A 288,358-nucleotide genomic window follows, 5' to 3' on the forward strand; every position below is an offset into this window, starting at 1 on the left:
GTGCTTTCTGTCTGTGTGTTTCCAAAATAAGATGCTTAAGAATACTTTGTGTTTATCATGCATTTACTAAATATTTCCTGGAATGGGAAAAATTTTTTATGTTCTGAAGGTAATGAGAACTCTGAACACATTTAGCAGATAAAATCTCTCTCTGTTGTAGGAATGTTCTTGCCTTTATTAGTTGAACAATTAGGAGTCAGCAGAGATTGACCAGATGGTAGTGTCTTTAGCATCTACATTTGCTAGAGAGAAAAAAGACTGCATGCACATATAGATAGAGTACGATAAAACAGCATATGTGAGCACAGCCCAGTTTTTACATTGATAAAAATGAATTTTAGTAATCTTTTCCGTGAATATACAGGCCAGACACTGAAGAGTATCAAGGCTTTGTGTGTGCTTACCCTGGGATTCTGACAAGTCCAAGCACATCTTGGCAAGCCTGGAGGAGTGGGGATTGCAAAGTTAGACAAAGATCCTATTTGCATCACTGGTTCTCAACATTGGCTGGGCTTTAGAATCACCTGAGGTGTTTCTAAAACTTCTCAGAACAATTAGCTCAGAATCTCTGGGGGCAGAACTCAGCCATCCATATTTTTATATTTCTCCAGAGGTTCCAGTGTGCAGATGAGGTTGGGAAACACTGACGGGTGAAAGGTCTAGGGACATCCTAGGTAATGCTCCACTGTTGCAGTTACACTAACCTTTAGTTTGATGGAAAGTTTTCTTCACTTTCCAAAACAGACATGAGGAAGATATGGACCACTTTTTCCCTTTGGTCTCTGTCATCCTAGGTATGATGCCCAGGACTATATCAGTCAATTTATTTCCTGCCTGAAGATGAAGTTATTACGTGGATATGGGCAGAGCCAAAAAGCTTTTGATTCTGCGTTTTCATGTTTTAAAGTTATTTTTTATAGAACTAACATATGACCCAGCAATCCCACTCTTGGGCATATATCCAGGCAAAACTTTCCTTGAAAAACGCACATGCATCGTATGCTCATTGCAGCACTATTCACAATAGCCAAGACATGGAAACAACCTCAATGTCCATCAATAGTTGAATGGATTAAAAAGATGTGGTATATGTACACAATGGAATACTACTCAGCCATAAAAAGAACAAAGTAACACCATTTGCAGCAACATGGATGGAACAAGAGACTCTCATACTAAATGAAGTAAGGTAGAAAGAGAAAGACAAATACCATATGATATCACTTATATTTGGAATCTAATATAGGGCGCAAATGAGCCTTTCCACAGAAAAGATACTCATGGACTTGGAGAACAGACTTGTGGTTGCTGAGGGAGATGGGGAGGGAGTGGGATGGATTGGGAGTCTGGGGTTAATAGATGCAAACTATTGCCTTTGGAATGGATTAGCAATGAGATCCTGCTTTATAGCACTGGGAACTATATCTAAGCACTTAGAGGAAGGAGCATGATGGAGGATAATGTGAGAAAAAGAATGTATATAGTATGTGTAACTGGGTCACTTTGCTGTACAGTAGGAAATTGACAGAACGCTATAAAGGAAAAAATAAAAATCATTTTAAAAATAAAGTTCTTGTTTTTAAAATGGTTTTTATTTTTAAAGTCGATTTTATTGGAAGTTAAGAGTAATTTTAGCCACAGACATCCTAAATCTAGCCTCGAACTCATGCCAAAATCCTCGGTAGAAGGAATTGCAATAGAAGAGTGAATAAAAAGAAAAAGCATATTTCCTGTCTGATCACCACTGGGACTTTGGGAGCACAAGTGGGCAGCAGAAATGGTACCACAGTTTAGGCCGTGATGGGAGGTAATATCATTAGCCATGGCAGCAAAACAGGAAAGCATCCTTAATTTCAGATATCAGCAGCTTGAGCATTAGGCATCAGTAATTTTTAAAATTTTTATTATTTTTACCTTTTTTTTTTGGCCATGCCCACTGCATGTGGAAATTCTGGGTCAGGGACTGAACCTGCCCCACAGTGGTCACCCGAGCCACAGCAGTGACAACACCAGTTCCTTAACCCACTGAGCCGCCAGGGGGACTCCAAGCATCGGTAGCTTTGATGCAGATGTTTGTAGGAAAGGAAACTTTTTTCCTCTAACCTCTTAGGTTAGGTACCTGTGGCTTGCAATTTAAACTGACAAAAAGACCAATTAACAGGAGAAAAGACATTTCAGTTTTTATTGATGTTGATATTTTTTTGTGCATAGTGATTCCCAGGAAAGAAATGATAATGCAAAAAAGTGATTACGCTTGGAACTTAAAAAAATTTTCTTTTAACAAAGGGTAATCAATTGTGGACATAGGAAAGGGGTCTTGAACTTCCAAGGATGATAAATTGTGGGAAAGTAACTAAAAAATTAGTCGTTTGGTAAGATTTATTTATGCGGGTGAATCTTGGTACCCTCTCTGTGTTGGGTAATAACCCGAGAGTTGTTTTCCTCTTCCTGACACAGAAGGGGACACATTTCAGGAGAGGGGAACACTGTCATAAAAGAAATGTATGTCCTGGTTTTAGGCAATGGAGAAGGCTCCTGTGTTGACTTTTCTCAATTGTCTTTGAGTTAAAATAATCCTTTTGTCAAAGTGACATATCATAGGGGTGGCTTATGCTGATCCCCTGTACTTTCAGAGGCACCGCGAGAGCAGCAGTAACTTCCCTTTTGGAGGCATTTGTTGCCATCTTCCCTGGAGGGGTTGGGAGGGGCAGAGTCACCATTTTAGGCTTAGACAGCAAGATGAGACACTGTTACAGGACATTTGGCTGCAATTAACAGAAATGAAACCTGACCTAACTTACACAAAATGGCAATTTATTGAACGAAGCCTAAAAAACAATCTCACAATTCAATGGCAGGGGCCAAGCGGTCCTCAAATGGGCTTGAGGGACAAAGCTGAGTTTGCAGTGTTATGGAAAATCAGAAAGTGTTTCTCATCTATCTGTCTTGCTCTCTTCTGAGTGTCTCCTTCCTTCTCTCTCTCTCTCTTCGTCTCCACATCTGCTTTCTCTTTCTTTCCCAGCCTCCAAGGCAGAAAACGACTCCTTCTGACAGCTCCTAAGTTCACAGGCTTTATCTAGGCACAAAGAGAGATGTTTCATTAACCACTGTGCCACGACGGGAACTCCGAGAAAAGTTTTTCTTTCCTTCTCTCTGTACCATTTTCAACAGCTCTCTGGAAGCTCTGTCATGGGTCCGCTTGTGTCTGCTACTGGCCTGATAAACTACATCAGGGAGCCGGGGCTCATGTTCGGAACACTAGGACCCTTTGCAGCCAAACAGATTAAAAGGGAGGGTCAATTCCTAGATGAGGGGTCCTCCTTGGGAATCAATGAGCATCACTGCCCCAGCTCCCAAGGAGTTGTGACAGGAAAGGTGACCAGTGCTTGGTAATCTAGAGGCTGAATTTACAGATTACATGTGAGACTTCTACTAGCAACTCCTAAAATCACACAGGAGGAACTGCAGTCCTATCAGTCTAGTATTGTTAAAGATCAAGAAATGTGGACTTGGAGTTCCCGTTGTGGTGCGGTGGTTAACGAATCCAACTAAGAACCATGAGGTTGCGGGTTCGATCTCTGGCCTTGCTCAGTGGGTTAAGGATATGGCGTTGCCGTGAGCTGTGATGTAGGCTGCAGACGCGGCTCGGATCCCGAGTTGCTGTGGCTGTGGTGTAGGCTGGTGGCCACAGCTCTGTCTCGACCCCTAGCCTAGAACCTCCGTATGCCATGGAAGCAGCCCTAGAAAAGGCAAAAAGACAAAAAAAAAAAAAAAAAAAAAAAAGAAAGAAAGAAAAAAAAGAAATGTGCACTTGCCAAATTCCCATTATGGCTCTGCCAGCAAAGAGCATGACTAGTCCCTGTGAACATTCAGGTTTGATCCCTGGCCTGGATCAGTGGGTTAAGGATCCGGCATTGCTGCAATTTGGTGGTAGATTGCAGATGCAGTTCCCATCCAGCATGGCTGTGGCTGTGGCATAGGTCTGCAGCTGCAGCTCTGATTCGACCCCTAGCCCAGGAACTTCCATATGCCATGGATGCAAACATAAAAACAAACAAAAAATGAAGTGTGGACTTGGACCAGCAGTGTCACTTTATTCTTACCATCTGGCTTATGTGCCCAGGAGGGAAATACGTATTCCACCCACAAGTGTCCATTAGATTCCACCCACTATCCTTACCACAACTGCTTGGCAACTACTCCTTTCCCCCTCACCTTCCTTGAGTCCCTGTTATATATCAGTATGTGGCAACAAGAAAGATTTACCAAAATGGCCTGTAGTAAGTACATTTTTCTTTATTAACATCTGGCTTTTCAGACCACACTGGACATACAATGGAGAAAGAGCAGATGAAAATGACAGATTGGAGCAGAAACGATTAGGGAGTGGCCAGGAACATGATATGAGTGGGTTGGTTGGTAAAATCGGCGGAGCGGGTAGGCAGACGCTGATGGTGTTGGGAGGCCAGACAATAGCCGGATATAGGAAAGAAAACAACAACAACAACAACAACAAAAGACAAAAAAAAAAAATTATTTTGAAGCAATGATAGACTTATGAAAAAATGATGCAAAAATAGTAGAGGGAGTTTCCATTTACTTCTCACCCGGATCGAATTCATATACATATAAAAAAAAACCTATATAAAAAACAATAACATAATGATCAAAATCCAGAAATTAACAATGGAACAACACTATCAACTAAACTACAGACCTTATTTCAATATCACCATCTTTTCCACCAGTGACTTTTTTCTCTTCCAGGATCCTATTCAGAACCTCATATCTCATTTAGTTATTTCTTCTTGAGCTCCTCCAATCTGTAAGAGTCTCTCAGTTTTTCCTCGATTTCGGTAAGCTTGGGTCTTTTGAAAATCATTTTGCAGAATGGGCCTCAATCTGGGTTTGTCTTGGGATCCTGTCTTGTGGTTTTGGCAAAAAACATCACAGAGATGATGCTGTGTTCTTCTCCCTGCCTCGCATCATGAGACTCGTGGTGCTGGCATCCTGTTAATGGTGACATTCACCTTGCTCACCTTGTTAAGGTGGTGTCTGCCTGGGGTTGTCCTCGGCAGGAGAGCACTGCAAAGCTGTAGTTAATACATATATTGAGAGAGACTCTTCTAGGCTTTGCCAATCCTGTTTTTCCCCAAATTTCTGCCCACTAATTTTAGCATCCAGCAACAGGTCCACCGCAACAGTGATCACTGTTTACTTAATGGCAATTCTCTATTTGTCCATTTCTATCTACATTCCCTTCTCAGTGGATTCAAGTGTAAAGAAGAACAGTCCTATTTCCCCCATTTATTTATCAATTCCAAATTCACATCAATACGCTATTAATTTGATTCTATGGTTATAGTCCTATATTGTTGTTACTCAACTTTTTCTCACATTTTATATTTGGCCATTCGAAGTGGCTTTGGGTGAGCTCCTGAATCAAAAAGAACTTGGTTTAATACCATGTGATATCACTTTGGGGGGTGTCTTTTTTGCCTTTTCTATGGCCGCTTCCCTCGGCATATGGAGGTTCCCAGCTAGGGGTCTAATCAGAGATGCAGCCACAGCAACGTGGGATCCAGGCCGTGTCTTTGACCTACACCACAGCTCATGGCAACGCCGGATCCTTAAGCCACTGAGCAAGGTCAGGGATCGAACCCGCAACCTCATGGTTCCTAGTCTGATTCATTAACCACTGCACCATGACAGGAACTCCCAATGATATCATTATATGTGGAATCTAAAATATGGCACAAATGAACTTATCTACAAAACAGACTCACAAGGAACAGGCTTCTGGTTGCCAAGGGGGAGGGTGGGGAAGGAATGGGTTGGGAGTTTGGGATTAACAGATGCAAACTATTGTATATAGGATGGATAAACAACAAGGCCCTACCGTATAGCACAGGGAACTATATTCACAGGATATATGGTTACCTTATATGGAAAAGAATATGAAAAAGCATAGGTATATATGTATAATGGAATCGCTTTGCTGTGCAGCTGAAATTAACACATTGTAAATCAACTACACTTGGATAAAATACATTTTTAAAAATACAGAATGTATAAAAAATCAAACAAACAAAAAGATTTTGTTTTACATCCAAGGTCACCATTTGCTGGCTGTGCGGCATTAAGCCTTGGGCTGAGCATTTTTAAAGTGATCGTGTGTTCACTGTGTGTAATGACAGGTATGTGGAGGGTGCAGACTGGTTTAAACAAACAGAGAAGGAAGGTGGCACTGTGTTTGTGACAAAAGCTTCATTCAGCTGACTTTAATCCAGGCACTCCATCGAGTACCAATGTGTATAAGACGTTTACTCCAGGAAGGAGCTCTCAGACCAAAGAATGTGTGCAAAGGACAAAGCAGAGTCCTTACTTTCTCAGTGTGCTCTGAGATAAAGCCTCCCGCCTTTCTACTGGAAGAATCTATCTCACTCACTCAAGCTGGTGAGTGTTAGGAAACAGGCTGTCACTGAAATATCTTAATTAAGGATGAATTTCTTTCAATGCCTAGACTTGGTTCTTGAAACTGGGATTCTCCTTTTGTTTTTAAGGTAAAACTTCTTAGGCAATAGAGCAATGGTAATTTCTTTTTTTTTTTTTTTTTTTTTTTTGTCTTTTTTGTCGTTGTTGTTGTTGCTATTTCTTGGGCTCCGGCATATGGAGGTTCCAGCTAGGGTTGAATCGGAGCTGTAGCCACCGCCTACGCCAAGCCACAGCAACGCGGATCCGAGCCGTGTCTGCACCTACACCACAGCTCACGCAACGCCGGATCGTTAACCCACTGAGCAAGGCAGGACCGAACCCGCACCTCATGGTTCCTAGTCGATTCGTTAACCACTGCGCCACGACGGGAACTCCAGCAATGGTAATTTCGATGCATGATTTTTTTATTCCTTCTGATTGGATTACTGGATTATTTTCTAAGTCTTTTGTTGTTATTGTTGTTTTAAGGAAGATATTTACAAGGTCAGCATTTCAGGATGATTTGTCTCCTCAGGGTTGATGAGACATAAGAGGTCTGGTTTAGCCTAACTCTTACCATGTTTCTAAATGTTGGCTTAGAAAAAAAAGTTAAGGTGTCAGTATCAGCTGTCGCTTCTTCACTGTTTGCTACTTGAAACCAGAGCCTTTGTCCTATTTGCTTTTGTTTCCTTTATGAGGACAATCACAGAATAGAATAGATGTCTGCGGGCAACACCAAGCAGACTGAGGTTGAAAATCAGCCTATTTATTTATTTATTTTTTGTCTTTTTAGGGCCGCACTCACGGCATATAGATGTTCCCAGGCTAGAGGTCCAATCAGAGCCGTAGCTGCTGGCCTATACCATAGCCATAGCAATGCAGGATCCAAGCCGTGTCTTTGACCTAGACCACAGCTCATGGCAACGCTGGATCCTTAACCCGCTGAGCGAGGCCAGGGATTGAACCTGTGTCTCCATGGATGCTGGTCGGGTTCCTTAACCGCTGAGCCACGACAGGAACTCCTCATGCCATCTTTAAATGCTTATAGTGTAATAAGAAAAAAAATGTTTAAGTTAAAATAGGTTTATAATAACTGTAGTCTAGGAGTTCCCATTGTGGCTCAGTGGGTTAAGAATCCAGCTAGTATCCATGAGGATTCGGGTTGGATCCCTGGCCTGGATCAGTGGGTGAAGGATCCAGCATTGCTGCGAGTTGTGGTGAAGGTCACTAATGCAACTCACATCTGATGTTGTTGGGGCTGTGGCATTGCTGAGGCTGTGGTGTAGGCTAGCAGCTGCAGCTCTGATTCAACTCCTCTCCTGGAAACTTCCATGTGCTGCACAGGCAGCCCTAAAAAGAAAAAGAAAAAAAAAAAAAAACTAGTCTATTTTAACTGATGAAATTTAATACTGAAAACATTTTATTTATAAAGAAATATAAATGTGCTATTTACACGCTAATGATAGGAAGAAAAAGATATGGATCTGTGATGATGTAGAAATAAGATTCAAGCTCAAAGTTGACAGAGATCTTTTGTTGTTCTTGCAACTCTGAGTGTAGTTACAATTAGAAATGATATCATGAGTGGGATGAAGGTGAGGTGGGGGTTAAATCGGTCCCCTGCCCTGTTTCTCTACTCTCACCCTCTCCCTAAGGTAGGTTTCACTTATTAGACATACAAGCTATTAAGATACCTTAAGATGGGGATTTTAATGTTAAAAATATTATCTATTAGATAGAAACATGAGTATATTTGCCTCTAGTACAACATGTAAAGTGAGACTCATTCTTTCGCTATGTTACTATCTCCAACTTAAAAATGTGGCTTTTCTCTGTACCAGCCGCTTGAACTGCAGGACTAAGCACGTGACAGAGGAGAATTCTGGCTGCACAGACAGGGTGTCAGAGGATTGGGGCTAGAATCATAGAACCATAAGCTATAAGAACTAGAAGGAATTGGGGGCCATTTAGTAAGTCTCCTCTGGCTCAGGAAGATAAGAAATGTCCCCAAGAGTTCCCTGGTGGCACAGTGGGTTATAGATCCAGTATTGTCACTACTGCGTCATGGGTTCGATCCCTGACCTGGGAAGCTCCCCATGTCTCAGGCTTGGCTAAAAGAAAAAAGAGCAAAAAGAAAGAAGATGTCTCTAAAACCATAGATGGAGCTAAGACCAGAAGCCAAGCCTCCCAGTCGAGAGTCAAAGTGACCTTGTTTTTACAAATAAGCTTCAGAAACCTTAACATGAGGGAAGTGCCCCAAGTTGTCCAAATCAGAGCTCCTCTCTTCCTCGTTCCTTCTTACCAAAGTCAGTTGTGGCTAACTTTGCATTTGTCTTAGGATATTTGATGCCGTGATAAGTCATCTTTTGGTAAAATGAGGAGAAGTGAAATGCCTAACAAGTGACTCACAAGTCGCATTAGACTTTATTTCATTCTTTTTTAAAAACAATTTTTATTTTTTCCATTCTAGCTGGTTTACAGTGTTCTGTCAATTTTCTGCTGTACAGCAAAGTGACCCAGTCACACATACACATATACTTTATTTTTCTCACATCATCTTCCATCATGCTCCCTCATAAGTGACTAGATCTAGTTCCCAGGGCTATACAGCAGGATCTCATTGCTAATCCATTCCAAAGGCAACAGGTTGCATTATTTCATTCTGTATCCTTAATTCTCAAAAGCAAATTTGCCTCAAAAAGGAGCTGTGTAAACTCTCCTTAAGTACGGATGATTCTTATCACCGTAATGTTGAACGAAGAAGCCAGTCACAAAAGAACATGCGCGATCCGATCCATGTACATAACATATGAAAGAAAGTAAAACTAGTCCAGGATGTCAGAAGTGAGGATTGTAGTTACCAAATCTTCATGGCCAGGGGCACAAGCAAGGGCTTCTGGGGTTATGGTAACACTCTGGGTCTTCATCTGAGACTGGTACAGGCTATGTTAACCTTATAATGCTTCATTGAGCTGTGCTCTTTTCTGTATATTTATTATATTTCAATAAAAATACTGCACAGGAAGGAGGTATGGCGCTCATATCATAAAATCTTGCTCTGCCTGTATTGAGCGAAATTCAAAAGCATAGCTCATTTATCATCCATTCTTCTGCATACCCATCTCAGTTGGCTACATGCAGGTGAATCTTACTATGCTTTTCTTTGAGAATGAAATGATTCAGCTTTGACTTCTTTGGTGCCACTTCAGGAACAGTCCACGTGCAAAGCTGTTGGAGAGAGGTACTTTCCTTGCCCTTGGCTGCCTCCAAAATCCTTTGGTGTGTTGCCTGCAGACACTCATTTCACCAGCTGTTACCTGATGGTCTGCATCAGGGGAGGCGGGAGAAGGCAGGGCTGGACTCAGAAACAGTGGGTGATAAACCTCCACCGTGAAAATTCTCCTGGGTCTTGGGCAGAAGGTACCTAACTGGGGCTTCATGACAATGATCAGAAAATTATTTAAGCATCTGCTTTGACTCCCTCTTTGACTTAAGCTCTTTTTCTTCTTTGAACATTGGATCATTTTACAGCCATCTTGAAAAACATCAGTCTTCTTGATTGCAACACAAAATAATTACAATTGCTCTGAATGGATTGTTGCTCCTATTTTAATGTCTTCATCCATACACCCACTTATTCATGTTTACAGACATCATTCTACACATTTATATCCATGTTGGGAGAACACATCCCTCACTGTAAGTACAATCCGGTCCACTAGAGAAATGCCCTTGGCCTTCAAATCCAGCTCTGCTCACACTCACTCCTTCTTTGGGAAAAGGAATGAATTACCTGACTAGTAAATTGGGAGATACTTTCTGCCTCACTCCCCTCCAAGGGGAGACCTGTGGTTGCAGAGTAGTGCTGTGGGTGGGTGGTAGGGCAAGCTCATCGAGACAGAAGTAGTAGCAAGGCTGTCTGGCTAGAAATCTAAGCATCCTTCCGTATCGGCTTTCTCAGTCATCAAACTGACATCTTTGCCTGGTTTCCGTGTCTACCTCTCAAAGGTTCCAAATTGAGACAAGGACGAAAAGTAGATTTTTTTTATTATCCCCAATCTCAACTTTATACAGTCAGTGGAGAATAGAGCTTCAGAGAAGGATCTCTTGGTTCAAAACCTAACTTCGCCATTTATATATAGCTGTGTGACCTAAGTTGCTTAACCTCTCTGTGCCTCACCCTCCCCTCTGTAACAGGAAGTTCTTCATGGCATCTACCCCATGAAGCTATTATGAGAACCAAATGGGTCATTCGTGTATACAACTAAGAACATCACCTGGCATATCAAAACTGCTCATTGAGTGTTCGCTGTTAATTACATTTTAACCAAAATAATATCATCCTATTCTGTACATCCCCACCCAAAAAAGGATTGAGCAATAAAATAAATGAGATTGACCTAGGTGTTCTCATAATTTTTTTTAAATTTATTTTTTGGTCTTTTCTAGGGCCGCTCCCGCGGCATATGGAGGTTCCCAGGCTAGGGGTCTAATTGGAGCTGTAGCCTCCAGCCTATACCAGAACCACAGCAACGCCAGATCCGAGCCACACCTCATGGCAACGCCAGATCCTTAACCCTCTGAGCGAGGCCAGGGATCGAACCCATAACCTTGCGGTTCCTACTCGGATTTGTTAACCACTGAGCCATGACAGGAACTCCTCTCATAATTTTTTAGACCATTCCCCATCTTGCTAAACGGATCCATTTCCCATTAAACTAAATATATATGTTCGTAGTATCAAAAACAAGATTTTTTTTTTTTACAGCTCTCCTCAAAATAAAATTACGATCTAATGCAGAATATGCTTTTCTCAAACAATACCTCTCCCTTTCCCATCCCTGTTGCCAGGCTCTCCTCACCTCTCCCCATCACTTGAGAATCACTGATCTGCTGAAAGTTGGAAGAGGAAACCCGCAAGCAAAGTATACCTCCCTCACCAGCGAGCGAAGAGTCTGCTCATCGCAGAATCTTGGAATCAAGGAGAAGCCCTTCTAATTTTCTTTCATCTCAGATCACTCCGTCATCATTCCCTCTTCCCTTTCTGCTCGGAATCTGGTTTAATGCTTAGAGGACAAGACAGAAGATTTCAGAAATGAAAACAAAAAACTGCTGAGGTAGGCTTGGGTTTTTAATTGCAGCCTGGGTTTCCTCAGCTGCATCAGGCTAGGAGCAGCATTTATAATAGCGTTTCAATAATAATAATAATAATAATAATAATAATAATAATAATGACAGATATGAATACTCTGGTTCTTGACCACACTGTTGGGGAAGCTGTGGTTTCCCACAAACCCTTGCCCAGAAGCTGAGGAAGTTCCATGGGGCCCCCCTGGCTCTCTTGTCTAGTTTTTGTTTGTTGTTGTCTTTTTAGGGCCACACCTGAGGCATATGGAGGTTGCCAGGCTAGGGGTTGAATCGGAGCTGCAGCCACCAGCCTACACCACAGCAACATGGGATCCGAGTGGCGTCTGCAACCTACACCACAGCTCATGGCAATGCTGGATCCTTAACCCACTGAGCAAGGCCAGGGATTGAACCCTCATCCTCCTGAATACTAGTTGGGTTCGTTAACCACTGAACCACGATGGGAACTCCTAGCTTGTCTACTTTTGGTTCTCCCACTTCTGTGTTTGTTCTCACGCTCCCCTGTGCACTCCAACCTTCCCATCTCTACGCTCTCCATCCAAGTGACTTGAGACTCAGGTTACACTCAGCTTCTCAGGACCAAACACCAACCCCCTTCATGGGCCAGAATCACCTCTCTCCATTGTGGAGAAATCCCACCCTACACGCATCCGAGTTCATTCCTCTTCACAGTTCACAGTGCTTTGCTGTCTGACACTCTTGGTGACTCAGAGTTGGATGCTTTTGATTTTGGTTGTTGGTCGGTGTTTTATTTTATTTATTTAAAAAATTGTTGAGAGAGTTCCCATCGTGGCACAGCAGAAACGAATCCAACTAGGAACTATGAGGTTTTGGGTTCAATCTCTGGCCTCGCTCAGTGGGTTCAGGATCTGGAATTGCCGTGAGCTGTGGTACAGGTTGCAGACACAGCTCGGATCCTGCATTGCTGTGGTGTAGGCTGGCAGCTGCAGCTCTGATTTGACCCCTAGCCTGGGAAACTCCATATGTCACGGGTGCAGCCCTAAAAAGACAAAAAATAAAAATACATGTTTAAAACTCTGTGAATAGGCATGTCCTTAAGATAGAGTTTTCACAGTGGAATTGCTGCATCAAGGGATGAGTCCATTTAAATGCTGATGGAAACTGAGAATGGCTGTCTCCATTTCACTTTTCCCTAAGAGCTAGTGGAGTTTTTAGAGTCTCAGTGTCAACTGAGTCTCTCTATGTAATTGGGGGAGCACCAGAATTTTGCATGAGCAGACAAAGAGCCTTTTTGGCCAATTTTCTGGAGTACCTTGGACCCCTCAGCTATTGAAAGCAATCTTTCAACTCCTGGGTTGCAGAGGCTGCTCCAGAAGGAGAAAGAGTACAGGCTTTGTAGACTTGTGGTTTCTGAGGTATGCTTGAGGTATTATGAGGTGTGACATGGCTCGGACCTGGCATTGCTGTGGCTGTGGTGTAGGCCAGCGGCTACAGCTCCAATTCAAAACCTAGCCTGGGAACCTCCATATGCCTCGGGTGTGGCCCTAAAAAGACAAATAAATAAATAAACAAACAAACAAAGCACATGTCCTCACCTCAGCAGCACTTTGTGTTCTGTTTAAGTGTGGTTACAACTGTCAGTAGATCAGCTGTAATGATCTGATCTGTACTGAACAACCCTTTCCCTCTTCCTTAGTGATTTGGGAGAAACGGAAACCATTTTTTTCACCCTAAAAGTCATCCCCTTTGACTTTTCTAGAACTTAGGCATAAAGAAGGACCTATTAAACTCTTAGCTTATGTCCAGTGAAGAGCTTCATTATTGTTCATTATTTAAGGACTACATTAAGAGCTGGTATTCTGTGCTGCTATTTCCCACTAAGCGTACTGTGCTCTCTTGTCCCTGCAGTAGCTCCAGATCTCAACTTTGCAGGACCCTCCACATCTCTCTTGAGCTGGGGAATTAAAGTGCCATCGTCATCTCTTTTTTAAGTTTTATTTTATTGAAGTGTAGTTGATTTACAAGGATGTATTGATTTCTGCTGTACAGCAAAGTGACTCAGTTATACATATACATACATTCTTTTTCATATTCTTTTCCATTTGAGTTTATCACATGCTATTGAATGTGGCTCCCTGTGTCATACAATAGGATCTTGTTGTTTATCCTTTATATATATAATCATTTGCATCTGCTAATCCCAAATCCCAGACACAGCTCAGATCCCTCCCCGACTACCCCTTCTCCTGGGCAACCAGAAGTCTGTTCTCCATGTCTGTGAGTCTGTTTCTGTTTTGTAGATCGGTTCATTTGTGTCATTTAAAAAAAAATTTTTTTTTTTTTTTGCTTTTTTTTTTTAAGGCTGCAACTGTGGCATATGTAAGTTCCCAGGCTAGGGGTCTAATCAGAGCTATAGCTGCTGGCCTATGCCACAGCCACAGCATTGCCAGATCCAAGCCGTGTCTGTGACCTACACCACAGCTCAGGGCAACACCACATCCTTAACCCACTGAACGAGGCCAGGGATCGAACTGTCAACCTCATGGTTCCTGGTCAGATTTGTTTCCACTGTGCCATAACAGGAACTACTATATCATATTTTAGATTCCACATATAAGTGATATAATATGATATTTGCCTTTCTCTTTCTATCTTACTTCACTCAGTATGAGAGTCTCTAGATCCATCCATGTTGCTGCAAATGAAAATGCCATAGTCTTTATGACACTTACGGCTCTTTATGACACTTATGGCTCTTTATGACACTTATGGCTTTTTATGGCAATAAATTATCTGTAGTGGCAAAAAAAAAAGAGCTATGGAAATTAGCATGTGCTCTCCATAGTACATGAAATGGAGGAGTAATGGGGACAGAGAAGAAAGCTGTAAAAATCGTTGGAGTTTAGAGATATTTTAGATTCAGACATAGAAAGAAGGATGAAGCAGAAACTGTAACAACAACTTAAGAGAATTAACCAGAGGATACCAAATCATTGAGCACTTGCTAGTTACAGCATTTGTTTATTTCTAATTCCCATGAAAATTCTAGGAGGGAATGTCATTTCTTCATCCTAAGATGTGGAGACCAAGGCTCAGAGAAGCTATATGGCATGCCCAGAGCCTCATGACTAATAAAAAATTGTGCAGGACTCAAATATATATATTTCTTATTTCAAAATAGTTGCAGTTCTCACCATAGTGCAGTTTGCTCCAGTCAAATTTGAATTTCAGATAAACAATAAACAAATTTTTTTAGTATAAGTATCTCCCAAATATTCCAGAGGGATATACTTATGCTAAAAAAATTCATCATTTATCTGAAATTTAACTGGACAGTTTATATTTTTATTTACTTAATCTGTCAGCATGAGACTCCTTAACCTATTAGGACCAAAAGCAGGGATGGAGGAGAGAAGAGGGAGCAAATCTCTCTTCCCCCTCTCCATTTTTCCTTTTGTTTCTGTGTCTTCTTTATATCTCTTTCCCTGCTTTTCTCAAGATACCATGACCCACACCTGCTGATATTCCCACCTAAAGCCTAGATATTGATAATAGTTTCTAGAGAGAATGTGACTGTTTTTGATGACTTCGGTCCTAAATCAATGGGCCAACTTTGGACACCAGGGTTCAAGATTGCCAATCTTGCTTTAGATAACCCAAAGGAGACATTCCCTAGGTTTAAAGCTGTCAGATTTTAGCTTGGAAAATACAAAAATTATTCTGAAGAGAGGATATACAGGTGGTAAAGAGGCAATTAGGCTCAAGCCTAATTAAATTCAGAATCTGTTCTACTGGGGTTGTAAATCAACCCAAACCCGTTACCAGATGACAAGCACATTTGGTTCTCTGCAGGATTCAAAGATAACCTCCTATGCGTGAGGATAAGGTAAAGGCATCCAAGACAGAGAAATATATTTGGAAATGGTGCTTTCACAAAGTTTGAGGACATCCACAGCTACAGTAACACCGGATCTTTAACCCACTGTGCCACAGTGGGACCTAGCTGTATGCCACTGGCACACTGTCAAGATTGGGACATTTTAAAATGATGGCTCTGGGAGTTCCTGTTGTGGCTCAGTGGGTTAAGAACCCGACATAGTTTCTGTGAGGACGTGGGTTTGATCCCTGGCCTTGCTCCGTGGGTTAAGGATCCAGATTAAGATATCCAGGAGCTGCAGCTCCAATTCGACCCCTAGCCCAGGAACTTCTATAAGCTGCAGGTCTGGCCATAAAAAGAAAAAAAAGTAAAATTAAATGGCGGCTCTAGATGAATGGAAGTGGTGATGCCACAGACTCATGTGGTCAGGCCAGGAATGTAATATGGGTGTCAAATAAAGTTGTTATTGAAGCTGTTCCTGTTTAGCATACACCTCACCATAAAAGAAACCTATTGTGATTGCCTAGCCAGGTTTGTTCTTGGCTGCTTTTAGCCAGGTAGTAGCTAAGGCCCAGGAGGGCCCAAGGACTCTGCTTCTACTCACCAGGCCTTAAGGGTGAGTGGGAGGGTTGAAGTTGCTTTGTCTGGCTCAGTGGAGTCCAGGACTGGGTGTCCAACCACCCTGTCAGTACTTAGGGCCAACTTAGAGAACCTCTGAAGGAGTTCCCTTTGTGGCTCAGGGGTAATGAACCTGACTAGTACCCATGAGGATTCAGGTTTCATCCCTGGCCTCGATCACTGAGTTAAGTATCTGGTGTTGCAGTGAACTGTAGTATAGGTTGCAGACACAGCTTGGATCCTGTGTTGCTGTGGGTGTTGCTTAGGCCAGCAGCCATAGCTCTGATTTGACTCCTAGGAATTTCCATATGCCACATGTGAGGTCCTAAAAAGCAAAAAAAAAAAAAAAAAAGGAAAGAAAGAAAGAAAAAGAAAGAAAATGAAGGGAGGAAAGAAGGAAGGAAAGAAGGAAGGAAGGAAGGAAGGAAAGAAGGAAGGAAGGAAAGAAAGAAAGAAAGAAAGAAAGAAAGAAAGAAAAGACAAGAAAACTCATGAAGCAAAAAGTTGGCCTTAAGGCATCATCTCCTCTCATGCCACACCTCTCTCCCATGGCCTGGAGTAGCTGAAACATCCTTCAGCTCCTTTCCAGGCAGTGAGCTAGATGAAGCCTTGGTCACAGAGTATTTTGCCATTCTAGAAGGGATCCTTGGAAGCCCAAGAGTGTTTGCAATCCAAAGGGAGGCTTCCTTATGGGAGAACTTTAGATTCCACGATTGGCAACCTCTATGTTACCCTCCAGAGGTAGAACTCAGAATCGCTTCTGCTGATACCAGACACAGCTGTCCAGGTCCTAGTGTCTGGACTGCAACTGTATTTTCCACAAACACACCTGTGAAATTTCAATATTCTTGCCTCATCTCAATATTCCTGCCAGCGCTGGCAATATACTCTCTACCAGTGCAAATGGTATTAGAGTCTGCAGGAACATCACTTTGGCTGTGCTTCAGGAGTTCCAAAGGGGCTTAGGAGAAACTTTGCATTCTGGTTTGAAAGTGTGCTGTTAAACGACTCTGAGTTTACCTCTTCATGTTTGGGGTCTGTACCTATCGGCTGCCTGAGAAACTATTAGTAGAGACCGTCTTTCCTAAATTATGATATATGTGATCTAGAAAATGCACTTTGCTTATGGGACTATTATTAAAGAGTTTTGAAATGATGTGAAAAATGATTTGCTAGTCTTGCGGCACGTGGAAGTTCCCCAGATGCCGAGACCAGCTCAGCAGGATGGGACTGAAGAACGGGTGCTATGGAACTTAAGGAAAGAAAGTTAACATAAAACCAGACACAGAGACATTTATCTTAAGTAAAGGTGGGAACCGGGGGACTCAAGAGCCCTGCCTCAAATCACACTGCTTTTATTGTGCTCTTGAGGATTACATCAAGTGAAAATGGGGTTGTAGATGCAGGATATAGGTTTTTTTTGTTTTGTTTTGTTTGTTTTTGTCTTTTTGCTATTTCTTTGGGCCGCTCCCGCGGCATATGGAGGTTCCCAGGCTAGGGGTCTAATCGGAGCTGTAGCCACCGGCCTACGCCAGAGCCACAGCAGCGCGGGAACCGAGCCGCGTCTGCAACCTACACCACAGCTCACGGATCGTTAACCCACTGAGCAAGGGCAAGGACTGAACCCGCAACCTCATGGTTCCTAGTCGGATTCGTTAACCACTGCGCCACGATGGGAACTCCAGGTTTTTTTTTTGTTTTTTTTTTTTTTTTTTTTTTTTTAAAGTCACTTAGCTGGTAAATGGTTAAACTTTTTACTCTAAACCATAGGCATTTGAGAATCATTAGCATTTGAACTAGCTATCTAAGCACAGCATTTCAGAGAATCCTCAAGTCCTTTACCACCACCCTGACTGTTTCTCAAGCAGGAAGATGGGACAAAGAAGGACAAGATGGAGTTTTCAGCAAAGAGGCTAAGAAATATTATAAAAACATATCTCGAAACACCGGGAGCCACAGCTGTGACCTATACCAAGCTGACTGCATCTATAACCTATGTCACATCTACAGCAACACCGATCCTTAACCCACTGTGCCACAGTGGGAACTCCCTAAATGAATGCTCCTTGACATGGGCTTTAGTAGAGTAAATGACCTAAATAATTTTCTGGACACAGGCTCTAGTTTTTGAGTGCTGATAGTTGGTTAAGTCAGTCTTTCTCTGTAATAAAAATACCATCTCAGTCTATTCAATCCTCCTCAATTTCTTTTACACTACATTCTAAAGGCATGTACTATGCTGAGAAATGCTCTGAAAGTGGGATTCTATAAAGAACATCATTCAGAAAGAAGACAGAGATAACCAACCCTCTGCTATTAACCTCTTCATCACAGAATTCAGAAAACCTCTATTGTAATCAGTATAACGCAGTAGTAGACAAATGTTAATCTGAGGGGAAATCCAAAAAAAAAAAAATAGTGAAAGGATACCATATTTGAATAGAGCTTAGTATAAAGGTTCTAACTTAAAGTGAAAGGTTAGTAGGTTCTATAAATTGTTTTTAAGACTACGTTTATGTGCCTTTTGAAGAGAGAAGAGGATGTAGTTTAGCGATGAATACAAACCCTGGAATAACAGAGATTCAAATTATCATCCTAGATTTTCCCTCTACCACGGCAGGGCAGGAAGTAGGGCTCAACTAATTGCTATGTTTATTCAAAGCACAGAAGTGCCACGTGGGGATTTTTATGGAGGTTTCATCACATAGGCATGATCAAATATTTACTCTATTTCCAGCCCCTCTCCAGGGAACAGGGGGTGGAGCTGACGGTGTTTCTGATGGCCAGTCCCATCCAGAAGCCCACAGAGTCACTCCATTAGAACAAAACATTTTCCTATCATCTAGGAAATTCTAGAGATTTAGGAGTTTGGTGTCAAGATCCAGGGTCAAAGACCAATATTAGAATAAAAGATGCTCCTAGTGCATCTAGTTAGAGAATCTTAAGGGTTTTAGGAGCTCTCTGCTCAGAACTGGGGGCAGAGGTGAATATATACCTTTTCTATTATCTCACAACAGCAAAGGCCAAGCTGTGAGATCTGGTACCAGGCTTCATCTGCCCAGAGGAGGGATTGTCTTTTTCTTTTTGGCTACATCCATGGGGCATGAGGAAGTTCCCGGGCCAGGGATCGAACCCATGCCACAGCAGTAACCAGAGCCACTGCAGTGACAGGACTGTCTTTTGCTAATTCATACAAAGGTGCCTATGGGCTAGTGATGGCTCTAGAGTAGACAGAGGATTAATTGATTTGGGACAGTAGGAATGCTGTGGTTCCAGAATTTTTTTTCCTCTCAGTAAAGTATGCTGGATAATCTGCCCGGCAAAGATAGGGCTCTTTAGGTTCCAACTTCAGTGAGTATGAAGATTTTCCTAAGCTGTAAACATTCATGGAGTGTTTTCAGTAAACAGAAAGCCAGGAGAACAGAAGTTCTGTAAAATGAAAAAGGAATTTTAATATCTGTCTTTTTCTTTTCAGGATTCTTACCTAAACTTTTCTTATCGACATTTTCCCCTCCTGATTATTATGTAGGATTCTAATTGTGCCAAGACTTTCCTATTTGTCTCCAAATTCTTTCAATTAAATATAATTAATGCTGTATATTTAGAATATGTTTATAGACATTCTTTAATTAAATTTTTAATGATTTCATTCTCATACAAGAATATACATGTCACTCTAAAAATATGTGCTCTAGAGTCAGACTCTCTGGATTTGAATCTCACCTTTGCCACTTACCATCTGTGGCAAGTTCTATTTCCCAGATGGCCACAACAGTTCCCAGTCCATTACACTCTTCTTATTATAAGGGGATATTGACACTATTCTCATCAAGGGGCGGGGGTGGATTTCTCCCCTTGAATCTGGACAGGCTTCTAATTATTAGAAAAGGGAAATTGTGTGACTTCCAAGACTAGGTCTTAAAAGGCAAACCTGGATTATTACTCAGCAATAAAAGGAACTAACTACATCGACACATGCATAGTTGAATAGATCTAAAGAGGCTCATGCTTATGGGTAGTGAAAAAAGCCAATCTTAAAAAGGTTACTTACTGTTTGATTCCATTTAGGTAACATTCTTGAAATGATAAAACTAGAGTTGAAAAACTGGTGAATGTTTGCCAAGGGACAGGTATAGGGGTGGAGAAGTGGGTTTGACTCTGAAGGGATAGTGTGAGAGAATCCCTTGGTGGAACAATTTTGGATGTTGATTGTGTTGGTGTTTTTATGGATCTTAACATGGAATCAAATTGCACAGATGCACACAAGTGCACATGCTCACGAATGAGTGCCTGTAAGAACCGGTGAAATGGAAAAAGATCAGGTCTAGTTAATCAATTGTGCAAATGTTAATTTCCTGGTTACGATATTGATTTTCTGTTATAGAAGATCACTATTGGAGAAGCTGAATGATGGGTTCATGGGACTCTATTACTATATTTGCAACTTCCATTTAGTTTATAATTAACTCAAGATTTAAAAAACATTTTTAAGGCAATAATGCAGTTTTTACCTGTCCTCTTGAAACGCTTCCTTTTTTTTTTCCTTTTTTATGGTCGCACCTGCAGCATATGGAAGTTCCAGGCCAGGGGTCAAATCGAAGCTACAGCTGCCAGCCTACACCATAGCCACAGCAATGCAGGAATCAAGCTGCATCTGTGACCTACACTGTAGCTTGTGGCAATGCTGGATCCTTAACCTACTGAGCGAGGCCAGGGATTGAAACCGCATCCTTACCAACATTGTATTGGGTTCTTAACCTGCTGAGACACAACGGGAACTCTGCAATGCCTCCTTTTGGAGCCCAGCTGTGATGCTATGGGATGTTTAGGCCACATGGAGAGGTTATTGCAGGGTTCCACATGACAGCCGCATCTGGGGTCCCAGCCAACAGACACGGGTGGGGAAATAACCACAGGATCATCTGACTGCAACCACGTGGGAGAGCCAGGTGAGAATTGCTAAGTAAGAACTGCCCAGCTGAGCCCCAGTCCACCCCAGAGAGGTAACAATAAAGAAATACTAGTGTTTTAAGCCACTAAGTTTTTAGATAATTCATTAGGCAGCAAAAGATATCCAGAACACCATCAATGTGATGTGGTTACCTCTGGGCCCCCGATTTTTAATTTATTTATAAAAGAAGTAATAGTGCCTGCACCACAGTTTATTGCAAGCACAAAACATGTAAAAGTAAAGAATCTAGGGCAATTAACATATGCACACTACTATCTATAAAATAGATTATCAATAAAGACCTACCATATAGCACAGGGAACTGTACTCAATGTTCTGTAATAAACTATATGGAAAGAGGATCTGAAAAAGAGTGGATATATGTATATGTATAACTGAATCACTTTACTGGATACCAGAAACTAACACAACATTGTAAATCAACTCCACTTAAATATAAAATAAAAATAAAGGAATCTAGGGCAGTACTTACATGTGGTTAATAATGTTAGCTCCAGTGATTATTCCTGTGTATCCAAACTATAACAAAAGGACAAACAAGATATAAAATAGCATATTTAGCTCTAGGTCAATTCCAAAATGACACTAAATACCTCGTCCTCTCCTATCCCCAGAGACTGAGTGCTAGCCACAAGAACTTGGCAATGGGGTGCTTCTATTTTGGGCACATCCTTAGATGACCTCTACCCTCTGGTTTGCCTGTGGGGTAACTATACGTTCTAAATATAAATGACAGTTCTATCAAGGTCACTTCTCTCTCTCCCTTAATCCCAGACAGAGTAACTTTTTTTCTTCTCTATGGATAAAAGTATTTGTAGGTGCTAACTTGCTCCTTGGACAAAGAACATGCTTTTTATAGAAAATGTCAGTTGCTTGAACCACATTTGAGCTAGTTGAAAGCCCATTTTGTAATCCATAGCATTATAAAACACCCTACTTCCCTCTTTCCCCCCATTTGAACACACTGTGCTAAATCGAAAGAACTTTAAAGCCTCTCTTGCCAGTGCACCATTAAAAAGAATTACCCTATAATGCCCACCCTGCTCCTACTGCCTGACCACTTAGCTATTGTCTGTGTCCCTCTGGGTCAGGCTGGCAGACAACCTTTGGAAGGAAGAACTGGCTGCAGGAAAGGCAGCATTAATTAGGAGAAGCCTGGGGTCCTGAAGCCACCCCTAGGGAGTCTGCATCTCCCTCAAGCATTAGTTCCTGGATGGAAACCAAGGAGGGGTCATTTCACCCATAGTGCTGACCGCAGCTGCCTGGTAGGGCAGGGAATAGAAGCCCTCAGGCAGCATCTGGGCAAAAGAACTTCAGACTTTGGAAAATGCCAAATCATTAACCCTTAGGTTTTAGTCCTTGCCCGTGATCTGCATGGGTTTTTTTTTTTTGAGATTGCCTTGTAATCTGGATTCACTACGACTAACACTCAGTCAACCTTGTCTGTAATAACTTAACCCCTAGACAGAAAGAAAAAAACAAGAGAGAAAAAAACTGATGTGATGCTGGGGAAAGCAGAGGACTACAAACACACACACACACACACACACACACACACACACACACGCAGATGATGGAACGCTTTCTGCATCATCAGTCTGAACTCTGTTTATCTGCATTGTCACAAAACACTCTTAAAATATAACCTGGGCTGTATCTCCTTGCTGTAGCTGTAACAATATTGTGATAGCATATTTCCCATTGTATCTGTGATTAATGGCCTTTAGCATTAAGGTTTTCACATCCAAGGTGACTTTAAATGCACATGTGCATTTTATCCAGGAGATGCTGGGGAAAATATCAGAGTTGCCTGAAAACTAGGACAAATAGCTCGATAACTAGAGAACTAAGAACTCCTGCTTCACAAATGACCTGTTTTGCAAAGCACCACAGGTGGCGCAGCCACTCTCCTGACTCCACTAGTGGGAGTTTTTAAAAGAATGACAATGACACCAACCCCAGGTTAAGTATTTGAGAAAATCTACGGATTCTGTAGTGGAAGAAAGGAAGGAAGTTGAAAATAGGTTGGATAGTAAACCTGAGAAAGTCTCCTATAAATGAAAATTACTGATGGGGCATAAAGTAAACAATTCAAGGGGCATAAATAATATAAGTAACTAACACAAGGGGCATAAAGTCAAAAATATACCTTAAATTGCACCCATTAGAGGTTACTTGCAATTCATCATCTTCTTCTTTATTACATGGCTGTTACTAGCCAATCAAAACTTTATGTAAATTTACTACATCTGGTGGCTTTTTCCTACCCTCCTTTCATGGTTCTCAAACTTTAGCACTCATAAGAATTACCTGGGAAGCTTTTTTAAACAGGAGGTTCATGGAACACTGCCTTGAGAGTCTGATTCTGTAGATGGAGCCCAGGAATCTGCATTTAAATACCCAGGTGGGGGTTTCCAATTTAATTTCCCAGTTGGGTGTTCTGCCCATCCCTGGTGAGCCTCAGGTTCTTGATACCTGTGGTTCATCTTTTGAAAAATATTCTGTTAGCTGAGAAGATGGTTCTTTGGCCTGTATTCTGCTGCTTTGCTAGCTGACCCTGGGCAAGTCACTTTTATTCACTGAGTCTCAGTTTCCCTCTATACAGCGCAGTGATCGATGATGGTGGGAATTAAATGTGAATGCATGACTATATGCGCAAGTGTGAATTCTCACCCTAGTTAGAAACTGAACACTTAACTATACTGCTCCTGCAAGAAATCGTGTGCTAGTGTTCAAGTGAATTACCCAAACCTTGGAAACAGGGTCTATTTGCAACTTCAACCTGGTATAAGGCTAATCTTATTTGCAGAAAACCATGAGTCTAGAAAACAACTTACTTTCTAATGTTATGGTCTGTCCTGTCAGCATAAATGCTAAGGTCATTAATTTGCGTAGAACTCAGACTATAATCTGCTTTTCCCTGACTCTAGTTTACATAATGCTACTTATATATTCCAACCACTCTAACTTAATGTCTAGAATTGGTCACCCTCTCACCATCTAACTCTGCAGGTATCCATTCTCTTTTGGTATTTTTTTTCCTAGTTCACTCTAACCCCACAAAATATTATTAACTAATTTTTCCCATAAGGTAATATAGATCAGAATGAGAAAACTATGTTTAAGACATAATTATAGAATGTAAAAAAGAATGTGTGTATATATATATATATATATGTATAATTGAATTACTTTGCTATATGGCAGAAATCAACACAACATTGTAAATCAACTATATTTCAATAAAATAATTTTTAAAATGTATATTATGCCAACAGAAACTAAAATTTCCAAAGTGCCTACTTGCTTTGTATTTGGATCAACAATGAGACTGGATCCTCCATGAGGAATTGATGTATTATTGAAATAATAAATGGACTTACATATTATGAATTCTGCCTGTGTAATTTATAAATGTGGGCCCTAAATGCTGATCTAAAATGATTTATGATCTTGCCGGCCCCCTTCTCTTTTAATAGTATATGAATGGCGTAATATTAATCTTCGAGATTTGATCTCTGGCCTGGGAACTTGCATATGGTTGTGGCCACCAAAAATACAATAAAATAAAAAATTAAATTTAAAAATTTTTAAAAATCAGAATCAAAGTTTTCTGTTTCTACCAATAGCTTAAATACTTAGGAATTTACTCGGGAAATTTGTAGTAGTATCAAAACCTCGTAGGAGGAGTTCCCATGTGGCTCAGCAGTAATGAATCTGACTAGTATCCATGAAGATGCAGGTTCCATCCCTGGCCCCGTTCAGTGGGTTAAGGATCCAGCGTTGCCATGAGCTCTGGCGTAGATGGCAGATGTGGCTCAGATCTGGCATTGCTGTGGCTGTGGTGTAGGCCAGCAGCTCCAACTCTGATTTGACTGCTAGCCTGGGAACTTCCATATACTGCAGTCAAGCCCTAAAAAAGAAAGGGAAAAAAAAAAAAAAAAAGGCACATTACACAAAAAACCCCAAACTTCGGTGAAGTGCCTTTCTCCTACTTTCTACTTCCAAGGAAGTTGGGGAAGCAAGAGCTACCCCTTAACTAAAGGAGCAGAGCTAACTTCACCAAAATTGGGACAGACCAATATCACATGTCTTTCCCCCTTTCCCCATACATACCCAGAGAAAGATATTATATCACTTCAGTGGTATTTCTGCCCAAAAATGTGTAACTTGCTCAGTGGGTTGACGATCCGGCGTTGCCGTGAGCCGTGGTGTAGGCGCAGACGTGGCTCGGATCCCGCGTTGCTGTGGCTCTGGCGTAGGCCGGTGGCTGCAGCTCCGATTCAACCCCTAGCCTGGGAACCTCCATGTGCCGCGGGAGCGGCCCAAGAAATAGCAACAACAACAACAACAAAAGAGACAAAAAGACAAAAGACAAAAAAAAAAAAAAAAAAAAAAAGTGTAACTTGACTTTAACTGCAAGGAGACATCAAAGTAAATTGGAGGGAATTTGCCCAGAATAACTAGTCCACACTCTTCAAGAATGTCAAGGTCTAGAAAGAAAAAGAAAGATTTAGGAACTATTTCAGACAGAAGGAGACTTCAAAGATACAATAACTAAATACAATGTATGATCCTGGACTGGGTTGTCGAGGAGAGCTGTTAAAATTATTGGAGCAGTTGTTGAAATTTGAATAGTGATTATATTAATATTAAACTTCCTGATTTTGATCATCATATTGATGTTACCTAAGAGAATGTCCTTGTTTTTCTTAGGACACACACACTGGATTATCTGGGTGGACAGGGGCACAATGTCTTCAACTTACTGTGAAGTGTTCCAGGAAAAAAAAGGAGTAAAGTGTGTGTGTGCAAGGAAGAGAGAGAATGAAGGAACAAATGATACTAAAGTAAAAAGATTTCCTCTTACTATTCCTATAGTTTTTCTGTAAATTTGCAATTACAACAATTAAAAGTTACAAACAATGCAAAAATGTCTGCAAAATTCCTCTCTCTGAGTTTGAGAAACCATCTAAATTTAGAGTTGTTTAGATTTCTTGATTCCAGCAGTTTGTATGCTACGTTCTCCCTAATATTAAAAATAGGGACTATGAGACAAAACTAGAGAGGGGATAAAAGTACATTTTTATCAGTGTTTACATAAATATTCAAAGTCTTCCTTAATATTTTTTATAGTGGTTTGTAATCTTTTTTTTTTTTTTTTTTTTTTTTTTTTTTTTTTTTTTTTTTTTTTTGTCTTTTTGTTGTTGTTGTTGCTATTTCTTGGGCCACTCCCGCGCCATATGGAGGTTCCCAGACCAGGGGTTGAATCGGAGCTGTAGCCACCGGCCTACGCCAGAGCCACAGCAACGCGGGATCCGAGCCGCGAGCCGCGTCTGCAACCTACACCACAGCTCATGGCAACGCCGGATCGTTAACCCACTGAGCAAGGGCAGGGACCGAACCTGCAACCTCATGGTTCCTAGTCGGATTCGTTAACCACTGCGCCACCACAGGAACTCCCTGGTTTGTAATCTTATCTCTCTCTCTCTTTTTTTTTTTTTGTCACGCTCATGGCATGTGGAAGTTCCCAGGTCAAGGACTGAACCCATGCCACAGTAGTGACAACGCTGGATTCTTAATCTGCCGTGCCACAAGAGAACTCCAAATCTCATCTCTTCTTAACAGGAAGAGACAAGACCCTTAACTGGGGGAAAATTTTTATTACATAAATATCCAAAGGGAGGATGGGAAACCACTTGTTTGTATCAGTGTATCAGGCAAGAATACACAGACCTATGAATCTAATGGTTAAGAGTAAATCTTATATATTTTCAGTTAAAAATCCTACCTAGGAAATGGTACTTGTGATTTAGAGAATTTCAAACCCTCATCTTCTCTGCCCCTAAATCTTGCTGCCTTCCTTCTTATGCTAAGCATCAGTCATTTTCCAAGCCAACAATTCTGATCCTCTAGTTATTATAAAATAAATCATTAGTTCCTGGATGTATTGGTCAGCATCTGTTCATTTATTATTTTAGAACATTAACTAGTTCTTGGCCAAATGTTGATCCTGGTAGAAATAGTTCAGAGTGGGGTTTGGTGCCATGCCCCAAATTGGATTCCCAGGATGTTTGAGTGCTGGGACAGTGTAAGATCAACCAAACCACTGTCATGGGGGAGGGGGGAGGGACTGGGAGTTTGGGGTTGGAAGATGCAAACTCTAACATTTATTTATTTATTTTATTTATTTATTTTAAAAATTTTTTTTTGGTCTTTTTTCTATTTCTTGGGCCGCTCCCACAGCATATGGAGGTTCCCAGGCTAGGAGTCCAATCGGAGCTGTAGCTGCTGGCCTACACCAGAGCCACAGCAACGCGGGATCCGAGCCGCGTCTGCAACCTACACCACAGCTCACGGCAACGCCGGATCATTAACCCACTGAGCAAGGGCAGGGACCGAACCCACAACCTCATGGTTCCTAGTCGGATTCCTTAACCACTGCGCCACGACGGGAACTCCAAACTCTAACATTTAGAATGGATAACAATGAGGTCTTACTATACGGCAGGGGAAACTATACCCAGACTTCCGGGATAGATCATGATGGAAGATAATATAAGGTAATTATATATATGTATGACTGGGTCACTTCGCTGTACAGCAGAAATTGGCACAGCATTTTAAATCAACCGTACTCCAACAAAAATTTTAAAAATAGATATATTTAAAGCTCAGCCAATCCAATGCCACCATTTTGTTTCATGGGATGCTTTCTGCTTCCATCCAAACCTGAACACGTGCTGGCCTAACAGACGAGCCCCAGCTCAGCCACAGGGACTGCTGGACTGCAGGCCAAGAGGGCCGCCGATGTATGGATCGTGTCTGCTTGATCAACGCTCCTCTTCAGCCTGAATTTCCTTTCCCAAAATACACAGAAGGCTGGGATGCGGATCAGCCTTTCTCCTGGGGTAGAGTCAGAAACCTGGGACATCTCTTTGACCTGTTTCTTCCCCTCAACCCTACATCTCCTGGGAGCCCCCCCCCAACACCCACCCATTCAACTTTCCTTTCTCCAAATTCACCCCATTCTCGGCACCACTGTCTCAGTTGAGATCTTCATCTTCTCCCACCTGGAGAACGATATCCTTGTAACTGATCTTCCTTCCTCAATCGTGCCCATCACTCCCTGCTTCCCTCCACTACTAGGCATTCTTTGTAAAAGCTGCCCAGAGTGTTATTTTTTGAATGAACTTATGATCCCGGTCCTTCCTGTAAGTCTTCGTTGGCGCTCTATTTACTTATGTGCTAATGACCTAAAACTCCTTAGCATATGCATAGACTCAGTCCCCTGATGTTCCTTTGGTTCTTTCTCTGGTCCTCCTCTTTCCCTTCCAATCCACACGTTACTGTCTGTTTATTTCATTTTCCCCACAGTAAACTCCCTGATGGCAGAGCCATTTAAACATCAGACACCTATGGCTAGGACCTAGCAACTAAAATATACCCAACAAATAAAAACTCAGAAGACCAATGATTAGTGCTTAATTTTAATTAAAATTGATCATCTAGATGAAGAACAGTACTAGAATAGTGTTTACAATCAACTTCTGATAAATCACATTTATAGAAAGGAAACAGAACAGGCCAGCAGAAGTCAAAAAAAGGTGCAGCTTGTATTATTGCACTTGGATAAAATACACTGTTCAGGCGAGCATAATACTTTGTCCATGAGGCCAGGAAGAGGAGCTAAACAGGGGCCAAACCCCGGGTAGTATTTATTCTGGATTCTCCAGTTTGCTCAAAAATATTTAGTATTTTTGAAATACTCAGTTAGAGCTCCTTACAAAAAGGACTGTGTCTTCACATGTTTTTGTTACAGCCAGGCCCTGCATTCCAAATCTCATGCAAGTTTAACAGACGGCTCTACCTCACGTGACGAAACATCTGTGACGTCAAAACCACCCAGTGCCACAGGCCATGGAAAGTGGGCAAGGGAATGAATTTCTACTTTATACAATTTTAGCGAATAATACTGTGGCTGTAGTTTACCCTGCTCAGGCACTCTTCGTTTTGGTCATTTAACATCAGGAGATGAGGAAAAAGTGACAGTGAGTGGCGTGCATATGGACACTAAAAGCAATGCCTAGGCGACCGTAGAAAATAAAATTTAAAAAGTCCCCTGCCACATTCACAAAGGTGGCATACATGTATGGATAAGAAAAAGGCTGTAAACTTATAGGAAAGATAAACTCTGGCTTCTAAACAAATTACAAAATTGATTTTGCCTTTACCCTTGAGTGTTTTAAAGAAAAATGTAAACCAAGTGGCCTAGTTACCAAAAAAACACCCTTCTCCTCCTAAGCCGAGGAACGACTTCAGAGTTTGGCCTGCGCTAGTTTTATCTTCAAGTTTTCTCCGAGTTTGTCCATGAACTCAAATGTATTCAAGTAGTCAGAACGTTGCACGCTACAAGAGGAGGAAAAAGAAGGAAATTAAGTTTGTTTCTGATCTGGCAGCAGAGAGAGGAAAAGTCCTAGACATGTCACTTAAAGTAGCGTTTTATTTATTTCCAGAAAACTGGAGTTCCTGTCATGGCGCGGTGGAAATGAATCCAATTAGGAACCATGAGGTTGCAGGTTCAATCCCTGGACTCGCTCAGTGGGTTAAGGATCCAGCGTTGCCATGAGCTGTGGTGTAGGTCACAGACATGGCTTGGATCTGGTATTGCTGTGGTGTAGGCCAGCAGCAACAGCTCCGATATGACACGACCCCTAGCCTGGGAACCTCCATATGCCACGGGTGTGGCCCTAAAGAGACAAAAAAACCCACAAAAAACAAACAAAAAAAACCCCTAAAAACTATTTCTAGAAAACTGATTAATGCTAACAAGCTACAAGTTTATGGCTGACGAATGTGTTTGAGATTCAAGGGGCTGGAGTTCCCATTGTGGCTCAGTGGAAACGAATCTAATTAGCATCCATGAGGACGCAGGTTCGATCCCTGGCCTCGCTCAGTGGGTTAAGGATCCGGTGTTTCTGTGAGCTGTGGTGTAGGTCACAGATGCAGCTTGGATCTGGAATTGCTGTGGCTGTGGTATAAGCCAGTGGCTGCAGCTCCGATTTGACCCCTAGCCTGGGAACCTCCATATGCTGCCAGTGCTACCCTAAAAGACACCAAAAAAAAAAAAAAAAAAAAAGATTCAAGGGGCCCACCCAGGCTAGGGCAGTCTGCAGTGGGGGCTGGGGCACCCCTGTCCCCCACCCCCAAGAGATTCCTAGCCATGGAGCTTTGAGGGTGAGACTACCTCAGAGCTTCAGTTCAGACTAATGCCTGGGAGACAGAAATCATTTTACTTTTTATTCCTCATTCTTAAAAATAACAGAACCTAAAACGAAACAAAACACGCAAACCCTACCCGACCCCCAAATAATGGAACCTACCCAGATTACAGTCTTGCTTTTACTCATACCCCCACAAGCTGTCACATGTTCTCAAAAAAATTTTAGTGGTCTTGTTTCCACTTTTGTCTTTCTTAAAAAAAAAACAAAAGACAATGGAGTTCCCGCTGTGGCACAATGGGATTAGCACTAGGACACAGGTTTGATCCCTGGCCTGGGACAGTGGATGAAAGGATCTGGCACTGCTGCAGCTACGGCTGGGCTGCTATCATAAACCTGCTGATAGGTACCTATTCAAATAGGCTTAAAGGTAACAGGAACATTTCAAACCCTGTGTGCTTTAAGGGAATTTAAGATAAGGAAGACGTAGTGATTAGGTATATCCCCATATACTGACCCTCACGGGTCTCTGAGGCCACAGGGTTGGGACATGGGATTTGTGCTAAATTTTAGCATTGTTTCTTAATGAGTGTCATGGCAGCCAACTTTGTTTTTTTTTTGTTTTTTTGCTTTTTAGGGCCCCACTCGGGGCATATGGAAATTCCCAGGCTAGGGGTCAAATCAGAGCTACAGCTGCTGGCCTACACCACAGCCACAGCAACACCAGATCTGAGTTGTGTCTGCAATCTACACCACAGATCACGGCAATGCTGGATCCTTAACCCACTGAGCAAGGCCAGGGATTGAACCCGAGTCCTCATGGATCCTAGTCGGGTTTGTTAACCGCTGAGCCACGAAGGGAACTCCATACTAGCCAGCTTTGATCTTGAAGGAGGAGTTCCTGATCAGCAGTTAATGCAGCTGGGATTCACTGGGCTACCATGCTCTCAGAAAAGTCCTGGGAATACATGGGCCCTTGAATAGCTGACTGATGGTTATAGATGCTTAAGGAAGGGACTACGATCACCTGAACATCTCACACCTGCACTGTTTACTTCTACCTGTAAAGCAAAGAAAATAAAGGAGTAGAAAAATAGCCAGGTGGGGGGGGGAGTGTCCTCTTTTTCTCTAATTTTAAGTAGAAACCTGTCACCCAATTGATTACCAACTAGATCGGGGTGAGCCAACTGTAGCTTGGCCCATGAACCCAGTCCGGGCTGTGGCCTGGTTCTGTACACAGGGTCTGATTGGAATGCTGCCATACCCACTGGCTTTGCATCACCACTGCATGCTTTCGTGCCACAGAGGCAAAGTTCAATAGCTGTCATGTGTTCCACGGGCCTTATTTTATTATTTTATTATCTGCCAATTTACAGATAATGTCTACTGAGCGCCGAACCAGATGACAAAGAACAATTCATGTAATTCCCAAAAGCACTTCATGTTTTGAGCCCCGTGAGGATAAATGGTAATTTGATCACAGAGCTTAGGGCACCTTATACTTACTTGGGTAAACCTTTAATACAAGCAGCCAAGTCCTTGGTCATGAAGCCAGCCTCAATGGTCTCAATACAGACTTCTTCCAAAGCATTTGCAAAGATGCTGAGCTCTTTATTGCTATCCAGCTTAGCTCTGTGGGCTAGGCCTCTGGTCCAGGCAAAAATGGAAGCTAAAAGTGGGGGGCAGGGGGAGAAGGGAGAAAAAGTACACTTTAATCTCATTGGTTAGAAATAGTCCCAAATGTTTGTTCCCCCAAATAGAAGGGTTTTTGTTGTTGTTGTTTAGGTGACTGACTTCATTGGATACTCTCCACGTGGGCCACAAGTTTTAGGAGAAGTGGAAATATTTTACCAAATAGAATTTTTTTTTTTTAATTTCCATTTTTTTCTCCCATTTTTGGCAGCCCCACCAAAATGTGGAGTTCCCAGGCCAGGGATCAGTTCTGTAACTGGTCTAAGCTGTAACTGTGGCAATGTTGGATCCTTAACCCATGGTGCTGGGCCAGGGATCGAACCTGCATCCAGTGCTCCCAAAACACTGCTGATCATATTGCGCCACAGCTGGAGCTCCAAAATTTCCGCTTTTATACAGGACATGTTTTGGATTTTGCCAAAGCCTTAAGAAAACACATATTCACGGCAGTAGCATGTGGGGCTTAAGGTATTTGCTAACTTGGAAAAGGTCACAGTCTCTTCTATCTCTCATCTGCACTGGTTTCTTCCTCTTTCCAGGCTGAAATCTGTTTGGGAAGTTCTGTTCTTAGAGCCTGATTAGAAGGGTCTATCAAAGTGGCTTTAGGTTCTTAGTTACGTTGGACATTTCACCGCAACGGAGGAAAAGGCAAATGCTTCCCAATTTTCCTACGTTCTTCTCTGTAACGTATCTTCTTCCACAGGATGGAAAAGCATATATTGTGGTGTATATATATATATATATATTTTTTTTGTCTTTTTGTCTTTTTTTGTTGTTGTTGTTGTTGCTATTTCTTGGGCCGCTCCCGCGGCATGTGGAGGTTCCCAGGCTAGGGGTTGAATCGGAGCTGTAGCCACTGGCCTACGCCAGAGCCACAGCAACTCGGGATCCGAGCCGCGTCTGCAACCTACACCACAGCTCACGGCAACGCTGGATCGTTAACCCACTGAGCAAGGGCAGGGACCGAACCCGCAACCCCATAGTTCCTAGTCGGATTCGTTAACCACTGCGCCACGACGGGAACTCCCTATTGTGGTATATTTTAAGAAACACATTAAAATAGCTCTTATTAGTAGAATGAACCAGCTGTTTGGTGATGAGTTTATACACAAGGCACTGGGAAGCCAAAGGAACACGTCTGCTCCCTGGCTGGAAATCAAGGAGCAGCAAACACCGTCTTACCAATGGGATTGGTGGACGTCTCCTGTCCTTTCTGGTACATACGGTAGTGACGTGTTACAGTCCCATGGGCAGCCTCGGCTTCTACTGTCTTGCCATCTGGACAAATCAGCACGCTGGTCATCATGCCAAGAGAGCCATAACCTGTAAGTGGCAGAACATGAAATGCTGGGTTCGGCTGCATGAAGAGCAATGGGTCTCCCAGAGAGGAGAGAAAACCTTGACATGTCTTAGAGAACAAAATAAAAATGAGATGCAACTAGATATTCTCATATTAAGTGAACTTATGTCAGAAAAAGACAAATATCATTTGATATTTTTATGGCTGCACCTGTGCAGCATATATATGCAGGTTCCCAGGCCAGGGACTGAATCTAAGCTACAGCTGCGACCTATGCAGCAGTTGGCACAACACCAGATCCTTTAACCCACTGCTCAGGGCTGGAGATCAAATCCTCACCTCTGCCCTGACCGAAGCCACTGCAGTTGGATTATTAACCCACTGCGCCATAGCGGGAACTCTGGCTCAAACATTTATGGACTGCAGATGTTCAGGACCATAGCCATGGTGGATCTATCCACGTTTGTTAAGGAGACACTCGTTGGTACCACTGCCAAAACTGAGGACAAATGAAAGGTCTGGTGCAAGCGCAAAGAAATTCACGCCTCTAGAGAAAAGTGAACTTAAGGGCTTTTAATCTGTTTAGCCACCTGCAGGTCACATGCATCTCCAGGCTCTGCCTGGACACAGAGCCCTGGTTCTAGGTATCTCGTCAATGCACCATTAGACAGTCCACTTCAGAACGTTCTTTGAATGTCCATAACTTGCCAACTGCATTTGAGCTCCCTCCAGATACTCTCTGCTTATTGCCATGAGGACTTGTAGAAACGCAAATGGAATGATTTGAGTCTCTTTCCAAGGACTGTCATCACGAGGACCCGTTTTCCTTTCTTTTCCCACCGCAGAATCATCACAAAGCAAAACTGCTTCTGCGACTACATTCAGTACAATGATTGTGAGGCTTTAGAGAAACTGGCGGAGGGTAAAAGAGAGCTGAATAACTCATTTATTTATCTGACATAAAAGTTATCTTTAACCGGCTGGTCTACTGATGTTCAAACTGATAGGAGATGATTAACAAGAGAAACAAAAAGTAGTACTTCAGGAAGGCGGGGAAGCAAACATAATTTAAGTTAACACAAACATTCTTCAAGAGATTCAGTGTACCTAGTTACCACGGGTAACTGAGGCTGAAGGGCAAGGTGGTGCTGAGGAAATTGGGGAATGGAGAGAGCTTTTTTTTTTTTTCCCCCAATTTTTGGCTGCTCTGTAGCTTATGGAGTTCCTAGACCAAGGATCAGATCCAGGCCAGGGAACAGATCCAAGCCAGTCTTGACCCAAGCTGCGGCTACAGCAACCCCGGATCTTTAACCCACGAGGCCGGGCCAGGGACTGAACTTGTGTCCCAGCGCTCCCAAGACGCTGCCGATCCTGTTGCTCCGAAGCAGAAACTCCAGAGAACTTTTCTTACCTCTGGCTCCTGGAATTTCTATGAACAGTCCCAGGCTTCTCTGTCCATTTCTTGTGTTTAAAGCTGAGCAGCAAACACGTGTGTTTTAAGTGGTATCAAAACAGCCGTCAAGGCTGGCAAAGGGGCATGATTAGTACCCGTCGTCAGTGAAGAAGGGGCTCTTGGCGGGAGGTCTCTGGGTTATGAGACAACCCTGCCCCCACCTCAAGTCCCCTTGTTTTTTTGTTTTTTTTTGTTTTGTTTTGTTTTTTTGTCTTTTCGCTATTTCTTTGGGCCACTCCCGCGGCATGTGGAGGTTCCCAGGCTAGGGGTCAAATCGGAGCTATAGCCACTGGCCTACGCCAGAGCCACAGCAACATGGGATCCAAGCCGCGTCTGCTCACGGCAAAGCCAGAACGCTAACCCACTGAGCAAGGGCAGGGACTGAACCCGCAACCTCATGGTTCCTAGTCGGATTCCTTAACCACTGCGCCATGACGGGAACTCCCCCTTGTTTTTTTAACATTCTCATCAGAAAGGAAAGAAAGTGGTTTTCAGATCAGGTAGTGGGGCTGCCTGCTGGAGGCAGTCAAAACTCCAAGTGGGAAAAAAGGCTGAGACATAAACTGTGTTAAGGCTGCAGGCAGGAGTCAACCCAAGGAGTCCTTCCTGTGTGTCCTTGAGAGAAGTCTCTTACTGGGGTTGAGCTTAGTTTCCTAACCTCCCAGCTGAGAGGATGGGCCTAGATGCTTTCACAAAGGGCTACAGAATCCTTCTTCTGGCTACGGAGGCCAAGCCCCACCTCCACGGGCTCCAGCTCCCTACCTTGGGCCACAGAGTCCGACTGCACGTCACCATCATAGTTTTTACAGGCCCAGATGAAGCCGCCCTCCGATTTCATAGCTTGGGCCACCATGTCATCGATGAGCCGGTGCTCATACCAGATCTTCTGAGCTTCAAACTGGGATTTGTACTGCCTAAGAAACAAGAAAGAGAGCAGTAATAACAAGCATAGAAAATCGGTTTTATTGGGACTTTATCAGCCTTTCCAAAGGAAACAGCATTTTTCAGTAAAAGCAACACAAATTCAGGAATCTGACAGACAAGGGCTCAAGTCCTGCTCATTTGCTAGTTGGGAAACTCCAATTTCCCCATCTGTAAGGGCAATTTTACCTACTTTGCAGAGATGTGCAAATTAAGGCGATAACCAGTCCCAAGTATACTTTTACTGGTGGTTTTCAATACATCCGAATCTTGAGAAGAAGCTTACTTTAAGAAGGTAATGGGGGGAGAAAGACGACTGTATTGTTCAATATCATTCAGAAAACAAGACAGCTTGTAGGTTTGGTATAGATAGGTAGTGGAAAGGGGAATTAAAATGCCTCGGAAAAGATACTGGCCTGAACACTTGTACCTAAAAGGGAGAGATGCCATTTACCAAGTGTTCTTGTTCTGCTGAACCCAAAGTTGTCATCAATGTAGACTTAAGTTCAAAAGACTCCACTCGAGCAGTTTAAAATCGTTAACGATGGGCTTCAGAATGAATGGAAAAGAGCTCAAACTCAGAAACTCATCCACTTGAAAAACCAGAACTTTCTATCACTAACAGGGTACTTTTTTACTCAATCATTAAACTCTGGCAATGAAAGAAATAAATGTGGGACCCTCCCCCTCGAAAAGCAACTCAAGGGTTTTAGTTCACTCATGTTGAATCTCAGTCTTGACCTTATCTTGATGGGACAGTGATCGTATTCAACCAATTTGTCCCAGAATCAAAGAGATAAGGATGCAAATTCCTTAAGTGCCAACTTCTATGAGAAAAGAAAAAAACCACTGTAATTTAATTACTTGTCATATATCTCCTGAAAGATGTCTTTAAAACGTCCATCATATTTCTTCAGGATGGTATTTTTGGTGCTCAGGTACAGAGGCCAACCCTTGGACAGAGCCATCTGGAAAGAACTGTGTGCAAAATCTTCAATTGACTTATCTTGATTGTACATCCCCATGGCAACACCACCACAGTCTGTGTGGGGGGGAAACAATGAGAGAAAAAGAGGAAGGTAATAGGATATGGTTTTAAGCAGTCTAAATCCATCCACCACCAAAATACCCAAATCTCAGCTGTAATGTCTGAGTCCAGGCTTCAAAAACTCCTGGCCAGGCTTCCAATTTGAATATGCTATGAGTTCCCGGGACACATAATTGCAGGAAAGTCAGCTCTCGGTAAGGACATTCTAACTTGTTTTGAAGGGGCAGTATAAATGAGAAAAATACGGTCATTAGGATCCCGAAGATACTGAAATACCAAAAACTACTGATATGAACCAGGAGTTCCCTTCGTGGCTCAGCAGTTAAAAAACCTGACTAGGATACCTGAAGATACAGGTTTGATCCCTGGCCTCGCTCAGTGGGGTAAGGATCTGGTGATGCTATGAGCTGTGGTGTAGGTCGCAGATGCGGCTCAGATCCCGCGTTGCTGTGGCTGTGGTGTAGGCTCGCAGCTGTAGCTTTGATTTGACCCCTAGCCTGAGAACTTCCATATGCTGCGGGTGTTGCCTTAAAAAGAAAAAAAAAAAAAAAACCCACACACAAAACAAACAAACCTACTGATATGAACCAGACATACACTCAAGAAGGGGTAAATAATTTTAAAACTCTTTTCATACTGTACACATTTCAAACATGAATGTGCACTCAATCCCTCCTCACTGAGAAAAATGTGCATTTCAAATACTGAATGAAAATTCTTGTAACTTCCTGGAGGATACTGAAACTTTATACGGTCATTGGCAGAAATAATTAGGCTACGTGTAATCACTGGGGTTTCACAACTCTTACTGTTTGAACTTTGTTATTACTAAAAGCTAGAACTTAAATCTGTGCCACTGCCCAGGGCTAGCTTGGGTTCAGGATGTGAAAGGTGGTGAAACTGGCAGAACAAGAGTCCATCAATGACATGATTTAGGAGTTCTCTGGTGACCCAGCGGTTGGAGATTAGATGTCACTGCTGTTCGATCCCTGGCCTGGGAACTTCCACATGCTACGTGCATGGCCAAAAAAAAGAATTTTTTTTTTTTTACAAGTTTTATTGAAGTATGGTCAGTTTACAAGGTTGTGATAATTTCTGCTGTACAATGAAGTGATTCATTTATACATATACGCACATCCATTCTATTTCAGATTCTTCTCCCATAGAGGATCACAGAATATTGGGTAGAATTCTCTGTGCTATACAGCAGGTCCCCGACAGCCAATGGTTCTATATATCTCAGTGTGCATATGCCAATCCCAAACCCCTAGTCCACCCCTCCCCACTTGTCCACTTTGGTAACCGTGGGTTTTTCAAAGTCTGGGAGTCTATTTCTCTTCTGCAAATAAGTTTGTACCCTTTTTTAAGATTCCACATATAAGTAATATCATATGATATTTGTCTTTCACTGTCTAATTTCACTTAGTATGATAACATAAATAAATAAATAAAACAAAATGCTATGATTTAGAGGAGGCAAGGAAAACAAAAACTAGGTAAGTTTGAGGTTTTGTTTGTGCGACTGCTCCTAATAACTTTAACAGCAAAGAGGGTCCTCTCTTCTTTCAACTGTTGGGTGGGATTTACCGTAATGGACCTTAGAAGCAGCAGGATGGGGGGAAGGAAAAGGCAAAAAGTAGACATTCTGCTTTCTCAGAATAAATACTCCAAAGGACAAGAAGAAAAAGTCAGCAAATATATAATGCACCATTTTCTTTTTCTTTTCTTTGCTTTTTAGGGCTGCACTTGTGGCATATGGAGGTTCTCAGACCAGGAGGAGAATCAGAGCTACAGCTGCCAGCCTACACCACAGCCACACCAACGCCGGATCCTCAACCCACTGAACAAGGCCAGGGATTGAACCTGCAACCTCATGGTTACTAATCAGATTCATTTTTGCTGTGCCACAACGGGAACTCCCCATGAAGCCATTTTCAAATATAAAGCCTACTGAAGCCAAAGGGCAGGATTACATGACAGGTGATTTGGGGCTATTTTTCTTTTTCAGCAGCTCCTGCAGCATATGCAGGAGCCAAGGATCAGATCCGAGCTGGAGCTGCAACCTACGACCACAGCTGCAGCAACACTGGATCCTTTACACTGTGTGGGGCTGGGGATTGAACCTGCACCTCCATAGAGACAAGCCTGATCATTTACCTACTGCCACAGGAGAACTCCAATTTGGGGCTATTAACATTTAATTTGCATAATTTAAGCACAATAGATTCCTGCCAACCTTCCTTCCATGTTTTCAGAGAGATGCATAATTATCTACTTGCATTTCCAATTATCTATATGCATTCCCAATTGAGTGGCTAATTCCTTTTGTGTATTTATCAATGCCACAGTAAGCCAATGATTTTTTTTTTAATGTTAGATTTTGAGTCCTGTGGAAATGTAAATTCACGTTCTTTTTTTTAGGCAACCATGAAACTAACTTTAAAAAAACAGTAATAACGTCTAAGTCTAAACGCTCTGTTTGAAAAAAATGAAAGATGGGAGCTTCCTTGTGGTACATCAGGTTAAGGACCTGGCATTGTCACTTCAGCAGCTTGGGTCACTGCTGTGGCATGGGTTCAATCCCTGGCTGGAGAACTTCCACATGCTGTGGGAGTGGCCAAAGCAAACAAATAACATGAAAGCTGTAGCCCATGGTGGACTTAAACATACCTGTGAAGTCATGTACCATATATGTCATTTTGGGGGATCCATCCCTTGGCGTGTAGGATATCTCTACTTTTCCAGGTCCAGGAACTACAAAATCGGTTGCCCTGTACTGCGGAGGGGAAAACAAAGATATAAGGAAAAAACTGTCCTAACAATTAGAGCTAGAAGACACCTACACAAAAGTGCCATGTAGCCCAACCTTCTTCTACTTTAGAAATGGAGATAAAGAGGTCTAGTGAGTTCCCAAAGCTCGTCACTGGTAGGACACATTAGAAATCAGTATTGATTGGCTGCCTACCACATTCGGAGCAATTTTCGGAGCACAGAGAGGGGGATGAGAGAGAATAACATCAAGTATTTCCCCTCATGAAGTGTACAACCTAAGACACTCAAAAGTAAGAAGGAATATTAAGAGCTTTCAAATATCAAAAGGAAGGACAGATTACAAATGCTGTCAGAATATGGAGGAATATGGAGTTCCCATCATGGCTCAATCTGACTAGGAACCATGAGGTTGTGGGCTCGATCCCTGCCCTTGCTCAGTGGGTTAAGGATCCAGCGTTGCCGTGAGCTGTGGTGTAGGTTGCAGACGTGGCTTGGATCCTGCGTGGCTCTGGTATAGGCTGGCCGCTACAGCTGATTAGACCCCTAGCCTGGGAACCTCCATATGCCGCGGGAGCAGCCCTAGAAAAGGTAAAAAGACCAAAAAAAAAAAAAAAAAGATGGACGAAGAGAAATGGAAACAACCATAACCTGGAGGTCAAGGAAGTCTTCCTGTGGGGGATGATAGCACATTAGCTGCTGCTGCTGCTGATGGGAGCGCCAATGCCTGGTCCTCACTATGTGACAGATACTCTAAGCAACTAATGTGCATCTCTCAATGCCTCATTCCATTCTTTTTTTTTTTTTTGCTTTTTAGGGCCACACCCACGGCATATGGAGGTTCCCAGGCTAGGGGTCTAATAGGAGCTACAGCTGCCAGCCTACACCGCAGCCACAGCAATGCCAGATCCAAGCCACATCTGTGACCTATACCACAGGTCATGGCAACACTGCATCCTTAACCCACTGAGCAAGGCCAGGGATTGAACGACAACCTCATGGTTCCTAGTCGGATTCGTTTCTGCTGTGCCATGATGGGAACTACCCTCATTGCATTCTTATGTCAATCATACAAGGAAAGAACTGTGATGTAGCAGAAATAATGCATCTAGAGTCAAAAGACTCGGGATCTGGTCCTTGGACCTTTAGGGCTCAGTTCCCTTATGGTTATTATTGCTACTAATGCCCATCCAGGACTTGGCCATGTGAAATAATTATTCTAGAAGCAACTGCGACAGGCTGATGACCCTTAGGAAAGGGCTCTTTGAGGACAGGTACCTGTCACAGGCATGGAAAAATGGACCCAGGCCACCCTAGCCGTATGTCAATGTTTGTTGTCTTGTACCTTCTTCAATGGCTTCGGTTAGAATACTTTTGGAGTCAAGTACCAGCAGATAGATGCTAACCAAACCTATTTGTTTTATTTTTTTTTCTCCTTTTTTCTTTTTAGTGCTGCACCTGCTAAAAAATTCCCAGGCTAGGGGTTGAATCAGAGCTGCAATTGAGGCCTATGCCACAGCCACAGCAGAATCGAGCCTTAACCCACTGAGCGAGGCCAGGGATTGAACCTGCATCCTCCCAGACACTATGTTGGGTTCTTAACCCACTAAGCCAAACAGGAACTCATTTGTTCATGTAGAGTAACATTAAGGAGAGCTGGTAAAAAGAGCTGTCAGGTAACAACACAGATTAAATATTCTCTATGGGACACTTCTGACATACAAAGCCCTTCACTGTGGGTGGTAATTCTTTCCACTTCTCAAAAGGAAGAAACTCAGGCACCATTAAATGCTTTTTAGAGGTTTGTGTATATTGAAACAATCAGTGAATCAACCAGAGATTTGTGATTTTCAATCTGGACTTTAATACCTGGAATGACCATTCTTCAAAGTGACTGATGCCACCACCATAAAGAAGGAAAAGGACAAAAAGGACACCACTGAACTCCTAAGAGCTTGGAGCTTGTAGCACACCTACTTACATTCCCTCTCCTGCGCCTCTGAGAGGCACCTGTGAAGGGACTGGCCAGGATGAAGGGCTAGTCCGAGCCACAGGGTAGAATAAAGCAAACTACACCTCAAGGACTGACCCAGTGACCCTGCCCCCTGAACGAGGGCAGTCTGCCCTGGCCACACTGTGTTCAAGGACAGCTACGTCAAAGCCTCTGGGTGTCTGCGTCAAGGACTCTTGTTTTTAGGCTCTTTTAAGAAATAAGCTGTTTTCTAAGAAAGTCTGAAACTTCAATTTCAATGCAGAATTTTAATTTTAATTTGGCAACGAGCCTTCTTGTACAGAAGTACAGAAACTATCTCTTTCTCTTCTAAGCAGAAAAGGAATATTTTAAAGAGACAGCTTTCAACCACTGAGCTTTTCCTTTTATGCAAGAAGTGATCACTTTTAATATCATCTTTGGTACTTCTCAATCCTGTCTGCACATGTAAATCACTTGGGGAGTTTCAAAAGGTCTGAGCCTCAAGGAATTCAGATTTACTTGGTACAGGGTGGGATTTAGGCAATGGAATTAAAACAAACACTGTTTTTTTTTTTAAAAAAAAGCAAGGAGTTCCCACTGTGGTGCAAGGGGATCAGCAGCATCTCTGGAGCTCTAGGATTCAGGTTCCATCCCCAGCCTAGCACAGTGGGTCCTGTTTTGCTACAGCTGTGGCATAGGTTGCAATGAGGACTCAGATCTGCTCTCTGGCCTAGGAACTCTATATGCAATGCGACAGCCAAAAAAGAAAAAAAAAATTTTTTTTTTAATTTTAAAAAGCAAGACAAGAGTTCCTTGGTGGTTCAGTGGGTTAAGGATCTGGTGTTGAGGCTATGGCATGGGTTCAATCCCTGGCTTTGGAATTTTTGAATGTTGTGGATGCAGTTGAAAAAAAAAAAAAAGCAAAACAAATTACCAAAAAACCTGTAAAAAAAAATCCTACTATACAGCCAAGGTTGAAAACCACTGTTTTAGTTGAACCACAGAAAATTAGCTATAAAAAACTCTGTATCATGTGGTTTAACCTAATAAAAAACAATAAAAAGATAAAGAAAAAAACATGCCTGAAAAAAATCATTTGTGTTGAAACAGGTATCTGTTTGTAATTTTATCTGTATTTACTTCTATCTAAATATCTATTTCTCATTTTGCACCTTTCTTAATGAGAGTAGACACTAAAAGATAAGAATAAAACACATATAAATCAGAACTGCGGGACAGCCAAAGGCCACGGCAAATCAAGTTATGCCAACATGACTTACTTGATCCCCGTAAGCATGACGACCTATGATGATGGGTTTTACCCAACCGCTCACAAGCCGAGGAATATTTTTGCAGATAATAGCTTCCCTAAAGACAGTGCCACCCAGGATATTTCGGATGGTGCCATTTGGTGATTTCCACATTTGTTTCAACTTGAACTCCTCCACTCTCTTCTCATCGGGGGTGATGGTGGCACACTTGACACCAACGTTGTATTTCTTTATAGCTTCTGCGGCATCCTTGGTGACCTGGTCATTGGTGGCATCACGATTCTCTATGCCTAAGTCATAGCTGGAAGGGAAAAATTGTAAGTGTACCTTTCCAAACTGACAGGTAATGGAGGGTGCTCCCATTCTATCACCGTGCACCCTTCTTAGCAAGACGATGGCACACAGGGCCTGTCTGGTGGAAAGCAAAGGCTCCATAACACCTAAACTGGCCAAGTTTTAGCATCGGTGTACCTTCAACACAGATGGCTGCTGCCAATTGAAAAAAGCACTAAGAAAGGCTGGACTGCTGGGTCGGCCACTCCTCCCTGTATTGTGGGAAGCTGCCTACGAGGAAAGTAAAAAGAAACCACTGCACTCTGCCCTCTCTTTACCAGAGGCAGTAACAGCATCTTTAGAATGTAACCACCGATCTTTCTGCAGACTTCCTTCCATACAATAGCATAAAAATGCAAGATTGTTCTAAAAAGGGATCAGAGGGCTTAAAGGATTCTTTGTATTTTGGCACCAAAGTGGTGGGAATTACAGATGAAAAAGTCAGTGCTAAAATGCTAAAGACTGGGAAGTTCCCGTCGGGCGGGGCTCAGTGGTTAACGAACACAACTAGTATCCATAAGGTTGTGGGTTCGATCCCTGGCTTTGCTCAGTGGGTTAAGGATCCGGAGTTGCTGTGAACTGGGGTGTCGGTTGCAGACACGGCTTGGATCTGGCATTGCTGTGGCTGTGGCATAGACTGACAGCTGCTGCTCTGATTGGACCCCTAGCCTGGGAACTTCCATATGCCGCTGGTGTGGCCAGAAAAAGACAAAAATAAATAAATAAATAAAAAATAAAAAGCTAAAGACTGGCTTATTAATGCTAGTTAGTCTTATGATGAACCATTCCTTAAATCATGAGAAAGTCTCTTTCTTCTGGAAACAAGCCTGCAGTTTATTGGATAAGTAATGCAGTCTAGCAATAGTTTTATATACCCCAGAGAATTATTGCTTAATACAACCCACACCCAGATTGCAGGTTATTGAGAGCAGGAAAGAAGGCTGGTTGTCCAGAGAGCACAGAAAAAGACTATAAACTTTATTTAAAGTATGTAATAGGTTGTCCAAAGCCAGAAAAATGAAATAGTAATGTAAGAGTTTACTTTGCTCTCCAAGGCTTTAAAAGTTTAAAAAAATTTTTTTCAGCTTTCAAAACTTGCTAAACCATTAGGCTTCTAGATTTCTCTTTCAGTTCTTGTGTTTTTGTTTACTTAGATATCTCGACTTGTGATGGAAATGTCTACACCCAAGCAAATAACAGGCCCTTCAGGGCACAGGCTGAGGAATAATTCTGGGTCAGGGCAAACACACTTAGACAGTTGCCAGTATAATGAATGAAATGTGTTCACCACTTTACCACATCAGTCTCAGCCCTGGCCTTGCTCAGTGGATCAAGGATCTGGCGTTTCTGTGAGCTGTGATGTAGGTCAAAGATGAGGATCAGATCCCGTGTTGCTGTGGCTGTGGTGTAGGACGGCAGCTGTAGCTCCAATATGACCCCTAGCCTGGGAACTTTCATATTCCACAGGCCATGGGTGCAGCCTTAAAAAGCAAAAAAAAAAAAAAAAAGTATTTATCTCTCTGTCCAAAACTCTATTCCTTTGCTTGTCCCTTTGACCTCAATCCTGTGTTAACTGAACACTAATCGACCAGAATCAGATGACTAAAATTTCTACTGTAGATAATAGTGTTAAGAGCTAAAATTGCTGCTACCAACATTATCATTGACTACAAGCTCAGATTTCTCCAGGGTAAGATGAGTTAACAGGTCCTGGAGCCACAGACCAACTGACCAGAGTAAACCAGAGACATCCTTACCCCTGCAAACTATGATTGAAAAATAACACAAAGGAGTTCCTGCTGTGGCAATGGGATCAGTGGCATCTCTGCAGCACCAGGGCACAGGTTTGATCCCTGGCCCGGCCAAGTGTGTTAAAGGATCCAGCATTGGTGCAACTGTGGCTTGGATTTGATCCCTGGCCCAGGAATTCCATGTGCCACCAAAGAAAAGAAAAAAAGGAAAAGGAAAAACATTACAGAAATTTTACAAGATGATGATTAATCCCAGCTTCTTGATTCGTCCCCTTTAAAAACACCCCCTACTGTATAGCACAGGGACCTATATTCAGTCTCTTGGGACAGACCATGATGGAAGATAATATAAGAAAGGGAATGTATATATATGCATGATTGGTTCACAGCAGAAATTGGCACAACATTGTAAATCAACTATACTTCAATAAAAAGAAATTTTTAAAAATTAAAAAAAAAAAATAACAAAAACACCCCCAACTCAAAGACCACATTGGAGTTGTTCTGAGACTTGTCCCCAGCTCCCTTGCGTGGTGCCCTGCAAATACTTACTTTGTTGCTGCTCTCAGGTTTGCTTTCTGCACCACAAGCTTTATTCACAAGATACAGCTCTGTCGATGTAAAAAAGCTATTATACCCTGAAATCACAAGGACTGTGCTTCCTAAGTTTGCTGCTTAAAAGAGTGATCCATTTACCTGTGCAGGTCCAATTCCACATAGGGAAAAATGAGTTTCTCTTTAATCAACTCCCAAATGATTCGAGTCATTTCATCTCCTTGCATCTCTACCACAGAACCACCCTGGATTTTTTGAGACATTTTAGCTTTGATAAACCTTGAAGAAGAAAAAAGACAGGACACATATCTCATCATTTGTTTCATTACTGTGTAAAAACAAAAGACAAATTGGGGACTACTAAAAGAAGAATTCATGGGAGTTCCCAGGGTGGTGCAGCAGAAACGAAATCCAACTAGGAACCATGGGGTTGCGGGTTCGATCCCTGGTCTCGCTCAGTGGGTTAAGGATCTGGCGTTGCCATGAGCTGTGGTATGGGTCTAAATGAGGCTCAGATCCTGCATTGCTGTGGCTGTGGCATAGGCCAGCAGCTGTAGCTCCGATTTGACCCCTAGCCTGGGAACCTCCCTATGCTGCAAGTGTGGCCCTAAAAAGCAAAAAAAAAAAAAAAAAAAAAAAAGAAAGAAAGAAAGAAAAGAAAAGAACAAAATTCATAATAGCACGATTGCATAAAAAGCCTAATAATAATTACATTAACCATTAGAATTGAACAGGTTCTCTGTGTAAAGCATTATGTTACATGCTTATGTGGTTTCTGAGTCAGCACTCACAATAACCCTATAAGATGGAAATTATTTTTCCATTCTACCCACCCCCATTTTACTTGCTAAAAGAAAAGGAGCTTTCCCAAAGCCACCAGGCCAGTGTGTGGGGGAGCCTGGGCCTGTAACACACCCTTAATGATGTAAATATTCTTCTTGACTGTTGGTTTACCTTATAAAATGAGATTATTTCCTCACTCTCGTGTTTATTTGAACACTATATCCAACTCCTCATTTTACTGGGCCCTCAAGATGAGCAGAAGGATGTGTGCTCTATTTCCTCTTTCCTAAGAGGCTTTTTTGGGTAGTTCCCTGGTGGCTCAGTGGATAAAGGATCCAGCGTTGTCACTGTTAACGGCTTGAGATGCTGCCATGGTGCAGGTTCAATCCCTGGCCCAGGAACGTTCACATCTGTCTTGGTTAAAACAACTATCCTTGAGGAGATTCAACAAATTCTAGCGACTCATAATTGTCTTTTTATTTTATTTTTTTTTAAATGAGAGTTGCAATGTTTATTTCAGGTTCTCTCTCTCTCTCTCTCTTTTTTTTTTTTTTTTTGGTTTTTTTTTTTTTCCTTTTTTTCCACACAGGCAGTATGTGGGAATTCCTGGGCCAGGGACTGAACCTACATCACACAGCAGCAACTAGAGCCAGAGCGGTGAGAACGCCGGAGCCTCAATCTACTAGGCTATCAGAGAACTCCCAAGTCTTTTTAAAAATGACAGATGGGAGTTCCCATTGTGGCTCAGTGACAACGAACCTGACTAGTATGCATGAGGACATGGGTTCGATCCCTGGCCTTGCTCAGTGGGTTAAGGATCTGGGGTTGCAGACAGAGCTCAGATCTGGCGTTGCTGTGGCATAGGCCAGCAGTTCCAGCTCTGATGCAACCCCTAGTCTGGGAATCTCCATATGCCGCAGGTGCAGCTCTAAAAAGACCAAAAAAAAAAAAAAAAAAAAAGAAAGAAAGAAAGAAAAAAGAAAATTTTTACTTATTTATTTATTTTATTTTTTATCTTTTGCCTTTTCTAAAGCCGATCCCTCGGCATACAGGAGGTTCCCAGACTAGGGGTCTAATCGGAGCTGTAGCTGCCAGCCTACGCCAGAGCCACAGGAACACCGGATCCAAGCCACGTCTGCAGCCTACACCACAACTCACAGCAACGCCGGATCCTTAACCCACTGAGCAAGGCCAGAGATTGAACCTGCAACCTCATGGTTCCTAGTTGGACTCGTTAACCACTGAGCCACGACGGGAACTCCAGAAAAAAGAAAATTTTAAAACATAATGATTAGTAGACCATCTGGAATTTAGAAAAGTGAACAAAACTGGTGTGAATGCATCAGTTACTTGTTTATAATTTCAAGTGCATCTTAAAGTATATGATTTGGTTGTGCTGATCCCACTGTCACAGCTAAACAAAACAAAACAAAACAAAAAGGCAGCAACTTATCTTAGTTTTGATACATTTCCAAGGCCATATTCCCACACAGTTTTATGCAAGAGTTATAACTTGGTTAATTTTCTTTCATGGCAAATACAGTTAATAGAAGGTCATATATCATGCATGAAATTTTAATCCTGAGTGATATTTTTTACTTGAAGCAAACACTTTCTGCAGTAATCTTTCTATACTTCATAATGCATAATCAAAACTTGCAGGTTTCCTTCAATGACTTATCCATTACATTTTTACCATCTTTCAACTAAAAACAAAAAACAAAAAACAAAAACAAAAACAAAGCCTTATTATAAACTCTCACTTACTATAATGTAGAACACTATTTTACTTCTTCCAGATTTGAATCCCATGGAGTGGGCTATAGACTCCACTGAATTGACTTTCTACCCTAGACCCTCAGATTTTCTGTCTCCATCCAAACCTTGACTTCAGAAGGAAGGCCTTTGCCAACAGGCTAGTTCACTTATTCTGAATGCAGCTGGATTCCAATCTCCTGACATACTTGTGCAATGCTAGAAAATAAACCCTGGACTAATACAGAGCAGTTTAAGAAAAAAAGAGCCGCTCACCCTCTTTGACTTTATTGTCATCGATCCCAAACTTTTAGCCACTGTTTTGTTTTGTCGGCTGAGTTAACGAACTACATTAATTTCTGGGTAAAAAAAAAAAAAAAAATCACTGTCTTGCAGAGAAGCCTCTAGACTGAAAGAAACAAGGAAGCATTTGCAATTTATTGTTGGAACGATCCCTGCTTCAGGCCCTTTGCAGTGCCTCCGACCACCTCCAGGACTTCCAAGAGCGATGAAACGCAGTACTGCCGACATGAAGGGGAGAAAGTGCTGTCTTACCTTTACAACTTCTTATCACCCCAATTCTTCCCAATCTTGCACACTCAGCTGAGTGCAGTTTATCTCCTAAAACAAAACAAAAGGGAAGAGAAAGGTAATTTACAAAATAGTCGTGTCAGGAGAATTTAGTTGCTTTTTATACTGGCCTGAGCAGCCCGGTTTATCTGGTTTAAAAGTACAGTGCTGAGTGTACCCAGAGGGGCAAAGGGCAGTTTTAGGTCCGCAGGCAGCTTCCAGATAAAGGAGATAGCTCTGCCGGCACACACTGAGGGGTGCGTCCTGGGTTCGCTGTTGGGTTAGCTAGCCTTGCAGTTTGGATGTCCTAAGGGGACGCCGTAACCAGCAGGTTCCCGGCGTGCATGCGTCCTTGTGGGCGTTGTGCAAGAGGGCTGCAACTGAAGCTGGTTCGGTTCCTCCTTCCAGGTCTTCACGCCCGCTCCGGAAGGTGCCGGGACCTATAAATCTCGGGTGCAGAGAGCGAGCTGGGGGTCGTCTGGCCCTGACCTGGAGAAGCCGGCGGCGGCGCGGTCTCCACCCACAACTGCGCTCCCGCCCACCACCAGGTGGCCTAGGGAACGCCCCTCGCCTCCCTTCTTCAAGCAACCCAAACGGACGCAGCCAGCCAGCTCGAGTTCGAGGCACACGCCCAAGTCCTCCAGCGTTCGAGGCCGCACGTTTTCTTCCCCCTGAACCCAAGAGTTCGTCTTCCACGCATCCCTGCATCCTCCCCCAGCCCGGTTTTCCTTTCTCTTGCAGACCTGGCCCTCCAATTGTCACTGCATGCCACCTCCAGCCGCCCAGTGTCACGCTCCCACGCCCAGGAGCTGGCCTTTTGCACGTCCAGGCATCCAGCACCTTCTTCCTTCCTATTTTCTTTTCCCATGCCCAATACTTGGATTCCTCACCAGCTGTCTTGCAACCAGGACTGCCTAAGTTTCCCCCACCATACGCAAGATCTGAGCTTCCTTTTTTTAATTTATTTTTTTAAACCACTCCAGCCATTGACAGACTCAGAGCCTCCCGGCGAAAGCCAGGGGCCGCCCCCCGACCCCTCGTCCCGTCCCCCGACCTCGACCTCGAAAAACTTGCGGTTACCTGCAGGGGAATGTACCCTGGCGATGACCCGGAACGGCCACAGCCACTCACTGGCTTAACCCCAGCTGGGCCCCAGCTGTTTCGGCTTCTTAACAGCCAACGCAGAAACAGAACGGGTCTGAGGAGGCAGGGCTTTTGCCTCTTCCCGGCTTTTGTCCCGGTCCGGCCCCCTCAGTCCACCTCCCGGAGACCCGCCCCTGCCACGCCACCAATCGCCGAACGCCGACCTCCTGAGATAGGCGGGGCCTGGGATCAGGGGCGGGTTCCGGAACCTTGGGCGAAGTGGGTGGGGGAGGCTTCCCTACGCTCGCAGTGGGGGAAAGGGCAGTGGTGCTGCGGTATTTGGCCCCTGCTTCCCTACTGCGGAAGGAGGACAATGCCACCTGCAGGCTAGGGAGCAGGGCGCGCCGCGGCTGGTATTCTGAGTCCTACACCCCAAAGGAGCGTCCCGGTCTTTGTAAGAACGTAGGGCTCCGCAGCCTGCAGGCCTGCGATAAAGGCAAACAGGGGACAAAGCGGTCCGGACACGTCCCCTTCCCGCCGCTCGCCGGATGTGCCATAGGCTGGACCGAGTCTGGGACTGCCGGAAGCGAGCCCTGGGCGAGCGGGGGTCGCTTTAGGGGAAGCTAGAATACAAAAGATTGAACGGCACGAGCAGATGCACTGCCGTCGGCTTGTATTTCCGCGACCGCCTGCGACAAGTTCTTTGGAGCTTCTGTATTTACAATTTCAGTTACTGCTGCGTACTATAAATAAACGCGGTCGTCTTTTGCATTAAAAGATAGTGAGATTGTTATCTGAGTTCCAGTGAAGCTCAACTAAAGATGAGAAGCCTTAGAAAACAGTGGATTTAAAAAAAAATCTGGAGCTTCCTAGCGGGTTAAAGATCCAGCGTAGTCACTGCTGTGGCCCGGGTTCGACCCCTGGCCCGGGAACTTCCACCTGCCCCGGGTGAGGCCAAAAGAAAAAAAAAAAAAAATCTGTCCTTTGTTTTTTTTATGTATTCCTTATCCTTGAAAACATTGAAGGCGGGGGGGGGGGTGTTTTAGACTGTGATTTGTAGGATAATCACGCGCTTGGCCCAGGATTCCATGCCTCCAAATTAACTTTTAAAAATTATCTCTTGCCGCGGGAGCGGCCCAAGAAATAGCAACAACAACAACAACAAAAGACAAAAAAAAATTATCTCTCATATCGGATTATTCCTTCAACTCTCTGAAGATTATGGACACTACGGGTGCATTTTGGACTCTAGAGGGCGCTGGTATTTTTCCCAGGAGAAAAGGACGAAGGAAAGACTACACCGCCTCGCGCTTATTGATTTTTGAGTTGGATTAACTGAGAGTAGCAGTCACCTCTATTTATTTCCGTAGAATTGATGATAGAGATATATGGTCTTGTATTTTCATCTCAAACCTGAGACCCGCAAATCACCTGAGCTTACAAATTTACTCCATATTCTATCAGGTTCACGTTGTTTATTACCGCCTGGCGACTACTAAAATTATTTCTATTCATTCTTGTTCCAGAAAGGATTTAGGGTAGCCTTCAAGATACATAGCACGACCAAAGACATCGAATATAACTGAGGAGAATGAGGAACAGGGAGAATAAATTCAGGCAATTATACAGAACCAAAGTTAGTTTAATCACAAAATGTATTCCATTAAATAGTAGACACTGCCAAAAAGGGGCTACAAATCTGGCAGTATGGGAGGAAAGGTAACACGTAAGGGGCTCTCAGCATCTAAAACAGTGTTCCCTGAGCCAGTATTATACAAAATAGTTTTCTTTTTCTTCTTTTTTTTTTTTTGGCTATGTCTGCGGCATGTAAAAATTCCCAGACAACAGATTAAACCCCCGCCACAGCAGTGACCTGAGCCTCTGTAGTGACAACCCCAGATCCTTAACTCACTGCACCCCAAGGGAACTCCTTTAAAAAAATTTTTGTAGATCCCATGAATTGCCTTATAGTAATATATAGAGATATATGTTCCCTGTGCTGATAGCTCTTAAACAACCATAAAATAACTAATTTGTAGACAAAATGACTTAGAGGCAAAACTATAAAAAATATATCACCATTAAGAACATTAATTAAATGTAACAAATGAGTTTGGCTGAAATTAAATTACTGCTTGCAAGGCAAATATGAAACTAACTGCTTCCATTCTGATACTTTTGAATTTAGCTTGGTTCTTTTACTGGATGTCATGTAATGATTCATTTAGAACATGGGTTTTCTCTCTTTGGTTAATATGGTGTGCCTTGACGTCATTTGTCTTTCATTTGGCCAACAAAAAAATCTGAATATTTTGATATTATCAGATCCCAAATATTGCTGTAAACACAAATAGAAACGTGGGCCATGAAATGTCTGTCAATATTTGGTTATGAGACACTCATCCAGATAACAGGAGACTCCTATGAATACTCTAAGGTATTTGTACTTTCATTTGGATGATCTAAAAAAAAATGAAGTAGAATGAACAGTTCTTTCTACTTCATGGAAATTCAATTCATTGAAATTCATTGGCAAAGAAGATGATGGGAGAGAGAATAACGAAGTGATTTCTGGGATTGGGATCTGGGGGTGCCCATCAACAAAGAAAGCGTTTAGATAGAGTCACGGATCTGGTGGCTGAGATAATGAGTTAATTTTATGGTTTGTGAAGTTTGGGATGTCTGTGCAAGATAGAAAAGTCCAGGAGTTCCTGTCGTGGCGCAGTGGTTAAAGAATCCGACTAGGAACCATGAGGTTGCGGGTTCGGTCCCTGCCCTTGCTCAGTGGGTTAATGATCCGGTGTTGCAGATGCGGGTGGGATCCTGCGTTGCTGTGTCTCTGGCGTAGGCTGGTGGCTATGGCTCTGATTAGACCCCTAGCCTGGGAACCTCCATATGCCGCAGGAGCGGCCCAAAGAAACAGCAAAAAAAAAAAAAAAAAGATAGAAAAGTCCAGGAGGCAGTTCACCACATCTGTCTAAAGTTCAGGATGGGTGTCTGGGCTGGAGAGAGAAGTCAGAATCTTCAGCGTTGTTATAGTTATTGTGCCCCCTCCCCCAAATTCACCCGTTGAAACTCAAATCCTTGATACCTCAGAATATCACCATATTTGAAGATAGGGCCTTGAAAGAGGTAAGCAAGGTTAAATGAGGTCATATAGACAGACCTTAATCAAAACTGATCAGTATCCTTATAAAAAGAGGAAATTTGTACATTCAAGGACAAACATTGGAAGAGGCAACGAGAGGGTACCCACCTGCAAGGCAAGGGGAGAGGCCCAAGAAAAAATGAACCCTAACTTACTGGCATCTCACTCACAGACTTCTAGCCTCCAGAACTGTGAGAAAATAAATTTCTGTTTTTTTTCTTTGTTTGTTTGTTTTGGGCTGTGCCCACAGTATCTGGAAGTTTCCAGGCCAGGGATTGAACCTACGCCACAGCAGCAACCACTGAGCTGAGCCACTGCAGTAACAACGCCAGTGCCTTAACCTGCTTTGCCACAAGGGAACCCCTACATTTCTGTTGTTTAAGCCAGGCTGTGGCATTTTATGGCAAACTAAATAAAAGCATGTATTGATAGTAGTGGAAGCTATAGCATGTCTGAGATCATCTAGGATTACAGAATGAGAAGAAAAGTCTACCTCCGTAAGAACTCTGGGGAACACTTCACATCTCTAAGAGCTAGGTGGGAGAAAAGGAGTCCCCAAAAGAGAATGAGAAGGACTCTCTGTGGCGTAGGAGAAGAGTCAGCAGAGCCTGATGGGAGCCAAAGGAAGACAAAGTTTCCAAAAGAGAGGAAGTACTGCAAGTGGTTCAGAAAGACGAAGCCTGAAAATAATTTTGGCAAGTAGGGGGACCTCATAAATGCACTTTAAGAAGAATAATTCTATCAGAATGATTCTGATAGAAGCCATACCGTAGATTTTAGTGTGACTGGAGTTGGGGAAAGAGAGCCAAAGAAAACTTTTTCAAGAAGTTCGATTTGAAGAAGCATGCTTTATAAAGTCTCAGAGTAATTTCTGATGACTGCATAATTGTCTGTCATTTGATTGTATTACTTTCATGTTGTCTGTGTTGGTTAGAAATTTATCTCCTTATGTATTTTTTTAATCTATTTATTACTGTTTCAAATAACTGTGACAAAGATATTTAGATATACTTTATTTTATACGCAAATCAGTTCCTTAGGCTAGATTGCTAGATTTAAAATTGTTGAAAAGAGGAGTATAAATATTTTTAAAGTGTTAGTTAGATCCATCAAATTATTATTTAGCAGGAATATACGAATTTTTGTCTTTCATGCAGTGTAAGAGGTGACCAATTTCATTATATCCTAGCTAGAAGTGAATTTTGTGATTTTTGAGAACTTTTTTTTTTTGTTTTTTGGTCTTTTTTTGGTCTTTTTAGGGCTGCTCCTGTGGCATATGGAGGCTCCCAGGCTAAGGGTCTAATCTGAGTTACAGCTGCTGGCCTACATCAGAGTCACAGCAACTCCAGACCCAAGCCATGTCTGCAACCTACACCACAGCTCACAGCAACGCCATATCCTTAACCCATTGAGCAAGGCCAGGGATCGAACCCGCAACCTCATGGTTCCTGGTTGGATTCGTTTCTGCTGTGCCACGATGGAAGCTCCCTGAAAACATTTTTGTTCCCTACAAGAGGGAACCTTGGCTCCTCAGACAACTGGCAGGTTCAAGTTTTGGGAAAAGGAAAGTTCAAGAGGAGCCTGGTATATCTGAGTCAGGAAGTAAGGAAATGTTCAAGAATTGTTGGAGGCGGAGTTCCCGTCGTGGCGCAGTGGTTAACGAATCCGACTGGGAACCATGAGGTTGCTTGAGGGTTCGATCCCTGGCCTTGCTCAGTGGGTTAAGGATCCGGCATTGCCGTGAGCTGTGGTGTAGGTTGCAGACGCGGCTCGGATCCCCCTTTGCTGTGGCTCTGGCGTAGGCTGGCAGCTACAGCTCAGATTGGACCCCAGCCTGGGAACCTCCATATGCCGTGGGTGTGGCCCAAGAAATTAAAAAAAAAAAAGAAAAAAAAATTGTTGGAGTCATATTAAATGGATTCAGGAGCCAGCTGGAAGGGGCTTTCATTGGACAAATTGGGTTCAACTGAGCATGAAAATGAGTGATGAGGAATTCTTGTTGTGACACAGTGGGTTAAGGATCCGGCACTGCTGCAGCTGTGGCAAGGTCACAGCTACAGCTCAGATGTGATCTCTGGGAACTTTCATATGCTGCAGATGCTGCCACAGAGAAAAAAAAAAAAAGAGTGGTGGCAATAAATGACACCACATTGGCCCCCCACCCCACAAGTTCATACTGATACTATTAGAAGATGAACTTAGGGGTATTAAAATTCTTGAGTTTATTTGAGCAAGAATTGCTCATCACCAAATGGGAAATGGTTAGAAGCAGTCCATCGAAAAGGGCCAGGGGAAAAGTCTTTTATAGAGAAGAGGCTGAGGTAAAATAAGGAAATTATTTGATTGGCTATAGCTTGAGCTAATGGCTTATTTGGCTGTTTATGACTGGTTATCTGCTGGCTTCAAATTTCTAAATTTGATGCATGACAAGCTTGGGTTTTGGCTTATTTGCATAGGCTACGAAAGCATCGGAGCCCCCTCTGTCTAATGGCTACCTTATTCAATTAATTTGATAATACTAATCAATATTAAAAAAAGAAAGAGTAAGAAAAGCTATTTACTTTCCTTTTTTTGTGGCTTAAAGAACAGGAATTTATTGTCTCATATTCTGGAGGCTAGAGATCTGAAATCAAGGTATCATCTGATTTCCTTCTGAGGGTGGTGAGGCAAAATTTGTTCCCGCTTCTCTCCTGGCTTCTGGAGGTTGGACCATAATCTCTGGTGTTCCTTGATTGTGGCAACATAATTCCAGTCTTGGCCTGGTGATCTTCCTGTGTCTGTCTCTGGGTCCAGATTTCCCCCCTTTTTAAGGTCCACCAGTCACAATTGATTAGAGGCTCATCCTACTGACCTCATCCTACCTTGATCATCTTCAATAACCCTATTTTCAAATATGTCCACATTCACAGGTACTTCAACATCTTTTTTCTTTTCTTTTCTGGCCCTGATATGTAGCAGCTTGATGTGAGATCTCAGTTTCCATACCGGGTATTGCACTCAGGCTACAGTGCTGAAAGTGTTGAGTCCTAGCCACTCGACCACCAGGGAGCTCCCTAGAACTTCAACATCTTTGAGGAGGACACAATTCAACCCACAGCCATAGTAGAACTGAGATTTGAACATAAAGTGTGGGTTGGAATTGTAAGATTCAAGAGGTTATGGCTGTACCCTGGAATGCGTGGAAGGCTTGAAAAACTACTGCTGCCTGGGACCACTTGCTCCAGAGTAGGACCCAAGCATGATGGATAGTTTTTCAAAAGCTCCCTCAGTTGATTCTAATGTACAACTAGGGTTGAGAACTATTGAAATTATAAAATGCCATCCCTGTTCTGCAGAGGAGTAAGTCAAAGTGACCACTAGCTCGAGATTACAAAACAATTTCAAAGGGGTTCAATTCAGTTTAGTAACTATTTATGGGCCTCTTGACAAGGCTTTGTAATGGGCTCCGACAACACAGATAGAGACATAGGGTGGAAGAAGGTGGCAGTGATTGGAAGGGGGCACGAAGTGGGCACAAAAAGGGCTTCTAGAGTGCTGATAAAGTTCTGTTTCCTTACTGGGTGGTGCTTACAGAGGTTATACAGTTATTGTTTTGTGATAAGTCAGTGAGTGCTCATGATCTGTGCACTTTTCATGAGATAGGCTCTCCTTTCACAAAAAGTTATATTCACGTGAAATAGAGTGATATGATTGTGACCGAAGGTGCCAACATCAAACTGAATTCTATGTGTGTCACATTCTTCCGGCACAGGTCCAGCCACTTGGGAGATGCCAGAAAAGTCATCAGAGAAAGCGAAGGGCCCTGTGTCACCTGGGAGCAGATGAAAGGAGAACATCAGCTGGTCTCAGGACTTACTGAAGTTCAAGTTCTTTGTGTCTCAGTGCAGAAGGAATTCAGCAAGATGCAAAGTGATGGGTAAAAATAGATTTATTGAGAGAGGTAGACAGAATGTGGCGAAAAGCTATTTATTTTCTATACAAATACAATTAATACATATAGCATAGTACTCTCATCACAATAATCAGATCAGCAAGAATCATGTGTACTCTGACAAAAGTTTTTTTTTTTTTTTCTTTTCCTTTAGGGCTGTACCTGTGGAAGTTCCCAGGCTAGGGGTTGAATCAGAGCTGCAGCTGCCAGCTATAGCCACAGCTACAGCCACAGCAATAGCAGATCCAAGCCTAGTCTGTGACCTAAACTGCAGCTCATGGCAATGCTGGATCCTTAACCCATTGATCGAGGCCAGGATCGAACTTGCATCCTCATGGATACTAGTCAGGTTCTTAACTTGCTGAGCCACAGTGGGAAATCCTGACAAAAGTTTTTGAGGCAGATATTTACATAAAGTATCCTTCTATATTTAAAAAATTCACCTTGAGTTAATTTTGATATCTGGAATGAGGTGAGAATCTAAACTGCTTTTTTTGGAATTGCTGTCTTGGCTCAGCTGTTAGTGAACCCGACTAGCATCCGCGAGGACGTAGGTTTGATCCCTGGCCTTGCTCAGTGGGTTAAGGATCCCCTGTTGCCATGAGCTGTGGCCTAGGTCGCAGCTGTGGCATAGGCTGGGGGCTACAGCTCCAATTGGCCCCCTAGCCTGGGAACCTGCATATGCTGCAGGAACGGCCCAAGAAATGGCAAAAAGACAAAAAAAAAAAAAAAGTGTCTGTCAAATGGCCATTTTATCATTGTTATCTTAAATCTGGAGGCCCCTTAGACTGAGGAGGCTCCAATGTTTTAGTAACCTATGTAAGCAAACCAAAACCCAAGCCTGTAATGCCTCAAGGTTAGAAATATGAAACCAAAGATAACCAATCACAAACAGCCACCTAGACTTTCCCAAATAAGCCATCAGCTCAAGCTATAACCAATCAAATAATTTTCTTGAGTTGCTTCAGCCTCTTTGTAAGTCTTTCCCCTAGCTTCTGTCCATGGAGTGCTTCTAACCTCTTTGCATTTGGGGATGCCCGATTTCTTGCTCAGATAAACTCTTAGACATTTTAATATGTTACCTTTTAACACCGTATATGGAGTTTCTTTTTTTAAAAATGATTTTTATTTTTTCCATTATAGCTGGTTTATAGTGTTCTGTCAATTTCTGCTGTACAGCAAAGTGACCCAGTCACACAGATATATACATTCTTTTTCTTGCATTATCCTCCATCGTGTCTCATCAAAAGTGACTAGATATTGTTCCCTGTGCTATACAGCAGGATCTCATTGCTTATCCATTCCAAATGCCATAGTTCACATGAGGTTTCTATATACATTAGTGTATTGACTGGGGTATCCTGTTCATTTGGTCTCTTGATTTAATTTACACTTCATGGTAGGTGTATGAAACATTCATGTCACCAGGCTAATTACAAGGGGTGGGTTTGCTTTTCTTTCTGTTTTTGGAAGGCATAGACTTGAGCATGTTTACAGGCTGAGGAGGAAGAGTTATTGAAAAAAGAGAGGTTGAAGATATGGTGGAAACTCCCACGGGAGATCTGAGAGGGTGGATTGAGAGCTGCGAAGATTGATCGGGGAAAGAAGAGGCTTCTTTCTCCCAGAGATGAGGACAGGAGTCAGGTCAGGGTAGATGTGGATGCAGGTAAATGTCATGGGGGTGGTTAGTTAGGAATCAGACCCAACACTTGGGTTATTTCATTTGTAGATGAAATTCTCTTGTTGAGTATGATAGTGAAGGTCACCAGTGGTGGCGTGGGGTAGCAGTAGTGAGGAATGGAAGAATTTGACTACCAACTCCCCGGCTGATTGCTGAGGGGCCCATCTGAAGATGGTGACCAGGATTTATACTGCTATCAGCCTTCAGGTTTGGATACTACTCTGAGAAGACACAACTCAAGGAAAACTGGGTGCTGATTTGCCAAAATTCTTGTGGGGAAAGGGCCTGCAGAATTAAATTAAAATAGCAAAATGATGGATAAGGCTGGTGAGGACGATAAAGCGAGACAGGGATTGGTGACTTTATTTGCGCCAGTCCTTGCAACAAAAAATTTCAGTGAAAAAATTAGCTGTAGAGCTAACATCACTTATTCTGGATTAGACACTATGCCAAATTCTTTTTTTTTTTTTTTTTTTTTGGTCTTTTTGCCTTTTCTAGGGCCGCTCCCGCGGCATATGGAGGTTCCCAGGCTAGAGGTCCAATCGGAGCTGTAGCCACCGGCCTACACCAGAGCCACAGCAACGTGGAATCCGAGACGCGTCTGCAACCTACACCACAGCTCACGGCAACGCCGGATCCTGAACCCACTGAGTGAGGCCAGGGACCGAACCCACAACCTCATGGTTCCTAGTCGGATTCGTTAACCACTGCACCACGACGGGAACTCCTATGCCAAATTCTTTACGTACAATGTTTTATTTAATCTTCAAAAAATTATCTGTGAAATGGGTACTGTCATTAACCCCATTTTACAGATAAGAGGTTTGGAACTTAAAGCAATAAGTAATTTGTTTCAGGTTACAGGGCTCATTGGCAGAATCACTCTAGTCTGACAACAGTTTTTGCTCTAGGTGCTCTATATTACTCAAAGGAACGTCAGTCCATAAGAATGCCGAGCCTGGTAATATATGTGTTCGATGATGTTGGTGCCCACATCATCGAACACATACGGTAACTGCAATCTAGTCAGCACCCATCCGCTGACCCGGCACGCGTGATGCTCACGCGCGCAGTCGCGGTGGCTTCCTCCAGAAAGGCTGAGGCGGCTTTATCTCGGTCAAGGTGTCGAGCACGACTCTATCTGGGCTGGACTCTTTCTGTCTGAGCGTCTGATCCGAACGTCCTGCAGGCGGGGCGGGGAGGGCGGAGCCGGGCCCTGGGAGAGTGGCGGATTGGAGGGGAGGAGGAACAGAGGGCGGAGCCTTGGGGGGGAAGCGAGAAGCCGCAGCAACCATGTAAGCAGCTTTGCTTCCTGCCGCAACCGCCGGCGGCCTGAGTAGCCGGCGCTGTCCTTTCTAGTCGCCTTCCTGCTCCAGAACTGGGTGAAGCCGAGGCTGGGGTGGAGGGAGGCCAGCGGGGCTGGGGCAGGAGGCGCAGGTAAGGGAGGGGGCCTGGCGCGCGGCCGGCTGGGCCTGAGGGTGGGGAGGAAGGCGGGTTTAAGAAGCTCTGGGGCGGAGCGGAGGGGAAATCCGAAGTGAAGGCGAGAGCTGGGGCTTCACTACCGCGGCTGGAGGCCGGGCTGTGGCCGAGGCAGGGCAAAGAAGAGCAGGAGAACCTGTCCCCTCAGTCAGCCGGCTCCTTAATTCCCCAGCTGCCCCTTGCCTGGCGAGTGGGGAAGGGAGCCGGGTGGGGCTGCGCTTTAAGAGGTTTCCTTGGAAACCTCTGAAGTTCCCTTGCTCCTCCTCTTGTCCCGTGCACTTGAGCTGGTTTCTGAGATGCATAGTCCAGTTCCTCCTCCCTCTGATGGATAAGCTCTGAGCCTTTCTTTCAGAGATGTATTCACAGACTGGGCAAGAAAGTTCCTAATTTGCAGAAACGACACTAACAATGGGGTTTCAAATATGTATATACTCCCTGCTTCTGCTATTTGAGGCTTTACCATGTGTACCTATGTTTCAAAGTCTCTTGAGGAGAGGATTTCCCAGTTCGTATTTTCCCCTTGTTTAGAACGTTCCCAACAAAAGGTCGAGAATGGAATATAAAAATGAGGCATCTCCTGTTCAGTACGTAAGTTATTATTAAGACATTCAGGAAATATGAGAAATACTGGAATTCAGTATTAAGTTATTTTTATTTACCTGATGAATATATATATGAAATTATCCTGTACTGATTCAGCGCCTCCTTTTGTAAAATTATTCCTGTACTGACCGCAGAGGTAGTTTCTTGGTATATTGTGCTGTCTTATTTTTGATTTATTTGAATCATATTTCTGAAATATTTGAGTCTTGTTTTCCGGCACTCCCAAACTCCCACTATAAAAATTCCAGCAAAAAATATTCTTAGTTTCTTTGGGTTGGATTCGAGTTTGTGACGAAGATGGGCGGGTGAAGTTTCTTCTGCAGAGAGAGTCTACTCTCCTGTGTCCTCCCTTTTTCTTCTTTCTGGGAAGTCATATGGATCATGTGGTTTTCCTTTAGAAAACCTTGATCTGTTGGTACATCGATCAAAAGTTGAACCAAAAAATCTTTGTAGGTGGAAAATAATGCTTCTAGTATTCAGCTGTCCTGCATTGTTAGGTATGTATTGAGTACTTAAAAAAAGTATTCGGTACTTAGAAATGACTGAGCTGATACTTGGATTTTTCTGTCTGTTAAAATTTTGTTTTGGCTCATGGAGCAGGCTTATTTTCAACATCTGATTAGCTTTTTGATAGTGGGTCTGCATACACTAGTAGGATTCCTCACTAGTGCTGCTGATACACGAGTGGTTTTTGAATGAGTAAGTTAATACTTATAATTACTTCTCGGATAGGAAAGCGTCCTAGTTTATATCGAAGTTTTAAGCTACCAGGTAATAAGGGTGGTAAGGCAGTTTTTTCAGGATCCTGATATCACTATGTAGTTATTGAGATGAACTCTGTGATTATATTTGTTTCAGAAATTACACTTGGTGAGTGTGCTCACGGTAATTTTTATCTTTTATCTTCAAAGCCTAATATGTGGGTGACCCTTAGGCGTGATGCTAAGACTCTGGGGAGGTTGCTGCCTCTGCTTCTCATGTTACTTGTGTCAAAAGTAGGATGTAGGGTGTTCTCCAAGGCCTTCAGGTTGTTTTTGAGGTCACATTATCCTTTCTCCCAAGTGAAGTCTCTGCCCCCCCTTCCCCTTTTTGAGTTTACACTTCATTAATCGCCACCTAATTTCCCAACCCTTTATGCTGGAGTATGGATTGTCCTGACACTTTAGAAGGACATGTCCTTTCCCTCTTTCCTTCCTCCTTTTCTCCCCCTTCCTCTTCTCCTTCCTCTTTTTCCTCCCCCTTCCCTCCGTTCCAATAAATAGTTTTGTTGCCAACATTCTATTCATCAGTGGTTTCATTTTTGCTTTGTTTAATTAATAATGAATTAAATTATTAATCAGGCAACATCTTGAGTAGTTAGAATTCAGATAGACCAGATTTGGAAGCCTGTGAAGAGCTACAAAATTAATTTTGCTCTGAAAAACGTAAACATGGGATCTAGTTATAGCCCTACCACGGAGTAACTTTGTGACGCTCAAGGAAGTTGTTTTAGGTTCAGTGTACCTTGGTTGTCTTAAAGGTAAAATGTAGTAATAAGGCTAGCTCTGTGAGTCTTCCAAGACTTTTGTAAAAATGAAAGGAGATGGGAGATAGGATTTTGAAAGTGAAAAGCATTTTATAAGAGTGTAATGTCCTCTTGGTAAAGTATAAATTAGATTCCAAGCTATAGCTTTTTTTTTTTTTTTTTTTTTTTTTTTTTTTTTTTTTTGGCTTTTAGGGCTGCACCTGCGGCATGTGGAGGTTCCCAGGCTAGGGGTCAAATCGGAGCTCCAGCCTATGCCACAGCCACAGCAATGCCAGATCTGAGCCATGTCTGCAACCTAGACCAGAGCTCATGGCAATGTCAGATCCTTAACCCACCGAGTGAGGTCAGGGATTGAACCCGCATCCTCATGGATGCTAGTCAGGTTCATTAACCGCTGAGCCATGATGGGAACTCCGAAAGCATTTTAATGTTGAGTTATGCGTTGTTCATGTTTCTCTTTTATTTGAAGTGTTAATCAATGTGGCAGAAAATAGACATCAGTGCTTTTCTGTAACTTCCATCTGGTGATGTGGTTAGCGTCATTGCTTTGGTTGATTAGTGATTTTTGGTGATAGGATACCTAAATGAGTTTAGGCTTCAAAGGAGGGAAACCTGATGCCTATGCCTGGAGGACAGATGAGGGGGATGTGTTCTCATAGGTGATGAGACATAGCTTGGGTAACTTTTGAGGTTTTATAACCTCACCTATGAGAAATATACTTAAGGGGGCACTTACTTCCTTTTCTTGGAAATATTTATTTTTTATATTTTTTTAAAAGAAAACATTGAAATAAGTAAAATAAAACTTTGAGGAATTTGTATGCTTGGGCAAAATCAGCCCCCCCCATAACTTTAAAAAGCTGGGTATCTCTTTTTCCAAAGAAAAAAAATCTTAAAAAATATGTTAGTTATGTGGAAATCTTTTTTTTTTCCTTTTTGCATGCTCACATTTAAGCCTTACCTCCAATTTTTAATAATTTTGGTATATTCTGTATTTGAATAGTAATACCGAAAATGAGGTTGACTGTGTAATCCTAGTTTTAGGTGACTGAGACTCTTGTGATCTAGATTGCAGTGTTTTCAGTCTTAATTTGGACTATATACTTAACTAGATTTATTTACTCTTTGGTTTTCATAGGTCTGACTTTCTGAAGTCAGATTTCTAGACATTTGGTTGCTGTTTGGAATCAACCTTTGGGTTTCCCGAAGAACTTATATGTTTGCTTATTTCTTTTGTTTATTAGACTCATGAAATGGCCACAGATGATAAGACTTCCCCAACATTGGACTCTGCTAATGATTTGCCTCGATCTCCTACTAGTCCTTCGCATCTCACACACTTTAAACCTTTGACTCCTGATCAGGACGAACCTCCTTTTAAATCAGCATATAGTTCTTTTGTAAATCTCTTTCGATTTAACAAAGGTAAGACTCACTCTTAAACATCGGAGACCCTACCATCTTGATACTCTGAAATTCTCCTGTCTGACTTTCATGCAGGGTCTTTGCAAGAAAGTGAAATATTAACAAGGAGGTAGCTTTAATCATAGGTCAGTGGGGTTAACTGCATAAGAGACATGCGAGAATTTTCCCTTTAATCTTTTTAATTATTGGCAACTGAAGATCTGAATTGAAAATTAAATGTTGAAATTGGCACAGCATTGTAAATCAACATACTTTAATAAAAAATAAAGAAAGAAAAGAGCTTTAAAAGGAGGTCCCTTTTTAAAGAGAAGTTAGCATTCTTTTTTTTTCCCTTAATATATTTCAATTTTCTTAAGTTCATAGAGTGGACTTTGCTCTTTTAGGGGTTAATAGCCAAAAGATTTTAACTATAGCAGTGAAACCAAAGGATCAGCACATAGGAGGAAAGCTTTATATTTTTCAAAAATTGAAAGTTTTCATGAAGGCCTATTATTGACTTAAACTTGTTAGGATAAGGTGTACATTTAATGACACCAGGTGAAAAGATATTTTGAAAATGAGCTCTTTTTAAGTAATATATTTTTTATTCATTTGAAGAATTGAAAAAACATGGCCTACATATTTTGCTTTATATTTGGCTGTATTATTTGAAATGTGTTAGAAAGCAATCCCTCCAGTTGTAAGGGATTTGGGGGTTAACAATTTAATTACCTCAGTAGAAATTTTAGTAGTATTAACTTTTATTAGCAGTCATGTTTAAAGCTCTGTAATACCTACTGTTAGTCCATTTTGAAGCAGTGATCTTTAAAAATAAACAGAACTCAACAATCTTATTTTTTAGAATAGTTTGAGTTATGAAAAAAATTGAGCAGAAAATACAGAGAGTTCTCATAAAGCCTTACACCCAGTTCCCCCTGTTATTTTATTTATTTTTTTCTTTTTTCTTTTTTTTCTTTTTAGGGCCACACCAGTGGCATATGGAGGTTCGCAGGCTACGGATCAAATTGGAGCTGTAGCTGCTGGCCTACGCCACAGCCACAGCAACTCGAGATCTGAGCCACATCTTCAACCTATACCTTAGGTCACGGCAACACCAGATCCTTAACCCACTAAATGAGGCCAGGGATGGAACCTACAAACTCATGATTCCTAGTTGAATTTGTTTCCCCTGCAGCACAATGGGAACTCCCTCCCCCTGTTATTAACACCTTACATTGGTATAGTACATTTATTACAATTAATGAACCATTATTAACACATTTTTTTTTAATTAAAAAAAATTTTTTTTTCTGTTTTTTTTTTTTTTTTTTTAGGACCGCATTTGCGGCATATGGAAGTTCCTAGGCTAGGGGTTGAATCGGAGCTACACAGCAACGTGGGATCTGAGCTGGGTCTTCGACCTACACCACAGCTCACCTCACGGCAATGCTGGATCCCCAACCACTGAGTGAGGCTAGGGATTGAACCAGTATCCTCATGGATCCTAGTTGGGTTCGTCAACTGCTGAGCCAGGAAGGGAGCTCCTGTTAACACATTGTTATTAACTGAAGTATGTATTTTATTTATATCTCTTCAGTTTCTATGTAATGCCTTTATTTTTTGTTCCCTGATTCCATGTTATATCACATTACATTTAGCTATTTTAGGAGAATATTATTTAGCACATATTTATTGAGCACCTAGTATCCACTGGACACCGTTTTAATAGTCCAAGGGAGCCACCCCATAAAACAACAACAAAAATGTGAAGCTTGTATTTTGTTTGCTTTAATATGCCCAAGAAGTTTCTTTTTTTTTTTTTGTCTTTTTGTCTTTTAGGGCCACACCCGCAGCATATGGAGGTTCCCAGGCTAGGGGTCCATTCTGAGCTGTAGCCGCCAGCCTACACCACAGCCACAGCCAACATGGGATCTAAGTCGAGTCTGCGACCTACACCACAGTTCACGGCAATGCCAGATCCTTAACCCATTGAGCGAGGCCAGGGATCGAACCCGTGTCCTCATGGATGCTAGTTGGGTTTGTTAACTGCTAATCCACGACAGGAACTCCAAGAAGTTTCTAATGAAAGTAAAACAAACTGAAGATCACAAATACAAGGATGTAATTATTGGCCTGTAATTTTGTCACCTTTGAATCTCTTTTCATTAAAAAAAAAAAAAAAAAAAAAAGGCCTGGAGTTCCCGTCGTGGCTAATGAATCCGACTAGGAACCATGAGGTCGCGGGTTCCATCCCTGGCCTTGCTCAGTGGGTTAAGGATCTGGCATTGCCATGAGTTGTGGTGTAGGCTGCAGATGCGGCTTGGATCCAGCATTGCTGTGGCTCTGGTGCAGGCTGGCAGCTACAGCTCCGATTCAACCCCTAGCCTGGGAACCTCCAAATGCCGCAGTAGCGGCCCAAGAAAAAAAATGGCAAAAAGACAAAAAAAAAAAAAAAAAAAAAAGCCTAAGTTTTACTTAGTCATGTAATAAAAAGTATACATTCTTTCCTAAAACAACAACAAAAAAAAATGCATCTATTTCCTTTCCTTTGCTGAACTCTGAGTTTTAGTTTTTCTAATAATTCCAAGCTTTCCTTTGCTTCAGAGCGAGCAGAAGGGGGCCAGGGAGAACAGCAGTCTCTGACTGGAAGTTGGACCAGCCCTCAGCTTCCTTCAAGGACACAGTCTGTGAGGTCACCTACACCATATAAAAAGCAGCTCAATGAGGAGCTCCAGCGGCGATCTTCAGTGTTAGGTAAGACTGTTCTTGATTCATCCCTCTCAATGTAGTAGGTTTTCCCAGTCATTGTGTTTCCCAGGTTGTTCACTGACTTAACTTTTTTGCCCTTTGAAATAGTCAGGTACCCTTCAGAATCAATGAATCTGTTAACCTAGAGAGTGAAAGAATTTGTTGATAAAAAGAGTTCTTAGATATTTCATTAAACTTTAATGTAGGCAAGGCAGAGATCTCTTGACTGTGTTTTGATTAATTACTTGCTTGGGTTTCAGCAGAGAACAGTTTGCCACACCCCCAGGAGAACACAGGTTAGTTTCAGCTTTGTGAATGAATGCTGCACAGAGTCTGGGGGCGGCCAGCGTAATGGGATGTGCATGCCTCTGGCTGCAGAAGTCTCTCCACTCCATTAGTGGGCTGCCACTTGCTCTTGGCCTTCTGTCCTTGTCGGGTTGCACACTGTCAGTGTGGCTGGGTAAGCTGAGCTCCTCTCGCCTGTCTATTCTCCATCCTGGTCTACGACGCGGTCACCTCCTTCATTTTCATGCTCTTCTCTTTAGTACAGGCTGGGATCAGTGCGTGAATCGAGAGACTAGAGAAAGTGAGTTCTGTTTTCTTTCTGTTAGATTTTTACCTTGGTGCAGTGGTTTGCCCAACTCAAGGTGACAGGAGAAGGGCAGTGAACGGTGGCATAATGGAGGGGAGGGTTGAGCGTAGGTGTCCAGGAATGTCAGGGCCTGTCTTGCCTGGCCTTCGAGTGAAAATAGGCGGCCCAGGTAACAGTGGTTGGCAGGATATTTTATTGCTAGTTGAGCCTTGCTTCAGGACTTTCTTCTGGTGGGTTGGAGGAGGAGGAGGAACAAGCAGAGGAAGAGTTTCTTCTGAAGGACTGGAGCAGATTGGGTTGCATCACCTTTGCAGGTTTTCCAGGGCAGAGGGCCTCAGCCTGGGGTATGTCAGCCTTTTGGAAGAAAGAATCAGAGGGTAGGAGGGAGAGAGGGAGAAATGAGCTCCTCACTCCAAATGGATGGAAGGAAGCGCCCATCCCCACTTTAACCTTTAACCTTAATGGACTCTTCTTAGCTCTTTAACCTGATATGTGATAGCATTCCTATTTTTGCTAAGGAAGCTCTTATGACTAAATTTTATGCTGAATTAAACGTAGGATTTCTTTGTTTATAAAGTTGAGGAGTTGGACTAGAATCCAATCTTTTAGGGGTTACAGACTGACAGCCCACCAAACCTTGCTCTGGTGTTTTGCTAAACTTTAATTTAAATATCACTGAGTAGACTATAATGTCGAGTTTGCTGCAGTCCCCACCATTCCTTACTGTCTTTTATCAAGTCCACTTGATTCTTTCATTTTTACTTTAGCCGTTGGAGGCATTTGAGCTTCCCAAGTTGGGACTGTTCAACCAATTAATAGCTCCTTTTCCTACTAAAAGGCTATGGTTCCACTATTTATTAACTCTGTGACCTTGAAAAGTCATTTCTTTTTCTAATACTCATTTTATTAGAGAAGCCACTAAGATGATTTGCTTGAGAGCAGAGTGTGCTAGACCAGATTTTCTCTCAGGTCTCTTTCATCTTCATCCACGATCTGTGATTCTTTTGCTTCTAGAAACAGCCTTGCTCTTCCTTATTCAATTATTGCACACTGCTGATGATGCTATTTGTATGCTCTTATACTCCTTAGTGGCTAAATGCAAGTGGCTTCACAGTTAATTGTTGCCTGTGCATGGGAGCACAGCCTTACTCTTTTAACAGCTTCATCTGTCTCCTTTTACAATTCATAAATCATGGTTTAAAATGGAGACTTGAGAACAATTTGGTCATTCTAATACATATACATTTTTATTCTAAGGTATCTCCTGAAATTATTGTTTATAGAAAGAAAATGTTTTCAAAGTTTTCTAGGAATTCCCATTGTGGCTCAGTGGAAACAAATCTGACTAGTATCCATGAGGACACAGGCTTGATCCCTGGCCTCACTCAGTGGTTAAGGATCTGGTGTTTCCGTGAGCTGTGGTGTAGGTCACAGACATGGTTTGGATCTGATGTGGCTGTGGCTGTGGTGTAGGCCAGCGGCTACAGCTCCAGTCTGACCTCCTAGCCTCAGAACCTCCATATGCTGTGGTTGCGGCCCTAAAAAGATAAAAAAAGAAGTTTTCTAACATTGGTGCAGTTTAGATATCATTTCCATAATTATTATCTTGGAAACTTCTTAGCCAATTTAGATTTAGATACCAGCCTTTCATTCCTCTCTAATCCTTTCCTTCCCGTCCAACCAAAACAACACCAAAGGCAAATCTAGCAAATACATGGATTTGGTAAGCGTTTAGAGTGGGCTGTTTTCCATCTTGCTTGGCAGAGATTATTAGGTTAATGAGTTTAAGCTAATAGAGATGCTTATCCTTTTCATCAAGCCACATCTACTTCCTCCTTAGGTTTAATAACTGCTGGAGCCAAGAATAGGTAGACACTTGTGAAGTCATCTTGCTCTAAAAGGGAAATAATAGATGACAGCTTTAGTGGGCACACCCCACTCTGGAATGTAGGTTTGTTTTGTTATTAACAGGATTGGTTTCAGGATTGCTATTTCGAGAGCAAGGGATCCCTTCTAGTTTAGAGCTGCAGGGTGGAGGAGTGGCACTTCTTGGGTGAAGGGAAGTCTGTGGATAAATGGCCATCCTGGATGTTCTGCAGGCTGTCAGACTCTGTGGGGTTGGTTATTAAATTACTCCCTTGCAATTTACCTGGCGAGCCTTTGGGTTTGTGGTTTGCAGACTGAACTGAGCTGTTCAACCCTGTTGCAGACCTGTTTGACTGTAGAGACTGGGCTAGGATAACTCACTGGGATTGCTTTTCCTTCTGCTAAATTTCTAGTAGGTATTTATTATGGCTTAGAACCAAAGCACCCAAGAAAGCATTAGTAAATTAAGTGATGCTCCTGTCCAGGCCTCAGAATCATCAGCAATCTCAGACAGTGCTTGTCTCAGATAGCCCTTATTTGCTTGCGAAGCTGTGTTGTACACGGTAATAAACACTTTGAACAGCCTCTTACTCTTATAAAGACTAGTTTTAACTCTCAATTTGTATCACTGGCCGGGAGAACATAAGCATATGCTGAAAATAAGAGGCACTTTGCATTGTTTGCATTGATACTAGAGACTATTAAGGTTTTCGTTTGTTTATTTTTTTGGTGCAACTGACTTAGACACCAGAAGGAAAGCAGAACCTACCTTTGGAGGTCATGACCCTCGTACAGCTGTTCAGCTTCGAAGCCTCAGCACAGTATTAAAACGCCTCAAGGAGATCATGGAGGGGAAGAGCCAGGTACTCTAGAAGGTTTAGAAGATTACTTATTAAGCACTTATACAGGGATCATGCATTCTTCGCTGAAAATGATACAATGCCACTTGAAAGAAAGTTCAGTTAATGCTAACTCCAACTGTGACTCACCATATTTTTTCACATAAATTCTTCATTTTAATTTATCTTTTTTTTTCTTTTATGGGTTGTGCTTTTGGTGAAGTGTTTTTCTAGCCCAGGGGCAAAATAAATATTCTCCTGTGGTTTCTTTGAGAAGCTTTATTATTTGTATAGGGGTCAAGTCTCATTTTTTTTCCTGCATGGAAGACCAGTTAGACTCGGCACCAATTTTTTTTTTTTAAGACGACCCTTCATTGATTACATTAAGTATCTTGTTATTAATCCATATATATATGTGTGGGGACGTGCCAACACTTCTCTCGTCCACAGCGCCTTTTTTTTCTATCTTTGCACGAGTGCCCTAAAAATATTCTAGCTTTAGAATAAGTCTTAACAACTGACACTGAGTTATTATAAGTTGTAATATGTCCTTCAGCTTATTCTTCTTCAAGATTGTCTTGGTCATTTTGGCCTTTTGTATTCTCGTGCGAATTTTAGAAATAGCTTCATTTGTGCAAAAGAAACCTTCTAGGATTTGATTAGCATTGCCTTTACCATTGCATCCTAATACTCAGTATTTTTAAGAAGGCTTCACACATTTTTATTGTTACAGGACAGTGACCTGAAGCAATACTGGATGCCAGATAGCCAGTGTAAAGAGTGCTATGACTGTAATGAGAAATTTACCACTTTTAGGCGCAGACACCATTGCCGATTGTGTGGGCAAATTTTCTGCAGTCGTTGCTGCAATCAAGAAATCCCTGGAAAATTTATGGGTTATACAGGTAAATGCATATTACTGACCATTTTTTCACTTTTACAGGTCATGACTATAAAATAGTTATAATACAAGACCCAGGTTAAGTCATTTTTTATTTGGACTTTATGTGTGAGCTGGGGCAGGCGGCAGGGGGGAAGGGCACAAACATGCAAGAGACATGGCTTCGCTTTGAAGGACCTTGCTGTTGGATAATAAAATAGATGAAGATGTTCATAAATAATGAGCAAAAGGCCATGTATCATAGATCTAGCAAAAAACCATGGGCATGTTAACATTGATTACACAAGATGGTTAGGGTATTTTACTATGAGAATTTTTATTTTATGAAATAAAGATATCCCTTGAGTTATATGACACTGGACACTGTGCTTTAGCAAATTGCATTTACTCATATTCTTCCCTAAATTTTTTTTTCCTTTTCCTTTTTTTTCTCTTTTTAGGGCCACACCTGTAGCATATGGAAGATCCCAGATGGGGTTCTAAGTGAAGCCACAGCCACATGAGATCCGAGATGCATCTGTGACCTATACCCACACCTTGTGACAATTCTGGATCCTTAATCCACTGAGCGATACCAGAGATCAAACCCATATCCTCATGGATACTTGTAAGGTTCTTAACCTGCTGAGCCACAACGGGAACTCCCTTCCCTAAATTTTAGTAATCCAGACATTTAAAATCATTTGTTGAAGCAGGAGAAACTTAACAATGTGTGTGGGTTGATACAGTGACTAGGAAGTGGAAGGTGGGCAGAAGTTACCAAAAAGGGATGCTCTTAGCATCTCTTTCGTGTTATTTTTATTATCATGCAGAACTCCTTTTTGGCCTTATTCACTTAAAAAAAATTTTTTTTTCATCTTTTTAGGGCTATACCCTCAGGATATAGAAGTTCCCAGGCTAGGGGTCAAATTGGAACTGTAGCCACCAGCCTACACCACAGCCAAGCAATGCAGAATCTGAGCTGTGTCTTTGTTGTACACCACAGCTCCTGGCAACACCGGATCCTTAACCTACTGAGCAAGGCCAGGGATTGAGTCAGGTTCGTTACTGCTGAGCCATGATGGGAACTCCAAAAAGACATTTTTTTTTTTTTTAACTTAAGAATTCAGACCCCAGTTTCATCCAGATTATGGCTATAGCCTTCAAAAGATTTGTTTACTTTTAGTTTTTCCATACCTCTGATTCATTTTTCATACTTGTTAATATCTTGTTAAATGCTAATCTCATCATTTCGAGGTATTGCCTGGCGCAAAACCCTTTCAGAACTCCCATTACCTTTAGGATAAAGTTCTGTCTTGTTCATATGGTTGTTGTATTGGTTCCCTAGGGTTTTCGTAGCAAAATACCACAAACTGGCTTAGAACAGACAGAGATTTTTATTGTCTCTCAGTTCTGGAGGCCAGAACTACAGTAATAACCCCCACTCCACAGGTTAGGGAACAAATGTAGGGCTTCTGTCATTTGCTGAGTACGTCTATTCCAGTTATATATTCTCATACTGGAGGATAACACATGGGTTTGGCAACCCACTGAACCCCTTGTAAGACGGACCTGATCTGAAACTCCACTGATCGCCTGACCTCTGTAAGCCCCTGCTTTGACCTGAAACCACAGTAATGTCTTGGGCCTCTTGGAATTGGTATTAGTGCAGAGCCCAAGTCCAGTAATCCCCCTGAAGTTTGACTGTTAAACCTTTTTCTCAGTGCACAGACTCCCCCGTAAAAGGCTGTCCATCCCTTGGGGAAGCAGTGTACATTTTGGGGCAGTGTATTGGGGGTTCTTCCTCAAGGTGACCCGGCTTTCTGTCATTCAGAGACTTCTGAGTCTGTAAATGGCTCAAGTCTGCGAATTGGTTGAAGGAGCACGACTCTTTTCGATTCCAGTTAGACCTCTATTCGGTGATTTAGAGCTCCTTTTCATATGCAACTCCAGTAAGCATTTAGTGGACTGCCCATTTACTTTTTTAGGACCACCAGGATCAGAGCCATAGATCTCTATATAGATCACTCTCTTCTGATTACTGCTTTGACTTTGCTGTCAGAGTAACACGACCACCTTGTTTTTGGTGATTCAATGCCACCCCGAGTTCCCCATTGCATTTAGGTTTCTCAGTTCAGTGCCAGCAGTTCTGGTTTACTTTTTGACCTACAGAGAAGGATGAAGGCAAAGCTCTGCAAGGATATTATCAGAGCTCTTTTTTTTTTTTTTGTCTTTTTACCTTTTCTAGGGCCGCTCCCGCGGCATATGGAGGTTCCCAGGCTAGGGGTCCAATCAGAGCTGTAGCTGCCAGCCTACGCCACAGCCGCAGCAACGTGGGATCCAAGCCGTGTCTGCAATCTACACCACAGCTCACGGCAACGCTGGATCCTTTAACCCACTGAGCAAGGGCAGGGACCAAACCCGCAGCCTCATGGTTCCTAGTCAAATTGGTTAACCACTGTGCCACGACAGGGACTCCTATCAGGGCTCTTTTTAAATCCAGAATCTCTGCTTAGTGAGCCCCTATCAATGAATTCAGTTTGATCCAACTTCATGTTCTTTCCATTATTATTCTGTACCCTTGATATCCATTCCCACACATATTCCCTGGGTTTCTGTTTGTCTCCATTTGAAATGTCATGTCGTTCTTTTGGCGGGTAGTGAACTTCCTCAGGGGTCCCACTTTACAACTCACCTTTCAGGGCCTGCTGGGACTTGAGTCCTGTTACAGGTCTCTCAAAACAAAGAGGGTATTGGGTGTGGGTCCTGAGGAGAATAAACAGTGTCTTGCAAGGCAGTGAACTCATGGGAGGCCATTGTGAATTTTTCAGGCAAGCCAGGGTTAATGTCAGACAGGGTGGGAAGTCCACACCTACTCGCAAAGAAGATGAGGCAGAAGTTGAGAGTTCAGTGTCCTCAGCTTCATCAAGATCTTCCTTGATATCCCCATTGCAGGGTTCAGGAGCTCATTCCTTTATAACTAGTGCTCCCACTTGAGTAGCCGACCATCGCAAGTTTAAGTGGTCAGTGTGTGTGTGTGTCATGATTCAGTCACTTGCAGGATGAGACTTAGTGTGATTTTCAGCATTCTCAGCTCTGCAGCTATAAATGGTTCCTTTCAGGGAAGAAAGTTCGACTGAAATGTCCTGAGATATGCAGTCCATGGTCACCAGATCTTTGCCCCTTGTAAGTATTTGATTAGGAGTATCCATAGGTGATATTTCGTTGACGCTGTTGCCACATCATGCCATGGACTATCAGTGCTCCCATTACTACTGGGAATGAATCCTTATTGCTTTTAAGTCTAGAGACCATACCTAGAAACCCAAGAACCAATTCAGAAAACTTATCCTTAAAATCTTGTTGCTCTAGAACTACTCTTGGTACTAAAATTTTTAGTAAGGTGCTCCAAAGAAGCAGAACTAATAGAATCTTTACTTTTCTTCCTCTCAAATCCCCAACATTTATATATAGAAAGAGGTTTATTTTAAGGAATTGGCTCAAGTGATTAGGGGAACTGGCTAGTCAGAATTCCTAGGGTAGGCCAGCAGGCTGAAAACTCAGGCAGGATTTCTGTATTAAAGATGTGAGACAGAATTCCCTTTTTTTCCCCCTGGAATCCTCAGTCTTTGATCTTAAGGCCTTCAAACAATTGGATAGGGCCTGCCTTCAAACAGTTGGATAAGGCCCACCCACATTATGGAGGGTAATCTTAAAGTCAACAGATTGTACATTTTTGTTGTATTTTTAAAGAAAACCTTCACAGCAACAACTTGACTATTGTTGGTCTCAGCCAAGTTGACAAGTAGAATTAACCATTGCAAATGGGATAATAGGTTCTGGACACAATTATATATCATAAATAATACATGAATAAATACCTAGAATACCTAGGCACATAGAAAAGGATCAGTGAATGTTAAGCTGTGATTACTAGTGGTAGGAGCAGTGTTATCTCTGCATCTCTTATGCAATTTTTTTTTTTTCTTTTTATGGTTGCACCTGCAGCATACGGAGGTTCCTGGGCCAGGGGTTAAATCAGAGCTGCAGCTGTCAGCCTATGCCAACACTCATCTGTGACCCAGTTTCTCATCTGTGACCTAGACCTCAGCTTGCGGCAGTGCTGGATCCTTAACCCACTGAGCGAGGTCAGGGTTCATCCTCACAGAGATGATGTTGGATCCTTAACCTGCTGAGCCACAGGGGGAACTCCTTGTGCAATTTTAAAATTTTGACTGTTGTGTTCAGTGGGTGGAGTTCTTTGAAGGCAGGCTGTGCCTTATCAACCTGTTTACCTCATCATATAATATAGACATGTGCTCATTAGGCCCTTGCTGGTGAGGATTCTTCAGGAAATGAAAACTTTTCTGGTCAGGCTTGGATACCTTTAATTTTTTTGTCTTTTTAGGGCCATACCCAGGCATGTGGAAGCTCCCAGGCTAGGGGTCCAACTGGAGTTGCAGCTGCCGGCCTATGCCACAGCCACAGCAATGCCAAATCTGACCTGCATCTGTGACCTACACCACAGGTCACGGCAATGCCAGATGCTTACCCACTGAGCGAGGCCAGGAATTGAACCCACATCTTCATAGATCCTGATCTGGGTTCGTTACTGCTGAGCCATGGTGGAAACTCCCTTGGCTCCTTTTATTGATCTGATTGTTTTCATTCTAATAGCTGACTGATTAAGGGAGATTTCTTTTGCAGTGTAAGAACCAAGCCTCTGTTTGCAAGACCTTTCTGTAGGAGGTAATTTCATCTCCTTCCTGCAGTTCTGCTTTGGTTGGCCAGTGGTGGTGTGTCCTAGCACTCTTTTATCATGGCCTGGAGTTCATTTTGTTGTTGTTGTTTTTGGTTCCTGATTGGAGGTATTTTTCTCTAGATTCATCTGTTGAATCATGGTGTTAGAAATGAATACAGCAACATACAGTATTTAATTTTGCTTAAAATACATGCATAATTTAATAAAGCTGAGTACTGTGTAATGGTTGTCTTAGAATGAAAAGATCCTTTATTGTACTTGGTAGTAATTACAGTAAAAACACTTGACTTTTAGAGGTCTTTTGTTCCATGTCACTTTAGTTTTCTAATGTTAATGGTCAGAATAATTAAAGTAGACTTGTTGAGTAACATTTATTGGTAAAGTTTAATTATCTTAACTCCTTTTTAAGTGCACTAAAATGTTATAGAAAAACGGTAGAAATGAAAATTTAACATTTAGGCAGAACTGCATCCAAAACCAAAAAAATCCAGCATTTGAAATTATTAAACAACCTTGTTGTTTGTCTTCCCAAGAATATTGTATTTCCATCCTAACATTAACTATAAGAATTTCCTTTATGGTTTTCCCCCTCATATTTCATATCGTTTGTAAGCCAGTTTTGTTTGTTTTTAAAACCATGCCACCTTGTGGACGCCATTCTTCACGGCTTCACATAGAGATCTAAATAACGTTTAACCTCCTTGATACTTAGGGAAAAAGTGTTGTTGCTATTTGTGTTGGTTTATGTGTTCAGTTAAAAAAAATTCTTTTTTCTTGAACCTGTTGTTGCTGATAGATCCCTAACTTCACTTTCAGAACCTTGGGAATTTTTTTTTTTTTTTTTTGCCATGCCCATGGCATGTGGAGGTTCCCAGGCCAGGGATCAAACCGGTGCCACAGCAGTGACCTGAGCTGCTGCAGTGACAGTGCCTGATGCTTAACCCCCTGTACCCAAAGGAACTCCCAAGAAGTGTTCTTTTAAGCAGAGTTTTCTGGTACATTGAGTCAAATTTTCTTGTTATAAATATTTGGGGTAATTTGGATGGATTTATCATAATGATTATTTTTGAAATATATAGCAGAGCTAACTACATTAATTCACTTTTTTTTTGTTGTTGTTTTTTTAGGGCTGCTCCCATGGCATATGGAGGTTCCCAGGCTAGGGGTCGAATTGGAGTTGTAGCCGCTGGCCTTCACCACAGCCACAGCAATGCTGTATCTGAGCTGCGTCTGCGATCTACACCACAGCTCACGGCAACGCCAGATCCTTAACTTACTTAGTGAGGTCAGGGATTGAACCCGTGTCCTCATGTATCATGGTTGGGTTCGTTAACCACTGAGCCACGACAGGAACTCCACTTCACTTTTTAAAAATATCTTTTTTGGTAGTCTTTTACTTTCCCTGTTACTAGATTAACTATTAACCCAAGGACTTAATATGTTCTCTTAAGTAATATATTAGTTACCTTTTCCTTAGTTGTCTTTTTTTTCTTCCTAGGGGACCTCCGAGCCTGTACATACTGTAGAAAAATAGCCTTAAGTTATGCTCATTCCACAGACAGTAATTCCATTGGCGAAGACTTGAATGCTCTTTCAGATTCCACTTCCTCTGTGTCTGTACTTGATCCCAGTGAACCACGAACACCTGTAGGGAGCCGAAAAGCCAGCCGCAACATATTTTTAGAGGATGATTTTGCCTGGCAAAGGTACTGTTACTTAAATATGATTTTATTTATATTTGATAAGTACTGATGGCCTTGTGACCTGTGAGTGCTTTAACATTTAAATTCTTTGAATTATTTCCTGAAGGTACACCATTCCCCCCCCCCCCGGTTTGCCTCAGGAAGAATCAAAGAAGATGTTTATGGATAGTGATAGTATTGACTAGTTCGAAAGTTAGCTCCACAAGAGGAGGGACTTTATCTTTCTTGTCTATTCTTCTGTGCATGGCACCAGTACGGTGTATGACAAGTATGATCTTGATAATATTTGTTGAATAAGCAACAGAAGTTATTTAGATTAATAATTTCTAATATATCTTTCTTTGAAAAGGTAGATGCTCATAAGATTTGTCTTCATAGTATTTGCAAATGAAATTAGATTTTTTTTCCCTTCAACATGTCATGTTTCTTTGTGTGGCTAAGTAAGTATACTGTCTGGGAGTGGAGGCTATTACTAACTCTTTCTTGGAAGTTACCTGGAATTGTTTGAATTCAAATCCTAGAATCATCAGTTTCCCTTTTTTTTTTTGGTCTTTTCTAGGGCCGCACGTCCGGCGTATGGAGGTTCCCAGGCTAGGGGTCTAATTGGAGCTGTAGCTGCCAGCCTACACCATAGCCACAGCAACGCCAGATCCGACCCGCGTCTGCAACCTACACCACAGCTCCCGGCGACACCGGATCCTTAACCCACTGAGCGAGGCCAGGGATGGAACCCGCAACCTCATGGTTCCTAGTTGGATTCGTTAACCACTGAGCCACAACAGGAACTGCTGTTCATCAGTTTCTGATTGTTTTTCTTTACCTAAGTAATTTTCTCATGTGTAATACCAAATCTGGCCATATCAAAGGGCTTGAAGTTTTAATTGGCATCTTTCTGATAAGTTATTTTCTCAGTTACCCCTTAATGGAGTGAAGAATTAGTATGTAACCAATAAATTTAGACAAAAGTTAAAAGTGAATGAATTATAGCTGCATTCAACATGTAAGAATGTGCAGGAGAAAAAGTCACATATCATATATTCATTGGTTATTTATAGAAAGCTCAAAAATATACAAAATGAGTACACTGTCCAGGGATGCAAACATGGTAAATTAAAGGAAGAGAGTGAGGAATATGAGATTTACAACAGTAGTTTCATTGAGGGCCGGGAAGGGAATGGGCTTGACTTGGGGGGGAAACAAGCACTTCAAAGTTGGTGTTAACGTGCTTTTTCTTAAATTCGTCAATGGGTGCAATGGTGTTTGTGGCATCGTAATTCTTTATACCATACATATACTTTATAAATTTTAAAGGTCGATTCTATATTTAAGGAACAACAAAAAAAAGTAGAGGGTAAGCAGTACCATGTGGATGCCTGGCCTTGTTGTGTGAGCCCAGAATTGGAAAGTGCAACTTAATAAAACAAACCAGGTTTGAAAGCTTCCTGAGAGATGCAGGTTAGATGTCAAAGGTAGACTAATTTTAGGTTCTGTGCTAAAGGTTTAATGTTCATTCTCTTTTAGCTCTTGTATCTCTGTGGTAGGTACTCCTTTCTCCTTTTGACAGATGTGGGTGCTGAAGTTTGGAGAGATTAGGTAATATACCCAAGGTCACACGAATAATAAGAGGTAGAGCCTGCACTTGGACCTAGGTTTGTTTGACTCTGCAGTGCAACTCCTTAGTTATGGTGACTGAGAATAAAATATTTCAACTCGGGATTTCTCTCCAAAAGCACTTCAGTCTTGTATATGTGATGTGAGAAGGAGTGCTTGCTATAAGTCACTCATCCAGCCAATTTTATTATTTTATTGGCACCCCATATACTTAATAAACTCTATCTTTTGACATATGATATTTTTAGGACAAAAACCATCCCATTTCTATCTCCACTAAAGGCAGAAAACAAAAATGACCCATAAGGTCATTATTGTAGAGAAATACAATCTGCTTTTAAATTTTAAAGCACTTTATTGAAATTGGATTTGTCTCCACTTTCTTAAACCATTTCAGGATTTTCCTGTTCTCTTTTTAGTTTGATTCATCCAGACTCCTCAAATACTGCTCTTTCAACAAGACTCGTATCTGTTCAAGAGGATGCTGGCAAATCTCCTGCTCGAAATAGGTAAACTGCTAAATGAAAACACTGTATCTGTGTCTGATTTTTCTTTCTTTTTATAGTAATGAGAAAAACAGAAATAAAATGGATGGGATTGATTGTTACACACTTTCTTAGCTCTAGATTTTCTTTTTTTTTTTTTTTTAGGGCCCCACGTGCGGCAAATGGAAGTTCCCAGGCTAGGGCTCTAATCAGAGCTGCAGCTGCTGGCATCCCGACCGCATCTGTGACCTACACCACAGTTACAGCAAAGCCAGATCCTTACCCCGCTAAGCGAGGCCAGGGATCGATACTGGATACTATTTAAGCTTGTTACCATGGAGCCACAGTGGGGACTTCCGACTTTCTTAGCTCTACATGCTGATTTAAAATATTTCCTTTTTGCTGGTCAGCTGTTGCTTGCATTCTCTCAGTGACCCTTTTCCACTTTTCTCTACTGGCTTCAGATTTTGGAACCTTCACCCCCTGTTTCTTCTGGCTTAGCAGGTGATCTCACTTTCTGTTACATAGCAAAGAGGGACGGTAAACAGAAGGGTACTTGTTCAGCAATTAGCACCACTTACCACCTTGATACATTTGGAACTCATTTTTCTCTTCACCTCTGGTGCTTCACTTATGTCCTGGTTGTCATTCCTTACCAATTTTTTAGTAGTTACCTATTAATGTGCCTTATCTTCCACTTCTCCTCGCTGAATCCTTGCTGCCTGAATTTAAACAAACTCAGTTCTTACCTATTAAAAATAAGCCCCTCTGTTTTTTGTTTCGCCTCTAATTATCTATATTCTGAATTTATTTTCCTCTTAGCTAATATCTTTGAAATAGTTGACCATAATTGTTCTATACCTACACACTTTCTCCTTTTTTCTTTTTATGGCTGCATCTGCAGCATATGCAAGTTCCTGGCATAGGGGTTCAATCAGAGCTGCAACTATGACCTGTGGGTCACAGCTTACGGCAAGTCTGGATCCTTAACCCACTGAGTCAGGCCAGGGATCGAACCCGGATCCTCACAGAGACAATATTGGGTCCTTAACCCACTGAACCACAACAGGAACTCCTTCCTTCTTCTCTTTAATCTTACTAACATCCACACTTCCCCACTGCACATACTTTCATTATTACAAAATTAATTGGTAAGTAATTACAAACCCAAAGAACTAGACATCTGACTCACTGTGGTTTAAAATACTTTCAATTTATTCTTTCAAGTAGTTATTAAGTACCTACAAACTAGGTAGTCTGAGTATAGCGTATTCCTCTGAACAAAGAATAGGGGAGGAGGTTGGACTTTTTTTTTTTTTTTTATTACTCAAATGAATTTATCACATCTGTAGTTGTATAATGATCATAACAATCCGATTTCACAGGATTTCCATCCCACAGTCCAAGCACATCCTCCCACCCGCCAAACTGTCTCCTGCAGAGACCATAAGTTTTTCAATGTCTGCGAGTCAGCATCTGTTCTGCAAAGAAGTTCAGTCTGTCCTTTTTTCAGATTCCACATGTCAGTGATAGCATTTGATGTTGGTGTCTCATTGTATGGCTGACTTCACTTAGCATGATAGTTTCTAGGTCCATACATGTTGCAAAAAATGCTGGTATTTTGTTCTTTTTAATAGCTGATTAATATTCCATTGTGTATATGTACCACATATACACTCCTCTGTCGATGGACATTGAGGTTGTTTCCATGTTTTGGTTATTGTAAATAGTGCTGCAATGAATATTGGATTACATGTGTCTTTGTGAGTCATGGTTTTCTCTGGGTAGATGCCCAGGAGTGGGATTGCTGGATCAAATGGTAGTTCTATGTTTAGTTTTCTGAGGATTCTCCATACTGCTTTCCACAGTGGTTGCACCAGCGTACAGTCCCACCAACAGTGTACTAGGGTTCCTTTTTCTCCACACCCTCTCCAGCACTTATTGTTTGTAGACTTTTGGATGATGGCCATTCTGGCTGGTCTAAGGTGGTACCTCATAGTGGTTTTGATTTGCATCTCTCTAATAATGAGTGATGTTGAACATCTTTTCATGTGTGTTTTGGCCATCTGTATGTCTTCTTTGGAGAACTGTCTGTTCAGATCTTCTGCCCATTTTTTTGATGGGGTTGTTTGTTTTTTGGTATGGAGCTGCAGAAGGTGTTTATAAATTTTGGAGATTAATCCCTTGTCAGTCGATTCATTTGCAAAGATTTTCTCCCATTCTGTGGGTTGTCTTTTTGTGTTGTTTAGGGTTTCCTTTGCTGTGCAGAAACTTTGAAGTTTGATTAGGTCCCATTTGTTTATTTTTGTTTTTGTTGTCAATACTCTGAGAGGTGAATCTGAGAAGATGTTGCTGTTGTTTATGTCAGAAAGTGTTTGGCCTGTGTTTTCCTCTAAGAGTTTGATAGTGTCTGGTCTTATATTGGGGTCTTTAATCCATTTGGAGTTTATTTTTGTGTATGGTGTTAGGGAGTGTTCTAATTTCATTCTTTTCCATGTGGCTGTACAGTTTTCCCAGCACCACTTATTGAACAAGCTGTCCTTTCTCCATTGTATAGTCTTGCCTCCTTTGTCATAGATGAGTTGGCTGTAGGTGCGTGGGTTTAATTCTGGGCTTTCTATCCTGTTGCGCTGATCTATATTTCTGTCTTTGTGCCAGTACCATGCAGTTTTGATGATTGTTGCTTTGTAGTAGAGTCTGAAGTCGGGGAGCCTGATTCCTCCAGCTCCATTTTTCTTTTTCAGGATGTCTTTGGCTATTCTGGGTCTTTTGTGCTTCCAAACAAACTTTAAAATATTTTGTTCGAGTTCTGTGAAAAATGTCCCTGGTAATTTGATAGGGATTGCATTGAATCTGTAGATTGCCTTAGGTAGTATAGTCATTTTGATAATGTTAACTCTTCCAATCCACGAGCATGGTATATCTTTCCTTCTATTTGTGTCATCTTTGATTTCTTTCATCAGTGGCTTATAGTTTTCAGAGTACAGGTCTTTTGTCTCTTTAGGTAGGTTTACTCCTAGGTACTTTATTCTTTTGGATGCAGTGGTAAATGGGATTGCTTCCCTAATTTCCTTTTCTGCTTTTTCATTGTTAGTATATAGAAATGCTGTCAATTTCGGTGTATTGATTTTGTATCCTACGACTTTGCCAAATTCGTGGATGAGCTCTAAGAGTTTTCTGGTAGAGTCTTTAGGATTCTCTAGGTATAGTATCATGTCATCTGCAAATAGCGATAGTTTTACTTCTTCCTTTCCAATTTGGATTCCTTTTATTTCTTTTACTTCTCTGATTGCTGTGGCTAGGACTTCCAGAACTATGTTGAAGAGTAGTGGCGAGAGCGGACATCCTTGTCTTGTTCCTGAACTCAGTGGGAATTCTTTCAGCTTTTCACCATTGAGAATGATGTTCGCTGTGGGTTTGTCGTATATGGCCTTTATCATGTTGAGGTAGGTTCCCTCTATGCCCACTTTCTGAAGGGTTTTTATCAGAAATGGGTGTTGGATTTTGTCAAAGGCTTTTTCCACGTCTATTGCGAGGATCATATGGTTTTTATTCTTCCATTTGTTAATGTGGTGTATCACACTGATGGATTTGCGGATATTGAAGAACCCTTGCATCCCTGGGATAAATCCCACTTGATCATGATGTACAATCCTTTGAATGTATTGTTGGATGCGGTTTGCTAGTATTTTGTTGAGGATTTTTGCATTGATGTTCATCAGTGAAATTGGCCTGTAGTTTTCTTTTTGTGTGGAATCTTTGTCTGGTTTTGGTACCAGGGTGATGGTGGCCTCATAGAATGAGTTTGGGAGTATCCCTTCCTCTGCAATTTTTTGAAATAGTTTCAGAAGGAGAGGTGTTAGCTCTTTTCTAAATATTTGATAGAATTTGCCTGTGAAGCCATCTGGTCCTGGACTTTTGTTTGTTGGAAGTTTTTTAATCACAGTTTCAATTTCAGTTCTTGTGTTGGGTCCATTCATCTTTTCTATTTCATCTTGGTTTAGTCTTGGAAGATTGTACTTTTCTAAGAATTTGTCCATTTCTTCTAGGTTTTCCATTTTATCGGCATATAGTTGCATATAGTAGTCTCTTATGATCCTTTGTATTTCTGTGATGTCTGTTGTTACTTTTCCTTTTTCATTTCTAATTTTATTGATTTGAGTCCTCTCTCTGTTTTGCTTGATAAGTCTGGCTAGGGGTTTATCAACTTTGTTGATCTTTTCAAAGAACCAGCTTTTGGTTTCATTGATCTTTTTCTATGGTTTTCTTTGTTTCTATTTCATTGATTTCTGCTCTGATCTTTAGGATTTCTTTCCTTCTACTAACTTTAAGTCTTGTCTGTTCTTCTCTCTCGAGCTGCTTTAGATGTAAAGTTAGCTTGTTTAATTTGGGCTTTTTCTTATTTCCTGAGGTGGGCTTGTATTGCTATTAACTTTCCCCTTAGAACGGCTTTTGCTGCGTCCCATAGATTTTGGAGTGTCGTATATTCGTTGTCATTTGCTGCTAGTTATTTTTTAATTTCCTCTTTGATTTCTTCAGTGATCCATTGGTTGTTGGTAGCATGTTGTTTAGTCTCCAGGTGTTTGTGTTTTTTGCAGTTTTTTTCTTATTGTTGATTTCCAGTCATATGGCTTTGTGGTCCGAAAAGATGCTTGATATGATTTCACTTTTCTTAAAGTTACCGAGGATGGATTGGTAGCCCAGGATATGATCAATCCTAGAGAATGTTCCATGTGCACTTGAGAAGAATGTGTATTCTGTTGCTTTTGGATGAAATGTCCTATAAACATCTGTTAAGTCCATCTGGTTTAATGTGTCATTCAGGGCCTGCGTTTCCTTATTGATTTTCTGTCTGGTTGATCTGTCCATTGCTGTAAGTGGGGTGTTAAAGTCCCCCACTATGATTGTGTTATTGTCGATTTCTCCTTTTAAGGTTGTTAGCAGTTGCCTTATATATGGTGGTGAACCTGTGTTGGGTGCATAGATATTTAAAATTGTTATATCATCTTCTTGGATTGATCCTTTGATCATTATGTAATGTCCTTCTTTGTCCCTTAAAATATTCTTCCTTTTAAAGTCTATTTTGTCTGATATGAGTATTGCTACCCCAGCTTTCTTTTGATCCCTGTTTTCATGAAATATTTTCTTCCATCCTCTCACTTTCAATTTGTATGTGTCCCTAGAAGTGAAGTGGGTCTCTTGAAGACAGCATATATATGGGTCTTGTTTTTGTATCCATTCAGCCGGTCTGTGTCTTTTGGTTGGGACGTTTAGTCCATTCACATTTAAGGTAATTATTGATATGTATGTTCTTATTGCCATTTTATTAATTATTTTGGATTTGTTTTTGCTGCTCTTTTTCCTTTCCTTCTTCTCTTGTTCTTTTCTGCCTATAGAAGTTCCTTTAGTATTTGTTGTAAGGCTGGTTTAGGGTTGCTGAATTCTCTCAACTTTTGCTTATCTGTGAAGGTTTTGATTTCTCCTTTAAATCTGAACGAGAGCCTTGCTGGGTAGAGTAATCTTGGTTGGAGTTTTTTTCCTTTCATCACGTTGAGTATATCATGCCACTCCCTTCTGGCCTGCAGAGTTTCTGTTGAAAAATCTGCCGATAACTTTATTGGGGTTCCCTTGTACGTTATTTGTTTCTTTTCCCTAGCTGCTTTCAAGATTTTCTCTTTGTCTTTAATTTTGGTCAGTTTGATTAGTATGTGTCTTGGGGTGTTCCTCCTTGGGTTTATTTTATATGGTATTCATTGTGCTTCCTGGATCTGAGTGAGTGATTCCTTCCCCATGTTAGGGAAGTTTTCGGCTATTATCTCTTGGAATATTTTTTCTGTCTCCTTCTCTCTCTCTTCTCCTTCTGGCACCCCTATGATACGAATGTTGGTGCATTTCACGTTGTTCCAGAGTTCTCTGAGACTCTCTTGATTTGTTTTCAATCTTTTTTCTCTTTTCTGTTCTGCATCCGTAATTTCCACTAATCTGTCCTCCACCTCTCTTATTCGTTCTTCTGCCTCCTGTATTCTGCTGTTAGCTGCTCTAGTGAATTTTTTAATTCAGTTATTGTATTTTGCATCTCTTCTTCTTTCTTTCTTTATTTATTTTTGTCTTTTTGCCATTTCTTGGGCCATTCTCACAGCATATGTAGGTTCCCAGGCTAGGGTCAAATCGGAGCCATAGCCACCAGCCTACGCCAGAGCCACAACAACGCGGGATCTGAGCCGCGTCTGTGACCTACACCACAGCTCATGGCAATGCTTGATCGTTAACCCACTGAGCAAGGGCAGAGATCGAACCTGCAACCTCATGGTTCCTAGTCGGATTCGTTAACCACTGCGCCACGACGGGAACTCCTTGCATCTCTTCTTGTTTAAGTTTTATATCTTGTATCTCTTCGGTCAGTGTTTCCTGTAAGTTATCCATCTTTGCCTGCAGTTTATTTCCAACGTCTTGCATCATCTTCAGTATCAACAGTCTAAAGTCTTTTTCCTGGAAGTTGAGAATCTCCTCATGGCTTAGCTGTTTTTCTGGGGTTTTTCCTTTCTCCCTCATCTGAGTTATAGTTCTCTGTCTTTTCATTTTTATAGGTTTTCGGTGTGGTGATCTTTTTACAGATAATAGAGTTGTAGCCTCTCTTTCTTCCAATGTCTGCCCCCCTGTGGCTGAAGTCGGTATGGGGAGCTTGGTGTAGGCTTCCTGATGGGAGGGACTGATGCCTGCCCCCTGGTAGGAGGAGCTGATTCTACTCCCTCTGGTGGGTGGGGCTTAGTCTCTGGATGGGATTAGAGGCAGCTGTGTGCCTGAGGGGCCTTTAGGTAGCCTGTGTACTGAGGGGTGGGGCTGTGATCCCACCTGGATTGTTGTTTGCCCAGGGGCTTCTCAGCAGCTGACTGAAGGGTGCGGAGTCTGGCCAGATTTTCCCAAGATGGCCACCTCCAGAGACAGGCAAGCTGCTGAATATTCCCGAGAGCTTTGCTTTCAATGTCCTTCCCTCACAACAAGCCACGTTCACCCCTGTTTTCCCAGGATGTCCTCCAAGAACTGCGGTCAGGTTTGACCCAGCTTCCTATGAAGACTTTGCTTTGCCCTGGGACCCAATGCACGTGAAAGTCTGTGTGCGCCTTTTAAGAGTGGGGTCTCCATTTCCCCCAGTCCTGTGGAGCTCCTGTGCACAAGCCCCACTGGCCTTCAATGCCAGATGCTCTGGGGCTCTTTCTCCCTGTGCCAGATCCCCACATGTGAGGGTTTGATGTGGGGCTCAGAACTCTCACTCCTGTAGGTGAGTCTCTGTGAACCAGTTAGTTTCCAGTTTGTGGAGCTTCCCACCCAGGAGGTATGGGGTTGTTTATATCGTGAAATCACCCCTCCTACCTCTTGATGTGGCCTCCTCTTTTTCTTAGGGAGTAGGGTATCTTTTTTAAGGTTTCTGGTCTTTTTGGGTAGAGATTGCTCAGTCTTTAGTTGTGAATTTTGTTGTTTTTAGGAGAGAAGTTGAGCTCCAGTCCTTCTATTCCGTCATCTTAATCCCATCCTGAGGTTGGACTTTTGAATAGTGTCATCAGAAAAGACCTCATGGCACGGTGACATTTGAGCAAAGACTTGGGGATGTGAGGGAGTAAGCCAAGCAGAGGAGTAGAGGAGTGTCCTAAGCAAACAGGGTTGAGCGAATTCCTGAAAGGGAAAGTGGCTGACAGTGAATTGCAAGGCGTCCTGTGTACCAGGAGCAAATCCTGCTTACGGTTCACTGCGAGGACTTTGTCCTTTGCTGAGTGAGGTAGGAAGCTGTTGGGAGTTACACTTTTTATTTATTTTGAAAAAATTTTATACTTGGAGAAAATTTGGAAGAAAGAGACTAAAATAAACTTGCATGTATTTTTCATTGAGGTTCAATAATTTATATTTTGCCCATTTGCTTTGTTACTCATACAATACTTTTTTCCCCTGGATTATTTGAGAGTAAATTGCAGACATCATTGTCCTTTACTTAAAAAAAATTAGAAACTTCACTTTATAGAGCAGTTTTAGGTTCATAGCAGAATTAACTGGGAAGTACAGAGAGTTTCCATAAACCCTTTGCCCCCACAACCTCCCCCACTGTGTATATCCCATAATAGTGTGGCATGTTGTTACAATTGAAAGTATCTTGTTTTAATTTGTAGTTCCCTAATGACAGATGATGTTGAACATCTTTTCATATGCTTCTTTGCCATCTGGATACCTTTTTTTGGTAAGATATCTGTTTAGATTTTTTCTCTTTTTTTTTTTGGCTTCCCTGGAAGTTCCCAGGCCAAGCATTGAACCCGTGCCACAATGGTGACCTGAGCCACAGCAGTTACAATGCTGGATCCTTAACCCACTAGGCCATCAGGGAACTCTTAATCTATTTTTTTTTAATCGAGTTTTGTTTTTTCCTTTTCAGATCATACCTGTGGCATATGGAAGTTTCCGGGCTAGGGGTTGAATCGGAGATGCAGCTGCCAGCCTTTATCACAGCCACAGCTATGCCATGTCTGAGCTGCATCTGTGACCTACACTGTGGTTTGAGGCAACACAGGATCTGTAACCCACTGAGCAAGGCCAGGGATCAAACCTGCATCCTCATGGATACTAGTTAGGTTCTTAACCTGCTAAGCCACAACGGGAACTCCACTGAGTTATTTTCTTTTTTCTTTTCCTTTTTTTTTTTTTTTAATTGGTGCATCTGTGGCACACAGAAGTTCCCAGGCCAGGAATGGAATCGAACTGCAGCTGTGTGAGACCTATGCCACGGCTGTGGCGATGCTGGATCCTTTAACCCATTGCACTGGGCCAGGGATCAAACCCATGCCTCCACAGCAACCCAAGCTCCTGCAGCTGGAATCTTAATCCACTGCGCCACAAGAGGAACTCCCTGAGTTATTTTCTTCTTGTTGAGGTTTTTTTTTTTTTTTTTGTCTTTTTGCCTTTTCTAGGGCCACTCCTGTGGCATATGGAGGTTCCCAGGCTAGGGGTCTAATCAGAGCTGTAGCCACCGGCTTACGCCAGAGTCACAGCAATGCGGGTCCGAGCCATGTCTGTGACCCACACCACAGCTCATGGCAACGCCAGATCCTTAACCCACTGAGAAAGGCCAGGGATTGAACCTGCAACCTCATGGTTCCTAGTCAGATTCATTAACCACTGCGCCACGACGGGAACTCCTTCTTGTTGAGTTTTAAGCATTCTTGTATATTTTGGATAACTGTCCTTTGTCAAAGGAATCTTTTCCAAATATTTTCTCTCAGTATGTGGCTTGTTTTCTGATTCTCTTGATGTTGTTTTTTGCAGAGCAGAATTTTTTAACTTTAATGAAGTCCAGCGTATCAGTTTTTTTTTTTTTCCCCATGATGATGCTTTGGTATTGTATTTAAAATGTCATCTCTGTACTCAGGGTCATCTAGATTTTCTCTTATGTTATTTTCTGAGAGTTGTATACCTTTTCTGTTTTACATTTAGGTCTGTGATTCATTTGTGTGTGTGTGTGTGTGTGTGTGTGTGTGTGTGTGTGTGTTTAGGGCCGCACTTGCATCAAATGGAGGTTCTCAGGCTAGGGGTCTGTTTGGAGCTATAGCTGCCAGCTTACACCCCAGCCATAGCAATGCAGGATCTGAGCCGAGTCTGCAACATGTACTACAGCTCACAGCAATGCCGGATCCTTAACTCACTGAGCAAGGCCAGGGATTGAACCTGTGTCTTCATGGATACTAGGCGTTTGTTAACTGCTGAGCCACGATGGGAATTCCTGTGATTCTTTTATTGTTATTATTATTTTTTAATTTTCTAATTGACTTACAGTATTATATTAATTTCAGGTATATAGCAAAGTGAGTCATACATATATATATTCTTTTTTCCACGTGGGTTATTATAAACTATTGAGTGCTATAGAGTAGGTTCTTGTTGATTATCTATTTTACACAGCAGAGTGTATAGGTTATTCCCATCTTCCCAGTTCCTCCTCCTCCCATGATTTTCCCCGTAGTAACCCGAGATTGGTTTTAAGTTGTGAGTTTGTTTCTGTTTTATAAATAAGTTCTTTTGATTTATTTTTTATTAGATTCCACATATAAGTGATATCATATGATATTTGTCTTTTTCTTGTGATTCATTTTGAGTTAATCTTTGTGAAAGGTACAAGGTCTGTGTCTAGATTAATTTTTTTTGCATGTAGATGTCCTGTTGTTCCAGTACCATTTGTTGAAAAGACAGAGTTTGCTCCATTGTATTACCTTTGCTCCTTTATCAAAGAATAGTGACGATATTTATGTGGATCTGTTTCTGGGCTCTCTGTTTTATTTCACTGATCTATTCGTCTGTTTTTTCACCACCATTACATTGTCTTGGGTCCTGTAGCTTTATTGTAAGTCTTAAAATTGGATTGTGTCAGTCCTCTGTCTTTGTTCTTCTTCATTGTTATGTCGGCTCTTCTAGGTCTTTTGCTTCAACACGTAAACTTCAGAATCAGTTTGTCAATATCCAGAGACTAACTTGCTGGGATTTTGATTGAGATTGTGTTGAATCTATGGGTCAAGTGGGGAAGAACCAAAATCTTGACTATACTGAGTTTTCCTATCCATGAACAATGAATATTTCTCCATTTACTGCATTCTTTGATAACCTTTCATTAGAGTTTTATAGTTTTCCTCATTCAGATCTTGTATGTATTTTGCTAGATTTATACCTAATTATTTGTTTTTTTGGATGCTAATGTAGATGGTTAGGTGTTTCAGTTTTTAATTTCACTTGTTGATTGCTGGTATATAGGAAAGTGATTGGCTTTTGTATATTAGCCTTGTATCCTGCAGCCTTACTGTAGTTCCAGGAGGTTTGCTTGATTCCTTTGGATTTTTACATAGATGGTCATGTTACCTGTGAACAAAGGCAGTTTTAATTCTTTCCCATCCTGTATTCCTTTTAGTTCCTTTTCCTGTCTTGTTACATTAGCTAGTACTTCCAGTATGAATTTGAAAAAAAAGTGGTAAGAGAGAGGACATCCTTGCCTTGTTAATGCCTGAGCAGTTGAAAGGACTGAGTTGCTATTTATTGAGATCGGGGAGATTGGAGAGGAGCAGTTTGGTTTGTACGTATTGAATTTGAGATGTCTTTTAGACATCCAACTGATATATCAAATAGCTAGGTGTGTAAATCTAGAGTTCAGGATAGAGGTACAAGCGGGAGATACGAACTTGGGTGTTGAAGTCGTGTGGATGGCATTTAAAGCTTTGAACCCTGTGTGGTGAGCATCCAAAGAGTGAGGTTGGGTGTTCCCTGGTGGCTTAGTCACTGTTGTGGCGTGGGTTTGACCCCTGGCCTGGGAACTTCTGCATGCCACAGGTAGGGCCAAAAAAAAAAAAAAAAAAAAAAAGTGGAAAATGAAGAAACAAGGAACAAAGACTGAGCTTGGGGAAGTGAAAAGGGACCAAAAAGGAAAGTGAGAAGGAGAGACCAGTGACACGATGAGAGGAGACCAGGAGAGTGTGTTTGTTGTCTTCGTTGGCAAGTAAAGAAAGTAGTCAAGGAAGAGGGAGTTATCCTGATGATGTGTCAAATAAGATGAGGATTAAAAACTGTTGGATTTAACACTAACATGGGTATAGGCAGTTTCACTGGGGTTCTAGAGAGAATGGAAGAGTTGGAGGTAGGAGTTTTGCTATAGTAAAGGAGGGAAATGCAGCAGAAGAATGTGAGGTCAAGACAGTTTTTTTTTAAAACTGGGAGAAAAGATGGGAGAAATTACAGTATTGCTGTTGGCTTGGGTACAAATGTAGAAATAGCTGTGCTCATTGATAGTGCATCGATTTGTTTTGAATTAATGCTAAGATTGATAAATGCCTTTAGCAAAGATGTCATTTAGCCAGTGAGTACTCTCTTTAAGTAAGACTTTAAGTTAGCATTCTTATCACTAGGCTACTTATTTGAATATTTGATAACAAAATTGACTGATTTTCTTTTGTCCTTGTTGTCACTGTATCAGAATATATGTAGGGATGGTGGGGTGTTTGAGAAGCAGAATGCATGGATAATGTACACATTGGACAGGAGACTTTCATTGGTTGAATAAGACATGGTGGCAGCTTTTCACTAAAACAATATGCTAAGAGAAGAATAGCTGGTTACTTAAAAAAAATCTTATTTTAGACTTTATTTGATATCAGGATTTCTCATTAACCACTGAAAATGATTTTTTGCTAAACCTGTAACAAAGCTGTGACTAATTTCTTAAACTTTAAAAAAAATATCCTTAGGCTTGGAGAGCATAGCTTTTCAATTGAAACTTTGTTTTGGATGGCAGTCCTGTTATTTGCTGAGTTAGACAGATTTCTTAATCTCTGATTCTTGATTTCTTTATCTGTAGAATGGATCTAGTTGTTTCTATTCCATCAGAGGCTATGAGATTAAATGAGGGAAGATACATCCTAAGAGTGAATCTAACAAGTTGTAGATGCTTCTGCCTTTTAGCCTTTATAGAGAAGCTCAAGTTGGGTTTCATTTTTTTTCCTAGGCAGACGCTAACTAAATTTCCAGCTAATTTTTGTTGTTGTTGTTGTTGTTGTTGTTGCTATTTCTTGGGCCACACCCGTGGCATATGGAGGTTCCCAGGCCAGGGGTCGAATCAGAGCTGTAGCCACCGGCCTATGCCAGAGCCACAGCAACTCGGGATCCGAGCCGCGTCTGCACCCTACACCACAGCTCACGGCAACGCCGGATCATTAACCCACTGAGCAAGGGCAGGGACCGAACCCGCAACCTCATGGTTCTCAGTCGGATTTGTTAACCACTGCGCCACAACGGGAACTCCTTTTTTTTTTTAATAAATAAAAACGTGCTTGCTGCTGTCGATATTCCACTTACAAGTCATTTATCTGGTAACTTTGCCAAGAGGCAAAAGTAAGGATATTCTGTAAATACTTATATAACAAGAGAGGAAATAAATTTTCACTAATTTTTTTATTGATCAAATTTAAAATATAATAATAGTGGCAGTATTTTTAATGTAGGTTTACTGATGAGAAGAAAGGAATTCTTTTTGAAGGGCATGATAGTTTGCTTAGTTGGGGTTCAAATTTAGTGTTTCCTGTTATCTGCACATTGTAGATGTTCAACTAAAAAAAATAATTCTTAGTTCACTGGCTCTACAAAAACTCTTTGGCCTGTGAGCCATAGTTTCCCATCCCTGATCTGCAAGATATTTCTTTCTTTTTTTTTTTTTTTTGTCTTTTTGCTATTTCTTGGGCCACTCCCGCGGCATATGGAGGTTCCCAGGCTAGGGGTCGAATTGGAGCTGTAGCCACCGGCCTACACCAGAGCCACAGTAGTGCGGGATCCGAGCTGTGTCTGCAACCTACACCATAGCTCACGGCAACGCTGGATCGTTAACCCACTGAGCAAGCGCAGGGACAGAACCCGAAACCTCATGGTTCCTAGTCAGATTTGTTAACCACTGTGCCACGATGGGAACTCCTGCAAGATTATTTCTGCACATAGACTGTGATGCTTTGTATTTATCAAGTAAAAAAATACCACCCTATTTTTTTTTTTTTTCCTGTCTTTTGTCATTTTAGGGCCACACCCGCGGCATATGGAGGTTCCCAGGCGAGGGGTCGAATCAGAGCTGTTGCCGCCGGCCTACACCACAACTCACGGCAACGCCGGATCCTTAACCCAGTGAGCAAGGTCAGGGATCGAACCCGCAACCTCATGGTTCCTAGTCGGATTTGTTTCACTCTGCCAAGACGGGAACTCCCTTTTTCAGCATTTTAAGATGAGTTTGTATTTGTTTCCTTTGAAGTATTACTGATATATGAACTACATGTCTAATTTTTTTTCTGTAATCCTAGCCTAACGGCTTTCTTTTAAACTTATTTTCGAAGTAATTTTACACTAACATAGACGTTGGAAATACTGTACAGAGAACTTCTGCACACTCTTCTCCGAGCTTCCTTAGTGATGGTATCATATATAACTATCATGACTACTTTTAAAAGTGCCCTTAGCATTGGCAAGTGAGCATTTATTTAAAAATGAACTTTCACTGTCATTGTCTTTATTGAGGAAGAATTTACAACTGTGTTTTCACTTCTGTTTTTATTTCCAGATCAGCCAGCATTACTAACCTGTCCCTGGATCGATCTGGGTCTCCCATGGTTCCATCATATGAGACATCTGTCAGTCCCCAGGCTAACCGGTCATATGTTAGGACAGAGACCACTGAGGATGAACGCAAAATTCTTCTGGTACTGGCCTTGTATCTTTGACCCATTGCTAGTTTTGAGCATAAAAAATGTTTATCTTACTGATTGTTTTAAAAGACGAATACAAATGAAATAGCTCGTTAGCATACAAATTAGAGGAAATAACTAGCTTAAGTTTTTGTTAGGGTCAATTGAATCTGGTCAAGCACTCCATGCTCATATGCTACATTCATGTTTTCTTGACTCCTTTCACCTGGCAATATCAGAATTCAGGTGTCTATATCATACTAGAGCTTAACTTTTAGTTAGGTAGCAGATTGCTGTTTAAACTTGGAACATGTTTCTTCTAAACATGAAATACTTTTCAGACATATAATGTTCTGTGTTTAAGTGGATAATAACTAGTTGTTTATTGAATTTACCTCTGTAAAATACTACATTCAGTCATAAGAGTGACTCAAAGAAAAGAAAGATATGGCTTCTGTCCTCAAGCTTATAGTTCAAAAGATAGAAATGAGATCTATAAGCAGGTCTTTAATAGTAAAATAAGTAATACTTTATTGGTACAAAAAAATAGAAAGATCATTGGTAGGGAGGGAGTCAGGAAAACCTTTAAATTGTGAGGCTTGGGCTGGTCCTTGGAGGATGGCATGGGTCTGGGTGGGCAGTGAAGAAAGCAAATCTTGTTTAAAGGTATGGGGAAGGGAGAGCGGTGAGAATGAGCATGGCGTTTTCCGTGGACTGAGGTAGGGTTTATTAATTGGGAGAAGTTGGGAGGGATATTAAGTTAGATTCTACAGGCAATGAGAATGGAAAGTTATTTGGGGCTACTTGTTGGAAAGTGGTGGATTCAGTCTGTACTATAAAGTTTCAGATTTGAGTCTGTAGTTTTGAATTTTTTTTTTCAGCAGAGGGTAAGTTCCTGAAGGCCTTTCTTTAGGACATTTCCTCAACAGTTGGGTATAAAAGAGAATGGTGAGAATCCGGTGGGGTGATGGCTGTAGAAACAGTTACTTCAGATTAATGTGGTTAACTGTTCCTTCCTTTTCCTTGTTCCATCTCCAAAGAGAAGTGTGAAATCTTGTGCTTAGGTAGTCAGGAAATTGATAATAGGTGCCACTGACTGAAAGAAATTATTTGGGATAGTTGTTTTTCAAGAGAAAAAAGGTTAAGTTTGGAATTAGATAAGCTGAGTCCAAGCTGTTGCCCGTGCACAGGTCGTCTCTGTTAAATCCTGTGAGTTAGCTATGACAAATCTGAATTGTTTCTTTTTATGAATCTAAAAATCACAGGAAAGAGTCTGAAAAGGTAGGTGGCATCTTTCTTGGGAGTAATTACTTGCTCATAATGTGATTTCAGGACAGTGTTCAGTTAAAAGACCTGTGGAAAAAAATCTGCCATCACAGTAGCGGAATGGAGTTTCAGGATCACCGCTACTGGCTGAGAACACATCCCAACTGCATTGTAGGAAAGGAATTAGTCAACTGGTTAATCCGAAATGGTCACATTGCCACGAGGTAATGGGATCTTAAGAAAAACTTTTGGGTATTATTTATGAATTTATTTTTAATGACATGTCATTGTAAATTTAAGGGGAGCAAATTTTTTTGTGAGCGGGGTGCTGTTTGTTTTCTGGTGTTGAGAGTCTAATTACTCCACACCCCTGCCTTCTGGGCTGTAACCAGGAGAAAATAGATGCAAGGAGCCAGATGGGGTCACAATTTACCTTCTTTATTAAAAGCAGAAGTGTGCAGTCCTTCCCGAAACACAGGGCTCTCTGGTTAAGCAGGATGGACAGTGCAGCTAGAACCTAAGACTGCAGAAGTTTCTCCTGCTGCTGCTGCCTAATCATTCAACCTGTCTTAAGAATTGGGTCCATTAGCCACACATGGAGGGTCCCAGCCTGCCTCACAAGTCATTTGTGGAAAAGAGGCAGTTCCCATTGCCTTTCAGGGTAATGCGTTGCTTACCTTTCCTAATTGTTTAGATGAGCTACTCTTCCTCTCATGGGAAGAAACAAGTACGTAGAAAGAAAAGAAATAGTTAGTAAGCAGTGAAGCTCTGGGTTCCAGTTTGGGTTGCATCTCTCTTTAGCTCTGTACTCTTTGTCAAGTTATTTAATCTCTTTGAAACTTGGCCTCTTGCCTCTAATATAAGGAAAATATGTGATCCTGTGAAGAAGCTGTGAGAATGAAATGAAATAACATGAGCTAAAGTGTTCTATAAATTGTGAGATGCCACATAAATGCAATGTGTTAATGTGTCGATTTCATGTATATATAGAGATATTCCATATCTATCTCTATATAATATTTGGTGTTGTCTTCTCATCAAAGACTGTAAGCTCCTCGAGGACAGGAGCCATGCTGTTCTCAACATATTTTTACTCTTCTAGTAAGTACAGGGGTTTGCATGCATTGAGAGCTTGATAAATGTTTGTGTAATTGGAGTTAGGTTTCCCCGAGACCGCCTTATCCATAGGTTCTCCTTTACTCTGGTACCTGGGAACATCTTTTAATTTAGCTTCAAGTCTCTCTTGTTTTATCCCTCACCTATCCAAGGACCATTTGAAATTCCAACTCTGATCAGAATGGAAAAAAATTCAATTTGTGTCTCATGTAAAATTATTCTGACGGACTTTGAAAAGTTTTCGTTTTTGTTGGTCTTTATTCAGGGCGCAAGCGATAGCAATTGGACAGGCAATGGTCGACGGCCGCTGGCTGGATTGTGTCAGTCATCACGACCAGCTCTTCAGGGATGAGTATGCGCTGTACAGACCGCTGCAGGTAGCTTTGGTGGCACCGCTAATGAGAATGTAGTGAGCTTGGTTGCCAGGTCTTCATCGGTGGGAATAAAAAGTAGTTGAGTTACCCAAAGATAGACTTTTCTTACATATTTTCTCTGCCGTTAAGGAAGGCTAAAACATTTGTACTTGGTGATGAAAAACCTATTTGGAATCAAACACTCTTCACTTGGTTGGCTTTTCTTAAGACGAAGAATACATAATAAAATACATAATAAAATAACAGGAAAAATTTTATGTCGCAGTTGCAATAGATTTTGACTCCTTAGCAGTATTAACTTGTACAGCAATAGTAAAACAATGAATGTTCTATTTTTTAAGAAAGTGGAAATTATTTAAAAGTAGAACTTTTAAAAAAGATATACTTTCATTTTTGACTTACCTTAATTTTTGATATAAATAATAATTCAGTAACACCTTTGTGAACTAAAATTGGAAAGTCAGGGAGTTCCCTTCGTGGCTCAGCAGTTAATGAACCCAACTAGGATCCATGAGGGTGTGGGTTCGATCCCTGACCTCACTCAGTGGGTTAAGAATCCAGTGTTGCCGTGAGCTGTGGTGTAGGTTGCAGATGTGGCTTGCATCCCACGATGCTATAGCTGTGGTGTAGGCCGGTGGTTGTAGTTCTGATTCGACCTCTAGCCTGGGAACTTCCATATGCGCAAGGGCAGCCCTAAAAAGCAAAAATAAATACATAAATAAAAATAAATTAAAAAATAAAAAATAAATTAAAAAAAATAAAATTGTGAAAGTCAATGGTTAGGAAATACAAATGACCTAAAAGACTGGTGTGGTGTTAAAATTTTTTTTTTTTTTTTTTTTTTTTTTTTTGTCTTTTTGCTATTTCTTTGGACCGGTCCTGCGGCATATGGAGGTTCCCGGGCTAGGGGTCCAATCGGAGCTGTAGCCACTGGCCTACGCCAGAGCCACAGCAACTCAGGATCCGAGCCGCGTCTGCAACCTACACCACAGCTCACGGCAACGCCGGATTGTTAACCCACTGAACAAGGGCAGGGACCGAACCCGCAACCTCATGGTTCCTAGTTGGATTCGTTAATCACCACTATGCCACGACAGGAACTCCAAATTTAACAGTTGTTTTCTGGGATGTGTCCTACTATTGACACAGGGTTAGGATAAATTCTAAGCCATCTCCACTCTTAGGAATAAAAGATGAAATGACACACTGTAAAATCTGTATATTTTGTTCATTATATGCTGCCTTTAAGCCTACTGATTCATGAATATTTAAGAGTGGAACTGCCAGCATGATGCTGCTTTACAACTTAGTTTCTATTAATTTGCTTCTTTTTACGTAAATTTATTCAGTGGTTAGCCTTGTACAAATATTGGGCTAGAATTTATTTGTAGTGTGACAGCCCCATCATTGTTCCACTGAGGGCCAGTTTTCTTGGACCCTGTCTTAACCTTTCAGAGTACAGAATTTTCCGAGACCCCTTCTCCGGACAGTGACTCAGTGAACTCTGTGGAAGGACACTCGGAGCCGTCCTGGTTTAAAGACATCAAGTTTGACGACAGCGACACAGAACAGATAGCTGAAGAAGGTGATGATAATTTGACCAGTGAGTTTCACTTTCTGACATTTCAGTTTTTATGAATCCTTACTGTGTATGTATGATAAAATGAGTATTTTGTTTTATGTAGTTGAAACAATCCTACTTTTAAGATTTATGGCTCCTGCTAATTGTAAACAATGTCTGATAGCAATCCTTGTCCTAGATACAGTATTTTCTTAAGAAACCAACTTGTTAGGCAACTGGTATTTTCAGTTTTTGCCATAGTCTTTAGTTTGCAGCAGCTTAAAAATAACTCTGAGCTAATAATATCGCCGTAGACAACTTTCTCACCTCTTCGCTGTGGTATCAGACTTTCTCTCTGCAGAACCTCCACTATATTCCTTCATTTCAAAAATTCATTTTATATTTCATTTGTTCAAATTTTACTAAGTCTACACAGAAGTACATGAAAATACTGTATCCATTTTGGTATTGCACATTGGGCTTGTATATTAAAAAAAACCCATTTTTCTCCTTTCCTCCAATACCCTGATGAAACCCATTTTTACTCCCCTCCCCTCCCTGTATCTTTCCCCTCCCCAACACTAAAAGATTCTGCCAGTCCTAGCAAGCGCACATCAGTCAGCAGTTTCCAGTCCACAGTGGACAGTGACTCAGCCGCTTCTATCAGCCTGAACGTGGAGCTGGACAACGTGAACTTCCATATCAAGAAGCCCTCCAAGTACCCACATGTGCCCCCTCACCCTGCTGACCAAAAAGGTAGGAGGTAGTCACCATCTGGAATCCACACACGGCTGGAGAGCTGGGCCATAGACCTCCTGCCAGCCTGTCCTTCTGGCTTCCTCTGTCCCCTATGGCTGAGGGAACTTGGTGGGGATTTTGTTCCACCCTTTCTCATTTTCCCCACACCTCCTCCCCACACTTTTTTTTTTTTTGGTTTATTTTTTAACGGTTTTTTTGGTTTTGGTTGGTTCTGGTTCCTTTTATTTCTTTTTTTCTCCCTCAGTACCACCACACCCTGTTTAAAGCCACTTGTTGTCTTTAAAAGAAACTACATTATCTCTTAGCATAATGTGCAACTTCCAAGGTGGCATATCTTTGCATTTATAACATGGATGTTCTGCTCTATTCATTTCTCTTTCTTCATTTAACATTTGAAAGTCTGTTTGCTTATGCTGTTACACATTAGCATAGTATTTCACTAAACCTTTTCAGATGTTTGAAACAGATTGGGGGAAAAACATTCACATATTCCAAAACATCTTTCTACTATAATTTAAAATGCTTATTGTGTGTGTGCTGTATTTATAAAAAAGTTTTCATCTCTGATTAATACAAAACAAATTCATTATTTTTGGTGGTCTTATTTGAGGATTTAGTCTCCTGACTCAAAAATAATAATGGCCATATTCAAAAGACATTTGGCATAAAAGGAAAAATAAGGTGGACCATTACTAAAATCTAACATAGCAGTACATAGAAGTAAAACGCTTTTTTTTTTTTTTTTTTTTTTAATGGATGATAGGCTTACTGTGTTGGGTATAATTAAAAGCCAATTTACACTTTAGCTCTAAAATGGCATTGGTAAAAGTAAATAAATAAAAAAATACATAAGTAATTTTGGCATTTCATTATGTTATAGTAACTTAAAAATTATTATTTTAAAGATGAAGCAATTTATTCCATGATTTCACCTGGAGTTTGAATTTTTAGTATTTAACTGCTGGGTTTGAATTGTTTCCTTACTTAGATCTGAAATGTTTGCCTAATTTTTCCTGCTCCCTATTTTGAGCCCCAAAATATGATCAAAAGAGAGAAGTTTTGACCTTAAACACCTGTGTTAAAATAATTGGAAACAAATACACACTTCTACACAGATTTTTTCATAATTGTCCATACTAGTCATAATCGTGAAGATGTGATAAAGTGGCGTTTAAGGGTTATAGTAATAAAAAAATGTATCTTACTTAAGAATAGAAGTTTAGAGTGGGTGTGAGAAAGAAGGCCTGACTAGCGTTGAATATGAGTAAGACACACATCTTTATGGGAATCCTCAAAACAGAAACTGGAAAAATGGTGTCAGACATTTGGGTGGGTAGGAAAGGACGGTGAAGCAGACCTGACACTTGTGTGACAATCAGCTGTAGTCTGTGGTCACAAGGAAGACACGGGATTTTTGTAGCATAAATACAGATGTGGGAGTCCTGTTGTAGCTCAGTGGTAACCAACCTGACTAATATCCATGAGGATTTGAGTTCGATCCCTGGCCTCACTCTTGGGTTAAATATCTGGCATTGCTGTGGCTGTGGTGTAGGCTGGCAGCTGCAGTTCCTATTTGACCCCTAGCCTGGGAACTTCCATATGTAGCACATTTGGCCCTAAAAAGCAAAAAACAAAAACAAACAAACAAACAAACCAACCAAAAAAACAGGTGTGGTTTACAGGTGGGATGATCTGTCTTGATGGAGGGTATCTATCTGTTCTCTGGACACATGTGTTTATCATTTCAGCATGCTAAAAGTAGAATGCGAAATACATTTGACTTGCTGATGATTTCATCTTTTGGAAAGTTAGGGAACTTTTGAAAATCATGAAAGTGACCTTTCATCACAGAAACCATAACAGTAAAGGTAGATTGTTGAACAGAGTTAGGCATTTTCTTTAGGAGATCTGATGTCATGATGTTGGGAGAAGAATGGAATAGAAGGCTCTAAGAATGGTACCGTGACAGTACAACCTCAAATTTTATCTTTAAGGAAATTAAAGGGGAAGTACCTGCAGTTGAAAAAACCATCCTGACTTCTCTGGAAACTCTCTGATCTCAACCTTTTAAAAATTTTATCTCCAAAAGTTGTGAGAGGCAACCTTCATATGACGATCATTCTGAAAGAGGGGCCAGCATTTTTAGAAAAGTGGCAGGATAGATAGCAGAAGCCCAGATTGCGCTGAAGATTGGGGGAAATGCCAAGGATATCTTGGAAAAGACTTTTAAAATAGTGATGGAAAGAAAGATTAGACCAGTTATTTGGGGAAGTTGATGTAATATAACTGAAGCTTTTTCTTAAACCTCTGTGAAGATAATCTTATAAGGAAAGAACACTCACTGTTAAGGGAAAGTGAAATCCAAGATAATGAAGAGGTAGAGAATGTCTGGTTCCCGCCCCCCCATTTCTGGCTGCCCCGTAGCATATGGATTTCCCAGGCCAGGGATCAGATCTGAACAGTACTTGTAACCTTTGCCACTGCTGAGGCAATGTGGGATCCTTTAACCCGCTGTGCAGGGCTGGGGATCGAACCTGTGTCTTGGAGCTGCAGAGACACCCCGATCTCATTACACCACAGCAGGAACTCCTGCTTCTAATTTCATTGAGATATAATTGAATTAAACACTGTATAAATTGAAGGTGTACAGCATAAATTTTGTGAACATTCATTATCTCACATAGATACAAAAAGAAGTAGAAAAAATATTTCTTTGTGATGAGAACTCTTAAAATTTATTCTTTTAACAACTTTCATATATGATTAATTAACAACTTTTGTATATGTTTAATTATATTTATCATGTTGTACATTGCATCCTTAGTACTGGAAGTTTGTACCTTTATATATATATAATTTTTTTTTCATTATAGCTGGTTTATAGTGTTCTGTCAATTTTCTCCTGTACAGCATGGTAACCCAGTTACACATACATGTATAGATTCTTTTTTCTCACATTATCGTGCTCCATCATAAGTGACTGGATATAGTCCCAGTGCTGCATAGCAAGTTTGTACCTTTTGACTGCCTTCATCCAGTTCCCCCTTCCTCCACCCTCTTCCTCTAGTAACCACCCATCTGATCTCTTTTTCTATGAGTTTATTTTTTGTTTTTGAAGTATACTTGATTGGCAACATTGTTAGTTGCCATTACACAATATAGTTGATTCTATATTTCTATGTATTTCAAAATGATTACCAGTTAAGTCTAGTTATAATATGTCAGCATAAAAAGACATTAGTTATTGACTATATTCCCCACATTTTGCATTTCATACCCATGACTTATTTCTTTCTACCATCTACAACTCCCTCTCCTCTAGCAACCACCTGTTGATTCTCTGTGTCTATAACTCTGTTCATTTGTTTTGTTTTTCAGATTCCACATGCAAGTACAGTATTCATTTTCTTCTGACTCATTTCACCTAGCATAATACCCTCTAGTTCCACGCACGTTTTCACAAGTAGCATGATTTCATTCTTTTATTGCAACTGAGTAATATTTCATTGTATATATATGTATATGCACATACACACCAGAAAGAAGGCAATTATAAGATTGACCTCTTAGGTCATTTGTAACCTTGAGAGAGTATAATTTGAGGATTTTATAAATCCCTTAATAAATGTTTCTGGTTTTCATAGTTCTCTCTTGTTAGCTTTTAGTGTGCTAACAAGAATTATTCTTGTTTCTATTTTTCTTGCAAATTTAAACTATGATAAATTATTATTATTATTTTGCATTCTAGTTAAGAGGAACACTGGTTACCAGGAAATAAAGATTGTCAGAGATATCTGTTAGGGAAGTGAAAGAATAATAGACTTCCCCTGCTTCTGGTTTTCATTCCTCTTAAATACAAATGAGAATGGGTGTTTTTTTTTGTTGTTTGTTTGTTTTTTGGACCATATTTGAGGCAGGTCAAAGTTCCTGGGCCCGCCATCAAACCTGTGCCAGAGCAGTGACATTGCCGAATCCTTAACTGCTAGGCCACTGGAAACTCCAAGAATGGGTGCTTTTTATTTTTACATCAAAGTTAAAAGCAATACTTATTCAGTCTTTTCTTAGGGATCATCTATCTTTTTTTTTTTTTTTTTAGGATTGCACCCATGGCATATGGAAGTTCTCAGGCTGGGGGTTGAACCAGAGCTACAGCTGCCGGCTTATCCCACAGCCATAGCAACTTGGGATCCGAACTGTATCTGCGACCTACACCACAGCTCGCAGCAATGCCAGATCCTTAACCCACTGAATGAGGCCAGGGATCGAACCCACATCCTCATGGATAGTGTTCAGGTTTGTTTCTGCTGAGCCATGATGGGAATTCCCTCATCCTCTATCTTTTAAGGTTGAGGAGATTTTAATGTATAAAATTGATCGAAATGTCTGTACTTAAAAATCTGCTCATGTTTTTTATATTACATAAAGCAAATAACTCATTTCTAGAATGTCATAAAACTGAGACAGTGTGAGCTTCTGGTGTGATTAACTTTTCACTATTGGTCCTGAAGAGTTTGCAATTAAAATGTATTTTATTATGTTTTGGAGGCAGGATTCTGAACCATTCTTGGAAAGTTAGCAAGTAGAACCTAGAGAAGAAAGTGAAAATCATGGCTTCCATAAATGTTTAGACCTAATTTCCCATTTATAGGGAAACATGGGGTAGAGGAGCAAGTGAAACAGCACCATGAGGAAACAATTCATCAAATCTAGAATGTGGCATGTTCCCCAGGACATTTGGCCTGGGTTCTTTTAAAATTCAATATCATGAAAAGGAAAAAGGTCAGGGGTCTGCTTTAGATTAAAAGAGAATGAAGAGAATGTAATGTATGACTCTTTAATGGATCCAGGCTTGAGGGAAAACATTTATTACAGCATTTTTGGGACAGTTAGATAAATTTGAATGTGGACTAATTCGATGATATTAAGGAATTGTCAGTTTTATTAAGTATATAACTGGTATTATGGCTATAAAGAAGAATGTCCTTATTTTTTAGAGATTCCCGCTTAAATATTAGTGGTAAAATGTAATGATATGTGTTAATTTCAGATGGTCTGGCAAAACACATCTATGTAGAGAGAAATTAGGTATGGCAAGGAGTCAATAGTTGTTGAATGTAGGTGGAAGGTATACAGCATTTTCTGTACGTTTGACATTTTTTTCATAGTAAAATGGGGAAATCCACTGCTTTTGGAATTTTATATATATACATATAGATACTTATATCTATATATCTACATATATAGATGCATATACATATGTAGATAGGTAGATATAGGTACATATGCCTGTATCTCTCTGTATAGGTTCATGCATACACACACACATACACACAACTGTATATCTGTATATCTGTATATCCTTTAGAATGAAAGGTAAAGCTTGTAAAGCCACTGCATTAGTTGAATGAAGGGTAGGCATTATTAATTTCTGTAAGGGGGTGTAGAAATAAAGTATAACATCTATTTTCACTTGTCCACATACTTGATTTTATTGTATTTGGCCTGGCACACTTGAATTTTCTAATTTTTTTTCTCTGGTTTCTTGTTTAAAGGAAGATTGGCTTAAAAACACATTGACTTTAAAAACTTTTTTTTTTTTATTATAGTTGATTTACAAAAAACACATTGACTTTTGAAGTCCATTTGTTTCTAAGTGGAATCTACGTGGAAAGAATTTCGTGAAGCACTTTGACCTTAAAATGCATTGTGGTTAAATTTGCGTGGTAGAAAGAACCTCATTTGAGCTATACTTGGTCACAGACCTAGAGAAAGCTTCATGGGGAAGTCAAGAATGTTTCACTTATAAGGAAAATATTTAATAACCTAAAAGTTCTGAAAGAACACATTCAGAGTGTTTTCAGCAGTTACCTTTTGGCAGTGATTTAGAAGTGTTTGAATTTTTGAAAAACTAAATCTCTAATTCAAAAACTGATAAAATCCTGACGAGTTATATCTTTATTCCCTGTCATTGTCACTTTTGTATTAATTTGTTTTCTATCTTACATTCTCAAATTTGAAAGAAAGTTGTTTTAGTGGCCTCTATCTGAACTACCTTGTGCATAGGCGAAGTTATCACTCGCTAAATAATACAGTTACACGTGAGAAAAAGAGTGTGATTTTTTTAGGCTTGTCATGCAAATTAGTGACGATCTCAATTGCCATAAACCAGTTCGGTTTTGATAAGGGAAAAATGATCTGTTAAAGATTATCTGTCATTACTGTTTCAAGGCTCCGTTGAGTTATTAATTTAAATCTCTCAAGGTTAGTGTGAAGTATGCAGAACAAGTTATAAACAGGCATTTTAGCCTAAAGCTTTCATGACTTGGCCAGACCATCATGGGTTTAGTGTGAGTAATACTTTGTGTGTAGGTGTGTTTTCTGTATAATTATGCTGGCGTGTTGTAGTCATAAGCTTCTCCTTTCCTTCTGCCTCTCCCTGTTCTCTCCCTGGTATGCAGAGTATTTGATTTCTGACAATGGAGGACAACAGCTCTCAATAAGTGACGCCTTCATCAAAGGTAATTTTATCAAAGGCTATACGTGGGATGGGATGGTGTCTTTTTTGTTCACGGGGATATACTTGGGGCCTAGCACATTGTTTGGCACAGAGTAGGTACTGACAATATATTTGGTTATTTTAGTAACATGGGAACATGGTTTTTAAATAATGGGTACTAACTTTGAAACTGTTTAGAACCAAAAATATAAACCTGAACTTGGTTTGAGAGAAGGTCTCTGATCTGTAAAGTAATTGTTGAAAAGCTTTTAGGTAGAATTTGAATTTTTCTTATTTAAAGGCATAAGTAGTTTATGCTTTCCTCTATCGTGTATGTAGTATTAAGTATTGGTACACATATCATCGGTGGTTGTCAAGCTTATCAGAAAGCCCACAGGCAGATCTCATCCAGTTGAGGATGCTGCTTGCCCTGTGGAGTTGGGAAGAGAAGTGGACAGAAGGAGGTAAAGAACTGATTTTACTGATCATTTTCTCGGGGACAAAAGGAGGTATGGAAAGATACAGTCCTTTGCTAACCCCTTTCCTACTTAGCTTGCTGTGGAGTAAAGATGTACCTAATTGGTCCATAACCCTCTACAGCTTAGAGCTCAGATAATGGGAGGTTTTCACATAAAAGAGAGAAAGTAGGGCAAGCTGGTATAAGGCAGCCACTTGCAGCTGCTGTCATAACTTAGCAGTGTTTCTAAATTCACCTCCAAGCAACTGGTTCAACTAGATGTTTATAGACCCGGCGTTTACATAATTGAACTGTACAGTTTTTATACCTCACTTGTCACAGCCACTTGCTTTACTGTGTAGTCTGCTGGACTATTTGGTCAAAGGCTTTTTGTTTCTTTGGTTTCCTTTAAGAGGGGAAAGATTAGAGAATTTTTGTACGCACTTCCCACCTCTTTTTTCCATTATTCCATCACATCTTTCAACAGTTATCTAGAGAGCGTCCTTTTTTGCAGAGCATTTAATATTATCTATTATTTTTTTGGTCTCTGATCCCTTTACAAAATTTTATGTAAATTGTTATTTACCATGTTTGAATTTCTTAATAGTTAATTTTTAGGTCTGACTTGCAAAAGTTTTGCCCATTAAAAAGAAAGAAAAAGAAACACTGAAAGAATTGTCTGAGTAGACTTTATATTGTGAACCAGTTCAGTTGTATCAGAGCTGACCTTTTTTTTTCTCCTGCTTAAAGTTCAGCACCCACACTATCACATATTGTCCTGCTAGCATTTTGATTTCCGTTGAATGCAGTTTTCAGTTTGTGGTATTATAGGGAAAATTAACCACCTTATTTTTTTAATGTCTCCAAATAAATAAAAAGACTGTAAAAAAAAAAAAGAATCTCATTTCATTTGCTTTTCAGGAGCTATAATTATTTTCTTAAGAGTTCTCGTTGCTTATGTAAATTTACTTTTCACACCTCTGTCTCTGACTTTGGCTGTTGAGAATACTGATGATCCAACTAAGACTTAATTCTTTTTTTATGTATTTAATTATGTCCTTGCTTTTTTACACCAACAATTTGAATTGGCTAACTTAAAAAAATTAGAAATTTAAGCTGGCAATGTCTACATCTATGAGTAGATAGTATAAAACATGATAATGGTGTATAATTTCTTATTTTCCACTTAGAATCCTTATTTAATCGTCGAGTTGAGGAAAAATCCAAGGAGCTGCCTTTCACACCTTTGGGTTGGCACCATAACAACCTGGAGCTGCTGAGGGAGGAGAATGGAGAGAAACAAGCCATGGAGAGGTTACTGTAAGGCAGCGAGTGTTTCAATTTTAATTTTTCTTTTTTCTAATCTTCAGTGACTCTTTAGGCAGATGCATAGTTACCCCTTATAGAGTCAAAAATACTAAATTTACCTAGAAAGTAAAGCCTATTCTGGTGAAATTTCTTATAAAACAAAAATGTCCTAAATTGTGTCTGTCTATCCATATTTTCATTTATGTGTTAAAATGAAATTGAATTGGGAGCTCCCTTTGTGGCTCAGTGGTTAGTGAACCCGACTAGGATCCATGAGGATATGGCTTCGATCCCTGGCCTCGCTCAGTGGGTTAAGGATCCGGCGTTGCCGTGAGCTGTGGTGTAAGTCGCAGACGCCACTCGGATTCCGAGTTGCTATATCTGTGCCGTAGGCCGGCGGCTACAGCTCCCATTCTACCCCCAGCCTGGGAACTTCTATATGCTGCAGGTGTGGCCCTAAATAGCAAAAAAAAAAAAAAAAAGGTAATTTAATTAATTGGATCATTTTATGGAGATATTCACAGATTTCATTTATGTGCAAAGTCATTAAGGTTCAGATTTGCCGAAAGAATACTTTGACCAAGAAATTCTTACATGTGAGCCATAATTCGTATACTTAATTCTTTGTAGACTGTGTTGCGTCTTCAGAATTATTGTCCCTGACAGTATTAACTATGCAAACTTCTCTCCTGTAACATTTTTGTAGTTCAGCTAATCATAACCACATGATGGCACTACTTCAGCAGTTGCTCCATAATGAGTCACTGTCACCATCTTGGAGGGACATCATTGTATCACTAGTCTGCCAGGTCGTTCAGACAGTCCGACCTGACGTCAAGAACCGGGATGACGACATGGATATCCGTCAGTTTGTCCACATCAAAAAAGTGAGCTCCGCTAATGCTCTCCTCTTGCTCGCAACTGATGAGATGGGCCTGATAGTAATTTGTCTCTTCATGGTAATCTGGAAGGGTCATTAGCACGAAGAGTGTTAGGGCAGGAGGGGGAAATGTTTGTCACTGCTCTGTTAGCAGTGCACCGAAGGGTCATGGAAGCCACTCGTGGGAAGTGAGAAGTGAATGGAGGGGGGATGTGAGATGGGCTTGCAGTGAGTTGGGAACCCAGACTTTCTTGCTTCCTTTTCTTGATATGTCATCTGAGAGAAGTCCTGTTTCCACAGATTATTGTCATTGTTCTGACGAAAAGCAGTGGGTAATTGCTTTAAGACAGTAAGAGTCTCAGAGTTCCCGTTATGACTCACTAGAATCTATGAGGATGAAACTGACTACAGTCTATGAGGGTGTGGGTTCGATCCCTGGCCTCTGTCAGTGGGTTAATGATCCACTGTTGCCGTGAGTTATGGTGTAGGTTGCAGATGTGACTTGGATCTGGCGTTGCTGTGGCTGTGGTGTAGGCTGGCAGCTGCAGCTCCATTTGGACCCCTAGCCTGGGAACTTCCATATGCTGCAAGTACAGCCCTAAAACGGAAAAAAAAAAAAAAAAAAAAAAAAAAAAAATTCGGTCAAATGGATATTTTAGAGTATCCGATAGTATGTTAGAAAGTTGATGATTGTGCTAAGATGCCTTTAATTATTGGCTGAAAGACAGAAATACATCCTGGAACTTTTTGTTCTCACTTGGTTACATAATAGTTGAAATAAAAATTGGAAATAAGTAACAGCGTGCATTTGACTGGATTCTAAGGATGTATCATTGAATTTTATTGTTTTCTTAATTGCTCCATAGATCCCAGGTGGAAAGAAGTTTGATTCTGTGGTTGTCAATGGATTTGTTTGTACCAAGAATATTGCACATAAAAAGGTAATGCGATCAGTTCAACAGCAAAGTTCAGCAAACTCTGTGCCACGCTAACAGGTTGAGGGTACCCTAATCATGGGAGAAAAGGAGAATGGTTGTTGAGGGGTGACTAGCAGTGTTTGCCATGGGGTGACATTTTGGAGGTTTAGGGAGAATCTTCCAGAGCCGATGATGATTGGGACTTGGACAGTGGGAATTCATCAGGCAGAAGAAAGCTTCCTAACCACCGGACTGACAGGACACTGCTGTCCTTTCTCCATGACGTCACCACATCTCAGGGAGGTAGCATTTCCTAACAGACTGGAATCCTTCAGAGGCCTGCTACCATTTTAAATTTTTGTTCTTCCTCAAAGGGCTGAGCTCAGTTATCACTGGAACTCTGTTCTCCTTCTTACCTTTTATCTTGACCTTCATCTCCAAGGCTTCTTTCCAGCACTAGCGCAGAGAATAGGGTGAGATAATCTGCCTATTGAGGAGATCCTAAGGTGCAAGATGGGAACCGGTAGGAGAGGAGGCTGGACGAGGCTGGTGGGGGTTTTGTATCTCACAAGTGAGAGGTGGATGAAACTTTATTCTGAAGTTACTGATTCACTCAGTGTAGTGTGCATCGGGGTCACCTGCAGACCTTGTTAAAAGTGTAGATTCCCAAGCTCAAACCTTAGAAATTTTTATTTAGTAGGTTTAGGGGAGTGGGAGTAGGGGGTAGGTAGGGGAAGAGTGGGATTACTTTAAAAAAATTTTTTTTAATGAAGTATAGTTTATTTATGGTTGTATGAGTATCGTATTAGTTGTATTAATTTCTGGTGTGCAGCAGAGTAACTCAGTTATACATGTATATATACACACACATATGTATCTTCTTTTTCATATTCTTTTCCATTATAGTCTATTACAAGATATTGAATACAGTTCCCTGTGCTATATAGTAGGATCTTGTTGTTTATCTATTTTATACACAGTGGCTTGCATCTGCCATTCCCAAACTCCTGATTTATGCTTCCCTCCCCCCGACCCACCACTTTCCCCCTTGGTAACCATAGTTTGTTTTCTGTATCTGGGAGTCTGTTTCTGTTTTGTAAATAAGTTCATGTGTATCATATTTTAGATTTCACATATAAGCGATAATCATGTGATATTTGTCTTTCTCTGTCTGACTTCACTTAGTGGAATAATCTCTGTGTCCGTCCATGTAACTTCAAATGGCATTGTGTCATTCATTTTAATGGCTGAGTAATATTCCATTGTATATAAGTACCACATCTTCTTTATCCATTCATCTGTTGATGGACATTTAGGTTGCTTCCATGTCTTGGCTGTTATAAATAGTGCTGCTGTGAACACTGGGGTGCGTGTATCTTTTCAAATTAAGTTATCTCCAGATATATGCCCAGGAGTAGGATTGCAGGATCACATGGGTAACTTTATTTTTAGGTTTTTTTTTTCCCCCCTTTTTACTGCCACACCTGCAGCATATGAAAGTTCCTGGTCTAGGGGTCGAATCAGTGCTGCAGCTGAGGCATACACCACAGCCACAGCAACACCGGATCCAAATTGCATATGCCACCTGTGCCACTCCTTGTGGCAATGCTGGATCCTTAACCCACAGAGCGAGGCCAGGAATCGAACCTGCATCCTCACAGAAACAGCGTTGGGTTCTTAACCTGCTGAGCCACAGTGGGAACTATTTTTAGTTTTTTAAGGAATCTGCATGCTACTTTGCATAGGGATTGCACCAATTTACATTCGGGTGGGATTACTTTTAATGGCGGCACACCCGGTGTTTACAGTGTTGTTTCTTGGTTCTCATATTTTGAAAACTGTTGATCTGTAACAGTGTTCTCAAACCTTGTTGTGCTTCAGAATCACTAAGGGGACTTATTAAAAATAGAGATGCCCTGGCCCCACCTCGGGGGATACTGATTTGGTTACAGTGAGAACTTAGGCAAATTTCTAGCCCGAGCAACTAGCTGGATGAACTACAGTCCCGTTTTTACTCTTTTCCAAGCAGAGGCTAATGATTTATTTTTTGTAAGGCATTAAGCCTCCTGAAAGTTATTAGTGACCATAGATAATAAAAGTATGTTTGGATTCGATGGTATTTTATAACAAGGATCCAAAATCTGTATACATAGAATCTTATTGAAAAAGCACTTCAGTTTCAGAGTTTTTAGTTTGGCAACACCATTTTGTTCAAATTAATCAGTGTCTGAGGAGCCCGGTAATTCATATGGCTTAATCTATCTGTTTACTCGGTAATATGTTCTGTTTAGCAAATATGAAATTGCTTTGTTAGTAAGAACCATGAGCAGAATGTATGGGAGAAGCCTTGAAGACTGATCCATCGAAGTAGAACTTTAATGATCTTTGTTGGATTCAGAGATAGATAGGTTGTGCTCTTCTCTGGAACTGAAAACTGTGTGTGGGTGTAGTAGACATCTATGCATGAATGACTGTCTTGCTGCACGGACCATGTTTGGAGATAGTCTTTAATTTGTAGTTGCTTAGAGAGCCCTGACGGTAGTTTCCCAGCTGATGAGTCGTTTTCAGGACCACTTACCGGTTTGGCCCCGATAAGCTTGGTCAGTTAGAAACTTCCACTGCAGGACTCCGTTTCTTCTGTCTGTGGCCTTAGTTGTGTATTTAGGGTGTGTTGTTTGAGTCTCTCCTTCTGGATATGCTTTAATGTTTTCTGTTTTCACTTTTTGTTACACAATTTGACTTGTGAATTTATGACTGCTTGGAAATTTAGTCCCTTAAAAATATATTCTGGAAGTTTTTTTTTTTTCTTTTCTTCCTCCTCTACCCTCCTTGAATTTCAGAAAAGTTAGATTATGCTTTCAAAGTTTCTGATCTCTGGGAGTTTGTGAAGTAGCCTGTCTTTAGGCCCTTCTCCCTGCTACTCAGGGCTTACTATCTTTTCTTGCAACATTAGAAATGAAAGAAAAGTAGTTAAGAGCATGGAAGATTAGGTAAAAAAGTCAATTTTTGAAGAATTTTGCGTTGCTCTAAAATAATTATTTGCTTTGAAGAAATAGAAGAGAATACTACAAAATAACTAAATGAAAATATTTAATATGACTGTAATGAGGTAATCTAAGAGGAATAATGAACAGTATGAATTTAAATTTGTGATTAAAGGAGTTTTATGAAGTGAAACGTTCAAAATTTTCCTAAACTGTTTGCTTATTTTTTAGATGAATTCTTCTATTAAAAATCCAAAAATTCTTTTGTTGAAGTGTTCCATTGAGTATCTCTACAGAGAAGAAACTAAATTTACTTGCATTGATCCTATTGTGCTTCAGGTAAGAACTTCTTATACTGAACGAGTAATCCGGAGGGATGTTTGTGTACTGTAATGCTTGCAAATTCTTTTTAAAGTAAAAAAAAATTTTTTTATTGATGTATAGTTGGTTTGCAGTGTTGTGTCAATTTATACTGTACAGCAAAGTGATTCAGTTATATACACACACATATTCAGATTCTTTTCCATTATGTTTTATCATAGGATATTGAATATAGTTCCATGTGCTGTACAGGAGGACCTTGTTGTTTATCCATTCCATCTATAATGGTTTGCATCTGTTAATCCCAGGCTCCCAATCCATCCCCACACCCTCCCTCCCCTTTGACAACCACAAGTCTGTTCTCTATGTCTTTTTGAGTCTGTTTCTGTTTCATAGAAAAGTTCATTTGTGTCATACTTTAGATTCCACATATAAGCGATAGCATATATTTGTCTTTCTCTTTTTGGCGTTTTTCACTTGGTGTGATAATCTCTAGATCCATTCATGTTGCTACAAATGACATTATTTCACTCTTTTTATGACTGAGTAGTATTCTGTTGTGTGTGTGTGCGGGTGTATCACTTCTTCTTTATCCATTCAGTTGTCAGTGGACATTTGGATTGTTTCCATGGCTTGGCTATTGTAAATAGTGCTGCTTTGAACACTGGGATGCACCTATCTTTTTGAATTACAGTTTTCTTCAGATACATGCCCAGAAGTGGGATTGCTGGATCATACGGCAACTCTGTTTTTAGTTTTTTAAGGAACCTCCGTACTATTCTTCAAACCCTCTCCAGCGTTTGTTATCTGTAGACTTTTTAATAATGGCCATTCTGACTGATATGAGGTGCTACTTCAGTGTAGTTTTGATTTGCATTTCTCTAATAATTAGTGACATTGAGCATCTTTTCATGTGCCTATTGGCCATCTATCTGTATGTCTTCTTTAGAGAAATGTCTGTTTAGGTTTTATGCCCATTTTTTGATTTTTTTGGGCTGTCATTGTTATTGAAGTGTACGAGCTGTTTGTATAGTTTGGAAATTAAGCCTTTATTGGTTACATCATTTGCAGATTTTTTTTTTTTGTCATTTTAGGGCCGCACTATGGCATATGGAAGTTCCCAGACTAGGGGTCAAATTGGAGTTACAGCTGCTGGTCTACATCACAGCCACAGCAATGTGGGATCCAAGCCATGTTTGCAACCTACGCCATAGCTCATGGCAACGCCAGATCCTTAACCCACTGAGCAAAGCCAGGGATCAAACCTGCAACCTCATGGTTCCTAGTCGGATTCGTTTCTGCTGCACCACGAGGCACGATGGCAATTCCTCATTTGCAGATATTTTCTCCCAGTCTGTAGGTTGCCTTTTCATTTTGTTTGTGGTTTCCTTTGCTATACAAAAGCTTATAAGTTTGATTAGGCCCCATTTTTTTTTTTTTTTTTTTTTTTTTGTCTTTTTGCCATTTCTTGGGCCGCTCCAGCGGCATATGGAGGTTCCCAGGCCAGGAGTCTAATCGGAGCTGTAGCTGCCAGCCTACGCCAGAGCCACAGCAACGCGGGATCCGAGCCGCATCTGTGACCTACACCACAGCTCACGGCAACACCGGATCGTTAACCCACTGAGCAAGGGCAGGGATCTAACCCGCAACCTCATGGTTCCTAGTCAGATTCGTTAACCACTGTGCCACGACGGGAACTCCAAGGCCCCATTTTTTATTTGTACTTTCATTCTATTGCTTTGGGAGACTTACTTAAGGAAACATTGGTACAGTGCATGTCAGAGACTGCTATGCCAATATTCTTTTCTAGAAGTTTTATGGTGTCATGTCTTATGTCTGAGATTGTAGATGCTTACAAACTCTTATAACTCATTCTAGCTGACTAAATTTGACAGGCAAAGAAACATTATTGTTCTTGTTTAAGTTTAAAAATTTATTATAAAAAACAGGAGTTCCCGTCGTGGCACAGCAGAAACAAATCTGACTAGGAACCATGAGGTTGTGGGTTTGATCCCTGGCCTCATTCAGTGGGTTAAGGATCTGGCATTTCCGTGAGCTGTGGTGTAGGTCGCAGACGTGGCTCGGATCTGGCATTGCTGTGGCTGTGGAGTAGGCCGGCAGCTGTAGCTCTGATTCCATTGCAAGCCTGGGAACCTCCATATGCCCAGGTGCAGCCTTACAAAGCAAAAAAAATTATTATAAAAACATTCATGTATTACACTTTAGGAGCTTACCAAAACCTCTGTCATCCTTATTTTTAGTTTCAAAGTTTTAAAGGCAACAAATGACTTTTTGGGAAGATGAAGAAAAAGTGAAAATCCAGATTCTGTTTTTTCTCCTCATATGTATCATGGATTTACTTTAAGGATTTCTCTAACTTAAACAGGTTCCCAATGGAAATACCTGGTTTTTGATACAGTCTCTGCTATTAAAACACATGTTTCTAGAACACCAAGTAGCTTACACACAGATGGAAGTTGTGTCTGTTTCAGTGTGGTTTTTCTTAAATAAGGAGGCCAAGAATAGCTGCAGTAGGATTATAACCCTCGGTTGGAAAGAGCCTCAGCCTCAACCTCAGCTCTCATCTCCTTGTACAGACTGGAGGAACCCTTTTGGCTCTATTTTAAGAAATAAAAGTGAGCTCCTTCTGGAAGCATTCTCTCCCAGAGAAATCCCTCCCCCGTCCTAGGTGGCTCTTAGGTGCTTACTGCTCAGAGCTCCGTTTCCAGTTGACTGTAGCAGTTGGCTTTTGTACATTTTAAATTTCCCTGGAGGCAGCCTCCAGCTATGCTGAGCTGCCCATCTGGGCTGTCCAAATTCTTGGTCAAGGTACCAATTATTATTCTTGTCAGTGCTCTGGACGTGAAGTTGCATAGGTTTTAAAAGTTGTCTGCCCAACCTCTTTTCTCCCATAAATGTTATTAATTAACTTGCAGTTGTTCAAAATGGGAGGTTCAGGAATGTGTATGTCCTCTTACAGCGGAAACATTTAGGAAAAGCATTACTTGAAAATTCATAGGTGATGAGTACATTTTCCCAAGAGAGGGAGGGGCATTCGTTTTTGTTCTGCATGCATAGACACCATCAAAAAAACTTAATTGTGGTGAAAGGCACGATGGTTTAGGAAACTCTTCTGTTGCTTAAGGAACTCAGTTCCCTGGGACTGTTTCCTTTTTGGACATCAGCTATGTATCAGTCAGAATGAGAGGCTTCAACTACATGTATACCATTCCTTCTGCCTCTGGTTTACCATGACTTTCCAGTGAGAACTGAAACAAGGAGTAAGGGGAAGCACACTTATCATTCATGGAATCTAGGATTCTTTGATGCTGGGAGTTTTCTTGATCTCACTGAAGGTGTCAGTGAAAGACTTTTCTAGGCTCAGATCACAACCACATGGATTACAAGACGCATCTTTATTGCAGTGATGTTAAAATGTGTGAAATTGTATGTCTTGGCACTGATGAACTAGTAATTGAAATCCACAGATACTAAGTTACAAAGAAGTTATATATATGTATATTTGTCTTTTTGTCTTACTAGGGCTGCGCCCACAGCATATGGAGGTTCTCAGGCTAGGGGTCTAATTGGAGCTGCAGCTGCCAGCCTATGCCACAGCCACAGCAATGCCAGATCCGAGCCACGTCTGTGCCCTACACCACAGCTCACGGCAATGCTGGATCCTTAATGCACTGAGTGAGGCCAGGGATCAAACCTACAACCTCATGGTTCCTAGTCAGATTTCGTTTCCACTGTGCCACAATGGGAACTCCCACAAAAAGTTATATTTAAATTTGTCTGCTTTATTGTAACTCCAGTCTAATGGCCAGGTTAACAAACTAAAATCTTCTTGTTAGAGAGGTATGCCCTGGCAAATGTGTGTCAATAAACATGATTTAATTCTTACAACTCAAAGCATCTTATGCATCAGTGTCTTAAAACATAGTTTATTGTTAGTCCTGACTTTAAAGTTTTTAGTTTGAATTGATAGAAAGTATCAACTGATTGACTTTTCTTTCCTCCTCTTTTTTTTTGGTCCACTTAGTGTGGACAAACCAATTAAACAAGAAGCTGAAAGGTGGATAGTTAGAGAAAGGAGGATGAGAAACAAAAGGCAAGGAAATAATTAGCCTGTGGCTTCGTACTCTCTTCACAGGGCTGTCCCTGACGGGTCTGTTGGTCGGCTGCTGTTCTGGCCTACCTCCTCCTTATTCTTTCCTTGCCGAGCCTGGCCTAGGCTCCCTTTTTAACAGGGCGCTTCACGTACAGTCCTAACAGGTGACTGGAACTGGAACTGAGAGGAAATGTAATGGGTATCTTTGTACCAGAGGCCAGAATCTTTAAAAAAAAAAAAAAATCAGCTTATTCTAGTTATTCTCTGTTGGAGCTGCACAAATAAAATCATTTTAGGGAGTTCCCATTGTGGTGCAGTGGAAATGAATCCGACTAGTATACATAAGGATGGGGGTTCGATCGCTGGCCTCACTCAGTGGGTTAAGGATTTTACCTTGCTGTGAGCTGTGATGTAGGTCACAGACACAGCTTGGATCCTTGGCGTTGCTGTGGCCATGGCGTAGGCTGGCAACTGTAGCTCCGATTGGACCCCTAGCTTGGGAACTTCCATATGCTGCATGTGCAGCCCTAAAAAGGAAAAAAAAAAATCGTTTTAAATATTATTAAATTACAGACTAGTAAGCAGACTAGGAAATTAATGCATTTCAGGGGGAAAAAATTCCATTTTGTTCATAATGGGAGAATTTGAAAATATACAGTTTCTATCAATAAAACAGAGAAGGCTGAGAAGAAATATCCTCCCTGACAGGGCAGGTTCACTGCAGGGAATAGGCTTATCCATGGCCGGTGGTTTTCTTCCTCAGAAAACACGGGGCATGTGGAGCAGAGATCGACAGACGTCCTTCCTGCTATTGGTGGTCTCCTGTCTGAGCCCAGAAGGTTTATGAAACAATTAATGAATTACATGGTTTTAACTCTGTTATTTACAATATTCATTTCCTTTGGAAATAAGCTTTTGTCATGAAATTGTGTTAAACATTATGTTTTAATTTTGTTGTTGTTGTTGTTGTTGTTGTTGTTGCTATTTCTTGGGCCGCTCCCGAGGCATATGAAGGTTCCCAGGCTAGGGGTTGAATTGGAGCTGTAGCCACCGGCCTACGCCAGAGCCACAGCAACGCGGGATCCGAGCCGCGTCTGCAACCTACACCCCAGCTCACGGCAACGCCGGATCGTTAACCCACTGAGCAAGGGCAGGGACCGAACCCGCAACCTCGTGGTTCCTAGTCGGATTCGTTAACCACTGCGCCACGACGGGAACTCCATATGTTTTAATTTTTAACTATAGCTGTTCCAGGAGGAAATTATTACCTGTTGGGAGATTGAAATAGGAAATAGCTGAAATAGCATCTGTCAGAGAGTTATTTATTCAGATACCCCAAAGAAGAGATATTTTGGTTAGTTTCAGAGTGTAAAAGGGGGAATCTATAACTATATTAAAAACACTTAGAAATTTCTTTCATTTGGGGAGCTGTGTACCTTTTTTTTTTTTTTAACCTTTGTGAGCTCGCGAATTGGATTTTTGGCTTTTATATTATAGGTTATTAACTCAGAATCCTTCAAAGTAAAATTGAATGAGTTGGAGAATGAGATTTCCCTTGAAACTCTTTTCAGCATAATCAGCTGTTTAGAATGACAAATAATATTCTTGGTTGTGTTTGAATTAGTTTGCTTATAGCAATAGTAAGTGATCTTTAGTACCGTTTTGCTTGACATTAGGGGGCCTGAGAAATGAGTTAATTCATTGGCACTATAATGTTTACTTAGTGGGACATATTCATAGTAGTTTGTGGATGAAGAAAACTTAGGCTGACTTGGATATTAATAGCTTAACTATCCTGATATCCTACCTAGATCTTGAATTGTACCAGCTGTGGTATTTTTGATTTATTTAGGAAAGGGAATTCTTGAAGAATTATGTTCAGCGAATCGTTGACGTTCGACCCACATTGGTTCTAGTTGAGAAAACAGTATCTCGGATCGCCCAGGATATGTTACTGGAACATGGCATCACTTTGGTCATTAATGTAAAATCAGTGAGTGTTCTTATTTTGCTCTTTTTATATCGTTTTTAAAAATCACAGCTTTCAATGTATATGAATGAATGGTAGATATTCAGGGATCTTTGATTATCTGTTTCTTTGCCACAACATATATATTGGAAGTAGTATGGGCATGGTAGCAATTTTATAAAGACTGGAGAATCTCAGGCTGGAAGAGTATGATTAATGTAGTATTCATACATATGTCATAGCCATTATAGGGTCTATAAGACCTAAGGTGTAACAGACATTAGTTCACAAGTAGTATTTGTGGAGGCTGCATTTTGTTTGGAGTCATGTAAGTAGAAAATGCTCTTTCCCTTGAAAAGGTACCGTCTCCAGATTAGAGGTTAGTTCTGAACGTTCCCCACCTCCTTCCTCGAATCAGTATCTTGTGCCAAAGCATGATGCTTAAATGACTTTTGATAATGTTTTTTGTATGAGTATGGTTTATTTCAGTGGGCATATGTTGATTACTGAGTGTAGACTAATCTGGTAATAAAAGTCATACAGTTATTAAAATCAAGGAAATTCATTGTGAGAGCATTTTTAAATATTCCTATTATTTTCCATATTAATTTACTGAGAATTTTATTCTTCACTGTCTGATTTTGTAATATCACATTGTTCTGTGTTCTAGCAAGTTTTAGAACGAATCAGTCGGATGACCCAAGGTGATCTGGTAATGTCAATGGACCAGCTGCTTACAAAACCCCACCTGGGTACCTGTCACAAATTTTACATGCAGATGTTTCAGTTGCCTAATGGTGAGTGATCTTTAGCCTACATTAACCTGAGCTTGGGGGCCTGAGGAAATGAGTAACGTCGTCAGTATTACAGTGTTGAGCTAGTAGGAAATTCTGTTAGCAGCGGTTGAATGAAGACAGGCAATGGTGATCTTAAGGGTTTTTCTTTGTAAATGTAAAGATGGTGAATTAATTCTGTCTGGACTTCAGGGTTGCCGCCTAAACCTTCTTAACTTTGTGTTTGTTTATTTGTAGAACAAACCAAGACACTGATGTTTTTTGAAGGCTGTCCACAGCACCTGGGCTGTACACTCAAGCTTAGAGGAGGCTCTGATTATGAGCTGGCTCGAGTTAAGGAGATTCTGATATTCATGATCTGTGTAGCTTATCATTCTCAACTAGAAATCTCCTTCCTCATGGATGAATTTGCTATGCCTCCTACATTAACCCAAAACCCTTCCTTCCATTCTCTGATTGAGGGACAGGAGGATGAAGAGGCTACACAGGAGCCGTTCAGTGGAAGCCCCCTCCCCCGGGAGCCGGACTTCCCTCCGGACTTTGTGCCCTCTGATGACAGCAGTTTGTTAGAATCAAGGACTCTATTTGAGAAGGGTGACCAGGACAATAAAAGCAGACCACAAGATGTCACCTCTCTAAAGCAGCAAGAGCCTGCCATGGCAGCTTGCCCGGCAGGTGCCCCCTGTGCCCTCTTTCCATCGGTCCCAGAATCATTGTTGCCTCTCCATCTGGACGACCAACAAGATGTCTTAGGCAGCGAGCAGCCAGAGGCTTTGCAGCCAACGGAGGAGCTGCAGGACTCCAAAAGCCAGATGAGAGCCTTTAGAGACCCTCTACAGGATGACACTGGCCTGTATGTTACCGAGGAAGTTACCTCTTCTGAAGATAAACGAAAGACTTATTCTCTGACCTTTAAACAGGAATTAAAAGATGTGATCCTCTGTATCTCCCCAGTAATCACATTCCGGGAGCCCTTCCTTTTAACTGAGAAGGGGATGAGATGCTCTACTCGAGATTACTTTGCGGAGCAGGTTTACTGGTCTCCTCTCCTCAATAAAGAGTTCAAAGAAATGGAGAGCAGGCGGAAAAAGCAGCTGCTCAGGGACCTCTCCGGCCTTCAGGGCATGAATGGAAGTGTTCAAGCCAAGTCTATTCAAGTCCTGCCCTCCCACGAGCTCGTGAGCACCAGAATCGCTGAGCATCTGGGTGATAGCCAGAGCTTGGGGAGAATGCTGGCCGATTACCGGGCCAGAGGAGGAAGAATTCAGCAAAAAAATTCAGACCCTTTTGCTTATTCGAAGGATGTGTCAGGTGCTTCAAGTGGCAAATCAGGAAGCAAAACTGAGGGTGATGAAGAGAAAGGGTTGATGACAAGTGATGCAGTGTGGTCAACAAAGGTAAGCAAGACCACTTTGCATGCTTGTGTCAGTTTAGAACATAAGGAAAAACGCTGCTATGGCAGGGTGAAAATACCAAATACGACAAATTGCGTGACGATTTATTAAACATTTTCTCTTTTTTGGTCTTGGGTCTTTTGTCTTATGTTTTGCTTTAAGATATGTGAAATAGGAGTTCCTGTTGTGGCTCAGTAGAACCGAACCCAACTAGTATCCATAAGGATGCAGGTTCAATCCCTGGCCTTGCACAGTGGGTTAAGGATCCCGTGTTGCCATGAGCTGTGGTGTAGCTCACAGATGTGGCTCAGATCCTGCGCTGCTATGGCTGTGGTATAGGTCCGCAGCTGCAGCTCTGATTTGAGCCCCAGCCTGGGAGCTTCCATATGCTACAGGGGCGGCCCTAAAAAGAAAAAAAAAAGTGAAATAGAAATATAATGTAATAAAACTGGATTTTCAGAGTTTCAGGCCAGGCTTATAGTAAACTAGGAAAAACTCTGAGGTAGGGGGCAGCATAGCACTGCTTAAAATTTCTGGCAGGATGACTTGGGTGTGGTGTAATATGTCCGTGATCCTTTTAATGGTCCTGAGAGTGAGAGTAAGAGTTGGAAGCTTATTGTAGGAAATGGATGTGTTTTTTAAAAAGTTAGGTTTCTGTATTTTAACTATGACAGTGCCCTTTTACTTTTCATACAGAAATCAAGGGCAAATTAAGGAAGATTTGTTCATGGATCCATTACTATTTCTAGATGAGGAAATACAGTTGTTTAATAAAATTCAAAGATGTTCAATTTCACTGGTATTCAGGGAAAGATTAAATGATAATGGTACAGCAATATTTTTATGTGAAATTGGCAAAAAGGAATCTGATAAAAGCCATGGTTAATGAGGTATGGAAAAATACTTTTAATAGGCTGCATAAATTCATGCATGTTTCTATACATTTATGTAAGTTTATTAAAGATAATAGAGAGGTCTTTTGAACTTACATGAGCACGTTTATATTTCTGATTCAGGATTCTATCTTTTATAACCTATTCCTGCAGAAATAAATAAGCGTTTTGTATAAGGATGCTTATATTTTATAATAATATACATATGAGGATGTTTACTGAAACACTGTTTCTGATTGTTTCTTGTTGAAGGGATGAGTGGGATCTTGTTTAATGACCCACAGAGAGCCCATGATATATTCTCTAATTTTTTTTTTTTTTAATTTTTTGTCTTTTTAGTGCCACATCCATGGCCCATGGAGGTTCCCAGGCTAGGAGTTGAATTGGAGCTATAGCTACTGGCCTGCGCCACAGCCACAGCAATGCTGGATCCTAGCAGAGTCTCTGACCTACATCACAACTCACCAAAACACCGGTTCCTTAACCCACTGAACAAGGCCAGGGATTGAACCTGCGTCCTCTTGGATGCTAGTCAGATTTGTTTCCGCTGGACCATGATGGGAACTCCCCATGATATATTTTCTAGTGTTAAAAAGCAAATTGTGCTTTAAATATGTAGCATTTTTATAAAAAACAGAGTAATCTTTCTATGTTCTTACGGGTTTTTTCACGTATATATATGTGTGAGCTAGCGAAAAAATGTATGGTTTTTAACCATGTAGTCAGATCTGTTAGTTTGGGAGGTGGGGCGGCATCAACAGAGGAGAGGCTTTATGTACTTCGTGAACGTCTTCATAGATTTTGTACTATGTGAATTTCAGCAGAAATAGGTGTTACTTTATGATCAAAAACAGGAATAAAGTACAAATAAACACCTTAGAATTTAGATGTCTGGGTGTCTCAGATTGATGTTATATCCAGCTATCAATACAGACTCACTCTTCCTTCCTTCCTTCCTTCCTTCCTTCCTTCCTTCCTTTCTCTCTCTCTCTCATTTCTTTTCTTTTTAGAGCTGTACCTACAGCATATGACATTTCCCAGGCTAGGGGTCGAATCAGAACTGTAGCTGCCCACCTAAGCCACAGCCACAGCAACGCAGGATCCTGGCTGTCTGTAACCTACACCACAGCTCACGGCAATGCCGGGTCCTTAACCCACTGAGTGAGACCAGGGATCAGACCCGCATCCTCATGGATCCTAGTTGGGTTCTTTACCACTGAGTCATGATGAGAACTCCTAGACTGTTTCTTATTTAATTAATTATTTGCTTCCAGAATAATTTAAGGTGGTTTTGTTTGAAAAAAAGTATTGAAGAAAATAAGGTATTCATACATCTGTTTGTATTTCTAAGTTTAACTCGAACTTTTTGGGTTCTTTTCCCTCAAAAACTTAGTTGTTCTTCTTCCTTATGTCTAGTTTCTTGTGGATGTAAATCTTCACTGGAACCCCGAGTGACCATGGAGTGGAATGTGTCGATGTGGGCGGCGGGCTGTGGGTTGGAGTGCTTCACGACTTCCAGTGCTCGTCCGCATGTTCCTTCTCTTCCAGGTGGACTGTCTGAACCCCGTCAACCACCAGAGACTGTGCGTGCTCTTCAGCAGCTCCTCTGCCCAGTCCAGCAACGCCCCCAATGCCTGTGTCAGTCCTTGGTAAGATTCCATCCTTCTGCACTACTGCACTTAAGGACAGAATTCCAGTCACTTTGAAAACAATTCAGCCTTTAGGCTCTGTGATTAGATGATTGTGATTGGTATGCTGCTGGTCATATGTGAATTGATGGCACTTTTGAACTTGTGAATCAAATATGCAGTTTGCATTGCTTGATGGGTAGAAGTAAATGGAGGTACCTTAAGTAAGAGTGAAAACGGATGTGAGGGGTGGAAGAGAAATTTATAATTATAAAAGTGAGAAAGTTGATAGATAAAGGTTAGTTTTAAGCATTTAGATGATAACAAAGGCATCAGGTTTTCTTTAGGCATCATTTTCATAAATCAGTCTGTCTTGCCTTAATTCTTCTAAAAGTTAATTCTGAGTAGATTGGTAGAAACATGTTTTATAGTGATGTGATTTGTTTCCCTTGGTAGTCACAAAAGCCCAGTTATTACATAGTTTACTTTTGGTTTTGCAAAGAACGTATCCTGTAGAATGTAACTGTTTGTTTTTGGAGTACTTTCCATGACAGACTATGTTCTGTATTTTAATTGTGGACACCAGAAACACTTATTTCCACCAGTGAGATCAGGAATTCTTCTAGCATCCTAGCATCTGTATAGCTCTAGCAGGCTGACTTGGGGCTGGGCAAGCCCATAGGAATTTTCTCTGGGAGTTTACGTCAAGGCTTGAATAGGATATGAGTTTATACAGGGTGTGTATAGCCAAACTCTCTTATTCGTGGGCATTTATAAGTTGAGTATAAAATTTGGAATTGGCTCTCCTGGAGGAATATCAGCTGCTGTTCTTCATGTTCAGTCATGGTGTAGACTAGAGAGCAGAGACCAGGTTAAGGCTTTGTAAAGGAAACTTTTACTGCTTCCTACCTCAGATCAGTTTTATTCATTTAATATTATAGTTGATGCATCCTGATTCAGTAGTTCCATAAGATACTGATGGACTAGGAGTGGACACGAAGCTGCAGTGTGGCTAGTCCAAACCTGTTTTATCAGATGAGGTAAAAAAACCTGTTCTGGAACAACAAAAGAATGTCACCTGTTTTGATACTGTATTATAAGCACATCTAACAGGTATCGGTTTGAGACCTCAAGAAATGTCTTTGCTGATTCTATGATATGTTTCTGAGGAATGATCTTTTTTTTTAGGATCGTGACAATGGAATTTTATGGAAAAAATGATCTTACATTAGGAATATTTTTAGAGAGATACTGTTTCAGGTAAGAACATATTTTCTCCTTATGTTCCATTTATGATTTTTTTTCTTTTGTCTTTTTCGGGCTGCACCCATGGCATATGGAAATTCCCAGACTAGGGGTCAAATCCCTAAGTCTTTTTAGGATGTCTCTTTTTACAGTGATTGAAATGTGAGGCAAGAGAAGCTAAGGACCTCGGTTTAAGTCTTCGTGCTATCAACTACCACTTATATGACAAAGAACAAGTGTTTGAATCTTTACCAGCCCCCTTTTTAGGGATTAACAAGCTCTAGAAATGTCGGGAGTTTTACTAGGTAAAGTGAGATGATGTTTTAGAAACACTTGGCAAATAGAAGGTGCTCAACAAGTGGAAACTATCACTGTGATGTGGTTGAGGCAGGATGTTCAGCTGCAGGCTCCAAGCAGAACAAGTGGTACCCTGTGGAGATCATCCCCTGGTCATCCTTGCTCTAGAGAGGATGCTGCACTGTCTCCACAGTGGTCCTGATTAGCCAGTATTCACTGTACATTGCTCCTCAGTTTCGTGGTTAATGTGAGGACTTTCGTTTTGTCAAAGGCCTTCCTATCAGTGTCCTAGCATGTTCTGTGATACCCCCATGGTGCATCACATTCGACGCTTTGTCCATGGCCAAGGCTGTGTGCAGATAATCTTGAAGGAATTGGATTCTCCAGTCCCTGGATATCAGCATACAATTCTCACCTATTCCTGGTGCAGAATCTGCAAACAGGTAAGTGGACCCTGTTGCTGTAATATTTTATATAATATCATTTGTTTCTTTTATTTGTGTAGTTCTTTTTTCTTTTTGGGGAGAAAGTGGCCTCTATTATCTTGGATTTTTTTATTTGTCATTGAGCTCTTAGTTATTTTACCTTCTAGTGCTGTATGTTTCATTTAATGTTTGTTTCTTGAAGATTCCATTTTAGGATCTATCGGACACTGTATAAAATATAGGTACCTTGTTCAGTAAAATATATGGAGATTATATTTTGGCAATTTTTGATTATGTTTGTTTATTCATGCAGTAAATACTCATTTAGCACCGTCAAGGTGCCAGGTATTGTGCTAGGCCTTTGGAATGAAAAAAGAACAATGTATAGCTCCTGTCTTTCGGAGGGAGGAGACATACTTGTAGCACAGCAATTACAGTATGCTGGGTGTTTGTATAACTTTGAGTCTATATCCCAGCATTTCTATTTTGAGGTATAGATGAAACCGTGTTTAATTAATCTCTACTGGTTTTCATATACCTTCTTGAGGAAGGGACCGTGTGTTTTATTTCTTCCGTGTGCTTTTCTAACTCTGGAGGAAATATTAAGTGCCAATATTATGTTTTTATTTTTTTATTTTATTATTTTTATTTTTTTAGAGCTGTACCTGTGGGATATGGAAATTCCCTGGCTAGGGGTCAAATTGATGCTGCAGCCACAGCCACAGCAACACAGGATCTGAGCTCCATCTGCGACCTATACTGCAGCTTGCAGCAACGCCAGATCCTTAACCCAGTGAGTGAGGCCAGGGATCAAACCCACTTCCTCATGGATACTAGTTGGGTTCTTAACCCCCTGAACCATAATGGGAACTCCTATTATGTTTTTAATATATGCTTTTTTAATCCAGAGTGTTTGCAATAAGCAAAGTATCAACTTTAACTTCATTGTTATCTTTTTTTTTTTTTTTGCCATTTCTAGGGTTGCTTCCATGGCATATGTAGGTTCCCAGGCCAGGGGTTGAATCGGAGCTGTTGGTGTTGGCCTACACCACAGACACAGCAATGTGGGATCCGAGCCACGTCTGCAGCCTACACCACAGTTCATGGCAACGCCAGATCCTTAACCCACTGAGCAAGGCCAGGGATCGAACCCACAACCTCATGGTTCCTAGTCGGATTCATTAACCACTTCGCCACGATGGGAACTCCAACTTCTTTGTTATCTTAACTGACGTATTTTGGAGTGTACTTTTGGAAGGCACATATGGTATTTATAGAGTAAAAAAAATGCATGATCTCTGTCAATATCAGTGGTTGAGGAGGGCAAATTTGGTACTTCCTCGCTGCAATTTGAATAAAAGAGTATTAAAAACATAGTATTGGCACCAGATATTTCCTCCTGTGTTAGAAAAGCACACAGAAGCCATAAAATGAATTTTGCAATGATGGGTTTTACTTTTTATACTTATTCCTATATGCCTTTAGTTCCTGTTAGACAGCTGGCAATATTTATTGTAGAATATGTGTCCTTCTGTAGGATGACCAGTGAACTAGATAAATAACTTAGATTTGATCTTTGTATCTTGCATGCTTAGAATATGCACTTTTTTGTATTTTATTTTTTTAATGCCCTTGGGGTTATATTAGAAAGGAAAAGGTAAACATTTTTTGTTAGAGGCAGAAATGAAACTTTTTTTTTTTTTTTTTTTTTTAGGGCTACACCTGCAGCATATGGAAGTTTCCAGGCTAGGGGTCGAATTGGAGCTACAGCCCCTGGCCTGTACCACAGCCACAGCAACACCAGATCTGAGCTGTGTCTGCAACCTATGCCACAGCTCATGGCAATACCTGATCCTTAACGTACCGTGTGAGACCAGGGATTGAACCTGCATCCTCATGGATATTAGTCAGATTTGTTTCTGCTGCATCACAGTGGCAACTCCAGAAATGAAAACTTTCATGTGTCAGAAAAAGGTATAATATACATGACCAAACATTACTATACTTACTTATTTAATTACATATCTATAAGCTATGATAATAGAAAAATGGGCAGAGGGCATGACAAAACAGTGGTCCAAATGGCCAGTAGACATGTGCAAATAAATCTTAGTGGTCGAAGAAGTATAAATAAAATAAGTGGAATGTGTTTTTAAAGGACTCACATTTCAGGAATTCCTGTCGTGGTGCAGCGGAAACGAATCTGACTAGGACCCATGAGGTTGTGGGTTCAATCCCTGGCCTCGCTTAGTGGGTTAAGGATCTGGCGTTGCCTTGAGCTGTGGTGGAGGTTGCAGATGTAGCTTGGATCTGGTGTTGCTATGGCTCTGGCATAGGCCGGCAGCTATAGCTCCGATTCGACCCCTAGCCTGGGAACTTCCATATGCTGTGGGTGTAGCCCTAAAAAGACAAAAGACAAAAAAAAAAAAAAAGAAATCACATTTCAAAAATGTGTCGTTCCTGAGATTGGTAAGAAAGTTGGGAAATTGATATTCTCAGATACTTTTAGAGATTGTGTCAACCAGTACACCTGTTTTAGGAGATAATGTAGCAAAAAAATATAAAAGATTGTATAAATGTTCATGCTCTTTGGCCTGTCAATTTCCACTTTTATTAATTTATTCCAAGGAAATAATTATGGATAATTGTAAGTGTATGTTTATATATGTGTGTGTATACAAACACACATACACACGTACACAGACATACACATAGGGAAGTTCATTAAAGAAAGGCTTGGAGGTCCCGTTGTGGCTCAGCAGAAGCGAATCCAACTAGGAACCATGAGGATGTAGGTTTGATCCCTGACCTCGCTTAGTGGGTTATGGATCCAGTGTAGCTGTGAACTGTGATGTAGTGCACAGTCGTGGCTTGGATCCCGAATTGCTGTGGCGTAGGCCAGCATCTGTAGCTCTGATTGGACCCCAGCTTGGGAACCTCCATATGCTGCCGGTGCAGCCCTAAAAGGCAAAAAAATAAAAAAGTAAAATAAAGACTTGTAATGTCTTAAATGCATATCAGTAGGATTTGGTTAAATATATGTCCATATAATAGATAGCCATTAAAAATCAAGTTGTACAAGAATATTCTATGTGGGAAAATATTTATGATATATTGCTCAGTAAAACAGAAAAAAAAAGGTTATGAAACTAATAACAGAGAAGAGTTTTTATTTGTAAAACCATGGCTAAGCATATATGTGTTCATGTATAAAAAGAAAGCAGTCATACTAGCATAATGATGGTGATGGGATTACTAGTGATATGGCTCTCCCCTGCCATCCTCGACTTAACCCACCTCTAAACATTTTTTCCCCTGTTTTCTGCAGGCAGATAATATTAGATTTGTACTAGAGAAGAAAATATATTGTTTTTTAAAGAAGAGATTCTCAATATGTAATTAAATAACAAGCAATTTACCCTGAATTTCAGGTAACACCAGTTGTTGCTCTTTCCAACGAGTCCTGGTCCATGTCATTTGCAAAATACCTTGAACTTAGGTTTTATGGGCACCAGTATACCCGTAGAGCCAATGCTGAGCCGTGTGGTCACTCCATCCACCATGATTATCACCAGTATTTCTCCTATAACCAGATGGTGGCGTCTTTCAGGTAAGAAGTCTGAGCAGCCTTGTACACAGGTTACTCCCTGGAAGGCTTGTAATATTTCTGCTGTTATTAGATCGAATTAATTTGTGATGGGTGTTTTCCCCCACCTCCACCCTTGCAAATGCCGAGGGCAACACTCTCTGCAAAAAGCTTTCAGTGTTATTTTATTGAATCCTTCAAGACACAAGTAGTATTATTACCCTCGATTAGAGCATGTTGCTTACAAATAGAGCTAGCAAGTGGTGGAGTCATGAGTCAAAACTAGTAGATTTGCTGCTACGTTGTTTTTGTATCAGAGAGTTTGTTAGAATTTTTGCTAAGCCATCACTTAACATAAGGATAATCAGATATCCTGGATAGAGCTAAAATCACTAGTTCGAAGAATGGGTAGTTACACTGTGGTATTAAATGATTTGAGAAAGCCTTTGGGCTCTGGCTTCAAAATATATCCAGAATCTGGACCTGTCTCACCACCTCCACCATTACTGCTGTGGACTGAGCCTCTTTTATCTTCACTAGATTATTGCAGTAAACCTCAGCCAGTTTCCCTTTGGCCATGCTCCCTGTAGTCTGTTCTTAACAAGGCGGTCAGAGTGGTCCCGTTATGTGAAAATCAGCTCAGGCCCTCCTCTGCTCTAAACCCCACAGTGGGTGTCTGTTTTACCCTGAGTGAAAGAAAGCTAGGTCTCTTCATGGGCCTCTAGGCTCCCCCACTCAGTTATATCAGGTAGGCTCCTACCTGGGAGACCTGCACTTGCTCTTCCTGCTCTGACCTGCCTGCTTTTCCTTGCTTCCTGCAGGTTTTGTTCAAATTTTATCTGCCGTGACTCTCTCTCACCCCTAGCGCTCCTTACTTCCCTTTCCGGCTTTATTTTGCTCTCTAGCACTTACTATCTGGCGTAAACTATGTTTTAAATATTTGTTTTTGTTTATAGCCTGAATCACGAGGGCAGTCATTTTGGCCTTTATTCAGTTCTGTATCTTTAGCACCTAAAACAGCATCTGACACATAGTAAGCCTTCAGGAACTATTTGTAGTGCCCCCCTACCTCCTTTTTGAAGCTAGGACTGTTAACCATGAACCCAGGGCCTAGATGGGGTATAGCATTTCCTAGACAACATAGACTTCAGGTGGAAAGGAAGCTGATGAGGATCCTTGGGAGCTGAGAAGGTAACGAATACCTTTGTTTAAGCTCATTGTAGAAAGGAGTCCCTCTCCTTGTTCATGGAGGCTTATATCCTGGTCATTTTTATTTTTAAAGCACATGAGGGTGGGATTGGGGGACAAATGATGACATCACAGTGTAGAAAAAAACAAAACTTTTTATAACTGGGAGGATATTTATAATGGTTGGCAGTTGTCTTCAATATTGTTATGATTCTTTCAAAATGCCATTTTTTAGAAACTGTATGATCTCTTATGCCTCAGGATTTAGCTGACCATCATGATACACTTCTACTCAAAATCTTAAACTAGTTTTCACTTTTCTATTGTTACTTGTATTTTCTCCTCTCAGTTATTCTCCCATTCGGCTTCTTGAAGTATGTGTTCCACTTCCCAAAATATTCATTAAACGTCAGGTCCCATTAAAAGTGTCCCTTCTTCAGGATTTGAAGGACTTCTTTCAAAAGTAAGTTTTATTTGCTTTGGTCATCTTTTTTTGTTTAGTGCTGTGTGTAATCTAAGCTTTCTTAAGTATCAGGTTTGTTCATTTAGCTTTCTTTGAGAACATAAATAATTATGTTTTTTTTAACTGTATGTTGTATATGCCTGATGCAAAGAAAGGAAAAATTTAGACAAAGAAGGTATTAAAGTATTAGTAAAGTATTTAAAAAGTATTAAAAAAGAAGTCAAACCCCCTCAGGCATAGCAACTATTAAAATTCTGATGTACATCCTTTCTGGTCTTTTTTCTCCAAATTATATATAATTCTTAATTAGATAATTTGTGTATGACACTTTTTTCTATTTATGTGAGATTAGAAAATTTGATTCCAGCTTTTCTAAAGTGTTTAATATTATTTATGTTTATATTGTTAGAGTTTCACAGGTATATCTTGCTGTGGATGAAAGACTCGCATCTTTGAAAACTGATACATTTAGCAAAACAAGAGAGGAAAAAATGGAAGATATCTTTGCACAGAAAGAGGTAATTCCTTTCTCTGACAGAAACCCCAGAGTTAGCTGTGAACTTGTTAGGAGTTCCTTTTAGGGTGTGTCTCAGTTTGCTAGAGTGGTTTCTGTTCCTCGTAGATGGAAGAAAGCGAGTTCAAGAGCTGGACCGAGAAGATGCAAGCTCGGCTCCTATCTTCCTCTGTGGAGACCCCTCAGCAACTGCAGTCAGTCTTCGAGTCACTCATTGCCAAGAAACAAAGCCTCTGTGAAGTGCTGCAAGCTTGGAATAGCAGGTGTGACTTTGCAGTCTAGCGTTTCTTACATATTATTGCCAAATTTGCCCTGCTTAATGTTTTCGATTTAAGTGTCCTTATTAATTATGGATGTTTGCTTTTACTGTCAGGTTGAAGAAACTATTATTTTTATCACCACTATCCCCCCTATACTTCTTTTCATCCTTTAAAGTGTATATGCTCATCATTAGATAGTTTGTGAAGATTAAAACAAAAAATGATGAGACTAGCCTTCAGTGCTATTTCAGATACCTGCCTTATGTGTGATTGCTGAATCCGATTGTATCTGAAACAGTATGTCATGGAGTGATTATTGGTTTTTAGGCCAGGATTTTCAAGAAACTGTTATTTTGTTTATCTTGTACTTCTACTTAAATATTTATTTTGGGGAAATAGTTCCTTTTAATGCTTTTACAAAGTTCAGTAAACTTTTTCCTGAACAGTTTGTTTGTTGTAGCATTTATTGTTAGAGCATTTATTTTTTGAGTGCTTGGATTATGTTAGGCACTAAGTAAGGTACTAGCTGAACATTCACTCTTTTATTCAGTTTTGAGTCCTGCGGTGTATGTATACTGATTCCATTTCACAAAGGAGGAGACTGGCTCTATGAGATGAAGGGATTTGCCCAAGTCATATAGCTATTAATTGTCAGAGCTGGGCCTTGAGTCTGGCCTGTTGGTCTTTAATGCCCATGCTTTTTACATTATGTTATACTGTCATAATAACTTGCTGTTCCTTTATAACTATAGTCATATCAGTAACAACTGATTAGTTGATTAGAAATAAGGCGAAAATTTAGTCTTCATTATGTACAGCTTTCAAATATCACAATCAAAGTAGAAAAATCTAAGTATTGTGGTTTCGAAGCTATACGGAGAAAATGTGTGAACGTTATTCAGGATATTAGAAAGAAAACCACATTCTTCTTTTTTCCCTTTTGTCTTTAACTATAGGTTGCAGGATCTTTTCCAGCAGGAAAAGGGTAGAAAGCGGCCTTCAGTTCCTCCAAGTCCTGGAAGACTGAGACAAGGGGAAGAAAGCAAGGTAATAAAATGTAGCTTTGTCTTTGGGCTTTCCTTGGTATAAATATAATTAATTTCTCTTATGACCCTTAGAAGGGTAGTGTAATACATTATTAATACTATGAAATGGAGTTTTTAATTTTGAAATTGTGAGGTTTCATGGTGATAGGACCTGGGTTAATTGTTTATGTTAGCCTGAAATAAAATAAAATTCCTTTCTTTGAAACATTTATCAAAAGCTGCTGTCTACTGGCATCGCTGAGGATAGCATCCCGGTGGTATTAAGTGCTACAAAGCAGAAGTTGTGGATGCTCTGAGTATACAATGGAGTCCTAATTTATTTTACTGTGCACTTTGGGTGTTCTTAATCTCTATGCCTAAGTGAGAAGCTTTCCTTAATGGCTCTACACCAGGCTGGTTCTACACACTGCTTTAATTAACCTTTCTTAACTGTATGAGTTTTCTCTCGCTGCACAACACATTACCACACACTTAGTGACCTAAAACATAAATTTATTTATTTTAGTATTTTTTTTTATTTTGTTTTTTTTTTTGTCTTTTTAGGGCTGCACCCGAGGCCTATGGAGGGTCCCAGGCCACGGGCCTACGCCACAGCCACGCCGGATCCGAGTTGTGTCTGTGACCTATACCACAGCTCACGGCAGTGCCAGATCCTTAACTCACTGAGCGAGGCCAGGGATCGAACCCGCATCCTTGTGGATACTATTCGGGTTTGTTAACCACTGAGCCGTGATGAGAACTCCTGAAACGTAAATTTATTATCTCGCAGTGGGTTAGGGCCCTGGTACAGTGTGGCTAAGTTTTCTCTGCTTAATCTCACAGCTAAAATGAAGGTTTCAGCTAGAACTGTTATCTGAGGCTCAGGGTCCTCTTCTAAGCTTATCCAGGTTGTTGGCAAAATTTAGTTCCTAGTGGTTATAGGACTGAGGTCTCCTTTAATTGCTGGCAGTTGACTAGAGGTGATTTTCAACTCTTAGAGGCCACCGGATTCCTTGCATGTGGCCCTTTCCACCTTCAAAGCTTACTTCCAGTGTGTTGAATTCTTCTCATGGTTCACATCTTTGCATTTTTCTGTCTCTGACCTCTGGACACAGATTTAAAGGACATGATTAGGTCAGACCTACCTGGTTAACTCCCTAGTTTAAGGTTAACTGATTTGGGACGTACGTACATTGTAAAGTCCCTTCATGGCAGTTATCTGGAATAGTATTTAACTGAATTACTGTGTGTGTGTACCCCAGAGGGCAGGATTCTTGGGGGCCATCATAGAATTCTGCCTGCCAGGCTAACTACGAACAGGTGAATTAATGTCAGTATATCATAAGGGCTTAATATTCTGATATCATGAGGGCTTTTGAGAGAATATCTTCTTTTTTGTTCAAGTGTATAGTATTTGTAGCAGAGTATTTTCCTGGAATGATGGGCCAAGTGCCTTAGATCTTTGTGCTATTTAGTAATACTTTGTAACTGGATTCCTTCTTTTTGTCTCATAAACGCCTGTAGGAATCACTTTTCCTCAAGGTTTAGCTGAGAGTGAGAATAAGAATTACTGAAGATGATTTGTATGTTAGTTTTTTGCCGAGTAGTCTAGGACTATTAATGACTATCACAGACTGCTAGTGGCCTTTCTATTTGCCTGTTGATGAAATTGCAAAACTAGTGGTATAAGATCTTTAATTATAATAAGGGAGACATAGAATCAAAAATATGGAATCAGTCAATAGATGATTATCTTTTTGAAAGATTGAAAGTTTATTTGAAAATCCGTAGCACTGCTTTTTTTTGTTGTTGTTGTTGTTGTTGTTGTTGTTGTTGTTGCTATTTCTTGGGCCGCTCCCGCGGCATATGGAGGTTCCCACGCTAGGGGTTGAATCGGAGCTGTAGCCACCGGCCTATGCCAGAGCCACAGCAACTCGGGATCCGAGCCACGTCTGCAACCTACACCACAGCTCACGGCAACGCCGGATCGTTAACCCACTGAGCAAGGCCAGGGATCGAACCCGCGACCTCATGGTTCCTAGTCGGATTCGTTAACCACTGCGCCACGACGGGAACTCCAGCACTGCTTTTTTATTCACTCATCTGATAAATGGTTCTTGAGTGCTTTGGGGCACTGTTCTGGGTACAAGGCATTCACGTTTGTGACTAAAGGCCATAGTTACTGTCCCCATGGAACGTTTGTCTAATGAGACTGACAATAAACAGATGAATCAATAAGCGTTTACGAAACAAATGGAAATAAGACTATGAAGACAAAAATCAAGAGAGATGGGGAGTATTGCCAAGAAAGTGGGCGATGGTGAGTTATTTTAAGTAGGATGACCAGGAAGGTCTCTCTGGTTTGGTAAACAAAGAACATTTTAAGTAGAGATCTAAGAAGTAACTTTATGGAGTTCCCGTCATGGCTCAGTGGTTAATGAACCCTACTAGTATCCCTGAGGACTCGGGTCCATCCCTGGCCTTGCTCAGTGGGTTGGGGATCGGGTATTGCTGTGAGCTCTGGTGTAGGCCACAGATGCAACTTGGATCCTGTGTTGCTGTGGCTGTGGTGTAGGCCAGCAGCTGTAGCTCTGATTAGACCCCTAGCCTGGGAAGCTCTATATGCGGCAAGTAGGGCCCAAAAAACAAAAAAAGAAAAAAAAAAAAAAAAAGAAATGACTTCGTAATGAAATTGTACACAGGGGTGATAGTCATTTTAAATGTATCTTATCTATGGATGATGGGCTTGAGAAAGTTCAGCAGATAATAAAAGATTACTAGGCTTAATGGATAATAATAAGTAGTTCTAGATGCTTTAATACATCTGTGAGCTACTGTTGAGAGCAATAGTCCCAAAGTATAGTTTAAGGACCCCAGGGGTCCAAGACCCTTTCAAAGGCTCTGAGATTTCCCTTTTCAACTACATATCTGTGTGAGACTAGATTTTCTTTATATACTTAAATCATAATCATATAGACTAGCAAATTAAATGCAGAAGAACGTAACTGTACTCTATCTATTAAGCTAAAGTATTTGTAAAAGTATGAAACAGTGTCAGTCTTTTACCAATTTGGGGGGGATATCTATTTTTTAATGAAAATGTGATTTATGTTAACATGTAATAGTTTATTATTGCTTTTAAATGAATTAATGTTCTAAAACTTTTTCAGTTTAATTTTTAATAAGGTAAAAATTGGAAGTTATAACCCACATAAACAAAAGTATTTGAGGTCTTAATAATTCTTAAGATGTTGAAAAGATTCTGGGACCAAAATGTTCAAGATTCGTTGAGTTAAAAAAAATTTTTTTTAATGTGATTTTAGTGTTTCCTTAAAAATGAAATACTTCCTTCTCTGTAGATAAATGCAATGGATGCATCTCCACGGAATGCTTCTCCAGGACTTCAAAATGGAGACAAAGGTTGGTCCTTGAGTCTGGTGATTTATACCTGTCATTGAATTTAAGGGCATTTCTTAGTCTATAAGTTGCTTTTAACTGGTAATTTTGAGAACTTTTGTCTGATGCAATTGATCATAGATTTTTTTCCCCCTTCTTGTAAAGCATTTATAGCACTGTCAGTTTAAGATTATCGTAAAGTACGCTGCATAAGATGAATTAGGATGTAGAAATATACAATATATAGAGAATAGGGAAAGAACAAGAAGATAGAGGAAAACTGAATTTCTGTTTAGCTTGTTCCAAAGTCAGCTCCCAGGTCACATGGCAAAAAGCTTACAAAGGTTTAATTTATATTTTTATATCACTAAAGTCTTTTCTAGACTTTAGCTGTTTTGCCTCAGTATTTTATTGAATAACTTGGTGCTGCCCAAGAAAATTGGGAAGACTAAGTAATAAAATTACTTAGTCTATCTTTGTCGAATAAGAGCTCAACTGAGAAATCTTGGCATTTTTTTTTCTATTATAATTAAGGGAATTTGCCCCCCTCAGAATAAGCCTGTGATTTTTTTCCCCAGTAGTGTCATGACTTCATTCCCTATTAAAGTGAATGAATTAATATTTAGGTAGGCATTATGGTCTAGTGCAAAGAGTATTGGCTAGAAGCCAGACTTGGCTGCCAGTCACTGCAGTCACTAAGATCTGACTGTGGTCAGGTCACAGAACCAGTATGGGTTTTCGTGTCTATTTCTAAAATAGCCACTGAAATGGCCTTCGTAACTTTTGAGATTCTAAAGTTATTTGGCTTATAAAGTAGAAGTATAACTTGGCTTTTTTTTTTTTTTTTTTTTTTTTGTCTTTTTAGGGCTGCACCCATGGCATATGGAAGTTCCCAGGCTAGGGGTCAAATTGGAGCTGCAGTTGCTGGCGTACACCACAGTCACAGCAGCTCCAGATCCGAGCTGATCTGTGATGAACACCACAGCTCACGGCAACGCCAGATCCTTAACCCACTGATTGAGGCCAGGGATGGAACCCAAGTCCTCATGGATACCATTTGGGTTCATTACTGCTGAGCCACGATAGGAACTCCTAACTTGGCATTTTAAAAACATGGCAGTTAGGTAGAAATGGACGTAATGTCTTTCAGTGACTCATTTGCGGCTGTGTTTTTCTGTAGAGGACCGTTTCTTAGCCACCCTGTCCAGTCAGAGCTCCACCAGCTCTCCCCACCTCCAGTTGCCCACCCCTCCCGAAGCCGTGCCTGAGCAGGCGGTGGGAGGCCCCCCTGAACTGGATACCACCAGCAGTTCCGAAGGTACAGTTCAAGTCACTTTTATTGCACTTCCTCCAAAAGACATAAGCACTCCGAGTGCTTTGACACAGTGCTTTCTCGTCCCTTAGGATTTAAAAGTTTTATTATCGAAAGTGCTCTTTTAGATACAGCTTCTTTACCAGATCCTTTCTTCAGTTGCACTGCTTGACATGTAAATATCTCAGTAACAGAATGTTACTCAGCTTCCTTTACCTTCTGGGGATATTACTTCCTTAAGTCCCAGAAAGCACATGATTGTTGCCTTGTAAGAAAGAGAAATTGCAGCCATTTCTCTAACAACAAATATTTGTTTCACTAATAGCAAATTTATGCTTTGCTTCTCTCTTGCTTTGCTTTCTGTTTAAGCAGTAGCTACTTAAATTATAGCATAAACTTTAAAAATAACTCCTAAATTGTAATTAAACTCAGACGTAATGGCCACAGTGGGCATAACTGAGTTGAAGTGGCAGTAGGAACAGCTGTGACTAAGTTTATGCATGCTCTGTCCGTAATTACACTGTGGCTACTGCATGGTCTTGGGATGGTAAGAGGCCATTGACTGTAGGATGATCTCAACTTCAAAGATGTTGAAATGTAAAAAAATGAGCCCCTTGGAGGCAGGACTATGCATGCTTCGCTGTTGCTTCTTGTTTCATACCCATTATTCCTAGATCAGAAATTTTACATCGTAATTGGTAATTATGGTGTGCAGATGTCTGTGTTCCAAAAAGGAAAATATAGTTGAAATTTTTCTGCTTTCGTTTACTCTTCATGAATATTAACATATAAGTAGAATATTTTTCATCCTAGATGTATTCGATGGGCATTTGCTGGGGTCCACAGACAGCCAGGTGAAGGAAAAATCAACCATGAAAGCCATTTTTGCAAATTTGCTTCCAGGAAATAGTTATAACCCTATTCCATTTCCTTTGTAAGTATTAGAAAAGCCAGTGGTGGTTGGGTGGTTTTATTTTCACTCATGAAAAGAAATCTCTCTCTGTAGACATTACTCTTATGCATATTTAAATGTGTTTGTTTAACGTGTATGTATATTTCTCAATCCTAAATTACACTTCATTGTAGCAAAAGAGATGTCTTTTGATACAGTGTAATTTGTAGGCCATGTAATCATTATATAGTGAATGAATTTTAAAAGCATTAAATAATATTGCTTGATGCTTAAGATTACTGGTTCTGAGAAGAATTGCATATATGTATATATACGCATACACATACAATATACTGCTACATCTATTGATCTCATAATCAAAAAAGCATACTGCTGATTGTATATGAGGATATTACTGACCCATTTATTTACTGGGACATGATGCTTTTCTAATAGTATTGCAATGGCACATATGAGTTTTCACGTGATCTCATTTGTACTGAGCTCAGTCAGAGTGGGGAAGAAACATAGGCTGGCTATGAGAGTTTGTTTTCCTTCTGCTAGTTGACCTGTTTGGCTGTCCAATGCTGTACTTGTTACAGTGGTACAAGTGTATTCAAAAGGTGGACGTTTGTTGATGAGAATTTTGTTCTCAGCTGACATATGTATGTATTCATTTGGTCAGTATTTAAATGTATGGAGTGCCGGCTCCAGTGCCTCAGGATGTAGAAGAAGATTAGGAAGGGAATCTCGAGAGCTGCCGTCAGGGAGGAGACAGATAGACTCTCATTACAGCATGTGATGCGTGCTGGGATAGTAGTATGTGAAAGGCCCCTGTTTTCTCTGCTTTAGGCATGAATACCTTAGTTTCTTGACTGGATTTTGGTTCTTTCTGTTTTATGATCTTTGCACATGCCCTTACTTTCTTCTTAGTCATTAACTCCTGTGCATTCCTTCTCAGGAAAACTTAATGAGACCTTCCCCTGGTTCTGTTCCCCAAGCAGATTATGACTCTTAGTTCTATGCCCTCATGATTCCCTCATGGCATTTATCACGGAAGGTGATTATATTTATTTGTAAGATTATTCGTTTCTTTACCTCCCTGTTTAAACTCTGCCATGCCTATTTTTTTCACCATTGTCCTGTTAAACATCTTATACATGTTAGGTGCTTAGTAATAGTTTTTCTTAATACTGTGTGTCCGATATGTTAGGTACTCAGGAAGTGGCTGCTGCAGAAATGAATGAGTGCTTTCACAGAGGGTTTAGGATGGAAGTTGGGAGAGCAAGATTTGGGTTGAAATGGAAACACCATTGAGTTTCCACATGATAATAGCACAGCATCTATTATGTTATTTATTGTTGGACTAGTGGTACATTTCCACAATTTCTAGAAGGCCTTTCTTTCAAGCTTATGGTAGGACAAGATCTTTACCCTTCTGCTGTTCATTTTAGATACTTTTTGAGATGAATGTGGCCCAAAGTCTTGCCAGTGTGAAAAGCTTTGTTTGGAGTGATGATTCCAGAATTCATTTGAAAAATAATTCAGAAAGTTTTCAGTTGTGTTCAAAAACTTTCATTGGTGTATTTTCCTTGGCTGTTTGTTCAAGTTCTGCATACATTTTGGCTTTCATAATCGTATTCTTGTAATTGGTGTGTTATTTGGTTTACTTAAAATTGTCCTGAAATTTACTTGTAATAGTGCTTTAATAGTGTTATTGGTTTGTATATGTGATTTTCTGCTAATTTTCTTCTTATTTATGTATTTAAACATTTTGAACAGTGATCCAGATAAACACTACTTAATGTATGAACATGAACGGGTGCCCATTGCCGTCTGTGAGAAGGAGCCCAGCTCCATCATTGCTTTTGCTCTCAGGTATTATTCGTGGGGCTTTTCCACCTATTGTGGTACCTTTATATTTTATGTGTGTTTATCATTTGCCATACTGTTGAGATCTATCACATAGAGTAGAGCAAAATGCGAGTAAACACAAAGCATTAAATATAAGTAAAAAAATACATTCATTGGGCATGAGTGCTTATTCTCTTCGTATTTGAAAATGTACTCTTTGCTCAAATAATAACAGGATGATTCTTAAGCAAGCTCTTAATAATTATATCAACTAGGTAAGTATCCTCTAACCATTCTATATGTATTCATTTTATCCTTTCCTTTTATTTATTGACATAATACTTGGAACACATCTACCTAATACTGTTCGAATATCTTTTGTGTTCTTTATTCATTTCCTTCCTGCTTCCCACACAAAGCAGGTAAAGTTTCCTTATTCAGAGTAGTGCTGTTCCTATGCCTTAACCCATTTATATGCCCATAGTTATGTGTCTTAAAGAGGGACATCTCTCTCAAAATATTTATATATCACATCTAAAAGAACAAAGCTTTTTAATCTTAATGATATTTTGGCAGTGGTAGAACCTAGCGTAAGTAGAATCTAAGATATTCGATTAAAAACATTTTTTTTCTATTAGAAGATATTGAAATTTAAAATGTTTATTTAATATTAAGTTGTCCATTCAATAAATATTTGAATGTCTACAATATGTGGCATACGAGATGTGGGGTATACATGGGTAAACAAGATAGATTTATAGCTTTAGCATTTATGGAGTTTAAAGTTACTATTTGGATAATGAAAAATTTTTTTCCCTGTAGAAGATTGCATATAATAAATTTTTTATCTTTGCTTTTTGGCCTTTAAGAAGATAGTATTTGCTTTTTACTTGATTGCTTAGTCATACTACATTAATAGATAAGAAAGGCAGGAAAGTCAACCGAGTCAAACATACATTTTTTACTATTAGGAAGCAAGTTTTCTAGTTGAGGTGATCTTTTTCTCATGTCTTAGAAAAGCAATACACCCTAAGACTCTTTTCTTGTTCCCTAAATCCAATTTATCTAAATCAGGGCTCTCAGACTGCTAGTCCAAGAGTTGGATTTTTTTGGTCAATGCAACATAAATATTTTTTCTTAAAGAAAGTTCAGCATCTTTAAGTTGAAAAGCACTCTCAAGTTCCTTTCCTCTCTGTTATACTAGGTTCATGCTTTTAAATTAGTTGTTAAGGCCTTGAAGGCATTTGGTCTAAACATTAGATCACAATTATTATTTAGGGTTTTGAGCCTGGTTGGTGTGTTGGGTCACATTTTTTTTTTTTTTTTTCTGTGAAGACATTGGCCTTCTTCATTTTTAAAAAAATTAATGATTTTTATTTTTTTTCCATTATAGCTGGTATACAGTGTTCTGTCAATTTTCTACTGTACAGCAAGGTGACCCAGTCACACATACACATATATATTCCTTTTTCTCACATTATCATGCTGCATCATAAGTGACTAGATATAGTTCCCAGTGCTATACAGCAGAATTTCATTGCTTATCCATTCCGAAGGCAATAGTTTGCATCTATTATCCCCAAATTCCCAGTCCATCCACTACCCCCCCCTCCCTCTTGGCAACCACAAGTCTGTTCTCCATGTCCATGAGTTTCTTTTCTGTGAAAAGGTTCATTTATGCCATATATTAGATTCTAGATATAAGTGATATCATATGGTATTTGTCTTTTTCTTTCTGACTTACTTCATTCAGTATGAGAGTCTCTAGTTCCATCCATGTTGCTGCAAATGGCATTGGGGTTTTTCTTTTTTATAGCTGAGTAGTATTCCATTGTGCATATGTACCACATCTTCTTAATCCATTCATCTGTCGATGGACATTTAGGTTGTTTCCATGTCTTGGCAATTGTGAATAGTGCTGTAATGAACATATGGGTGCATGTGTCTTTTTCAGGGCAAGATTTGTATGGATATATCCCCAAGAGTGGGATTGCTGGGTCATATGGTAGTTCTATATATGATTTTCTAAGGTACCTCCATACTGTTTTCCACAGTGGTTGTACCAATTTACATTCCCACCAACAGTGCAGGAGGGTTCCCTTTTCTCCACACCCTCTCCAGAATTTGTTATTTGTGGATTTTTTTTTTTTTTTTTTGTCTTTTGTCTTTTTGTTGTTGTTGTTGTTGTTGTTGCTATTTCTTGGGCCACTCCCGTGGCATATGGAGGTTCCCAGGCTAGGGGTTGAATCGGAGCTGTAGCCACCGGCCTACGCCAGAGCCACAGCAACGCGGGATCCGAGCTGCGTCTGCAACCTACACCACAGCTCACGGCAACGCCGGATCGTTAACCCACTGAGCAAGGGCAGGGACCGAACCCGCAACCTCATGGTTCCTAGTCGGATTTGTTAACTACTGCGCCACGACGGGAACTCCTGTTTGTGGAATTTTTAATGATGGCTGACCTTCTTCATGAGGCTTCTACTTGATAACTTTTGTTAACGCTAATGTATTTGTTTAATTATGCATGCTTATAATGATTGTGTTTCTGTAATGCAAAGCTTATTATAAAGCATATGATTTATTTTTTAAAAAGACCTTAATATTTAACATTTTTCAACCTATTTCTACTCTAAGTTGTAAAGAATACCGGAATGCCTTAGAGGAATTATCCAAAGTGACTCTGCGAAGCAGTGCTGAGGAAGGGCTTCCAACAAACAGGTGATCTGTGACTGAGTAGAATCTATTTTAATAGATCTATGGCTTCATTTTCTAAATGTTCCTACTTCAGTTTTATTATAGCTTATTGTCAGTATAAAAGTTTCTGGAATATAGTCAGTGGCATTCATGTTTTAGCTAATAAGTGAGGGAATAAAATTCAGGTATAGCAAAAGATCTTTAAAAAATTCTCTTAGGGTACAGTTTTCTGATTATTGTTATAGAAATTCAGTGTATATATTGTTGATTTAAACTTATAACATTTTAAATTCTCTTTATTGTTCTCATTAGAAAAAATAGTAACTTGTGAAATTAGTAAACCACTGCTTAACTTTGTAATTTAAAGTATTTTTGAATTTTCCATAAAAAGATCCTAATAGTTAAAAAACAAAACAGGCCCCCCCCCCTTTAAGTATGTTCAGCATTTTAGACATTTGAGTCAGAAATATTAATACTGTTTGGACTTATGGGTACTAATGCAGCTCTGATGGACTTGAGAAAAATATTGTAAGAGCCTATACTTTAATATATTTTTGATATACTCTTATCGCTTTAACATTTTGCTTTTGCTTAAGTCCAGTAGACATTTCAAGACTTTTTCTTCCTGCTCATTAGTGTTTATATAACTTATGTATCAGATTTCTGATATTATGGGTGGCTTTAGGTCAGGAGTAGATTAATGTAGGAATTAGAGTACTTACTGTTTTGTGTTTGAATCATGTAAAACCAACCTTTCTTTTGTTCTTCATTTTAGTACTTTAGACAGCAGACCAAAGAGTAGCAGCCCTATTAGATTACCTGAGATCAGTGGAGGACAGACAAACCGTACAGCAGAAGCAGAACCACAACCAAGTAAGCTTATAAATGGAGAAGTAGTTACTAGTTTTGTTTGTAATTGTGGTTTGAGGAAGAAAACACATTAAATAAGAAATGCCATCTGGCAAGGATTTATCACTTCTGGTCTTTGAAGTATAATACGGATATAAGATTTTTTGTGTATCTTCTTTTATACATATTTTGCTTTTCTTTGATTCCTATCTTACATTTATTGAGTTTGAAACTCCTAGAATCTCATTAAGTCTATGCAGAAGGAAGCAGGACCTGCTTTCCTGACTAGAGCTTTCCATTTAAAGCATACAACCTAGGAATTCCCGGCGTGGCACAGCAGAAACGAATCCGACTAGGAACCATGGAGTTGTAGATTCGATCCCTGGCCTTGCTCAGTAGGTTAAGGATATGGCGTTGCTGTGAGCTGTGGTGTAGGTCACAGATGAGGCGCAGATCTGGTGTTGCTGTGGCTGTGGTGTAGGCCGGCAGCTATAGCTCCGATTAAACCCCTAGCCTGGGAACCTCCATATGCCCTGGTATGGCCCTAAAAAGCAAAAAAATAAAAACTTAAAAAACAAAAACAAAAACAAAGCATACAACCTAAGAAATATAATCGCAACTTTTTTGTTTTTGTGGCATTTATTGTTGGCATTGTGGAAAGAACTTCTCACATATTATCTCCTTTAATCCTTACAATACCCCATAAGAATTGACGTATCAGCATTTTTCAGAAAGTTAAGTTATGATTAAGATTAAGCAATTTGCTCAAGATTATACAGGTAGAGGTGAGCTGGAATTTGAATTTGGGTCTTTTTGTCTTTGTCAGTTAGGAATATTCACTACCCATTGGGTCTTAAACAAATGAGAGTTTATTTTTTTAAAAAAGCAACATCTGCAGGTGGGCAGTTGCTGGCCTTGGTTCAACTACTCAGCATTGTCATGACAACATAGAGATAGTTTCTCTTTGATTCTCTATAAGTTTTACTCACATTCAAAAATGTTCCACTTAGTGTCTGGATTGAAGGCAGAAAGAAGGGAGGCACAAGCTGCAGCTATTCCATTTCATGAGGAAATTTTCTTCCCTCTTCAATCTCACTGATTAGAACTGAGGCTCATGGACACCCTTTCCTGCAAAGGAGACAGAGAAAGTGATGAGCAGCCTTGTCCTGGCTGACTTGTACAAATCATGGTTCATTTCCTGGAACTCTTTACACATTACTGCCCCAAATAAAATTAGAGTTCTGCTTTGCTTGCCTGCTTGCTAAAAAAAAAAAATTAGAGTTCTTTTAGTAAGACAAGGTGGGATTGGACATTAAGGAGGCCTTAATGGTTTCTGCCACCCTAAGTAAGTACTTCATCATTGACTTTTTTTTTTTTTTTTTTTTTGTCTTTTTTTTTGTCCTTTTTAGGGCCATACCCGCGGCATTTGGAGGTTCCCAGGCTAGGGGGCTAATCAGAGCTGTTGTTGCTGGCCTACGCCACAGCCACAGCAATGCCAGATCCGAGCCATGTCTGCAACCTACACCACAGCTCATGGCTGTGATCATCAACCCACTGAGCAAGGCCAAGGAACGAACCTGCAGCCCCATGGTTCCTAGTCAGATTCCTTTCAGCTGCACCACAAAGGGAACTCCCATGATTGACATTTGACATGGATTTTATTATTGGCAAATGTATAAGATTATATGTATTAATGATACTGTGAAGCTCAAAACTAAGGGTAAATGTATAGGGGAAGCTTTAGTAATATTTTTGGTCATCCTGTACCAAAATGTATTTTTTGAAATTATATATTTTGCTGAATTAAAATGTAGGAACACAGATGATATAAATATGTTACCTTTAACTTTCAATCCTTGTGACTTGGAATGCTGTTTGTATTAGTTTAATTAACTGTATGGTAATACCCTGAGAACCCAGCCCTAACATAATCTTGTTGCTTAAGATATGACAGCCTTGGAAGGATATTTTTAAAAGGCTTTCTGTATAATTTCTTACATTTTGATATATACATACATAGCCATTTTGAGCACTGCTCTTTTATGTTTCTGATGATAAGAGTGTTTGCCCCCCCAATAAAACATATGGAATAATAATCTGTGCAGATGAAAGTATCAATGTTACTCACATTTATTACCCTCATGTAATGGTTACTGCTAACAAAGGAATGAGTTCTAAAGTTTTATTTTTCCACTTGCAGTGACCTGTACTGAATATGTTGCCTCTTATTTTTAGCCAAAAAGGCTTCTGGAATGTTGTCCTTCTTCCGAGGGACAGCAGGGAAAAGCCCTGATCTCTCTTCCCAGAAGAGAGAGACCTTGCGTGGAGCAGATAGTGCTTACTACCAGGTGGGGCAGACGGGCAAGGAGGGGACGGAGAGTCAAGGCGTTGAGCCTCAAGGTGTGTTGAAGGAGACCAACCGTGCTCGTTCTAGCCTTTGGCTGACCTGTTCTAGTTGCTTATGTTCCTTATAGCTTTAAGTAGATGCTTCTGCTGCCCAAACCAGGGCATTCCCTCTCTTCTCACACCTCGGTGCGGGGTAGAGTGGGAAGAGCATGGCCCTTGGAGAATCCAACTGGTTTCAGATGTCATGGCTATCACTCACTGTGTGGTGGAGTCAGAAATCCTTACCTTCCGTACCTGAACCAGCGGCAAAAGCAATGTCTTCCAAGGTTTACTGAGGACTAAGTGACATTACCCATGTAAAACATCCATCTCACTGTGTAGCTCACAGTGTGAATTCAAATGTTTTCAGTTCACTGCTCCCCAGACGTTTCCTTTCTTTTCCAGTCTCCATAAGGTTGAGGCTCTTGATAGGCACCTTCTTCCTGATATTGAAAAATTACATCCACCTGATTGTATTTGAATGCAGGGTTAGACCAGGAGTCGGTAAACCGTGCTGACCTGTCTGTACGTAAAGCTGTGTTGGAGCGCAGGCACACCCATTCCTGTACTTACGCTGACTGCTCTCATGTGTTATAGTGGCAAGTTGAGTAGTTGCAACGAAGTACAAAACTTACCATCTATCTCTATACAGAAATAGTTTGGCGACCCCTGGGTGAGATCATGAATTACTATTTGTAAAAATAGGAACTGCATGATAGGTTTTCAGTATTAATTTTAAGATATGTGTTTAGTAGTTTATAGGCTGCTATTGGGCTGTGATCCTTGGAAGGCATTGGTACTTCAAAAAAAATAATTTTGAAATGTGAAACTTAGAGGATGACTTGTTCTTCTAGATGTTAAAATATATTGCAAATCTACAACAATTAAAGTGGATCTGGTAGTGGGTTTGCCAGACAAATCAGTTAATAGAAAAAAAAAAAATAGCGCTGGGTGTTCCCATTATGGCTTAGTGGTTTAAGAACCCGACATAGTATCTGCAAGAATGCGGGTTTAGTCCCTGGACCCACTCAGTGGGTTAAGGATTCGGCATTGCCATGAGCTGTGGTGGAGGTCACAGATGTGGCTCAAATTCAGTGTGGCTGTGGCTGTGGCTTAGTCTGGCAGCTGCTGCTCCGATTCAGCCCCTAGCCTGGGAACTTCCATATGCCACAGGTGTGGCCGTAAAAAGAAAAAAAGATAGCTCTGAAGTAGAAACTAGTATATTTTCTATATTGTACATATATCTTAGTCTATGATAAAGAAAGCATCTCAAACTATTGGGGAAACATTGTTCTATACAAAGGGGAAACTGGTCATAAACTCTGGTAAAGCAGCCACAGAAAGTCATGATGTTAGAGCCGAGTTGGTCTGTTGCTATCATAGGGATTACTTACGTATGAGAAAAATTATTCTTCAATATGAAATCTCTGATTTTTAAGTCTAAAAATTGGTCTTTCAAAAGGTGCCTACATTTTTATTGTAATAGTTTGCACAGTTAATTGTATATGTGATACTTGAGAGTGACTTGACTAGGATAGGAGGAGTTGACTTGATAGATTTATTGTTATATCAGGGAAAAAGAACAGACAAAATGAACTGACAGCTATCTAAAACTTTGGCTTTCCTAATGATGTTAAATATTAAACCTTTTAGATGATGTGGATGGAGGAGATGCACAGAAGAAACAGCTTGCAAATCCTCATGTGGAGCTTCGTAAGTATGAGAGAGATATCTTTGGTTTGGGGACAGGAACTGTAGTTGAGCAAATCCCATTATTTGAAACTTGGAGCTTTACATTAGATAAATATCCTATTTCTTGAAATGAATATTTAGTCTGTGCTGATGAAGGTTGGTTTAATCTAGATTTAGTTTATAAAAAATACATTAATTTAGAAAAAGTTTATAAATTAAAAAATTATAATTTGATTAAGTGTCTGATGTTTATTTATAAAAGCTTTTTTTTTTTGTGTGATTTAGAGTCACAGAGCCTTAAGGCATCTAGAATTGTGTGTGTGCGCGCATGCGAGTGCCAAAAATTTATCACCCAGGATTTTACTATCATGTATAGTAAAATTTATGATGCCAGAGTACAGTGATGATACATAATACAGTAGGCAGCATAAAATTAGAAATGGGTCTTATTTATGTTTAATTTTTCTGTAAATATGTAAGTGTGGTCCTAAGATGCTCTCTAATCCTCCCTGAAGATAACTTTAACAGGATTGTGATAAACAGGGATATAGCAGACTTAATATGAGAAATGCCATCACAGAGAAAATTAAATTAATTCTGTTTGTAGAATTTTCTGATGCCAATGCCAAGTTTTACTGTCGGCTCTACTATGCGGGAGAGTTTCATAAGATGCGAGAAGTGATTCTGGGCAGCAGTGAAGAGGATTTCATTCGTTCCCTTTCTCACTCTTCGCCATGGCAGGCCCGCGGGGGCAAGTCAGGAGCAGCCTTTTATGCAACTGAAGGTAAGTCTCTAATCATGTACTGCTTAAGTCGTATCCATCTTTTTTCCTCGGATAATTTGTGAATCTCTTGAACGGAGGTAATATAATACTGTCAGTGGGCAGAGTTCTTTGTTTTTCTTTGTATGCTTGAGGGGATGAAATAAGAATATTTAAGAGATTATATGGTGTATAATTAGAGTACATTGATCAAATCCTTACTAAATTCTTTCTGATCTGAGCTTCCCAGATGTAAATAGTAACAGAGAACTTCCAGAAAACTCAAAAGGTACCACCAAAGAGCTGATGAGAGAAAGATCAAAATAGAAACATTTAACCTAAAAACTGAAAGGCCAAGTTCTTTTTTTTTTTTTGTCTTTTTGTCTTTTTGCCATTTCTAGGGCTGCTCCCGAGGCATATGGAGGTTCCCAGGCTAGGGGTCTAATCGGAGCTATAGCCACCGGCCTACGCCACAGCCACAGCAACGTGGGATCCGAGCCGTGTCTGCAAACTACACCACAGCTCACGGCAACGCTGGATCCTTAACCCCCTGAGCAAGACCAGGGGTCAAACCCACAACCTCATGGTTCCTAGTCGTTAACCACTGAGCCACGACGGGAACTCCCTGAAAGGCCAAGTTCTTAACCTAAACTGAAAGGCCAGGTTCTTGACCTACAAGGGTTTACAGATGATTGTGACCATTTGGATTTCACGTTCCGTTCTCCATACTCATTGGAAGCAAAATTATTTGAGACAGTGCAGCAGGAGAGATGTTACCTGATAAGAACTTTCCTCACTGTTACTTACTGGGTTGTTAACAAAGGAGTTTACAAAATTTTGCTTGATAGTTTTACAAAGTAGATCATCTAGCAGTGAATTTACATGTGGTATTATCAAAAGTAGAGGTTTCTTGACCAATCTCAGAAGCCCTTCCGAACCTTCAATTACTTGAGAGTTATGTTCTGATTGAAATTTTCTTGGTGGTATCAGAGAATGTCCTTTAAAAAATGATGCAGGAGTTCCCGTTGTGGCACAGTGGAAACAAATCCGACTAGTATCCATGTGGATGTGGGTTCAATAACTGCTTCACTCAGTGGGTTAAGAATCCAGGGTTGCTGTGTGTAGGTTGCAAACTTGGCTTGGATCTGGTGTTGCTGTGGCTGTGGTGCAGGCTGGCAGCTGCAGCTCTGATTTGACTGGGAAGCTCCATATTGCTGTGGGTGTGGCCCTAAAAAGCAAAAATAAAGAAAAATAAATTAAATAAAGTGAACAAATCAGTTGGGTTCTTTGGAATGATTTATTATAGATTATCTCACTAAATAGCACCATCGAATAAACATGAAATTCTTGCCTTTTAGATGATAGATTCATTCTGAAGCAAATGCCTCGTCTGGAAGTCCAGTCTTTCCTTGACTTTGCACCACACTACTTCAATTATATTACAAATGCCGTTCAACAAAAGGTAGAAATCCCAAGCCTTTATCTGTAATTAGAGCTTACTGGGCTTTTTTCACCTCCTGGAAAACTGTCCTAATGACAGTTTTCTCCATGGTAATATGTGAACAGGACATAGCTAGGCCTCTGCTATGCTACTGAGGTGTGATAGAATGAAGGAATTTCAAAGTCTTTTTCCTGCCTTTGCCACTGAGGAACCAAGAGATCTTGAGCATGTTGCATTTAATTACTCCTGTGTGTGTTAAAAATATTTAGATGAAAATAACTGCACATGTAGCAGTTTGTAACTTTATAATTTTTGTTGAGAAATGAGGACCTGGATCTCTTAGATAGAGAGGAAGCCAGTGGCCCAGATTTGCCTACTTGTCAATAAGCTGTGCCCCTCCCAGTAAGAGTATGAAGGAGTCACGTGAATAATCCAGACACTGGTATTGCATTGCAAATAATCCCTTTTTAAAATTGAGATATAGTAGATTTACAGTATTATATTAGTTTCAGTGTACAGCATAGTGATTTAGTATTTTTGCAGATTATACTCTATTATGAGTTATTACAAGAGAATAGCTCTGCTTCCCTAGATATACAGTATCTCTTTGTTGCTTATCTATTTTGTAGAGTAGGTTGTTAATCTCATACTCCTAATTGGTCCCTCTCCCATTCCTTCTCTCCTTTGATAACTACAAGTTTGTTTTCTTTGTCTGTTTCTGTTTTGCATATGTACTCATTTGTATTGTTTTTTTAGATTTTCATATATCTGATATTATACAGTGTTTGTCTTTCTCTGACATATTTCACTAAGCATAATTTTCATAAATAATCCTTTCTGATAAGAGTTTACTCACACCTTTTCTTGATTAGAGGCCCACTGCATTGGCCAAGATTCTTGGAGTTTACCGAATTGGTTATAAGAATTCTCAGAACAACACCGAGAAGAAGTTAGATCTCCTTGTCATGGAAAATCTTTTCTATGGGAGGAAGATGGCACAGGTAGGTTATTAGACTATGCAAAGCGTTTAGTTACTGGAACCCTTCGTACTTCAGGTTCCTGAACATAATAAATTTGAAAATAACATGTTATTTGATAGTAAATATTAAACTTTGATTAAAAGATGAAATTTAACTTTTAAGTATTGAACCCTATAGGAAAGAGTAAAGAGGAATATTGTGGGCTGGTCCTAAAATTTAATGTATCCAATATCCTAGAAACACAGAATTATAGAATAAAAAGGCAGGTCCAGTGGATCAGTTTTAAAAATGAAGAATCTGGGGCTCAGAGAAATTGAGTACTTTACCAAAGTCACACACTTATATACCTGGAACTCAGGTTAATCTAGGTTCTAGAATAGTATTTATTCTTCAGTGTGCTTGGTCCTTGAGCTATTTCCAGTCAGGGGTGAGAAAAGGAGCTTGTACCAGAATGTAATTTAATGTACTACTTTCTTCATCGAGAATGTTTTGCTATGGGCAAAACATCTGCTGAATTAAACTGTGTTTAATGATATAGTTGGTTGTCATTCTGGCACTAACCTCTCTGTCAGCAGGAGCCAGAAACAACTGGCTAGACGATAGTCTGTGGAATACACTTCAGGTCGCACTGCTCTAGTACCCAAGTCCCCCGACCTCTGAGTCCCCTGACCCTGACCATTGCTTTTCTTACTGCCCAGAAATTCCTGCAGATATGCTGTTGCTTTTATATTATCCTAAATAATTGTACAGTTTTGGTGTCAAAACATGAAGTTTCTTAAAACTATTTGTATCTGTTTTTTAAACTGCTTTATCATCCAACAACATATTTTTGGAATTACTTGTTAATGTTTCTTCGAGTTAATCAAATGGGTCTCCATATTTCTGAAATGTTTCAGTTATTGAGTCTGTATGCATTAATTCTATATGGTCCAATTAAATCACTGTGTTTTATGTATTATGCAATTATTATGCATGCATTTAGTGATTTAATGTTATATGTTATGATTTTTAAATTTAAGTTTTAAAGTGTTTATAAGGATAATGGCTACAAGGAAGCTTTCTGCCTTTTAAATTTAATAGCATTAATTAACCATTTGTAGTAATGCACATACAAATGACAGAGAATTTTCTTTCTGCTAGGTTTTTGATTTGAAAGGTTCACTTAGGAATCGAAATGTAAAAACTGATACAGGGAAAGAGAGTTGTGATGTAGTCCTGCTGGATGAAAATCTCTTAAAGATGGTTCGAGACAACCCTCTGTATATCCGTTCTCATTCCAAAGCTGTGCTGAGAGCCTCCATCCGTAGTGACTCCCACTTCCTTTCCAGCCACCTCATTATAGATTATTCTCTGCTGGTTGGGCGAGATGATACCAGCAATGAGCTGGTAGTTGGAATTATCGGTAAGTCAATGAGCAGGCCTTATGTGTAGTTCATCATTTGAAGCCAGAGTAAAATTCGAAGACTGTACTGAGCCTGATTTAGTAATAGCTTATTGAAAATTTTCAGACTTTTATTTAAAATTTTAATTTTTTTATTAAATTTTTTTTTTTTTTTTACTATTTTAGGCTGCACCCATGGCATATGGAGGTTCCCAGGCTAGGGGTTGAATCAGAGCTGCAGCCACCAACCTATGCCACAGCCACAGCCACAGCAACATGGGATCCAAGCCACGTCTGCAAGCTACACCACAGCTCACGGCAACGCCGGATCCTTAACTCACCGAGCAAGGCCAGGGATCGTACCCGCATCCTCAAGGATCCTAGTTGGATTTCTTAACCACTGAGCCATAAAGGGAACTCCTGAAATTTTTAAAATAATAGTTTTTATTTTTATTTATTTATTTATTTTTGGTCTTTTTAGGACCGCACCTGTGGCGTATGGATGTTCCTGGGCTAGGGGTCTAATCGGAGCTATAGCCACCTGCCTATGCCAGAGCCACAGCAAGTCCAGATCCCAGCCAAGTCTGCGACTTACACCACAGCTCACTGCAACGCCAGATCCTTAAGCCACTGAGCGAGGCCAGGGATTGAACCCGCAACCTCATGGTTCCTAGTCGGATTCATTTCCACTGCACCACGATGGGAACTGCAAAATAATAGTTTTCATATTCTGGTACCTTCTCTTCAGGTTCCTCATTTCTGTTTTCATTCTCTTTACCCAAAGTATCTGTATTCAAAAGTCAGTTAAAAGTGAAGCTCTTTGAGATTGTTGTGAGGATTAAGTGGATTAATGTGGTAAAACCCCATTAGGACAGCCTCTGGCATATTGTCAGCATCTGCAATATTGTCAGCACTCAATAAGCTAACTATTGTGAAAGTAATAATAGTAGTAATAGTGGTTATTATCTGCTTATATTTATTAAGAGAGCTTTTACTGCTACTTTCACCCCTGCAACAGATTATATCCGAACCTTTACTTGGGACAAAAAGCTTGAGATGGTTGTGAAATCAACAGGAATTTTAGGAGGACAAGGTGAGTAGAATTTTTGTTTTGTTTACTCTTTAAACTGTTCTCATGTCTTCCTTATCAGTTAACATACAACAAATGGATACTTAAAAACATTATAAAGCATAAGTGGTTTTCTTTGATTTTTGTCATTTCCAAGATGAACAAATAATAAAGAGATTTGTTTAGGTGGAGAAATAAGGGGTTTTAAATTTGTGTTAAGATGCCAGAGATTCTCGAAATGAAAAGTTAAAAAAGGTGAGAGGTTCTGAACAAGAGGTGGTCCTGAATGAACCCTTGAGATCCTCTAAGTTCTTTGAGCATTGCTAGCACCATTTGTGCTTTCAGACACCTCTCATCTCTAGGCAAGAGGGTCTTTTAAGATAAAAACCTCCTACCAAGAAGGACCTGTCCCTTGTCATGTGGCACAGTGAACAAGCCCGCTTTCTGTTTACACGGCGTGGCATTTTACATCCGTTTATAAGGAAGACCATAGCTGTTGAAGTCGATTGTCTGATCAATTCTCTAAGCTTCCTTTTTCCTTTTCCCTTTCCTAATCTTAGGTAAAATGCCTACTGTGGTCTCTCCAGAGTTGTACAGGACTAGATTTTGTGAAGCAATGGACAAGTATTTCCTAATGGTACCAGACCACTGGACAGGCTTGGGTCTGAACTGCTGAAATGAAGCACATACTTTGAATGGACCAGGAAGAAAAGGGGCCTGGACCCCAGGACCAAAAATAAGCTACATGTTGTATTTCTTCATCACATTCACCACTGTATGCAGTGGCTTTTCAGTTCTGCAGCTGTGAGCCATTTGTAGCTGCAGGGTTAAAACTCCATGGATTTGCACTCCAGTTTTAGATAGCCACAGATTAGCTGTCCATAGGCTGGGAAGTTGCATGAAAGTTTTTTTTCACTTCCGCTGGAGTCTAGACACATTTCAAAGGGCTGAGGACAGACGTATGGTTAGCTATGAGGAGATAGGGTGAAAAAGGAGTTGTGGAGACGTCCTATTTGCTAACAATCATGTTAAGAAAACATTGTCTCATAGTTTATGACTCTCCTGGCATCACATTTGATATATTCTTTACCTAGAAAGCATTTGTAGAGCTGGTGAATTTGTTTTGTGTTTCTTATGTAACAATTTAATGTTGCCAAGTATCAGAATTTCTGAAACCTTAAAAAAAATTCTGAATTATTCTATTAATGGCCAGTTAAGCAGCTTGCCACAGTCTGTTCTCGTTTTATTGAGGAATCAGACTTAAATTGGAAATCCTGTCATGTTCTCTTTCTTGCCCTGTTTTTGAGTATGTTTGATGTTTTTCAAGTTCTGGCCCCATTTGTCTGCAGGTAGCAGGAGGCTGCAGGCATTAACTTTAAGCCTTTTTCTGGAGCTGTTTTTTAAGCTTGTTTACAACTTTTGTGCAAGTAATATGCTGAACTGCACTTGTCTGCACATGCTCATATTCTAGATTCTAGATTTTTTCTCCCACTTTCAGGGAAACGTTAGTAAGTGAGTCTACAATGACTAAATCCCCAAAGGGATAATTATTAATGAAGATTGTTTTTCTTTTTTTTAATGTAAAAAATAAATCAGGCCTATTCCAAGAAATTGGGTAAGGGAAGCACTGGCTTGTTTTTTTTGTTGTTGTTGAGGTAAAGTGTCCTTTTCAATATGACTAGCAATTTATGTGGCATCCCTAAAATTAAGTTACCATTAGGGATATCCTTGTTTTCTAACTTTCTGTACCAGTTTCTAGGCTAGTTCTGACTATTGAGAAATGTTAATTGTTCAGATATTCTTTGTAAGAAGCTCCTTATTTAGTAGAGTTTTAAAAAGTGATCAGAAGTACTAAACTATCTTTCTAGAAATAACACAACCCTGAATATTATCTCTTGGCTTCTTTCCATAATAAGGACAGTTTGGGGATTTATAAAGTTTGGAGGGTTCCACCCTTTTTAGGCTTCCTGTGGTAGCAAGTTTCTATTGCAACTTTCACATGATAAGAAAAAAAAAATGTGGCTACATTCCAGTTACAGAGACTGTGTAACCTAGGAACATCTTGGAATGTTTGCTTGAGAAAAAGAAAGCATTAGTTTAGTGCTTGGTAGCTTATTAGAAAACATGGTTTGTTTGGCACTAGAAGCAAGTTATCCAGGGTCTTACGTCTGATCTGACGATAAACACTTTTTCTTTAAAACATGTGCTGTGCCTTTTGAGAAGATGCAAAACGCTGACAATTTCGGTTTTGATGTCAAAGGGAGTTGTACATGGCTGGAAGATGTGGAATATTATTCACTTCTCAACGTGCCCAGGAACAATGGACTTTGCACCTCATGTTGGATGCAAGCAGGTTTTGCATCTCTGTGTTTTCTGTCAGGAGACTTAGGGTTATTTCCTATTTCCCACACCCCTCGTCAGGACCACTTCCAGGAGCAGGTCTTCCCTTCACTGTGATCAGAGGTTATTTCTTTGTTTTAGTTTCAATACCACATCTAGAGCTTGAACGCTCCATTGGAGTAGGTCTTAACATAATGTGTCATGTTGATTTTGTTTTCCTTGCCCATGACTTGAAGAACCTTTTTTTTTTTAAGTGCTGCTGCTGCTCAGATAATTTTGTGGCTAAAAAAATTCCAGTACAGCCTAATCTTAAGCAATACTTGTTGCCTTGCAAGGCTGATGTGTCCTTTTAAAACTGTCTTAATGAAGGAGAAGTATAGAATTTAATTGTTGTGAGTGGTAGAACTATATCCCTGGCCCCTAGCTGCTCCTGTTTAGGCCACTACCAGATATAAAAGGCTTTTCAAATATTGTGTACTCAGTGATAAGCACTGAGTGCCTGTTTACCTCTCTTGAATTCCCCTTTGTGACCTGGAGAACCTTGAGGCTGAAAAGTTAAGAATGAGGAAGAAATCTTACTACTTTCTTCCTTAGACTGAAAAAACAAATTCTGTGGATAATTGAGAGTATAGCATGAGAAAGCTATGTGAACATGTTGCATTGTTTAAAAATCTTTTTTAGAATCTGAAGTGTTTTGATGCCATCAAAACTTTATTTAAAAGTGAAAAGGGGGAGTTGCCGTCGTGGCGCAGTGGTTAACGAATCCGACTAGGAACCATGAGGTTGCGGTTCGGTCCCTGCCCTTGCTCAGTGGATTAATGATCCGGCGTTGCCGTAAGCTGTGGTGTAGGTTGCAGACACAGCTCGGATCCCACGTTGCTGCGGCTCTGGTGTAGGCCGGCAGCTACAGCTCCGATTCGACCCCTAGCCTGGGAACCTCCATATGCCGCGGGAGCGGCCAAAGAAATAGCAAAAAGACAAAAAAAAAAAAGTGAAAAGGATTTAATTTTTTCTTACCCAAGCCTAAGAAAAATAAGGGGCATAAGTGGTTGCAAGCCCTTTTGTAGTCTATTGAATATTTTAAATTTATAGATAGTCAAATTTTCCTACGGAGTGTCCTGCTTATAATTTTTTTCCTTGGCCCGGCAGTGAGTGGTTTTCTAGCTTCAGCTTTTATTGGGTATTGTAAATAGTAGGGTTGTATTGGTTTTTGTGGCATTAGCTTCTCCTTGGCTTCTTACCCATTAGTGGTGGGCTTGTATAAAAGTGCTGAGGAAAGTAATCTACCTGCAGGAAGCTTGGTTAGCTGGCAGAGTGAAAACCCTTGTGAATGAGCCTGGTGGTGAAACAGATCAGGTCATTCATGGTTCCTCAAGTGTTAACATACTGACGTAAAGCAGTATTCAAACCATCTAGTGCAATGCCTTTTTTGTTTGTTTTTGTAACACGGGTGCAGTTGTATTATAGAAAAATAAAAATTACAATCATGAGCAGTTTTATTAATGCTGCTGTGCTGGTTTTGTAAAAAAAAATGTACATTATGTCTTTGACAGGTTTAATTTTAACCAGAGAAATGACATTATACGTCAGAATAGCCTCTTTTAATTTAATATGAAAAATTCAATTAACAATATTGAAAATACTTAATGTATCATATTGTATATATTTCTCTACTTTGGTTCCAGCTGTTTTATATGATTGACATGTTATTTAAGAGCTAAAACTGCCTTGATGTTTTGAAAACTCACACTGTAAAAAAGAAGACTTAGAATAAACAGAATCAAATTCACTTTATTTTGAATCTGCTTGAGAAAATTAACAACTAGGGGAGATGGAGTTGGGTGTGGAAGCCTAGCCCCTGGCCCAGCAGTGCTGCCCTCTGTTCATTCTCTCCCCCTTCGTTTTCCTACTGGAGAATTGAGGTCTTGCCCTACTAAATAACCCTTCTCTTTAAGTCTCAGAAAGGAGGTGCTATATCCTTGGCTTCTCTTGGGCCAGTATGGGCCTGGCCTTTCCCGTCCTCCTTGCACCACCCCCAGTTCTGTGTTTCTGCTTTCCTGATGGGACATTCAAGACGCTGGTCCCTTGCCCAGTAGCCCATACCCAGCGGGACTGGCCAAGTTCTCCTTGGGTGGCAGGGAGGGGTAGGGGGGCTCTCTCTATTGTTAGCTGCCCCCACAGGTTCACAGGAGTTTTACCTGAAGCGGATCCAAGTCCGACTGTGTTGCAACCCAAGGCTGTAAGCTCAGCGACTCCCACTCCTCCCGCCTGAACTCAGGGGTGCTTATTGGCAGAGGGGCTGGCCCCTGTGCCCAGGGATGCCGGGTTCATGCCTCTGCTCCTCCACACTGCACAACAGTAGTGGAAAAGGCGCATGCCAGGTACTAAGCACCGAGTTCTGTGTCCCTACTCCCCTTGAGTCTGTTGTGTTGGAAATTAATTACTTATAACATTCCTGGGTTAACACCTAATGAGACTAGGTTTTTAAATTGAATTGTTTTAATTGTGGAAAATATTAAAATTTGTCATCATAATTGTTTTGAAGTGTGTAGTTCAAAAGCGTTAACTGTACTCACATTGCCCAGTACATCTCCAGAACTTTACATCTGGCAGAAACTGAAACTTTAAACAATTCTTTACCCCCCGGTCCCAGCTCCTCATAACCAGTAGTCTACTTCCTGTTAACTGTGAATTTGACTACTTTAGATTCTTTGTTATAAGTGGAATTATGCAGTATTTGTCTTTTTGTGACTGGCATATGTCACTTAATGCCTTCGAGGGTCATCAATGTTGTAGAATTTCCTTTTTTTTAAAGATCTAATGATACTCTTGTCTGTATGTACCACCTTTCTTTTCTTTGCTTTTTTTAAATAATGATTTTTATTTTTTCCATTATAGCTGGTTTACAGCGTTCTGTCAATTTTCTGCTGCACAGCAAGGTGACCCGGTCACACACACATATATACATTTTTTTTTTAATCTCACATTATCATGCTCCATCACAAGTGACCATGGTTCCCAGGGCTACACAGCAGGATCCCATCACGTTTCTTTTCTATTCTTTGTCAGTGGACCTTTGGATTGCTTCTACCTCCTAGCTATTATGAATGTTGCTTCTGTGAACATGGGAGTGCAAATAAATCTTCAAGGTCCTTTTAAAAATTCTTTTGGAGTAAATAGAAGTAGGATTGCTGAATCGTGTGGTGGTTCTGTTTTTCAGCATTTTGAGGAAACTCCATACTGTTTTCCATAGCAGCTGAACTATTTTACAATCCCATCAACAGTGCACAAGGGTTCCAATTTCTCCATATCCTTTCCAGTGCACATCTGTTTATTTTGGTAGCCATCCTGGTGAGTGTGATGTAATATTATGGATTTGATTTGCATTTCTCTGATGACTAATGTGATGTTGTCCATATTTTCATATGTTTGTTGATCATTTGTTTGTATACTATCTTTGAAGGAATGTCCATTTATATTTTTTGCCTTTTTTTTTTTTTTTCCTAAGGGCCACACCCATGGCATATGGAATTTCCCAGGCTAGGGGTCAAATTGCAGCTATAGCTGCTGGCCACAGCCACAGCAACAGGGGATCCTAACTGTGTCTGTGACCTACACTATAGCTCACGGCAACACCGGATCTCTGACCCACTGAGCAAGGCCAGGGATTGAACCCGCCTCCTCTTGGATACTAATCAGATTCGTTTCCACTGCGCCACAACAGGAGCTCCCTTTTTGGCCATTATGTGATCAAGCTATTTGATTCGTTGTTGTTGAATTGTAAGAGTTCTTTATATATTCTGGATATTAACACCTTATCAGGTATATGATTTGCTGATATTTTCTCTCCATGGGTTGCCTTTTCATTCTGTTGATTCTGTTCTTTTATGCCCAAAAGTTTTTAAGTTTAATATAGTGTCACTGGTCTACTTCTGCTTTTGGTGCCTGTGCATTTGGTGTCATATCCAATGAATCACTGCCAAATCTACTGTCTTAAAGTTTTGCCCCTGTTTTCTTCTAGGAATTTTATAGTTTTAGGTCTTACATTTAGCTCTTTAAACCATTTTGAGCTAATTTTTGTCTATGATGTACAGTAAGGGTCCAACTTCATTCTTTGGTATATGGTTATCCAGTTTTCCTAACATTATATGTTGGGAGATATGATTAAGTTGGCGGAATAGAAGGACTGGAGCTCAAATTCTCTCCTAAAAACAACAAAATTTACAACCAAATGCTGAGCAATCTTCAACCAAATGAGCCAGAAACTTTCAAAAAGATATCCGGAGTTCCCGTCATGGCGCAGTGGTTAATGAATCCGACTAGGAACCATGAGGTTGCGGGTTTGATCCCTGGCCTTGCTCAGTGGGTTAATGATCCGGCGTTGCCGTGAGCTGTGGTGTAGGTTGCAGATTCGGCTTAGATCCCGCGTTGCTGTGGCTCTGGTGTAGGCTGGCAGCTACAGCTTCGATTAGACCCTTAGCCTGGGAACCTCCATATGCCGCAGGAGCGGCCCAAGAAATGCCAAAAAGACAAAAAAAAAAAAAAACAAAGAAACAAAACGAAACAAAACAAAACAAAAAAAAAAACAAGAAGATATCCTACTCCAGAAGACAAACAGGAGGCCACATCAAGAGGTAGGAGGGGCAATTACACGATATAAGCAACCCCATTCCTCCTGGGTGGGAAGCCCCACAGACTGGAAAGTAACTGTTTCACTGAGACTCACCTACAGGAGTGAGAATTCTGTGCCCCACATCAAACTCCCATATGTGGGGATCTGGCACTGGGAGAAAGAGCCCCCAGAGCACCTGGCATTGAAAACCAGTGGGGCTTGTGTGCAGGAGCTCCATGGGACTGGGGAAAACGGAGACCCCATCCTTGAAAGGTGCACACAGACTTTCACGTGCGCTGGGTACCAGGGCAAAGCATAACATTATATGTTGAAGATACTGTCCTATCTCAGTTGAGTAGCCCTTATCAAAGATCATTTGACCATATAAGCAAAGGTTTATTTCTGGGCTCTATTCTATCCCATTGGCCTATGTGTCTGTCTTTATTCCAGCATCACACTATTTTGATAACTGTAGCTTTATAGTGTTTTAAATAAGGAAGTGTGATGTCTCCAATTTTATTTTTTCTTTTCCAAAATTGTTTTGGCTATTTGGGGTCTTTTGAGATTCCAGGGTGAATTTTTCTATTTCTGCCCAAAAAATGCCATTAGCATTTTGAAGGGATTGTGTTGAATCTGTAGTTTACATTGAGTAATATGAACTTCTTAACACTCTAAAATTTTCCAGTCCATGAACACAAGATGTTTTTCCATTTCGTGCCTTCTTTAATTTCTTTGAGCAGTGTTTTTATAGTTTTCAGAGTACAAGTCTTTGACCTTTTGGTTAGGTTAATTCCTAAGAATTTTATTCTTTTTGATGCTATTATAATTTGAATTATTTTGTAAGTTTTCTTTTTGGATTGTTCATTGTTAGTGTTTAGAAGCACAACTGATTTTTTGTGTTGATTGTGTATCCTACAACTTTGCTGAATTTTACTTCTTAATTTTTGTGTGTACTCTTTAGGGTTTTAAACATACATTTCATTCACAAACAGATCATTTTACTTCTTCCTTTTCAATTTTTATGCCTTTTATTTTGTTTTCTTGCCAAATTGCTCTGGCTAGGACTTGTAATCCTCTTTTGAATGGAAGTAGCAAGTGTGGGTATTCTTGCCTTGTGCCTGAATTTAGAGGGAAAGCTCTATTTTTCACCACTGAGACTGATGTTAGCTGTGGACTTTTATTATGTTGAGGTAGTTTTTATTGAGTCTTTTTTTTTTTTTTTTTTTTTTTTTTTGTCTTTTTACCTTTTGAGCTGCTCCAGCGGCATATGGAGGTTCCCAGGCTAGGGGTCCAATCGGAGCTGTAGCCGCCGGCCTATGCCAGAGCCACAGCAACGCGGGATCCGAGCCACATCTGCGACCTACACCACAGCTCATGGCAACGCCGGATCGTTAACTCATTGAGCAAGGCCAGGGATCGAACCTGCAGCCTCATGGTTTCTAGTCAGATTCGTTAATCACTGCACCGCGACAGGAATTCCTACTGAGTCTTTTTATCATGAAGTGGTGTTCAGTATTGTCAGCTGCTTTTTCTGCATTGATTGAGATGATCAAGTGTTTTTTGTCCTTCATTTAGTTAATGTGATGTATTAAAATTGGTTGATTTTCACATTATTATTTCATTCCATCTGCTAACTCTGGGTTTAGTTTGTTCTTTTTCTAGTTCCTTGGGGTTTAAAGTTAGGTCATTGACTTGAGCGTTTTTGTTTTGTTTTTAAAAGCTACACCCACAGCATATGGAAGTTCCTGGGCCAAAGATTGAATCAGGGCCAAAGATTGGCTCGGAGCCACAGCTGCAACCTGAGCTACAGCTGCAGCAATGCTGGATCCACTGTGATGGGCTGGTGATCGAACCTGCACCCCGAGCTGCTGCAGTCAGATTCTTAACCTTAACCCACTGCACCATGGAGGGAACTGCAAGATCTTTCTATCTTTCTTTCTTCTTCTTCTTCTTCTTCATTTGTTTGTTTGTTTGTTTGTTTTTGTCTTTTTTGTCTTAGGGCTGTACTGGTGGCATATGGAGGTTCCCAGGCTAGGGGTTGAATCGGAGCTGTAACTGCCAGCCTATACCATAGCCGCAGCAACAGGGTATCTGAGCTGTGTCTGTGACCTACACCACAGCTCATGGCAACGCCGGATCCTTAACCCACTGAGCAAGGCCAGGGATCGAACCCTCATCCTCATGGATACCAGTTGAGTTTGTTAACCAACTGAGCCATAATGGGAACTCCAAGATCTTGCTTTTTTAATGGCCCATGTATGCCCATGAACGTCCCTCTGCTTTTACTGCATCTCATAAGTTTTGGTATGAGATGCAGTGACACATCTCAAAAGTGTTGACATTTTCATTTATCTCAAGATTTTTTCCTAATCTCTTGTGATTTCTTCTTTGATCTTTTGGTCTTCAGGAGTGCATTGTTTAATTTTAACAAATTTGTGTAATTTTCCAGTTTTCCTACTGTTATTGATTTGTAGTTTCATTCCACTGTGGTTGGTAAAGATAATTGGTATGACTTCAATCTTAACAATTTATGGCCCAAAGAAAGCTTTTGTTCTAGAACATGTATTCTTATTATGTCTTAGGCTAAAATAAAAGAGAAGATGAGGCAGAGATCCAAGCAAAGTGTTTTGAAATCGATAGTCATAAGTGAGATATATGAGTAAATTGCCAGTTGCTGCCCTAGGAATTTTTTCTGAAATTTTTACCTATTGAAAGAAGTTTAAAATATGTCTTTTCCTGATTTGTTAAATTGAAAATAAAGTCTATGAAAAGATAATTTTATTGTGGTAAATGTCCTTTAGTGCATCTTTGGAGTTAGGTGTCTTAAACTTTGCCCTTTTGGTTGTTGTTTGCTGATTTTTACTTGAAAAATTTTCAAGTTTGCCAGAATATATGTGACAGGGCCGACAAATTTTAACCATTTAAATTCTCACCTTTAGGACATTGTTTTCACATAAGGTACCATAAAAGCTGACCCCACCCTTGAGGTTGGTGGAAGAAGGTATTTTCAGGGAGACTGCTAGGATCAAGAATATACCAAAATGAGGTTGCAATGGTGATCAGTGGCCAGTAGAGGGTGCTGAAGTACTTGATCCTAAAATTTCCAGATCTGCTTGGCAGAGCAATATGAAGCCCTAAAGGGACCACTGGGACTAGGGGAACCCAAGTCATCAGAATCTTTGCCAGAGTCTTATATGTCTTCTAAATTATTATTTGACAAGAGATTTTTACATCTTAGAATACATAGTTTTAAGTATTCTTAAATAGGTTTAAGTTGAAAATAGTTTAATATTTTCTCCTCAGAGTGTAACCCTTTTTTTCAGATGAAGGTAGAACTATAAGCATCTCATTTGAAAGAGTACCTGCTTGATGCATTTGCTGTCCATACACTACTGAAATATAGAGTCAAGGCTGTGCAAATAGCAACAGTCAGAAAAAAGACATTAGGGAAAACTAGAGAAATCTCAATAAAGTATGGACTTGAATTAATAATAATGTTTCAACATTGATTCATTGATTGTGACAATCGTACTTTACTAAATGTAAGATATCAATAGTAAGAAAAACAATGTGCTGGACAAATGGAAACAAACAAAACAAGAAGTTCCCTGGCGGCTCAGCAGGTTAAGGATCTGGTGTTGTTCCTGCTCTGGTTGGATCCCTGGCCTTGGGAACCTCCACATGCTTCATGTGCGGCCAATAAACAACAACAACAAAATGAGTGATTATACTGTAGATAGAAATAGCCCCACCTTAAAGATGTTGGTTTTAGTGAGATTAAGTTGGAGGGTCTTTTTTGTCCTTACTGTCCTAATCAAAATAGTTTTCTCTTTCCCCAATTCAAAGAACTAACTGGTCTACATTTAGAAGCTAAGCTTGTGAAGGGAGGATACACAGTTGGGTTCTGCATCCATGGATATGGATGGCCAACTGCAGCGGACTTGAGCAGCCATGGATTTTGGTATCTGTAGGGGTCCTGGAACCAGTTTCTCACAGATGAGGTATAACTGTACAGCCACTTCTGAGGGGTCTTTCCCTGGCCTTGCATAGTTTCTCCACATGTCGGATTAGTGCTCTGCAGATCTCTGGGGCTCTCTATGCAGCTCTCTCCTTTCTAGTACTCTGTCTTTGGAACTCAGAGCCTTAACCACCTGGATTCTCAGCTGTCTCCTCACTTCAAGGAGTAGAACAGATCCATCCAGGCCTAACTTGGGACACACAGGACTCACCTGGTTTGTGTCCTTCTCTCCAGAATTACTATCCTTTCTTAATTGGCTGACAACTTCCTGCTGTCTTTTTTTTTTTTTTTTTTTTTTTTTTTTTGCTTTTTAGGGCTGCACCTGCACATGTGGACATTCCTAAGCTAGGGGTCCAATCAGCTGCAGCTGCCAGCCTACACCACAGCCACAGCAACGCAGGATCCAAGCTGTGTCTGTGACCTATACCACAGCTCATGGCAACACAGGATCCTTAACCCAGTGATCAAGGCCAGGAATTGAACCCGCATCTTCATGATCACTAGTTGGGTTCGTAACCCACTGACCCATGGGAGCTCCCCACCCCCGCTGTCTTGAAAACTGTTTTGTATATTTTGTCTGGTTTTCTTTTTTTTTCTTTTTTTTTTTTTTTCAGGCAGGAGGGTAAATCTGGTCCCTATTATCATCCAGAAGCAGAAGGCTAAGTCAAACGAAATTTTATAAACATTATCTCTAAATACCATGTTGGATTATTGATATAATATTTTCTCTATCAAAGTAAAAGGTAGTTCTTTATTCATGACTTTTAAAAATGATTTTAAAAAATCTTATCTGTAGCAAATAAGAATAGACAATAGCATAACTAGGGAGAGAATATGTTTAATTAGTTCAATATGAAAAAAATACGCCTTGAGGTACCAAGGCATAGGGCCACCACTAGCTGTGACCTTACACACAGATATGCATCGTCTGTACACAGATATGCAGACACAGAGCACGTGCTGGTCAGATACGAACCCTGAACCAGACTCCTAGTGTTGCCACATTTTTGCCTTTCAGCTTCTCATCTTTAAAAAATCTTTTTAATTTTAATTTTTAATTAAGGTATAGTAGATTTACAATGTTGTGCCCATTTCTGCTGTACAGCAAAGTGACTTGTCATACATACATATTTCCTTTTTTAAAAAATATTGTTTTCCGTCATGGTCTATCCCAGGAGGTTGGATATCATTCCCTGTGCTGTACAGTAGGACCTTATGCATCTACTAACCCCAAACTCCCTATCCATCCCCCTTGGCAACCAGGGCCTGTTCTCTATGTCTGTGAGGCTGTTTCTGTTTGTAGATAGGTTCATTTGTGCCATGTTTTAGCTTCTTATCAGAATGTCTGGGTAGGAGTTCCCATTGTGGCACAGCGGAAATGAATCCGACTAGGAACGATGATGTTGCGTGTTTGATCCCTGGCCTTGCTCAGTGGGTTAAGGATCCAGCATTGCTGTGAGCTGTGGTGTGAGTCGCAGACACGGCTCATATCCTGAGTTGGTGTGGCTTTGGCGTAGGCTGGTAGCTGTAGCTCCAATTGGACCCCTGGCCTGGGAACCTCCATATGCCGTGGGCATGGCCCTAAAAAGCAAAAGCAAAAAAACCCACAACAGAAAAAAAAAAGGATGTCTGGATATAATTAGTTGTCCTTTAGCTTATTGACAGCAGAACATTATCGGTGGTCCTTGGTTTTTCCACATAGAATCTGATGGTCATTTCTGCCCCTAACTTGCCACTTTAGGTAGGAGAAACCCATCTGGCAGCTCCAGACCCCTGCACCCTGATGGTTAGCATCCCTTCCAGCGATATCATTTAAGGGCCAAACGACAACATGGTGTCACTAAAGAACTACTCCTTAGGGGAGTGCAGCTCGCACATCTTCCAGAAGGGCACACCTCGGCTCTCTTGAAACGATTCCTTTAGTAACATCTGTTTTTGACCAGTCTCATCTCTACTGTGTAGGCTCCTGTTGTTTCTTTTCTGTGCTCATCTCGAAATGCCCAGAGGTGGAAGTTGCAAGGATTCCTCTTAGGTTCAGAGGATTGCTTTCTCCTTCTATCCATTAAAAGTGGCCAAGGGGGAGGGGGAGGGACTGGGAATTTGGATGAATAGATGCAAAACTATTGCCTCTGGAACGGATAAGCAATGAGATCCTGCTGTATAGCACTGGAAACTATATCTAGTCACTTACGGTGGAGCATGATGATGTGAGAAAAAGGAATGTATATGTGTGTGTGTGACTGGGTCACCCTGCTGTACAGTAGAAAATTGACAGAACACTGTAAACCAGTTATAATGGAAAAAAAATAAATTTTAAAAAAACTGAAAGCCATTGTTGATGACACCGAAGAAAGGGGATGAGATGACTCTGAGAAATCCAAGCTCTTGGATTATGACGGAAGGTGGACATTGACTTAATCCAAGCTGGGAAGCTGCTATCTGGTGCATTCTGTCTGGCTGCCACTGGCGTGGAATTTTTGTCTGCTAGTTCTCATCAACATGGCATGTGCTATTCTTGATACTATACAGCAACACGTTATGTATGCTCTAGTCTGGTGGTAATAAACCACCTAGTGAATAGAGGGTTTCCTTGGAATAAATCAACTCATGACTATTTTGCTTCGTATTATTTTAGTCCTCAATTCTTGTTTGATTTTGCAACATTTTCCCTATTTGCAGTGTGTGTATATACTCAGATGCACAATGAAAATTATCAGCAGCTGGGTGATTCTAAAATACTTTTCTTTTGTTCTGGCTTTGCCTCCAACCAAGTTTAATTAACCAGAGGAAACCTAAGTTGTGTATAGTAGAAGCTTTTAAAAATACATTAACTGATGTAACAATACATGAATAAACTGATTTTGAAAGTTTATGCTTAAATAATCATAGAAATGAGATTTACACATTTTAATTTTGGTAATTATACTTGCTAAAAAATGGCAAATTGAAAGCTGTTGTTCCAGAAAAATATGTACATAGGTGTGAGTGAAGAATTTTATTGTTTTCTGGGAAGCGACAAAGTATCCTTTTTAGAATAAGATGAATCTGGTATCCATGCCAATGTTAGTCTCAGAGTTCATGTGCAGTGTCATGGCTCCTCAGATCACTCAGTATTACAGCATCATCTGTTTACATTTTTTGTTGTTGTTGTTGTTGTTGTTGTTGTGTTGTTGCTATTTCTTGGGCCGCTCCTGCGGCATATGGAGGTTCCCAGGCTAGGGGTCGAATCGGAGCTGTAGCCACCGGCCTACGCCAGAGCCACAGCAACGTGGGATCCGAGCCGTGTCTGCAACCTACACCACAGCTCACGGCAACGCCGGATCGTTAACCCACTGAGCAAGGGCAGGGACCGAACCCGCAACCTCATGGTTCCTAGTCGGATTCGTTAACCACTGCGCCATGACGGGAACTCCCTGATTTTTTTTTTTTTTTTTTCTTTTTGGTCTGGGCTTTGATTTTTTTTTAATTAGAAAAGATTTATTATCATTATTATTTTTTAATCGTTATTTCCCCAATACAATTTTTTTCTACTGTACAACATGGTGACCCAGTTACACATACATGTACACACTGTGCTTTCCCACATTATCCTGCTCCATCATAAGTGACTGACAGAGTTCCCAGTGCTACACAGCAGGATCTCATTTCTAATCCATTCCAAAGGCAATAGTTTGTATCTATTAACCCCAAGCTCCCCAACCACCCCACTCCCTCCCCCTCCCCCTTGGCAAGCACAAGTCTATTCTGCAAGTCCCTGATTTTCTTTTCTGTGGAAAGGTTCATTTGTGCCCTATATTAGATTCCACATATAAGTGATATCATATGGTATTTGTCTTTCTCTTTCTGACTTACTTCACTCTTGTTCCATCCATGTTGCTGCAAATGGCATTATGTCATTCTTTTTTATGGCTGAGTAGTATTCCATTGTGTGTGTGTGTGTGTATGTGTATATATATATATATGTACACCACATCTTCCCAATCCAATCATCTGTCGATGGACATTTGGGTTGTTTCCATGTCTTGGCTATTGTGAATAGAGCTGCAATGAACATGAGGGTGCATGTATCTTTTTTAAGGAAAGTTTTGTCTGGATATATGCCCAAGAGTGGGATTGCTGGGTTTTATTCTTGATCCTTCACTCTCCTCTCTCCTGCTGCAACTTTCACCAAGAGATAGCCCCTTTTCCTGCGGCTTTAGCTTCTTCTGTTGTATTTACTCTTTCTTTTCAATGTGCTGTTTTGTCGAAGTTCCCATCACAATCACAGCCTTCTCTCTCCACCTTCTCTAACGGCTGTAATCCCCTTTCCTCTTCCTTCTATTACAGAATTTGGGACGGTGTAGGCCACACTCATTGATACCTCATACTAACCTCACCTCACCCACTGCAGTCTGCTTGTTCCCCATACCCAGCACTCCTTTGAAGATTGCCTTTGGTTTGGCGTACTTGTCAAATCTGATGACCTAAATGCATGTTGATTACTATTTAGAATTAAAAAGACATTTATCTAAAAGATCCACTAAATCCAGGCAATGGCTTCACTCATTCAATCAACACACATGTCTGGAACATGTACTTTGGCTAGGTCCTGGGGCTGCAGAGATGAAAGATACTACTCCCAGCCTTAAGGAGCTTATAGTTCCATGGAAGCAATGGAGATTAAAAAACCATAAGATGTGAATAAAGGATGATAAATATCTATTTTACTTTTTTTTTTTGTCTTTTTGTCTTTTTCTAGGGCCGCACCCACGGCACACGGAGGTTCCCAGGCTAGGGGTCTAATCGGAGCTGTAGCTGCTGGCCTACACCAGAGCCACAGCAACATGGGATCTGAGCCACATCTGCAACCTACACCACAGCTGGATCCCCAAGCTGCTGGGTGAGGCCAGGGATTGAACCCGCAACCTCATGGTTCCTAGTCGGATTCATTAACCACTGAGCCACGACAGGAACTCCAACATCTATTTTACTGATGGAGGTAAACATTAGTCTCTGAGAACGTTTATTCAATTAGCATCTTGACAAGTTGACCACTTTGACGAATACTGTTTAAGTGAATTTAGAAATTTGTTTTTTACTTTTTTTTTTTAATTTTAGAGAATCAGCTTCCGAAATTCTTTTATTCAGTTTTGGGAAGTAAACTTGATGTAGTCTTTGTAAAGTGACAAATCCCCCCTGTGAACATTAAGAAAGTTTAACTTAAGCAGCTAATTTTAAGCATCTTTCATGGAACATGCTGAATGACTTAGGGAGTTTCTCTGAGTTAAGGCAGAGGAGAACTCAAAACCCTTGTGAGACAATTACCTGAAACCCCACTTTAAAAATATACATATATACTTTAAAAAATATATATAACTACATACATTTTATATGTTTATATATAATTGTATATATACAGGAGTTCCCATCATGATGCAGTGGTTAATGAATCCGACTAGGAACCATGAGGTCATGGGTTCGATCCCTGGCCTTGTTCAGTGGGTTAAGGATCCGGTGTTGTTGTGAGCTGTGATGTAGGTTGCAGACATGGCTCGGATCCCGCGTTGCTGTTGCTGTGGCTCTGGCGTAGGCCGGTGGCTACAGCTCTGATTAGACCCCCAGCCTGGGAACCTCCATATGCCGCAGGAAGCGGCTCTAGAAAAGGCATAAAGACAGAAAGACAAAAAAAAAGTATGTATTTATACATATACATTATATATTACATACAACACATATACAATATGTAAGTATTATACACATATATAATATATGTATATTTATATATAATTGTATATATGTTTTTTTCAGTCATACTTGCGGCATATGGAATTTCCAGGCCAGGGGTCAAATAGGAGCCCCAGCTAGGGCAACACTGGATCTGAGCAGCATCTGTGACCTATGCTGCTGCTCGCAGCAACATCAGATTCTTAACCGACTGAGCAAGGCCAGGGGTCCAACCCTCATCCTCATGGACACTGTCGGGTTCTTAACCTGCTGAGCCACAATGGGGACTCCGTATTTTTGATTTTTATGTTATTATTATTTTCGGCCATGCCCACAGCCTGCTGAAGTCCCTGGGCCAGGGATTGAACGTTCACCAAGCCACAGCAGTGACAATGCTGAATCCTTGACCACTAAGCTACCAGGGAATTCCTAAAACATGTTATTAAGAGTTTGAAACTGCTCTACAAAGGCAGAGACCTCTCCTTACTCACTGTTGTGTCCTCCATAACAATTCTTTGCACAGTTGAACTAGAGACAAGGCCAGGGTACTCTAGGGATAGGGTGCTACTACTTTTGGGTATAGTTTCTTCATTTTTTTTTTTTTTTTTTTTTGGTCACGTGGCTTGGTTATCATGACCCTTACTGGTTGCCCAAAGCAACGCTCCACGTAAGTTAGAAGCGTAGAGCCCACCAGCCAAGGAGGACTCAGTACAGGAGATGCTCCATGTTGGATGTGCCTAATGGACCCAGTTGAGTTCTCTTTCTTGGTCATTTTGATGTCCAAGGAAGGCAGTACAAGGTGGGACTACATGTGTCAGCTGAGACAGGAGAGGGAAAAGGAGAGGGAAGCTGAGTCCTGGGTATGATAAGCTCAGTCGTGTAAGGAGAAGAGAGAGCTGGTCTCTGAGGGAATGGTATAAGCCCACCTCTGCAGCTCGGTTTTTGTTTTGTTTTGTTTTTTTGCTTTTTAGCGCCATATATGTGACATATAGATATTCCCAGGAGAGAGGTTGTATCAGAGCTTCAGCTGCCGGCCTACACCACAGCCACAGCAACTTGGAGTCCAAGATGCATCTGCGACCTACAGCACCACTTATGGCAACACCGGATCCTTAACCCACTGAGCAGGGCCAGGGATTGAACCCAGATCCTCATAGATACTAGTCAGATTCATTACTGCTGAGCCACAATGGGAACTCCTCCAGCTCGCCTTTGAGTTGGCTATGATGAAACTTTCTCATGAATAGGAATGACTTCTCCAGCTCTCCATGAAGCCCAAATAGGCCCTAGAGTTTCCTTTCTTTCCTGCACATATATAACGAATGCCCACTGGGTAGCCTGGGGGTAGTTTGACATGATATTTAGGTGCTAATAATTCTAAAATTATTAATGCTTCCATTGCCATATCACACATTGTAACAGCATGCCAGACTCACCTTACTATTAACATTTAGCCTTATGTTGTTAATGTTATTCAGTCAGTAGTGCTTGCATTTTTGCCAAAATCATATAGTGTTAAATGGTATTCCTTGAAATACTCTGGCTTTTAATGCAAACGAGCACTTTAAAAAGTATTGCAAAGAAAGCCAACCAGGGAAGCTTGAGAAGAAATTTTATTATCCATATTATTTTCAAATAGATCTTATTTAAATCAAAATACCTGCTGTTATATTTTAATGTATTTTGCACATACAACTAAAATTAGTTCTGGCCAACAAGATTTTCATCGGATAGGCTTTGACTGAAGACTAAATATTTTTGCAAAATGGGCCCTTGTTCGAAGCTGAAATTTCATGTCCCCACAAGAATTGATCAGCAGAAGCTCATTTACAATCTGTAAATTGATTTGGAAGAGGACGCACGGGGTTTTAGCGAATATTTTTGGACTTGCTCACCAGCCCACACAGGCAATTAAATAAGAAGAAGAAAAAAGAAAGCACTTGATCTGAGTCATCTATTAAAATCTAGGTTCCGCTCAATGACATAGAGTTTTGCTTCTTGATTGATAATACTTCTCACATGCCTTGGTCATATTCCATAAAGATGAGCCCCGTTCTCTGTGCTGCCCGGCCCCCCCTTTCCTTTTTCCCTCTTATGGGCTCCCATTCCCACCCCTTTAATGGAAAATATGCCTCTTTCAGTATCTAAGGTATATTTGATAGATGACTGCCTTCAGCATCTAATACCTCCCCATTTCCTCAGCGGCTTGAGAACGTGTGCTTTTCTTTCTTTCTTTTTTTCTTTTAAATGGGTTTTCTATATGCATAGAACCAGAAATTCAGATTGAAATGGGAGGAAAAAGGAGTAATGCAGACATGTTTGGTCTTACAAACAGAGCTGGTGTCCTTCCTTAGTGCCTAAGGCTGACTGGAGCACTCACAGAATGTGGTTTACTTTAAGTCATCAAGCCAACTCAGTTGCCATGCCATTCAGGAGTTTCCAGGCAGCACTGAATTTACAGGGCATCGGACCATGTGTGTGTTCTCCTAGTTCCCACCACCCTGTGGATTTAAAAAGCATTTAGCAAATATTCTCAAATGATTAACCCAGACCTTTTATATGAATGTTATAACTAGTAAAAAAACTATAAGTATACATGATAAAAACTCTTCATGAAAATTCAAGGGTTTCATAAGGACATGGAATACAGAAAGGCAAGAAAGTAGTTAAATTATTTAAGGATTGGTGCTGGGTTTATATTAGGCTCCTATGAATTTAATTTAAGCCTGAATTCACAGGCAAGCATTTATTGCTAAATTAAGCTTATGGAAATTCTAAACAGAGCCGGATCTATAATTCTGTAAATTTTGGTAGTTTTCTTCTGTTAGTTTTCTTTTTTGACCCATTTCATTGGCAGAGCTTCACTTACTGAAAATAATGACTCACATAAAAAGAAGACCCTTTATTCAAGTGAAAAGTTATTTCTGTTTCCATAAAATTCAATAATAGCTACTTCCTCTCAAACAGGAGCAATGCCAGCAGTACATTATGGAGACACCTGTTCTCAGCTACGCTCTTTGGATTCTAGTTAAGTTCTTACTACAAAGTATGTACAAGGATGTTCAAAGTTTCTTTGGTGCCGTCCTGATTTTTGTTCTGACAAACTGTCAGCCCTCACAAACCCTGAGTGGTTTCCATCTTAAATTAGAGGTAAAATTCTGGCCCATGTTTATTAATCAAAGCGTGTAATTGTTTTGTTTTCCCCAGAAGGCAATTTTATATTCATTTCCAGTTTGTCTGCTGGCATAATATTTATAGATCCATATTAGGAATTTCTTTATTCTCTAATCAAGTTTATATCTATACCCAGAGAACAGAAAAATTACTAAAGTTCTACAGATCTATAATTCTGTGCCAGTAATCAGATTGGAAATGAATGTAAAATTGATTTCCAGGAAAAAAAAAAAAAGAAAATGTCTTGTTTAACTCCTGACATCTAATCAGGTGGGCATGTTTCCTTCTTTCCCAAACCAGTCTTTTTTTTTTGTCTTTTTGCCTTTTCTAGGGCCGCTCCGGAGGCATATAGAGATTCCCAGGCTAGGGGTCTAATCGGAGCTGTAGCCACCAGCCTACACCAGAGCCACAGCAATGCGGGATCCGAGCCATGTCTGCAACCTACACCACAGCTCACGGCAACGCCTGATCCTTAACCCACTGAGGATCAATTCCTGCAAGGCCAGGAATTGAACCCGCAACCTCATGGTTCCTAGTCAGATTCGTTAACCACCGAGCCATGATGGGAACTCCCCAAACCAGTCTTGAAATAAGAATTTGGTCTCCATCAAAACTCTAGCAAAACATCTGTAGTAATAATCATACAGCCCCATTTTCATGAAGCTAGCACCATAGTGAACTGATTGGACATATTAAATATTCAAATATTGTGATAAAATAAGAAATACATGAAGTTCCCATCGTGGCGCAGTGGTTAACGAATCCAACTAGGAACCATGAGTTGCGGGTTTGATCCCTGCCCTTGCTCAGTGGGTTAAGGATCTGGCATTGCCATGAGCTGTGGTGTAGGTCTCAGACGTGGCTTGGATCTGGCATTGCTGTGGTGTAGGCTGGCAGCTACAGCTCCGACTCGACCCCTAGCCTGGGAACCTCCATATGCTGCGGGAGTGGTCCAAGAAATGGCAAAAAAAAAAAAAAAAAAGAGAAATACATGAATGGTATTAAAATTACTATGATGAAAGTATTCAGAAAAATATAGTTTTTGTGGTGTTCCTGTTGTAGCTCAGTGAGTTAAGAAGCTGACATAGGGCCCCTGAGGATGTGGGTTTGATCCCTGGCCTCCTCAGTGGGTTCGGGATCAGTGGGTTAAGGATCCAGTGCTGAGGTCATAGATGAGCCTTGGATCCGGTGTTACTGTGGCTTTAGTGTAGGCTGGCAGTTGCAGCTCCAATTTAACCCCTAACCTGGGAACTTCCATATGCCACAGGCGTAACCATAGAAAGAAAAAAAAAGAAAAATACAGTTTTTAAAATAATGAGTTATTTCTTAAAAAAAAAAAGATGTTTCATGTTTTTGAACACTTTTTTTCCAAAGTTCAACTTAGCATGAAATCTTTCTTCCTTTTTTTCGGGAGGATGGAGGGAGAGCAGCATGGTGTGATGGAATGCCAGGTTTGGTAGGAAAGAGGGAACGGGCCCCTAAGTCTCCCTCTCAGCTCCTTACTCACTCCTAATGCTCATTAACTCTGTGACTTTGGGTAAGTCATTTACCGTTCACGGAGCCTTGGTTTACTCATTCATAAAATGGAAGTGATGGAGTTCCCTCATTGCTCAGCAGAAAGGAATCTGACTAGCATCCATGAGGACGCAGGTTCAATCCCGGCCCTTGCTCAGTGGGTTAAGGATCCAGCATTGCTGTGAGTTGTGGTTTAGGTTCCAGTTGCGGCTTGGATCCAGCGTTTCTGTGGCTGTGGTGTAGGCCAGGAGCTACAGCTCCAATTCAACCTGTAGCTTGGGAATTTCCTTGTACCTTGGGTGCAGCCCTAAACAGTCAAAAAAAAAGAAAAAAAAAAAAAAGGAAAAAAAAAAGATAACTAAATACATAGGAGTGGAATTGCTAGGTGCCAAGATAAGCATGTGATTAAAATGATAAGAAATCGCCAAACTGTTTTCCAAAGTGATTTTACCATCCTTGATTTTTAAAAGAAGAAATAGACCAGCTCTCTGGATGCTATATATCCACAAGCTTAGAAGAATCAAATAGCTTCCCCGTCAAGGTAGGACTTGTTCAGATAATACATGGAGAGGGTGGACGGAGCAACTTGGGTTGGAAAATCGCCCTTCCCACCTCACTGCTGAGTCTGATCTACTCTACCCCTCACAAACAGAGGCATTCTTCAGGTTTTAGGCCCCTTTCTGTTCTAGTACTGAACCATCATCAGACAGAGGCGGGAAGAACTTAAGCTATTTCAGGGAAATTTTGATATTACTCCGTACTTATGGATCCCTGGCTGGCCACACAGTTCACTCCGGCTGCCAGCTCAACTTGGGGTTTATCAGCCCAGCACTGACCACACCACTCTGTTATTTTCTGAGTTTCATTTTGTGCTGTTAGTGTGCCCTGGGTCATGAAGCTGGGCCTTCAGCATTGATTCCAGTGCAAGCTCCTTTCTCTGCCTTCCCATTACTGTCCCTTTGGGAGACCTGGGGCTCTGACTTATCATTATTAGTCTATTCTGCCTAAGAACTGCACCTGGGCACTAACCAGTTCATTCTCTCTGTTTCACCCTAATGGGCAGATCCAGGGCTGGCCGAAACCCTCAATTTCTGTGCCAAGCCCTTTAACAGTAAAACTTTTATGTTCTCTAGAAATTCATCAGTGAGAAAACTACTCCAGCGGAGCTATTTAGAGATAGGAAGGTGCTAAGTATTTTTCTTTCAAGTGTCATTTGGATATAAAGGAGGGACGATCTTCCTTAAACCTTGGAAGTTTTTCAAAGAGCATGGATGTGAAATAAGGGTGTATCTGTGTTGGTTCAAAACCTCCGGAGCTCCTCAGGGGCAATATGAAATTGGTCCCTGGACACAGAGGGCAAAGGGAGTATGAAGAAAGAGGCAGAGGACTCCAGATTGGTAGGTGGCTGGTTTAATTTGCAAAGGAATTTACACACGAAGCTTGTCTTGGGCAGCTACAAGACAAGGAAGTCTCGGTACTTGCCTGCCAGAATCTTACAAGCTGATAGAGAAGGTTTACCCGCATTCAGTATCCAGATGGTCTCAACAAGCAATTGCTCTCTCAAGGCTGTGTCCTTGAAAACGGCTCTAGCTATGGGAATGGTAGGCAGAACATATATTCCAAGGACACGGGAGGGAGGGGTGAGCCTCTGATTGTCCAGGTGCAGCTTATGCGTCAAGTGGAAGTCACGTTCTCTCGAGACCTCCTCCAGCAAGCTGGCATCTCTGCTCAACTGCTTTCATGTAGTAGAAGGCAGAGGTGTATAGGAGCCCTGGTATACAAACCAAGCAGAAAGAGTGACATTGTCAGGGACCCCAAGGCACTTTAGAAAATGTAAGAAGTCCTTACATGGTCTAGAAGAATTATTGCAAAAGGTGGAATTGCTTAACTGTTGTAATAACATTCGTGGGAAACCCACACAACTTTCAGTGACAATGCTAAGGATTCTCTCAAGTTCGATGTATTCTGGCCACATTGTGTGGCAGAGAAAAATGTGGTTATTTTTAGCCTCTTTTCTAAATTTCTTTTGCTCTATAAATGAGCCCAAGAAAGTAATCTAGAAATATAACATTGCATTGAAGTCATGAGTGGGGAAAATATCGACCACTAATTGCTAAACATAAAGTCTGGGTGGAAGGGATGCTGGTGATTGATCCCCAGAGAAAGCAGTTTACAATCCCTTTCCTACGGAGACTCGGGATCATCCCCCTCCTGCAGGGAGCGTCAGTGGGGATCTGCCTGGTCTGGTCAAGACAGATCTCCCCCACGCTGAGTGACAGAGTTCTTGCTGTGGCACAAGGGGATTGGCAGCATCTCTTCAGTGCCAGGATGCAGGTTCAATCTCCAGTGGGTTAAAGGAACCAGTGTTGCTGTGGCTGTGGCAAGGTCACGAACATCCCTGGATCCCTGGCCTGGGAACTTCCATATGCCGTGGGGTAGAAAAGAAAAGAAAGAAAGACAGATCTCCTCCATGCTGAATGCCTATTTGCCAAGATAAGATGCTACGTTGGGAAGAGCCACGGAGGGTGGGACAGGTCAGGGTTTTCCCCTCCATGTAAAAGCTAAGAATAGGGGACAAGTGTTTTCCCTTAACCTCTACTATGGAAGAAAAAATACCCTTGCAGAAAAATAACGAAGCACCCAAACAAGAGAGCATGTGATCAAGTGACAGCATGTGTGGCACAGAGGACAAGTGCAACAGCTGTTTAGTGAAGTGGGAAGTCCGTAGACCAGACTGGTTAGAGCAGGTTTCTTGATGACGGCAGGGCTTGATTAGGCCCTTAAGGATTTGAATGGGTAGAAAGAGATGGGTGGATATCTCATGCCCAAAAGAGGCTGTGCCAGTGCTATGAGGAGATTTGAGTCTTTGTATCAGAAAACCCGGAAAGAGCAGGCACGATAACATGGAAACATCCACGATGGCATGGAGGCTAATGATGTCCAGTTTGAGGAATATCAACTGGGGGCTCTGAAGATTTGGGGAAAGATGTAATTAAAGGATGGACGGGTGAACCCAAAACGCCTTACCATTCTATTATCTTTCCTGCAAGAATAGAACCCTGATAAAAATTTGGTGTAAAAGAGAATGTTAATTCAGTACTGCTGCTGAAGGCAAGTTTCTTTAAACACACACACATATTTCTTTTGAGAATTTTTCTATTTGGTAAATGAATTGTAACTCAGACTAAAAAGTTATATAGTTCCACTCAACAATGAGGCATTCAGGTGGTAACCACAAATGGAGAGATTATTGTTGTGTGTTTATAGCAAATCAATTCTATGTCAGTGTTTTGGATTGAAATAAGAGGGCATGAGTAAAAATAGCAGGAAAGTTTGGAAAGCACTTGTCTCTGCCACAACTCCCTTCTTAGAACAGAAATAAAAGCCTGTGATTTAAAATATTGGATAGAGAGATTTATACTTGTTTTCCAAGTTGCAACTGCTAGCTGCTAGTGATAATAACACTTCTGTTCAGTACCTTTCTTAAAAAATACAGGGAAATGATCTGTTCCAAGGGACCATGTCCTTTAATTTAATTGTACATGTGCTATGATTATTTTTAAAATAGCCTATTGAGTAAAGGACATGAACAGTTCATTTAAAAAACAAGCAGCAAAAGCGGTTAATAAACATGTCAAAAATGTTCCCTCAGTAACACTCAAAGAGATGCAAGTTAAAATAACGAGATATGATTTTGCCTCTCAAATTCATACTTTTTAAATTGTTGCATACATTTTATGAATAGGATTGCCAATCCACATCCCCTTTTTGACGGGGAGGGGGTGCTATTGATACACATAATAGAAACTCTATCAGTATTCTTATGTTTTGACCCAGCATTTCCACTTCTAGGCTTTGCTGCATAAAGCTCTGTGGTCACTGGAAGAGACCCTGATGAGGTCTAGAGGTGTCAGAGCAATGCAATGGGAAACACTGCATTTCTCTCCTGGGCTGTAGTCTTTTTTTTTGCAGTGGTTCATTCTCTAATTTTCAACCATGTATATTGCCAGTCAATCCCCTATCTCAAATTTATTTGCAGGGCTCTGAAATGGAATCAGGCTTTCAACCTTGATGTGAATTCTCTCAAATTCATAGTAAAAGACCTATGAAGACCTAGAGCCAGAAGATCAAAAAGCAAATTTGACAGATAACTTATTGCCCAAATTACCAACTAACAGGTCCATAGAGTTAAACTGAGAAAAAATTCTTTAATAAGAACAAGAAAGTTTTTCTTTTTAAACCAAGCAGTGGTTCCCACCTGAAATACATATGAAGAAACTCACCAGCCCTCTGCTGACTCAGAGACCCAGAAATCTGGGCATTCATTTCCACCATATTTGGTGATAATCATTTTAAGAAGCTAGATTACTGTTCCCCACTCTTAATTTTCTATGTCTCTTCAGGTACAGAAAGTCCTGGAAAACATTTGAGTCATCACAGCTTTCATTCGTTCCACATATCTGGCGTGAGAAGGTGTCCCAGTTACCATATTTCAGGGACGGTGAGCTTTAGACTCATGTTTTTCATCAGATTCATCTTCTGAACATCACAGATTAAGCCAAAGATTGATAAATTGTGCTCAAATAACTCACATGGACACAAGTATACATTGTGTATGTGTATCACATTGTGTTTGTGTTGTGACCAATGGCCTTAAGTGAAGATACACACAGATAATGATACAGATGGCTGTAGATCCAGTTACAGAGATACAGATAGCTGTACAGTTACATCTATGTTTCATATACACCTGGACTCTACATCAATGCCTTCTCGAGTTGTGAGGCTTACACAAATTGATACTGTGAAGCTCTTAGCACTTGGCACATTGCCATCAATCAATAATAATTAGTGTGTGTGTGAGAGAGAGAGAAATAGGCAGAAAGAGACACACACAAAGAGAACCTGCTGATAAGAGTAATGATTTCTTTGTCTAATATGTTAGTTCAGGCTGCTATAACAAAATACCATAGGCTGGGTGGCTTACACAACAGACCTTAATCTTCTTCCACGGTTCTGGAGGCTGGGAAGTTTAAGATTAGGGGGCTGGAAGAGTTGGTTGCTAGGGAAGGTCTTTTTCCTGGTTGGCAGATGACCACCTTCTTGCAGCATCCTTACAGGGCAGAAAAAGAGAGCCAGCTCTCTTGTGTCTCTTCTTCTAAACACTAACCCCATCAAGAGGGCTCCACACTCATGACCTAATTATCTCCTCAAAACTCCACCTCCAAATACCATCACATTGGGGGTTAGGGCTTCAAAATATAAATTTGGAGGGTACACAAACATTCAGCTCATAGAAGGTTAGGTAAAAATTTCCAGAACTTATATTCTATATTTAAGAGATGATTAATAATTGGTAGAATTTTAAGTTAAAATGTTAATTCGACAGGCAGTTCCTGACTTATAACACTACACACCCTCCTAAAAGTCTCCCTGGAACATACTCTCTATGCCTGCTTTCCCAATCACCAGGGCTCCTGACTCTGCTGCTTTGACTCCTATAGGAAAAATTCCTGGGGCTTCAGAAATGAAGAGCCATTTGGAGTTCCCTTCGTGGTTCAGTGGTAACAAATCTGAGTAATATCCCTGGCCTCACTCAGTGGGCTCAAGGACCCAGCATTGCTGTGAACTGTGGTATAGGTTGCAGACACAGCTTGGATCCCATGTTGCTGTGGCTGTGGCTGTGGCTGTGGCAGGCAGCTGCCTAGCCCTACATTGGACCCCTAGCCTGGGAACTTCCATGTGCCACAGGTGCAGCCCTAAAAAAACAAAACAAAACAAAAATTCCATTTAATCATATCAGAATTTTATCCCATCTTAAAACTGTGGCTCTGTTCTTTGCAATGAGATCACTTTCCATAATGAAAATGACTGAGTTGGGACTTTCTACTGTGGCCCAGTGGGTTAAGGACCGAATGTTGTCTCTGTGAGGATGTGGGTTTGATCCCTGGCCTTGCTCAGTGTGTTACAAATCCTGTGTTGCTGCCAACTACCGTGTAGATAACAGATACAGCTCAGATCTGGTGTTGCCATGGCTGTGGTGTAAGCAGAGTTCTGATGCAACCCCTGGCCTGGGAACTTGCATATGCTTCAAAGGCAGCTGTAAAAACAAAACAAAACAAAATGACTGAGTCAAAATAACATTCAGGAGATTTTGCTTTTTTGTTCTATCATCACACCAGTAGACCTAGAGTAATGTACCTAATGTAATCTTTTACTTGACTATTCTCTGAAGGGGAGTGACCACATCTGCCTCTGGTCACTGGTTAAATCACCACAACAAACCTCTGATATGAGTATCTTTCTCCTTGCTTTGCTTTAGCAAAAGCAGGAAACGGCTACCTAAGGGTTAAATAACTTATTCTGGAATCACAGACGATCCTGGAAGTAATAGAACCTGGATTTGCCTGCAGGGCTCTCCCACTCAAAGCCAGATCATAAGCTCAGCATCACACTTCCTGGTGGAGATAGGCTATTTAGTAGTGGATGAGGTCATGATGAACTTTCAATAGCTTAAGACTTTACCATTCAATTGTGTTGGTTCCCACACCACTACAGCTAGAATTCTACACGTACTTTGAAGAAGGTCGCACCTTGGGTGATATTTTATGCCATCACTCACACTGCCTTGAGATCTTTTTCTTCTCTTGTGTCCACTTATGAGTCCCATTCCATCAGGACTTGGGGTAACCTATAGGTCATGTTTATCTCCCTAGCTACATACTTGGTGTTGGTATATAGATATTGGAATTCCTGAAATCCTCTATCTTTGCATTAAATATCTGTTTGTGGATTGTGTGATTTGAGATACCAAGTAAGAGTAACTGCTCTGGAATAGACAACGTATAAGTGGTGAAATAAACATGACTGTTGAAAGAAAACTGTCAAAGACCATGGTCAGATGATTAGGATACGAGACACACCAATTCACTCTCAAAGCCCTGAAGCTCTGCTTCTTCTGGTGTTTGGTTATAATTCTACTCATGCAGGGTCTGGTCCTGGTAAGTATCCATGGATGTAAAGAGTGAATTTCCTATAGACCAGATTCCTTGGAGCATAGCACACACATAATAAGAAAGCAATGAAAGATTACTTGACCCTTTCATGAATATGTTGAATAAAGTAACCTCAGCATCAACGTCTCTGCCCTTTTCATCTTAGAATCAAGAGATTATGATTAACAATAAAAGGGCATTCATAATGTGAAGATGCTTTCATTACATCAGAATTTAAACACAGAGAGTATTATACAAAGTATTGGAAAAGACTGAATTTCTAAAAAAATTACTTTCCACTACTCGGAATGTTAGGAATTTACTGTGTTTTATAGACAATACATTAAAAAGAATCACACACACACACACACACACACACACACACACACACACACACACAATTTACTAGGGGAAATCTCCAAATAGACTGTCTGCTTTCTTTGGTACAGTTCTATCACATTATATACTTTTTCATTAAAATTCTTCCTTCACATTATTTTTTAGCTTTTGACAATTGTTTTGCTTAATTAATTCAATCAGTTGTGGATTACTGCCAGTTATATTTGAGGAAACCATGGCAGGTTATTAATTCTCATAAATGCCAAAAGATAACAGAAGCATTGGAGGACTCATAATTAAATGCACCTTTTAATTTCTAGCTTATAAACTGGATTTAGCTCATGTTAGTTTGCAGGTTGCTATGAGGGTGTAGATCTGAAAGAGCACCTTCCTGCCAAGTCTAGGCTGTATGTGACCTAGGGGAAGTCATGGTCATGGTTAAACTGACTCTGCCATTACCTCTAAGGCAGTGTGCCAAACACTGATGTTTTATTACAAATTATCAATGAGCAAAATTTTGGGATCCTTTTTTTTCCCTGATTTTTAAAAAATGATAGCGTTGCCACAACCTAAAAGAGTATCTGGCACATAGTAGGTGTTCCATAATTATTTTTTTGAAAGATAAAGAAGTGGCTTTTAGTTCTGTCTTTGAGAGGGCACTCATATTTTCCTTGGCCTCCAAATGCCACGTATCAGAAAATATTTATTGAAAGTAAACATTTACTATCCAATGAATAATAGAGGTAATAATGCATGTGATTTATTACTAGAAAGCAATTTATCATCAAGCCTAAAAATAAAATCAAACAACAGAAAATGAATATGTTGGATTTTTCATATACTTTGTCACAGAAATCATGGAATACATGGAATTTACTACCATAGGGATTTGGTTCAAAAATATTAATTTATTTTTTTCTCAGAATGAGGTATTTTAAGTCCCAGAGCAGATATGTCTTTATCAACCATAATGAAAAAGTGATTTATCTTAATTTTCCATATACAGAGTTCATGTCGCAGTTACTACTTCTTGGAATTCTCTTCAAGGATCTGATGTCAGAATGGCTATGAAAGTCAAACACATGTTTTATGCAAGAAATGAAACAACAAACACATAGCGGGTTTATAGAAGTGGTTGGTTGGGAGTGTTTATTTTTTGTAGCAGCTGCCATCCATGGTCCATCGTTTCCAATTACTATGGCGATTTAGTGAATGAGTTAAACGTGTGTCCTTAGACACAGAATCTTATTCAGAGGAAGACGGAGATGAAAGTCACACTCCTGGGTTCAAAAGGAAAAGCTTCTTTAGGGACATTCTATCGTTAGTTAGAGAGTCATTTTAGAGCCTATTTATTGGGTACATGGATGTGGTTTGGGAATGTAGTAACATTCCACTAATCATATTTAAAGGGACTTCTCTCACCCAGTGTTGTTGTATTACTAATTTATTTGCTATCTTGATCTCATGCCATTTGATACACATCTAGAACAATGTGTCTTAGAGAAGTTGTCTCATCGACCTTTGTCCCTTGGGATAACACAACAGAGATTTGAATTGCCAAATTAGACTCTCTTCAGTTCTAGCTCTTAACCAGCACCAAACCTGACTAATGATTCCAAAGATCAGGCAAACACCAGGTACAAATATAATAGTCTTTTCTTGAAGTCTGCTACTGCTCAGATTCCAAAAATGTCCCTGCAGTAGGATAAGCTCTGGCTTCAGATTAAACAGATGCATTTCCTTCTAAGCAACATATGCAGAGATATTGTTCAAACAAAGGGAGCACTTTTGGTTAGGAAATATCTCTTCTGCACACACCATGTTAATTAATAATTTACGTGATCATCTTCATTTTGTAGCAAATAATATCATCCACAAATCTGTAAATTCTATTTATGATAAACAACCTACCTGGTCAGGGTATATCCTCCTAACAACTTTTCTCTGTAAGATTTTAATTTTTTTCTATTATAGTTGATTCACAATATTCTGTCAATTTCTGCCATACAGCTAAGTGACCCAGTTGTATACATACATACGCATTCTTTTTCCTCACATTATCTCCCATCACCTAACAACTTTTTACAGACATAGATCTCTTGTCATCTTTCTACTCATAGTAAATACCATTTGTGTATTCACTGGGAGTCTGGTCATTAATATGTGTGCAGGAAGGGGTTAGCTCAGCAGGTGTTTGTTGTTCATCCTCTGCACATTCCCCCAAAAGGCCGATCATCAGGTTTGGCCCTTGGCTGGCTCTTGGGAGATAAGCTCTGTGTTCTGGCATTATTCTTTTTTTTTTTTGTCTTTTTGCCTTTTCTTGGACCGCTTCTGCGGCTTATGGAGATTCCCAGGCTAGGGGTCTAATCGGAGCTGTAGCTGTCCAGCCTATGCCAGAGCCACGGCAACGCAGGATCCGAGCCTCATCTGCGACCAACACCCCAGCTCACGGCAACGCTGGATCATCAACCCACTGAGCAAGGGCAGGGACCGAACCCGCAACCTCATGGTTCCTAGTCAGATTCATTACCCACTGCGCCACGACGGGAACTCCAGCATTATTCTCCTAAATAAAATGCATGCCTGAAACCTTGCTGACTTGACCAGATAGTTTATGCTAACAAAGGGGTCTATGGTTGAATACCTTTTTGCTTGAGGTGGAGGGGGGTGGGCTGGAGTAGGTGAAGTCAGTAAACCCACCTTGAACACCAGTGCTTGGGTGAGCTGCTGGCATGTACTTCGCATGCGACATTGCTGGGAGAATCAAACACATCTGTGTAACTCCATTGGGAGCAGATACCTTGAAGATTGTATTTGGTTTCTGCTGAATTTTGCCCTATGTGCCTTTTCCTTATGTTGAATTTAAGCTTATCTTTTCATTGTATTGAACCATAACCATGCATATAATAGCTTCTGTGTCCTGGGAATCCTTCTAGCAAATCATTCAGGCTTGGAAACCCCTAATACAGCATGTTCACAAAGAGTTGAGAGTTTTTTTTTCTCTCTGTGATAGAGAAAAGTTTGCAGGCTTGCTGCTTACCTCTTCCTTTCTAGCATCTGGAGTAGAGCTATAAACCTCTATGTTAATGTCCCTCCACCCATTTCATGTTTTCTGTCACTTTAAACCTTCATTAACTATCCCATAGAAAATAAAACTTTATTTCAATAGGTCTTCCATCAAATCACCTGAAAAATTAAATCTTTTTCTAAACCTCAAACTACATTCTTGAGTTATTTGACCTATTTTGTTTTCACAGATAATGCTGCTGTTTATAGCCTACTAAAATAATATTATATTGTAGTGGTTATATGTTTAGAGGCTAGTACAGTACTTGTTTATTGCAAACAAAACAAACAATGAATTCTAACTGGTAAGGTCCAATTCCTCAAAAGCTAAGTGGTAAAATCAACTTTAGTAGACACTTCTTTTTTGTAATATTATAATATCCTGAGAAGCACCTGCCCCCCAAATCTGCCCAGTTATTAAGTTAGTCATCAGTACCTATCCTTGGAGCTTCCTAGAATGAAAGGCTATGTCTATTTACTCTGCAGTGGTATATTCTTCTTCAAGAGTTATTTGCATTTCTCATTAGAGACTTTTTTTTCAAGATGTTTAGTTTAACCTGGTAACCTAGTAAAAACAGCAACATTACCCAGATCACTAATGAATAAATTGTATCAGTGGTTACTTTGGTATTAGGTTTATTACATTATCTATAACTTTTTCTACTGATCCCATTAATTTAATTTAGGGGAAATTATTTTAGACCTCCAAAAAATCAGACAATAACTGAATTTTATCTAAAAATGTTCAAATCAGGTCAACAAGAGTTCAATGTATAATTGCTATAGTAAGTTTCTTTAATTTGTAAGGCGTACTTGTGTTTTATTGGAAATACGGTGTGTGTTATATTCAACTCGTCAAGATATTCTTTTATCACAAGATATTTGATGTCTAGACAAATATTTCACCAGACATACTTGTTATCTCTTGGGCTGTTCTGTACAAGCCAAAAAGATTTGTGGAGAGAATAAATACAAATTTAGTAGTAGATCTTAATAAATCTTTTACAGGTGCTAACCTCATAGTTCCAGAATAGAAACCAACTAAAAATGATATATGCATGTCAGTAGATGTAGTTTACCACCGTTATGCTCATGCATTAATTGTACTCTAAATGTCTGAAGGAGGCATAAAATAAGATTCTGCCATATCCTGATATGTTAGATGTATGCCCATGAGTTCTAAAAGAAAATAATTCAAAATTCTCATATACCAAATTCCTTCAAGAAAGTCATCTAAAGATGGTCTCGGCTTCCACCTGTGTCTGGACTATTTCTAAACCTGTCTCTATCACTCATCTTAGCTCCATTCTCCAATTTCACATTCTATTCAATCCCCAAATTCTTCCCCACCTGCCACTTGTACATTCTGTTACCTGGAACTGAATATAAGGAGGGTTAAAGATCAGCTGCTGTCCCTCCCCAAACAGTACTCTTTCCAGCCTTTCCACTACAGCCAACACTATTCCCATTTGGATCCCCAATACTTGCAAAAGTTAGGACTATTTTTTTTTTTGGCCATGCCCATGGCATGGAAGTTCGCTGCCGCTGATAAAACCCATGCCTCAGCAATGGCAACGTGGGGTCCTCAAGCCACTGAGCTGCAAGGGAACTCCAAAACTTGGGACTTTAAAAAACCCCATCATTCCGTTTATCTTCCAATACCAGTCAGTGACAAAGTCCTGTGGATATTTTCTTTCACAGAGTTCCCCTGGTGGCGCAGTGGGTAAACAATCTGATGCCATCACTACCCTGACTCAGATTGTAGCTGTGGCACAGGTTCCATCCCTGGTCTCAGAATTTCTGAATGCCCCGAGTGCAGCCAAAAAAAAAATTGTTTTTTCTTTCACATTTTCTCTCAGCTCTGCCCTTTCTTGTGCATTTTCCTGCTTATCATTTTTCTCCACAAGATTTGCAGCCTCTTCTCCTTCCTTCTCTTGCTGATGTCTCATCAGCTCTTCCTACCTCTTTCCCTTTGCACAGGCTTTGCTCTCTGCTTTGAATGTCCTCTCTCTTTAAAAAAAAGTTTTTTTGACGTATAGTTGATTTACAATGCTGCAATAATTTCTACTGTACAACAAAGTAAGTCCACTATACATATACAAATATGCATTTTTTTCAGATCCTTTTCCCACCTCGATTATTGCAGAATATTGGGGAGACTTCCCTGGGCTCTGCAGCAGGTCCCCGTTGGCCAATCATTCCAAATACCTCAGTGTGCATATGCCTATCCCAACTCCCCAGTCCATCCCTTCCCCAGACTGGACCCTTTGGTAACCATAAATTTGTTTTCAAAGTTTGTGAGTTTGCTTCTGTTCTGCAAATAAGTTCATTTGTATCCTTTTTCTTCATTCCACATATAAGTGATCTCAGACGATGTTTGTCTTTCTGTCTGATTTACCTCATTTAGTATGACAATCTCAAATGTCCTCTTTAGCATCCCTAGTCCCTCCTCCATTGTTGACTCACACGGAAGCACTCTTCACACTCTGCTGCCATATTTCCTCTAGAAATCTCCTCTCACCCACGGAGGGTGCAGTGGGCTTCCTCTCTTGGTGTGCCGTCTTTATTACACGTGCTCCTCTTACACAACACCCTGGCTCCTCCTCACTGCTCTACACAGAGCGAACACCACCTTCTCTTGTAAAAACACGTTCATGTCTCAACTTCCCAGTGGTGTATGGCTGGCTACCCCGCCATTCCGAATTCCATATCTTAGCCAGGGGTGAGAGAGACCCAGCCTCTGCTGCTTCTCACCTTCCCAGTCTTACCAACGAGGCAGCATACACCATACAATTATACACCATATAATTATGTTATGTAATACCTGTATAATACATCTAGCTTCTTGGTAAGCTTATGCCACGCAAACAAAACACATAAAATGCCTTCTCCCTCTGTCATGTCCCTTAAGGAGCTTTGCAAATCTTCCCACCTCCTAGAAACCTTCAAGAAACCTCAGCGCCAAATTGATCATTCCCTTAGTCCAGTAGCCTGTAGCTATTTTTCTAACACATTATGTTGTCTATGTTTATCTTTTGCTTTGTTACATAAATTCTTTAGAGCCCAAACAATATGTTCTCTTTGTTTTTTATCAGTATTTATTTCTTACAGTGAGCTTCTGTGTCTAGAAAGCATTGAGTATAAATTACTAACAAACTGCTATGCTCCCTAAGTATTAAAAATCTTAACCAAATTATCTTTTTCAAGATTTCTTGTACTTTTTTTTAAGAAACAGGGAATCAATTATACCTTAATAAATAAAAAAAGAAAGAAATAGAGGAATAACTAGTTTGAAATTTTCAAAGTTCTTTCCTAATCTACCCCCAAGTTAAAGGATCATTCCTTTTCTTACCTATGTTAAATTTCTTTTTTTAGTGTTATTTGGTACATTCTGGGGAGCATGTGGCTCCCTGTGTTGAAGGACTCAAAATAAATCGCACATAGGTATGTCATACTGCCTGAAATGTGACTAGTGCTTTTTCTTTCTTTTTTTTTGGCTGTGCCCGGGGCATGCAGAAGTTCTTGGGTCAGGGATCCAACCCTCTCCACAGTGGTGACAATGCCGGATCCAAAGCTATCAGGGAACTCCCACGACTAGTTCTTTAGTTTAAGAAGACTGTCTTTTAAAAATGTGATTCTAGGAGTTCTCGTCATGGCACAGTGGAAACGAACCCGACTAGGAACCATGAGGTTGCGGGTTCGATCCCTGGCCTCACTCAGTGGTTTAAGGATATGGTGTTGCCATGACCTGTGGTGTAGGTCGCAGATGCGGCTCGGATCCTGTGTTGCTGTGGCTGTGGCATAGGCCAGCAGCTGCAGCTCTGATTAGACCTCTAGCCTGGGAACCTCCATATGCCACAGGCACGGCCCTAAAAAGCAAAATACATACATACATACATACGTACATACATACAAATGTGATTCTACTAGGAAATTATGTTTGTGGGAGAAAGGAGAAAATGAATGAGCGGACACTTAGTAGACTTGTTAATGCTAAAGTGTGTTGTGTAAAGGTAGGATAGGATAGTAGAAAAAGTGATAAATGTGGAGACAGAAGACCCAAGCCGAAGTTTCCACTTATTGCTGTGGATTATTGTGCAAGTCATTTAGTTTCTATGTTGCAGCTTCCATATCTAAATGGGCACCATTGTAAAAATGGGTGACCTAGCTGACCCATCTCTTACGGTTAGTTTGCGGAACCAGGAGATTCTGCTGTCACAAATATTTTGCAAGATAGGAATTGATGAAGGGAATTTGTGAAGTTTGTAAAAACTTTATATAACACTATAAAATATGAGTTATCATTAGTCAGCCACTTGTAGCCATTTAATTCATGGTATTGACGAGTCCAATCAACTGTTTCTCCACTACCTATTAAAGTAGTGAGATTTTCACCACTAGAATTGTTCTTATTGAGGAAATACAGCTCTAGATTTGTAGGGGAAATTTAAATATTGGGAGGAAGTTCAAAGGTTTTTCAAATAATAATATTTTATGGCATTTCCGGAGAAGAATCACATCTCTCAGAAATTCTAGACAGAAAGCATAAGTCAACTCTGAGAAAGCCAGATGATTTCAGAAAGACATAATGGAGGGGTCAGAGGGGTCACCTGTCCAGTCAACATTTGGTCAGGATTGAATTCTAGTCACAAGTGACCTAACGATGAAACCAAATTATCCGCATATCCAGTGCCATCGGCTAAAGAAGATATTTTCCAAGACTTAATTTTTTTGGAGAAGTTTTAGGTTTACAACAATTGCCTCTGCCCCTACACAAGCATAGCCTCAGTTTCGTGCCAGATTTTGGCCATTCTACTGGGTGTGAAGGAGTATCTCATTTTTGCTTTCATTTGCATTTCCCTAATGACTTGCTGTGGAGCATCTTTTCATATGCTTGTTTGTCATTTGTGAATCTTTGATGAGGTGGCCGCCAAGGCCTTTGGTCCGTTTTAAAAATTACATTGTTTGATGCAACTAGAGATGATCATACTAAGTGCAGTAAGTCAGGAAGAGAAAGACAAATACCATATGATATCACTTATAAGTGGAATCTAAACTGTGGCACAATTGAACCTATATATAAAAGAGAAACAGACTTGCAGACATAGAGAACAGACTTATGGTTGCCAAGGTAGAGGGGGGAGGGATGGAATGGGTGGGACTTGGGTTTGTGGTTAGTAGATGCAAACTATTACATTTAGAATGAATAAACAGAAAGGATATAGTGTACATAGCACAGGGAACTATATTCGACCTCCTGGTATAGACCATAATGGAAAAATAATACAAAAAAGAATGTACATATGTATATGTATGACTGAGTCACTTTGCTGTATAGAAGAAATTGGCACAACATTGTAAATAAACTATATTTTAATAAAAAAATTGTCTGTTCTTTTTTTTAAGTTTCAAGAGTTCTTTGTATATTTTGGATAACAGTCCTTTGTCAAATGTGTCTTTTGAAATATTTTTTCCCGATCTTCTGATTCTCTTGAATCTTCTGATTCTCTTGATTCTCAGTCTTTTGCAGAGCAGAATTTTAAAATTTTAATCAAGTCCAGCTTATCATTAATTACTTTCATGGATGTTTGGTGTTGTATCTGAAAAGAATTTACTAGTGGCTCAAGAGGATCCGGCATTGTCAAGGCAGCAACTTGGGTCACTGTTATGGTGTGGGTTTGATCCCTGGCCTGGGAAATTGTATATGCTGAGATTGCAGCCAAAATAAATAAATAAATAAATAAATAAATAAATAAATAAAATTAAAAAGATATCACCATACCCGGGTCATCTAGATTTTCTCCAATGTTATATTCTAGGAGTTTTATAGTTTTGCATTTAGGCCTGTGGTCCACTTTGAGTTAATTTTTGCAAAAAGTGTAAGGTCTGTGTCTAGATTCATTTTTTTCTGCATGTGGATATCTCATTGTTTCAGCACCATTTGTTGAAAACACTGTATTGGCTCCACTATATTATCTTTACTCCTTTGTCAAAGATCAGTTGACTGTGTTTTTGTGGGTCTGTTTCTGGCCTCTCTGTTGTGTTCCATTGATCCATTTGTCTATTCTTTCACCATTACTACACTGTCCTAATTACTGTTGCTTTTTAGAAAGTTTTAAAGTTGGATAGCATCAGTCCTCTAGCTTTATTCCCCCCCACCAATATTGTGTAGGGTACATACACAATATGCATGCCTTCCATATATATACATATATATATTTAATTTAATTTTATTATTATATTTATTATATTTATTTATTTTACGGCCGCACCCACTGCATATGGAGGTTCCCAGGCTATGGTTCCTGGCCTACGCCACAGCCATAGCAAAGCCAGATGTGAGCTGTGTCTGTGACCTACATCACAGCTTACAGCAACTCCAGATCCTTGACCCACTGAGCGAGGCCAGGGATTGAACCCACAACCTCATGGTTCCTAGTCCGTCTTGTTTCCACTGCACCACAAAGGGAATTCCTATTTTAATTTTTTTTATGGCTGCACCCATGGCATATAGAAGTTCCCTGGTCAGGGATTGAATCTGAGCCACATTTGTGACCCATGCCACAACTGTGGCAGTGCTGGATCTTTTAACCTACTGCGCTGGGCTGGGGATTGAACTCGAGCATCCACAGAGACTGGAGCTGCTGCAGTCAAATTTTTAACTCACTGCACCACAGAGGGAACTCCTTTTGCTTTCCACATAAACTTTAGCAGGTGAGTTCTTGAGGCCATAAGAATAGTAGTTAGCTGGTGGGATAGAGTTTGGTTTTTGCTGCTTGGCCAGCTAACCCCAAACTTAACGACTTAAAGTAACTACAACCATCCATTAGCTCAGCAATCTAATTTGGGCAGGGCTCATTTCTGCTCCTCATAGACTTAACTGAGGTGGTGGAACTTGGGCTGCAGGATCCATTTCCGACATGGCTCACTCATATGGCTGCTGGCTTGGCACTGGCACTGGAAAAAAATCTTAATTTTCTTTGGGCTTTATCTTGACTGAGGTGGGATCTAAATTGATTAGTTATTTTCTTTCATTCTTAGAAGGAAAATTTTAAGATTTTCTGTGGCTTCCTTTTCATTATTTCCCTTAAGCTACCAATTAATTGCTGAGTATTTTGTAATAGGTTTTGCATAATAAACAACTATGAGTGGAATGTGATAGCGCATTCTGTAAATACCGAACCTCCTGTCATTTGTGTAATTCTGTACAGCTGGTAAAAAGTTTCTTTGCTGTTGTCATTATCTCATTTAATTCACACACAAGCATGGTGAGGTGGGTGGTTATTACTAATAACAATTTTCTTAGATTAAACAGACAGGAAATCACTTGCATATGAGCCGTGGAGCATCATTCTGGGGTCCAGAGAGAAGCCCTTTCCTTGTGGAGCACATTTTCCATCTGGGGGTAACTGAACAATAACTGTGTTTAAATGACCAGGCTCTGCCCTGCTGCTGGCTGCCTACTTCCTGAGTTCCAGCCAGAAAGCCCTCAGGACTAAGCTTCCGAGGCCTAATTTCTTACAGCTTCCCAAATCTAACTGTCAGATATTCAGAAGAAACATTGCCACCTGGTAGGGGCCTTTAACATCTGGGGTTGGTGAATTAGGACTCCACCCCAGATAAAATGGAGAGAAGCTCTACTAAGTCATCTGCAAACCCCACTACAATTTCTTTCTCTTTTTTTAAAAAGTTTTATTGAGGTGTAATTGATTGACAAGGTTGTGATAATTTCTGCTGTACAACAAAGTGATTCAGTCATACATATACACATATCCATTCTCTTTCAGCTTCTTTTCCCATGTAAATTATCACAGAATATTGGGTAGAGTTCCCTGAGCTATACAGCAGGTCCCTGTTGGACAATCATTCCATGTTCCTCAGTGTGCATTTGCCAATCCCAAACCCCCAGTCCATCCCTCCCACCCCCACCTGTCCCCTTTGGTAACCGTAAGTATCCTTTTTTTTTTTTTTGTCTTTTTAGGGCTTCACCTACAGCATATGGAGGTTCCCAGGCTAGGGGTCCAATTGGAGCTGTAGTCACTGGCCTACCCCACAGCCACAGCAACGCCAGATCCGAGTCTCATCTGTGACCTATACCACAGCTCATGGCAATGCCAGATCCTTGACCCACTAAGCGAGGCCAGGGACCGAACATGCAATCTCTTGGTTCCTAGCCGGATTCATTTCTGCTGCACCATGATGGTAACTCCATGTATCCTTTTTTTAAATATTCCACATATAAGTGATATCCTATGATGTTTGTATGTGGAGCTGAAGTTGTGATTTTTAGAGCCACCAGCAAACTTTCATCCTCATCAAAATATCTTCCTCATTAAACAGATGGATTCTTCAATAAATGAGGCTGTATTAACTGGTTAGGTATCTGGGAAAATTGTTAAATCACCATTTGAAAAAAGTCAATACTTCGAAATGATAAATGTGAAATTATGAAATAGTAAAAAAGAGCTAGGAAAAGATGTGATGAAAAGTGCATTATCCTCTGCAATGAGGGACCAGGGGTGGTGGGTCAACAGTCAGCCTACTTTGTCAGTGGGATCTGCGGGACAAGTGGGCTGTTGGTTTGACTTCCCCCAAATTGAAGATCCCTGGCCTGGCAACTTCCACATGCCATGGGCATGCCCCCCCCCCAAAAAAAACCAAAAAAAAAAAAAACCAAAAAAAAACCAAGAGTCTTTAAGTATGTCCTTTCCCTTGGGTTTCCAGAAAAAGTGAATGGAGAACATACATTTATTTCTAATTCCTGTTTAAAGCTCTATCAAAATGGTAGAAAATGCATGTATATATATTTTAAAAGAATCAAACTGTATCTTCCGGAAAACATCAAAGAATGAGATTGGTACACTATAATTTTATAGAAATTTTTGGAGTGTTTAAAAACAGATATAACTGTGAACACAGACAGACACACAGACACAGATACAGACACAGACACACATTCACAGACACACATAGCAACAGCACAACCACCATACCCAAGCATGGGATCAAAAAGCTGGAAAGAACTTAGTCAAAGCAATTACATTACATCGATGATTAGAAAGAGAAATAGTCAAAGCAATTACATTACATTGATGATTAATTAATTAACCTCCAATTAATTAATTGATTTTCGCATTTTCGTTGCCCTTTCTCCATTTGCAGAGCAATTAAGAGCAGCAGTATTTGCTCCCAATGAAGCTCTCCAAATTCTTTTCTAGAGACAGTAGGTGGTCTATTAAAGAGAAGCTCAACAGACAGTCCTGCAGCTGAAGGACGAAGCAGAGCAGAGCCTTCCATCTTTCACTCCTCCCCAACCAAAACAAAGAGAGAAGAACAACATGAACAGAAGGAGAGATGGCTATACTCAGAGATGGAATAATAACAATAGAAACAGTCTTCCTCAAAATAAAGCTGTCCAATCTGCGATTTGGGGAAGTCAAACTAACAGCCTACTTGTCCCTCATCTCCCTTTTGCAAAGTAGGCTGACTGTTGACCCACCACCCTGGTTCTTCATTGCAGAAGATAATGCACTTTTTAAGGAGGAGAAGCATTGCGCCGACAGACCTTACAACTGCCCTTGACGCCCATAGTAGCTGCTGGCGACAGTCTGTCTAGACAGTGGTGCCCAAACTTTACCTTGTATGAGACTCACCCAGGACCTTTTTGAAAATGGAGATCCTTGAACTCTGGTCCTGGGGATTGGGTGTCAGCAGGTTGGAAATAAAACCCAAGAAGGTGCTTTTTAACAAGCACGCAAGCTAATTCTGATGCAGGTGGTCAGTGTATGACGTTGCAGACCCATAAAAGACAAAAACACCCAACAAGTAAATAAATAACAGCAAAACACAGAATGAGAGGAATAACCAAAAAATCTATTTGGGATCGGGATTGACTTGAATTTGAGTGTTTTGATCATTATGATCCTGTTTTTCATTTATAAATGTGGATACTCGGAACAGTCCCCTCTCTTTCATTGATTTGAAGGATTGACAAGATGTTATTTGCAAAGAGATTTGGTGGGTAAGTCATTTCATCAACTTTGCAAAAAGGTTTTTTTCCCACTTCTCAATTTGAAAATAATCTTAACTAATTATTCCACATATACCTATAATATAAGCAATTATAATATCTTATAGCAAGACTAACAAATATTCTGATGTTATCACATACATTTGTGTAGCTATTTTAAAATTTTACCTAACATGCTAAAAACATGTAGTGTGACACACCAAAAGTGTGACACAACCAAAATGTCTCTGGTCATTACCACATGTCCCCTGGGGGAACAAAACTGTTCCTGGCTTAGAAATACTGCTGTAAAGCAAATTATTCTCAAGTTTTGGAAGGGGGCACAAAGACATGAAAAGAAAAATTGGCTGGAAAAGTGTTCATTTTTGTGAGGGTTAAGGAATATGAAACAAAATTCATAATAATACTATTCTACAAATAGGAGAACAGTCATTAATAAGTCCACAAATAACAAGTGCTGGAGGGGGTGTGGAGAAAAGGGAACCCTCCTGAACTGCTGGTGGGAATGTAAACTGGTACAGCCACTATGGAGAACAGTTTGGAGATACCTTAGAAATCTATACACAGAACTTCCATATGACCCTGCAATCCCACTCTTGGGCATATATCCAGACAAAAGTCTCCTTCAAAAAGACACATGCACCAGAATGTTCATTGCAGCACTATTCACAATAGCCAAGACATGGAAACAACCCAAATGCCCATCGACAGATGACTGGATTAGGAAGATGTGGTATATATACACAATGGAATACTACTCAGCCATAAAAAAAGAATGACATAATGCCATTTGCAGCAACATGGATGGAACTAGAGACTCTCATACTGAGTGAAATAAGTCAGAAAGAGAAAGACAAAGACCATATGATATCACTTATAACTGGAATCTAATATCCAGCACAAATGAACATCTCCACAGAAAAGAAAATCATGGACTTGGAGAATAGACTTCTGGCCGGCCCTGGGGGAGAGGGAGGGAGTGGGAGGGATTGGGAGCTTGGGGTAATCAGATACAATTTGGAATGGATTTACAAGGAGATCCTGCTAAGTAGCATTGAGAACTATGTCTAGATACTTACACTGCAACAGAATAAAGGGTGGGAAAAAAATGTATACATGTAAGTGTAACTTGGTACCCATGCTGCACAGCAGAAAAAAAATTATATATAAAACAAACAAACAAACAAAAAACAAATAGGATGATCAGTAGTGCCACATGATAAAACATCTGAACTTTGGGCAAATGACTCAGTGTCTATTTCCTCACCTATTAATATGGAAAACAATAATGCTGTCTCACAGGTTAATTGTAGAGTTTATTTTGTGTGAAGTGCTTAGAAGAGTAACTGCGATATGATAAAGCGTTAATAAATGCTATCTATCAGTATTACTGCTGTTACCATCATTTTCTTGCTTGCGTAGGGTAGTGTAGCAGGTAATAATTCTAAATAATTTAATCAAACTGAAAAATTTAAGTAATAATGACTATAGAGAGCTGTTTTGAAAAGAGTGCCAAACGAAAACAAAAACGAAACAAAAAACCCCAAATACCTCACTTAAATCTTGATAAAATAAGCAGAGAGTGAACTTTGGGTGATTATTTTGCAGGTGTATGTCGATGTGTGATGTGTAATTTAGACCTTGCTACTTTCAAAAATCACATGAAATTATTTATATGCATATTCATATTAAAACAATAAAAACAGACATAGGAATGAACACTTTCAGACTTAGAAATAAAAGCCATCTCTTTCTAGTGTTTTAGAGCTGGCCAGTTATTAATAATCTATAAGTTTTAAAAGCAAACCCAGTTTTCACCTTTGCACTCAAATGAAAGCTAATGGTGACAAGTCTCAAATCTTCATTGTCAAGAGGAGGTGAAGAAATGATTCTGTTTCCTCTATGGGTGGGAGTCATTCCTTCCCAATTGTATCAGATGCTGGGAGATCTTCCACTCAATGTCTGGCATCTTGATGATTATGCCTCTAAGAAAAAGAAAGGAAAATATTTTGTCTCAAACGAAGATGTTTATGCACACACAAAAAAACTGTTAAACAACAAAAAAAGCTGTTAACACTTTTTTTTTTTCTCTGCATCTGTACCCAAGGCATCTGGAGGTTCCCCAGCCAGGGATTGAACCCGTGCCACAGCAGCAACTCAAAGTGCTGCAGTGACAACACGGGATCATTAACCCGCTATGCCACAGAACTTCTTAATCGTCTTTTTAAAATGCCTAGATCCTGTCTACTGAAAAAAAATGCACAATGTAGGAGTTGTGAAATTCAGTTTTATTTGGGGCAAAATGACGACTATAGATTTGCAGACAGTATTTTAGATGGCCCTGAGAAACTACTCCAAAGAGGTAGGGGGAAAGGTCCGTGATAGCTATGATTTTACTGAAGGAGGAAGGTGCAGGCAATCAGATTTTGGTAGAGGCTTCTGTCGCTCAGGAGAGTAGATGTCACTATTAATGATTTTGGAGGAGAAACAAGAATTGAACTCAAAATCTTCTCCTGAAACTCTCTGCAGACCTGTTCTGCTAGTTTTTCCCTAGAGCACAGACTGTCTCATTCCTGATCACTACCGTGAACTCCTTTGAGCGGGTGTGAAAGTCAGCAACTGCAGAGGGCTCCTGATTTCGTCTTTATGGAGGTAGATGGCAAGGGCCTGTTTTTAATTGGTAACCTCAAACCCCAAACCATCCAAAAAATATTTGACCCAGAGATGCCTGCCGGAGTAGAATCTCTCTCTCCCTAACACCCACACACCCACTCACCCACTCACCCATGCTCACACCCACACCCACACTCACACCCAGTGGTTAGGAGAAAGGCAATCAGGGACATTTAGAGAGTTGTAAGGACTGTTGAGCATACAACTAGGGAGAGAGTACGCCTGGCATAGGAAACCTTTAACCATCCTGTCCAAGTATGTGGTGGCTGGTGGTCCGCCCCTGCCTGGACAGGAGCGAACTTTCGGATACTCCCCCAGGACCCGGGTGCTCCTGGAGACAGGGCGTTGGAACCTGGGAACGAGTGGAGAAAGGCAGAGACGGTGCGAGTGATGGGTGGCGGCAGCAACGCCCTGTACCTGTTGTCCCCTAGTCCCCTGGGCTGCGGGACAGAGTGACTCAGAGATGAAACGCGAGCACCTCCCCTCTCCTGCAGCCGCGCGGGGCGCGCACGGATCCACGTGGCGCAGAGACCGCGAGTCAAGGCCGGAAGTAGGGACCAAGGCTCCAGCCTCCGCGCGGCAAGACCAAACCCCAAGCGCAAGGGGCACCGGCTGTCCGGCCTCCCGGCATCCCCGGAGGGTGGTCTAGGGCCGACCCTGAGCTCCTCTCCTCAAGTTTGCCTCGCACCGGCCAAGTTACGAGTGTGGAGCTTGCCCCAGGCTCCAGGAAGAGTGTTCCGGCTCCTTGCTGGTCCGAGTATGGCCCGGTCGGGGGCCTCACTTCACCTCTGGGGGTGGGTGCTGCTCGGTGGCTGCCTCCTCGCGGGAGCCCAGGTAAGAGCCCGTTCCCCGCGGCACCTGCTTCCTGGAGCCTGCAGCCGGGGACCTTGGACTCAGGGCGACCCAGACCAAGTCGTGGACGGGCGCTGAAGCTAATATATCCACGCACTAACACACAGAGACAGACACACAGAAGTGCACTCAGCAAGGTTTCACAGGCATTTAGGGGAGCTGCACACTGAATGATGTCCTGGAGTGGGCACTATTCCGACCAGCCTTCTGGCATCTGCAAGAGGGTATTTACAAACTACGGGGATCAGGAGGGTGAGGCTGGGAGGTGAAGAACTTTTCTTGCTCTTAAACTCCTTGATCCTGGTTTAATTAATCCAGACTATTTTTGTCTGCTGGCAATTTACTGTCACTTTTGTGAACTTAAATGCCTAGGATTGTTTGAGGCCACTGTCTGAAAGAATAACTGGCTTTCCCTGATGCAGAATCACTATCATTAAAACGAGGGGACTAGATAGAAAAAATATGTAACTTGCTAAAGCTGAGTTAATGTTTAGAATTTAGTGGAGGTTGTCATTTTTCATACTGTTAATATCGTTTAGAGATTTTCTGGGTGGGTGATATTTCACAGTTGTACCTCTCTAATGTGAAAGTCACAGTTCATTCTCACCTTTATTTTTTTTTTTTGCGTCAAATGTAGGATTTACACTCAGTGTTTCAGATGAGCTAGAAAGAGAGGTGTGTTTGTGTTGAGTGTAATGCGGTTTGAGCACTTACTTTGAATCAACGTTAATTCTCTCTTCTGTTCGGAAGGGGGCGCACTTTGACCGTCAAATAAAGCCCTAAGGTGGTTTTTGTTTTTGTTTTGTTTTGTTTTGTTTTTTTTTTTAATTCTTTCCCTGTGAGAAAACGAAGGCATTCATTTATGTACTGATACTGTCTAAACTTAATACTATGGTCTTGGCTTTCAGATGGCCAGGTTAAATTTCAGTTATTCTAAAATTGCATTTTTTTTTTTTTTAAACTACATAGCTACATATGTTAAATGAAATGTGTGCCCTGCTAAATACTGGGCTTTATCTAATATGACGAGGCTATTTCCTGTAAACGTAATTGTTAAAGAAACAAACGATGTTTGTTATACATTGTTAATTAAAATTGTCAAGGAATGCTCAAAAGTAGGATATGCTCAAACCTAAAAAATTTCACCAAAGTAACAGAAGGAATATCAATGAATGGAAAACCCTAAGAATCTGGTGACGGTTATGGAGCTCTGGTGATTTCTAATGTATTTCCTGCATTTCTGTCTCATAAGATATTTGGATAATGTGCTGGAAAACACCACTTCCTTGTATAAGGGGCAAATGAACTCTAACCATTTATTTATTCAGTGTCCTAAATTACTTTTTCTAAGGAAATGGACAGACATTGTTTAGTACAGCATAGAAAAAATCATTATGATATTATGAGCAGAATATTTCGTTTTAGCTTTCAAGAAGATAATCAGGACATTAAACACTTTTTCTATCATTTAAAACCGAGGTTTCTTAACATTTGGGGCCATATAATCCGTTGTTGTGGGGGCTGTCTCGTACATTGTAGAACATTTAGCAGCCTCCCTGTCCTCTTCCCACTAGACGCCAGTAGCAGCCTCCTCCCCCCCCGCCTGATTGTGACAACCACAATATCTCTGGGTGTTGCCAGTTGTCCCTTGGGAGGCAGAAGTGCCTCAGACCCTGTGTTAAATTGATTTCCTTTTGTGTTTGTAGATTAACTGTGTAAAAGAACAGTTGGTGATAATATATTACATTTTGGCACTTTAAACAAAACCTGAAGCTTACATTAACGTGATTTAAGTTGACACCTTCTTTGATCTACCATTTTTTTTCATTCCCAGCTAAGACATATATTAAAAAAACTTAATATATTGATAGAACAACAAAGGAAACTCATCGAAGCAGAGTTAGCTTGTGTAGAATAAATGTTTACTATCTGACAAACATTGAATCACTTCACAAAATAGATGGCATAAGCGTGTGCTTGTCAATTGTTTTAAATAACTCTGGGTTTTCGGTTGGTAAAATGCCTTTGCCTCAGTGTACAGTTTAGAAGCCATGAGTTCATGCATGAGGTGTCCTTGCAGAGCCCAGCAATGCATTTCCTAAAATCAGATTTTCACATGGTAATGAGGACAACTATATAAATATATGTAGTTTTTCTTTACTGTCAGTGGGTCCTCCTGGAAACAGGCTGAGATGGAAGTAGAGGCACAGTAGGTTTATTGGAGCGCAATGCCTGAGAAAGATAATAGGATGAGTGAGGAAGCAGGGTTGGACAGAGAGCCTCAGCCTGGGATGCAAATCTGACAAGTCTTGGTCAACCCCACAGAGCGCTGTGGGGCAAGGTTGCCCATCCCAGGAGTCGCATGTGATAAATAGCGAGGTCCTAGTACTCCTGCTGTGGTCAGTCATTGGCTGGAGTTGTTTATATGATTACTGACTTGGATCCAAAGTTCAGACAGATGCTTGAAAGCACTGCAGCTGGAGGCTATCAGCCAATTGCATTCCTTTCGGACAGATGGCTGGTTCTTTCTAGAAGGACTGCCTCAGTGATGCACCTCCATGGCTGTTGCCTCCCTTACAAAATTCTCAAGGAACAGCATTGGTCAGCAATGGGCTGACCACAGGTGATGCAGTCACCATCTCCAGGCTGCAGGGCTGCAGATCATTTTGGCCATCAGACAACTAGCACTAGGAATGAGTTCGAATCCATCACCACAGCTGGAAAAAATTCCCACGAGCTCCTAACACAAAGAGTGAAAATACCTTAGTTTCATAGGGTGCCAGGTGTGAGTAGGTACCAACGTGGGGCTGGTTTTGTTTTCCAGTTCTTACTTGTTTTTGTTTGAGTGGAATCCCACCACTGCCATGGACATTCTGGTGCAGGGGAAGGAGCAGTGGCTTGGGAAACTGGAAAGCTGTGTTCGAATCCCTCCTCTGTTAACATGCAAGCTCCTTGGGCATGAAACTTGATCTCTCTATTCTTCAGGTCTGCAGTGAGGAGGATGGGCTTTACTGAGCTTCCACTGTGAAGATTCAGGGCATCCTGGAAAGTCTGAAATCTCTTCCTGTGTGGGAAGACTGTGATGATCAGTGAATGACATTATTTACTTGCCACATACCAAATACGGTGCCAGGCGCTTTAATCTATTATTACCTCATTTAATTCTCCCAGTGACTTTATAAGCCAGGGCAAGTATAATTGTTCACACTTTATAAATGAAAAAAATGGGACTAAGAGACGTTAGGTGATACTCCCATTCCAGCGAACAAGTAGAGTAGCCATGATTCACTCTAGGGCTTCTGCTCTGGAACCCACCCCTCAGATTGGTGCCCTCCTCATGGAAATCAGTCAGGCACTGCTTAGCTAGATTATGTAAACACACCCTCTCTTTCTTGGCAATGTCCATTCCTGGGTATATTTCCCAAGGAATTTCTCACACTAGTCCATAGTGGTTATGGCACTAATTCTGTGGTGTTAGAGAGTTGGGGACAGTCTGGGTTTTCAGTGGAGTATTAAAATGAGGTCTTTCAAACAGGCTAAGATAGGGCGGAGAAACAGTGAGATATAATACCATTTATAAACATTAAGATAAATGCACCTAAAACAGCAATATATGCTGTATAACTATATTCAGGTAACATGTTATATGTATTTCATATAAATGGTTGCATATGGGAAAGTTGAGAAGTAGGAATGGGATATAGAGGTAAAAGGAGATAGGTAATAAATAGTTTAAAAAAAAACCCTATTCTTTGTGTCTCAGTCTTGTGTGCTAACTGGGAATCATGGTGATGATGAAATTACCAACAAGTCCTTAGTGGTAGACTTAAAATGAAGACATAACTGGGTCACAGGCAGCTTCTCCAAGATGGTAAGCCAGGGGCATACCTTTAGCAAAATCAAACTGGAACTTGACTGCTAATTATCTCTATATTGTGCTTATTTCCATAAGCACTGTTTTTGTCAACGGTCCGATGGTTGGTTTATTCTTCTTTCCTGTTGACAGCCAGGACTTTTTCTATGAGTCTTCTAGTTATAGGGAGGCCTTGCATCCCTGAGGAGTGGCCTTCCTGTTGGCCGCACTAATTCTGGCGGGTAATTCTTCAGCCCCAGGAACCTCAAAGCAGCAAGCTGGCCAGACCCAGATGTGGCTTTTTCTTGGTAGTGTATGAAGAGTAGGTCTCATTTCCTCAGAGCTTCCTCAATTCTTTGTGAATATAAGTAGAACATTTTCAACTACCCATGCATTCCATTTATTTTCCTGTCTTGAGCATCAACTGGTTTTGTCATCTGCTAGAATCCATCTCCTTTCTTTCTCCCCTGTTTAGTTTTTACGTTTCTTTAACTATTTGAACAGCCATGTGACTTTAGGCAACTTATTTCTCCTGTTGAAACTCCATTTCCCCCATTCTAAAATGGGGACAATGATGGCATTTGTCTCATAGAGTGTGAGAGTATTACATTTAAAAACATACCAACAAAAGCCTTAAGATATATGATAATGAAAATGGCTTTTTCTTATATTTGTAAATAGTTTTTTTTTAGTGGAATGGTTATAAGGTTGATATTATTTCTTTTCTTTTTTTTTTTTTGTCTTTTTTTTTTTTGCTATTTCTTGGGCCGCTCCCACGGCATATGGAGGTTCCCAGGCTAGGTGTCTGATCGGAGCTGTAGCCACTGGCCTACGCCAGAGCCACAGCAACGCAGGATCCGAGCCTCGTCTGCAACCTACACCACAGCTCATGGCAAGGCCGGATCGTTAACCCACTGAGCAAGGGCAGGGACCGAACCCGCAACCTCATGGTTCCTAGTCGGATTCATTAACCACTGCGCCACGACGGGAACTCCTGATATTATTTCTAAACACGACTAGGGGGCCTGAAGGCTTTTAAAAGGGGTATGAGTGAGTGTGTGTGTGTGTGTGTGTGTGTGTGTGTGAATTCTGCAAGGCCATTCCTTCCATTCCTTATGGTTTCTTCTTCATAACACAAATCCATTCTGATAGCAGCTGGACATTTTACACATAGTGCTGACAGATGTTATAGTTTGACATTTATTAATGTGAGTGATTAGTTAATATCTATCTCCTCCTTTGAAGAAGTCATTCTGAAGACAGTGTAGCTAATCAGAATGGTGTGTTCTGATAATCACTGGTGTGTCCTTGTAGAAAGGGAGATGGAAGGAAGCAGATGGATTCCAGAGATAGAAGGTACATCAACTGAAGGAAGAGTGGGTTGGGGCAGGTCTCATCGATGACTTAGATTTTTAGATAAGCTGAGTTGGTGGATCCTGTGAGATATTTAGCAGATGGTTGGATATTGGATTATGGAGCTTAAGAAAAGCTCTGGATTTGGTATCATCACTTTTTAAATAGAGAGTACTTGAAGCCATGTGTATGAATGATATTCTTAGTGAGAGTGTCGTGGAATTAATACCTGGTTAGAAAAAGGGTAGGTAGATTGATTTTCTATAAGAGTACCCCTAAATTGTAAATTCACAGGGGGAAGGGACTAATAAGCAATTTGGAACCCCCTCTGACAACTAGCACAGGACCTTTGGGTGGTAAGTAAGTTCTCCAGAAGTGTTTGACTAAGGTAATTCATATTTCTTCCATTCTAAGAAAACCCATTCTCTTTGTTTTTTTTAAATTACCTATCACAAGATTAATTATTTTTAATTACTTAATAGATTTTATTACATGTATAGGTGTATAACAATCATCACAACCAAATTTTACAGCATTTCCATCCCAAACCCTCAGTGCATTCCCCCCACCCCCTGCCAACCTGTCTCATCTGGAAACCATAAGTTTTTCAAAGTCTGTGAGTCAGTATCTGTTCTGCAAAGAAGTTCATTGTGTCCTTTTTTTAGATTCCACATGTCAGCGGTAGCATTTGATGTTGGTGTCTCATTGTCTGACTGACTTAACTTAGCGTGATAATTTCAAGGTCCATCCATGTTGCTGTAAATGCTGTTATTTCTTTCCTTTTAAAGGCTGAGTAATGTTCCATTGTGTATATGTACCACATTTTCTTTATCCACTCCTCTGTCAATGGACATTTAGGTTGTTTCCATGTCTTGGCTGAGAAAACCCATCCTCTGATTCCACTTGGAACACAAGCCTCTAGTTGTTTACTCCCGTTTTAATTTTTAAAATGTCATTCTATTTTATGGTGCAGAGGTGGCTGACCTGGGTACAAAAGATGCAGGGGGAGCCTACATCTAGTCACCAAAGATGGGGAGAAGAGAGCTGCTGATAAAGAATGTCTCAACGAGAGACCTGGGGATTTTCAGAGCACTTCTGTCTTAGTAACTGCTCGTTAGCAGGCTAAATGTTAAGCTTATCAGTTAGTCCATTGGCTGATAGAATTTTATAGACTCTCAAAGAAAGGAAATCATAGCTTTCTGGAGGAAGTGGGAACTATTCAGAATGGTCAAGATTATGGATTTCGTGATCAGAAGTAAATTTGGAATCTGTTTCTTATTCTCATGCTGCTACTTATCTCAGAAACTCAGTTTCTTCAATTTTTTTTTTTTTTTTTTTTTTTTTTTTTTTTGGTGTGCGTATTGCATGAAAACCTGAAGAGAAATATTTAGTTTAGTGCCTGTCACGGGGTTTGCTCACTCTGTGAGCTATCAATGTTGTCATCAGCATTATCACTACCATATTTTCTGTTACGTTTTAAATTGGTTATTGCTCATATAGAGAATCTCTGTTATTTTTATTTATTGATTCATATGTACAAAATTTATTCCTGAATAGTAACAATTTTTTCCAATATCGGCATGTTATTTCTTTTTATCTTTTGTTTTATCATATTACGTTAGCTAGAAATTCCATATAACATTGAATGGTAATAGTAACTATTGTGGGCGTCTTCTCTTGCTTATTATTTCAATGGGACGCCTCTCAAGATTTATCATAAAAAATAAAGATTTATCATTAGGTATGATATTTTCTTTAGATTTTTAATAAAAGTAACGTCATTGCCAATTTTAAGTTGTTAAATGTAAGGCTAACATAGAAGTTTTGAATGACAACATATATAATTTATAAATATGTATTTGTAACCACAATTTATTTATTTATTTTAAAATTTTATTGGCGTACAGTTGACTTACAATGTTGTATTCATTTCAGGTGTGCAGCAAAGTGAATCAGTTATATGTATGTATCTCCATTCTTTTTTCCCATATAGGTTATTGCCAACCATTGAACATATTTTCCTGTGATATACAGTAGGTTCTTGTTAATCATCTGTTTTATACTGTAGTGTGTATATGTTTTTCCTACCCTCTCAGTTCCTCCCTCCCCTTAATAGTTTCACATTATAGGAACCCTAAGATTGGTTTTGAAACATGAGTTTGTTTCTATTTTATAAATAAGTTCTTTTGTATCATTTTTATTAGAGTCTACATATAAGTGCTTGCACATGATATCTGTCTTTGACTTACTTCACACTGTGTAATAATCTCTAAAATCTATCTGTGTTGCTGCAAATGGCATTATTTAATTCTTTTTTATGGCTGAATAATATTCCTTCGTGTATATGTACCACATTTTCTTTATCCATTCCTCTGTTGATGGACATTTAGGTTGCTTCCATGTCTTGGCTATTGTAAACAGTGCTGCAGTGAATCTTGAGGTGTATGTATCTTTTTATAGTTTTTATTTTAAAGTCACAGATGATACATTATTTCTTTAAAGAATGTCAGATTAATTGTGCTGAGCTCCTGGCACAGATATTTAACTACTTGAGGGCAGAAACTACTTCTTAATCATTTTTCTACAGTGACTGGTACCCAGTAGATGCTCATTAAATATTGGTGTTTGCATGATTATAGGTAGAAGGGCTATTATATACTGCTGCTTGAATTAGCAACTAAGTCAAATACTCTTGTTATTATAAGATACAGATTGATAAGTTAAATGTTGTTTAATACTAATCTTGCCATATATTTATATGAGATGATTGGACAGACTTATATGTGTAATTAAGGTAATTAACATAAACAGCTTCTCTTTTATGAAAGGACTTACACCAAATTGCAAACTGGCTGAAATTTCCTAAATGAGAATAGTTTATACTGCTTATCACATTCTTTACTTATGTAATGAGGTTAGCTCTCTTTTCTATAATAAAAAGCTTTTCCAGTTATTTATTTTTAAATACATTTTTTTCCCTGACAGCAGCAATTGTATTTAACAATTCATTTAAGCCAATTTTGTGGGCATGAGATGTGCTTAAGTTTGAATGTTTTTTCTACTTACATCACAAGAAAATCTGCCTTTAGGAAGGTACTCATGCATATAATGAGTACCAGGATGGAACGTCTCTCAACATATATTCTGGTATCTTCTATCTTAGATGAATAAAGTCTATAAGACACACTTTGGTAGTTATATAAATAAAACTGAAGCACAATTTCATGTTGATTAATTGAGCTTGGAGATATCTAAAAACTGGAAGAAATATTGAGTAGATATGTGGGGTTTTCTTGCAGCCTCATAAATGCTTTTCCAAATCAATCCAAAAGACATAGCGTACTTCTGTTTCCCACCGAGTGGTAATTATATATTAGAAACAACACCTTGTTTGGATCTGTTGCATTTCTTAACGCTCATGGTAATAGCGTAGTCTGAGTGCCATGCTGTACCTCCAGACCTACCTCCCAGGCAAGATCCATGGCCTGGATTTCTTTTCTGTCTACATTTTGTCATAGAGTCTTGTCCTTGGAAGGACTCCACGAATACTGTTAAAATAGGGATGTTCAACACTCTTGACTGCTAAACCAGCACAACCAGAGTAGAATGAGTAGATGACTGCCTGAAGGCTTCTCTGTGAATTTAAGGAGGTGCCCCCCTCGCAACCCCCCAATAAAAATTCTCTTTCCTTAGGTCTTTTTCTTTCTTTTCTTTTTATGGCTGCATGTGCTGCATATGGAAGTTTCTGGGCTAGGGGTAGAATTGGAGCTGGAGCTGGGGCCTATGCCACAGCCACAGCCACACCAGATCCCAGCTGCATTTGTGACCTACACTGCAGCTTGCAGCAATGTCAGATCCTTAACCTATTGAATGAGGCCAGGGATTGAATCCCCATCCTTATGGAGACTACCTTGGGTCTTTAATAACCTTCTGGCCCACAATGAGAACTCCTCCCTAGGTCTTCTCCTTTCTAATTTGATAAAATTGCATTGGACTACTAAGTATTATGTTTATCATGTAGGCTCTGAAACTGATTAATAGAGGCTCTGTCCTCCAAGGAGCTTTTACTCTTGAGCAGGAGACAAGGTTGCCAGTAATACAAAAAGTTGCTCTTTGCCTCTCCTCTTGAGTTCTACCTCCCCTCCCTGCAGGATCTGTTCCTTTTCCTTCTTCCTTCCCTTTCTTTCTCTCTCCTTTCTTTCTTTCTCTCTTTCTTTCTTTCTTTCTTCCTTTCTTTCTTTCTTTCTTTCTCTCTCTCTCTCTCTCTCTCTCTCTCTCTCTCTCTCTCTCTCTCTTTCTCTCTCTCTCTCTCTCTTTCTTTCTTCTTTCTTTCTCTCTCTCTCTCTCTCTCTCTCTTTCTTTCTTTTTGGCTGCACCCATGGCATATGGAAGTTCCCGGGCTAGGGGTCCAATTGGAACTACAGCTACCAGACTGCACCACAGCCACCATAAAGTGGGATCTGGATCTGAGCAACACCGGATCCTTAACCCACTGAGTGGGGCCAGGGATCAAACCTGTAGTATCCTCATGGATACTAGTCAGGTTCCTTACCAGTGAACCACAATGGGAACTCCCATTTTTCCTTCTCTTTATTGTAGCCAAATGTTTCTGATTTCAGCATTTTGTTTCTTCCTTTTTCTTTACTAAGTTTAGTTTGGTTGAATATATTTAGAATGTGATAAATGTATAGGCTTAGTGATGATAGTGGTAATAATAAACATTTATACAGTGTTCATTATATAAAGGCACTTAATTAGGCTTTGTCCATGCATTACTTTTTTTTTTAATCCTCACAACAATCTTACGATGTTGCCTCTCCAACATCAATTCTATTTTTCACCAATTTTGTGGCAAACAAGGACTTGTAGTAGAGTAAGGATACCCTGTGGGGAAAATAAATGCAAAATTGAAAATCCCTGCTCTTGTGAATTTTACATTCTCTCACTCTCCTGAAGCCTGATCTACCTGTGGATTCAGATGCATGTGCCAAGAAATTTCCTTATGCTGTCTAGTTACACATAAGGTTTGTGCTTTAATTATATAGATATGGGAAACAAAGAAACACATTACCTCTTGAACATCTTATTAAAGTTTCAGCTATATGAGCTGAGTGAATTCTAGAGATTGGCTGTTGAACACTATGTTTGGCAATACAGTATTGTGCACCTCAAATTTGTTACAAGGGTAGATCTCATGTTAATTATTCTTTATATAACTCCCCTCCCCAAACTCGGAGTTCCTGTTGTGGCTCAGTGGTAACAGACCCAACTAGTATACAAGAGGATGCAGGTTCCATCCCTGACCTTGCTCAGTTGGTCAAGGATCTAGCATTGCTGTGAGCTGTGGTATAGGTTGCAGATGTGGCTTGAATCCGGCATTGCTGTAGCTATGGCGTAGGCCAGCAGCTGTGGCTACAAAGCAACCCTTAGCCTGGGAACCTCCTTATGCTGCATGTGTAGCCATAAAAAAAAGCAAAAAACAAACAAACAAAAAAAAACAAAAATCCCCAAAAAACCTAAAAACCCAAAACCAAAAACCCGCAAACTAACAAAATGGTTACAAGGACACTTTGGGAGACGCTGGCTCTGTTTTGATTGTGGTCATCAATTGTGGTACTATGAGGGTTTGCATGGTCCAAGCTCATCAAATTGCATACATTAAATATGTGCACCTTTTAATATCAATTATACCTCAAAAAACTTTATTTAAAAAATAGAGTACTTTATCTAACTTAAAAAAAAACCCTTAGCCTTATTCATGGCCATTCCATTCAGCAAGTACTTTGAGGGCCTCTCATGAACCAGGCAATATGATAGTCACTGGAAATATGAAATATGTGCCCATGTTTTCATGCATATCATATTCAGCCTTTTAATAAATGTGTCTAAATTGGACTTAATGTTTAATACAGCTGTTGAATGATGATGGTTCCTTTGGGAGAGGAAACAAACTTGACAAGACACCTGATTGTTGAATTGCAGCCTGTTGTGGCTCTACCTCTAGGCTCTCCAAAGTTTGTGTCCCAAATTACACTGATCTCTTACAATCTTGTCAAATATAGCCACAGCAACTGCGACATCTGAGCTGCATCTGTGATCTACAACACAGTTCATGGCAACACTAGAGCCTTAACCCACTGAGTGAGGCCAGGGATCAAGCCTGAGTCCTCATGGATACCAGTTGAGTTCATTTCCATTGAGCCACAATGGGAACTCCTGGAGCGTATACCCTTTGACCAATATCTCCTCATTTCCCCCATCTTGAAGCCCCTGGTAACCACCATCCTAATCTCTGGTTCTAAGAGTTTTACTTTTTTAGATCCACTTATAAGTGAGGTCATATCCTATTTGTCTTTCTGTCAACATAGTTTTGATCATGCTGATCATTGTCTGCTTTCCATTCCACGTGAGGTGAACTCTGTTGTAGAGCAGCACATGTGCTGAATAGGCTTGAATGACAGAGGTAGTCCTGTGTGAGAACATTGTCCTGGGGGACCAGAAACCTGGCTTATCATGCATGTTTTACTATAATTGAGCTGGGTGACCATAGACAAGTGGCTAAACTCTGGGTCTCATTTATGCGTAAAGAGTAGACAGTTTGATTTCTAATACACCAGGGATTCAGACTTCTTAAGATTACCAATATAGTTTTAGTTTTTAGAAAGAAATTTATTGACATCTGTATGTAAACATAATAAGAATCCAAGACAAAAGCTGCCTACACTCTCATTTAGTTTTTGTCTATGCATATAGTCAATGAATGCATACTTTTAGTTAATGTTATAAATGAAATTTTATATATTACTTTTTTCATGTGATATACATACATATTTTCCCATCTTCTTACAGCATTTTTTTTTTTTTTCTGTTTTACGCATTTTTTTTTCTCCTTTTTCCCTCTCACCACTCTTCCACCGTCTCCAATCCCATTCAGGAAATATGTGCCCTTCTACTGCTGTCTCACTTGAGCATATAAAATATAGGCATACATGTAGGGGTGAAACAACACTTTGTTGAAAGTTTCCTTTGCTATACAGAAGCTCTTTAGTTTGAAGTAGTCCCACTTGTTTATTTTTGATTTTATTGCCTTTGCTTTTGGTATCAAATCCCATTCCCCCCCAAAAAAGTCAAGACTGATGTTAAGCAGCTGACATCCCGCATTTTATTCTAGGAATTTTATGGTTTCAGGTCCTGCTTTCAAGACTTTAATCCATTTTGAATTTATTTTTTATGTGGTGTAAGATAGTGGTCCATTTTCACTCTTTTGCATGTCAGGTTTCCCCAGCACCATTTGTCGAGGAGGCTGTCCTTTCCCCATTGTATATTCTTGGTCTTTTGTTGCAAATTAGTTGACCATGTATGTGTGGCTTTATTTCTGAGCTCTGTTCTGTTCCACTGATCTTGTATCTGTTCCTATGCCAGTACCATTCTTTTTTTTGATTACTACAACTTTGTAATATAGTTTTAGATCAGAAAGTGTGATGCCTCCAGCTTTGTTTTTCTTTATGGAAAACAAAAGAATGGAAAACAAAAAAATTCTTTAAGATTTTTTTTTTCTATTTCTGTGAAAAATGCCATTGAAATTTTGATAGAAATTGCATTGTCTATAGATTATTTGGGTAGTAAGGACATTTTAATAATATTATTTTTTCCAATCCATGAGCATGAAATGTCTTTCCATTTATTTATGTCTTCTTCAATTTTTTTCATTAATGTCATAGTTTTTAGTGTACAGGTTTTTTACCTCCTTGGTTAAATTTATTCCTAAGTATTTTGCTCTTTTTGATGCAATTGCAAATTAGATTTAAAATTTTTTTTTCTTTCTGATACTTCATTATTGGTGTATAGAAATGTTACAGGTTTTTAATATTAATTTTGTATTCTACAACTTTATTGAATTTGTTTATTAATCCTAAGTTTTTTGGTGGCATTATTCAGGCTTGCTATACATAATATGTCATCTGCAAATAGAGATGGTTTTACTTCTTCCATTCTGATTTGGATGCCTTTTGTTTTTTTCTCTTTCCTAATTGCTCTGGCTAGGAATTCCAGTAGTATGTTGAATAAAAGTGGCAAGAGTGGCCATTCTTGTCTTTTCTTGACCTTAGAGGAGAAACGTTTAGCTTTTCACTTTTGGGTAAAATGTAAGCTGTGGGCTTGTCATATGTGGTCTTTATTATGTTGAAGTATGTTCCCTCTATAACCATTTAGAGGATGTACCCATATTGTTTAGAATTTTTATCATGAATGGATGTTGAATTTTGTCTGAAGCTTTTCCTGACTCTATTGAGATGATAATATGACTTTTGTCTTTCATTTTGTAAATGTAATATAGCTCATTGATTGATTTGCAGTTACTGAACCATCCTTGCATTCCTAAAATAAATTCCTTGATCCTTTTTATTTATTTTTTATTTATTTTTTTTATCTTTTTGCTTTTTCTAGGGACGCTCCCGAGGCATATGGAGGTTCCCAGGCTAGGGGTCCAATCGGAGCTGTAGCCACCGGCCTACGCCAGAGCCACAGCAACGCAGGATCCGAGCCTCATCTGCAACCTACACCACAGCTCACAGAATCAGAGCTGTAGCTGCCGGCCTATGCCACAGCCACAGCAATGCCAGATCTGAGCCGCGTCTGTGACCTACACCACAGCTCACAGCAACGCCAGATCCTTAACCCACTGAGCAAGGCCAGGGATCAAACCCACAACCTCATGGTTCCCAGTTGGATTCATCAACCACTGTGCCTCATGGGAACTCCTCCTTGATCCTTTTTAATGTATTGTTAATCCTGTGATCCTTTTTAATGTATTGTTTAATTCAGTTTGCTAATCTTTTGTTGAGAATTTTTGCATGTATGTTCATCAAGGATATTGGGCCTGTAATTTTCTTTTCTTGTAGCGTTCTTGTTTGATTTTGGTATCAGGGTAATGCTTATAAAATTAGTTTGGAAGTATTTCCTCCTCTTCTAGTTTTTGGAGGTTTGAGAAGGATTCATATTACTTTTTCTTTAAATATTTTGTAGAATTCACCAGTGAAGCTCTCTGGTTCTGGACTTTGGTTTTTTGGGAGATTTTAAATTATTGATTCAATATCCTTAGTAGTAAATTGGTCATTTCAGATTTTTTAATTTATCTTAATTCAGTCTTGGTAGGTTTTATGTTTCTAGGAATTTATCAGTGTCTTCTAGGTTGCTTAATTTGTTGGCATATAATTATCCAAAATTTAGTGTAGTTTCAATAAATACCAACAGAATTTTTTTCCTAATTTGACCAAATGTCATCTGTAGTAATCAATATGAAAAAAATGCATAATTGAGGGACTTTTATCAACTAGCTATTAAAGCTTAAGTGTAACAGAAATAAATCTGAATATGTAGAAAAAGATATGAATCTGTAAATCAGGAAGTCTAACCATGTCCTGGGAAAAATTAATAAATAAACCTATCCAACTCTCTTCAGAATTATTGAATGTCAAATGTGCAGAACCGTAAGTCCCCCATAGAGAATTAAAAATCTTACAAAGGTGAAAAAACCCCTTTATGCAAGTCTTAGTCTTCTCTTTTCTCCTCCTGAGGTAATTGAAGGCAGTGGAGAGGGATCTCTAGTTTTCAGGCAAAGGCAATATGAATAAATAGTTCCCTATGCAGCAATATATGAAGGCAAAAGAGAGGCAAGATAATTGAATAAAAAGATTAAAAAGTGGTAACTTAAACACAGACTATAATTTTCGCTGCAAGGTAGATGTTAAAGAAGTACTTTTGAAAGACAAGCAAAAGAATGTAGAATTGTGAATTTGTAACTAATAACCTGAAGAATATATTTGTATAACCTTGGAAAAGTTGTGAACAGATATACACAGAACAGTTAGCTTAGAAGACTTGGGTGTAGGTAAAAATTGAGAGAAGCTACAAGTGTACTAATTTCCTTATTTTTCAGAAAGGTTAGTTCAAAAGGCTAACTAAATATGTACCCTGGAAACTTAATCAGAAAGTTAAATGTTAGAATTGTATAGTGGTAAATTCAAGATTAAAAAATACCAAAGAGAAAAGTATAATTCACCATAAATAGGTAACCAATACACATTTTTATATGATCAGTAACATAGTACTAGTATTTAAAGACAAGTAAAAGACAAATTCAATTAAAATATTAGCAAAAGAATTGATCACTTTGGAACAGATGATAATAGGAATGGCCATTAAACACATGAAGTGTAAATTAAAATCACAATAAGATACTATTACAGCCTCTAGAATGGCTGTAATCAAAAAGTATAACATCATCAAATACTGGAGAGGGTGTCATCAAATGCTGGAGAGGATGTACCTGAAGTCACATATACTTCTAGTGGCAATGTAAAATGGTACATCACTTTTGAGAAATTTTGGCAGATTCAAAGTTAAATATATCTCATCACTATTCCCTAGCAGTCCTACTCATACATTTTTCACAGAGAAATGAAAACGACGTACATGAAAGTTTAGAACAGCCTAACTTATAGTAGCTAACAAGTGTAGTTGTAGTGTATTCATAGAATAGAATATGACTCAAAGATCAACAATCTATGTAATGACATGGATGAATCCCAACCACGTTATGCAAAAAGAAGACAGATGCTAAAAAATACATGCTGAATGGTTCCATTTATATAAAATCCAAGAATAGGTGAAAATGATCTGTGGCGATAGATAAAAGGTTTATAACAACTATTTCCCCAGTTTTACAAATGAGGTAACTCAAGTTCAGAAAAGTGCTCCGAAAGTTAACGTCTCATAACAATTCACATCCAGATTTGCTTGATATTAAAACACATATTCTTAGTTATAATGTCTGTTCGCCAACATCTGGAGAAGGAAATCTGCCAATCTTTTTCACAGAATCCAGGCACCATGCTAAATGAAGATACACCAATTATTTTGCTTCAGCTTCTTTCACTATCTCCTAAAGAAAAGATAAAATGAATTGTACAGTCTTGATCCAATCCTCTAACATGTGTGTAATGACTCATATGTGGAGTGGAAGTTTCCCCACCAAGCTCAATTTTATTTTAGAAATATTTGAAGCCATGTATCTCCTCATAATTGCAGGCACCCCAATTCAAAGCAAGTATCAGCTTTTCTACATTCACAGCAAACTTCTCAGGTTCATAGTGTGGAGTGCTTGAAAACCATTTTAGATATACTAATCTAGCTAATTAGGCTTTTAAAGCAGTTTTTTTTTTTTTTTTTTTTTTTTTTTTTTTTTTTTTAGTAACTGAAAATCTCAGGCCAACCTCACTGAGATAGGTAATGGAGCTTTTAACTTGAGGGGTATATGTTGCACAAACCTGTTTGATCTTGTGTGTATGTTTCTTAATTTGACTAATTTTGGATTTGTATTTTGATGGCAACATTTTGTAACATAAATGAATTACTTTTGAGGAAGGTATGCACAGTTACCGCCTTTAACTGCCAAAGGGGTTATTTTAAACTAGTTGACGATTAATTGAGCTTGTTTAGGATATATAGTAATAAGTGGGAATTTTAAAATTCTGATTTCTAATTGGTTTTCTTGTTTTTTTTTTTTTTTGAGAAAATAGGGAATCTTTCATGCTTGCAGAAGCCTATAAGTTGTTTTTTTTTTGCTTGTTTTTTTAATTTTCATGACATGACAAAGTGATAGCCTGTTGACAATTAGGCTCATAAACCTGAGGGCTTAATTCACAAACACATGTTGCCACTACTACATTTGCAGAGGAGCTGTATGCTTAGCAGGATTAGGCTACAGCAAATCATTCATTATTAATGGGAATCTACATTGCTAGGTTTTCAGCCCTAGATAGACCAGTATTTAAATCAAATAGTTTAGCACAATTTCAGGGGCTTAATTCTGTACATAGATTGCTCCTGGGTCGCTCTGGAAAGAGCTGGAAATCTTTCCTAGGGGCCTGGTTCAATGGGCCTCAGCTTCTGTGACCCAGAGGATTCAGATTCTGGAAGCTCTGGGAAGCCTATAAATTATGGGGAACAACCTAATGCATGATTTCATTTGCACTCAAATTCTTTGCCAAATAGTCTTAATGTATTTGAGCGTAATTTGTAGATTATATTTCACTTAATTTTTGCTTATTTAAAACTTAGTTGGTCTTTCTCTTATGGCTATAGTCATTCAACAAAACTATTATATGATTTTAAAACTATTTTGGGAAAATTATTGAGTCACATGCAGTGTAAACAATAATACAAAGATACTGTATACCTTCCATACATTTTATCCCAGTGGTAAGATCTTTAAAACTGTGGTACAATATCCCAAGCCTGAAATTGACATCTATATAATCTGCCTATTTTATTCAGATCTCTCTCTCTTTTTTTTTTTTTTTTTTTTTTTGGTCTTTTTAGGGCCATACCCATGGTACATGGAAGTTCCCAGGCTAGGGATCGAATCAGAGCTGTAGCTGCTGGTCTACACCACAGCCACAGCAACTCACACTGTCCTCAAGGATACCAGTCAGTTTCATTACTGCTGAGCCACCGTGGGAACTCCAGATCGCACTGGTTTTACACATACTCCTTTGTGTGTGTATTTTTATGCAATTTTATCACCTATAAATGCATGCACCTCCAAAGCCAAGATACAGAGCTGTTTCAGCACAGGAATCCCTCCTGTTCCCCTTTAAAGCTGTAATTACTTCCTTCTCCTTTCTTGCCTCCCCACCCCCCACTGAGTACCCAACAACCACTAATCTGTATGCTGTCTCTGTAATCATTATGACTCTTAAAAAAATTACTGAGCTTTGTTTCTAATTAGTAATTGGAACTCTATAAATACCTACAATAAATCCATGTGGTTAAAAGGAAAGAGAAAGGATGAATAATAGGTATGAAGGATGACAGCTCTATGGGATCACGTTCCTAATGCTTCATCTTAACTGTTTATAAGCCATGCTATAGACGAAGAGGTAAGTTTTATTCCTAAACCATTTTCTATTTGCTTCTCCTATGAACAGGGTCATGGGGAGTTTTATAGTTTACAGCCAAATGTACAAATGCCTGCTCTTGAGATTTAGTTCTGAGGTAGAGGTCAATTTGTGAAAAAAATTAAAATACTTGAGAAGTATGGATACTTTTGTGGTTTTTTTTTTTGTATTTATCTTTGTATTTCATATGTATTATTTTTCTTTTAATTAAAAAAAGACAAATGGGGAACATTTTTATAGTTGGTGATTTAAAGGTGCATTGTTCAATAGTATTTCTCCCAAAGCTGTTAGTTTATTATGGCAGAGTCCTTTCTCTATTCTGACCAATATTATAGAAAATAAATTCTACATAATTAAAAACATGTTTCATTTTCGAACTCCCTTTAAAATATAAAAACTTTGGCCCCTCTCAAAGGAATTGTACTCTTGAGAGTGATGTCAGAATTTAAGAAAGTAAAATAAAATATTAATAGGTCTGTATGAATTCTTTTGAGGCCTGTGTCAAAGCATGGAGTAGAGAGTTAATAAAACTTACTGTATAACACATCAATACTAGAGCATATGAGAAACCCTAAGTTCCAAGCAAAATGCATTATCATAGACCAGTTCATCCTTCTTTTGGACTGTAGAAAATAGAACATCCAGTCTCAAGGGAAATTTATTCTCTTTAAGCATATTCTTTTTTTTTTCCTTCTTTTTTATGTCCTAGGAGCTGCCTACCAGCCCTGCTTTAAGGGTCAGCAGCTACCCAGATCCCATTCCTCAGCATAATTCAATAAAAATATTCTTTTAATCCTTTCCATATTAAAGTTGAATTTGATATATGAATATTATAAAAATTTTTTAAAAGACCATTATGTATATTAAAGAAACTTGGCTTTATGAAGGAAATATTTTTGCAGAACTATAGAATAATCATATTTTAACAAATCTCATTTACTTTTTTTTTTTAACAACCACATTGTGGCAAATCTTCATGTATTAGAATGAGGTCGTGTTTTTACATATTGTGTTTTTTAGAGTCAGGACAAAATAGTTCTTTCTGAAAAATTAACTCATTGAGATATTGTAGATTCATATGCAGTGACAAAAAGTAGAAAACCAAGTATCCTTTACCCAGTTCCCCCCAGTGGTAACATCTCACGAAACTGTCGTGCAGTGTCACACCAGCACATTAACATACAGTCAAGATAGAGAACATTTCCACGCCCACACGGATGTCGCTGTTGCCCATTTACAGCCACACTCACTTCCTTTCCACTCCTTACTCTTCAACTCTTGGCAACCGCTAATCTGTCCTCCACTTCTGTAATTTCTTCTTCTCTCTTTTTCATCTGCTTGCTAGAAGTTTGTCAACTTCCTTATCATTTCAAAGAGCCACCTCTTTGTTTCATTGATAGTCTCTATCGTTTTTGTTTCAATTTCACTGATTCCTTTAAAAAAAAATCTTTGTTATACGCTTCCTACTGTTTGCTTTGGTCTTATCTAATTAGATTCTTGAGGTGGGACGTTATATGGTTGATGTAAGACTTTTCGTCTTTTCTTTTTTTTTTTTTTTTTTTTTTTTGTCTTTTGTCTTTTGTGTTGTTGTTGTTGTTGTTGTTGTTGCTATTTCTTGGGCCGCTCCCACGGCATATGGAGGTTCCCAGGCTAGGGGTTGAATCGGAGCTGTAGCCACCGGCCTACGCCAGAGCCACAGCAACGCGGGATCCGAGCCGCGTCTGCAACCTACACCACAGCTCACGGCAACGCCGGATCGTTAACCCACTGAGCAAGGGCAGGGACCGAACCCGCAACCTCATGGTTCCTAGTCGGATTCGTTAACCACTGCGCCACGACGGGAACTCCTCGTCTTTTCTGATGTAGGTTTTTAGTACTGTAAATTTCTCTCAGCATTGCTTTATCTGTGTTCTACACATTTTCAGATGTATTTTCATTTTCATTTAGTACAGTGTATTTTTTTAAAGTTTCCCTTGAGATCTCCTTTTGACCCAAGGATTATTTTCAAGTGTATTACTTAGTTTCCAATGTTTGGAGATTTTCCTGTTTGTTTGTTTATTTATTTATTTATTTTTATTTTTTGGCTTTTTAGGGCCACACCTGTGGCATATGGAAGTTCCCAGGCTAGGAGTCGAATCCGAGCTATAGCTGTCAGCCTACACCACAGCCACAGCAACGTAGGATCTGAGCCATGTTTGCAACCTACACCACAGCTCACGGCAACCCTGGATTCCTGACCCACTGAGTGAGGCCAGGGATCGAACCTGCATCCTCGTGGATACTAGTCAGATTTGTTTCTGCTGTGTCACAACCGGAACTCCTTAAAACATTTTTTAAATTTAAATTTTACAGGAATATAGTTACAATGTTGCAGTAGTTTCAGGTGTACAGCAAAGTGAATCAGTTATGCATATACATATATCCAGCCTTTTCTAGATTTTTTTCCCCATCTAGGTCACTACAAAGTTTTGAGTAGATTTCTCTCTGCTATACAGTAGATCCTTGTTACTTACCTATTTTATATATGGTAGTGTGTATATGTTAATCCCAACCTCCTAGTATACACCTCCCTCCAACATTTTCCCTTTGGCAACCAAAGGTTTTGGTTTTAAAATCTATGAGTCTGTTTCTGTTTTGTGAGTAAGTTCTTTTGTATAATTTTTTATTAGATTCCACATATTAATGCTTTCATATGATAGTTGTCCTCTGTCTGACGTAGTTCACTTAGTATGATAATCTTTAAGTCCATCCATGTTGCTATAAATGGCATTATTTTGTTCTTATGGCCAATTAATATTCTGTTGTAAATATGTACCACATCTTCTTCATCCAGTCCTCTTTTGATGAACATTTAGGTTGCTTCCATGTCTTGGATATTGTAAAGAGTGCTGCAATGAACATTGAATTATGGTTTCCTCCAGATGTGTGCCCAGGAGTGGGATTGCCAGGTTATATGGTAGTTCTATGTTTACTTTTTTAAGGAATCACCATACTGTTTTCCATAGTTGTTGCACCAATTTACATTCTCCCCAACAGTGTAGGAGAGTTCCCTTTTTTCCACACAGTCTCCAGCATTTATTGTTTGTAAACGTTTTGATGATGGCTATTCTGACTGGTGTGAGGTGATACCTCATGGTCTTTTTTGTTTGTTTTTTTTTTTTTGTCTTTTGTCTTTTGTCGTGGTTGTTGCTATTTCTTGGGCCGCTCCCGCGGCATATGGAGGTTCCCAGGCTAGGGGTTGAATCGGAGCTGTAGCCACCAGCCTACGCCAGAGCCACAGCAACAAGGGATCCGAGCCACGTCTGCAACCTACACCACAGCTCACGGCAACGCCGGATCGTTAACCCACTGAGCAAGGGCAGGGACCAAACCCACAACCTCATGGTTCCTAGTCGGATTCGTTAACCACTGCGCCACGACGGGAACTCCTCATGGTCTTTTTGATTTGCATTTCTCTAATAATTAGTGATGTTAAGCATCTTTTCATGGACTTTTGGGCCAAATGCCTGTCTTCTTTGAGAAATGTCTATTTAGATCCTCTGACCACTTTTTGATTCGTTTGTTTTTTTCTTGATATAAAGCTGTATGAGATATTTGCATATTTTGGAGATTAATTCCTTGCTGGTCTCTTCATTTGCAAAGATTTTCTTTCATTCTATGGGTTATCTTTTCATTTTTCAAATGGTTTTCTTTGCTGTGCAAAAGTTTTTAAGTTGAGTTAGGTCTCATTTGTTTATTTTTGTTTTTATTTTCATTACTCTGGGAGGTGGATTAAAAAACATATTGCTGCAATTTATGTCAAGGAGTGTTCTATGTTTGACCCCAAGAGTTTTATAGTATCCTGAGTTGTGTCTAGATCTTTAATCCATTTTGAGTTTATTTTTGTGTATGGTGTAAAGGAATATCTTTCTGTTACTGATTTCTAGTTTGATTCCACTGTGATCTGAGAACATATTCTGTATGATTTCAGTTTTAAACTTGCTAAGATCTGTTTTATGGCCTGGGATGTGATCTACTTTGGTATATATTCTCTGTGAATACTTGAGAAAAATGTGTATTCTGAGCTGTTGAGTGAAATGTTCTATAAATGATTGCTAGGTCCTTTTTGTTGATGGCTTTGTTGAATTCTTCTACACCTTTGTTGATTTTTCTGTCTAGTTCTATCAACACAGGGAGGAATACTGAAGTCTCCAAGTATAATTGTGGATTTGTCTGTTTCTTCTTTCAGTTCTATCAGTTTTTGCTTCACATATTTTTCTGTTTTTTGGTGTATGAGCATTTAGGATAGCTATGTCTTCTTGGGAGAATGACCCCTTTATCATTATATAGTGTCCCTTTTGGTCTTTGGTAATTTGTTTGCTCAGAAGTCTACTCTACCTGGTGTTAATATAGCTGGGAAAATGAGAACATTGCTTTGTTACTGCTCAGTAGAAGGTAGAAGTTGAGTTTTCCTGGCCAGCTGTCACACTCAAGGTGGTGAGTTCCTTGTTACTGCTGGGTGGAGGTATAAATTCTGCTCCTCATGTGGTCTGCACAGAATCCACCAATACCACAACAGGGTGGCCTCATTGTTACTAGACTGGCTCTCCATTGGGTCTTCTCTGACACCACCCCAGTCAGGGGGAGGAAGGGGCTCCTGTTATTGCTAACTCAAGTTGGAAGTCTACACTCCCCACAAAAATCTCCATTGAGACCCAGAGCAGGAGGTACCGTTAGGACCCTGTTACAGACCACTGTGGGTTAGAAGTCCTGGCTCTTCACCTTGCTCTGAAACCATTCCAGGGTGGATGCAGGGGAGTTGACTCTCCACTTGATCTTGGGTGGGTGTGGGTTGGGATAGGACTGTAGTTATAGTGTGATGTTTGGCTTGGGACAAGTTGTTATTGTCTAAAAGTTTTTTGTCTTGTCAGGCCACCCATGTTCTTTCGTTGTTATAGAGAGCAGGGTTTCTTGAGGCTTTTTTTTTTTTTTTTTTTTTTTTTTTTTGTTAATACCTGTTGGTGTTTTAGACCTGCCTGCTTCTCCAAGTTGGGACTATATGAGATAAAAAGAAAACCCAGAGACAGTCAAACTTAAAAAAAAAAAAAAAAAAAAAAAAAAAAAAAAAAAAAAAGAAACCCAGAGAATTTACCACAGTATTGTTCTTCAGGATCTGAAGTCTCCAGCTGGTCTGATTTTTGTTCTCCACTTTTCAGAATCATCTTATGTCCATTCTATACATAATGTCCAAAGTTTTAGTTCTACTTATTGGGAGGAATATAGGGAAATATGTATACTCCATCAATGCCAGAAACAGAAGTTCCAGAATGCTTCTTTTTAATACTACATCTAATTTATGAATTCATGTTAGCTTGAAAATGGACCAAATGTGAATATTGTAATTATGAAGATTCACATATTCTGACACGAACAATTATATCTACAAGGATAACTTTAGGTACTTGCAATAAAATATACATGCTCAAATTAGGGCTTCTTTTAGCCATCAAATATGTGACAGATTGAAATTCAACATTTCATTTCAAATTGTAAATGACCACTTGTCCGGGGAAAATTACCAACATCTGTATTTCTAAATGTACTGCTTTGTTTTCAATGCAATTGTTGCTTTGGGAGTAATAGAGATTGAATATGAAAATTACTTTTCTGTTGTAAGTTCACTGTGATTTTAATGTCCCTTTATGGTAAAGAACACGTGTTTCTGTAAGAAAGGCAGAAGAGAAAACAATAAAACAATATAAAAAACAAACATTTTCTTACTGTTACTTGAAATGAATAAAGATCAACTTAATGACTAAAGATTGTCAGTGAGCACATGCTAATCAAACTTGCTCCTGCAAACCTGGCCACAGTTTTTAGAGCTGTAGTTTATATGATGATTATGTTCCTGAAAATGTTATCCCAGTAAAAAGGCTAAATCTGCACAAAAGGAAACAAAAACAAATTTATTCAGGTAAAAATAGAATAAGGGGTGATTTGAAATGTTCATGTTTAATAATTGAGGTCAGATTTCTCTGAATCAGATTTATCGTTCTGAAACTTGATCACAGATTACCTGGTGTTTTCTGGGTTTGAAGTAAAAAGAAAGTAACTATTGAACTGAAAAAACAGCCAGGAGAAAAATAAAAGAAAAAAACAAAACAAAACGAATACCCAAACAACTTGAATGATGACTAACTGTTTCTGGAGAATAAATGGGAAGAGCTCATTTTTTCCTCTGTGCTCACTCAGATGAATCATCTTTTTCCATTTCATTCTCCTTTTTTGATTTTTTATGGCTCACTTTTAGCTCAGAATCTGCATTGTGTCAGCCTGATAACTAAATTGTGATGTGTGTTCCAATCCAAAAAATTAGTTTTGGATTATTTTCTTCCTTCACATTAAAATAACTATGGGCATTGAACTATGAATACTATCCAGAAATCTAAAACTATATGCCTATTTACTTGATCTACTCTCAATATATTAGGAAATAATAAATTCCTAATTCTTAGGAATAAGGCAATTTTTTGATGCTAAAACTAGTTCTTTATGATAGGTATTCTTTCTGTAGCCTCCATTTCAGTATAACTTCCCAGTCTATAATTTCACATGTCATTTAAAATCATAATTATCAATAATCTCTAAGTATAATTCTGATGGCTAGTAATGTAAACATCTTTCTATTTCTGATGTTCAGTCCATAATGTCTTATTGCACAACATACAAAGATTTGTTCTCCCACTTTCCCTAAAGAATGATTCTAGAGAATAAGTTCATTTGCAGCCTGAAATGAAAGATTTGGGATTTGCAAAAGATTGCATTATTGGGAGTTTATCAATTTAGGTAAATTGATAGGTTTTATCGTCACATTTGATTTAGGAATCTCTAAGTTCTTAACAGAAAACAGAAAAGCAAAGCTCTGGACCCTATTATTGTTAGTAAATCCACAGTAAACACAATTTTCACTATTCTTGTTCTAGACAATAGCTGACCACCAGCAGAAAATTTTGATTGTTTAAAAATATGTTTGCAGGAGTTCCATCATGTCAGAAGTTAGTGACCCAACTAGCATCCATGAGGATGTGGGTTCGATCCCTGGCATTGCTCAGTGAGTTAAGGATCCGGCGTTGCCATGACCTATGGTGTAGGTCACAGACCCAGCTTGGATCCCACGTTGCTATGGCTCTGGTGTAGGCTGGCAGCTACATCTCCAATTGGACCCTTAGCCTGGGAACCTCCATATGCTGAGGGTGTGGTGCTAAAAAGACAAAAAGACCAAAAAAATATGTTTACAGATTTGTTGATACCTTCTTTAGGAGGTAGATATTAATTCCTCTCACTTTGAGTGAAAGTTGGTGACTTGCTTTTAACCAATAGAATATATTGGGATTGACTATGTGGTATCTGAGATTGGGTCATAACAGGCATTGTGGCTTTCTTGTGGCTTTCTCTCTGGAATCACTTACTCTGTAGGAAGCCAGTTGTCATGTAGACAGTCAAGCACCCATATAGAGAGAATCTTATGGAGGAACCGAGGCCTTCTGCTAATAGCCATGTGAGTGGGCCATCTTGGGAGTGAATCCTTTAGTCCTGGTCAAGTCTTAGTTAACAGCATCTATGGCTGAAGTCTTGACTGAAACCTTATAAGAGACTAAGCTACAATCACACAGCTAAGCCTCTCCTAAGCTGTGAGAAAAGTAATGTTTAGTGTTTTATGCCAGAAAGTTTTGGGTTAATTTGTTACACAGCTGTAGATAACACATACATGTTTGAGGGCAGAGGCGAAGCAGCAGCCATTTTGTTTTTCACACTCAGGTGGTCAAGGCAGGCATTTATATATCTCCCAGACATTGTTGCTTGTCTGCTGGCTTATGTATGTCATTGGAATAGGATAGCAACCAAGCCTGCAACTACTTCATCTTTTTCTGAGTTCTCCTCTAATTTCCCTGATTTCTGGGCCAAGTGTGTTTTTACGTCTGTGATGAGAGGGCCAGCTTCTCCTACTAGACACCCACATCATGAAGGTTGGAGGTACTGAAAATTCATGTGAATTCCAGTGTGTCCTCATGATTTCCAGCTTATGCTCAGGGTTCCAGCTTGTTTTCACTCTCCTTTTTACACCTTCTCTTTTTGACTACGTGACCTGCAGATTCCTAGTTCCAGCATCAGACAAAAAAATTAGCCTTTTGGAGACTGTTTAACTAGCTCCCACAGCTGTAGAGATCAAATCCCTTTAGCAAATACTTTATTCTGTTTCTATCTTTATCACTAGTTCTATCTCTGCCTATTTATCTATAATCCATCTCAGTCTCTTAATAGTTCTGCTTCTGTGATTGAACCTTGACTAATAGAATGAGCTTCACTATCAACTTGTACCTTCGAATATGTTGGTTCTCAAACCCATTGAAGTGCACAGGAATCACCAGGGATTCCCATGAAATGTGAGGATTACCAGTCTCTATCTCTAGAAATAAATTCTGATTCACTGAGTGTGCTGTGCAGCCTAAGAATCTGTGTTTTTACATAGGCATCAGATTCAAGTAGTCTAAGCACCATACTTTGAACAAATACTTAGGAATGTTTCACCGTATTTGAAATATATTTCCTTGAACTTGAAGTTTTCCAATAATAGAATTTCCTTTCCATGCTAGTGGTGTTAAAGCCAAATCTAGATGAATTCATCCGACAGACATTTATTACTCATGTGTTGTATGTTAGAAACATGCTCCAGGGTGGGAAAAGGTGTCAAGATATCTAATGAAAGATATCTGGTAGAAAGGAAAATTGTGTTGGCATCCTATAAAATGCTGTTAGGCATCTTTATATTCCTATTAATAGTGATTTTTCTGGCAATGCTTTAAAAAGCCCTGTGGTTTTTCAAAGGAAGTTCTAGTATAAAGAAAGGTTCAGATTAGTGAGACAGTGTGATTTTGCAGTTGTCTTTCCCTAAGCTTCAGCCAGGGAAGTTCTGCTAGTGTGTATGTATGTATGTATATATATATTTACTTATAAATATATATATTTTAATACATGAGGCTTTCTTTTCTTTTCTTTTTGCCTTTTTTTAGGGCTGCATTCATGGCACATGGAAGTTCCCAGGCTAGGGGTCGAATCGTAGCCGTAGCCACTGGCCTATGCCACGGCCACAGCAATGTGGGATCCCAGCTGCATCTGTGACCTACACCACAGCTCATGGCAAGGCCAGATCCATAACCCGCTGAGCGAGGCCAGGGATCAAACCTGCATCCTCATGGATACTAGTCTGGTTCGTTACTGCTAAGACACAATAGGAACTCCCAATACATGAGGTTTTCTCGAGAGGTGTTTTATTTGAAGAAAATAAAGCAATTTCATTTACGGTAGAATAAAAGATAATAAAATACTCAGGAATAAGTTTAACCAAAAAGGTGAAATATCTGTACACTGAAAATTATGAGACTTTGATGAAGAAAATTAGAGAAGACATAAAAAAGGGGAAGATATTGCATGTTTATGGATCAAAAAATTAATATTGTTAAAAATGCACATACTACCAAAAGCCATCTAGAGGCTCAATGCAATCCCTGTAAGAATTCCACTGGCATTTTTCTCAGAAATAGAGCAAACAATCTTAAAATTCATGTGAAATCACAAAAAAACCCCGAATAGAGAAGGAAAGTATGTGGGGAAGGAGGTGTTAACTGACAGTTTTGTGGTAGTCATGTCACCATATACAAATGTATTCACAATATATAAATGTATCAAATCATTACAAGCACACCTTAAACTTACTTATGTTATTTGTCAATAATATCTTAATGAAGCTGGAAGAAAAAAGGCAAAAAGTTAACTGGAGATCGTTTGGTGTAACTCTCTTATTTCATAGATGAGTAAACCGAAGCCCCCAAACATGGAATGATTTGCTCAGATTTTGATGGTAATTTTTCAGTAGAGCTAAATAGTCCGTTTCTCCTTTCTGTGTATGTAATTGACATATTTTAAGAGAATTAATAAAATATTGAGTCTTTGTAACGTTCCAGGAAATTTGTAATCTAATTATTATTTTTTTCTGATAATACAGATATATCTAATACAGTTACCTAAGAGTTAGGTTTAATTGTTACCTTATTAAATTACCATTTTCTGGGGCTATTTTTAATTTAAAAAATGGAATTTTTCCCTTTAGGCTAATCAGGTGAAAGTATGATTTTTCTAAAATCTTATACATTGATGGAATTTGGATTCTGATACAGAGAAAGATCTGTTTTGGTAGCTTGATATCATAACTAATTTTCAATTATATTAGAAGGTGAAATAATGAAAGGTTGTATTATGGCTTTTAAAAAAAGTAGTGGACAGAGTTCCCGTCATGGCGCAGTAGTTAACGAGTCCGACTAGGAACCATGAGGTTGTGGGTTCGATCCCTGGCCTTGCTCAGTGGGTTAAGGATTCACCATTGCCGTGAGCTCTGGTGTAGGTTGCAGACGTGGCTCGGATCCCAAGTTGCTGTGGCTCTGGTGTAGGCCGGTGGCTACAGCTCAGGTTCAATCCCTAGCCTGGAAACCCCCATATGCCATGGGAGCAGCCCAAGAAATGGCAAAAAGACAAAAAAAAAATAAATAAATAAATAAAAATAAAAATAAAAAAAGTAATGGACATGTTTTTCTCTGTTTTTGTTCATGTCTACAGCTGGATTCTGATGGCACCATTACTATAGAGGAGCAGATTGTCCTTGTGCTGAAAGCTAAAATGCAGTGTGAACTCAACATCACAGCCCAGCTCCAGGAAGGAGGTAAAGATGCTGAGAAAACTGTCCCCCAAGTGCCCCGCCCTCACAAAGATTGCAGATTTCCTCCTTAGTGAGTAGTAGAGAGTTCCTAGTCATCATTCCATGTTTCCATGTGGAGAGGCATGTAGTGGAATAAGGCTCTTTTCATCTCTTTAACCCACCAGCCCTTCCCTCCCTACAGGAGTGACTTGCCTAGTTTGAGAGTTTGGGAATAGACTGGGCATGTGCACATCAGCCTCTTCCTCAGACCCCTCTCCGAGATCTGTGTGAGGAGACCATGCATACTGGTTTGCCCTTGACCATGCAACAAGCTTGGAGGAGCAGGCTCTGTACTTGTGGGTATCACTGGCAGTTTTAGGTAGTATGTACAATTCAAAGGAGCAAGACCCACTCATTCATACATAAGTCACGTTCTCCAAAAGACTTTCTTCTTAATAAAAATAATTATTTGATCTCCATCTGCCTTACTCCTTATGTAATTTCTCAATTAGTTCTGAATTCAAGTGGCAAATTATAAGAACAGAACTGCAGAACTATAGATGAGCTTGTGGTGGTGTTGGTGTTTTGGGGTGCCTCTGCCCTTGCAGCTGCACAGGGACCTGTGGCTTGTGTTCCCTTGGGGTCTGGTGGTCACTCACAGTTCTCATTGGGGCCACTGAATAAAGTTATTTATTGGATTGGAGTGGCGGGGAAATTATGTTTTATATAGGGAAATGCCTTGCCTTGATAGTTGAATATATTCAAAGATAATTTTTAAAAAGAGGGAGGTGCTATTTACTGAGCACCCTAAACTCCCAACAATGTGACTATAGTAACATCCTTAAAGTTATGCCCTGTAATAAAATATAGAGTTCGACATCTGCTTTGTTCTAGTCTCCAAATATTAAAATAAATTGTGATTGATTTCTCTACTGGTTATGATCAAAGAATATGGCCTGCATGCTAATGAGTTTTAATAGTGTGTTGAGACTTAACGGCTTATATTGGTGTCAATTTTGATAAATATTTCATGGGATCTTCAAAGGAATGTGTCTTGTCCAGTCTGAATACAAGTGTTTTATAGTGTCCACTAGGTTAAGCTTATTGGTTGTATGGTTCATGTATTCTGTATCCATGATTTTTCAAATACTTGACTTTTTCCAATATGTGTATCTTAAAGTATCCCACTACGATAATGAATTTTTTGCTTCATATATTTTGAAAATATGTTTTTGGGTATATACAAGTTTACAAATATTATGTATTTGGGTATATACAAGTTTACAAATATTATATTTCCTGGTAAATCAATGGAAGGTTTGATACGAAGCAGCCCTCTTTATTTCTAGTTTATATTTGCTTTAAATATTAAATCATATATACTATAGAATTGTCATATTAAAATAACAATATTTAACAAACAACATTAGTTTATTTCTCTCATTTGGTAGCTGCTTTGCACATCTTTCCCCATCTTTAAAAATCCCTAATTATGGTACAATATACATAACATTAAATTAATCATCTTTTTTTTTTTTTTTCTGCACCCGCAGCAAGTGGAAGTTCCCAGGCCAGGGACTGATCCCACACCATAGCAGTGACAATACTGAATCCTTAACCATCAGGGAGCTCCAAATTAATCATTTTAAATGCTTTTAAGTGTGTAGTTCAGTAATGTTAAGTATATTCACATTGTTGTACAAACCAATCACCAGAAATTTTTCATTTTGCAAAATCAACACTCTACATCCAGTAAATGAGAGTACCTTATCTTTATCCATTCTTTTATTAAACTTTTCTGTGTACATATGGTTTGTGAATATTTTTAATAAAAAAGACAGAGGTGGACTTTTTCTTGTTATTCATTCTAATAGACTTTGTCTATTAACTGAAGAGTTTAGCCAATTACATTAATTTTGATTATTAATATACAGTATTTGAATTTAATTTTAACATCTTATTTGGGCTTTTCATTTCACCAGTTCTTCCTATTTGTCCATTACACTCCCCACCTTCACCTTCTGTAGGCATCTTTTGAAATGATTGAGAATTTTAGCCTTATTTAATCCTCTCTTTCCCTACAACTTGGAAGATATATGTATATATATAACACACACACACACACACACACACATATATATATATATAAAATTTAATTAAAATATTTAATTCTTTAGTGATTAACCTAGAATAACCTAGATATATATATAACATATATATAAAACATTTAATTAAAATATTTAATTCTTTAGTGATTAACCTAGAATAACCTAGATATATATATAACATATATATAAAACATTTAATTAAAATATTTAATTCTTTAGTGATTAACCTAGAATTTTACATATATATATATTTACATATATAAGTGAATCAGCTGACAAGGGATTAATCTCCAAAATTTATAAACACCTTCTGCAGCTCCATACCAAAAAACAAACAACCCCATCAAAAAAACGGGCAGAAGATCTGAACAGACAGTTCTCCAAAGAAGACATACAGATGGCCAAAAAAAAACATGAAGAGATGTTCAACATCACTCATTATTAGAGAAATGAAAATCAAAACCACTATGAGGTACCACCTTACACCAGCCAGAATGGCCATCATCAAAACGTCTACAAACAGTAAGTGCTGGAGAGGGTGTGGAGAAAAGGAACCCTATTACACTGTTGGTGGGATTGTAAATTGGTGCAACCACTGTGGAAAACAGTATGGAGATTCCTCAGAACACTAAAAATAGAACTACCATTTGATCCAGCAATCCCACTCCTGGGCATCTACCCAGAGAAAACCAGGACTCACAAAGACACATGTACTCCGATGTCCATTGCAGCACTATTTTCAATAGCCAAGACATGGAAACAACCTAAATGTCCATCAACAGAGAAGTGGATCAAGAAGCTGTGGTACATATACACAATGGAATATTACTCAGCCATTAAAATGAACAAAATACCAGTTATTTTAGCAACATGAATGGACCTAGAAATTATCATGCTAAGTGAAGTCAGCCATACAATGAGACACCAACATCAAATGCTTTCACTGACATGTGGAATCTGAAAAAAGGACAGACTGAACTTCTTTGCAGAACAGATGCTGACTCGCAGACATTGAAAAACTTATGGTCTCTGGAGGAGACAGTTTGGGGGGTGGGGGATGTGCTTGGGTTGTGGGATGGAAATCCTGTGAAATTGGACTGTGATGATCGTTATACAACTACAGATGTGATAAATTCATTGAGAAAAAAAATGAATTTATAATGATTGTTATCTATGAGGCCAAATGAATTGTTTTCTATGATGTTTCATGAAATTTTGAGCAGGAGGATATCCTAGAGATTTTCTAGTCCAGCATTATCATCTTTAGTGTCCCTTTAACAATTCAACAAATGTATTATGTGCTTACAGTTATGTTGCTTCTATAGGGAGCTCTGGATAAAATGAATCAAATTCTGTCCTTACCCCATGAAAATGATGATTTAGTCAGGGAAATAGACACCTTTCAAATGGTGTGTAAGTTTAATAACAGAGGTATCACAACTATGGAACCACTAAAAGAGCATCTTCATCAGGAAGGAATCAGAGAAAGCTTTCTGGAGGAGTAATCTTAAAATAAAAGAGTAGGAATTATATATGTAGAGGAGGAAGTAAAAAGACATTCTAGGCAGAGGAAATAGGATGGGAAAAGACAAGCAGCTGTGAATCAGTTACACACCACAAGAGTACATAAAAACACCACACATAAAAACAGTGAATGATCTAGATTTGAACTTATGTAACGTCTAAAATTAATGATGGTATAAATCATGGGAAACATGTCGATGAATAAATATTAAAAGAGAAAGGGTACTTTCTTTGAGATCGTTTTCCATTCAAATAGGAGAGAATTAAGTCTGGTCAAACTCTGGCCTACCTTTCAATGAGGAATGTCTAATTAAAGATACATTGACTCAACATTTCTTCTCTTTGCAAGTGTAAAGAACTAAATGACATTTTGGATTCACTTAGCTAATTTAAGACATTTTCACTTTTAAATTCTTCTAAAATTGAGAGATGTATATCAAAACCTTTAGCAGTGAGCTGTTATGCTGTCTACAACTTACTTTAAAATACCACAGCCAAAAATAACTTAGATGAAATAAATATGGTAAAATATTACCAACTGTGAATTCTAGATGTGGGTATATTATATTTTGAAAAAATTTTATTAGAAAATAAAAATTTTTCTCATGTCCGTGAAAGAAAGAAAAGAATATATAAATGAGAGTACTAGCTATAAAACTACTGAAGTGTTTAAAAACAAAACCCTAAATATTAGTGGTCCCAGTTTCATTTCACAGCTGTCTGGTCATACTGTATTATGGGTACTAGAGAACTAAAAAGAGTCAGATGATCCAAATTTCAGATTTCTCTGTGTAAATATCATGGTTTGACAAGTTTCACTAATGACCAGTGGTACACACAAAAGATTACAGGGATTGCAATTAACGGTGTTAATTTATAAAGGGAATTTGGTGATTCATCAGACAATTCGTTTCTTGCTAAATAATGTAAGTATTTACTCACATAGAATGTGAAATGATGATCAAAGAGAAGATGTTAATTAAGATCTCTGTATTATCTGTTTGCAGGCATGGCTTTCCCAATCTTTTCAACCTTTTGTGAATATTTATTCTTCTCTTTGTCAAAGAGCCACCAGAGAGATGATTATAATCCACAGAAACACTCTTTTGGGGGGGTATTGGTTTTCTGAATTTTGGCATATGTTTATGAGTGGATGTGTGTGGGCTGGTATCTTTTAGGGAACAAAAAAGTATTCCTTTTAAAGCATGAGGAAAATATCAGCGGGTTTTTCTCCATTGCAGTTTAAAAACTACATAATTATAGAATAAACTAGTCCTTGGCTTTTACACTTCGATGACCTTTGTCCATCATATGACTAACTCTTGTCAGAAAATGTGACATTGCAGCATACATTTCAGAGGGACAGCTAGTTACAAGAACACAAGAATAAATGTCTGGGTGCAGTTTATGTGGGTTGCACAATAGATATTTGATAAAGGATTAGATCCAGATAAATAAGGATGCATGACCTGTTAAAGACAAAGTGAATGGGAAGCCAACAGGAATGCTATCAAGACATGGAAGAGTATCTAGGGCAAAATTGATGGAAGAGATTGATTCATTACACTGTATTAATGAGAATTGGAAACAAACAAACACAAGGCAGGTAAAAATGGTGGAAAGATGCAAGTGATGCTGTACATAGTAGCAGGAGCCAGCGTGATGAGTTCCTGGGTTGTGTACAATATGTAAAGCCCAGGCTTTTATTATGAGAGCAAAGTAAGACTGTTTCCAAGAAAACACTCTCTTTTATGTGAACAGTGTGGGTGAGGGAGTTCATTGTCTTATTGCATCAGCAGCCCACAAAACAAAATTTGTTTCCGTAGAATATGGTGGACACTAACATGTTAATTTCATTCTGAATTCTTTTCTGTAGAAATCAGGGTTTGCATGAGGTTCTATTGTGCTGATTATTCAGAACTGAACAAACAATTTGACATAATGAACATTAGCCAGAACAAAAATCTTCAGCTACAGTTAGTATAATTGGTAACTAAAAAACCGAGTTATAATGGGTAGTACTTGTGGTAGCAGAATAATGTCCCTTCAGAGATGTCCAAACCCTAATATCTAGTGTTATGCTTGTGTATGTTATAGTATATGGCAAAGGGACATTGCAGGTGGAGTTAAGTTCATGGACCTTAAAGTAGGAAGATTATCCTGGATTATTTAGATGGGTGTAATATAGTCACATCGGTTCTTAAAAGTGAAAGAGAAAGGCAGAAGGATCAGTCAGTGAAAAAAAAAGAGTGGAGGAGAGATTTGAAATGTGAGATGGACTTGACTTCCCTTGCTGACTTTGAAGATGGAGGAAGGGGGCCACAAGCCAAGGAATGCAAGTTGCTTCCAGAATTTGGGAATAGCCCTCAGCTGACATCCAGGAAGGAAATGGGAATCTTGGTCTTACACTGCTAAGAACTGAATTCTGCCAACAATTGGAATGAGTAAGGGAATTGAATTTCCTCTAGAGTCTTAGAAAGCACCAAACCCCATCCTAGGCCCTAATTCAGCTCTGTGAGTTTTATAAGCAGAAATCCAGCTCGGCGCTCCAGGCTGCTGACCTAGAGAAATAATGAGATAATAAAGTTGGGGTATTTGAAGCCACTAAGTTTGTGGTATTTGTCATGGTAGCAATGGAAAAGGGATACCGCACGCATGAAAAGTAGTATCTTTTGGGGAAGTTGGAGTATGACATGGGTGATAGGCTCTCTTCTCAGATGTTTGATGCATAACTAATGGAGGAGAGCCCTGAAAAATACAGGGTGGCAAATGCGGGAAACAAAGCAGACAAAATTCTGCACCCTCAGGGTCCTTAAATCCATGGTTTAAGAAAACAGTAATGAAATAACATTTAACAGTGGAAAGTGATGAAAGCTCAGGTGAAAAATATAGCAGGAAAGAGGATAAGGAGTGTAGGTGGGCGTGGGTGGGGAGAGGATAAACTGGGGGAGGGAGCCGATTATGTAGGGTCTTAAGGCACTGGAAAGACTTGTCTTTTGCTCAGAGCGAGATGGGAAGTCTGCAGGATTTTGAACTATTTCATGCAGAACAGATGAGAGAAGGGCAAGAATGCAATCAGGAAGACCAGGTGGAGGCCATGGGAGTAATTCAAGTTGGAGATGTGGTGCCTTGGTGGGGAGTGGCCATGGAGATTGTGAGAAGTGATGGGGTTCTGGATTCATCTCGAGTGAGTAGAACGTGTGAGAATTCTGTTTGTTAGACTCAAAGAAATCACTAATTATTGGTAAAAACGCAAACCCAAATCTTGGAGCTTATCCACAAAGCTCCATCTATTTCATGTGTTGTATTTTTTAACAGTGATTTTTAAAAATCCAGGGTAAAAAATGCAACAGCAACTATGGTAGAAGAATTTTACTAACAGAAATCATTCTCAATGAATTCTGATGTTTCTTATATATTAATGGCTATGACTCATGTATTGGAATCACTAAAGTATCTTTAATTTATGCAAATCAAATGTTCCTATTAATGAGCCTTTGATGAGGCTAGGCAGATGAATTTTGGGATGTTTGTATCATATCTACCCCATTTTTAGTTTCCAAAGCTACCAATTTGTTTTACATTTTGCTATAGGCAGTGACCTGAAATTTTTCTCTTTTGAATGTATTAACTTTCTGGTTCCAACTGCATTTTTGTTTATTTGCTTTTTAATTTTTTTCCTTATCAGAGGGAAATTGTTTTCCAGAATGGGATGGACTCATTTGTTGGCCTAGAGGAACAGTGGGAAAAATGTCAGCTGTCCCATGCCCTTCTTATATTTATGATTTCAATCATAAAGGTATCGACTTTTTCTGAAATGATAAATTTGTAGTAGAAATTTACTTTATTTATTTATTTTTGTAATGGATCCCACGAGACCTGAGCAATCTCAGTGTTTTTCTTCATGTCTTTGCAGGAGTTGCTTTCCGACACTGTAACCCCAATGGAACATGGGATTTTATGCATGGTTTAAATAAAACATGGGCTAATTATTCAGACTGTCTTCGCTTTCTGCAGCCGGATATCAGCATAGGAAAGGTAATGGTATTTTTGTATTTGTGAACCCCTAAGGGAAAACAAATGTTTACATGCAATTCTTGAATGTCAGCCACTATGTATAACCACTATGTATTTGACACAAAGATAAAAAAAAAAATAAAAGCACGGTTGGAATCTTTTCAGATCCCTCATTAAGGAAAGGTCTAGGACCTGAAACATTTTGATATTTTCTTTAGGTTAGGGTTACCTGGTTGAGATATATACGTATATGCTTATAAATATGTGTCTGTTATACTATATTTATATTACATTATATGATGCTATATTATGTATAGAAATCCAAATAAATAGTCAGCGACATGATTCATAATTTTTTTCTTGGTTACCTCTGAATGACTACATTTCATCTCACTCTATATGGGGACCTGGAGGAGCTTTGCATTTTAGAGATGTATTTTCCATCTCAGAAGATTTGCCAGTAGGTGATTTCATTAGCATATGAAAAATTAGAGTTGTAGAATTAAAGATGAGCAAGGAGTATCCCATGGGTCTTCTCATACAATACCTTAATTTGACGCACATGAGTCAACTCGGAACCAGAGATTAAGTGTTGGTAAAAGTGACACAGCTTGATTATGGCAGGTTCTAAAGCAGAGCCCTAATCTCCAAATTCTTTATCAATGTTGTTTCCAGTATGGTCGTCATATGTAAACTTTAAAAACATCTAGATAGTTACTTTTAGGTTATACGTGGTAGATTAAAAGTCATTCTTATATTCCTGTTGCTCAGACCTCCTGAGCAAAATGCATGCTGATATGTGTATGATGCTAGGAGTGAACATGATAAATTGATGTATAAACGATTTTTAAGAGGACCCTAAGAACAATTATGATACATAAACTCTCCCAACATGAGATATTTTTCGTTATGCTTGAAGATATTTTTTGGTGCGGGGGAGGGAGAGCAGTGGCAGGAAAAGTGGTGAGTTGCATATTTCTTTGCTTGATTTTGTACTGTAGCCAGAACTTTCTTAACTTTTTTTCTAACACAAAGAAAGTCCTACCACATTAATGACTCTTTAGTACGTTGCTAAAATACCTCAGTTTTATATTTCAATATTGATATGCTTCTCAGATAAGATTAGTCAATGTGAAGAGATTATTATGTCCTCTACAATGGAACCAAAGCCAGTAATGGAGTTAATATAACATACTTCAAAATAATTTCACTTTCAATGATGTAAATAAGCATTCATAATATTTAGTGTACTCCATTATGAATTTGCACATTAAATGATGACAAATGAAAGTCTTTTACAGCTTTTAAATGGTCATTAAATTATAGTTTTATTTACCTTGAACTCTAATATTGTAACCAATCCTTTTGATTACTGTGTATTCTGAGACTCAAAATAGTAAAGTACTTAAGATATGTACTATTTTATATAAACATGATTTAAAAGTTAACTGAAAAATTTGATTAATTTTGCTAGAGTAAGTAATTTTATCCCCTTAATTTAAAATATAGAGTGTTTATTATTGTTTATAATTCTTAAGCAGTAATTTGAGAAAAACTTAAGAAAAGTAAATACCCCCTAATAAACAACTGGATATCTCCTGAAGATTTGATATACTGTAGGGCAAAATGATATTACTTTTTAATGAGATTAATTATTACTAGTTACAATCATAGTTTTTGTGTAGGAAACAAAAAGTAAAAATAGAAAATGTGTGTATTTGGAATAAATGCTATATCTTTATATGGGAGCAAAGACTAAGATATTTATTTATTTGGCCATGCCTGTGGCATGCAGAAGTTCCTTGGCCAGGGATTGAAATGGAGCCACAGCAGTGACAATGTGGAGTCCTTAACCACTAGGTCACCAGGAAACTCCAGTGAGAGATATCTAAAAATCTATCCATAATAATTTCCACATTATTGACTTGACAAAATGAGGTATTACTGTTAATAAAAAAGGGAAGGAAGTTTTATGATAGACCATGAAGTTATTAAATGTTTTAGAGTATGAGATTTAAAACAGTAGCATGCTATAGAATTTACTATATATCTTATGTCTAAAGACTAAGAACTTTTGGACAGCATTATAGTAATATGTATTAAGAAACTTCAAAAAGAGTCCTAACTTGATCTTATAATTTTACATCTAAGATTCAAGCATGAAGACTTGAAGTGGAGGGAACCAAATGAAAGAAAAATACTCATTGAGCTATTAATTATTGTAGTGAATATCCTGAGGAATTTAAATTTCCAATGCAGAACTGTTTAAATAAGCTCAAATATATATTTTGTGTAAAGAGTTTGTGGTCTTGGGAAATTCTTTTGTTATACAATTACCTGGAAAAAAACTCAGGTAATAAACTTGTATATGAATTTGGAATGCAAATGCTCAAAACAAAAGGAGATAATAGAATGAAAAGATAGATGTAAAATACAGTGGTTTTTTTTTTTTTTCTTTGCTTTGTGGGAATTAGGGAGTTTTTTCCTTCTCTCTTTGTATTTACACGTTGTCCAAATATCTTCGATAAAGGGTTTAACATTTTATTAACAGAAAATAATACATAATAAATGTTTTTAAAATGGGACAAAAGACAAAGTCTTCTGCTTCTAGCCAGGATGTAGGAAGTTGCAACAATAAGTTGAGTAAGTGGCAGAATTAAAAATTTGTAAAAACACATCATTGAGCTGCAGATGGCAAGAAATCTAAATGAATCTAATTCTGGAAGTGGGAAAGCCCTTCTTATGGGAATAGAGACCCATGGCTGCATTCTTCCCTGGGTCTGCAGTAGAAGAGGCAGAACCAGGTCCTAGAATAAGATAAAAAGAAAGAGCCAGACTCTGTAAAACAACTTTCAACAGACAAGGACTGGCATAAAGGCTTTGAACTCCAAGGATTGAACCTCAGTCACAGTGAGCTATTACTCATCAGCCAGTTCTTTCCCATGGGGTCTCTACTGGGTGCCTGGAGGCAGCATGCGAAAGGCTGGGGGCAGTGCATGTGGGCTAAGAGAAAGTTCCAAAGATGTGCATGGGGACCTCGCAGAGTGAGAAGTAGCCATAAGCTGAAGGCATCTGACAGAACAGAGGAGCTGAGAGACATCTCTTGAGGTATCTGGGTTCCTCACCAAGTGCATGACTATTGCATGGGAAGGACTGAAAGCTGAGAGAAATCCTTAAGAAGACAAATCTCACCGAGTGAAAGGCAGCAGCCTGACAAAATAGAGCTGAAAAAGATCTTTTCTAGGCACAAGAGGTCTTCATCTAAAGCGAGGCAGTGGCTAGTGGAGAAACTTCATAGATGCAGAAAGCCCAGGGCAGAACTGGAGAGCAAAGTGAAATCCCCAACAGCTCCAAAGCTGATGGATGGTTCAAAAAACAGAAGGATTTCTGTGGCTTGGAAAACTGTCAGATGGACTGAAACCCATGTAATGTCCGCTAGAGGCTGCTGGTGCTTCAATCCTAAGGTCTGTTGAAGGAAAAGTCTCAATTCTACTCTCAAGACCTAAAACCAGGATGAAAGGAATCATAAAAACAGAAGCAAAACCTCCAAACTACAACAAACCCAGTCCCAGTTTAACAACAAAGTAATCCAGCCCACCCACCCAAGAAGCTTAATAGAGGAAGAGGCCTGCCCTTTTCAGGCTGTTAATATTATATACCTCAGTCCTTACAGTTCTTTTACTTATAGTGCCTGTGACATAATAAAAAATTACAAGGTAGGGACCCCAAATCTAGAGTAGAAACAAAAGCAGAAAAAAAAAAACCAGATTATCTGGATGTTGGAATTTGCAGATAGTAACTTGATAATAACTATTATAAATGTGTTAGATGATTTAGTGAAAAAGGTGCATAAAACAGATGGGAAAATAAGCAGAGGAATGAAAACTTAAAAACAAAACAAAACACCAAATGGAAATTCTAGAATTGAAATATTCAATTCAAAAATGAATTTATTTGATATTCTCAGAAGCAGACTAGATACAGCATGATAAAGATCAGTGAACTTGAGAGGTTAATAGAAAATATCCAACTGAAGCATTAGGAGAAAGAAAATTTTAAAAGAAAACCATCTGAGACTGTAAGATAATATGTAATTATCTAATATATGTGAAATTAGAGGTAAAGAGAAGGAGAGAATGGGACAAAATATTTGAGAAAGCAATAGCCAATTATTTTCCAAAATGGATGAAGTAAACCAATCCACAGGTCCCAGAGATTCAGCAAACCCTAAGCAGAGCAAATAAAAAGAAAATCATACTTAGACACATCATAGATGAACTGCTGTAAATCAGGGTAAAAATAAAATCTTAAAAGCAGTGAGAAAAAAAGCAGTTGCTCAGGGGAGCAACAACTACAAAGATGCCTGTCTTATAGCAAGAAGTAATGGAGGCCAGAATACAATGGAATGCCATCTTTAAAGTAATATTCATGAAGATAACAGTAAAATAATGATATTTTCAGACAGAAAAAGTCTGAGAGAATTCATCTTCATAAGACTTCGGTATAAGAAACACTTAATTCTCTAGGTGGAAGAGAAATATATCAAATGGAAGCATAATTTGGCAGAAAGGAATGAGGGGTACCAGAATAAGTGCATATGTGGATACAAATGACAAACTGAAATAATAAACAAAGCTATATACATATCCTTATTTATTGGTATGTTTATATTATCTTTATGTCTATAATTTAAGTCATTTAAAAGTCCATTGACTGCTTTAAGCAAACGTAATAGCCTCTTATGAGGGCTTATAAATTATGTAGAACAAAATCTAAAAGGGAAAAAGGCTGGAGGATCAAAATTATGTACATGATTGTAAAGCTCTATTTATATGGTGAAATAGTTCATTATTAAATATATATTAAATGTAGGCTCTGATAAGTTCAGGATGAATAATCAAGTGTCTATAGTAATGGCTAAAAATAACAGAAATGAAATACTAAGAAATACTTGATTGATTCTCCCACCGTCCACCCCCAATAAAAGGTAAGGAAATAGGTACAGAGGAACAAAGAAAAGATAAGATATGTATGGAATGCAGATACCTACATGTCAGATTTAAACCCAGCCGTAGCCATGATTGCATTCAAGGTAAGTGAACTAAACAAGTCACTTAGATGGCAGAGGATGTCAGAACGGATAATAAAAGCATGACTCAATTGTATACTATCTTTGAGACATGTACTCTAAATATTGTTGGCTAAAAAAATATGCACAGCCTTAAAGTTGAGAGTTGTTTTATTCAGGGGATAAAGCTGAGGACTTAAGCTGAGGAGGCAGCATTTCAAGTAACCCTGAGAAAAGTACTCTGAGAAAGCAGGGGGAGCTAGAATAGTAGGAGTTTTGAACAAGGGACAGGTAGTCAGAACAAAAGATTTCTGTTAAAACTAGGTATTTCAAGTTAAGGAATTTAGTACTTTTCTAAGTATGGGGAGACGCAAGTTCATGTGCTTACTGAAATCATTCCTTTGATATGCACCCCAGCTATCTGGGGCCAGTATCCTGATTTTTTACATCCCTGAGTTCCTTCAGGGCTCATTTTAGGGTGGGGCTACAGCCTGAAGGTTGTTAAATGGCAGGTATTCTTTGTTTCCTTCCAAAATCCCTTCAGGGCTCACCAGTTCACCCTAGGAGGTGGCTGCAAATTCTGACCACTGTGATGTCCTTTGTTTACTGATATGACAGGGAATATTTTACTTCTCAATATAAAGATGCAGATAAATGTAAAGAAAACAATTACGTTGAAATTAAAAGGGTGGAAAAAGGTACATGCTGTGCATACTCTAAGCATAAGAAAGTTGGTGTGGTCAAGTAGATAAGACAGAGTATTACCGAGGTGGAAGGACATTTCAATATTATGAAAAAATCCATTTACCAAGAGGAAATAATCTTAAGTATACATGCATTTAGGAACTTCAAATTATGTGAAGCAAAAATTGTCAGAGCCAAAGGGAGCAATCACCAAATTCCAGCATGATGAAAAAAATTTTTTCCAGATTCTTTTCCCATATAGGTTATTACACAGTATTGAGTAGATTTCCCTGTGCTATGCAGTAGGTCCTTTTAACCTATGTTTTATATAGTAATGTGTAGATGTCAATCCTAACCTCCTGATTTATCCTTCCTCACCCCACATTTTTCCTTTGGTTACCATAAGTTTGGTTTCAAAATCTTTGAGTCTGTTTCTATTCTATAAGTTCTTGTATCATTTTTTAAAATTAGATTCCATATATTAGTTATATGATATTTGTCTTTCTCTGTCTGACTTATTTCACCTAGTATGATAATCTCTTAAGTCCATGCATCTTGCTGAAGATGGCATTATTTCATTCTTTTTTATGGCTGAATAATATTCATATATATATATATATATATATATATATATATATATATCACATCTTCTTTATCAAATCCTCTATGGATGGACATTTAGGGTACTTTCTTGTCTTGACTATTTTAAATAGTGCAGCAAAGACCATTGGCGGGCATGTATCTTTTCGAATTACGGTTTTCTCTGGATATATGCCCTGTAGTGAGTTTGCTGGATTATATGGTAGTTCTATATTTAGTTTTTAAGGAAACTCCATACTGTTTTCCATAGTGGTTGTGCCAATTTACATTCCCACCAACAGTATAGGGGGGTTTCCTTTTCTCCACATCCTTTCCAGCATTTATTGTTTGTAAAGTTTTTGATGATGGCCATTCTGACTGGTGTGAGATAATACTTTGTTGTCGTTTTAATTTGTACTACTCTAATAATTAGAGCTGTTGAGCATCTTTTCCTGTGCTTTTTGGTCATCTCTCTTATTTGGAGAAATGTCTGTTTAGATCCTCTGACTCTTTTTTAATTGGGTTGTTTGTTTTTTGATATAAAGCTGTATGAGATGTTTATATTTTGGAGGTTAATCCCTTGTTGGTCATTTTGTTTGCAAAGATTTTCTCCCATTCTGTAGGTTTTTTTAAATGGTTTTCTTTGCTGTGCTTTTAAGTTTTTAATTAGGACTCATTTTTTATTTTTGTTTTTATTTTCTTTTATTCTAATTATTAAAAAATTTTTTTAGTATATAATGATTTTTATTTTTTTCATTATAGCTGGTTTACAGTGTTTTTATTTTCATTACTCTGGAAGGTGGATCAAAAAAGCTTGCTGCAATTTATGTCAAAGAGTGTTCTGTGTTTTCCCCTAAGTATGTGGTCTTATATTTAAGTGTTTAAACATTTTCAGTTTATTTTTGTGTATGGTGTTAGTGTTCTGATTTCATCCTTTACAGCAGCAGTTCAGTTTTCCCAGCACCCACTTATTGAAAAGAATATTTTTTTCCCATTGTATATTCTTGAGAAAGAAAAATGGAGCTGGAAGAATTAGGCTCCCTGACTTCAGGTTATACTACTAAGCTTCAGTCATCAAAACAGTGTGGTATTGGCACAGAAACAGAAATATAGATCCATGAAACAGTGTAGAAAGCCCAGAAATAAATCCATGCACATATGGTCAATTAATCTACAACAAAGGAGGCAAGAATATACAATGAAATTTTTCAAAGTTCCATTCTCTTAGTAATTGATAGAACAATTGGACAAAGCTTTCTATAGAATATCTTTCAAACAATTTGATTAAATTGACATTTGTAGAATCCTTTGTACAATAACTTCAAAAGTCACATTCATTTAAAGTACACACCAGAGTTTATCAAAGTAGAATGTATGAAAACAAGTTTCAATAAAAGTCATGATTAAAATCATACAGGGTATGTTCTCTGACTGCAAAAGAATTAATTGAAAATCAACTAAAATATGTAAACAATTCACAAATAGTTGGAAATTACATGACCAATGGCAAAAGTTTGAACTGAATAAATAGGAAAGCTCAATACATATAAAAAATTGTGGGAAACAGTGAAAGCAGAATATAGAGAAAAATTTATAACTTTCAATACTTAGTTTGAAAAGAAGAAGGGTGAAAATTCAATGATCAAATCATCCACATTAAACTATATATTACCTAGAGCCACCACCAAAAGTAGCATACAAAAATATGCATCCAAATGGAATTCTGTGAAAAAGGGATGGCAGGAAAAGTAAAACAGAGAAATGAAACAACAGAAAATAAAAAAATAAAATAAAATGATGGACTTAGCCTTAACATATCAATATTATATTAAAAACAAATTATCTAAGTATACCAATTAATAGAGATTGAGTCTATAAAAAATGTGACCCAACTGTATGTTATCTACAAAGCTTGAAACAGTTCAAATATATATGATACGTGGAGGTTAAATACATACCATGTAGTACTTTGCAGCACTAAAAAAGAACAAACCTGGTGTGTGCAGCAACTCGATGGATCTTGAGGTTATTACTCTGAGCGAAAAAAGCTGATCTCAAAGATCATGTTCTGTGTGATTCTATTTCTATAACATTTATGAAATGACAAAATGATGGAGATTGAAAACAGATTCAGTGGTTGGCTGGAGACAGGGGTGTTGGGGAAGAACAGCGTGGGTATGACTGTAAGGGAATGGCACAAGGAAGATCTTCATGGTGATGTAGTAGTTCTGTATCTTGATTGCAGAGGTGGTTACAAAGGTTTACATTTGTGATAAGATGACATAGAACTACAAACACAAGAATTGCACCAATGCCAAATTCCTGGTTTGATGTTTTAGTGTAATTATGTGAGATGAAAGCATTGGGAGATACTGGGTGCAGGGTACATGGGACCTTTCTTACTATCTTTCCCACTTCTTTTGAGTCTATAGTTATTTTTAAAATAAAAAAAGAAAAGGAATGAATGGTTGATTCAAGCAACAATATCAGTGGATATCAAAACAGTATGTTGACAAAAGAGTATACACTATATAATTCTAAGAAGTCTAAGAATAGTCAAGTATATGAAGTATGTGAAGAGATAAAGGCAACCTGTGTGACAGAAATTGGAACAATAGTTACCTGGGGGTGGATGGTGGGTGGGTTTTTGACTGGCAAGCAGCACAGTGAACTCAGTTTTTCAAAACCCATCAAACTGCTCATTGAAAATCTGTACATTTTGTTTCATGTAAACTCCAGCTCAATTAAAAAAAGCTAGAACTTGAAATAAAATTCCAAAAGTGACATGTTCTTCTCCTTTTTTTTAAACCACATTTCTCTTAAAATGGTCCTGTAATATGTGTTTTATTTACTCCAAATGTCCCATGTTAGATAGACAATTCCAATTAGTTCAAATTAACACTGCAAAAATATATGAAGTAAATTTCGCAGCATTTAATTTGGCCCCACTTACACAATAAGAATTGCCAAATATTTTAATTATGTCTTTAACTCTGACTTGAATTTAGGGAATAAAAAAGTAAGGCCAGAAAATAATCTATATTATATGAAGGTGGCAGCACATTGCCTTTCTTTTGAGAGGTTAAAAGCACAATTTTTCAGTTTATCTATATCAAAATATTTGTTCAGAGGTGCTTTTCTGATTAAATCTGTTGCCCTTCAGCAAGAATTCTTTGAACGCCTCTACATCATGTACACTATTGGCTACTCCATCTCCTTTGGATCCCTGGCTGTGGCTATTCTCATCATTGGTTACTTCCGGTGAGTGATGTCCCATCACTTTCTCCGTGAAGGGGCAGTTCCCTTTCCTTTCCATTGAAGGGACAGACAGCACGTAATCTGTGCCTCTAGTTATTTTGCCCAAACAAATAGTTTTTTGAATTCAGCCTAGTTTTATTTTCTTTGACTTTGACAATTTATTTTGCATGAGCCATTCAAGGTTTTTCCTTGTTTTTTTTTTTTTTTTTTTGTTTAAAAATTTAAAGCATCAAAGCAGTATGAAACAATTAAGCTGATAGATCTGCATTGCAGTATGTTTTGTTTGCAAATTGAGGCAGAGAATAGTCAAATGAGTCACAAAAATTTTCACTCATCATGTTAAAACTTATTTCACTTTTTCCCAAATGATTTTGGTGCCACTGGGCTCCTAAAATGAATTTCTATTCATTTTAAGTATCTCTAAATGATTTGACATCATAGATAAAGAAGTAGTATTGCTTTTGGTGTGGCTTTTTTTTACCCACTTAAACTTTTGTCCAGTTCAACTTAATCTAAATCAACACAGAATTCTGATCACCAATATAGAGATGAAACTGAACAATGTTTCATAGGATGATGCTTGAAGTTGGTTTGTAACCCAAGGAGCCTAGAAAATAATTAGTTTACTATTTGAAAAGTGCTGTGATTCAGGTGGTTTATAGTGATTTGGGAGGTCAGAGGAGGCACAAGAAGGAAGACCTCCTAAATGACTGAAATCTCAATTGATACATAAGTATACATAACATTTAGTCAAAAGAGGAGACTGGGGAGAGAGTTTCAAACCTAAGTTTTTTTTTTTTTCTTTTTAGGGCCATACCCATAGCATATGGAAGTTCCCAGGCTGGGGGTCGAATTGGAGCTACAGCTGCTGGCCTACACCACAGCTCATAGCAACACCAGATCCTTAATTTACTGAGTGGGGCCAGGGATTGAACCTGCAACCTCATGGACATTAGTTGGGTACATTTCCACTGAGCCACAATGGGAACTCCAAAAACCTAAGTTTAAATCAGGAAAAAGTGCAGAATATTTGAGAATTTAGAATTTTGGTGTAGGCAAGTGGCGTGCACTGAGGTTAGAGAGGTGAGCGGGGTTGAGACTATGTTGAGATCTGTGTATGGAATCTGCCCTTCATCCGAGGAGCCAATAAGGAGCCATGAAGGAGTTAAGCAGATGAGACATGAAACATAACTTGCATGGTAAGGTGGAGTGTGAGGTGGTGAAGCCCATTTGGCAGATGCTGGTAGAGTCGTCAGGACAAGAAGATTGTGGCCTGGCCTAGGGCAGTGGCCTTGGGGATTGGGTAGAAATGCACAGTTTCAAGGTATACTGAGATTGTACAATTTATAAAATTTAGTGCTAAATTACGTGTGGGAAAAGGAGTGAGGTTAGATGATACATTAGGAAACTGAAATAGAGGTTTTAGAAATTAACAGAAACTACAACTAAGAAAGGTTTTACATTATATATATTATCTTTTATGTATTTTTTGACATTTCTATTATTTTACAGTCTTCCTTGAAACTTCTCACACCTATTTCCTGGTTTGTTTTTCTCCTTTGATGTATTTCTATCTAATGTATTATATGATGTTTTATTTATTTATCTTTTTATATTTTTGTCTCTCCCTCTAGAATGTAAAGCCACACGAGAGTAGGCATTTATTTATTTTTTTTACTATTTACTCTTGGTAGCTGCAGTGTACTTAATATGTCCTAGTGATCAATAAATATTTGTTGAATTAATAAATAAATGACTAGTTATAATATTCCAACTACTTCTTTTAACACAGTTGCCCAGTTAATAGTGGTATAGTGGTGTAGTTTATATTTCCAAAGCTTTTGCTTTATTGATTTAGGGTCCATTTTTTCAACAAGCATTTTTCTCTACCATGTGATAGACCCTTTTTGGCAATGGCAGAGGCCAAGTTAAGATATGCTGCAGACCAGAAAATTAGTGTATACGTCATTGGGAGACATTGACACATGAAGTGATTATCAAATAAAATATTGTTATTATTGTAATGCAGGTCTCATAAATAGCTTTGGGAATACTTATGGACTAGTCCAAAACTGACAAGGGAAGGAGATTTCTCAATACAACTGATATGTGAGCTGATTTTAATGATGAGAAGGAATTCAGCACATTCCAGATGATGGGAACAGAACGTGCAAAGGTCAGAGGCACAAAGCAGCAAAACATACTCAAGGAATACAGAAGTTTCCCATACAGAAGAATGCAACATTTGATGCACAGGGAGGAGGGGCCATGTAGAAATGGCCAGAGAGAAACTAGATTTTGTGGCAATAGATTTTGCAGGCTCTTGTCAAAGACTTTGAATTTTGTCTTCTATGGTACTGTACAGGGAAGTTTTTAGGTAGAAGCATGACATGATCACATTTGTGGGGTTGTAGAGGGGTTCCTCAAAATAGCCTCATGTATTTGGTTTGGCAGTTATATCTTATTTGAAAGACAAGAAACTGAAGCGCAGTGTCCACAGTCACAAGGTCCATAGGTGGTCCAGCTGGAAATAGAACCTTCATCTCTGACTCTGATCCAGAGTTCATTCCATTACAGGAAACTTAGCTGTGGTTGTTTAGAATAATAAATACTTATAAGAGTAAAGCTACATGAAATTTCAGGGAGGGTACAAATGACTAGGTCATAATTCTTCAGTTTACATAATAGTTTATCAAAGTATTTAACAGTGGATTCTTTCTATAATATGAAATAAAAAATATATTATTGGGTTAAAACATTTTTTTTTGATGAAAACATTTCTTACTCCTTTACACTTGAGTATTTCATCTTTTCTGGAAGAGAAGCAGTAATGTGTGTTCATTGTACAGGAAAGCTGTGCTTTCTCACAATCAGGCAATAGTAGAGCTCTGCCTTTTGACCAGATTATACATCCCTTTTCCTAGAGCTTTTTTATGGATCAAACTTAAAAAACTATTTTTTTTGGAGTTAGTTTTCTGTACTAGTTAGTGGTGCTATAATATACTCCCAAGTATGTTACTGACCTAATTTGTTTCTAAGACCCTTTTATAATTTCCAAGCATTTTACATTACAGGAAGCTTGTTTTCTAACATTCCTAGGAAATAAAACTGTGCAACACTGTTAAAATATCTTACTTTTTCTTACAGAGAATGTATAGAATATGTGAACATTTCAATTTTATAAGACTTAACCCTGTTCAAGGTGGTTCTCCATTAATGATTTATTACTTCAGTCTATGTTGTAATGTAATGCTATAGTGTAATGTCGCCTAATATTTAACGCTGCATAAGCTGGATAAATATGGTAGCAGATCAGGATAAATTTGAAATTAAGCCTCAAAAACTTACATTTTAGTTTTGGACCCCAGTTGTTTCTGTCTTTGTTCAGGTTTATTCTATTCCTTCTTTTGGGGGAGGAGTTTTGGTTCATTTACGTATTTTCTTTTTCCATTTCTAATTTTATTCAAATCTAAATACTGAATATTTTCTCTCCATAGACGATTGCATTGTACTAGGAACTATATCCACATGCACTTATTTGTGTCTTTCATGCTGAGAGCTGCGAGCATCTTTGTCAAGGACAAAGTGGTCCATGCTCACATAGGAGTAAAGGAGCTGCAGTCCCTGATAATGCAAGGCAACCTACAAAGTTCCATAGAACTGCCTTCTGTGGACAAATCACAATATGTAAGTGTTTTCACCTTGAGCTGTTGTCATGGTTCACCACTTTGAACAGTAAGAAAGCCCACCTGCAAAACCAGAAGCCTGGAGTTAAAAAATCCATGGCATTTAGTTCTTTTACTGTAGATTCTGAGGCTTGTTCTCATGTAAGATTTCCATGGAACTTGATTTGCTCTTAAATGTCCTCATGGTATTTAGTAAGTAGAATCACCCAATAATTTGGTTAATTAGAAGTGGTATCACCATTGAAGCAATGAATTTGGAAATTAGGTCGAGTAGATTGTCTTGATGTTGTGAATTAATGCTGTTAGTATCTATGCTTTGTAATTCATTGGCATGTCTACTGTCTGATTCTGGATTGCCTTTGTTGAATGAAGGGGGTGTGACGGTGTGCCACTTGAGGGTAGACCTCTATGAGTGAGCCTAGCCTAGGCAGGATTAGCTGAGCTTCAACCAGATTACAGAACCAACTAGCCAATCCATAGATCATAAAACATTTAAAATGGTTGTTTTAAGCCATTAACTTTTAGGACATGAAAAAGGCCAGAATAAAATAAACTCATGGTAGAATGATGGATAGTATTTCTTTTTGCTTTTCTGTACTTTCCTAATATTTTCTGATGATCAAGTATTATTTTTATAAGCATAAAAATAATTTCTTATAACTTCTAAAGGAAAAAAAGTCCTATTTTAAAATTAGAATCAAACCAGCAGTCTTAGAAATGCTATGTTAAAATAACTTTGTTTTGTCTCTTTCAAAAATCTTGACCTTCCTATGTACAAGAGCTAGTAGATTACAAAAACGAAATGGAAGAACTGCTTTTTAGTGGTCTAATGTTGACATCCAGTGCAATTAGGAGTTCTAATATAGTGCAATGTTGGTTTATTTGTAACAGATTGGGTGCAAGATTGCTGTTGTGATGTTTATTTACTTCTTGGCTACAAACTACTATTGGATCTTGGTGGAAGGTCTCTATCTGCATAGTTTAATCTTTGTCGCGTTCTTTTCGGACACCAAGTACCTGTGGGGCTTCACCTTGATAGGCTGGGGTAAGGCATTTCTCTCTCCTTTCCTTTTCAACTAGAGTATGGAATTTAGGGGTTTTCTGTCTTGCCTGTCATTAGCATCCTTTCAGCCATTTCCCTGAAATGATCCCTCTCCATCCTATCTTTAGCCTTCCTTTCTCTTTAACTGTTTATTGAGAAAAATTATTAAGATCAAGTCTATAATCCTCCCAGTGGTCACAAACTTTTCATGTTAAACTTAGGGTTAGTGTTCTAAGGCCAGAATCTTGAGAAGATTTTTTTGGGGGAAATACCTTGTTAGCCATGCATTTAGAACTGCTGTACTCATGTCTTATGTCAATGTCCTGATTTAACAATAATTTCATCCTGAAAATTTTGAGTTTCGAATTTCTAAGCTATAATGATGCATCTTTGATTGGTAATTCTAGGTCATATGATGAAAATCCCAGAAAGGGATTTATGAGACCATCTTGACTGCATTTAATGATATGAATTACAAACTAATTATGTAGATTTACCATGTCTTTTGGAAGGAAATAATTCAAATTACTTTTGGCATAAATAATTAAAAAAAGGATATTCATCTCACATTCCCAAAATGCCTTGTCAGTAACTAGGCAGTAACTCAAAGTGATGTGGAGAAAGGATGTTGTTTATTTGTTATAATGTGAGAGAAATTAAAACTCATATATGGTTAAAATTAAGAAGGATTAACAATTGCTATTTTAATATCTAACTTATGAGGTGTTTAGCACAGGAAAAAAAATGAACTAAGTGGCTCCGGATTAAATTTGAAGTTTTTTTTCCCCTTCAAAATATTTCTTTGCCTATTTTGCCTTAACATTATTTTAACATTTGAAAATGTGAAGTATGGAATATTGAACTTCCTGTTGGTTAATGACCTTTAAGAAGACAAAGGGTCAGTTGACTGTAACACTTTGTTATGAAACACTAAATTTTGTGAATACTATTTTATTTCTGAAGGCAGTTTGTTTGTTTTAGGGCTCTCCCTTATCTTTGACCAGCAGTTACTAAAATAAAAAAAAATACTTTATTTTTTAGGGTTCTTTGGAAATTTTCTCAACTGTTTGGTGGTCTCCCAATCAAAATTATTTCTGTGTACCCTCATAATGACCACAAGTTGGTAGAAAATTCAACAGGGAATTTGTCTGAGTTCTGTTTTATCCTTTGGGTGTCTAGTGTGACACTGGTCACACCAGTGATAAACTTGTTTTTCTTTCTTTACGTATTGGTTTGATTCCCCATCAACTCTTATTTGGGCTCGAGCACTCTGTCACTCCTTCAAGTCAGGAGTTTGCATTATTGAAACCCGGGAAACCGGTTCTCAAATCTTTCTATGAAAAAGATAGTTAAAAAATTAGAGTTCCAGGGAGCATCTGTGCAAGTATGAGGTTCTCACCTTCCTTTACAACTTGTATTAATTTGTCCGTAAAAATTTTGGCAAAGGAATGATGACAGTAGATGTAGGAACGACAGCTAGAGTAGATAAGCTTTGCTTCTTGAAATCTTCATTTTATCAAATGGTTTAGGAACATGCATGAAAGCAAGTAGAATTTACATGGAAGTTCACTCTAAGAAAGCATCTTGCATACAATCTTTTGTGTTTGTTTGTTTGTTTTTCAGGGCCGCACCTGCAGCATATGGAAGTTTCCAAGCCATGGGTTGGATCAGAGCTACAGCTGCTGGCTGCTGGCCTACACCGTAGCCACAGCAGTGTGGGGTCTGAGCTGTGTCTGTGACCTACACCACAGCTCACAGCAATATCAGATCCCCGACCCACTGAGCAAGGCCTGGGATCAAATCTGCATCCTCATGGATACATGGATAGTCGGATTCGTTTCCACTGAGCCATGAAGGGAACTCTGCATGCAATCTTAATTTAAAACACTAACAATCAATCTTTATACAGAGTTAGGGCTCTACAGCTATACAACATCTCCATTAAAAAATAATCTAGGCTAGGGCATATATAATTAAAAAATGGTAATATATTTCAAAGAATATCTCCCTGCTACTAAAACACAATTACTATTTAATGAAATAAATATCCAAGTCTATTTGATTAATAGACTATTATTCTCTTATCTCAACACTGACAGCCTGATTTTAAAATATCATTTTTATTTCAGACTCATTTTTTCCAAATTTCCATAAGAAAAATAATGATCAAAACAGCTGCTTTGCAAAATCCTTTGCTAGAATAATCCATAGTGAACCTGGTGATTTATTGGCTTCATTAGAGAAGAGAAGTTGCTTGGATTCCTTTGTTGTTCATTTGGACCCAATTAGCCTTCTCTAGGTTGATAAATACTCAGTACTTCATTACTCACATTGCAGTGATGTGTGGAGTTACATTATTTACATTGCTTTTTCTGATTCTTAAAAAGAAGTGGGCAGGGAAGAAATTATAATCTCAGGAGGAACATTTGCCATATCTGCCTTAGTAAATTGCAAGCAGATATTTTAAATGACCGTTTTGTACATCTGCATCACAAAACAAGATGTATAAAGGAGTAAAGGCAAATTCTAATGATGGCTAGGTTTCTTTTCTTTCAGCCAACTATAACCTTAATATTTTCTATCCCTGCCTCAATTTTCTCATACATAAGGCACTTTACTCTTGGTTTCAGCTACACATTTTAAAAATTCTGTATTTAAAAAGTGTCAGTCAAAAGGTACAAACTTCCAGTTGTAAGATAAATAAGTACTAGGGGTATAATGTCCAACGTAGTAGGAAAAAAAGATGTCAGTCTTGCTTTCTCATTCTTATTGAATGTGATAATTTACTTCTGTATCAACAGCCGTTCTTAATTTTCACCTGTCAGATGAAATGCCGGAATGTACGTATTATCATATAAAAGTATCTTTCCTGGAGTTCCCATCATGGCTCAGTGGTTAATGAATCCGACTAGGAATGATGAGGTTGTGGGTTTGATCCCTGGCCTTGCTCAGTGGGTTAAGGATCTGGCGTTGCCGTGAGCTGTGGTGTAGGTCACAGACGCGGCTTGGAGCCCACGTTGCTGTGGCTCTGGCGTAGGCTGGCAGCTACAGCTTCAATTAGACCCCTAGCCTGGGAACCTCCATATGCCGCAGGAGCGGCCCAAGAAATGGCAAAAAGACAAAAAGACAAAAAAAAAAAAAAAAAAAAAAAAAAGACATCTTTCCTGGTGATACCATATAGCTGTGATCCTGTTGCCAAGGCTTCATGTAGAATATTTTCATATTTTGTATTATCTGGAAATAATCAGAAGATACCACATTTCCAATTTTATTATTCAGTATAAAATCTCAATCTAGCGAACATTTTTTTGATCATCCACTTGGCAGTAAATGTAATTGAAATACATGATATGTATTAAAGTTCTAGCACACAAGGAGCATGCAGTCTGGACCCTTTAGGGTATTTTATTTTTTTGTAGGCCTATTCTGATCATATGTATTATTTTCAAAATATTTAATTTATAAAATCTGTTCTTCATAAAATTGTTCATGATAGTCAATATAACACCTTTACACAGTTAAAAATCTTGATGTTTGCTTTAAGCAAAATTTAAAAATCTAGAAAAACATTTCTCCTTTCCACTATGATTTAATATCATTATTAATTCTACCTTAAAGTTATCCTAAGGCAAAATTATATTTAACAGAGTCTATAAAAAACATATATTTTGACCCTAGAACTTGGTTCTTATTTCAGTCTTTTAAGATATAATTTGGGATTTTACTCCTTATCATTAAATAGTATATGGATTATTTATTTATTTATTTTTCATCTTTTTAGGGCCACACCTGCAGCCCATGGAGGTTCCGAGGCTAGAGTTCCAGTCAGAGCTGAAGCCGCTGGCCTATGCTAGGGCCACAGCAACGCAGGATGTATGCCATGTGTGTGGCCTACACCACAGCTCACAGCAATGCTGGATCCTTAACCCACTGAGCAAGGCCAGGGATCGAACCCGCATCCTCCTGGATGCTAGTCGGGTTTGTTAACTGCCGAGCCATGACAGGAACTCCTGGATTATTATCTGTTTAAAAGACAATAAATTATACTCCGATTTAGATATTCATTTGTAATAGTTTTGTAGACTTATCTCTGTGGATTCACTTGGTTTCAAGATTCTATCTCCTCTCCATCAATGTGATTTTCTGGTTTCTGCCCGCTGGCCATATTTAATTCAGTAAACATGTTTTCTTTTCCATTATAGGCTCTTCTGTTTTAGGTTTTTCCTCTTTCATGATGCCTTTTTAAATTTTATTTATAGGAGAGATTTATTTGAAGATATATTACAACATAAAAACTACATGAAATCTTAGTTTTCACTCATACAGTGATAAATTAGACATAGCGGTAATAAAAAAACTTTTAAAATCCAGAATGCACAAAGTACCGCACAATTTGCTAAGTCAAATTAGTTGATAAGCAAACCTTACAGAACAGCTTCACATCAGCCAAGGCCACGAACACTGTGTACAACATGTTTGAACCGACAGATTGACAACGTTAAAAATATAGCAATATCAGCACACATTGGGATCTCTGGTGCTGGAAACAAGGGTGCTGGGAGGGAGGGCAAAACTAGTCCTTAGTAGTCTTCTCCTTGATTTTAACTGAGGCCCTCTCTCATGCTTCTAGAACCGTTTTTAGACTATGAATTAGATTTTTTTTTAAGATTTATTTATTTCCCATAGTATTTCTACCCCAGGAGGAGACAGATCTTTCATAAATAGACACTCACCTTTGTAATAATGCAACACTTTCAAAAGCTCTTCAATTTTCCTCGTGGACAGAGGTTCTCATTCAGTATTGGCTTGAGAGTCCTATGTGAGTTGAGAACAATTCTGTCAAAATCATATAAACAAATTTTTAGGTTCCTTAAAGAATGAATCAGCAAGTGATGAATACTGGATTCTAGCATCCTGCAGTGAGTAGGGAGGGAAGAGGAGACAGAGCTTGGAGCATTATGTCTGAGCAGTCACCAGACTGGACTCCCAGGGGAATCAAGGTTTCTGCTTAGTAGCACATGGTATGTCTTAGCAAATCTGGGAATCCCCATGTCATGATGGACTTCTGATTTTTAGGGTTAGCTCTACGCTTTATGATCAAGCTATGACTTTATACAAGGCTACAGTAGCATTGCAGGAGGAGGGTAAGGCTGAGGTTGGGTTATATGAAGCCTCTGAAGTTTCTAAAACAAGATAAAACTGTATGGACCAACATGGCAAGACCTTTTTCCCCACTTTGGCTTTGAGGCATCTCTGGGTTGTGCAGTGGGCTGCCACATAAGTTTTTATTTGAAGAGAGAGTTTAATTGCTAAAAAAATTTTGACTATAATTAGTCAACACCTTCATTTTAAAGGAGCATGGGGAGTTCCTATTGTGGCTCAGTGGTTAATGGATCAGACTAGAAACCATGAGGTTGATGGTTTGATCCCTAGCCTCACTGGGTGGGTTAAGGATCCGGTGTTGCTGTGAGCTGTGGTGTAGGTCACAGAGTTACACCTGTTGCTGTGGCTGTGGTGGAGGCCGGTGGCTACAGCTCTGATTAGACCCCTGGCCGGGGAACCTCCATATGCCATGGGTGTGGCCCTAGAAAAGGCAAAAAGACAAAAAAATAAATAAATAAAGGAGCATAGCAAAAGCCACACCAAAACCCCAGTCTGCTTATTCTTATGCCAGAGATTGCTTCCTCCTCAGACTCACTTATTTTGTAGGGAAAATAACTCAGTTCTTAAGGTAAATGGAAAATTAGTGTAACATCCAAGTCTGTGTTAAATTTACTTAAAACAACATTTAAATTTAAAATAACATTTAAATTTCAAACATTTCCTCCTATATTTATGTGTTCTCAATTCTATAATAATGTGATACCAAGATAGTAATCAAAATCCTTTAAGACAAGTTCCCAATGTGGCTCAGCAGGTTAAGAACCCGACATAGTATGTGTGAGGATACGGGTTTGATCCCTGGCCTCGCTCAGTGGGTTAAGGATCTGGCATTGCTGCAAGCTGCGGCATAGGTCATAGATGCAGTTTGTATCTGGTGTTTCCATGGCTGTGGCATAGGCTGGCAGCTGCAGCTCCAATATGACCCCTAGGCTAGGAACTTCCATATGCTGCAGGTGGGGCCTTAAAAAGAAAAAGAAAAAAAAAAACAGGAAAAAAAATCCTTTAAGAACCCCAAATGGTTTCTGTTCTTTGTTCTTCGATGGTTGTCTCTATGCTAGTCTTGATTTTCTGAGAGGATGAGGAAAGCAATTTCATTAAGACAAGGTGTCTGATATAAGGTATTTGTTAAAATTATCGTTTAAAACGTAATTCCAGCTCAAGAACCATTCATCAATGCATATAGAGTGCCATTCAGGACATTGCCTGATTGGGAGATTATAAAGGAAGCAGAAGATAAACACCTGAAAATGAGAAAAATGTGGACATTTTGATCAAAGGCAGATGAACATTTTTCAAAGATAACCAAGGCAGCAGAATAGTAAAGGGATCTATGTCAGTCAGGCCTTTTTGATTCTGTCAGAAGGAGCCATGCTCTCCATTACAGCATATGATTCTTGTTTTTTCTTTGTAGTGCTAATTGATAACTGAAGTTGTGTTACCACTTTTGCCTCCCCCTGACAAAATATGTTTCAAGAGAACAGGGATATTGTTTATTTGTTTTTTAATCTTCTGAGACTGTAATGGTTCTTGACATAGGAATAGGTGTTTAATAAGTGCTTAATGTATATTTGGATGGGTGGATGGATAGATATTTTAAGAAGACAGAATATGCAGTCTGAACCTAAAAATTAAACAATTATGCAGATATATTTTGACAAAAATTCCTAGAACATAGAATTTGAGCAGATTTGTTTTAAAAAAGGAGTTATATATAAATAATAAATAAAATCAGAATGTGGAGTCAGGAAATTAAATAGCCATATAAGCAGCTGAGGTTAAATTCAATTACATCACTGAGGAGACCAAAGAAATTCCCTTTTGTGGGGTATCATCTCATTTTATTTTTGTTTCTGAAAATTTTTTCATCTGAGTCTATTTTTATGTTCACTTTTATGAGAAAAGATATGTGAAAAATTTTAAATGTGGTTTTTAAAAAGTAAGGAATAATTGTATTGAATAAAAAATGTTCTGAGTTATATTAAAACTTTTTTTTTCTCCTTTTGTAAGGTGCTCCCCAGATTCTATAGTGTTTTCATTACAATCTCTCTTTCCTTTTAAAAAAATCTCTTTCAGAAAGGCCCCATAATGAAAAATATCCATTAAATCCTTTGATCTTCTATTGCAATGTTCCTACAAGTTAGGGTTTGTGATTTTTTATGACGTCTGAGTCTAATCAAGTATAGCATGAACTGAGCAGTCTGCCTTTACTGGGGAGTACATAGGTTTGATGTTGAAAGTTCACAGGTGTTTATTATTAATGAAGGACAAATACATCATGCTCATGCTTCTCTAAACTATTGATGCCTGCAAATGCTTCTATCTTGAGCCCATACCAACAAAAAAGAAGAGGCTAACCCAATCAAACCTTCTTAATTTTGTAACTTGCAGGATCACCTTTCTACACTTTCAACTTTTAGAATGAGAAAGTTCAAATTTTTTAAAACCTCAGCCTTCCTGCCACTCTTCCTGAGTCCCTCTTGTTGCCTCTTCACTCCTCCTGGAAAGCATGTGGCCATCAGCATGGCCAGAGCAAAGTTGCATGTACCAACCACTGCTGCCTGCTTCTGACCACAGGAACTTCGGTCTCCTCCAATCATGGTTTGACCCTACATCCCTTGAATGAAAATTGGTCCAATCTTCATTTTTAGACTTTGGAGAACAAATAACATCAATGTACCAGCTGATTTCTCAAATGGACAAGATAAGAACTAAGTGGGCTTTTCTTGCTCCATATTACCATTTTTCCTGTCTGTTTTTCTCTCTCACCTTTTAATAGTATATTTTGTGTGTGATGATTATAAGAAAAAGTCCCTTAACCTTAAAAGAAAGGTGGTGTCTGAATCCTTTTCTGATTGCAGGGTTCCCAGCAGCATTTGTTACCGCCTGGGCTGCGGCTCGAGCAACTCTGGCTGATGAAAGGTGAGTAAAAAAGAGGTATTTTCTCAAGATTGGATTCCTGCTTGGAATTCACACTTGCTGCAGTTCTTGATGACTTTACCCTTTAGGGATGTCATGTGGGAAATTACCTTGATGCAATTGTAGCCTCAGATATATTACCAGCAAACTATTCATCCCAGAGTCATGGAACAGAAAGACTCACAGACCTGATTATGATGCTTGAACTTCATGGTTTATGAAATCAATTTAAAACATATTGTGAGAAATGAGGGGAAAGAGATGGGTAAGTTAACACACTTAGGATGTGGTGCACACAGGTGAAAGGACCATACTACCTGTATCCTGGTCTAGATAACATTCATATCTCCTCTTTGCTGCATCAGCCGTCCCCACAGATGATGTGGTTATGAGGTCCAGAGATGAAGTTGCAGCAAGGGAACCCCCAGACAGAAGGTGCCAGAGACAGAAGGTGTCACTGGTCCAGTGACACGTATTTGCTATCTCAGAGAGATATAAGTATAGTGTCACTTCTCCATGGCTGTAATTTGCCGCTTGGCCTGCAGAACAGCTCTGGGTCTTATTTGCATTCTTTGGGTGGGATATGTGGCCATGGGTTTCACCAATCAGTGGCTGAATTAGGATATCAAGAAGACTGAAGACTTACTGTGTATCAGGGATATTTTATGCCTCATATATTTAGTGTAGCATGAATATTTAATGCTCAGTTGCTCCATTTAGTACCTGCACTTAATACACAAGTGCTCTACTTACTGCTTATCTATATTTAATGCAAACTATAAGTCCAATCCATCTCATTTGTTCTCTTGTTTTCTATAGTGTAATAAAATAATTTTGTACAATAAAACACATGCAGATTAGAAGGGGAATCCGTCTTAGGGCTAGCCCCACAGTTGTTGGTTTCTCTTTGGGTGCCATATGATGCATGGATACTGAAACATTCATTTTCTCATATTATTTCTATTTCTAGTAATGATGAGTCAAAGAAAGAAAAGGAGAATGTGGAGAACCATTCAGGTGCCTGTTTTTTGCTTTTATGATGAAACTTATTGCCTGGACTGAATCGTGTCTTCCCAAAATTCAACGTGGGAAGCACTAACCCCCAATGTATTTGGAGATAGGGCCCATAAAGAGGTAATTAAGATTAGATGAGGTCCTAAGGTTGGGGCTCTGATAGGATAGGGTTAGTGTTTTCATGAGAAGAGACACCAGAAAGCTCCTTCTTTCTCCATGGGCTCACAAAGGTTTATGATTACACAGCGAGATCACAGTGCCTTGCATTTTGCAGTCAGGCTTAGCCTCCAGATTGTGAGAAAATAAATGTCTGTCATTTAAGCCCTCAGTCTATATTCTATTGTTACGGCAGCCTGAGCAGACTAATACACTTATGATACATGAAAAGCAATTTAAATACAGGTAGATTTAATTTATAGGTATAGTAATGCTGAGCATTCTTCTATTTTAACAGAATACAATTTAATATCCATAGATCGTGTGTGTTTCATGACAGCAACTCCTTTCTATTTGCACCTTTCTTTAATTGAGCCCATACATTTGTTTCAAGTTACGAGATATTTTCTTAAGAATCATTTTGTCTGCTGTGCAGTGAAAAAAAACGCCACATCACACAAGTGCCTGAATTCTACAAAGAACCAGCTACTGTCTCCCAAATCTGCAGTCTATACATTATTATCTTTAGGTGTAGCCTTCCCACTGCTTGGTTACGAACTCCTCATTCATCAGCCTTCCCTCAGTTCTAGGACTGACTGGCTTTGCATTTTTGTTGCTGACTTGAACTCGTGTTTGCTCACCCGAAGAGCATCAAAGTCAATCTACTGATACTGGGTTGTGATGAAGGGAAGTACAGTGTTTATTTGCAGAGCACAAAGCAAGGAGAATGGGTAACTAATACACAAATGACTTGAGCTTCCCAATGCTTTTGGGTAAGAGTTTTTAAAAGCAACATTTGGATGAGGGTCGAGGGTATATGATCAGCTCTTGGACAGTCTTCTGATATGCTGATGGTGAGGTAATAAGATGATGTTTCAGAAATCTTAATCATCAGTCTTCTGGTTCCATCCAGTCTAGCATCTTCATGCTTGTGGTCAGCATGTAGTCAACATTCTCCACTGGGTAGGGGTTTTAGTTTCTGTAGAGCAGTAAAAATATGCATCGGATTGTTACCTGTATCGCTTCAGGAGGAACTAGGAGTCTTGTGACTCTATTGTACAAGTTATTACTACTTTCCTTGCTTGACTAATTTTCATTGGTTTCAGAATTTTCTCATTTGTCTAATCACTGACTGTTTGAGCCTGCTCTTTGGGACTTGGGGAAGCCCTAGGAGAAGAAAACTTTTATTTTTACCAACAAGAAGCAAGGATGTGGAGGGCCCTGTGCCCAGGAGAGCCCTGCAGGGTCCTATTTAGTTTTTTTTTTTTAAATTTGAAGTATAGTTGACTTACAATGTTGCAAATATACAGAAAAGTGATTCCATTATATATATACACATATATAGTATTATAGTGTGTATGTATATGTATAGATATATCTTTTTTCTATTCTTTTCTGTTATAGGTTATTATAAGATACTGAATATGGTTCCCTGGGCTATACAGTAGATCCTTGTTGTTTATTTTATATTTAGTAGTGTGTACCTGTTAATCTCAAGTTCACAATTCATCCCTCCCATCTCCCCTTTCTCTTTTGGGAACCATAAGTTTGTTTTCTATGTCTGTGAGTTTTTTTTTTTTTTTCTGTTTTGTAAATAAGTTCATTTGTATCTTCTTTTTTTTAGATTCCATGTATGTAATATTATATAATGTTTTGTCTTTGGCTGGCTTACTTCATTTAGTATAATAATCTCTAGGTCTATCCATGTTGCTGCAAATGGCATTATTTCATTCTTTTTATGGCAGAGTAATATTCCATTTATATATATATACACCACCTCTACTTTATCCGTTCATCTGTTGATGGACATTTAGGTTGCTTTCATGCCTTGGCTGTTATAAACAGTACTGCTGTGAACACTGGGGTGCATGTATGTTTTTGAAATGAGTTTTCTTCAGATACATGCCCAGGAGTAGGATTGTTGGATCATGTGGTAGCTCTACTTTTAGTTTTTTTGAGGAACCTCTATACTGTCCTTAATGTAACTTAGTTGCACCAATTTACATTCCCACCAGCAGTGTAGGAGGTTTCCCTTTTCTCTATGCCCTCTCCAGCATTTATTATTTGTAAACTTTTTGATGATGGCTATCTAACTGGTATGAGGTGATACTTCATTGTAGTTTTGACTTGCATTTCTCTAATAATTAGTAATGTTGAGCATCTTTTCATGTGTTTGGTGGCCATCTGTATGTCTTCTTTGCCCATTTTTTGATTGGTTTGTTTGTTTTTGATACTGATCAGTATAAGCTGTTTGTATATTTTGGAAATAAATTATTGGTTTCATTTTTATTTACATTTATCTCTTTACACTCTTTGGCTTTGTTGACATTTGAGGGTTAATATCTATAGTGTTATTATATTTAGACAGCAATAGTGGAAATTTCAAGGAAAACTTGGAGCATTGTTATTTGATTTCATGGAGGAGGGAGGGAAGTTGAGTCAGTAAAGAGGTACTAAATAATGCTAAATAATTTTACTCTGAGATGTGTAACCATATCACTTAGTTTTGGAATTTTAGAGAAGGTGGGACTGAAGGCATTGTTTGGTCCAATCCCCACATTTGAGAGATGAATAGAATGAGACCCAGAGATATCAGGTTACATCTTCAAAGCCTAAAGGTAGCCTGGAGCAATTTTGACTTATTCATTCATTCAGAGTTATTCCAGACCTTGAGCATGGAAAGAAAACAAATACATTCATAGTGCATTTTATATGGAATTCCATAATTAGTTTTATTAGTTATCTTAAATTCTTTCTTAAAAATAATAAACAAGATAATAAATGATTAATAATCATGTTTTTGCTGAAAAATATGTACAAGTTTATTATTTTAAGAAAAAATCCATCAGTTAATGAATATTTTGAAAAATGCAACTGATGCTAAATATTGCTCTAAAACAGATGAATTAATACTAAAAAACTAAATATAAGTTAGATCATATGACTCTTCTGTGCAAAATGTTTACTCTTACTCTATTTAGAACAAAGTTTTGAGTTCTGTAGTGCCCCGATCTGAGCATGATAATTGGGCTAAGGGGTCATTTTATATTTATTTTGCATAGAAAGTAAAACTGTAATACCACATCCATGGCATGATTTCATAATGGTCTGATTTGATTTCTCAGGAAACTCAGCTTATCTAAGATAAAAAGGTTTTGTGTGTTTTCTTGAGTGTAATCTGACCATGTCACAAAGTTCAAGTGGAGAGCGGACTTGGAGCATCTCCAAAGGACAGATGGGGCTCCTGTACTTGTCTCTTTTATTTGATATTTATCTTTTTCTCATCTGGCCTTTCAAAGAGAGGCCAGAAAAATCTGAATTCTGATTTTTCTCCGCATCCTGGACATTTGGAGATAATCAGGTTAGATCCAGTTTTAGAAGGTACTCTAAAGTCTATTGACTATACAAAATAAGGCTCTTCTAGTTCTAAAATTGCATCAAAATGTTATCTGACTAAGGTAGGGTAAGAAAATTGAATAGTTTAGATTGGACAAATGACTTAAAAAGTCAGTATTTTTGTTTCCCTTTCTTTTTACTTACAAAAGTAAAAACATCTTACAAGATACCTTATTACCTTTTCTCCTGCTCATTCAGAGGATATGAGAGATAGCAGCAGGAAAGTTGGGGCTTTCTATGGAAAGGACCAAGAATAGATACACTCTCTCTTTCCCAGGAAATTTGCATGGCTATCAGAGGACTTCACTTCCTCTACTCTTATCAGAGTGTGGGTTGTGAAGACAATGCAGTATTTAGTCAATACAATTCTCTGGATCCCTCAATGGGACAATGCATTTCCTGTTTCTAATCCTGGCAGCAGGAAGTCCTACTTTCTAGTCAGATTTCTGTGTATCATGTTCTACCATTCAGAAGTGCATTTTTCTTCTTATTTCCTGTTTTTCCTGTTATTTCTTAGAATGTTAAAATTAAAAAAAAAACCACAACTGAACAGAGGGTAGTTTCTAGGCCATGTTAACAAGCAAGTGTGAACTGGAACATTAAAGAATAAATTAAAAATGATTAATAGCATTTTCTTAAAAAAAATCTGTAATCTTGGTTGCCTTGGGTAGCAAAGGGTAAATTGGAAACTTTGACATTGAAAACAATCAGAGTCAAGTTTTTCCTGTTTTTAGAAGTAGCTGTTGGACTTATTTCCAGATACAAATATTTTTTAGAGCTGACTTTGTGTAATTGAATTCCAGTGCGCTAGGAGACACCATGATGAAATGTCATTGAGGCAAAGAAAGAAGATTATGAAGATATTACCAAATGTCAAAACTGAAAAGAAAATTTATGAAATCCAAGAGTTTTGCAGCTAGTGAATCAATGTTCAGTTTATATTCATACAATATGTGTTGGCTTCCTTATAGTAGGAAGCCTTTTTAGGGTAGTGTGATAGACATTTTGCATGACTCAGTAACATTGTCTTTTATCTTTCTTGTCTGGCTGAACAACGTGAAAAATAGATGCATGCAAATAACACTGGGCAATGTTCAGTAATGTGTAGCAAGTAATGTGTGTGCAAGTGTAAAATGTCCCTGTGTTTGATTTCCATAAGAATGGAGTTCAGACTTTAAGCCTATTGACTGCACATTTCAGCGTGGCTGGACCAGAATTACACTTTGGTCTAGGGGTCTGGTTGATTTAACTAATACCTCTTCCCAACGGAATGCTATGCTATTGAGCTCTCTTGGTACTGATATGGAACAAAATTAACAATATACTATTAAAAGGCAGGAGCAAGTTATAGAATAGAATGTATACTGCATTCTTGTAAGATGAGGAAAATAAGATTGTATTATTTGTATGTGTTTGAATATGCATCAAGAAATACTGAAAGTATACACAACAAAGCAAAAAAAGATGTTACCTGAAAGGAGACGGTCAAGGGTAAGGACACAGGATAAAGGGGAGGACTGAGATGTCTCAGTGTCTGCCTTTTTACGTATTTTGATTTTTGAAATAAGAAGGTATTGCCTAGATAAAAATTAAATTTTAAAAATATTTAGCTATTACATGTGTGCTGAAAGTGTGTTCTACCTTCAAGGAATAGTTGATATAGCTTTTTATTATCCATAATTTGCTCATTAATTTAAAAGCAACTTCTTAATAATTTTATCATCTATAATTAAAACATTATTATATTGCTAAAATTTCTTTATAAGACTTCATTTACTGTTGCTGCAGTCAATGCTAGGTTTTATCTAAGGAGAAACTGAAGGCTTTTATTTATGTATCTTTAGTTAAAAAAAACAAACAAACTGTTTAAAGTGATGCATTAAAGTTTCAAGTGGAACTAGTTTTTCTCACCTCTGTTCCGTTTATTCTTTTTTGTTTGTTTTTTTGTTTTTGTTTTAGCTTTTCCATGTGTTCTTTTTGTTTTAATATAAGACCTTTACCAGAAACCAGATTGGGTGAAGTTGAGTCTAACTTTGAATTCAGTTTAATTCAACAAATATTTATTGACCACTTACTTGCTATGTACTAGGCACTAATAGCCAAAAACAAAACCAACAAAGATCCCTGTCTAAGTAAACTTAAATTTTGGTATAATAAGTGGGAAGCAGAAGATAAATATAACAAATGGGTAAATTATATAGTGTTTTTTATTACATATTGTTAAAAACTAACTTTTTAAAATAGAAGATAAAATCATGATCATATGTAAATATAAAATGTCAAGATTTTTTAAACTCACTAATTAGTGAGCAAGATGTTATAATTGGTGCATAGGAGAAGTAAAAAAATAAATTTAACAAATAAATGTAAAAACTGGTCGGTATTCACAGATCAATAGCATTCCATCAAACACAGCTAATTTTCACTTCTATGGACAAAAATCTTTTGCCTTCGATTTTCTTCTACATTCCAATCAACAATAATCATTTGCATTACTGGCAGTTTTCTGTTGCATTTCTGTGGATAAGAATGCATTAACGTCAGTGTTTTACAGCCTATGGAGTAAATTCTGAAAGTGAGAGGACTTTATCAACAAGGTTTAATTGTTATGGCCCATTCTAGGGATAACAAAAATAAAGACTCAATGGTACCACATTTAGAAGACTAATTTTTGTGTGCCTCTAGAAACATTTTGTACTCTTGTTATAAGAATAATACGTCACTACTTATATTACTTTATTTATCCCCAAGGGATAGCTAATAATATGGAAACTAGGATTTATTACGCTTTCCTCCCCCACTGGTTTGGGTGTTTCAGGAGATTTTTTTGGTCTTATTTCTTAATTAAATGCCTAGGACTGGAGTTTTTGGTGAAACTTAAAATGCTATTTATTTTAACTGTTTATTTGCTTTGCTAACCTAATCGTGGAACTTGTTTTTCGTGTCTCAGATGCTGGGAGCTTAGTGCCGGAGACATCAAATGGATTTATCAAGCCCCAATCTTAGCAGCTATTGGGGTAAGTTTAAAAGCCTGTACAGTTAAAAAAGAAAAAAAAAAAAAGAAGAAGAAGAAAAGGAAAAAGGATGCATAATATACTGCTGCTAAAACCCAGAGAAAGTTTGTGTATCACTTTGTTTTACAAAGGTTTAGGAAATGCTCACATCACAGCCATAGCTGTGAAGAGTCGGGGTTGGGGATCAGATCCTTATTCATGGCTAACACTGAGATCCATGAAGAAATCTCACACCCTCCCTTTAATCTGCTGGCATGTAGGGAAAATCCCAGGACTTCAAAATATCTATGAACGTTTATAGATTCAAGCAGTTGAGAAGTCCTTAAACTCGTCCCCCTTTACAGCCATTATTTTATAATGTGATCACTGTGCCACGAGGAGGAGGCAAAGATGGAATAGCCGGAGAATAGAGGAATTACAGAGAGAAAAAAAATGGTAGTACGATTTATTATAAAGCATTGCCTAACGCTGTTATTTGACATACATTCCCCAAGGAGTTGAAAGGATTCGATACTGACATGTATCCTATAGAGTCCCTTCTAATAGGTAATACGGAAAAAGACTAGAGTGGACAATCATATTGCCTGGGACCTTATCTGCCTGTAATATTTCCACTATGTATTACATCTATGTTACAAAGAAAACAAAACTACACACTTCCTTATGTCTAACAAAACTCTCCAAAATATTTACTCTCAACCGCTTCTGAGGACTTTATGGCATTAGCTTTTCTGTTGTTTGATGAAATTGTACCACCTTGTGTTTTCCTGGTTTTCATGTATTAACACAAGATTATAAACATCTTAAAAAAGATTAATATCCAAATATTAAATGTTAAGTCATTTGAAAGTAATTTAGCAGCTTGATTTTTATTTTTTTTGTTTTTGTCTTTTCCATCCATCTTTTAAAATTGAATTGTAGTTGATTTACAATATTATGTTAGTTTCAGTCATACAAAAAAGTGATTCAGTTATACATATCTATCTGTCTGTCTATCTATCTATCTATCTATCTATCTATCTATCTATCTATCTATCTATCTATGTCCTTTTTCAGATTCATTTCCATTATAGGTTTTCACAAGATGTTGAATATAACTCCTATCTATATAGTAGGTCTTCGTTGGTTATCTCTTGTTATATATAGTAGTATGTATTTGTAAATCTGAAACTCCTAATTTATCCCTCTTTCCCTCTTTCTCCTTTGGTTCATTTTTTATGTCTGTGAGTCTCTTTTGTAAATAAGTTCATTTGTACCATTTTTAAAGATGCTACATATAAGTGATATCATATGATATTTGCCTTTGACTTACTTTAGTATGTCACATAATCTCTAGGTTCATCCATGTTGCTGCAAATGGCATTATTTCATTCTTTTTATATGGCTGAGTAATATTCCATTGTATATATATATGTGTACTATGTCTTTATCCATTCATCCGTAGGTGGATGGACACTTAGGTTACTTCCATGTCTTGGCTGTTGTAAACAGTGGCAGCCTGATTTTTAATCAGTTTTTTTTGTCTTTCTTTCTTTGTTCTTCACTTTGTTACTTTTCTCATTTTGCATTTTTTTGGACCAGGTGTCACCCCGTGTGTCAGCATGTTGGCATACTAGATCCAGAAGCACAGCTATCAATGTAGTAAGATTTTGTAGGATCTATCTAGATCGTCAGATAAATGCTTCTTTACCTTATAGGAAATATGCAGAAAGCAAAACAGGAGAGATCAAAAAGGAATTTTCATTCAGAAGCCCACTGATGTAAATGTTTAGAGGAGAAAATAAGGTATAGAACAGTTTTAGAGAAGCCAGTTTGTACCCTTGCAAAAATAGCCTGTTATTAAATTAAACCTGATTCTAAGTTTTAGCAGAAACTCCCAAATGGATTGTGGATACATGAATGAATGACTTAAGTTTAGAAACTCTTATCATTTTCATTTTAGTGAAGTAATGCTATATTAATGTGGTGAGAAATCATCTTCCATACTTAGTGAGCTCCCTGAACTTATAATAAAAGGCAGCATCCCAGATAGTTCAGAGAAGACCCCGTTCCTCATACCTGCACCTTTTATGCACTATGACTTAGCCTCATTGCTTCCCTTTCAGTTCCTTGAACTTGCCCATATCCATCCTCTCAGGGTGCTTCTTCATTTTGCACTATAACCCTGGAAGCCTGGCACATGCTTCCTTCTACTTCTCCCTTTAAATGTAGTTTCTTCCTCACGGCATCCTTGATTCTTCCAATCTAAATTAGGTCACTATTCAAATCCGCAGAGCACAGTGAGGTTTTCTCTTCTGAAGATCATCACATGAAGCAACAATCATACGCTTGTGATTGTTGAATGTCTCTCTTGCCCACTAAACAGAAAGACATTTTTTTTCTCAGCTTCCATATTCCTGTGCCTAGCAACTTTCTTAGCACATAGTGGCCACTCAGTTAACACGCTGAAAAAATTAAACATACATACACAGTAAATATTCTGGGATGTCAGTAAGAGGGAAGAAATGAAATAAGAGCACAAAGCGAGTATAATTACAGAACTTCTGAGGCCATTTCATGCAGTCTTTTTCTTTTCTGGGGAGGGAAATGAAAGCCCACACAGATGAAGGTCACACAGCCAGCATGACAAAGAAAGACTATAACCTGTATTTTTTTAACAGTTTTTTGTTTGTTTGTTTGTTTGTTTAGTTTTTAAAAGATTTTTTATTTTATATTGGGGTAGAGCTGATTTTGTAACCTGCAAATTTTGACCATGTTCTTTTCACTTGCATTCCAAAGCATGTCAAAATTGTTGCTTGCAGTTATGGGAAAATAATCTCCCCATCTTTATGGTTATATTTAGTACATATCTGGAAAGAATCATTTGATTTTGGAGTAGTAGAATCTAAAATTGTGGCACTGTTGTTTCCTGTGTTTTGTTCCTATATGGTAAAATTAGGAGAATTAGGGTCATTGAAACATTCATTTTTGTTCTGAAAACAAATGTCTCAAAATTAACTAATTATTCATCTTGTAACATCTTGATGTTGGTTTGAAGATGATTTTTAAGTTCTTCTATCTAGCACTAAAATTCAAGAGGAGTGTTTTCTGTTTGACCATGGAACATGAAGCATTGTTTTAGTCCTGGGCCTCCCAGAGCATCATTGAGAGGAAGCGTGCTTGGCCTGCAGAGCAGGAGAAGCAGCAGGCAGAGCAGCCTGGGCTAGAAGAAGTGGTGAAGTGGCAGGTGTGATCAGTCTAGGCCAAGCAGGCCCCCACCCCTTGAGACATGAGGACCTGCATTTTTATTGGTGTCAACCAAGAAAGACTCTAATAGCTGAAAAGAAATAAAACTGCAGACACAAAAATACAGACTGTAAAACTCAACAGACTTGTTTCTAAGCATTTTTAAGATGGCCTTGAAGATGCCAATAATATGGGATAGAGAGAGGTTTGGAACCAGCGGAAATCTGAGACCTTGAACATACAGGATAGGGAGACAAAACGCAGAAACGCCAGGGTACTTGTCTTAACTTGTTTCCTTTGTCCTCCATTAGGCCACTTCATCCATCCGTCCTTTCATCCACCATCCTCTGACGTGTGATCAGATGGTCTTTCTAGTCCCTGCTTAATTTCATTTTTGTCCCAAAGTCTCTTTTCTTTTGTCCCTTGCCAGAGTTAAATCTCTTACTTTCTATGTATCATTTGATGAACAAGTATTTTGGGGTGCATTTTTTTTTTTTGCTTCAGGTTTTATCTCAAAATCTTTTTTTTTTTTGGGTCAAATGACCTTGAGATTGGTATTTTCATTATTCTCAGTGTGAGTCCAAGCGAAGTTATGTAACTTGCTTAGGTTTATACGTTGAGAAAGTGCTGAAGCTGGAGTCGTATTCAGGCCCACAGTTTCCCTGTTTGTGGTAAATGAATGGAGGGTAGGCCAGTGTTTGCCAAGGTTAGAGCACATACCTTTGTACATGAAAGGATTGATTTAGGTAAGACATGTGAGTCATTAAGTAACAGTGTGTCATATATTGAGTGTATCCGTCCTTTTCCACTGCTTCTGAATATGTTTCAGAGAAGATCTCATGTTGGTACTACTGGTCTTTAACACTATTCTAATATGCGTGGTGTCTTCTTTTGAGGGAAGACAGTCAGCACAGTCCAGATAAAATTGCACATGGATTGTTTCTGTTGTATTCATTTTTACAGTGGCCTCTTGTCTATTGTGGCTGCTACTGGCTTTCCATGTATAGTTATGATATGAAATTTAAATTTTAATAATTTAATAAAAGTGGATTATTTGAAGAAGGGTATTAGGTAAATACCAGTAGAGGAATAATATTGATATTATTATTCAAATCATGGTGGTGGCACCCTAAGTCATTTGGAAAATGCTGAACTAGTCACTGAAGTTTGACATTGAAGTTTGGAATTACTACAAATGGCCTGACCAGTGAGTGTCCACATAGTTGTGGGAGGCTACTTATGTTTCATGTGATCAGGAACTTTAAAACTATAAATAGACAGGTCGTGTTTTCCGTGGCTGAAAGGATGGGTGCATCTGCGGAAAATGTAGGAGATCAGACTGGAAAGCAGTTAGGAATTGATCATGATGGGACTCATATTCTGTGCTAAAGGAATTTTCCAAAAATGGAATTTTCCAAAAATGGCGGTGATGCATTGAAAGATTTTAAGCATCTTGTTAGATTTGAGTTTTGGCCTTATAGGGATGGTACCCCTCACACAGGATGCACTTAAGCTTGGAGATGCTATAGAAAAGTCTGCTCACCTCCAGCTCATGTTCACTCATCAAATACTTCAGTCCATCTCCTCCAGGGATGGAGGGAGTAAGAGGGAGTGGGGAGATAGGAAGTGCACATCAGTCGAGCTGCCTTCTCTGGAAGGAAAAGTCAGGAATGAGGATTAAATGAATTAGGAAGTATGGACATCTTTTTAAGAGAGCTATTAACTATTCGCTTTTTTTTTTTTTTTTGGCCACGCCACGGCATATGGAAATTCCTAGGCTAGGGATGGAACCTGAGCCACAATAGTTACCCACGCTGCTGCAGTGACAACACTGGCTATCTAGCCCACTGCACCATGAGAGAACTCCATTAAGTGCATAATTCTATTGGCTGGACGCTGACATCAATTTTCTTGATGCAGGTTTCCAAAGAAAGATACAGGAATTAAAGAGTTGTATTAAAATTGGAAAACCATAATATTAAACTAAAGTGAGCATCAGAGAGACATCAGTGCTTCAGCAGCTGGAGACCAGGAGCAGTGTGACAGCAATCCCTGGCTTTTTCTTCTTATTCTTCTGCTTTTTCCTTTTCCTTGTTTGGCTGCACCTGTGGCATATGAGTGTTCCTGGGCCAGGGATCAAATCCAAGCTGCATCTGTGACCTATGCCACAACTGTGGCAACACCACATCCTTAATCTACTGTGCTGGGCTGAAGATGGAACTGGCAATGTCACAGAGACAAGCCAGGTCACCAGTCCTCTGAGCTACAGCAGGAACTCCTTTTTTTTCCTTTTGGTAGGAGTCCATCCTATATATTCCATTCATATAAATCCATCCCTTTGGAGAGACCATAAACTCTCAAAATATGTCTCTCTACAATGCATTGCTTCATCTTACTTGCACTAAAATGTAAATGTGAAATAAGTAGTTTTTTGAAGAACCAAGAATGTCATCAATAAAAATGTAAGTGTACTATTAATTTAATCATTTATTTTATTTTATTTGTTTATTTATTTATTTATTTTTTGCTTTTTAGGACTCCACCTGCAGCATATGAAGTTCCCAGCCTAGGGGTCGAGTCTGAGCTACAGCTGCCGGCCTGTGCCACACCCACAGCAATGCGGGATCCAAACCTTGTCTGTGACCTACACCACAGCTCATGGCAACCTTGGATCCTTAACCCACTGAGTGAGGCCAGGGGTGGAACCCACAGCCTCATGGACACTAGTAGGGTTTGTTTCCTCTGAGCAATGGGAACTCCCTAATGATGTATCTTTATACTTGGAGGAGAGAAATTTCTTCCAGATTTACTTTTCTTATAGTACATACATCTAAGCAATGTTTATAAAGTGGGAGTGATGAAATAAACAATCCAAGATTCAGTCTTAAAGCTGCCCAAAGCTTTTATTAAGGAGACTGAAATTGGAAATCAGGGCCAGTCACTCACTGAGACATTAGAAGTTATGTACTTATTTTTCCACAGGCAGTTACTCATTTTTTGGTAACTCCTTAAAAATAAGCACTAGAATAAAAAAATGCCCATGTTGGGGAGCATTTTAGGGGAGATTATTGTGGAGATTTTGATCTTTAAGTAACCCTACAGAGAACTGATAACTGTGAGAGGTTAGAGTTTGCATTACAGATGTCAATGGATTTTAGGAAAATACAGGGCAATAGCCTTCCAGCCTGCCTGCCCGCCTTCCTCCCTCCCTCCCTCCCTCCCTTCCTTCCTCCTTCTCTTTCTCCTTCTCTCTTTCTTCTTCTCTCTCTCTTTCTGTTGGTGTTTGCCTGGTTTTAGATGTCTGTCATGGTTTACAGCACCACTGTGTACCCAAGCTAAGGACTAATCTCTGAGGTCAACAAGAAGTTTGTGTATTTCTTTTTTTTTTTCTCATGGGCTTACTCATCCTGTGAATAACGATCTAATGTGAATGACTGAGTAAGTAGTGGTCCTTGAGGAGACTGCATGCTACTTATAGTGCATTAAATGGAGAGACCGAGATTTTCAATTTTTTTCCTTATATGTGTTTTGTTCCATGTACCTATTAAAGGATAGCTCTGGGAACTCCAGCAGATGGACTAAGATGGTACTTCTAATAAGTTCCTTTAAGAAAAATTTTAAAGTGATAAGTTAAAAAATCATATCCAGTGCACTTTATACAATATGAAAATAACCCTTTTCATACAATGAACAGACTACAAGCTTCTCAGTAATTCATTTCCGCCCATTTGTTGTTAAAGGAGGCTCCATCCTGAAGCACAAGAGGGGAGGGTGAGAGGGATGACTGGTAAGGGAGGAATTTTAAGTAAACTGGATGAAATTTAATCTCTAATCTTTGATGGAATTGCAAATACAAAATTGATTTTTCCCCAGAGGAAAATCTCTGTTCCATAATCCATTCCCCTCTTCTAAATTAGTCGGATATGGAACCTTGACTGAAATTCAGGCTCGAGCATTTACCCCTAAGTTATGAATTGAATTCCAACTGATAAGAAGTGAGCTGTGTATTTTGTCTTCATATTCATTATACAGATAATCAAATTATAAAATGGTTAAGTTTTATAGTGTAGATATATATATATATATATATATATTTATATATATCTATACACACAAAGCAAAAACATTTCTTATGCTCATGATACTGAAAAATAAGCCAAAATATGGGGTGAGATGTGAGATATTCAGAAAATCTCTAAGAGCAGCTAATACAGAGCCTCCTTTGCTGCTCAGATTCAAAACAACTTGAGACAGAAAACAAAAGAGGAGAGAGCGTATCAAAACAAAAACCCTTATAGCTGCTGGAGTCTGGGTTGGAGGGTGTGATCTTTGGTCTGTTAGCCAAGTGGATCAGTCAAAGTATCTCATAATTAGGCAGGATCTGCCCACCTGGGCACAGGATGCCGAGGGCAGGCTCCTAAGCCTGGAGATGCTGTAGAAAAAGCCTGCTCACTACAAGCTTTCAAATAAAGAAAGATGGGATGAGTCAAGCAAACTCAGTACTCTTCCCACAATTACTCATCAAATTCAGTCCATCTCCTCCAGGGGTGGAGAGAGTTAAGTGGGAATGGGGAGAACAGAAGCTGCCTTCCCTGGAGGGAAAAATCAGGAATGGGGAGAAAGGAACCCCCTTCTCCTCATTATGTAGCCAAAGGTGTAAATAAAAATTGTAAGTGTAAAGAGGAAGTTTCATTTTATTTTATTTCATTTACTTAATTTATTTATTTTTGCTTTTTGGGGTCACACATGTGGCATATTGAAGTTCCCAGTCTAGGGGTCAAATTGGAGCTGCAGCTGCCAGCTTACACCACAGCTCATGGCAATGCTGGCTCCTTAACCCACTGAGTGAGGCCAGGGATGGAACCTGCATCCTCATGGATACTAGTTGGGTTCATAAACCACTGAGCTATGATGGGAACTCCCTAGGGAAAAGTTTATAACAGTGGACTTGCTTATACATAAATTTTGACTTCTCTCTCTGCTTATGTCTTTGTGATAGACACCTAGAAGTGAAGATTCTCTATTGAAGGGTGATGTGCTGACTTAGCTCAATATAAGTAAGGTTTACAGAGTGTACATTTCATTGCTCGTTTAACACATCTTGATTAAACATCAAGGATGTTATTGGCACTGTATGAGGCTGAGAGGGTGGGGAAACAGACACCAATTTCTCCTTAACCTTAGGCATAGTGGGAGAGGCAGACATTTAAATGGAACAAGTGCTATGGTGGGGCTAGGCTGTCAAGAATAGCTTTTGAGAAAAAGTGACATTCAGCCTGAAACCTGGGAATGAGCTGTTCTAGTGAGAGTGAGATTGAGGAGGCAAAGGTGATTCTAGTAAGAGTATCCAAAATAGCCTGAGAAGCCAGAGGTTTCATGGCTGAAATTTGAGTTTGTTGTTTTAATTCATCTGTGGCACTTTGAATAAATCTTTAAAAATGTAATTGAGAGGGAATATAATGTTTATATTTGCATTACTTTGAAACCACATTTGCATAAAATTTATTCTCTGTGTTACTGGCTTATGAATGGCTTTAGGCAAAATTTTCCCTCCAGGAAGGTTACTTGAGATATGCAAGGAACTCTCTAAATGATTTTCTCCTAGAATTATCTCTTCATTAAAATTTTTTGGAAACAGTTTCAGCAAAACGTGAATTGTTGTTTTTTATTCCATTTACCCAGTATCTAGTCATTTTTCCTTCTGCAAACTCAGGTCTTCTTTAGAGCAAGATCTTTTCTTTTATGTCATTATTGATTTGTTCTCTTTATAATTTTCTCCTGAAGGAGAAATAATCTTTATAATGATCCTCAATTCCATGCCTTCCATATAGGCATCCGTCCCTCATCACAGAAGTCTTTGTTCTTTATCCCTCCATTTGAATAAGATTCTCTTCAAGTGTCTTCTAAATTGCTAAATCCATTTTCCCACTCTGTTAGACCTAATGTTTGCTGTTTTTAATACTGATCTTGAAACTTGGTTATAATTTTTATTCTTTACAGTCTCTTCTCAGTCCATCCTGCTCTTTAAAAAATTTCTTTTTCCATCTCAATCTGCTATTAACTCTATTTTATGGGCAGTTTGGTGCAGTGGTTAAGAGTCCATGCTATGCATCCAGGCTGCATGTGCCTCATTAGGGCTCTGCCACTTGCTGGCTGTGTGACCATGCATAACTAGTGTCAGCTCTGATTCTGATTCCTCATCTATAGAATGGGGACAGTAATATACCTGTCTCATAGAGCTTTTGCGAAGGATAAGCAACAATTCACCTAAAACATTTATAATAGTAAGTAGTCAATAACTTAGTTTCTAATTAACCTGTATTCTGTACTTTCCTAAATTATTTGTAATAATTTTCTGGAATTTCGTTCAACTGCTGTTCATGTATCAATGTGTGTGTGTGTGTGCATGTGCACACGTGCGTGCATGCCCATGTGTGTGTATTTTGTTTACCTATCTTTTAAGGCAGCAAGTTCTATTAATCATAGTTTTTCTTAATTCTTTTTTTTTGTTTGTTTTTCTCTCTTAGAGCCACACCCATGGCATATGGAGGTTCCCAGGGTAGGGGTCTAATTGGAGCTATAGCTGCCATCCTACGCTAGGGCCACAGCAACATGGAATCTGAGCTGTGTCTGTGACCTACACCTTAGCTCATGGCAATGCTGGATCCTTAACCCACTGAGGGAGGCCAGGGATCAAATCTCTATCCTCATGGATGCCAGTCAGATTTGTTAACTGCTGGGCCACAACAGGAACTCCAGTTTTTCTTAATTCTTAATTCTTTCCATAATCCACTTACTTATAAACTGATGGACTGATTGATTTGTTTCTACTTTATGTATTTATTTATTTATTTAAATTTTTAAAAGTTTTATTGAAGTATAGCTGATTTACAATGTTATGATAATTTCTGCTGTACAACAAAGTGATTCAGTTGATGTGTGTCTTTAATCAAGTTTCTGGGAATTTGTGGAATTTACTTAGTATGGTCTACTGACTTGAGTAGAGTCCCTGGTCATGGGCATTTTAATATAGATGGAACTTAAGGCTGGCTCATCTGAAGCCATTTCTAATTCTTCCTTTTCCAGGAATAGTGAATGACAAGTGACAATACCCAGCTAGCATTGCTTCCAAAACTCTGCTATCTTCAGCTTTTAGCACTTTATAGTAGTTACACAGCATCACTTCCAACTATTTTTACTCCCTGCTCCATTGTATTACCAGGGAGTATAATCTTAGGGAGCATGACTATAAGCATGAAATAAGTTTGGGCATTCATAAAGTAGCACTTGTATGATGGACAAGCAGCAGCTTCTCACCTTCTCTGAAAAAGATTCTGTGGACATGAACCAGGTATTGTAGTGGACAAGGATGAAGGAAAATCAACTCTCATGTTTTGTATCTTCTTATCCTCCTGAAAAGAAGATGTAAGATAGTGGTTATGAGTGATGTTAGCATCATGGTGGTATGTGGCACTCTCTTTGCCTTTCTCCTTCAGTCTACAACCAGTAGAAACATCCATAACTCAACAAAGATGCCTCTGCCCAACACAGCAGGGCACCAGAGTGTTCCACACCCCTTTATATCTAAAGGTGGGTGGATTGGAACACTTGGAGGCAGAACCAGGGGAACAGCAGAGGTGGTGCCTATGAACCTGACAACCCTGGACGCAGCAGAGGTATCTGACACCCTGGCTTCCCATCACCACCCTACCCTTGGAGTAGTGGAGCCCGAGACCCTGGACATGGCAGAAGGGCTCACCATTCCAATGTTCCAGGCAGCGATGCCAGCAGCAGCAGGGCACTAATGACCCCAGAGGCACAAGCAGTGACAATCAGGGCAGTGGGTGACACCTTTCACAGGTGGTGGACGATAGAAAGTGCTGATTCTCAAATATAACCAGAAGCCGCCAAGGTAAGAAACCAGAAACTTGTGCTGTAGCACCACCTACTGGGAAATGAGAGGCCTCTAATTACTAATCTGTTAACAAAATCAAGTTACAAAAAAAAAAAAAAAAAAAAAAAAAAAACTGCAGAGGAACAACTTATGGAGCTCCATGAAGAACCACAGTAACACTGTATCAGCAAAAGAAAATGACGGTTCTCCAGAAATCAAGCTTAAAGTCGCAGAGCATTGTGATCTAACTGATAGAGGATTCAAAATAGCTGTCATGAAGCAACTCAGTGAACTATAAAAAATAATAATAATAGAAAAGATTAATGAAACTAAGAGTTGGTTCTTTGAAAAGATAAAATTAACAAACCTTTAGTTAGACTCACTAAGAAAAAAGGAGGTTCTGATAAATAAAATCAGAAATGAAAAGAAATATAATGGATATCATAGAAATGCAAAGAATTATAATAGAATATTATGAACAAGTATACACCAACAAACTGGACAATCTAAAATAAATGGACAGGAGTTCCGGTCGTGGCGCAGTGGTTAATGAATCCGACTAGGAACCATGAGGTTGCGGGTTCGGTCCCTGTCCTTGCCCAGTGGGCTGACGATCTGGCGTTGCCGTGAGCTGTGCTGCAGTTTGCAGATGCGGCTCGGATCACGCGTTGCTGTGGCTCTGGTGTAGGCTGGTGACTAGGGCTCCGATTAGACCCCTAGCCTGGGAATCTCCATATGCCGCGGGAGCGGCCCAAGAAATAGCAAAAAGACAAAAATAAATAAATAAATAAATAAATCTAAAAAATAAAAATAAAAAAAATAAAATAAATGGACAAATTCTTAGAATCATACAACTTTCCAAGACTGAATCATAAAGAAATAAAGTTCATATAGACTGATCACTAGTAATGAGATTGGGGCAGTAATCAAAACCTCTCAAAAATAAAAATTCCAGGACCAGATGGCTTCACAAGTGAATTCTACCAAACAATTAAAGATTGATTACCTATCATTCTCAAACTCTTCCAAAATATTGAAGAGGAGAGAATGTTTCCTAACTCATTTTACAAGGATGATATTACCCTGATATCAAATCCAAACAAGGAAAATACACAAATAGAAAATTATAGGCCAATATCTCTGATTGCCATAGATACAAAAATCCTCAACAAAATATTAGCGAACTGTATTTACAAACTTAATACAATAATACATTTAAAGGATCAGATGTGTAATCAAGTGAGATTTATTCCAGGGATTCAAGGATGGTTCAATGGCTGCAAATAAATTATGATACACTACATTAACAAAGTAAAAGATAAAAATCATATGATCATCTCAATAGTTGCAGAAAAGGCAATCGACAAGATTAATTTATGATAAAACTCAATAAAATGAGTATAAAAGGAGTGTACCTCAGCATAACAAAGTCCATATATGACAACATCTGACAACCATAGCTAACACCATACTCAAAGGCTGAAAGCTATCTCTGTAAGAGTAAGGCAAGGATGCCCACTCTTACCACTTTTATTCAACATAGTACTGGAAGTCCTAGCCAGAGCAGCTAAACAAGAAAAAGAAATAAAACACACTCAAATTAAAAAGTAAGAAGTCAAACTGGTGCTGTTTGCAGATGACATGATTTTATATATAAAACCCTGAAGACTTACAAAAAATGGATTAGAACTAATAAAAAAATTCAGTATATTTGCAGAGTACAAAATCAATACACAAAAATCTGTTGCATATCTATACACTAACAATCAACCAACAGAGAGAGAAATTAAGAAAAAAATCCCATTTATAGTTGCAACAAGAACAAAATACCTAGGAATAAATTTATCCAAGGAGAGAGAAAAATGTGTAAACTGAAAACTATAAGACAAGCTGAAAGAAACTGAGGACTACACAAAGAAACAGAAAAATATTCTGTGCTCACAGACTGGAAGAATTAACATTATTAAAATGTCTATATTACCTAAAGCAATATACAGTCAGTGCAATCCCCATCAAAATCCCATGGACATTGTTCAGAGAATGAGAACATAAAAATCCAAAAATTTGTATAGAGCCATAAAAGACTCCCAAATGGCCAAAGAAATCCAGAGGGAAAAGAACAAAGCTGAGGATGTCACAGTCTCTGATTTCAAACAATTTCAAGCATGGCTTTGGCAGAAAAAGACAGATAGATAAATGGAACAGAACTGAGAGACCAGCAATAAACTCACATATGTATGGACAGTTAATTTACAACAGAAGAGCAAAGAACATAAATGGAGAAATGATAGTCTCTTCAATAAATGACATTGGGGAAACTGGACAGCCACATGGAAAAAAAAAAAAAAAAAAAAGGACAAATATCTCACACAGCACACAAAAACCAACTCAAAATGGATGAGTTTGAAAATCAGACTCAAAACCATAAACTCCTAGAAGAAAACATATGCAGTATGCTCTTAGCATTGGTCTTAGCAATATCTTTCTGGATCTGTCTCCTCAAGCAAGGGAAACAAAAGCAAAAATAAACAAACATGACTACATCAAACTAAAAAGCTTGTGCACAGCAAAGGAAATCAGCAGCAGCAAAAAAGACAACTGACAAAATAGGAGAAGATATTTGCAAATGATATATCCAACAATGGGATTAATATCCAAAATACATAAAGACCTTGCATGATTCAACAACAAAAAAACAACTGATTAAAAAAATGGATAGAGGAGCTGAATACACATACATATGGCCAACAAACACATAAAAAGATGTTCAATATCACTAATTATTAAGGAAATGCAAATCAAAACCACAATGAGATATCAGTCTATGCTCATTAGAATGTCTATTATCAAAAAGACAAGAAATGAGTTGGAGAGGATATGGAGAAAAGGGGACTCAAACACACTGTCTGTGGGAATGTGAATTGGTACTGTGGAAAACAGTATGGCGATTGCTCAGAAAATTAATAGAAATACCATATGATCCAGCTAATCCACTTCTGGGAATTCAAAGAATGCAAAGACATTAATTTGAAAAGATACATGTACCCCTATATTCATCACAACATTTTTTACAATAGCCAAGATATGGAAACAACCTAAGCGCCCATTGATAGATGAATGGATATAGAAGATGTGATATCTCTAACATTTATCTATCTATCTATCTATCTATCTATCTATCTATCTATCTATCTATCATCTAAATACACATTGATATGTATGTATATATTCCATACAGTGGAATATTATTCAGCCGTAAAAAGGTGAAATCTTGCCATTTGTGACAACATCAATGGACCCTGAGGGTATTATGCTAACTGAAGTAAGTCAGATGGAGAAAAGCAAATATTGTATGATTTCACTTATATGTGGAATATAAAAACAATAGTCCCCCAAACAAAATAAATTAACAAACTAAACTAAATAAAAACAAACACCCAGATACAGAGAACAGAGTGTTTATCAGAGAGGAAGGGAGTGGGGAGGACCAAATGGGTAAAGGGAATGGATGGAAACTAACTTTTGGTGGAGGGCATGCTGTAGTATATACAGAAACCAAAATATAATGTTGTAGACGTGAAGCACATAATGTTGGAATTCCCTTTGTGGCTCAGTGGTTAATGAAACCCACTAGGATCTATGAGGATGCAAGTTTGATCCCTGGCCTTGCTCAGTGGATTAAGGACCTGGCATTGCTCTCAGCTGTGGTATAAGTCACAGATGCAGCTCTGATCCCGAGTTGCTATGGCTGTGGCGTAGACCAGCGTCGGTACCTACAATTTGATCCCAGCCTGGGAACTTCCATATGCTGCAGGCGCAGCCCTAAAAAGTAAAAAAAAAAAAAAAAAAAAAAAAAAAAAAAGTAGTGTTATGAACCAATGTTATCTCAATATATTAAAAAATTAAATTTAATTGAAAAACTAAGATAGTGCTTAAGAATTCACAATATAGACTCACATAGACCTGGTTGAAATTCCTGCTGATAGCTGGGTAGCCCAGGTCAAATCAGTTAATCATTTTGAGCTGGAGTTTCTTCATTCATTCATAATGAATGGGCATAATAAAAATGCCTGTCCCATTTTTATGTGAGCATTTAAATTAGAGAGTGTTCAATAACTAGCGGCTCTTATTAGCCTGAAAACATCCTTTCACAATTTCACAGCACAGCTCTGTCCTCCCTCTAGGGTACAGGGCTCAAGACCCAGCCCCCAGTTCTTGTAGGAAGTTATGAAATTGGTAAGAGATGTCCATGGGGTAGTCAGTGGTAGGATGGCAAAAAAGGTGGTGGAGGTTAAGGGCTGATGCAAATGATCACCTGGATTAGGGAATGGGGCATGTAAATCCCCCAGTAAACCAAAATCTCTAGATTCCAGAAGTGACTGAAAACTCTGAAAGACAAATTATTCCCAGGAATGCAGAGTTGATGGGGCTATTGCTTTGGCATTAACACAAACCCACTTCTGGCAATCCACATTTCCATTATTCCTAAGTACTAGCACTTTCTAGACTGTAGACATCTCACTAGATGAAAGGACACAAGGGCTTCAGGCTTCTACATTCCTATGATCCCTGACATGGTGATCTTTCCTTCTTCATTTCAGACCTCTTCACTGATCTGTGAGGCCCCTGGACATAAAATGGCTTCTCATACGGGTACCCACCCCTTAGTCTCCTGAAAGCTAGAATTTGATTTTCTCTGATCCTTCCCACACCTCTAACCTGTCAAATTCAACAGTATCTTACCTGGCTCTTAAAAAAAAAATCTTATATGCTTCACCCAACACTTTTCAAAGGTCCTAAGAGAGACAGCATCCCCCAAACAACCCTATTCTTCTCTCTAAAATAGATACAGAAGTTGGGAATTCAATTCAAAAGGGACAGTTAGTTACATTTATATAATAACTATTATCCTTTATGTGGCCAGTCTGTCACAGAGCTTCATATGAAATTTGGTTTGCAAATCCCTTGTGGATTCTGGCAGATCATCCTTTGGTATTTCTAGTTTCTAGCATTGTTGAAAACATTTTTTATCTCTTTGTGTTTTTATAAGGGCACATCTAGAATCACTATAGGTAATTTTCAGTCTTTGAATACAAAGTTGTTTAATTTATGTAAATTTTTACAAACAACTTGAAGACTAACTTAATTCTTTGTAATATTATCTGTTTTTTTTTTTTCCAGCTGAATTTTATTCTGTTTCTGAATACAGTTAGAGTTCTGGCTACCAAAATTTGGGAGACCAATGCAGTTGGGCATGACACAAGAAAACAATACAGGTAATTCCAAGACAGACATCAATCAGAGGAAATATTTTGGCTAACTATGTAGAATAAATAACAGATATCGATTGGTCTGAAATGTCTCTGAGAGATTAAATTTGTGAATGAGTATTTTTGCTTGGTTTGAATGTGCTATTTATCAGAAAAGTGTATGTATTTTAGGAAAATAGAAATAACAAATCTTCTTAATGTGCTTAAATTCTAAATATATATATATATATATATATTTTTTTTTAATCTGTTCTTAGCAGTCAGGGCTTTACCATAAACTATGTAACCTTCCAGAAAATCTCTCATTGGTGATCTTGGCAGGCAATTTTATCTGCATTCCTGAAATAATATGTCATAACTGAAAAAAAAGCAAGAATGTGGATTTGCTGTATTGTTTCTATCACATATCTAAAAAATATCTGAAAATTTATATCAAAATTTCTATCAAATCCTCTGCTTCTATGTCTCTTACAAGGATGTAATTGAGATGTCAGTTGGTTGGACTGAGGAAGAACCCACTCTTAACCTCCCACGATTGTGGGCAGGATTCAAGTTCTTGCTGGCTATTGGCCAGATGCCACCTCGCTCCTTACCATCTCTCAGTAGATCATCTCACAATGTGGCAACTTGCTTCACTGAACCAAACAAGGGAGAGCATCTGCTAGTAAACAATGTTACAATCTTAGGCAACATAGTCACAGAAGTGGCATCCTGCTATCTTTGCCATAATGGACGGGTTAGATTGAAGTTCCAGGTCCTGCCCACACTCAAGTTGAGAGGATTAGCAAGGATGGAACTATCAGGAGGTGGGGATCATTGGAACCATGTCAGAGTCAGTTCATTATATTGGAAACTGGGATTCCTCTAAATACACAGGAAAATGTATATGAAGAGGCATTATAGGAAATAAAGTCAATTTGTTTAGTTGGCGAAAAACAAACATAACAAGCAAACCTAGAACTATAGATAACTTGAGATAGAGTGTGTGACAGGGAATATTTAGGGAAGGCAAAAGGTGTTGACCCCATGTAGCTCATGAGAAAATATGAAATGATAAATGAAGATCCAAGTGTAAGAAGAGACCAGGGAGTGGTTGATTCTGAGATGAACAAAAAAGCCAAGAAACTGCCTACGAAAGTAAAGACAGTTTCAAGTCTCAAACACAGAAGTTAAAGAAGACTTAGGACAGAAGAAAAAAAAAAAAGGAATTTTACAATTTTATGAAAATGGTATTTAAGCAAGAAGAATGGAAATGAGATTCGTGAGATTTAGGGGATAATAATCATGGCAAGTGAAAATAAACTACCTGATTTAGAAGAGAAGTGACAGGAAGAATAGGGAGGAAGAGGAAAACTAATAGAAACAGTGGGATCCCATGAGATGGGGAAGTGGCAGCCCTGGCTCAGGCTGTCTCTACTGAAAGGCACTCCAAGTTGATTAATTAAAAGGATTCCATTCCCTTCCAGGAAACTTGCCAAATCAACACTGGTGCTGGTGCTGGTCTTTGGAGTGCATTACATCGTGTTTGTGTGCCTGCCCCACTCCTTTGCTGGGCTTGGGTGGGAGATCCGGATGCACTGTGAGCTCTTTTTCAACTCCTTTCAGGTAGAGAGCACCATTGAGTAATTTGATTCCTATATTTCTGTCCCCCCACAAACCTTATTTCTCTGCCCTGCTTTCTGGCTTTCAGGCATCTGTTTCCCAAGCGCCAGAAAAGGGGCTGTTCTCTGGTGTGTAGGCTTTTCCATCCTGCAAAGGTCAGGTTAACCTCTGACTGCAGCAGGACCTGTCTCCACAGATAAGCCTGGGCCTTGAGACGAGAAAGCATGCTGTTGTAAAGTATAAATATACAGAGCGAGTGTGTGTGTGTGTATGTGTGTGTGTGTGTGAGAAGTACATGGAAGCAAAAGAAGGGATAAGCAGGGGAGAGGAAAAAGGGAAAGGGAGACAAAAAGGAGGCAGAGCTTTTGCTTCCACACAATCCACACATTTGATCTCATTTGAAAACATGATTCCTGGAGTTCCCATTGTGGCTAAGTGAAAACGAATCTGACTAGCATCCAGTGGGTTAAGGATCTGGTGTTGCTGTGAGCTGTGGTGCAGGTCGCAGACTCCACTCAGAACCAGCAGTTATAGCTCCAATTTGACCTCTGGCCTGGCAACTTCCATATGCCTTGGGTGTGACCGTAAAAAGAAAAAAAAAAAACCCAAAACCAATACAAAAAAACCTATGATTCCCATCATGCCTCACGTGGTTGGGTAGGATACCTCCTAATTCTTCTTCCTGCTACTCACTTGCTACTCATCTCCTGCCTCCAATCTACTCTCCATGCAATAGTCTGAAGAATCTTACAACTAAATCTGACCATGTCACTTATCTGCCAAAAGTAGCCAGAGGCTTCTCATTGCAGTCAGAATAAAATCCAAATTCTGTTTCCTGGTGTGCACAGCCCTATGTGGCAGGGATCCTGCCCAACCGTGACCTCACCTCACACCATGTTCCCCCTGCCCACTAAGTGTGAGCCACACTAATGCTTCTACAATTTCTGTTTCTCAAGCTCATTCCCACTCCAACTCATTCCTGGCTGTTCCCTTTGCCTGGAATAATCTTCCCTCTACTAGTCACATGGCCTGGCTTCTTCTCATTCAAACCGGCATCATTATCACCCCTTCAGAGAGGTCTTCATTGACTTCCCCCTTTGATAGATGGTATCCATTTTTCTCTTCCAATACCATTTGTCTTGCCTGCATAGGCTTTATCTTATCATTTTAGATTTTTCTCCTGTGGCTGTTTGTTTATATTTTATCCTTTTGTATTTCCTTCTAGAATGTAAGCTCTAAGAACAGGGACCTTGTCTATCTTGATTAAATTGTTTCCGTCTGTCGTGTCCTGCAATAAATGTTTTTGAATGAGTGAGAAAAAGATTTCTTTTTGTTTTTACCATGTAATACCCTATGTCTGTAGTTTCTAGCATTCATAGTGTGTAAATTTCACTTACGAACTAGGGGATGTTCTGTGATCCTTGAGTGGTAACACATGAAATGAATGTAGTTCAAAATAGTTCTTTGTGCATGTCGGAGTGTTTTATTCAGTTATTTGCTTCAGTTGATACAAAGGAGAGATCTCAGACAATTTCCAAACCCTATATTTAAGGATTTGGAAATATTAGGAGAGGAAAATTTGTATACTTTTCAGGAGGAGTCATTTGAAAAAAAAACCCCAATTTTTCAACTTATGCAGTTTGGCACAAGATACTTTAGTGCTGTGCGCTTCATAATTAAATAAATTAAAACATTCTGTTGTCTTCTCAGGGTTTCTTTGTGTCCATCATCTACTGCTACGGCAATGGAGAGGTAAGTTTGAAGGAACCCTGGACCTCCTGCATGTCTAGCTCTGAATAAGCCTATAAATGGCCATCACAATGTAACCTGAATCTCTTTAGGATCTTAGGGGTTGTAGGACAGAATGAGTAGGGAGATGGGAGATATTTTCAACCTAAATTATTTTGAGAAAGCAAGAATTGCTGTAACAAACTAAGGTCTTTCTTTTCCAATACTTTTCAATGTCAATTCAGTTGCCAACCTTGAGGTCAAGAAAACAATTTATTAGAATGCAATGGATACTTGAAAGGACAGTGAACTTCATAGTCCAGACAATTATCTTTAAACTTATCTTTAATTTCAAGGTCTATAAGAAACTCAAATATACTTTCCCTGGGAATACTCCATTAGACATTTTGACATTTTTTAAAACTACACAATGGTGATGGGGACAATTTTAGTTCATTTAGGAGTTGGCTGGAGAGAAATAATGGGACTTTTTTTCTGGTGACATCAGCTTACCAGGGTTCCACTGCTTCTCATGGAACTTTCAAAGAAGGTCCCTTCTGGAAAGTTGAAATAGCAGTAGAGTTGAATCTTCAGTAGCAAGAATGGAAACAAGAGTTCCACGCTACTAAGAATGCCCTTGCAGCGCCTGCCTTTCATTGTCTGATCCTTTTCACATTTTCCGTCCTTCATTATGCCTATGCAGTGTGATGGGTATTACAATTACATTCCACAGCCTCAGCAGGCATTATTTATCCCTTTTTCTCCCTTAACCTGGAGTCCTCTTTTTCCTCTCCTATAAGTCAGATATTTGTATTGGCTGCATTTCAACTTCTATTAAGGTATTAACCTTGGACTAATCCCTTTGCCACTCTCTAAGCCTCAGTTTGCTCATCTTCAGTAATAACACCTCTCAGGAAGGCTTTTGGAGATTGGAGAGAATATACAGTTGACCCTTGAACAACACAGGTTTGGGCTTCCACAGTCTACGACATATATGAAGATTTTTTTTCACTAAATACGCACTGCAGTACCATAACATCTGGGATTGGCTGAATCCACCGATGTGGAAGCCCAGATACAGAGGGCCAACTGTGAAGTCATGGGATTTTCCGGTGCATGCAGGAGGCACCCCTTACTCCTGCGCTGTTCAAGGGTATTGCCTATGTAAAGTCTCTGGCACACAGTGGAACCTTAGTGATTATTACTATCCTTGAAATTAGGGCAGACATGAATCTAAAAAGGTTGCAGCAGCGTGCCTGATGGTTCCTGATGTGGTTCTTGTGGTTTAGGTTCAGTCTGAGGTAAAGAAGATGTGGAGTCGGTGGAATCTCTCTGTGGACTGGAAAAGGACGCCCCCATGCGGCGGCCACAGATACGGCTCCGTGCTCACCACCCTGACTCACAGCACCAGCAGCCAGTCGCAGATGGCGGCCAGCACGCGCTCGGTGCTGATCTCTGGCAAAGCGGCCAAGACGGCTGGCCCCCAGCCGGACAGCCATGTGACTTTACCTGGCTACGTCTGGAGTAACTCAGAGCAGGACTGCCTGCCACACTTGATCCATGAGGAGGCCCAGGAAAGTAACGGGAGGCAGGGAGATGAGATTCCAATGGAGGAATCTTCCCGGCGATTAGACTTTAACCTGGACCCTGAAGGAGGCAAAGGAGAGACGGAGGATGCCCTGTGAATTGGCGTCTGTGTCTTTAAAGAACTCGCCTCTCTGGTGGTGGTGGAGGAACTTGGTCAGCATCCCTCTGCTTGAGCCCCAAAGCTGAACATTCAGGGCTCAAGTGTGCAGAGTTTTCAGGCTCCATCAGTTGGCTCCTGTAAATAACTAAAACCACAAAGCAGATGTGTCAGTGGAGTAATTTATTACCTTATTTTGGCATCACATTCTCTTTGGAATTGATGTATGGTACTTTCTCTGTGATATTTATTGTTCTCCTTTTGGTAGAAAAACACTTCTGCTGCTTGGCTCTAGTTTTCTCTCATAAGTATTGCTCTACGTATGATAGAGGTCACTTAAGATGCATCATTTTTCTTTAAACAAATTATTATTCTTGTTCTCACTGTAAGGCACTTTTGTCATTGCAGTCATTTCGCCTGTGCATCAGAGCAATTAGGGTCTGAAAATGTACACTGAAAATTAAAGATTTTGGAACTAGTACATACTGGAAAATAAGTTGGCTGGACTTTGTTAAAATAATTAATGTGTGAGAAACTTGTTTCTTTCTAGGAAAAAGGAAAATTACTCAAAAAATACTGCACACATTCCTCCTTTTGAATGTCCCCTCTGTGACCAGCTGAATCTCAAGTCTTCACTCTTCTGTAAACCTTTATATATCACAGGATTTTCTTAGTCAGTGAGCTTATGTCTGCAAACTGATTTTGTTTGTAATCATTTGTCATGATGGTAAGTCACACTGCATCTATGCTTTTTTCTTCTATGTTCTATTGCCATATTCCAAATAGCATGTAGGATAAATTAAAAGTAGGTTTTAAGAATACATTTTGGCCACTTCTTAAAATAATTCTGCCGGCATCTAAATTGTTTTTGAGACTCAACCAAATATCGCTTCTCTAAATCTGTGGAGATCAGCATGTATCCCTAGAATTTCACTGAGCTTGAAATTTCGGTATATTGTGGTAGTAAAATATTTATTGAGCGCATGTTAGGTACCTAGCATCCTGCTAGGTTTTACAAGTATTAACTTATTTAATCCTCACCATAAACATGGAGTAAGTTTTATCACTGTCCCCCTTTTTAGATGACCATGTGACTCACAGAAATGGAGCAACAAAGTCACACAGCTAGTCATCTAGAGAATATGGTTTTAGACACAGATCTACTGACTTCGATGGTTCTTAGTCATTATGCCATCTATATATATATGTCGTTCATTCACCAAAAAATTCAATGAATTCCTTCTGGGTAGAGAGTGCTTTAAAAACTCTTGTTGTAATATTGTCTAGCCTCTGACCCTTATAAATTTTCCCTCTAAAGAGGGAGCCAAATATGCATAGGAAATGAAAACATCAAAAAGCAATGTGTTTTTAGGTGAAATGACATAGGTCATGCTGATCCATCTCATTTTGCTGAATGATTTAAGTATGCAAATAGTGTCATGATGAAAAAGGACTTTGATGCCTACCTACCCGCTTGAAAAACATTGAACTTCTTCCCATTTTCATTTTTTCCTTCCTCCTCTGTGCCATCCAGAGGTCATTTCCTCCCCATGCTGTTACAAAGGTGTCATTGTGCATAGTTAATTCATTTGATTCAGTGCTGTATTGTCACATACTAATGCTGTTTTCCTGATAGGAGAACCCTCAAGGGCTGAGATAAAGTTCAGTTCCATTGCTAATTGTGTGCAAGGCTTTATAAATTCCTTACCTTTCTTTATAGTTCAAGTTCTCTGTCCTTAAAATGAAGATCATATCTGCCTACCTTAGAGAAATGTTCTGATAAGAGAAATCACATATTGAAAGCATCATGTAAAATGAAAATTCCATACAAATACTTGGTTTCACTTATTACATTATTGTTTCAGTTTAAATTTCATTTTTCCCCATTATATTATAAATGGTTGGTTGTTGCAATATGATAATTACTAGAACATATGTATTTTGATAATATGGAAAACATTAAGGATTCTTCCTAAGCCCTCCCCCAAATTCTAAGGCTAGATCACTATTTCTTTACATTATAATTATGAATAAAGCCCTCAGACTCACCAAGGCTTTTTTTAGTGCTTAGTCATTCATTAATTGAACAAACCTTTACTTAGAGCCTGTTATGGGACAGATACTATGCTGTGTGCTGGGACCATAACAAAAAATAAGTCACGATTACTCCTTCGAGGAATGAAGGGACTTTTTGTCTCAACTGTATACACACATTTTTTTCTCCTAGGTTTTGATAATATTTGCATTCAATTAGACAGCTAGGACTGTAAGTTATACCTGGGCATTGATTTTATCAAGTAAAGTATTGAGCAGTTACCAAGGATTGCCATTTTACTAGAACTCTCTTACCAGCAATTATTTCATTTTAAAATAGAAGTGAAAATATTTCTGTGATTGAGTTCATTCACAATCCAAGGAGGACATTCTCATCATTGCCAAAGAGTTATTAAATATTTTGTCTAATGAGTTGCATTCCAATCTTTTCCTGTGTCTTCCACTCATGGACCCTCTCCCTGAAACACACAGAGAAGCAATTGCTCAGTAAATCCCTTACCTGCTCTTCTCTGGAAGTTCTAGGCTGAACAGATGGGCCATTTAGGAATAACACATAGATAAGCAAATTATATACACTGGCTTTGTTTTAGGAGCTGAGTTCAGTCTTTCCAGTATATTTTGTCATATAATCTTCATTACTTACTGATGCAGTTATTGCCATTTCAAAAAATCATGATAATCAGAAGTTAAATGATTTGCTCCTGATCAAAGTGGTGGAGCCAGGATTTGAACCCAGGTCAGATTGACTCCAAGACCTCTGATGGTTCTCTCACTCATGTGGCCCTTTTTAAACTTCTTTATCAAGAACCTAATAGTATGTCACGTCAATGAGAAAATAAAAAAGAATTCAACTATTTTGATTGTGGAATTACCCATAATTATGGGAATGTAAAAAGAAAGAATGGCATGATTATAGTTTTTGTTAAAAGCATTTTTATTGACCAGTAGTTCATGACTATCAGAATAAAAGATAACTTTTGCATCTAATCTCTTTTAAAAATTTCACCCCAAATATCTAACTAGAGACAAAGATCTAAATCCTAAAGCTGTCTCATTAGACCATGGAAAATTTGCCCACGTATTGTTGCAAAAATGACTTTGAAC

General features: G+C 39.3%; 3 protein-coding genes across 21 annotated transcripts; 2 read left to right on the top strand and 1 right to left on the bottom strand.

The window, feature by feature from the left end:
* IDH1 (isocitrate dehydrogenase (NADP(+)) 1, cytosolic) lies at positions 28,525–49,702 on the bottom strand. Of its 5 annotated transcripts, none has more exons than XM_005672137.3 (11): positions 49,525–49,693; positions 48,430–48,495; positions 48,151–48,233; positions 45,478–45,615; positions 42,707–42,998; positions 39,356–39,461; positions 36,502–36,679; positions 35,479–35,630; positions 33,146–33,286; positions 31,778–31,940; positions 28,526–29,459 (listed from the first exon to the last, which is right to left on the bottom strand). In XM_005672137.3, exons 4-11 carry the CDS (start codon positions 45,597–45,599, stop codon positions 29,369–29,371), a joined length of 1,245 nt encoding a protein of 414 aa, XP_005672194.1. In that variant the 5' UTR covers positions 45,600–45,615; positions 48,151–48,233; positions 48,430–48,495; positions 49,525–49,693; the 3' UTR covers positions 28,526–29,368. The 5 variants fall into 5 exon arrangements, with proteins under 5 accessions (XP_020930567.1, XP_005672194.1, XP_013839887.1 ...); XM_013984433.2 differs by lacking the exon at positions 49,525–49,693 and adding an exon at positions 48,623–48,868 and having other exon boundaries at positions 28,527–29,459; XM_005672136.3 differs by lacking the exon at positions 48,151–48,233 and having other exon boundaries at positions 28,527–29,459; positions 49,525–49,702.
* PIKFYVE (phosphoinositide kinase, FYVE-type zinc finger containing) lies at positions 59,520–156,092 on the top strand. 15 transcript variants are annotated; one of them, XM_013984435.2, is made up of 43 exons: positions 59,520–59,582; positions 63,139–63,319; positions 65,903–66,052; positions 66,307–66,342; positions 69,249–69,367; positions 70,077–70,248; positions 76,484–76,691; positions 78,719–78,808; positions 92,898–93,036; positions 94,354–94,511; positions 95,669–95,780; positions 97,233–97,380; positions 97,927–98,094; positions 104,556–104,615; positions 106,241–106,370; positions 107,065–107,245; positions 108,105–108,179; positions 111,371–111,478; positions 117,427–117,567; positions 118,214–118,340; positions 118,575–119,734; positions 122,173–122,273; positions 123,441–123,512; positions 124,066–124,237; positions 127,651–127,829; positions 129,343–129,456; positions 129,866–129,974; positions 130,079–130,233; positions 131,187–131,277; positions 134,615–134,675; positions 135,832–135,969; positions 136,777–136,897; positions 138,638–138,733; positions 141,344–141,427; positions 142,179–142,276; positions 144,488–144,652; positions 146,291–146,350; positions 146,937–147,113; positions 148,448–148,551; positions 149,403–149,531; positions 150,651–150,912; positions 151,910–151,984; positions 152,521–155,832. In XM_013984435.2, the coding sequence occupies exons 2-43, from the start codon at positions 63,148–63,150 to the stop codon at positions 152,634–152,636; spliced, it is 6,333 nt and encodes a 2,110-aa protein (XP_013839889.1). In that variant the 5' UTR covers positions 59,520–59,582; positions 63,139–63,147; the 3' UTR covers positions 152,637–155,832. The 15 variants fall into 15 exon arrangements, with proteins under 15 accessions (XP_013839889.1, XP_020931820.1, XP_020931822.1 ...); XM_013984434.2 differs by lacking the exon at positions 59,520–59,582 and adding an exon at positions 59,589–59,724 and having other exon boundaries at positions 152,521–156,092; XM_013984436.2 differs by lacking the exon at positions 59,520–59,582 and adding an exon at positions 59,589–59,724 and having other exon boundaries at positions 66,310–66,342.
* Positions 196,868–285,680, top strand: PTH2R (parathyroid hormone 2 receptor). The gene is made up of 13 exons (XM_005672143.3): positions 196,868–197,259; positions 226,093–226,195; positions 233,492–233,602; positions 233,720–233,841; positions 243,315–243,412; positions 246,907–247,096; positions 247,987–248,140; positions 256,159–256,219; positions 263,733–263,799; positions 280,097–280,191; positions 281,652–281,790; positions 283,498–283,539; positions 284,805–285,680. Exons 1-13 carry the CDS (start codon positions 197,185–197,187, stop codon positions 285,198–285,200), a joined length of 1,653 nt encoding a protein of 550 aa, XP_005672200.3. The 5' UTR covers positions 196,868–197,184; the 3' UTR covers positions 285,201–285,680.

The sequence above is a fragment of the Sus scrofa genome, chromosome 15 (genome assembly GCF_000003025.6).
Source record: "Sus scrofa isolate TJ Tabasco breed Duroc chromosome 15, Sscrofa11.1, whole genome shotgun sequence".
NCBI lineage: Eukaryota > Metazoa > Chordata > Mammalia > Artiodactyla > Suidae > Sus > Sus scrofa.

Bases quoted from the DNA above. Each gene is read 5' to 3' on its own strand.
- IDH1 (XM_021074908.1), bottom strand. From the start codon at position 45,713: ATGAATTCTTCTTTTAGTAGTCCCCAATTTGTCTTTTGTTTTTACACA. The intron at 35,631-36,501 runs GTAATTAAATTA...CTTGTTTCTTAG, and splicing joins TTTCAGGAGATATATGACAA to GCAGTACAAATCCCAGTTTG. The intron at 33,287-35,478 runs GTAGGGAGCTGG...TGCCACTTACAG, and splicing joins GTCGGACTCTGTGGCCCAAG to GTTATGGCTCTCTTGGCATG.
- PIKFYVE (XM_013984435.2), top strand. From the start codon at position 63,148: ATGGCCACAGATGATAAGACTTCCCCAACATTGGACTCTGCTAATGAT. The intron at 129,975-130,078 runs GTAATTCCTTTC...TGTTCCTCGTAG, and splicing joins ATATCTTTGCACAGAAAGAG to ATGGAAGAAAGCGAGTTCAA. The intron at 134,676-135,831 runs GTTGGTCCTTGA...GTTTTTCTGTAG, and splicing joins ACTTCAAAATGGAGACAAAG to AGGACCGTTTCTTAGCCACC.
- PTH2R (XM_005672143.3), top strand. From the start codon at position 197,185: ATGGCCCGGTCGGGGGCCTCACTTCACCTCTGGGGGTGGGTGCTGCTC. The intron at 226,196-233,491 runs GTAAAGATGCTG...TTTCCTTATCAG, and splicing joins AGCCCAGCTCCAGGAAGGAG to AGGGAAATTGTTTTCCAGAA. The intron at 283,540-284,804 runs GTAAGTTTGAAG...CTTGTGGTTTAG, and splicing joins ACTGCTACGGCAATGGAGAG to GTTCAGTCTGAGGTAAAGAA.